Raw genomic sequence first — 288,358 nt, 5'->3', positions numbered from 1 at the left:
GATGAGCTCACAGTATCATACAACTCATGATACTGTGATTTTTGATCACAGACGCTGTGAGACATTATTATGAAGTGTTTTTAATAATGTGTGCATGTTTTAAATGATCGGTAACGAAAGATACCTGTGTGATATCATGTTACACACCCCTGATCCCTCATCCTCTGTTTGCCATTTAACATGTCTACAATAGGATATTATGAAAATGGGAAGGACTACTGAAGCCTCGTGTGACATGCATCAGTTTCTCTCTTTACCCGCTACTACTTTGACAAAGTCCTCACAGAGTCAAGCCAGTATGGAAGACCAAAAAATACCCCAGGAAAACAAATATCGCAGTTATTCAAATTTCAAAACTGATTGGACAATCATACATTACTGTAAAACATCATTACGATTAGACATTGCAGATTTGTTGTTCTTTTAAAATTGCCAAGCATTGCCTTTAGGAATATTAGTCTTCAACAAAATGTCATTAATGCACTTAGATTTGGGATTTACATCACGAAATACATTTGTTGTTGTTGTCCATGTAATGTTTACATTGACAATGGGCAAAGTTCATAAATGTATGGCATGAAAAAAATCTAATCCAAACCAGATGTTACTAACCCACATATAATACAATATCTCTCACAGTTAGGATATACAGTTGGTGTAAAATCTAAACAGAAAATGGTTATTTTGTACACACCAAGAAGAAGGCTGCTGTTGACTGAGTATGTTAGCTTATATCCTTGTGGTTCTGGTAACTCAGCGTGTAGAAGTCCAATTTTCCCACCCTTAACTTTTATCAAATCTTGCGGAAAAAAGGCTTAGATCTACTACATTCTCAAGTTTTCATCTGCTGATTTGGTATTTGGTGCGAAAACCAAAACCACAACTTAAGTAAACAAAAACCTTATTGGTATTGTCCCCATTATTTATAGTAAATTAGTTGACAGAACTGTCTTTGTTTCTACCACTTTGTGAGACGTTATTTTTAGTTGTTCATCTACCATTTGTCCAAAGTCAGAGAATCGAATTCCATGGAATCAGGGCAATAATCCAGACTGGCAGGACTCGGGGTGCATATCATGTCCATAAAATCAAGACAGTTCAGTTTTTTTTTTTTTTTTTTGTCTCTGATCAGTTTCTTGGCATCGGTTCACACACATACACACATGCAGTCTGAACTGAAACTGTCCTATTTTTACATATTTAATTTGCGCATAAGAAATGGAGGCAGTTTAAACTGATTCATATTAACTTGTGCTTTGCCCAGGCTACCTTTGCCTGCCATGTAAACAGCATTTTCTCAGGGTAGTTGTTCATGCCACACAGTATGCTCAGGAAGAGAACAAGTAGATCAGTTGTTTTTATTCATGTGATCAAATTTAATACTGACCATCACAGACAACTCATCGGCTAAAACATAACGAAGATAAATATGATAATGGAAATTGGCTACACAAGGCTTGTGGGTCTTATTTTCCAAACATAACATTTTTGGTGAATGGACCAGATTGGAAGTAGCTATAAATATGTTTTTTTAATTGGCTTTTTTGCATTTTATAACTTTTTTGTAGTTTATATTTCAGTCTGGTAGGTGGGGAAGGTTTCAGAGGGGAATGTCCCCATAAAACAGGATTTGTGGATCAATCTGCTTGTCATGTACCTAAATTGTGATGGCAGCTTTATGATCGATCGAGGAGGATGGTTCCCCTTAAACAATTTTGTTCTATAGTGGAACCTGGGGACCACGATGGTCTGTGGTACCCCAAGCTATTCATTTCAAAAACTTTCTCCTAAACTGTAGCCTTCCTTGGTTTCATGCCATGGGACTACCAGCACAGGACTACTGAATCAGGAAGCCATGTATACCAATCAGTTTTTCACAGGCCACATAAGTACACTCAAGCTGTAGGCAGATTCTTGACATCAGATGCCCTCCTTTTTGTTTTTTGGCTTTGTGTTGGTTTGAAGAGGACAGAATTCTGGATAATATGTGCTTTATTAATTTTCCTTTTAAATTTATGCATGTGACACAAAGGGAAAAACTTTGAAATTTCAGTTTAGTTAGCTGATTTTTTGACCTATTAACTCATCCATTACTATCCAGCTACACATCCTGTCTCAAATAATCATATCAAATAGAACTGGCAGATGAATTGATTTACTGCGTTATTTTTGAGTTGTATTTTTTTATAAAAGAAAATTGATTTTCACTTTAACTTTTTGTTTGTTATGGATATGAAATGTCACCAATGCCCTCTGGTAGATTTTCGTAGTTCTATAAAAGTTCTCTTCATACACAGCCAAAACATCAACAAGGGAACATGACAGAAACCAAAGAAGTCCCTGTCTTTTCAGTCATCTGGAACTTGTTCAGATCTGTAAGTTCAGATATTGAGTTAATTGTTTTCATCTTAAAAGTTGTTCTAATGGTCTGTAAAATACATAAAAACAGCATTCCAATTAATTCAAGTGTCACAAAAAGCAAGTATCTGTTATTGAAAACTGGAGGTAGCATCAGGAGTTCAGCAGTAAAAAGTAGGTAATAGTTTCATTTTTGCCCACATCTGATTGTAAGAAGGCCCGTGACTTGGAAGACAATACAGATGTGATGACTCCATTGCCCAGATACAATTGAAATAACTGCTTTGTTTTTCATGTATTCACATTTTCAACTTGTAAACCTACGGTCAATATGGGTGTAGCGCCAGCCAATATGATCTGGGTTGGAAGACAAGGTTTGATACTCAAAATACATTTAACAAATATCATAAATGAATGAACTAAATTACTCTATCATTGTCACTTTTGGATTACCCAGAATCCCAAAGAGCTGTCAATTTGCTGCAATGAAGTGTGAATTATTAGTGAATTCTTTCATTCTGCCACTTCACATGTAAACCTTACAATGCAGATATCAGAGGGCTGTTACAACATTTTGCTGTGTCTGTCCCCTTAACATAAACATTTGATACACCGCTGTGAGTTCTTTGGTTGCTATGGCTGACCATTCTGCCTGTGTGTCCTTATGCACTGACAGTGCGTCAACAACAATAGAATAATATTTTTTGCTTGAGAATGTTGTGTATAAGGTATCTAAGATGTTATAGTCCTTTCCAGGGCATATAACAGTTTGGAAACGATTGCCAATAAAATTCTCTTGTAAAATCCAACTCTGTTTTTTGGATATACCAGGGAACCTAGCAAATAACCAAGATGTACTCTGTGCTCTAATTTCTTTGAATCTCAATTCAGTTTACTTTATATTGGGGTATTTTTTTTCAGCATTTAATGCATATGGTTATGTTTTGGTATTACATCAGCAGTCTGGCAACAATGCGTTGTGTTAGTTTGTCTAGTAGCAGGATTTAAAAAAGTTCGCTTGAAGGGTGGAGCATAGGAATGAAACTTTTTGGACAGAGTCATTAACCACAGAAGGAAACATAAAAAATACTGATTGCCTCTTGATAGTGTCTACAGCTGTTTAAGCACCTGTTAGTTGACTTTTGCTAGTTCTTTTCATAAAAAGAACGACCAGAGTATAGCACGTTCCTATATTACACTACTCATTGTTACTCACTTTAATATTTTATCTTATTTTTTAAAATTATGGCATTTATTTCATTCACATACAGGTAAAGGAACTACTTCAACTTATTATTTTGTCCTCGGTAAAATCTATACAATTTACTTTGAAGGTCCCATGATGAATGAAATGAATGAATGAATTTTTCATTCATCATGAGGGACCTTCAAAATAAATTGTATAGATTTTTATTTATAAAGTTAGAATTTGTAAACTATGTAGAGTTGGGAGGATGCACTTCTTGATTTTGCAGTTCAGTGGATTATTATAGTTTGTTTCTTGTTGCTCTTTAATACAAGATGGTTACAAGCACTTATTTCCATGGTTATCTGTGTCATAAAATTGATATGAATAGCTGGAAGGAGAGAGCTGTGTTGTCTTTAAACGTTTATGACAGCAGAACCTACGAATTCAGCATAAGTGGTCCCTGTTTGCTTCTGATTTGAGGAAATCCAAATTTAGCCGCATGAAGTTTTTTTTTTTTTTTTTTTTGCATTGGGTTTAATTGTCTTGAGTTTTTTGTGTTTTGAACATCACGATTAATGGGCAGATAATTATATTTAAACCACTTTATGTTCAGGAATTATAATCTGATTATGTGAGTTATGCGAACAGCATCCTGTTTTCTACAAACTTGCATATGTCTAAATGCACAGCAGTCTGTTGTTGCAGAGGCTGGAGAAGATTTGGGGAGGAAAGAACACAACTTGTTGTGCAGCTGATACCGCAGACATGTTGTTCCGTTTTCAGTTTCAGTCTCTGACATTAGGACAACTAAGTACTGATGCATGTGGGGGCTTCTTTGTGCAGTGGTATGTGAGTATGCAGGCATATATTTATCTGTGCCTGTATATCTAATTGGGAGGATCTTATCCAGTGTGTTTAGAATTCCGCGGCAATGACACACCACTGCAAACTGGGGTAATTTAGGGACACAATCTGGATTATATTCTCAAGTCTGATCAATTTTTCTTATAAAATAATATGGAGGACAGTAAGCTCAGTTTATTATTTTTCATAAAAGGTTTTTGTTCTTGTAACAGTTGTTAAACAAATAGAACCAAACCAAAGGAAAGGCAATCACAACAAAGCCAATAGCATAGTATGACACCACACCATGGTCAAAAACCCAGTGAGTATCTTTAAAACATTCGTGCTCCACAAAGGTATGGAGTTGTTGTCCAAGGTGGATGTTGATGTGTTTCCCTTGCTTGTTGTCATGCGGGTGAATGAAGGTTTAAAAGTTCTGTGACTGAAACCCAATCTGTGATTCAAGTGTCCACTGTCTATAGTCATGATTCTGTCATTTGTGTCTTGAGAAAAATGGTTAATTATCAGTAAATCTTACATGCTTTGTAATTGAGTTGCAGTTTTTATTGCGGTCCAGAAGCAACTCATTTTCAGGAAAGATTGAGCCATTATTTTCATAGTAAGTCAATTTTTATACATTTTTTTCTCTCCCTGGTAAATGTTTTTGAATAATAAGTTTTTGAGTTTTTTGGGGGGGATTTCTGTGTAAAGTCTTCCCCCTACAGGTCAACAGACATGTCTTGGTGTGCTTTCATGGTCTGTGAGAATGAGCTGTTGATTATTATTGTTCGATTATCATATTTATTATGTACATAAAGATGCACAGAAAAAATTGGAGCTTTCTTTTAGGTGTCTCAAAATCTGAAGCCCTTTATACCTCGCAATCTTAATACAACCTAGTTTACTATGAAGTTGGTACTGAGTGATGCTTCAAAAAGCTGACTTTTGAGGATTTTCTTTGGTGTTACAGCTCAGAAGAGAAATATTAATGGCTGCCATCCTAGTTTGTCATCATGGCAAGAGGGTAAAATATTAGAGTGGCCTGAAAGAGGATGTTGCTTACTATAAACTGAGGAAATTGCAAATCCCTTTTTAAGCTAGCATTATTTTTTTTGTCATAGTGTGAGTTTGCAAGAATCCCCAAGGGTCAGTGTGAGGTAAAATCCTCCATCAGATGGTGTACACACAGGCTGCTCACATCAGCGTACCAGGCAGTTTTATGTGACTGCACACACTCGTCTGCACCAAGGCCACCTACTGCACATGCGCTGAAAAACGAATTCATTATGCCTGAGTGGACTATGCTGAATATCATCTAAACCCTCAAAGCATGTCAAGTCAGTAAAGAAGCTGTCCAAGGTGAGATTAGTTTACAAACACTTGTAGAACAACAATCAATACATCCGTTCCTGTTTGACACAGATCTACTGCGCACGTGTGTAGACAGGGAACCCAGAATGAATAAACAGAAGTGCTGCATGTCTGTGGCATCCATAGCTGTCTGCATGCTTGTCCGTTTGGGAGCATAAAACCAGATTTACACTTTACTTCAGTGGTCTGGATGGTCTCTAAAGGGCCTGGCTGTTGGGATTTCCCATAATGCTAATAGCCACAGGAAGATGTCCCCCCAGCTAGAGCAGGGGAAGAATGTGGCAGCAGTTTGGGAGCAACTGTCAGGATGGAGGGAGGCATGGAGACGAGAGCAAGGGAAGGGAGGAAACCAGGGGTCTCCTCAGAGGGCAGCAGCTTCTCTCGAGCCACTGGAGTTTCTCTGTGGCTTGTTGTTTAAGCTACAAACATCGTTCATGCAAGGAACTTAGTGTATTGGAAAAAACAACATTAGCCAGGTTACCTGCTGAAGTTTTATTATTAGGGAAGTGCAGAGCTGCAAAATTTAGCATGATACATTGCTTGCAAAAGAAATTTCTCCTTGTCAAACATCAGCAATTTGCATGTGTGATAGAGGTCAGTTTAAGGTTTTTTTTCATGGCTCTTCAGCCTGACACTGCTTAAATTTCTCCAACTGGCGGAGGAGAACAAGGTGCTTTCAACCATAACAGTAGTTGTCACTTTTGTTACAGGAGTGTCTTGGTCTTTTTGCCCATATTTCTGTACTTTGTAGAAACAAGTGCTGTATTGGTTGTAAAAATTATGACAAAGCGGTATCAACTAGAAACAATCATCTTTATCATCAATTATGACATAGAGAGACCTAAATGGAAGAGGTAGTCTGGGTGAAAAAAGTATATCCAGATTATATGTTTTCCTTACAAGAACATTTGTAGTGATGAAATAATAGATAAATATACATGGAAGGGAATGTAAATAAAGGAAATTAGAAAAATAAATATAAGGCTATAAATATGATGAAAGTTTTAGCCATGATAAGAAGGAGTAGCATAAAGCATAAGGACAATTAAACGCTCAAAACTTATAGCTATTAATTACATTTCAGGAGATTTTTTCCCCACAGGGAAAATGGAAATATCTATAATGGGTTCTGTTCAGCGAATTCGTTTGACCAAGCAGATTTAAAAAAAAAAACAAACAACGGAAAATGCTACGAGAGACATTTGTCACTGTATGTAGTAATCAAACCTGAGATTCGGTTTAATTATTATTATTTTTTGTCCCATGTCATCCTGATACGGTACTAAAATGGCTTTTACTGGCATCTTTGACATCAAAGCAATAGGCGAAAATATACAATGTGGAACTTGCCGCTAAGAGTGTGCCTTAGTCTGAAATAAAAGACATGAATCTTAAGGTAATGAACTGATCAATCTGCTAATCACAAACAATATGGAAAGAATATTTATACGAAACATATATGACAATCAAAGCTCCACAGTATCTCCAAACTTGCTTTACCAGTTGAGACCAGACATGAGATTTCAATGTTACCTCAACTCGCGTTTCTCTCTGCATTGTAACGATCATATGGCCATGTAAAAGACGTCCGTATCTTTGGCTGTCACAGTTACTTCCATAAACAGCACTAATGTAAGGTTAGCATTGAGATGCTTCAGTGTAGTGCCAATCATCATTCAATGAAGTTAACGCAGGGCTGTTTAATAAATTGATTGGGACAATTTTCAGTCAGTGGCAGTCAATTTTAACATGGATTGATTATGCACGGTGGTGTGTTGATGCACTATTGTGAAGACCACAGCTTTATTACATCTACCAAGGAAATGAATTTAATAACTTGGTTTTTGGGACTGTCTGTCGGCCAGCAAAATTATGTGAAAACTACCCACACCAGACAAGAAACATGGTAGTGGGATCAAACATCGGGTTTGGAATATTTCTCATTTGCATATTAAGATAAGATAAAATTACCTGGAAATAATGCAAAAACGCTCATGACAATGTTCAGCCATATTTCCATCAATGCATCTAATTATAAACTATGCAAGAAAAAATTAAAATATTTAAACATGAATGGAAGTATAAACTAATGGGGCCATAGACTCTGTGTTATATGTAGTTCATAATATGTGACAACAAACACATTTATACTAGACATTAAATAGTTTTACAGAGGCAGCAACGCATTTAATGTTGAATTTGATATTCTGTGAGGCCTAAGGAAAAATAACATAGTATGCTATTGATACTAACAGTATCCTTATTAGTATGGTTTATCTTACTGCAATTGTGTTGGGAACAAAAATTGAGAAATTCAAACGATTTTACACCTATTCTTGTTGCGTTAGTGCCATTAACCATTTCTTGAGTTAAGTAGGGGTTACATGACTTATGTACTTTGCCAAAGGTGCAGATGGAAGAAGATGATAGTGCAGGGTGAAGTGTGACACTTTTCAGTCCCTCTGCTGGAGCTGACTGCTAACATGGCACTTTGCCTGAGCTACACCAGCCGATGTGTCACCAGTGAGTCAGCTGTGTGTGTCTGTGGCCATGTCTGAGACACAGACACCCACATCGGGCCTCACTGAACAGAGTCATTCCCGTTAGCGAACCCCTTCTTCTTTGGGTATCCCTCTCTCATCCTCTCTTTTTCATTGCCACTTGCATCCGTCCAACAGAGATTGAGAGGCTGTGCCCACGATACGATGTGATTTGACATTACACACATTTCACCTCCCCAGGAATCGAAAGGCAATGTACAAGTACCCGAGTAAAGGACGAACACAGAATGTGGGTTGTGGCAGAAAAGCCCCCAAAGACTGCAAAAAATGGAGATGGCTTTTACTGGAAGGATCATCAAATGAGTCACCACTCAGTTGTAACACAGTTTATTGAAGCTTATAAAATTCAGTGAAGAATGTAAATGTATTTACATTTCTATCCATTTTTTTTATATTACTATATTATATGATATGACCAATTATATGACCAATTCACAAAGATAGCTTCCCCCTACAAAGACAGAGCAAAATCACTCCCATCAGTTTTGATTCATATATGAGCAACCATAATGACTTTACCAATCCATTTTTGTTGGTCAAAAATCTGATTAGTCCTATTGTATTTTCGTGCAGGCACACATTTATTTTAACATTTAGATTTTTAGTTTAATGTAGTCTGTAATGTCAAGATGTTGAGTGACTGCCCTTTGATTTGAAAAGATAACAGCTGATGTAGATGTTTTGGTTTTTAAAATTGTTCTCTTTAGGCACAATAGTCCAGTATCTTTCAAGCAGTCAAATGTAAATAAACCATTATTGGAAAATTTGACTGTTTTATGACATAGGTGTTTTGTTATGTTTGCTGGTTTCAGGGAAACTTTATTTACATTTCAAATAAAACGTAAAATATCTTTTATAAGCCTAAATTTGGCATCCTTCTGATGTGTGCTTGTAATACCAATGTTACATGGGTAACCGATTTGGGATTTATTTGTTCCTAAAATGTCAGCCAATTCATACTTTTTCATTCAAAATTTATGTAATCTGTAAGAACATTAATACCTTCAAGATTAAGATGATAAGCATGTCACTCCATCTAAAGTTATAATGCCAAGAACATTAATAAGTGCTATAAACAGTTGTCAGACACCTGGTAAAACATCAAGATTGCTGCATGTCCTTGTGAGTTTTGAGAGTTTAATTCTAGTCAAATGGTCTAGATTTTGCATGGCATGGAAATGTCTTTCGATGTCCTATTTGAATCATTACTGCCTATTCCTAAAAATGGGAAAACTCCCTAAAAATGTTGTCCTCAAATTTCAAATTTGTCAAATTTGGAAGAAGAAAGGGCTGGGTGGACAGATAGAGATGTGTCACCTTTGAACCCATAAAGTCCAGAAGTGGTGTGCAGAAAAGCTAAAATAACTAATGTTTAGAGGTCAGGAAGGGCATCCGGCGTAAAACTTTTGCCAAAACCAAACATGTGAATCACACATAATAACCAGATCATACCAGATCCGTCGAAGCCCGGGTTAACAACGACCGCCATTGGTACCAAAGACCTACAGGGAACCAATGGAAACTGGGCTACTGTAGGTCACAAAGGAGAGGGGGAAGGGTGTTTGGAAGCTCAGGGAGAAGAGGAAAGGCAAGAGTTTGGGACTGAGAGGAAAGGCAAGGGTTTGGGACTGAGAGTAGGGACTTTGAATATTGGGACTAAGGCAGGAAAAGGTAGAGAGTTGGTTGACATGATGCAGAAGGAAAGTTGATATATTGTGTCCAAGGGACCAGGTGGAAAGATAGTAAGACTAGAAGCTTAGGAGCAGGTTTTAAGTTTGTACTGTCATGGTGCTGACAAGAAGAGAAATGGAGTAGGCGTTATCTTGAAGGAGGAGTTTGTTAGGAATGTTCTGGAGGTGAAAAGAATGTCTGATAGACTTATGCGTCTGAAACTGGAAATTGAAGGTGGGATGTGAGTTTGGGGAGAAGGAGACGTTCTGGAATGAGCTAGATGAAGTGATGCAGAATATCTCCAGAATATCCCACTTCCAGAGGTGAGAGTGGTAATTGATACAGACTTCAATGGGCATGTTGGTGCAGGCAATAGAGGGGATGAAGAAGTGATGGGCAGATTTGGTATACAGGATAGGAATGCAGAGGGACAGATGATGGTAGATTTTGCAAAAAGGATGGAAATGGCTGTTGTGAACATTTTTTTTTACAGAAAAGACGGGAACATAGGGTAACTTATAAGAGCGGAGGTAAGAGCATGCAGGTAGACCACATCTTGTATAGATGAGGAAATCTGAAAGAGATCAGTTACTGCAAAGTAGTTGTAGGTGAGAGCATACCCAGACAGCATGGGATGGTGGTTTGTAGGATGACTCTGGTGACAAGGAAGATCAAGAGGACAAAGGCAGAGCAGTGGACAAAGTGGTGGAAACTGAAAAGGGAGGAGAATTGGATGGTTTTCGAGGAGGAGTTGAGGAGCACGAGCTGTATTGCTATCAGGGAGACAGGTAGGAGAGTGCCGCACTATAAGTCGCACCTAAAAGCCTTTAATTTTCTCATAAACCGACGGTCCCCTTTATAATCCAATGCGGCTTATATATGGATCAATATTGGTTAATTATGGCTACCGTAGTCAGAGGTGTTTCTGAAGTAGCAGCGGTAAAAACGGTAAAGGGGAATTCCAGTCCCACACCACTTGTGTGTGTGTGTGTGTATGAAGACCCAAAAATGGTACCTTTCAAGAGACATGCTTACCGTAAAATACGGTACTTGGTGTGTCACCTGGAAGGAAAGTGGATAGGAGACTTGGTGTTGGAATGAGAAAGTGCAGGAGTATATACAGAGAAAGCGGTTAGCAAAGAAGAAATGGGACACTGAGAGGACTGAAGAGAACAGACGGGAGTACAGGGAGATACAACAAGGTAAAGATAGAGGTTGCAAAGGCAAAACAGGGTGTACTATGTCTTGTATATTCAGTTGGACAGTAAGGAGGGAGAGAATGATCTATACAGGTTGGCAAAACAGAGATAAAGATAGACAGGATGTACAACAGGTCCAGGTGACTAAGGAAAGAGAGGGAAATGTATTGACAGATGCTAGAGTGATGGGAAGATAGAAAGAATACTTTAAGAGCTGATGAATGTGGAAAATGAAAGAGAGGCAAAGGTGGAAGAGGTGACTATTGTAGACCACAAAGCAGTAGAGATTAGTAAAAGTGAAGTGAGGAGGGTATTGAGGAAGATGAAGAGTGGAAAGGCAGTTGGTCCTGATGATATACCTGTAGAGCTGTGGAAGTGTCTAGGAGATGCAGCGGTAGTTTTTGACTAGCTTATTCAACAAGATCTTAAAGAATGAGAAGATACCTGAAGGATGGAGATGAAGTGTGATGGTGCCCCTTTTTAAGAATAAGAATTGCGGCAACTACAGAGGGATAAAGTGGATGAGCAATACAATGAAGTTGTGGGAAAGAGTAGTGGAAACTAGACTGAGAGCAGAAGTCAGCATTTGTGAGCAGCTGTATGGCTTCATGCCTAGAAAGAGTACTACAGATGCAGTATTTGCTGCGAGAATGCTAATAGAGAAGTACAGAGAAGGCCAGAGGGAGCTGCATTGTGTTTTTGTAGACCTAGAAAAAACATATCACAGGATGCCAAGAGAGGAGCTCTGGTATTGTATGAGGAAATCTGGAGTGGCAGAGAAGTATGTTAGACTGGTGCAGGACATGTATGCTATCTGTGAGACAGTGGTGCTGTAGGTGTAACAGGGAAGTTCAAGGCGGAGGTGGACTCCATCAGGGATCAGCTCTGAGCCCCTTCTTGTTTGTAGTAGTGATGGACAGGCTGACAGATGAGGTTAGACTCCATGGACCATGATGTTTTTGGATGACATTGTGATCTGTAGTGAGAGCAGTGAACAGGTTGAGGAAAATCTAGAGAGATGGAGGTGTGCTGGAGGAATGAAGGTTAGTTGCAGCAAGGCAGAGTATATGTATGTGAATGAAAGGAACTCGGGTGGAACGGTGAGGCTACAGGGAGTAGAGATCAAGAAGTTGGAGGATTTCAGGTGCATAGGGTCAAGAGTCCAAAGTATGGAAAAGAGGTGAAGAGATTGCTTCAAGCGGGTTGGAATGGGTGGAGAAAAGTGTCAGGGGTACGATGCAGTAGAAGACCATCAGCCAGAATGAAAGGAAAGGTGTACAAGACAGCGGTGAGATCGGGGATGCTGTATGGCCTAGAAACAGTTCCAATGACAGAACAACAGGAGGCATAGCTGGAGGTTGCAGAGATGAAGATGCTATGGTTCTCTTTGGGAGTGACCAGGATAGGATCAGAAATTAGTCTATCAGAGGAACAGCGCATGTTGGATGTTTTTGAGAGAAGGTCAGAGATGCCAGACTGAGATGTTTTGGTGATGTGGACTGGAGGGATAGTGAGTATATTGGTAGACGGATGCTGGTATTCAAGCTGCCAGGCAGGAGGTCTTGAGGAAGACCAAAGAAAAGATTTATGGACATAGTGAGAGAGGATGTGAAGGTAGTTGGTGTGAGAGAAGATATAGAGAATAGGGTTAGATGGTGAATGTTGATTTGGTTTGGGGACCCCAGAAGGGAAAAGCCAAAAAGAGAATAAGAATAAGAAGTAGAGCTGTTTAATTTTTAAGTGAAAGCATTGTTCGAGTCAGGATGGTCATATTATATCAAATGTTGTATCTCTAGTGGCACAGCACCATATTTAGTGGCTCTGTACATTCCCGACATTCTGCATTTACCATGTGTGAGTCATGAGTGCAATGAGAAGGGTGTGGTGTGTTGGGATGGTCCTTCTATGGTGTCACCTCACCAGGTGAACATGCAGGTTTTTCTTTAGCTTAGAAATTCCAACATTTATTTGCTCGTGGCAGTGAAAGATTTGTTGTCATTTCAAAACTCATTTCTCCTGGTTGTAATCACTAATGAGAAACCAAAGACAAAGAAAGATCCAGTGTTCTGTTGATCACCACACTAATTTATTCTCAGACCTTTGTTGGGTTGGCTAATATACAAGGTGGTCACGTTTTCATAGATCTTTTTCACTGAAAACAGCTATGAGGTTCAGCACTTGCTAAAGTCAGATTTGCTTGGAGTATTTTGGAGAGGGAATTATATCAAAATGAGCCACTGAAAAATCCCTTTCTTACTGCTTTAGATTGAAGGATTGCTCTATTTTGAGACGTCATTTGAAAGCATTTGAAACAGCTGATCTTGGTATTGTTTTGAATGTCAGAATTAAAATGACCTTGGTGTTGCATTTTCAGATGAAAAATGTGTGTAATATGAGATGAGAAATGTATCCCATTTGAACAACAAAAACCTAACCACCCAAAATCTTTTTTATGTATATATTTTGCGGCAGAGCTTAGTGAAATAATTTAGGTTCATTTGAATTAATCTTGCATTAATGAAAGTGTTGCGTCAGTGTAATAAGATAGAGTAGCTTTTCTCTGTATAGGAGAGTTAACTGCTGCTTTGGACCACAGGCTGCCTAGTTGATGGCTTTGTGTTTTGGTATATTCTTGAAGAATATTATGAGGAGCAGTGCAAATAATGTTTCTGATACTGCCCTAAACAAATAATGGACTAAAGAAATTCTCGAGATGGAGGCTGAGCAGACGGGGAGAGGGTAGGGGAGCTAGAGAGCGAGAAGCGGAGCAATACTTCATTGTGACTGAATTGCAAAATGGGATTTGCATAAATAAGGCTGAAACATCAGCAGGCCCCTTTACAGCCAGCAGCAGGGCTGAGACAAGGGTAGAGAGTTTGTGTGTCTGTGGATGTGTTAGCACTTGCATGTTTCTCCTCTCTTTAAAGATAATGGCTTTTGTAGCGCTGTGGTTATGATTTTAAGCCAGTGGCCTAGGTTTACAGCAAGGTCAAGACTCCTTCTCTCCTGTCGATCCCACACCATTAAACCCACAATCACCACTACCTTAAATCCTCCCATCTCCTCTTCAGAGGAATTTGGGTGACGTAGCTGGGAAGGGTCTGCGCTCAGCCAGTGTACGATGACTGTTACATAAGCATGAAATGAAATGCCTTTTAGTGCCACCGGCAGAGGAAAACCCAAACGTAATTGAATTGAACTATTTTCTGTACTCTTTTCACGCAAGATCTCATATCTATATCTGAGACAGAGGCAAATTTTGAGGTCCTCATTATAGTCTTTTTCGCCATTAACATGCACGGCAGCTTCTTGTGTGTGTTTGCAGTGATAAACAGTTGAGCCTCCTTAATAGAGAAAGTGGAAGAGAAATGTCTGTGATTACCTCAATTCTGCTTCGCTGTGTGTGTGTGTGTGTGTGTGTGTGTGTGTGTGTGTGTGTGTGTGTGTGTGTGTGTGTGTGTGTGTGTGTGTGTGTGTGTGTGTGTGTGTGTGTGTGTGTGTTAGAGCATCCCTTGTGACAGTCATGTCAGCACGCTCCCCAATTAGTGTCTTGTTAGTGTATGATTGGGGTGCACCTTCTTATATCAAAATCTTAAGTTATTCTTGGGATTGTGCCAAATGATTGGCGGCAGTGTCTTTTAGTGGGGCCTCTGGTCACAGATTGTATTTTGGCTGCTCTCTTATGTTGCCTTGTGGCGCGCAGGGAAATGAAGCCTGTATGATGGTCATCTCTTCTTTTTGTGCCTGGCTTCACTATAGACTTCCTCAGAGTTCACAGTGTTTGTCAGAAAGTCGGAAGTTTCTGAAATACCTTGTTTCTTTGTCCATGAATTCCTGTAACTAACCAAAGCGGTCAGTGCCACAGTCAGCCTCACTTTATATAAGGTTACTAATGAGATCTGCATAGTTGAGGATCTAGCTACCCTCTTTTTTTCCGACTTGAACATTTTTACACCTAGACACAAAGAATGATTTGCTACTGAGTTATAATTTGTAGCAGTGTTTTTGTTTCTTGTGTTACTAGCATGATCATTACATTGATATCTACCTTATTCATGAATATTGACACTTCTCAGTCAGGAGAAGCCAGGGGCTTAACATTTTGTTTCACCAAGACGTGTACCACTGTGGAAAAAACAAATCAAACCAGAAGATACAAAACTACAGAAACCACACGCTTAAGTTACTCTAGAAATACACAGAAGATATATAAAAACCATTAGGCTCTTGTCTGTTTTCAAGGTCTTATTATTTGAAAATACAATTTCAATTTATGAGTTATTGCAAATATCTGTCAATGGGCTAAAAAATTTTTATTCGTCAACACATTCATCAATGTTCATCCAGTCAACATTGACCGTGTGAGTGTTGTACATCCATTAGCCACAGCTATGTTAGTCTCTATAATAGAGCAATGTAGGAAGACATTTGTTTGGATATCAATGCGCAAAAACTTTGCCCCCCTAACAATGTGGCTGCAGTTTTAATTCCTTCCACTCTGCCTTGTTGTCCTTGTTTAGCAACACATCTGGGTGTGTTGGACCAGCATTCCTCTGTATTTTAATTATGGTTGGGGTTAGCAGCTCCGCATCCCCATTCAGCTGCTCAAAAGAGTTAGGATTCTCCTGGCTGCTGCTCACAAGGGATTTTGTTCTATCATTTGTCGCCTACTATTTTCCTGTGAATCCCTTTCTGGTAGTTTATACAGAAAAGTCAGCTTACCTCCTTACCTACTTACCAGCTTACCTACAAAAGGTTTAAATTCTGGGATAATATGTTGCTTAAATACTTTTCTCAGAACACCACCAGATGCAAAAACAAACCAAAAAAAACTAAAGATATGTTTATTATAGTTTTTTTTTAGAACGGTTACAAGCTAGATAATTGCAATGAAAATTGTCATAACATGGTAGTGTGTGTGTGTGTGTGTGTGTGTCTGTGTGTGTGTGTGTCTGTGTGTGTGACAATTTTAGATTTTTCTCTTTTTTTAAATATTCTAATTTCTTTGCTTCTCTATTGCCATTGCTAAAATTTTGTTTTTCAAAAAAAAAGACACTTACTAGCTTCTACACAATGCATTTTACCTCTGTTCTCAAAGATCACATTGGATCACATTGGACACCAATGAAATATGATGTCAAAGAAGTATGTATATGCTCATTGTGCCCCACTTTTTCCTCTGCACATTCACAAAAGGTTTTCCCATTTTCCTCATCTTTGCTTCCCTGTCGTTTGCAATCCTTTTGGTTCTGGGTGGCCAACTACTTTATCTTTTTCACAATGACATGCAAGCCATCATCTAAATTTGATGAGCAAATAGCAGACCCCTGAAACTCCATGCTGCATTTTTCTTGAATTATCATCCCTAATACATTGTCTTCCTTCTCCTCTCCAGACACTCAGACCCGACAATAATTCACAAAGCAATGAGGGGAGTCAATTGGAATTTTTTTTTTCCAATGCTTTTGATTGTTGTTAATCATGATATTGAAAAGTAAGATTGAAACGTGAACATTTTTCCTTCCACAGAAACAAAAGTGCCAATAATAACAGTTTATCTTTGTGTGTTGTGATACTTGAAACTTCAAGTTAACTTTATTCAGAATAGAAAATATTCCAAACCCAGTGGCTAAGAGGAAAAGAATCACTGGATTATTTGTTTCTTTGCATGACTGGGTAAAAATATGTGCTTGATTTTGAGTGTTTTCGTATAAGACAACAACAATTATGCATCCATTTATTAGGGTCTGCTTGATTGACTAGTAGCAGGGATGATCCATTCCTTGTTTCTGGGAACCTATTTTTAGAACACAGGACTTGAAAAGTACCTCAATATACTCAACTTAATGGTCACTGTTTAAACAGGCAGACTTACCAGGTGATTTAAAGAATCGCTAATTCACTGGAACCTTTTTTAGTTTCCAGTGTATAAGATTAGGCTGCTTGTTCCACATTTCATTTGATGTGTTGGTCTGTTTATCTAAATTTGGTGGGATTATATTTTTTCTTGCTCACACTCTATTTTCCTCTTTACTTACAATTTAATAGGTGTACTTTCAATATTTACCATTATGTCTTGCAGAAAAAATACTTTTTAATCCATACATAGTTTTAATCCATACATCAGGTTGAGCGATCATAGAAGATATTAGTATTCATAAAACTCTTATTGCAGTGGAGGCTGCTGGAATCGGATTTTGTTGCACACCTGTTCTTTTTGCCAAAATTGCATTTTGACACACTTTGCTTCAAGTACAGTGGCTGTAAAACCTTGTTTGTTATATTTTCCACTCAGTCTCCTTCTTCTTCTATGTCATGTGTTTGCAGCACTGAACTTTGGCTTACAGTAAACTTTTCAAAATGTGTTGTGTAGGTGAATGTAATGCATTGGCACGTCCATGGATAAAACCCTCTTTCGGCCATTGTGCTTCACATCAGTAGTGTGCGTGTGTGCTTGTGTGTGCTTGTGTGTGCTTGTGTGTGCTTGCGCACACACGCTATACCTGGTGAGATTCAAAGCAATATTGGCTAAACTTACAGATATCCAGATTAGCTCTTTCAGTTTAGGAAACCGCATTGAAGTATTTGGAAGGAGGCAAAAACCAACATTAGGACATCTGTATAAGTAACTGCATAGGACATAGGTAGCTTGCATGCTGTCTTAAACGATTGAAGGAGACTTTAAAACACTGCAAAAACCTATTTACTCTCCTAACAAATTTGGCAGTCATGTGAGAGGCAGGGTCTTTCATAGGCTTCTGTCGTCTTCCTCATGGTTAGATTTCATTCAATCCAAATTACTGAGCTCAAGTTGAAAAGAGTTGTCATTAACTTGTACCAAACCCTAGGTTTGTGGTTGGAGCATCTTACTATCCATTGGTAACAACCTAGTTACATGCACTTTTCATTGTCGCTTCTTCTTCTACAAGTGTTTCCAAACAAGTGCACATTTGTCTTATAAAAAAATAGAGCTGAAATTCATGTGCAATACTTTTTGATTTAAAACATCCATGTAGCATAAGACTCCTCCTCCTGCTCCTCTGTTACCCTGATAGCTGTAAATCACGCCTGTAGACCAGTGAGAGATTATTGTTGCTGCTGTAGCAGGAGTCAGTATTCTCTCTGGTTCCCAGTGATTCGCCACCCCTCTCCAAACCCCACAAACACTCCACTCCCTTCTCCCCAGGGGAACTCTGGAGCCAGTTACAATGTTGAGTGTTTGGAAGAGATCCTAAATATTTTCAGGATGATAATGTAATTTGACTGACTAGGCTGCTCTCTCAAACAAGACTCTCATGCAATCCTCCTGTTCACTCACACAAAGTTTGGTTCTACGCTACATTTTGAACACCACACATCACTGTCTGCCACTGTAAACAGAAAAGTTGTATTCAGCAAGATCAAACATGATTGCAGAGAATCTTCCTGATAGAAGTTAGTTACATTAACCAATTATTTATTCCTTTTTGTTCATGGGTGACACTGTTAAATGACCACCAACACTTGCTGGTCATTTTATTTGGTATGCTTCAACAATGCCATGCAATCAGCCCAAGAAGGCATCGCTCGCTAGATTTTACTTTTACAAAGCTCAAAGTTTTAGGAAACTACAACCCGAATAATAATCGTGTAGTTGTATTAACAATTACATTTCTTACATTGTCCGTCGAAATCGACTGTCTTTGGAAATTATTTTTATATTTGTTGAAAAACAGAACTGTAATATTGGTTTTGTTGGGTCCCATTAGTTTGTTGAACTACATTAAGTGGCTCATTAGTGTGGAATAAGCAATAAGTGTTGCCATAAGCTTTCCAACTACCAGTCTTAGTTTTATCATTCGTGCACATAGTTAAAAGGGGTTGTTTTTAAGGAAGCAGGACTATACATTTCTATTACAGTACTAAACCAGACGTATGTAAAGATTCAGTTCTGCCTCTGATTGTAGCATGAGTTGATGAATTTAGTCATTCACATTTTACTTAAATGGATCAAGTGTTGTTAGCTTTGTGTCACTGTCTTTTTACTTGCTACTGAGAATATAATTTTGTAAGATAAGAAAGTTTTACTTGTCTCAGTCCCATTAAGTTGTCCTGATAATTGATTATATGATTTACACTCACGTGAAAATGTCCTGTGAGTTAAGCGAGTGGCATTCAGGCTTCAGGCGTCTTAAGGCTGATCAGTCTTTGCAAAAGTAATTATCTTTAAACAGCCACCATTTTAGTTTGGATAGGTAGATGGATGGATTTGGGTGGAGTATTGGTTAAGTTTTGGTCAGACTTTTTCCTTTCTCAGTTTTGTAACAGCCCTTTTTGTCTCTTTTCTCTCTCAACAGTGTGCCCAAGGGCCATTGAAAGCCCCCTGGGGGAGGTTTCATAAATACACACGACACAAGAACAGACTCCAGAACTATTGTCATTGTTTTTACACACACACACACACACACACACACACACACACACACACACACACACACACACACACACACACACACACACACACACACACACACAGGCGCGAGCACACACTTACACAAACAAGGACATAGAGAGAATGTTGGAGGTCCAAGAGGAGAGGCCAGCGGCGGCAGGTACAGCAGCGACACATTTCAATAAGAAGGAGCGAGGAAAGAAAGAGAGAGAGGAAGCCAAGGACGGACGGGGAAACCTCTCCAACATTGGAAATCCAGTTCCTGGTTCCAGGAACGTGCGGGCAAAAGCACCACTTGCACACACAGGCAGTCCTCACCAGCTCATCACTCCACCCTGTTCTGTAGTACTGGGAGCCCCATCAATGCACTCCAATAGGCTAAAGAACTCCCCGTCCACCAACACACAGAGGTGAGTAGGCTGGCTTTCCATAAACCTCTGAATTTTTGTTTATTTGATACTCTTTGATCTAATAAAGAGTGACATGGAAAAGGATTTGGATTCACCTCAGAACTATGTGGACATTGGTGTCCTGACTTCCAGTCATTTAGTGAAGTTTTATCCACCCACTTTGTGAAAATTAATAGACTTTATGTCAGAGCATCAATTTAATTACAGATTGATGACATTAATTTACTGTCTTGATTCTTGGAATGTTATCTAAATATCACATAACTTTAAAGTTTTAATAAATAAAAACATCTGTCATCCCAGAAACTCAGTGGGGGAAAAATCCCTTTCTCCTGCAGACTTCCTTTGACATTTCAAACATAGTCCCTGTAGAAAGTCAGTGACTTTACTGCAGCAACGTCTGACAGACCTCCACCTCAGACTGGGAGTTGCTGTCTCTCCAGTGGCTCAGCAGGGCAGCAAGTTCTGGGTCCCCAGTGGTATGTTACAGTGCCCAGAACGGAGCAGTGAACTCCTGGTTCTGTCCAGTTGGCCAGACAGCTCTTTTTGTGTTGGCTAGAGAGAAAAGTGTATAAGGCGGTATCTGGGATTGGCATAATGATGCAAAGCTCTCTGTTTGGCTGACAGATGGACCGCTAGTTCTAGCTGCACTGCCATCCAGCTGAAGGAGCTAGGTTAGAGCTCTAATTACACCAAATTCAAATGTTATTTTTCATATAGTTATCTGGCCACTAGTTGTGTGTCCAGCGGCAGGCATATGTGGCAGTATTTATTGTGATATTTTATTCTGTATTCAATTCAACAAAAAAAAACAAATCTCTGAGTTATTTATGCTTTGTACAAAGATGATTCACAACGCTGTATTTTTTAGATTCTTACCTTGCCCTTCTGGTTGACTGGCAACAAGCCCAGTATTTTGAGTCTTAACCTACATATTGCCATGGACTGCAAGCACTTGAACACAACTATTCTAACCAAACACCATGGTGGTCTGTATAGTGACCTGTTTTATTTCATAAAAAAAAAAAGTCACACCCTCTGCTCACTCTTTGCTGTGTTTTGAATCTTTGTTATTTTCCAGTTGCCAGGTGCATAGTATGCATACTAGATTCCCACTATACTAAGTTTATATACAAATGATTTAATTTTAATGGATGGAAAAAACCCTGCTTGTTTTTTAACAATTGATTAATCCACTGATGGAATTGGTTTTTGTATCAGTTGTTTTGTCAATTGCCAAGCTTATTTTTAGCACCTTACTCATTGATTTTTCTATTGTGAGTTTGTATCACGTCATTGCAGATGCTCCGTTTAATCATTTTCTGTGGTCATATGTAGCTTTCGGACCAACTGGCCACAAATCTGAGCAAGTTAGCTTGCCCTCACCTGTGCTGATCAAGAAAGGAAGTACGTGTTAAACAGATCTAAGATCAGCTCATTTGTTCTCGACTTTTAGCTGAAAGGTGTTTCAAGTGTGATCCAGAGCTGTCCTGAGGTCAGGGAGTACATTGTGCTTGGAAGTTTTCCCTGCTGACTCATGATTCAGCTGCTGGAAACGACTGTCTGGACTGCCAAATTTCTGGCTTTGCCCTCTTTTCTACTAGCAGTTGATGTGTATGTATGCACAGTGTGTTAGGCTGCGGTTGTGCTTTTTGGACATTGGCATTTGTTTTATATGACTTGTACAAGTGTGTATGAGGGAGGGAGACACATAGAAAGTGATTAGGGTGTGGTAAGGGAGTTCTCTGAAAGTTGGATGTGTCTCACTTGACTTGGCGGCCCTCATAACTTGTAGGCAGCAATTATTTCTAGATGGCCAATGTCTCTGAAGTATGTTCTTTTGGGTTTTTGCTCTGAGTCCAAGTCCCTTTAACTGCATTTTTGTTAAGTTGTAATACCATACATTATTTCATAGTGACATGGGAACTTTTGTTTCTCTGGAGTGCCACAGTGAGGAAAAGTTGATAGAGAAAGGTTGGTTTTGTAAGTGTGGCAATATCTTCTGCACATCCAGCTGCTTAAGTTGATCCTCCCTTGTCAAGGTTGTGCCCAATTTCAGAACATGATTACTGGGTAACCCAATTTCCAGCCCAAGGCCTTTTGCCGTCTTGTTTGATGATATGCCCCATTTCCCCCTTGTGTTTTTCAGAAAGGGGAAGATGAGGACACAGATATGTAGGAATACAACATAACATTTTGAAAGGCTTTATTATGTTCTTTTGCATCTAAGGGGGTTAAATGGATAATCTTATTTGGAGTTTGAAATATATGATTTGCCTGACAAAAAATATATTATTCAGTACTATTCTGTGGAAATTAAGAACTGCTTGTCTGTGTCTCTGAATGAAAACTGTAAAACTGTTAATTATGCCTGGGATATTTCTGTCTCCTTTGTGTTTGTCAGCCCCAAACCTAAGACGGAGGTCATGGTACGATCACCTCCCGTCATGTCCCCCTCTACTGCCGCTCAGATGGACTCTAAAATGCCCAATCAGGGTAAACCAGGAAGTGCTGGCAGCCAATCACAGCCCTCTCCATGTGATCCCAAATCCCTGGGCGCCAAAGGAACTCAAAGTGTGGCAGGGGGCATCGGGCTGAAGAATGGCCAGGGCTTGACGTCTGGACCTAGCTCCAAAGTAAAAGTCAAAAGGGAGAGAAGCACCTCTGTAGAATCATTTGAGCAGCCAGAGAGTGGCACACCCACCAGTGATGAAAAAGGTAAGATACTATGACATAATACCCAATGAGTTTAGATTAATCGGTCTTTGTGCATTTGGCAAATATTAGATGTCTTGCGATGATATGAGATGTTAAGAATATCTAAAAATAACAAAATCATGAAAAAAAAATGCAGGCATTTCTTAATGGCCCTTCAAGGACAGTAAAATCAGCTATGTAGTTTGAAAATCTTCAGAACAGATGAGAGTAACATACTGCATACACTACTTCAGAAACCGCTCAGTTGTTCGCATGCGAACAGTCAATATACACTCTCCTTTTAGACACCAGGCTATCAAGTTCTGCAGTGCCTAATTGCAATTGAGCCCATAGTTTGCTACTTTTCCCATAATCTTGTACTTTGCAAACTTTGTGTCTAACAAATTCTGACCCAGTAGTGGTCTTGAAAAATACTGCTGTCCCTCACTGTCACTCTCAGTTATTCATAAATGAAAGCCCACTAAAATAGATTGTCTGTCTGTGTGTCTCTCTTTACGTGTGTGCATTTATGTGCCTGTGTGTACGTGCATGTGCAGACAGCAGCAGAGTGAAGAGGATGTGTGTGGCAGAGAGGAGGCAACCATACAGCGGAGCTGACTGGTGCTCTGGGGGAGAAAGTGATGAAGATGACAAAGGATTCTTCAGTAAGTTTGTTAATGTGCTTGTCCAAGTATGTCTCTCAGGCCCTCTCCCGATCCACTGAACTTATGAATGCTCTGCAGTAAAATCAGGGTACTTCTGCCATTAACTTGTTCTGATAGTTAAACCATGTCCTTTTGTCCCCTGTAGACTGTAACTCCACTGATGTAAAGCCCCAGGACACAGTCTCCCATTCTACCTCCAATGCTGGACTCAGTCGTTCCTCCACCCCCTCCCATAATATACTGGGAGGCCAGGGCTCCACAACTGAATCTGCTAGTGGCCAGAAACCAGGCTCAAAACTTGTTTATGTCTTCACTACAGAAATGGCAAACAAGTAAGGAAGCTTAAATTTAAAATTTGTGAGTGATGGTCACCTTTCTGCCTATTTGCCGAGTTTCGTCCGACTTTTCTCCTCCTTGCCTTCAGGGCAGCTGATGCAGTTCTAACTGGCCATACTGAAAACATCATTGCCTTCCACATGAAAAACATCTCTAACAGCAAAGACAAAGCTCACCTCCTCCTGGTAACACACACTTTTTGTTTCTCGCACACCTGTATCCAAAGACTTTTTACTTTAGAATGTCATTAAATAATCTGATGACTGTCCCTCTTCTCTTAAAGAACAATGCAGCAAATACCCTCCGAAATGACACCAAACCTCCCCAGCAACCACCGTCCCATGCACAAGACCAGAGCCACCAGCCAGGATCCAAGCCGTCCTTAACGGGCATGTCAGAGCCAGCCCCACCTCTGCCTTCAAACCAAGGGAGCCAAACTGGTGTTCTTCCACAGGAAGGGCCTTCATCTGCAGGCATGGAATCAAAAAATCTTCCTGGCAGTAGTCCGAGCAACAACACGGCCCCGGTTGACCAGGCCCCTATCACCCAACCTGAGGCAGGCCTCAATGCTCCCACAGCAGGTGAAGGTGGGCAGGGTGGAGGTTCTGGGCCGGCAGGTCTGACACCCCAGCAGCAGCAACAGCAACAACAGCTGGCTCAGGAGCTATTGAATATGGAAGCCAACACAGAGGGTCTGTCCCAAGAACAGCTCGAGCACCGGCAGCGCTCTCTGCAAACATTACGAGATATCCAACGCATGCTTTTTCCTGATGACCGTGATGGCCAGCCCAGTGTGCCCCCACAATCTCACGGTGGCCCTCATGACGGAGGCCCTGATGGTGCACCCCGAAGGTCTGAACAGGGCCCCTTGCAGGCAATGATGGCACAGTCTCAGAGCCTTGGACCACCAGGTGGGCCGGGAGGTCCTCGCCCACAAGGTCCACCATTTGGCCCGCCTCACGGTTCCAGGGACATGCCCCCGTTTCCACAGGATGAAATGGGCCCCCACATGGGGGGTCCAGGGGGATGTGGAGAGGGAGATCAGATGACCCCAGAACAGGTGGCGTGGTTGAAGTTGCAGCAGGAGTTCTATGAAGAGAAGAGGAAAAAACAAGAAATGCAACACAGGCCGCTTCCACCGGACATGATGATGCACCCTCATGGTCCACGTGGCATGATGCGAGGACCTCCACCTCCCTACCAAATGGGCCCAGGAGAAATGTGGGGAGGACCAAGTGGCCCACCAGATCACTATCCAGAGCGCATGGGAATGGGCCCTGGCCCCAGGGGTATGGCACCACATATGCAGAGAATGCCAGGCTTCTCTGGCATGATGAATCCAGAAATGGAGGGACCTCCACGGCCTGGAATGGGTTGGCCTGATGACATGCCTCCGAGGATGGGAGACGGACGAGGCTTTCCGGGAGGACCCGGAGCCATGTTTTCTGGTCCCGGGGGTCGAGGGGAACGGTTTCCAAACCCTCAGTCTGTGCAGGAAGCAATGTTTCACCAAGGAATGGCGGGAGAGAAGGGCCTTCCCCCTGGCATGATGATGGACATGCAAAGAATGATGGGGCACCAAAGAGGTGGAATGGAACCCGGTAACGGCATGGGGATGTTTCCTAGAATGCCTGGTGACAGTCCCATGAGCCCCTCCTCAAGGCTACAGAACATGGGTGGCCGTGAAATGGGACCAGAGTTTGGCATGGGGCCTGGGCCAGGACCGGGACCTCACATGCATCCCTCCAAACTACGAGATCCTCCAATGAATATGAGTCCTGATGAGATGATGAGAATGAGAGGTGGTGGAGGACCTCCGATTGAAAGTATGGGCCCACAGGGCAGGCCAATGCAGGGACCACCTTTTCCAGAGCAGCCCCAGCCAGGAGACTTTCCAATGGGGCCTGGGCGACCTTTCCCAGGGGGTCCTGCGGGAATGAGGGGCCCTCATGGAGAGCAAGCATATGGTCCGGAACACAGATCTACACCAACAGGAGGCAACGGTCGTATTAACCACCTCCCCTCAGCCACAGGTCCTTCACAAGGGCAGAGGGGACGCAAGCCAGCAGATCTGAATGTCCAGGCTGGAGGCGGGAACTCTCCCAGTGTTAACCCTCTTAAATCCCCTCCGCTAAGGCAGGTGCAGTCTCCCATGATGGGTTCACCCTCTGGAAACCTCAAATCACCTCAAACGCCGTCCCAGCTGGCTGGCATGCTCACTGGTCCCACAGGTCCCAGTGCTCCTCCAGCACCTCCATCATCAGCACCAATGAAGTCCCCCCACTCGATGATGGGATCAGCAGGTGCCTCTCCTGTTCACATGCGATCACCTTCTCTTCCTAACCCATCTCCAGGATGGGCCTCCTCACCAAAACCACCCATGCAGAGTCCTGGAGTACCTCCTCAAGGTGGAAAGCCTCCTCTCAGTATCACCTCACCAAACATGATGGGGAATATGGAGCAAGGTATGTGTGTGTGTGTGTGTGTGTGTGTGTGTGTGTGTGTGCGCGTGTGTGTGTGCGCGCGCGCGCACGCGTGTGCATGTGCGTGGGCGCGCAAGAGCTAGATCATAAATTTAGGGCGCTTCCCAAGTTCATAGATGTGCATAAATAGTGGGTTATGGTGAAGTGTCTCCCTCTTGTGGTCAAATATGTACCTGCCTTAGATTTGAGTACTGCTCATAAAATGTCAAAGCATTTAGTAATAGCCGTGTGATAGGGAACGGAATTGACTGAAAGTTTTATTATCCTTTTGTCACCCTCTCTCCCACAACATGTCCTGCAGGTGGTAATGGCCCTGCCTCTGCACCGCCTTCATCGGGGGCTCCATCTGGCTCTTTGTCCCTCCCAGGCACTGTACCGTCTGGCAGTCCATACACCATACCCCCTGAGCCAACACTATCCCAGAATCCTCTCTCCATCATGATGTCACGCATGTCTAAGTTTGCGATGCCCAGTTCTACCCCACTATACCACGATGCCATAAAGACTGTTGCCAGTTCTGACGATGACTCGCCCCCAGCTCGCTCCCCCAATCTGCCCTCAGCAAATAACAACGGTAACCATTAATGAATTCCTCATTAAATAGTTTGGTTTCAACAATGAATCTTATTCTCTTCTTTTCTGTGTACTGTACTTTGTCTCCGACCTCCAGGTATGGCGATGAATCACCAAGGTAATCCTCGGATGATGGGACCTGGGAACTCCGGACCCATGCCTGCCCTCAGTCCCCTGGGTATGAATCCAATGGGATCTCAGCCCCTCTCCCACGGCATGCCCCCGCAGATGCCCTCTCCAAATGCGGCTAATATGGGCCCAGGTATGATGCCGCATGGCATGATGATACCACCAAATCCACAAGACCCTGGGATGGCAAACCCTCAAATGATGGCCCAGGGACGGCTGGGTTATTCTCACCGAGGTCAGGGCTACCCCCTCACACAATCCCCATCGCAGCAGGGGCCCTTCTCCCCGCATAATGGTCCTGGTCCACAAGGATTCCCTGGGCATCCAATGGGTTTCCAAGGAGAAGGAGGGCCTATGGGAGGACGGATGGGTAACATGCCTCACGGAGGCGGGGCAGATGGAGGCATGTGCAAGCCCAATACTCCCGGTGGACCCGAGTTCAACAACATGCAAGGTGGATTCAGTGATGCAGATCTTCATGAGGTGATGCGTCCTGGAGCATCCGGCATTCCCGAGTTTGACCTGTCCAGGATAATCCCGTCAGAGAAGCCCAGCCAGACTCTGTCTTACTTCCCCCGTGGTGGAGGAGAGAATCCAGGAGGTAAACCACCACACCCTTCAGGCTTCCCCATGCAGGGCATGATGGGTGATGGTCCACCAAGGATGGGAATGTCCATGCAGGGGATGGGGGGGATGCCAGGGGGCCCTGGTGGGGGAATGGGTCCCCAAGACATGCCAATAGGCAACCCTGGCCACAACTCAATGCGTCCACCAGGATTCATGGGCCAAGGCATGATGGGTCATCAGCCACGGATGATGTCTCCTGGAGGTCCTGGTGGGATGATGCAGGGGAGACAAATGGCTCACCCAGGCCCCGGTGGCTCACCGAACATGATGATGTCACTGCAGGGCATGGGTGGCCCCCCGCAGCAGACAATGATGATGGGCAGTCAGATGAGACCACGTGACATGGACATGGGGTTCAGTCCGGGCCCCGGAATGTTCTAATCCATCAGAAACTTTGTATCTAGAATGTTTTTGGACGATACGCAAGGATGGAGTAAACTTCACGGTGTGTAGATGGTGGTGAGAAAAATTTGACAGACTTAAATCAAGGAGGTATAATTTGAGGATGTGCCCAGAAATTAAACAGTGGAGCAAAGCAGTCACACCAAGTAATTGTACTGTGGGAACTATTCCAATGGAGACTCAGACAGACAGGCCTGGATGGCCACGGAGTACTTTGCCACAAGAACATTAAACTTTGACTCATGAACTTCAGAATGTATTGGATTGTTGTGCATCAATTTCACAAACCTGTTCTTGTGTTTTTTGATTATCTGACTATAAAGATGACTTCAACAACAAAGAGGAATCAACCTAACTAAAAGTCAGCGTGGAGATGCTACAGTATATGTCTACTTTTTTCAAATAAAAAAAAAAAACAAACTTCATGAAAGGGATATGGAACAAGAGAATGGATTAAGAATTCGTGCTTTGTGAAGACTTTAGTGGAACTCCATCTTGTCTCTAGCTCTATTGTTTTGACTGTTTCTGTACAGTATATACGTGTGAGTGTGTGTACGCTTGACAGACTGTGGGTTTGTGTGGTATGTATGTATGTGTCTGTATGTATAGGCATTCTATCAGTGACCTCTCAACTCCTCTTCCCCAACTTTAATTGGGGGAGGAATGCCCCCTTAAAAATACTGTACTGTTTACCATTGGTGGGCTATTCAAATTTTAGTCTATTTTAATTTCCTTTGTAACTCCAGTGTATAACAAACCAAACTATGACCTCATTAAGATAATAGTATTAAAAAAAAAAGCACAAACTTGGACCGTCTGCAGAAAGCGTCTTCTTTCTCTATTTTTACCATTTGAGAGCAACACATGAAGTGTGAGGATCCTGGCAGCTTTGCAGCACAACGATAATCTTAATTCCCTATCAAGCCGTGGATAACATTTGACTTGGTGCTTCAAAACTCTCAGAACTCTCACCAGCGTGAATAATATTGCTAATACCCAGATGTGCTAAGTGTGTTCTTGTTCCTGTTTTGTTTTGACTCTTGTTGACTCTGGGTAATAATCATTCCCACAGCAATAATCCCCCAATGGTCAGCAGAATGGAGTGGCTAAAGGCCACAGTTGTTATGCCAGGCATTACAGAACTAGAGCTCGGTAGATCTGATGAAATATAGTAAGGCAGGTGTGGCATCCGGGGTGAGACACACAAATGTAAACACGCACTGCTTACCATCCAGTTGACTTCCTCTCTTTTCTCTATTGTATAAGCTTGTCATGTGTTTCTCCATTGGCTTTGGTGCAGAATAGCCTACCAGGGCTGTGGTGATGGACTACAAATAAAAGATATTGTTTTGGTATATACATGTTGTCTATGGCGTGTGTGTGCGCACATGTGACTCAACTTATTCATCTAATGAGTTGCAAAGATGTAATTGTTTAGCTCTTCAAGTCAAACCAGCTTACCAACATTCAACATGAAACATGAGAGCAAATCTGTCTGTGACAAGCTGACACTGGTAGATACCAAGCCAATGGACTTGAGTTCGAACTGAAGTTGTTGCTTGTTAACTGGTACTCAAATGACACAAGTCAAAGATACATGGATCAAAATCACATCTCAGTAAAACCTTTTATAGTTCTGGAAGCAGGTCAAGAGAAGCTCAGTGATGAGGTACAATATGTGTTATTGTAACACAGTAAATTACATGTCTACACAGTTGAAATGTAATCATGTATAAATGATCCTGTGGTCTAGAGCCGTGCATTAGCAAGCACAAGTCACATTTAACTCCTAAATTGTACTACAGCTGATTTGTTCCCTTCTGCAGTCTATGACTGGAGACATTCACAACTTGCACAAACCTTCAAAAAAACAACAGGTACAGCATGAAACATACTAGTCCCCTGATGAATATTATAAACGGACATGCAGTAGTTTTAACTTGATGGTAATCATTATGTTACGATGCCCATATGAAAAAAAAAAAAAAATTCTGTTGGGAGCTCAGCCCGCAAAGATAATTTAGCACAGGTCTTTGGAAAAACCTTTGCAGTTGGCCATGTCATTATTATACTTGATGGCAAATTCAATTTAATTCTTTTAGAGTCATTTCTAAGTAAGCAAAAGTACTGATGCCATTCATGGTCAAATGTTCACAAACGATTTTTAAACATGTTAGGACACCTTAGGTTACAGTAACTGGACGCTTTTAAAAAGATGTTCATTTTAATTGGTATAAAAAATCTTAAAACGATACACGCTAAATTTGTTTTGGTTTTTTCTTGGAAAACATATCAGACATGTACAAGAGAAAGGTCACTGCCAACCTTAAGCGGGTAGTAGGCTTGCTGTATTTTTCCAAATTGATTCTCCATATCCACCTGTTAATGTACCATTTGGTGAATTGAACTCTTAATAGGCATCTGTGTAATAAATTAGAGAAAACGAGGAGATGATGTAAACAAAAAAGATTCCTAGGATGTGTGTCCAAGACCGACTTTAAAGTTTCTCCCAGTGCAGTTTAATGTTGGCTGGATGGAGTGAAAACTGACAATGTAGGAACAATAATGGGGGTATGAGTTGCTCTAAATTGTTCCTGCAATAGCAGGTTAAGATTTTTCAAAGCTCAGGGATCAGTTAAACCCTCTGTGTTGTCACAAAGTGACTGGTGGAGTTCTGAGCTCACAGAGTATGCTGACAGGGCCTGTTTGAACTCCTGTAGGGGGCAGTAGACTCCACTGCAGCCTGGAATGTGTTGATCCTACAGTGAAAAAAAAACAATTTGCTGTGACATGCCAGGGCAAAAAAATGCACCATATCACATCAACATACATTCACTCCCTGCTCCCACCTGGCCGATGTATGATACTTTAACAAAGGCTTCTTTGGTCTGTTTGTGTTGGTGTAGCTCCAAGGTAATATCAGCAGCATATGGTGGCCATCTCATGTCAAAAATCCCCAGGGCCATCAGACAGGGAATCAGGGTTGTGTCGTGTGCAGAGTATAGAAACAACTTCCTGTTTGGGAAAGGACATTGTAAACGGTAACGGATTATACAATCGAGATTTGTGAAAGAAAAAAAAACAATGTCTGTTCACCTTGAACTGTCCATCCTGTGTGGCTCTGATGACGTTCTCAGTAGTTTCTCCTCCATGTTGAGTAACAGTGTGTGCAGCACAGGTCCCACACACAACTGCAAGTTCTCCCTGTAATGGGCAAACTCCTCCTTACTGATGCTGATATGTGATTACAATTGAAACTATAATGACCTCTCCTCTGCCGACTTTATTGCATCTAACCTCTTGGTGGGATCAAAAATATAGCACATCATGTCCACGGCTCTCTGTTCAACTGTGTTTCTCCAGGTGTCCAGCGCTGGTGGGCAGGGCAGGCCGTGTGTCTGTTAATGCGCAGAAACATGTGTCACTGTCGGCTGTGCTGTGGTTTGACGTGAACCTCGATGAGGCTTTGCTAACCGCTTTCCTGTGCTTCAAAGTCACATGCTATTTAGATCACACTTCGAGGGGAATATTGCACTTTACCTGTGGATGTAAAAATCAGTCATCCAAGTTGTGTTAAATTGACCAATGGTTCCTCAGGGGAGAATTCAATCAATTAGTGAATTAGAGTGTACTGATAACATCTTGACAGTTTTAGAAATTAAATGTTTAAATACTGAAGTAATGATTTGCATTTGCACAAAGGTGAATGCTTAATGAATTTTGTCTTGTGTTTGTAGTCTGATATAATAATTAGTTGCTTGGTGGATTAAGCAAAGTCTGTTTTCTTCAGAGTTGTGAAACATCTTCATAGATTCATGATGTAGAATTCAGGAATGACTACATAAAACGTAAAGATGGTGGACCGCAAACTCTATTCTTCTGTGCTGAAACAAATGAACGGCAAATGAGCAGTCATGTTATGATTGTGGCGTATCAAATAAAAACTGGGATGCATTACATGCTGCTCCTATTTGGTGGCCCCAGTAGCTTGAGAAATGTGCACAAGTATAAGAAACAACTGTAGAATGGAGTCTAACATAGCTGCTCTGAAATTATTTTCTTTCTTAAAAACACAGATAGGAAAATAGGAAGGGTTCAGTTCTTTTGTAAAGTCAACCGGTGATTTAAGAGAAATATGAGTATGTATTGTGGGGGCTTTGGCTGTGACCCAGCAGGAGCCGTGAATTGAGATCTGGCAGTTTCACCTCTCTGGCAACCATGTCGTCCCTAATGAGGATAAAGTCAACGTGCTGGTGAGAAGCGATGCCCAACTCGTTCTGGATGCTCTGCAGGTCTGCTGCGATGTCTGGCTGGGCGGACGATTCGGCCCAGCGGTGGCTGCACAGATGCACACGGTGTCAGGCACAAAACATAGACAGACAATGACAACCTGTCACAGGCATCTCAGCTTAGCTCATAATTTTGCACAACACATTAAAAATTCAAGTTTTAGGCACTGAGTTGACAGGGCATTGAAGGCTTGCTAGGACTGTGCACAATATTCAAATACTCCACATACCTGCTCAGGATTTTTAGCAACTTGCATCCATGGTAGTTGGGATATAGGATTTCAGATTCTGCCTCACTTGTTAATATGGAGACAATGTCTTCGAGTAGAACAGAGATTAACAAAAACACGTAAGATATGGAGCAGAACAAACATCAACCACACATGTAGTTCTACTACACCTTTTTGCTTCTGCTGGAAGAGCCCAGCTACTAGGCACTTGGCAGATTCAATGGTCCTCCCAATGTTGGTGGAACGCACACTTTAAATAGGGAAAGATGGGTTATGGAAAACAGCCAACATAAAAACAGCACGGCATTTAAGCTGTATTGATGTTCCAAATATGACAGAGAATGTCTTGTTTTTACCAACCCTGAGGTGTAATACTTACTAGACCTCAGCGGGGTTAAAGGTAGAATTGAGGAAAGGTCGCTCCTCAATATATCTCTTTCTCAACCTCTTTCCTAGCTCGTACAGCTGCTGCATACCCACTGTAGTCAGCTGTCCAGGGTACGTTCCACCCTGCCAAGTTGGACAAACAGGATTTGGATACATTTGCAGGCTTGGCTTTTCCGACAAACACCTTTGTGCAGTATTCCAATGTGAATGTGTTGCAATGGCAGGACTCCATATTGAGGGATTTTGTTTCCTAACCCCCGAGTCTTGTGCAGCAACCCTCTTAAACAAAGCTGCCATCTCAGCACAGGAAACTACAATTTCCATGAGCTTACAATCTGGCCAAGGGGACACAATATCCCACTGGGGAGCTCAACAAACACTTCAGCAGCATTTATACTTAGGAGGTGAGTGACTAAATCCACTTCAGTATTGCCTACAGGCTTTGTCGGACCCCTCAATCACCACTAGGGGGACAGAAGGGCAGTGTTGGAATGTAAGAGAATCCACGTGCTGCTTTGCATTTATCCCAAACGTGTAACCTGTGGAGGTTATTTATCAGACTGGGATATTTTTAAAGTTTGTTACTGAGTATAGTTGCCTGAACCACAACCTCCTATTCCCAAGGAGGTAACTAATACAGAAGTACCAAAAAACCATAGTTCCTCAAATGTCCACAAGAGGCTGGGAACCAAAGGGGGAAGAATCAATAAAAGCCCTCATTCCTTATTCTTATTGTCTCTGTGATGGACCAGCTGTTTTAAACCAAATCATACTAAGTGTTTAAATATGACCCACTTGTCCAAATTGAAGTGGTCAGGATTTTTCCCTGTTTAACGTAGAATTGCAAGCAAACATTATACGTTTTGAGATAACCTATTTTTCATGTGCTCTCTACTTACTACGGATCCAAAATACATAAATGATTGTTTTTGAATGAAACCATTTCATTCCTTGGTTTCATGATTTCAACATGATCAGCCATGGAAGATCTCCTTGTATCGAGCAAGGATCAAACATTTTCCACAAAAACATCGAGACAAAGAACGCGATGATGTCATGATACACAGTAATTCACTTTTATTTAGATGAGAGAAGTGACAAAACAGTGTTATGTCATTGTTGTTTCGGATTGTATGGGGGGTGCATATCAAATATGTCTATTCTTTAAAAATATAGACAACAAATTAAATGACGTCATTATTCAAGCAGTGAATAGTATTGACAGAGACTGAACCTTTGCTATCTCTCTGGTAGCCTCTGTTACTGCAGTTAGAACTTCTTTTGGCCTTTGACTCTGGTGACTAATATCCCGGGTGTGCTCTTTTCATTTTGTCTGCCAAAACAACTTTTGTGATATTAAATAACGTATATCACAAGTTTACAAACTAAACCACCAAATGTATTCGTTTTTATAGCAGAAGAATTAAGTTAGCTTTAGTTGAGCTGTATCAGATGCCAACAAACACACCTACTCACTGTTAGTATGTTTTTCCTGTAATTGTCTTCTATAGGGGCTGGAGGTCTTGGGCCGCCATCAAGATCCCTCACCACATAGTCGATATTGGTGTGGGGTGGAGGTTCCAGCAGGGTTGGCACCCACTGGACCTTTAATGAAAAACAAACAGACAAGCAGAAGATGACAAAAAAACACTTTCTTACAAACAAGACTTTGTGTGATGAAATGAGTTGCTGAGAGGCAGGGAAATACTTTTACCTCCATCACATCAGGAATCGATTTCAGCGGCGTTCGAGCGCCATGTCGAAAAAGGACCTGAACCAGTTTCAGTTCGTAGGGTGAAGTGGGCTGTGTGTCAGCAGCAGAGCAGGAAGATGATAGAAAGTCTGGCTCACTCTTCCTCTGTGACCACATTACTGAGCAAAGAGCCACTGACACTGAACCTATTACACCTGCTTTGGTCCAAATACTCCTCATAGCTGGACTGTGAAGAAAACAGACAGTAGATATGTGTATCAAGAAAATTTTAAATTACACATAGTTCTCTTGATAACTCTACAGACTTCAGAATGTGTAAATTCGGTACAGACCACACCCTCCCCATCGCAATATAATACTAGTCCAGTGATTATCAATGGAAACAAAAGTTTTGATTTCAAACGTAATTCCTCTAATATGACGTAGCATCCCCATCACACCACCGGATTGAAATATTCAAATGGAGCCCAAGTACAAGGTTGAGAAACCAGCAGATAGTCATTAACCCTCTCAGGCTCAAATTAAGTTGTGGGGTAATTAGCTAAGTAGCATTTAGCTGTCGCAAATCTGCAACATCTGCCTGGAGAGGGTTAAAACACAACTGGAATTTAATCTTGCAAGGGTCTTTACAGTGAAATAGAAACAGCTGTACTGTAAGTGAAATGTGGCTACTAACCTAAAACAAAACAAACAATCGATCTCAGCTCCGTCAGCGGCAGCGCTTCTTCACGTCAATGCAGCTGCAACCAGGAAACCAAGTTATTCGGGGGTAGTTGAAATTCCAGTGACGCAATTAAAACGACCACTACGAGTTTTGCACCGACTGGAACAACGTGTTTCGCTGGTTTTATTTCTTCAGAAATTCCTCAAGTGTTGACTTATACATATTCAGTTGCGCAACCGAATCCAAACCTATTCAAATGCCTGACAAGGTTTTTATCAATACCGGCTGATATGAAGACGCGGCGAACTGAAAAGCACGTCAAGAGAGCGGTCTCCGACTCCGAGCCGATGTTAGCATTAGCTCTTTCCACACTATTACGAAACAACGCGGCAAGAGTACCATAAGTTTATCGGCGATTCGGACCAACCGCAAAGACGATAAAAATGTTTTTAATGGCCACATACTTTATGAATATTGGTTGTACAGCTCGCTCCACTGTAATACCTAAAACCCAGTTCAGTAGAAGCAAAAAATCATGTCATTTAGCAAATGTTGCTCTTCGAAGGACATGCTAGGAGTTGTAGGACAGCCAAGGAAAATGTGCTATAGAAGTCAAAGCGGCAGGGATTTGAAGAAAACTACATTTCCCAACAACCACGTCAAAGGCTAACGTGACATTCGTGAATGTGCCGCGCCATGCGCTTATAGTTTAGAGACGTGGTTCTCGTTAGCGTCACATCGTTTAATGTTTATTTTTTATTTTTTCATACAAAGTATTGATTTCTAAGTAATTTATTTTACAGTCGTAAGGTCTAATATCTATTCCAGTTTGTACGTTCTCTTGTAGATATAAGTGAACACCAACCAAACCTGTCACATGTATCAGCTAAGAAGCAACAAAACAAATTACCGGCGTCTCTTGTTATTACACCGAAAATTAGCGGGTATAGTACCGACAGCACACAACCAATGCACCAATATTTTATAAATATTACTATTGCCTTCATAAACTCACCGTTGAAGTTCAATCAAATGTAATTATTCCCATCTTAACCATAACCATGAACGCAGCTTTTTTTTTTCTTCTTCGGCTGTAGAATTTACAGTAGGAGAAGCGCGTTCTTGTATGATTCTGCTCTCCAGCGATTCAGACAGTCGCATACAAAATGACAACAAAAAATAGGAATATGTATAGATCTTGGATTTTTTACATATTAATAGTCATTGGTCAAATCTATCTTTTTCTCCGTTGTGTCTGCGTGTGTGTGTGTGTGTGTGTGTTGGGGGGGGGGGGGGGGGGGCAGGATACGCTCCTACTGTTCTTAAATTATGCACTTAATTATCTCTGTTAATAAAATTATATGCTTTAGCCTCTACCGAAAAGATGTAATTGAAACATTCTGTTTTGTTAGTTTGAAGGAATAACACTATCACTTTCTTTGACCACCTCCACTGTTATGTAAGATGTGTGAAATATGTGTACATTTCTTCATCTGATAACTTACCAAATTCTCATCAGGGTGTTGTCATATCTTGAAAAGTTTGTGTGTCAGTTGAAGGGTAAGATAGCAATAGTTTCAGCGTAATAGTTGAAATAACTGATGCATACCATGTGACAGTGACACCTTCGTAATGTGTATCACTTGTCAGACACACTAACCTGTACAATGTTCAGTGATGTGATCTTGCCTGGCTCTTGCCGTGTTTGTCAACAAATGGAAAACCGCGTGACTCTGACTTCTGTTCTTATTGTTTGACGCTTCATCTTTATGTTTTTATCTTGGAAAAAAAATGTTAACAACAAGAGAAGAGGTTGAACATTTATTTATTAATTTGTGAGAACATTTATTGCATAAATGTATATGTGAATGAACCAAAATGACAGTAAATATTTTGCTCATGGTTATGTAATATATATAGTTGAACATGATATATATATTTTGAATGGTTGATTGCTGTTTTTGACACTTCAAACTTGCAGTTGCCACAGACGTTTTCTCACAAACCTATTTTTTTTCGTATTTTGTAATTACACTGCTGAAGTAGCCTACATCTACTAAGAAAAAGACTGTGACAGTGTACATTGGAAGACATCCACTTAACACACTGCATAGGGACACTCATATTTACACAATGGCTTCGGGAGAGAAACAATAGTGCAATGTCGCCACCCAGTGGCCAGATCTGCTCCTGACCTCCTGTTTTTTTCTTTTCCCTTGAACCCATTTAGAAAAGAAAGAACAGACATCGTCAAAACATACTTACTTTGTTTAAAAGTTCATCTATTTAAGAATAAAGTGTGTCATCTAATATCAGCTGATGTTCAGTAAGTGTAATCTTATCTATGTTGTCATTGCCACAAGAGGGATATCTGTAAAACAGATAATGCAAATACAAATTCAAATCACAGCATTCTTATTAAGGCACTTTCACTGGAATTATTCCAAATGCCCATAACATTGAAAAAGGGTATGTGTCACAGTTTTTCATGAGGTTAAATTAATTTATACTTTTTGTAGGAACACTGCACCGTTATTTTTATTTAGATTTTTTTTGGTGTGGGAGAACAAAACACTGCTGCTAGTAAAAACCACCATATACTGTATTATTGGTAAAATGATTTAAAATGCACATCATACTCTGCTTCACTTTATATGAAATGATAATCAGGTATTGCATGATGCCAGACACAAAGAATCAGTTCATTCTTACTAAATTCTTAATTAGCCCCCACACACGCTTTTCTGTTTTATTAAAACATACAACTGTGCAACTGTCAATTTTGACACCTATTACCCTGTTCTGAATTTAGACTGATTACTCTTTACAGCTCTGTATCACAAGATTGAATTTGAAACTCACTGTTTACCAAACAACAGCTGAAGACATCTTCTGGTTAAAGAGCTCATACATCAAGTCCAAACAATTCACCCAGACATTTTGCGGTGCCCCCCAAATCTGGACACTGTTCTGCTCTGACAATCAAGTGTCAGTCAATAGTTTATATTGCATAGCCAGTTTGTGCTCATTTTTTGACCCCGTTGTTAAAAAAAACTCCCGCAGTTGATCGTCCTGTGCTTTTTCTTTGGTTCTGGAGGTCCCTCATCTTCCTCCTTGACAGTCACTCCGTCAGGTGTCTGATCTAAACTGCCAGGTCATCCTGACGGACTCGGCTACTGCTCCCACTTGTCTTGCTCATGCGCCGTTTGTCCTTTACAAAGCTGGACTGCAGCAGAGGTGACGGGGCGCAGTTGTTTGGCAGCTCTGTGGGCGGCTGATTGTATCTCATCCTCAAGAAGTCTTCGTCATCCCCAAGGTTGTCACAGCTTTGGTGCTGCTCAGTTGCTAAGTTAACCGAGTTCTGCTGCAGCGCCAATCGGTTATTGAAGGGGTGAGAAGCCATGGAGGTCATAGAGTTCGGGGCGGCCAGGCACTGGCTGAAGTCTGGAGGGGGAGTGCAGGAGGCTGAGTGCAAGGGAGGGCTGTTAGGCTCCAAGGCAGTAGACATGGCCACTGTCACAGCTTTGTCATTGCTTTCCTGGATCACCTTGTTGCGAATACACCTCCTGATGCTCTTCCAGCCAAGGTGGTAGAGCTCCAGGACAGAGAGCAGCAGAGACACACCGGCCACCACCAACATGAAGATGATAAACACATTCTTCTCTGTGGGTCGGGACATGTAGCAGTTCACAGGGTTGGGGCATGGCATTGCTTTGCACAGATACAAGGCGTCAAGAAAAATGCCGTACATCATGTACTGCACCACGATGAACGTCACCTCCATCACTGTTCGGATCAGGATGCTAAGGACATAGGTCTGCAACAGTGCCCCTTTAAGGCGAATCTTGCTTGGCCCATCAGCTCTCACTTCCCGTCCATTTTCCTTCTGCTGCATGTACTCCTTGTCCCCCTCTAGGTCTCCCTCACCTTCCCCTCTGGCTTCCCGCTCCTCCTGCTCCAATCTACGGCGTTTCTCCTCCCTGCGCACTGTGTGCATGGCGTGGCCCATATAAATCAGGGAGGGTGTGGAGACAAAGACAATCTGCAGCACCCAGTAGCGGATGTGGGCAATTGGAAAGGCTTTATCGTAACATACATTGGTGCACCCAGGTTGCTGTGTGTCACACAGGAAGTCACTCTGCTCGTCCCCCCAGGATGACTCGGCTGCTGTGCCCAGCACAAGGATGCGGAAAATGAAGAGGATCGTGAGCCAGACCTTCCCAACTGAGGTGGAGTGTTCTTGAACTTCCTCGAGAAAATTTCCCAAGAGGCTCCAGTCTCCCATTGCTGCTCACAGGTTAAATGCACACCTGAGATGGAGAGGAAGGACAGGAAAAGCAAATGGAAGGTGTGATAGAGTGAAAGGATGAGGCTGAGTTGGATAGAAGATGAGAAATAAAGAAAAAAAAGGGAAAAAGGGAGATAATTAGTTACATTTGACAGTAGTAGAACTTTAATGCTGCTGTGATGAAATGACGAGGGTGTGTGTGTGTCTGTTGGGGGGCATTACTGGCATAAAAATAACTTCTCTGCCAGTAAATTGCCAGAAGCCTGGACACGGTGGCATGAGAACCATTTTCCCATAAGAGATTAAGTGACACAGGGAGAAAGGAAGTTTGTGAATCATGTTAAAGTAAATACTGAGGTTGTTTTCAGAAAAAATATTCGGCATTGTGTGTGTTTACATTCCTGCTTCATCAAATTCCAACTTATGGAGAGCAGACAGACAAGCAGACAGACAGACAGGGTAAAAAAAAAAGGCACCACTGGGCAAGTCAAAGCTAGGAGAGTCTGTCCTCTGAACGCTGTGACCCGGCCTACACTGAACATCTTGCCTTTGGCACATCACTCACAACAGAACAACAGCCCTAATGTCCAGTGCCCCGGCGTCCATGAAATCTCCCCAACACTACAATCAGGATTCTGTGGGATCCAATACTCAAAAGAGAGTGTGTGTTTAACCCATTGGCTCACGCTTTGGAGAGTTTGGATAAGATCCAAACATGGCACTCACAGGATGGCATGTGTGAGTCAAGAATGACCCTATAAGGCAGTTCACCAGACAATGTATTGAACTCCATTAATGCCCCCATCAGCGAGGGGTTAAGAAAACTCATCAAACCCCATCAAGTGGGTGACCACCAGCACACACACACACACACAGACACAATGTACTGTAAATCTTTCCAGCTTCTGCAGTCCATCTACAGGTCAAAGACAAGAGTTACAACACAAGAGGGTTGCATATATGCGTTTGACAGGTTTTTTTCCAACATGTCACACTTCTTAAGTTACAGCCCTACTTGGCAAGGCTGAAGATAACATATACATCACTCTAAAGCTGACTCTTTAAGCCAAACAATTACATAAAGGTGTTTCATAAAGGACAAAGTATATATCAACTTTTAACCACGACAAACTAAAATAGGGAATTATAACTCACTCTTACCATCTCTCCTTTTTCTGAGTGTAATCCACAAGCTATTGCTTCCGTTCATCACCAAGATAACTAACTTGTGCTGTAATGTCCCCCCTACAAGGCAACGAGTTTGCCAGACTGACACGGACACTGGTTATGTCTGTGAGAGATGGTCTAAATGACCATGACCATCTGTCCTTCTGTCTCTCTCCCCCTCCCTCTGTCTGTCCATGAGGTATATATATGGCAATAAGATGGAAAATCAGAGCGTTGTGCCCTTTAACTCCAATATATAAAGTACGGGGGTGGTGGAAACAAGACACCTCTGTGAGAATTTGCGTGAAGGAAAAATGTTCAGACCTCTGTCCATGCCTGAAGCTTATTCAATAATACGTGTCAGAGAAAGGTAGGTTTGTCGTGTGACTCTGGGTATTCAGCAACAAGCGCGCACAGACATCAGCTCCGCAACATTCGGAGCAGACGTTGCGTTGTCAGTTGGTGCAGACACCTTCAGGAAACTGGCACAACTTCCTTGGATAAAGCCAGTTATCATTACAGTCAGTAAATCACCAACAGACTGAGGGTTGGGGGAAAGGACTGAGAGTCCAGCCTGAACAATGGCAGGAGGTCGAACATTAGCGCAGCCTCACTCTTATCAGCTTTTAGTGACAACAGGCTTCCCTCACCTGGCATAGTGACATACTCTAACCTTATCTTTAAATATTTAGTTTGTTAACTCGACAGTGGCTTTTAATCAGGGATGCTCACTTTTTTATTTAATTTTTAAACAATCACGAAGATGAAAACATTCATAAAACATTTAATTTAGCTTTAATTGATCATTAATACTATTCAAACTATCTTGAATATGAAATGAAAAATAACATTTTCTCCTTTCAAATTGTGCTCTTCCTCCATGTAGATTGGTTGTGGGAGTTTCTGATTTTAGGAGATAAAGATACTTCTGCCTTCTCTGAAAAGAATGAACTGGGTTCTTCTTAGAGTTCTCAAAGTGCCCAAAAATATAAATTAAAAAATAATTCTTATTTCCTTGCGCTGCGGTTGAGTTGCTCAATGTAATCCAGTCTTGATTAGTTTCATGTGGACATCTAATTTTATGGCAAACCATTTTTCATAAAAACTGCAGGCGATAAAATGTCAGACAGTACGCTGGTCACGCTTCGGTGGAGATGCCAAGATCTTGATGTGGCCGATGGCATACATTAATAATAGCCCAACTGTTAGCTTGATCCGTTAAAATTAAGCTGCATAAGAATAGAAAAAAGTGAAAATATATACCGTTACCTTCTTAAAATAATCTCATTTAAAAAGTCAATTTTTTCAAGTTTTTCAGAAAACACAAGAAACAGAGCCCTATGTTGAATAGGGAATTGATTCAAGCAAAAAAAAAAAATGTGACAAAAAATGACTTGGGCAGTTTTTTTTTTGAGAAGGCATATCGTCAATATGTATAGGAAGTATATGTTGAATCAAGAATGATTAAGCCTTCCCCGTGCAGTGTTGTTATATAACACTGAATTTAAAATAATGTCAATGTGCTTATGATGGAATAATTTGCATCATCAATCTCCAGGGTTGTATGCCATAGGGAAGATGTTGTATTATCTTGTTTAAATTAGTCTGAAGGATTTTTCTCGATAGGAACAGGTGGTGGGCAGTCTTCATTTTACCGTCACTGACAGCAGAAGGCAAGGGAAGAAGCATACTTCAACATACTGCTTCGCTTAAGATGACCTCACTCTGTGTATAGGGATTTTTTTTTAATTTTTAGTTAAAATGTAGACAAATCTCTCAAAACTAGCAAACAGTACAGCACCACTTGAGGAGAAACATTCAGCAGACCCTTCACTGTAGTGAAGCAGAAAGGACATTTTCTTGCTTTGCAAAAGGCAGTAATGTCCATCTCCTTCCCTTGGCTGCTGTTTCCTGTTCTCAGAGGAAGCAATCTTAAACAATATGATTTCCGAAGGAAGAAAAGAACAAGATATTAGAAAGAGTGCCACGGTGGGGGACAGAAAGGCCCCAAATCTCGAGTGATTGGCAATTTTTCATCTGGAATATTCCTCAGCTTTTTGGAGGCCTGGCAATTACCTGTGATTCAGTGTAATATTGTGGCCAAAGCCAGGCTTTTTCCCGCTTTGCCTGTCCATCGTCAGGACTGTCACGTCTGTTTATAATCTCTGTGGCAGAGTTCTGAAGACATAATGGGCAATCTGGTTCTGACATATTCAGGCCAGTGGATTGAGTGCACAAAAAGTTATGTAGCCTGCAGTTTTTCCTCATTGAGGCTAGGATCCAGACTGATTTTCTCTTTGTGGGAGCATATCTTTTTGTAAGTGTGTGTCTGCACGTTTGCGGGTTTTGTGGTTGCGTGCGCACGTGATTGCATGTACATGTACATGCATGTACATGAAAGCATGGATCATACGCTTACTGAGTTATTATGATAGACTAAGTGTCCGTTCACCAGCTTTTTACCATAACTTCAGTGCCAGTTTACCAGACAATTTATTCATGCTGTGTTTAAGTTTCCAGTCAGATGATCCTGCTGGACTTGATATCAACCAGGGAGCTCATATGAGTGAAGAGAGAAACATTCCTTTCCTGATATAGAGATTTGCTGCAAAGCTGAGATAGCTACCTGAAATAATCACTTTAGGTTTTCGCTTTCTGGACCATCAATTGTCTTATGGGTGGGCTCAGACTCAGGGAAAGGGGTTCTTGGGATATATCAACCTCAACTGTAATTTATTGGACCATCAAGCCAAGTTTGGAGTACTTTAAAATGGCAAATTACATGAAGCAACATATCAGATTCTTCTTCCCCCCGCAGAATCACTGTGGATTTAGTCCATTTTCTGTTCAGTGACAGTTTGTTTGTCACATAAACAAAACAGGAGAAAGCCAGCAGATCATTCAATCTACAGGACTGTCTCAGAAAATTAGAATATTGTGATAAAATTCTTTATCTTCTGTAATGCAATTAAAAAAACAAAAATTACTTTTTCATGATATTATAATATTTTGAGATAGGATTTTTGAGTTTTCTTAAGACGTAAGCCATAATCAGCAATATTAAAATAATAAAAGGCTTGCAATATTTCAGTTGATTTGAAATGAATGACATTTTTGTTTTTGTAATTGCATTACAGAAGATAAAAAAAAACTTTATCACAATATTTTAATTTTCTGAGACAGTCCTGTATATAAATTAAGTTGACTAAAAAAATGCTCCCATGTCTTATATGAAGGTGCTCATTGTAATGTATTCACAGCACAGGGACCACAAGGGGCAGGGTTGATTTATATTCCTTCAATGATGTGTAACTTTGAGCAATAAGCCTTGTTTGACAAAGCCCGGATCCTCATAGAAGACCAGGATACACTGCCTGGTCTGCACTGTCTTAATAAACATGAGGGCAATTAAATGGTGGGTATACATTTTCTGGGCCTGGTTCTTTTTAATGGGCCATGTTTAAAATAACATTAGCTGGGAAGACGTATTTAGATTGTGGAGAAGGAGTGAATTCCTCAACAACCCCAGATAGGATCTCAGCACAAAGACTTAAAGACAAATCACATGACATATTAATGTATCACTGCCTTCATGAAATAAAACACAGTTTGCCACCTTATTTGACATTTTTACTGGAAAATATTAAACACGCTGTCCAATACTGCAGGGGCAGTTTCCATTACTATGACCAAAGGGGGCCACCTATTCAATAACATGGACTTAGAATCCAAGTCTATGCTATTGAATGTTATGTACTTCCATCTAAGTCGTAGATAGAAGAATCCATCATCTATCTATCCATTTTTCTCCTCAGCATCGTGCTTCCTATTTTTCTATCATTATTTTTATTTTTTGCCAATATACTGAATATAGATATTTTGCAAATATCTATATTCAGTATTCCTCCTTTCAATTATCATAAATAACAGTAAAACTTTGTTCTACCTTTTTTGAACATTAAGCTTTTACAAAGGTATGTCATTGTTTGGATTGAATGAATATTTGATAACTCATGTTTTGAAAAACATGCCAAAAAAAACTATAATTTAAAACTGTAGGTTTGCTTTTCTCCCCCGTGTGCAACAAAGCTGAGCAGAATAGTCATTTCATGTTATTCAAAAGAAGATTTCAAATATGACATCTGTTCATCTCTGGTCCCCTCTTGTTCACATTTTGCAGACACTCATGGAAATTTAAAAAGTAAATACACAAAGAGACTGATCCATAATGACTAGTTTTAGGTAGAATGATAAGTTTTCCCTAGCAAATACAGCATTGCAAATAGTCTCGATCAGATCTGTTCATAACTGAACATTGTTATCCCTTGTGTTTGTATTCCCTGTTTTGCTGTGGGAGAAATAAAGAAAGGGCACTTTAACTCAACCAAGTAACAGACCAGACACACTGCCAGAGGCTCCTTAACCAAAATATCCACAAGGTAACAGTTCCCTTTGCTGACGTAGCTCATTGATTCCATGGAACAGCTGAGCACGAGAAAGATGCTGATACTTTGTTGCTGATACAAAGTTTCATCACACACACACACACACACACACACACACACACACAAGAACATGCACACAATGAACGGGTTTTACCAGATTGGTGACTGAAATCATGCAGTGCCATTGTAATTGGAATCATCTCCTGCTCCGAAAGGCAAAATTCAAAGAAATTTGTTTTAGAAAAAAAATCAGAACAGCAGAGTTTTAACTTTCGCACGTGCTGAGAGTCAAGCCGAGCATGCAACAGCTGTTCAGATGCAGGGCTGCTGGGAACCGTGCACGTCTCCTGCATGTGTGCCAGGATTACCGTCAAGGATGAGCATGTTTAAGTTTAGCTTCTATTTGCTTTGGGGTAGAGGGGTATTTGTGAGCTACAAAGTGGATTTAATGCTGGACAGAAATTTCCCACTGATGAGTCACCTGTTGCTACCACTTACATTACAGGACTAGGTTGCCATGTATCAGTCAGGCTAGCAGCAGCCCCGCCAGTCGACATGCTGCCTGCTACCTTACAAGGCTGTCTGGCTCTTCATCAGCCCAGTAGTGTACACACAGCCCCAACCCGGTGATGATCTATTGTTTAGCTGTGTATGGCATTGCAGTGGAACCCTGAAGCCAGACAGCTGCAAGATGTTTTGTGGAATAAAACTGTCACCAACAGTCCTGATAGAAATTTTTAAGTAGCTGCCGTTTTGATCAAATGGGCTATGCCTTTGCAATAAAAAGAAATAAAAAAAATAATAAATTTGATACAGTGAAACAAATTTATTTCTAAAATCGAGCTGAATATTTTGATGCAGTCATACAGCATAACTTTTATATTAACTTTTTTAGATTTTATGCAGTCATCATCACACGCACACACACGCACCCATACGCACATAGATGGCCTCCCACTTCGCCATGCTCTTCAAGTTTCATCTCTTAGCAACCTCTCCTCAACTTCTCTGACAGTGAGGTTAACAACGCAGTGTTTGCCAGAGTCACAGCTGAAAACCTCCTGTTACATCTGATGTTAAAATTGGGGGGGCTTACCTGGTGTTCTGATTTTAAAAAATGATGTCTAGAAGAAGGTTTCTGATGAAGCCCCTGATCTGTGACCTCAGGAGCTGATGGCAGGTGATGATGCTCGTATGGTTCTGGTGGACAACCTCCTTCCTCTCTAGATGTCAGCTGGCTCTTGAGGACTGTTTCTGAGCTCAGCGTTCTCCCAACACCACACTGTTAATCCACAAAGAGGGCATGAGAAGAAAACCAGGGGCATCACGAGTGACTGTTTCCCCTCCTGGCCCTCCCTTCTTACTCTCCTCCTCCATCCCCTCCTCTTCCTCCCTCATGCGCACCCTTCTTACATCCCTGGTGCTCTATTTTTGTTGGGAAGCATTCTACAGGAACAAGAGGGGAAGTGGAATTGTTTTCTGGGATTGATGGCAATTCCGCTCAAAGTGAACTTCCAGAATGCCCATATTTGCTGAGCGTTCGTTAATGTTTGAAGCAAAGGAGAATTTTAAAAGTTCTAATTTCATATTGTAACCATCTTTTTAATTCTCATTTTTTATATGTATCGCTGAGGACACAAGATGACTTGAATTAAAACGGACATAACAATATAATAGAATACACCTTTAGCATACAGAATACATTTTAGCTCTCATTTGAAGGCCCCAGGATCCAGATGGCAAATCAAAGCAGGCAATTAAGTCAAGTTTTCGTCATATTTATATGCAACAAGTAATATTAAAACAAGGATATGATGGGGTAAAAGACATAAAGAGAAACATAGCAGTGACAATAAACAATAATAACTAACTAGTAAAGGAACGTAAGGCATTAGGAGAGACTGAAATGATCAATAGTCAAAAGATGGCAGAAAATGTAGATTTTATTGAAGAGAAAACAGTTTGAGTATTTAAAATAAAGACAATCAAGCATGATTCAGACTGCTATATTTCAGCATGCTATATTTTCTTATTTTTTCAGCTTCAAGCCTTTTGCCAAAGAGACTTCCTCCTTACTTACCCCTCCATAACCAACCTGTTGCATTTTAGATGTCAACCCGGGTGGTTTTCTGCTCAGCTGTCCGCTTGCAAATACATGCTCCATTAGATAATTGCGGTCTTTTAGGTATGGCTCCTCCTTGCTGAGGGGCAGCGAGCAGTCAAAGGCATTCAGATGCTTATATTATTTGCATTGAGGACACACATGACATTGAATATCTATGGGCTGCCAGCAGATGTATCTCTACTCCATCACTGCTAGCATTCTTTTGTCGATTTTTGCATTACGAATGAATAGCTCAACTTTTTAGGAAATTTTCTGTAAACTATTCATTCAAGTTGGACCCAAGCCTTAGGCAAAAACTTCATATGTTGTTTATTGTCTTAGTTCGCTTGAAATAAACCATCTTTAATGGGTTGATCTTTGTCATGCAGACACAGTGCATTGATATCGCTTTACCCTGCTTAAGTATTTGCACTGAGCTCTTTTCTAAAAAAACAAGTGATCTATTTTAAATTACTCCGAAGAATAATGCCAATCAGATGCCCCAAATAACTTTTTTAAGCGACTAGACTCAAGTTTTCAATGTGGAGCCACTGTCATGGCCTAATTAGTCATCTGAATAAATCATTTATTCATCACTTTGCCTTTCACAAAGCAGTAAATGTTTTCCCATGTATGAATAGTAGAGAAAACCAAGAGATCTCATGACAAGCTCTAGACCTTTGGCCAGGAGCTGCGACCCCACAATGTCTAATTTATCACTCCCAAAATCTATTTGGCTTGTATGAATTTTGTCCTCTCACGCTCTGAGAAGATAATAGATAACCCTTTCTTCCCCCCCATGTAAAGCCCCTTTGTGTCATATGAGTCCATTTTTTTTTTTTTTTCTATTCCCACCACCTCAGCACTGACGTAGTGTAAATCGGGAACACATCCCCTCTGCTTGCAACATCTTGAGAAGCTCGCCATTTTTGAGGCTCTTCCAACAAGAACCACCTAATATTCCCTCGGGCCTCAGTCAGTCCTGTGACACTGCTGAATGGAGAATCTGAAGGGATAGAAAGCTGTTGGTAATTCCGAATGACTTAGCCTTCCTCAGTTGAATCCTTGTTTCTATTGTGCAACTCATCAGGATGCATTTGGAAATGGAACAACATTGAGACTGTGTAACTGCATAAAGTGATTTGTAAGAAAGTCAGAGACTTCTATCACATTTTTGGAATGAGCCAGCATGAGGTGTGAGTGTATGCATCTGCTAAGGAGGTGAGAAACAACAATCCCAATTGATTATGTTGGTCTGCGTCCGTGGATGTTGTGAAAGTGCATTTGAGGGTTCGATGGAAAAAGCCATCACTGCCAGGATGCATCAGTGTAACCCTCTTCAAATGCCTAACAGCGTGACCCCTAACTGCTTGTCTGTTCGTGACACAAACGCGGTTCAGCCCCGCCGCACCCGCGTCCACGCTTGCCGAACACGTGCTCATACACAGCCACTACACCCTCACAAACACCCCACCTCATCTATCCACTAGTCGCTGCCTGGATATAAGAACACAACAGTGTAGCATTAAAGCTCCTGAGTGGGGAAGTTGAAAGAGGAAGTGTAGGTTGTTTTAGTTGAGGACAACACATACCTTCATGCATGGACTGTTACTCACCACTACATGTCAGCACAAACCTTGTCTAACTCACTGACTGTAGTGATGCGCAGCACCGGCCCGTTGTTGTTGTCAATCAAACTCATTCACTGTACTTTGTACTGGCAGGTGACTTGTCTGCCATTAGTGAAAAACAACCTATTTTCTTTATTTTTCACAATATTTTCACCGAGCCTATTATCAGGATTTTTTTTTAAGTATCGACTGGATGGTAAGATAAATTTTGCGCCTATTAACAAGCAAATTTATGTCTAAAAACCACTGACCTTTCATTTATTTTCAAGACTTGTCAAAAAGTGTTCCTGAAATAGATTAAGTAACAACGACAACTCATATGATAATACTTTTTTGGTGTTTTATGTGTGTATATATATATATATATGTATGTGTGTATACAGTTGTATATTTTATTTAAAACAGCCCATATTTTTTTATTTAACAATCTACACACTTGAACGCTATAAGGTGAGTGAAGCTGTGCCATGGTAATTTTTTTCTGAATAAATTAAAGACTTACTTTATCTTTGAAAGATCAGGACCAACATTTTATTAAGACCGTCACACAGTTTCACAAACAGCAGGGCTGGTTTACTCCTCTTTAAAAAGAATGCCACCAAAACAGTATAAATTGCATTTCGGACTGACCGTGTTAAACTACCAGCTGTAATGTAAAGAATGTATAAGAGCATCAATTCTCATTCATTTCACAGTCATTGTTGAAAGATTCCTATCAAACCGGCATTGTTTGTTGACATACCACTCGGCTGGAAGAAAGGAAGGCCAGAAAATGATTAGATGTGTTGCTCTCATTATGGGGCGATGAAGGCTTGGGGGAACAGGTGAAGGACTGCGAGAAGCTGACTTGTATTTAACAACCCACTGCACTTTAACTTTCCCACTGCATTGCCTTCCAGATTTAGACTGATACTATTCTTACCCACATATTTCTGACCTTCTGCTGACTGACATAACATCCCTCTGATGTAGTTGCATGTGTGATGTGAGTTAAGGAAAGTTTCCTTGTTTATTATTTTTGATTTTGCAGTGTTTCTGGTAGGAGATGTTCTGATTATCACAAAAAAATTTACTGTAGTAAGCAAGGCCTTGAATTGGATTATTTTCGCATACCAATTTGTAAAGATAAATAATTTTGAGACCTCAAGAATTGATCATTAATTAAATATAAGCCATAAGTGTATCTGTATAGCACACTGGTGATTTCCACCTACAAAGGCAATGCAGATTCTGTACAGATGGCAAATACTCCGAAATTACATTTCATTGGTAGGATACTTGTGAAAATGTGTGACAAATTCCATGATTTTTTTTTTAAATTTCCATCACTGATTTAATTTCAACATCAACAGTGGAAATATAATAAGATGATAAATGGGAAACAAAACTATGCGTTATGCTGCTGAAGATCAATGCCAATTTCTAATAAAAATGTTCAGCGAACAGTTTAGTTTAGTTAAGTAATCTTTTTCATAACCTGTTGATTTGAGCTTCGTTTTGCTTTCATATCAAGATTAAATTATTAATTCATTACCTATATCACTTATCCTTCACCCAGGCTTGTGCGCGGGTACTGGAGCCTAACCCAGCTGTCATTGGGCGAGAGGCAGGGTTCACCCTGGACTGGGTGTCGGTTGATCACAGGACCTCATATAGAGACATACAACCATTCACTCACTCAGTCACACATCTGGGCAATGGAGAGCATTAAATTAACCTGATGACTGTTTTCAGACTGTGGGAGGAAACCGGAGAACCATGCAGACACGGGGACTACAAGCAAAAACTCTACACAGAAAGGCCCTCCTGTCAGGATTGAACCAGTAGATTTCTTGCTCTGAGGCAGAAACGGTAACCACAGTGCTGCCCCAAATCAAGATTATTTATCTTTTCTCATTACTGCTTTGTTGAATAAGTAAGAGCTCTATAAGTGTCACTCATGAATTGGTTTAATCGGGTTTGAAAAGGTTGCACCAAGTCCTGCAGCAGATGTTGTTCTTTATTTTCCTTTCATGATGACAGTAAGGCTTTTCTCTGATTTTTCTTCGACAGATTTTAAAGAAGAAGTTCATTTTCTTTTGCCATTTCCCCAAGTCTTGCTGCCTCGTTTCCTGAGTTTTTGCACATATATTAGATAACTGATACAGCTGCATGTCATATCTCATGCAAAATGTTCATGCAAAATGTCTGTCACTTCACTATCCTCGTTGTGTGTGAAGAGGCTAAATGTCCTGATAAATTACTTAAATTTGGTTGGGTATTAATTTTCCTCAAGAAACTATAATAGCTTTTGTGAAACGTCAAGACCTTTCAAGGTCTTGATGTTTTATGGACGGGTTGTTTTTCATACCATCACAGTGTGCAGAACAAGCACTTGAATAAATCATCGATGCCTTCAGAAAGCTAAAGTTCACTGTAAACAAAAAAGAACAATTAAGAGATAACCAATCCAACACTTCGTGTTGTTAAAGCTGCTTCTACTGGATAACCTTTTTTTCATTCAAAAAGAGTCATCAACTAACAAACTTGATAAAAGCTTTGGAATTTGTTTTTCCTCTCCCATCCAAACAATAAGATTATCAGGATCTGGAGAGAGTTGCCCCCCGATCCCACCCCCTGCCACACACACACACACACACACACACACACACACACACACGATTTGGGCAGCCACAGAGATGGAGCACCTTAACAAACACTGAAACAATGATATCTACAAGACCTTTCAGGGCTACCAGCTCCATATTGTATGTGCCTGTGTGTGTGTGTGAGTGTGTGTGTGAAGAGGCTGACTTGATCTTGTGTATATATTTCATTTGTGTGTGATGGCTGACAGACGAAGGCAGACAAAGGGTGTATGTGTGATTATGTATTTGCCATACACTTCTAAAGTTAAACAATGAATGAAAGGGCAGCATTTTTCATCAGTCACATGCCAAACAATCACGAGCTGAAAGCAACGAAAAAAGGCCATTCAAACTCTCCAGCAAGCCCTTGGCTTGATTTAATTTAAATGGAATATATAATAGTTAAACTGATCAAACTGATTATATACATTTCCATTTGGTCATGGATGCATGGATAATTTATCTGTATTTTAGGTAGGAAATAATGGAGGGGTAAATCCTGTCAATTATACATCACTGTGGTAATGCTTCACGACTTCCTCGTCATTCAGTTTTTGTTACGGTAACTAAGTTTGACACAAGGAAATAATGTTAAATTATAAAACATTAGTGTCACCCACATGTGTGAGAAACTTGTGTGTGTGTGTGTGTGGCAGAGGGCAGTTGATCGTGTGTGCTGGCAGCTCTCTTCGTAGATAACATTGTTTTGGGCAGCAGGCTGAGGGGACGTGGAAGCATTTTGTGGCGGCCCTTGTGTTCCCCCGACACACTGGGTGTTTCATAGCTCCCTATTTCACCTCCAGCCCTTTGAGAGGCTCTTCCTGGCCTGTGCAATGCGTGCGCGCGCGCGCACACACACACACACACACACACACACACACACACACACACACACACACACAAAACCCAAAACACAATATCTCCAATTTATGTCGCTCAAGTTCTATGCACAAATCACATATCACATTATTAATTTGTTACAGGTAAATGAAAACAAAACACAAAACTCTTTGGGATACTTTATACTACATGTATGGAAACTGCCTAAAAATATAATTTGGAAATAAATGTATACTTCCAAGACCATGAGGAACTACTACAATTTAATCACTCCAAATTGGCATTTGAACCATTAACTGTTTCAACAAAAGTACCTGTTTTTTTTTTTTTTTTGTTTTAGAAGTTGCAAGGACAGCCCACCTATCACAACAGCTTCATTTTCACCTACAGGCTCTAAAATTTAGAAACAAAGTCAGGTGGGATGGAGTTTTATTCTTCCAAAGCCAAAACAGACAATGACAAGTTTCAAGCAGCTTCACAGTGATTCAGTAAGCAACAGCGAGGACTTAAAATCTGTTGTTTTGACAGATGGAGGAAAGACCTCATAAATATTGCGATACTAGATGAAAGAGACACAAATGTGCATGAAACATCACACTTGTATCTTACATAAGACACATAAGACAACCATATTATACTCCATGCTGTAATTTGGATTTTATGTTGTCACAATTTTTTTTTTAATTACAATTACATTTAAGTCTTCAATAGTCAACAGTGATTTATGACTGAACATTTTCAGTCACTTTAGATAAGCTTTAATTCTAATTACAGCCAGTTCCTCAGTGCTAACATATTGTGGAGGGTGTCTTTTGGATTCAGATTCAGTTTATTTATTACATAAAAAAATTATCATTTCATATCTCAAAAACCTTAACAACTCAATAAATATAGCGAGGACAGTACAAGAAGGATACTCTCAATGTGATGATGTTATCATAAAATCCATTAAATGAGCATTAAAGTCAGCAATATCTATTAGAGAAAATCAATTTTATCTTTGCAACATTTACAACTCCATAATTTATCAATGGTTAATTCCCCTGCTTTTACTTATTTGTTTGCCTGTGAAATTAGGCCTTACTGGACAATTTGAGGGATGATAAGATGTAGGACATCCCCTTTGGAAACGTGGTTTTATTCAGTATCTCAGCTGCTTCTTTTGTGATGGTTTGCCATAGTTTGCTAAAATCAAGAACAAAACTATAGACGTTGGCACCTTTAGATCTGCTCTCTCCTTATCAGGCTGAAGCTATTTTATTTTCTTATTTGGTTTCATATTCTCATATTCTCATTTCTATGAATATCTAAAAATAATTTAAGTTAAGAAAATATATTTGTAGTTTTAGAGATAAACAATGTTATTGTTAGCTGGGGCATTTGATCCACTTTTAAGCAGATTGTCTTATTTCACACTTATTTCACATTTTTGGTATGCCACTCTTCTGGCACAGTGCAGCTGGCTGAGGTTACTCTCTCTGCACTTAAAATAAGTTTTATTTATATAAACTTTTGGCCAAGAGAAACCCTCTGTAGGTTTAACACAGAAGTAAAATTACTTCATATTTTAAAGGACAGGGAAGGGAGCGAATGAAATGTAGCCTTTTCCAACCCAATAATACAATTGTTTTAGATTTCGCATCAATATACCCATCATGATACACCAATTAATTGAACTGTTGGATTTTTCGAACACAAAAAAACGGCTTGGTCAATATTTGCCCCCACCACTGAGTTAACGCCAATCAAATAACAATCACAATGACTCTGAAGTACACAAAGATGAATATCTAGTTTGAAATTCAAGGCGCTTTTTAAATATGAAAAAAAAAATTAAATTTGTATTTCAAGTACAATACTGAAATTGAAAAGGGTGCCATGGAAATCCAGTGATGGTGCAGGCATGGGGATGTGGGATAATACATTCAGTAGGAGGCCTTTTTTTTCCAGACCAAACCGATGGCTGATGACTGATCTATATATCATTTCAGCGTGATTTCCTTGGTTCTACGTAAGTGTGAAAGTGTTATCTGGAAAGCCATGATTCATTTTTTTTTCAGGAACACATAAAAATGCAATGAAATCCCAGCCCTGAACTCAACAACACTTGTCCAGTCACACACATCCTCTCTCCATTAAAGCCTCCTGTCTGCCCTCCACCCTTCTCTATTGTGTTCACCTGTTTCTTCCCATGGTCGCCGGCGGTGTTACACAGAGAGGAAGCGCGCCTTCCACTTCCTTCGTCGCTTGTGTGAACAATTCCTGCCCGGTCTGTTCAAAGGCTATCAAACAGAGTGTGAGAAGATGTTAAACTGATTGCGCTTTATCCTTTTAGCAGAAAATTTCTCTCGATGCAAGCAGTCTTTTGACAAACAGGTTCAAGTCTGTCCTCTTTCACACAATATGACTTAACGTAAATGCAAACCTTTGATTCTGAGATCCTTTGTGTGACAATAATACATTTATGTATTGCCAGTGAGGAATGAGACAAATTGAAATCCAAGGAGACCTGTAGATGCTGTTTGTGCAGCTTCAACCCTGTATATCCTGAAACCACATAAAATAGTTGAGTCGTCTTTGGGCTGTTGTCAGCACTCCTACCTCACCGCGGTTTGAGCCTTTCTTTCATACAGTTTGTGTGCCCTCTGCTTTCCTGCCAATGTCCAATCCCAAGTTGCTGGTGAACTTATCACTTAAATTGTCCAACTGACACTGCAGCCTTGATTGCAGCATAAATGAGAGACAGGGAAGAAAGGGAAACTTTTTATTTATTTGCATTACAGCATTAGAGCTTTTCAGTAGAAAGCAGCACAATTCATAACTTTTGTGGGACATCACAAGCATCTGAAAACCAAGCTCCCATAATATCACATTCAAACATACACAGGAGACAATAGACTTCTATGTAACCACGAGTCCTGTCATAGACATGGAAGGGTGGTACTGGAGGTGCGACAGGACATGGAAAGGGAAACTAAAGCACAAATGCTGCTGGTGAGTCCAAACAGCCCAATTGTCTCATCATTAGAAATCTTGTAATCTTACCAACCATCAATCTGTATTTAACACTTCAACAAACTGTGACACAATAGCCTGTGAAAAATATTTACTGGAGGAACTAAACTTTGAATTCTGCCCACAGCCTTTATTTTGCATGACGCATTTAGCTTGTTTTTCCATGCCAAGATTATGGATGTTTCTTTGTTTTTCTATAAGTCTATAAGAAGCTGGCTTAGAGAAGCCTGTAAGGAGTTCTCTAAACCAGTTCCAGCATATTCAAAGGCGTGGCAATTTACCTCCAATCTTTTAATGACCCTGGCCCAGAGACTATGGTTTGTATATTTGGACATAGGAGGGATGGCAAGCTGGTCCAAATTCAACAAATCTGACCTCTCAAACACAATAGCACAACCATAATCCAGCTGGGCGACAAGAATTCAGCCCTCAGATACACAATGTTTTTGCCTAGACCTGATTCATGATATAGGTGGGTCTGTGCTTGTGTGTTTGTCTGTGCATGTGGGCATTGTAAATTACTGCATGTGAATGTTTTTCTGCATGTGTAGTTATGCATATTAAAGCATTCTCACAGGCTGGCATAAATTTTGGACCTGGTAAAGACCAATGGGCAGTACTCTTGAAAAGTTTTTATCAGCGCTCTCACCAGTTTCCGTTGACCCAAACAGTAGTGAGTTACTACACTGTCACAGTTGTTTATTAAATATTTTTCACGGGTTTGTAAACGGTTAAAAACTCTCACAGTAGCATGGTACAGAATGACATAGTTCCACAGAGGAAATGAGAACTTTCGCCCTGGAAAAAGGGAGAAAAATGTGTCTGCGGTAGTGTTCACATGCTGAATATAATACCGCCTTTTGAAATTGTTGGTGTCTTGGCGTCGCTTACCTTCATTCCAAACAAAAGAAGTGACTCTAGACAGATGACTCATGAAAAAAAAAAAAAGAAAGGAAACATACAACAACAAAAGCATAAGGCTTTGTCAGAGGGTACAACAATGAGAAATGATGGGAGTCACAAACACAGTGTGGACCGATGCTTTCAGCTTAAAAAAAACAAGTGTTTTTGAAACAAGAGTGTCTCTGTCTTTAAGCGTAAACCTATACCATTGAGGTCTTAGTGTTATGCTATGTCATGGGGCTCACCACTGCCCCTGGGTCATGTTGTATCTGTGAAGGGCATCGTAGATACCATCACTTAAAGCCTGCAGTGAATGCTTCCTTTCTGTGGCTGTAAAACAACAAAGACAATTCATGTGAAGATCACATTATTAAATCAGTGAGACCCTTCAAATATCATGGCCTAATTTTTTTTTTTGTTCAATGCTGGAACACTTGGTTATTTTGGGAGGGAGCAGGGGGTTCATTATTTTGCTGCATTTTGCTGGTTTAAATTTCATTTAAAAATAAAAATAAAAGTAAAGATAAATTTCAAATTCTGCTTTGAGAGGATAAAACTTTACTGAGAAACGTATCGTACTTTGTTGTTGGAAAAGACATCAAGACTCTGATGTTTATGCGTGTAGTTTTCAGGGTCATGCAAAAAATTGGATCTAAAGTTACAGAATTGAAATTGTCAGGCCCTCTTGTTAAACAACTAATTTTCATATCGCAAGGTAATTTATAATGGTTCAAGCGTTCATTATTATTTGGAGTACTTTTGATGTGTACTTGCTACTGTTTCCCAGATGTTTCCGTCCCTATTTTCTGTCACCTCTCTATTGTTCCACCCTCCTCATGTTGTCACAGTTGGTAGGGGATGATTTTTTGAAAATACAATCGCTATCTTTCACAAATTTGTCAAGTTACGATTTCTTGGAATGAGCTCTGCAGCTGGGAAGCGAGAATGACTTAAGACGCGTCACTCAAGTTTAAAATCTGTTTAGGCTTGGGTATTAAAGACTGTTTTGGAACATCATGACTATGCAATGTGGAATACAGAGGTCGTGCTCCTTTTAAATCTGTTCTGTGGCATCGGCATGTATACTTGAAGCAAACAAATGCTTCACATTTATGAGGTAGGTAGTGCTGCTCTCATTCTGGCAAATTGTATTTGAACTTGAGTCATCCATGACGAACAGTGTGATACATTTATTTTTACAACATTAATCATGAAGTAACTTCCAATTTTTGAAAAAAGTTCAACCAGCTTTAGAATTTAGTCTGTATCTATTCACCACAGTGTGAAGAAAAAATGGGTTTAAATGATCAAATGAATGAAGTGATTTTGACGCTGAAAAGATGAAACCTGAAACATGTTTAACATCCAAATAAAGAACGTTTTCGGTTCTCCTGAGGTATCTCTGACTGACAGGATTCAGGACTAGGGCTCTGGGTGCAGCCCCCTCCTCCAGTGAACCTAATTGAGCAGTTGAATAATTCCAGCTGGGGGTGCCGGCACACCTGCTGCTTATCTGATCCAATACAGGTCATTCGGAGGGTCCCGTCCCAGGAAGAATGGCTTAGGAACGGTTAGAGTACATTCTAACTAATGCCTCTTCTGCTGATCCTCTGGTCATTTTGTAGCCTCCTGTCTCGTTCGGCCAAGGAAAGAGGGTTTGCCAGAGGATGCAGGACGGCTGGAAGGCCATCTGGGAACAAGTACCTCTCCTTGACCTCTCCTCCTCATGCCCCCTGCTACTCTTGTTTTTAACAGTGACACTCTTGGCCTCACTGTACTCATTGACTCTGGCTGCGAGCAGAATCTGAGCGATCACTCTCTTGTCCTGCAGTCCAACATTGAAACCATACCTCTGTCCACACCATTGTCCGTTTCTGCCCTAAACGGTAGAGCCATACCTCGGATCACCCACAAAACCACGTCTTCCCCACGTTGCACTCACCTATCGTCCTTGGCCTCAACTGGCTCCAGCACCACAACCCGCACCTTAACTGGTCTGAGCTCAGAGTTGAGTCATGGTCATCTAACTGCCTATCCTGTTGCCTGCAGAGTGCCATCCCGCCAAGTCTGCCTCCCACTAATCCTGAAGAAGCTGACCTGGCTGACTTGTCCCTTGTCCCCGAAGAATATCATGAGTTCAGCCAAGTCTCTCTCTTCCTCCTCACTGCCCCTAAGATGGCACAATAAATCTTCTCCCTGGGGCACTGCTACCTTCCAGTCGGCTCTATATTTCCTGTCCGGAAAGGGAGTCCCATCACTTGCTGCAGGTATTATCCGCCACTCATCTCCCCTGGGGGCAGGGTCTTTCTTTGTTAGTAAGAAGGACGACTCAATCCAGCCTTGTATAGACTACAGAGGATTGGAACAGATCACCATCAAGAACAAGTATCCCTTACCCCTCCACATCCAAAAAGGGTGGACAGCTTTGTACAGACCCAGAGAAAATAAAAGCAGTACTGAACTGGCCAATTCCACAAACATGCAAACAACTCCAGTTTCCAAGGGTTTGCTTATTTCTACCACCACTTCATACGGAATTACAGTCAAACAGCTTCTCCACTGAGACCAACCTCCAACCTCCACCAAAACCACCTTCTCATGGACTTCTGAAGCCAACTCAGCCTTCCTGGACCTGAAGTGGAGGTCCAGGGAGATTGTGGGGATTGTGGGGTCCAGAAAGATTGTGGGGATTGGGCACCCCCCCTTGTCCACCCCAATCCCCACAAACAAGTTGTGCTTAGGGGTGACCCTCTGAAACGGGGTCGGTGCAGTCCTTTCCCAACTCTTGGTTCACCCTTGTGCCTTTCCTCCCGCAGGTTATCCCCAGCCAAGAGAAACTACAATGTAGGGAATTGGAAACTTCTTGCCATGAAGCTTGCTTTAGAGGAGTGGCAACATTGGTTGGTGGGTGCTGAGTATCCAGTGCAAATCTGGACTTATTATTAAAACCTAGCTTACCTACAGTCAACCAAATGTTGTAACTATCCTCAAACCCATTGGTCTCTTTTCCCAGTTCAACCTCTCAAGATGTTGCTAACCAGGCGCTCCAGGCGGAACCAGACCCCAGGACTGGCCCACCCAGCAAGACATCCCCATCTCACTCTGATCTCGTCTCCCCCACAGGGCCCACCCTCCCAGGTTTTCAGCCAAACCATTGCCCTGGTAAACTGCCGCTTCTGGTGGCTGTCCATCCAATACCTGGTGGGTTGGGAGGGCTATGGCCTGGAGGACTGCCCTTGGGTGCCTCTCTCCTTCATCTTGGATCTGTCCCGCATATCAGATTAGAGCTTTTCCCTTCCATCTTGCTCCTCTAGGCTGGTGGTAGTGGTTGTGGTGGTGGGGTGATGTTGGGATCTGGGGCTGGGGCTCTGGGTGCAGACCCGTCCACCAGTGAGCCTGATTAATCAGATGAATGATTCCAGCTGGGGGTGCCGGCAAACCTGCCTCTGATCAGGCCTCGTCAAGCAGAGGATAAGAGGAGTCTGTTGCCAGCCCTTTGATGCCAGTGTTGGTTGTTCCTTGTTCCTTTCGCTATGATGCGCCTCACCAGCGCCTAGTTCCTGTAACCCCTGACGCCTCCAGAAGCAACCTGGCCCCAGCACAGCTCAACCTTCTTCAAGGTGCCCTACCTCCTGTGTGTCCTTGTGTTTGGGTCAGGAACACCTTCCTTAAACATGACAATCTCCTTTGTGTGATCATCCAGCTGCACCCTCAACAGATGATCATGTGCTAAAAAGCAATTGCTTATGTTGAGTTATAAATGGTTGAGACAGGTTGCAAGTTCAGTTGCAATGTTTGTACGATGAGGTATCTTCTAATATTGCTATAATCTGTCTCATCAGTACAATTTTCCACATGTTTTTTTCTTTATTCATAAATACAAAGCAATGTGTGAAAACTCATTCCTTAATAGAAGACCAATAATATGCACATTTTTTTTGGAGGGGGGGCTGAATGAAAAAAGTTCAGTGATGGTGATTGAGGTTGTATTGTCTGCTCGGTAAATCTCTGCTGCGCCAGCAGTTGACAGTGACCATGCTCCTTTTTCAGCTACACTCTTTGCTGGGATGAGATGTGTGTGTATACAAGCATTGACGAAGCAGCAGGGGATTACTTCTGTAGCCCTTTCAATGGATATTTCCAACGTATATTAACTCTTGTTGTGTGGAGACTTGTATGTTTTGATTGAAAGGATGCCCCCTACCAGATTCATGTCAGTGTGAAGACTGCTGCTTATTATCAAAGCATTTATAGGTGAATGTAAAACCAACAGACAAACTTTCCAATCTTAAAAGCAGGAATGTACCTACCAACTCCAAGGTTGCAAGACTACATGAGACTGGTGTCATTTTTTGTTAAGAAAAAAAATAACCACCCAGTCCTTGCCATTCATCAGCCCAACAGCTGCAGCCTTTATATAAGGCAAAAGCTGCATGTGTTGGAAGATTGTAGAAAAAAGACATTGAAATATTCAATGGCCAAACCTTTGACATGTTCGATTATAAAATAGAGGCAATCAGATGTGGGGCCAATAACATCATGTCGACAAATGCGGTGAAATATATAGAAGATTCTGCTTTAGACCAGAAAAACTTAAAGGCCTCAGAAGTCCAGGTAGGGACTGTGAAGTTCTTTACATATTGACAATGATTTAAAGATTTAACTGCAGCACACATGAAATATACATATGAAATAACATGAGGATGAAAAAGCTTCTTCTGCACTGACGTTAAGACTAGTCAAATAACAGACTGTTGGAAAAGAAAATTACAGACCATTAAAAAGATTATTCCTTATTCAATCTACTACAGGTCATGAGGCAATAGTAAAGCACTAATTGCACTGCCTTTTCTCGTATTTTTTTAGCAAATTACAATTTAGAATTCTATTGAAATGCAGCCTCAGGGCGGCGCAGGCCAGTGTCTCCCTGAGCCAGCCTCTGGGGGGGGGGCACGGGCCAGTGTCTCCCTAAGCCGATTCCAAGCCTGGATAAATGCAGAGGGTTGCGTCAGAAAGGGCATCCGGCGTAAAACTTTTGCAAAAAACAAATTTGTGTATTAAATCAAACAATCTTATACTGGATTGGTCTAGGCCTGGGTTAATTACGACTTCTGTTGGTACAGATGACAGGGTACCAGCGGAATTGGGCTCCTGTAGGTTGAAGAAGGAGAGGAGGAAGGATGTTTGGAAGAAGAGAGAAGAGGGAGGCTAAGTGTCTGGAACTGAGTGTAGGGATTTTGACAATTGGGACAATAACAAGAAAAGGTAGAATTGGTCGACATGATGCAGAGAAGGAAGGTGGATATACTGCGTGTCCAGGAGACCAGGTGGAAAGGTAGTAAGGCTAGAAGCTTAGCAGCAGGCTTTAAGTTGTACTATTATGGTACTGACAAGAAGAGAAATGGAGTTGGAGTTATCTTGGAGGAGTTTGTAAGGAACGTCCTAGAGGTGAAAAGAATGTCAGATAGCCTTATGAGTCTGAAACTGGAAATTGAAGGTGTGATGCTCGATGTTGTTAGTGGCAATGCCCCACAGGTGGGATGTGAGTAAGAGAAGTAGTTCTGGAATGAGTTAGATGAAGTGATGCAGAATATACCCAGAGATGAGAGAGTAGTAAATAGTGCAGACTTCAATGGACATGTTAGTGCAAGCAATAGAAGTGATGAAGTAGTGATGGGCAGATTTGGTATCCAAGATATGAATACAGAGGGACAGATGGTGATAGACTGTGCAAAAATAATGGAAATGGCTGTTGTGAACATTTTTTTTTCCCATACAAGACAGGAACATAGGATAACCTATAAGAGTGGAGGTGGGAGCATGCAGGTACACCACATCTTGTTTAGATGAGGTAACCTGAAAGAGAACGGTGACTTCTAAGTATTGGTAGGTGAGAGTGTAGCCAGACAGCATAGGATGGTGGTTTGTAGGATTACTCTGGTGACAAGGAAGATCAAGAGGACAATGGCAGAGCAGATGACAAAGTGGTGGAAGCTGAAAAGGGAGGAATGTTGTATGGTTTTCAGGGAGGAGTTGAGAAAGGTTCTGGATGTTCAGGGAGAGCTTCCAAATGACTGGAAAACAGCAGCTAATATGATCAGGGAGACAGGTAGAAGAGTACTTGGCATATTGTCTGGAAGGAAAGTAGATAAGGAGACTTGGTGGTGGAATGAGAAGGTACAGGAGAATATACAAAGAAAGCGTTTAGCAAAGAAGTGGGACACTGACAGGACTGAAGAGAACAGACAGGAATACAGGGAGATACAGCATAAGGTGAAGATAGAGGTAGAAAATGCAAAACAAAGCGCGTACGATGACTTGTATGCTCGCTTGGACAGTCGGGAGGGAGAGAATGATTTTTACAGGTTGGCAAAACCAGAGATACTGGTTATCACCTGGACCCAGCAGGTCCAGGTGATTAAGGATAGAGAGGGAAATGTATTGACAGATTCTACAGAAGTGATGGGAAAATGCAAAAAGTAATTTGAAGAGCTGATGAATGAGGAAAATGAAAGTGAGGCAAGGGTAGAAGAGGAGACTATGATAGACCAGAAAGTATCTTAGATTAGTAAAAGTAAAGTGTGGAAGGTATTGAAGAGGATGAAGATTGGAAAGGCAGTTGGTCCTGATGATATGCCTGTGGAGGTATGGAAATGTCTAGGAGAGGCAGCAGTAGAGTTTCTGGCTAGATGATTCAACAGAATCTGGTGAGTGAGAAGATACCTGAGGAATGGAGAAGTGTGATGGTGACCATTTTTAAGAATACGGGGGAAGTGCAGAATTGCAGTAACTAGAGAGGGATAAAGTTGATGTGCCACATTGAAGTTATGAGAAAGAGTAGTGGAAACGAGACTGAGAGCAGAAGTCAGCATTTGTGAGCAGCAGTATGGCTTCATGCCTAGAAAGAGTACTACAGATGCAGTATTTGCTTTGAGAATGCTAATGAGAAGTACAGAGAAGGTCAGAGGGAGCTGCATTGCGCTTCTGTAGACCTATAAATAGCATATGACAAAGTGCCAAGAGAGGAACTCGATAATTGTATGCGGCAGTCTGGAGTGGCAGAGAAGTATGTTAGACTGGTGCAAGACATGTATGCTCGCTGTCAGACGGCGGTGAAGTGACTGTAGGTGTAACAGAAGTTCAAGGTGGAGGTGGGACTTCATCAGGGATCAGTTCTGAGCCCCTTCTTGTTTGCAGTGGTGATGGACAGGCTGACAGATGAGGTTAGACAGGAATCTCCATGGAGCATGATGTTTGCAGATAACATTTTGAACTGTCGAGAGAGCAGGGAACATGTTGAGGAAAATCTAAAGAGGTGGAGGTATGCTCTGAAAAGGAGAGGAATAAAATGTAGTCACTACAAGACAGAATATATGTGTGTGAATGAGAGGAACCCATGTGGACCAGCAAGGCTACAGCAAGTGGAGATCAAGAAGTTGGAGGATTTCAAGTGCTTAGGATCAACAGTCCAGAGCAACGGAGGGTGTGGAAAAGAGGTAAAGAAACAGGTTCTAGCAAGTTGGAATGAGTGGAGGAAAGTGTCAGGGTACTATGGGCTAGGAGATGATCAGCCAGAATGAAAGGAAAGGTGTACAAGACAGTTGTAAGACCAGAGATGCTATATGGCCTAGAAACAGTGACAATGACAAAAAGACAGGAGGCAGAGGTAGAGGTCGCAGAGATGAAGATGTTAAGGGTTCTCTTTGGGAGTGACCAGGAAGATAGAATCAGTAATGAGTCTATCAGAGGAAGAGCAGGTCAGAGAAGTCAGACTGAGGTGGTTCGGTCATATACAGAGGGGTGGATAGTGAATATATTGGTAGATAAATGCTTGAATTGGAGCTGCCAGACAGGAGGTGTAGAGGAAGACCAAACAGAAGATTTATGGTTGAAGTGAGAGAGGATATGAAGTAAGTTGGTGTGAGACCGGAAGCTACAGAGAATAGGGTTAGATGGAAGAGGTTGATTCACTGAGGTGACCCCTGAAGGGAAACTGAAGGGAATTTGACTGAATAAGGATTATACTTTTTTTACCCCCCGCTTTCTCAGTTCTCATCAAAATGTCCTGCATTTTGCCCCACAAAAGGAACACATTCATAAATATATGCTGTTTTTGTGATAATGATTAGCCGCACAGCTGCAAACATCATTCGTCAAACATCACTTTCACTGTTGGGAGAGATGATAGAACAGTTAGCATCACTGCCAACATTTAAAACATAATACAATGACGGAAAAAAAATTACTTCACTCATCTACAGAACCATCTATTCATCTGTTTTGCAACATTCAGAAACAGGACATTCACCTGAGAGTTTTCCTGAGGGAGTGATAGAGGTGTCATTGTGTGAGACCTAAAAAGGAGGCCAAATCAAACCAAGCCTTTGCCAACATGAGTAACTCATATAATGCATATTGTTATTTGAAATAGACCTGTAGGACATGTCTTATCGCATTGATAAGGTCATTACAAAAGTAAAATATCAGTTGCTTCCTGTCTTACAAAGGCTCTGCAAGCAGGAAGCGCGTGGCACCATCGCGCCGTAGGCAGATCGTTGTACGATATGTTTGTTAGCGTGTTAGCATTCTGATTAACGGCCAGTTGGTGCCCTGCTTCGGAGGTCTAATCTGGCCTTCCGCCTCACTGCACATGCTCAATAGCGTCCGCACCCTACATCATGACATCATGTCTTTGTGTGAAATCCTAGCACCATTCACAGGCCCACTGTAGGGCTTAGCATTCAAGCGTCCACTATACTAACACACAGCTCTTTAAAGGGAGTCCCCTGGTCCCCCAGCTCAGTGGATACACCCTGATGCCTCCACAACTCCGAAACAACCAGGGCCCAGAAAGGAAGTGGCATCTGGGCTTTTATTGGAGACATTTTCAACGAGTATACCACTAATCCCAGATATACGATTCACACTTTACATAGTGATGTGTTGAGAAAAACAGCCGGATGATTTAGGAACATTTTGCAATGAAAATGAAACTGACTCAAATAAAAGATGAGATACCACACTGACAAGGCACAGTCCAGGACAGAACATTTTGTAAAAGGTAATATAATTCAAAGTTTCCTGGTTCCCCTTTATTGAACTGTAACTTTTGTAAATTTGAAAGATTTATCTGGCAGAAAGTGTGCACATTTATCAACATTCTAATTTGCACAAAGATATAAAAGTGATAACGTAAGCCAAAAGATCATTATTCATTCATAAAGTTCCACCAGGACAGACATAGGCGGCCATTGTACATCCCCTAGCTCTACTTTTCCTAATCTGCCAAGTATTTAGTCATTTCTTTTTATTTGATCACTGATTTATATGGTTTCCAAGTACGGTACATGGTTTTTAAGTTTGTGATATTAATGATGAGTAACTTTACAGTTGGTTCTTGGAGCTGTGATGAATTGAATCAGAAGCACTGAATTGACCTGAGATTATAGTGAGTCTTTTGCAAGAGCCTCCAAACCCAGTGAATATCAGTGAGGAGGAGAAATCTGCCAACAGCCAGCAGATCATGGACAGACATCAGTTGGTGGACTTGTACATCAAACCAGTGATTTCACTCAGGACAGTTGAGGCTATTGGTTTAGAGACGAAGGGGGCTGGGCATTGTGAAGTGGGCAGAGAGGTGATATATCCATAAAAGGAGTCATGACTTCAACTGTTTATTGTTTTGACAGTTATTACCATTTAAACCCCAGTATAATGAAGATAGCCTCAAGCTGTGAATAGCTAAATTCTAAAACAATAATTACTTCCCTCTTCTATTATTATTCATATAAATTACTGTTTTAATTTTTCTCAAGAAAGAACAGTTGATTTGATAATGAAGTAATGCAGCCTTGAAATGTACTGAGTACTTCTGGATATTTATGGATTTAATTTGATTGTAATTTTGAGGTGGTAATAACAATCAATACCAACTATAAAACTATATCAGCTCCACAAAAAAAATCATCATAGCTTTTCTTTAACTATCACTTAACGTCTAAAATGTTTTTAGTTGAATGCAGTACAACGGTATTGTAAGAAATAGATAAACTTTTATTCTGAAATGGAAATCTCTGGTTAATGAACACTGCTACAAAAGGCAAATATCTCAGTGATGACAAAGTTCTAAAAATACAATACAAATGTGGAATCGTTTGCAAAGTATATTATTACTTTAGCAATATGAGAAGCAGTAGTTCAGCTGATGAACAGCTTACTCACTGGTACCCTGAGAAGCAGGTGCAGCCAGTTACTGCTGATATTCTGCAATACAATTATTCAGTGTAAAACTAACATTTAGGCATTATTTTTGAGTTGTCATGAAAATACAGCACAAAAAGAAAATGCTTATTTTTTATAGAGAAAAGCAGATTAATAGAATCAGCTTACGTTTTAAAAAATGGGGCCATAATTAGGTTGGCAAATTTGGATTTATTGAAAGACATTTGCTCAATGGACCTTTCAGAAAATATTAAATTAATGCATAAAAAATCTGAAAAAGAGGTATTTGTGCCATCAGAATTGTAAAAAAGCAACCAGTTTGTTCATGTTTGATGTATACATTCATCATCCTAGAAAGTTAGGCTTTTTTTGGATTGTAACATTTGAGAATCGCCTAACAATAAAATCTATATAAATTGAATCTGTTCACATACAAACACTAAACAACTGGCCTGTCTTAGCATAATGTTAAAATAAGAGGAAGAGAATGCAGGAAGAACGCAGTCCCTGCCTGTTGATACTTTCAGTTGCAAAACTGGAGGCAACTTTATGACTCGATATACAGATGTTTACATTGAAAATGTAGTCTGTTCATAAAGTCTGACGCCTGGTTGAGAGATGATGAGACAGATTTTCCATGCACGGTGAAACTTTCACCAGTGCCTCAAATAGAGACATTTCAGTGTGTCCTTTCACTCGGTGGCTGGCATTCCTCACATTCCTGCCAATATGACACACACAAGTGCACACGCGGAAATGGACTCACTGATCCACTATGTGCATTATTCTCACATTTAATGGAACTGATTTTGATCATTATTTCACCTTGAAATGTGGATACCACACCCTGATTTTTTGTGACACGAAAAAAAAACCGAGAGGACAAAGAACTAGTTGAACAGTCCTGTGGCTGGCCAGATTTGTTAAGTGTGCGTTGGGTGAAGTTATTTTTCTTCCTTTTAAAATCTTTCTTCAATGAAAACATCCATCGATATTTTTATGCATAATTTGACTTTCCTTCATTAACAGAAAAATCTGAATGAGGTTTCATTGTGATTTTAACTTGAAGTTTTAAAATTATTTTTATTGCAATCAGATTTATCTAAAAATGACGATTTCTGTTTTTACTGTTTTTTAGAGTTGTCCATTTGGTGTGTTTAATTATAAGTAATCTGTGATATTTTGCAAGTATTTCAAGAATCATGCATGGGTGTATTAAGGGAATTTAAGAGAATACATAAAAAGCAATTTTGAAGTGATCACAAATTGGATCTTTAGAAATTCAATGTGTTATTTCCTGTGAGGACCAGGATGTGTTTTCACAGTGAAGTGCTTAGTGTTTTCACATAAAGTTTTTGGTAGATGGGAAGAGGAATTAAAGAGTTTGACTTGGTATTTATCCAGGGAGAGGAAATAAAGAGGGTGGAACCACACAAGTACATTGCTGGCAAAATCAGGGAAAAAAAAGTGAAATCAACCTCCTTTATTGCTTAACTTCTCTTCAAAAGAGATACAAATTAAACAGTGTGTGCAACAGAATCTAACAGATCACTAAATAGTTTTTGCTGAAAATGATATTATTGTAAAGACAACCTTTAATTTAATCTGTTTCGTCCTTGAGATCACATTTACATCGCATTTTAAGCTGTGTGACTACGTATAAAGACGGAAAACAAAATGACAGTGATCGCCACAAATAATTCAGAAGTACAATGTGATTAATTGGCCAAAGCAGGGAACATTATTTTCAAGGCCCTGCATGGGAGCATTTAACTTATTCGGATAATAACATGACAACAAATGGATTGCTGCCTGCGCTGAATAGTTGTATAAACAACAATGCAGCGTTTTGATCCACATAAATGCTACTTTGTCTCTGCTGACTTTATCACCGACCAGCCCCTTACTTTGGGAAAAGCTGCACAAGTCGAAGCACAGCAGCTACTGGTGCAGTTTTATCCACTGTATTTGTGTTTTTGCAAACAGAATCTGTGAGGAAGTTACATGTTTTCACCAGGACTGCTTCTCTTTGGACCCAGTGCCCTGTCCGTACAGTGTCCAGGTTGGTATGGGAGCCTGAGGCCTGCTCCCATACATCCCTGTACTGCCTCGGTTGATCCTATTGTCTCCTGCGTCACCACACGTCGCCCAGCAAATAAAGGCCGTCTGGCTCCAAGCTTAAATATTGCAGCAAACTAAAAACCAACCATCAGAGCCGATTCATTCACATCTGCTCAGTGGGGCGACAAGGACAGGGCTTTAGGTGGGAAAGAGGGCAGAAAAAAGTTCACTTTTCCCTGCCGGGTGCCAAGAGAACGGGACAGGACTCAACTTAGACGGAGCCGCAGCTGTGGCAAGTTGCCCATTTGATTACATTTAACCTGTATCCTACTTCACAGAAGAGGGAATTGTATAAAACCCAAATTTTTTAGTTTTTTTTTTATTTGGCCGTTGTGGTGAGGAACGTTTTAGAGCCAAAGATAGAGTTTTAAAGGTTTGTGTTCTTCAGTTAAAACAATGGTGTGAAATAGCCTTGGTTAGAAGTAGTCGATTTGAGCTCAGTAAAATTGTTCATTGATTTTAAAAAGATATAAGTGACTGCAAAGGGAACAGAAGAAAATTTTGTCCGTATTTGTAATTCCTTAAGGTTTTAAAGTGCAGTTTTGTTGTTTAACTTGAAATAATGAAGCGCGATTGATTTTAGTAGCTTAAGTTTTCATTTTTTAAATTTCTTACTTTTAGCAGTGTCTCTCTCTCTATCTAACCCTTCCCTTGTCTGTCCGGTCTACCCCACCCTCCCTATCTGTATGCATCCTCTGCGTCCCTCCCTACCCCACCCTTCATTCTGCAGCGCTACGGACCGATCATGGGTGACTGGAGCTTTCTGGGTAATATTTTAGAGGAAGTTAATGAGCACTCTACAGTGATCGGCCGGGTGTGGCTCACTGTGCTCTTCATCTTCCGTATCCTCATCCTGGGCACGGCGGCCGAGTTCGTTTGGGGTGATGAGCAGTCTGACTATGTCTGCAACACACAGCAACCTGGATGTGAGAATGTGTGTTACGATGAGGCCTTCCCTATCTCCCACATCCGCTTGTGGGTGCTGCAGATCATTTTTGTGTCCACACCATCTCTGGTGTATGTGGGTCATGCTGTGCACCATGTCCACATGGAGGAGAAACGTAAGGAGCGAGAGGAGGCGGAACTCAGTCGACAGCAGGAGTTGAGCGAGGAGCGTCTTCCTCTGGCGCCCGATCAGGGAAGTGTCCGTACCACAAAGGAGACCAGCACAAAAGGAAGCAAGAAGTTCCGTCTGGAGGGCACCCTGCTGAGGACCTACATCTGCCACATCATTTTCAAGACTCTGTTTGAGGTGGGCTTCGTGGTGGGCCAGTACTTCCTATATGGCTTTCGTATCCTGCCGCTGTACAAATGCAGCCGCTGGCCGTGCCCGAACACAGTGGACTGCTTTGTGTCTCGCCCCACAGAAAAAACCGTCTTCATCATCTTCATGTTGGCTGTGGCCTGCGTCTCACTCTTCCTCAACTTTGTGGAGATCAGCCACCTGGGCCTGAAGAAGATTCGCTTTGTCTTTCGCAAGCCGGCTCCCGCCCCAGCTCAAGGTGAGGGGTCAGCTCCTCTTCCCCCGCAAGGAAAGAGCCTGCCCCCCTTAGCTGTGCCCTCTTTGCAGAGAGCCAAAGGATACAGGCTCCTTGAAGAAGAAAAAGCTCCCCACATTACCCACCTCTACCCCTTAGCTGAGGTTGGCATGGAGGCCGGCAGAGGGGCCCCACCCTTCCATGCGCTGGAAGAGAAGGCGGAGGAGGTGCTGCCCCTGGGGGACATCTCCAAAGTGTACGATGAGACTCTGCCCTCTTATGCCCAGACCACTGAAACAGGGGGGGTCACATTACACGAGGAGGAGGCTGAGGAGGTCCAGCCTGCCGAAGTGGAACCAGAGAGGCTGGAGGAGGTTGTGGATGAGGTTGTGGATGAGGATGTGGAAGAAGATGTGGAGGATGTGGAGGATGTGGAGGCTGTGGAGGATGTGGAAGTAAAGGAGGTGGTCAACGGCGAGGCTGAAACTCCAGCCCAGGCAGTGATTGAAGCCCCAGATACGATAGAAGATACCAGACCGCTGAGCCGACTGAGCAAAGCCAGCAGCAGGGCCAGGTCAGATGATCTCACCGTATGAACCTGTGAGAGAGAGAAAATGAGAAAGAGAGAACATGTACACCTGCACAGAAAATATTAAACGTAAGAGAACACGCACACACACACACACACACACACACACACACACACCCATACATACACAAATTCATATGCACGCAAGCCCGCATGTGCACACGCATGCCCGCGCGCACACACACACACACAAATTTAATACTCACTCCTTAGCAGACAGGTCAAAAATTAAGTGGATGGTAAGCAGAATCAGGATCAGATATAAAATCACAATGAACCGTGACAACAAAAAAAAAAAATAATGAGTGTTTGTGACAAACGTGAAATACAATAAAAATAGAGGTTCAAGACGGGATGAATACTTTTTTAAGTTCGTTGTTATATCAACCAAAAAAAACAAAAAACAAAAAAAAAAACGTGGAAAGGACACATGAAAGAGGAAATGTTTTTACTTGATGAAATTCCATGTTTAATTTTTAAAAAAACATCTTTTTTATCAAACGTTTTAATCATATACAAGAGAGGATTAGAAATTTTTACATGGGGTTTGAATAGATAGGGAAAAGAGAACCATAATATACTTGTGTGTCTGCAAATCGGTATTTTCGCTGTAGTTAGGCACTGACTTTAGATCCCATTCAGACAGTGACATACTGCAAAGGTTGCTGCAAATGGTGTGGGTGAGAGGGCTCTCACGTAGAAACAATCCCACAAATAGGAGTGACACTCAGTAAACTTGTATAAAGCTCTTTGTGAAAAATAAAAGTCAGCCCGATGGTTGGGAAGAACGTACCTTTCTGCACATTCACAGCATTAGACTATGTGCAAAGGCCTTTTACCCTCAAATAACCTCATCTATGCATCCATTTATACAGGATTCTTTCAAGTGAAGAGAGATGTGAATCAGTTTTAGAGCATTTCCCACCTTTTCATGTTTATATACCAAGTAGCACAACCAGAGCTGAGTAGTGAGGAAAAACACAAAAAAGACCACATGTTGAATGTCTTTTTCAATGTCATTCTGCACCTCTTCATTTTAGATTTTCTAATGTTTTTTAGCTTTTACATTTAGAGCTGTGTACTGTGATATCGTTTGTAAATGGAAGAGAGCAGGGCACAGTTTGCCCTATTACAGAATGAACTATAGTAGCCACCTCAGGCCAAATCCTCTCTTTTTGCGCTGTACAAACAGGCGTCCGGGTGATAAAGATCATGCACCCTCAGCACAAAGTATTGTTGCCGCCAGGACAATAAAAAAAAAAAAAAAAAAGAAAGAGAAAAAAACCCACAATCATCAATGAAAACAAGCATCCTTGACCTGGCTACGAACAAATCTCAGCTCGGATTTATTTGACCATACTGGTCCTCACCCCATAACAAAATAACGATACTTGACTTGCAAATTCAGAGAATGAAACGACATGGGGCAACTTCTGCTGTACATAACGCCCCACGCTCCTGTCTAATATTGTATATAATGTGCAGTACCACTGTTTTTAGTTACTTCACTGTCTAGAGAAATCACACTAGATTTTACTTGTATTTACATGATAGTCACTTCATGTGATGTAACAAATGTAACTGCATAAATACAGAAAACGCCAAGGTGCAGCATCGCACATATTTTGAGCAAAGAAAATGTATTTCTTAGAAAATGATTAGCAAGTTTTATGATACATAGTGCATTAAACCTTAAAGTATGCCTTAGTTTTACCAAAATTATATCTCTCACATTCTCTGGCTTTGTTTATTTAAACAGCTGCCACTGTACGATTTCCTGTGCCTTATCTGTAAATGTGAATTCATAAATGCTGTAAGATTGTAGCAAATGTTTGTATTGCTATGGGACCTATGTGAATTTTAAGTTAATTTTCTATTTTTTTTCTCTTAAAATTGTCTTAAATTAAAAGTCTGTATGGAAACCTTAAACATTCTCACAAAGAAGCCCAAGCTCACATATAGACTTTTTTATAGTTTTTTTTATTAACAGATGATTTAACATTGTTAAGAAAGTATTGCATTAAGCTGCAAATTCAAAGTTATGATTGGACTTGCACAGTGTGAGCTTGTACTCACATTTGCCTATGTGTGCACGGACACACACTTCTCTTCAGTGTTTGTTTTGGGGGTATGACCAAATGGCTCTAGAGAAACTCTGAGAGAGAAGGCAGCTTTGACCCCTTTGTGACCCCTGGCTATTCCTTCGCATCCCATAATGTAATGCTGTGCAGCCTGAGAGCCTTCAAGGAATCAACAAATTACTGAATACATAGGAGCATTTCACAGTGTTACGATCCAAACATGACTGGTCCTTGTGTACATCTAAGTGCTGTGACTGGTAATGTATGATTTTTTGTTTCTGGAGACTGTTGCATTGCTTGTTTGTTTGTAAGAAAACATGATTAATCTTTGGAAAGAGAAAGAAAAAATAATTTTTACTAACTTGTAGTCTTCTTTGATGATAGATGTGTGGCAGTATCTTCTTTTGGAATGTGAACCAACGCAATAAAAAGTCACACGTGGTCAAGAAGTGTTGCATTCATGTTTCACCGCAAAGTACACACACGCTCGTGTACAAACTCACAAACAGGCAAAAACACAAACACACGCACACTCACTGTTTTCATATTTTTAATAATATTATTCATTTATTCATTATTTAAATATTTGTCAGCAATGTGTATTTGGATATTTCATGTACAGTAGCATTTGGCCCACACAAAAAGCATTGTTGGCAAAAACAGCAAAGACAGCTGCTATATCTTATACTAAATCATTATTATTGAGATACTGAAACATCTTGTTGTGCATGTGTGAAAGTATTCAAACACATAGAGATGTATCGGAGATGTAGCTTGATGTGAAGAAAATATATTGCATCATATGAAAAATTTCCACACTAAATAAATGACCAGGGTCATATCAGGTCATGGGGTTGTTGTTGGCTCAGGGGCCACAGTGTCAGTGTACAAATGACAGCTCGGCCCCAGTTTACAACAAGGCCTTCAAAGTTAGTAACAGCAATGATCTGCAGTGAGTCCTCAACTCACACAAGAAACAATTTGTTTGAAATTAAACATAGATGTAAAGATATTTAAATGAATAGATGATTTATTCCTGTTTGAATATATATTTTCAAGGTTGAGATTAGTGAGCCTTCTCCTTCACATATACTTTAGTCGGGTGCAAATCTACATGTCTTTTTGTCCATAATCTTCACTTCTTTTCCACAATTTTCTCAAAAACAGTCAAACTGGGGGGACTCGAGTGACACTGATACAGGGTTTTGTCATTGATGAGAAATTGATAACATACAAATGGAAATGAGCAACTATATGTTTGAAAATGTGATTTAAAAGAAATTGATGATGTTCTCCACTTGAATTTAATTGCATAAGTTGCATTTGTACACGCACTCACCCACAACTGGTCCCAGAAATAAGATAAAATAAAAATAACAAATATATAAAAAAATCAAGAAATCATTTGCATATTTTTGCATGAAAAGTCATGTTTTTGATTTCTTAACAAAACGACGTCCCTGGTAATTACATTACATTTTCATTTTCATTCTATTCATTGAAATCCACAGGTTACAGTTACACCAAATGCAGAAATGATTGACTTGCATCACAAATGTCCGTCACTGACTTCCGACTATACCTCTGGTACCTGGAATGTTGATAAAAATTAATTCTATACTTTTTAGAAGAACTAAATTTAAACAAAATAAAGACAAAAACATTATATAAAACCAAACTAAAATCACATATTTCGCTATGCTCATGTGTGATGCTCAAAGCCACCCTCTCTCCTTACATACACCCGGAACGGTAAATAACTTGATCTTTGCCTGTCACAATATTATTGTAATTCTTCTCACTGCCAGAGGGAGACGACAGAAATCTAGACGCTGGTTCTACAAAGGTGCCTGTGAAGGTGCTACGAAGAGGGGATGTTTGGCTTTTATTTTCTTTACATCAGTTTTCAATCTTTCCTCTGGTCTTTTTTAGGTTTGGTCTTTTAATGAAGAATGCATACTACGGACCAGATTAAACGAAAACCTAGTGGTTTGTGCATTTGTCACATCCTTGGCTGACAGACTGGCGGCACAATTCGTGGCACGTCACAGAAAGGCTGCAGGTGTTTCCATGTTTTGGCATTCCTGACTGTTTTGGCAGCTCCCCTCAAGCGTGTATTTAATCAGAGAAAAACTTCACCTCGAACATTTTTTTTTTTACTGAATCGTATCACGGGATAATATACATAACTCTGATAGGTATATTGTTTTTTGGATGTGCTTCGTCCTTGTTATCTGGACAGAAGGTTGATCTGGCCATCCTTAATATTTAATATTTTATTAATATTTCATTGCATTGGATCTGAATTCATGCTTTAAAATCTCAGAAACATTGGAATTGTAGGAAAATGCTAAATAAACAGAACAATAATACCTGAAGCTGCTTTAAATGCAAGAATTCTCCAGCCATTTAAGTCAGTGGAATATTATAGAGCTTGCATGGGGACTGTACAGTTTTAGTGTTAAACAAATGTAATTTTAGAATGACATGTTATATTGGTAGGTGCTGTAATTGTATATTTGATACACGATTATGATCCTGAAAAAGCCAAATGCTTTCAGAATAAATTTGGGATGAGGATATTGAATTTGCCAAGAAATGTGCAGGAACACTTCCAAAATGTTGTGAAACAATGATCCCAGAGGAAAGAGGGGAAGTGATCTGAATATTTTGTCCTTCATGAATATAACACCAATAAAAGATTCAAGCAATCTGTAATAGAAGCGGATAAAGGACAAAGTTAAAGTTTATATACAGGACACCAGTGATATTGGATTCTTCGGACATACTCAGAGTCAAAGCTGCCTATTTAGACAAGCCAAATCAAGTCAGATTTTATTCATTAATCGCCAAGTTGGGGGGCGGCGTGGCGCAGGAGGTAGAGCAATCGTCTTTGGAACCGAAGATTCAATTCGTGGCTCCTCCTAGTGTGTCGAAGTGTTGTTGAGCAAGACACTGAACCCCTAACTGCTCCCCTGGCGCTGGTGGACGGCAGCCTACTGCTCATGGTTCATCCATGATGGCTTAATAGCAGAGAACAAAACTTCCCCATGAGGGATTAATAAAGGATAAATTATTAATTATTATTATTAAATCACAACTCAGCATGAGTAAGCACTTACAAGACAGTGGCAAGGTAAAATTGCTTTTTCTTTTTACATCCCAGATAGATGTGCAGAAACCTAAAAGAAAACTTGATTTGGGAGGCCTTCTGTCTCAACCGGTTGGGGAAAAAAGAGATAGCAATCGTGTGATGGAGTGCGATGGGTGTATGAATGTTGGGAGGGACAGGCACAAATTATCCCCTACGGTTAAAGGGTAATCGCTAAAGTTATACAATAATAGCTTTAATATTTATAAAGAAATTACAATGGTGGGCGCCCTGTAAGAGGCTGCAGTAGATCATGTCACGTCCCCTTGGAACCTGTGAAATGAGAGAGCCCAAGAACATGGGAGAAGACATGAAGTTACTATCATACATTAATAAAGGGATATGAGTGCAGACAAAATAAAAAGAGTCAGAAGAATGAGAGACATGCATCATGGGATATTGTTCAGCAGACTAAGTAGAGGCATACAATATACGATTCATGAAAAGAAATAACAAATTAATAAATCATTACAATTTAAAACATATTTAGACATAGAGAGAAACATTTCGTGTTCGTATTGTCAAATTAATGAAATGAAAAACTAAACAAATGAGAAATGAGAAAATTACTGATATATTTAGTAGTCTTATTTTGTATATCGCCCAAGATTTCCTGTTTTGACCGGCACAATGCCTTGAAAGAGTGCACTAATTATAACATTTTATATATTTAGTTGATCAGCTTCTGACACAGAAAGAACAGGCTTCAAGGCTTTATTTTAAGAGCAAATAATTCAGGCAAAGGCAGAGCATGCAAACTAGAGTTTGGGCTGACTCACATTCTCCTGGTTAAAAGAGTGAAGAGGTCAGAGGGAGTCCTCTGAACCAGCCATTGGGAGGCAGTATTGTTAAAGGCATTAAATAATCGAGTCTGCGCCATGGAATAGAAGCGGAAAGAAATGTTAAGATATTTGAATATTTATAAATAATTTTTTTAGATTTACATTCAACAATTTGATTTTGATGACGTTGAAGTGAAAGTTGAGTTGAGCATATGGATTATCTTTTATTTCGTAAAGAAAAATTGAATTCCTTCTTGAAAATAAATGAGTGAGAACTAAAGACATTAAATTTTATTGGTGACCTTAAAAATAATGCTCTCTAAAACTATAAATGCTATAAATGTTGAATTGAAAAGCCATAGTTATTCATTGTGAATATTGCGTTCATAGTATGTATCGTCTTGCGGACAGGTGCTGTCAAGCAACTAATTCATTCACTCATTAAAACTCTCAGTTTTACCTATAATGAATACAAAACATCAACCCATGACCTAGTATATGGAATGAAGATAAATAATGATACCTGGAATTTTACTTTTTTAGGTGGAACTGATGCATTATTCAACAATGGCAAGATTAACTGGGGGAAATTTCCATTGTTCACACAACAGAGGATGCCTCAGTTTTGTCTAAACAGCACATTGCCCTTAAATTGTCTGAGCTCTGTTCTCTGCAAGAAAACTGCACTACATTTTATTTTTTAATTGACTGGTCCAATTGTACCCCTCCTCTTGCCCACTGGGACAGGCTCCAGTAACCCCACAACCACGAGTGCAGGAGAAGTTGGAGATAATGGGTGAATGTGTCGAAGTGAACAGAAAAACAAATTTGGCAGCGTAATGCACTTGACAGACACATGACTGTATATTCATTAAGTATCCAACTTGAACCAGGACAATGTATATTCATTTAATTTCTATAAAATCCACCTATTACACAATTTCCTCCTGGATAAATAAAGTATTTCTAATTACTCTATTATCAGACTATCTTATAGCGTGTTGATGGGGCAGCCTATAGCCCAGAATAGATATAATTTCTTCTTTGCTGTAATGCAGAGATGACAATAAAGGTCTTTTTAAACCTGAACACAAATTCATGTAATACAACTGAAGTCTTTTCAAACTATGGGTGCATCACTGATACAGTGACACTGGTCCAGTATAGTATATATACTATATATATATATATATATATATATGTATACACACACACACACACACACACACACATATATATATATATACACATACACACACACACATATAGATGTGTATATATATATATATATATATACACACATATATACATATATATCATCCAAGCAACTATGTCAAGACTCAAAATTCTCAACTCACAAGGTAACAAAGACACTGTTCTCAACCAGCAAAACTAACATTTATTTTCTATAAGGATGTCCGAAAACATGTTCAATTCCTTTTGATTATAAAATTCCTTGTTCAAAACTATTTCTTAACCATAAAAAAAATCCCCTGAGAGTCGACGTATTGAGTCGTCCTGTATTAAGAGGACGAAACTCCTCTTAATACAGCTATACAGTGACTGCTACACCAACTTCCCCAGTCATATTCAAACATACATTGTGTGTTCTTAGTTGACTTGTTAATGCTTGCCCTTGTAATCCTGCATTTCAGAATCATCTGGCTTTGTTTGGAGCTGGAGGCTGTGAATCCAGCAGCTTCACTCTGTGAAAAGTGTTGGAAGTGTTACAATGTGCAGTAAACATGGCTTTCAATAGGCATTCAATAGGCTAACACTGATGCTGCTACAGTGCTGATGTTCAGGAAATACACCACCTCCAAAACCTCAGCGAGCAGAAAGGATGACTAGTTTTGAGATAAAATGTTTCATGTAGCCGGGAATTTGATATTATTTTTACTAATATTAGTTTGTTATTTAGAGCTGGACGTGCCAATTCACTGCCTTTAGACTTTGCAATTTCCATGCATTGCAAGTCATCTTGGAACAGATGGATGGATAAAGACTCACTTATTGAAAACATTGAGACTGTATTCTTCAGCGGTGAAAACACAAAGGAGTTCCAGACAACACCTCCTCCACGATGAATGCAATTCAGCTGTTTAGGTGGAAATGCATAGTAATGCAGTGGTAGCATAGTCCACGGGGAAATATTACAAAAGGCAGGGAATGATTTGCAAGGCATTCTGATCATCAGGTGCTGCATTATATGTTGACCCTTTTAACTTCCTCCACCTATCATCCAACCAGACCATTGTTTTAAAAGTTGCACATTCTTAAACATATTCAGATAAATTATATTTGGAAATCCTAGATAGACACAGTCCAGAATAGAAAATAAAAAGGCTACTGTATGACACTATGACACTTCTCTGCTAACTTTCCACTTGAGATATGTCCACATGCAATAAACACTGCCTGTTGTGTGTAAACAACAAGTTAAATAAAACAGCTGTTCAAGCTTTGATGAGGGACATAATATAACGTGTATTCGCATATCGAGCGTAGAAGTGAGATCTCTTCAAATGCAAGGTAAGAACGGGACTGATACCTCATCTTCCATGTTCACTGCGTTTCCTGTCATTTCAGATCCTGCTACTCACACTCGCCCTAAAATTACAATTGCCCCAAAAAAACTTTTGTTGCCTGACATCACCACCTCCCTGCTAACCAGTTCCTCACTTCATCAAGTCCTCAAGTTCTTGTATCCTTAACAGCATGTCAGAGTGTTATGTTTGCATCATAAAATTTTTATTAGTGACTACGGTCATACTGATTTCTGTCTGCCATCTATCTTATCTTATAGTTTGTTTCAACTGATAAACCCATTTTATCTGCATCTGCTATGATTTTTATTCTTTTGCAATAACAATGTATCAGACATTGATTGGCATTGATTATCCCACTGAGACTTTTCACTGGAATATGCAACTCAAATAGCTATTTTCAATATTGTCTCTCTAAACTTTAAGGAAATTTGAGTAATTTTCTGACTTAAGTCAGAAGCATGGAAGGCTGCAATGTTATCTTAAGTAAGGGTTCAGTGCTTCTCTCTGCTACTTGCCATTGAGGTCAAAGGCCATGATCAGTGATAACATTTACCCTCTGCTCTGACAGCAGGCTGAGGCCACAAGCCACCAGATTTTAAACAAACAAAGGAAAACAAAGATCAGCATGAAACGTACAGCAGAGCCGGGACTTTGTACGACTGTGCCAAGTTGCACAGAAAGCAAAAGTTTATTCTTAAGTCATCAAATGGCTGGCTTAATCATTAATAAATAAGATGTTATTTAAACATCCATTTGATTTATTATTGTGTTATTACATTTTTGCCTGTAATCATTCTATTGTTATCATGTGTATAACCCCTGTCTTATAAGAATTGTCCCCATAAAAGCTGTAAAGCAAAAAAAAAATTGTAAAACTATAATTGGTAAGCCCTACACGTTATCAATAAAATGACATAAAATAAAGACAATGTATTGGATGCTTTTAGTTTGTCAAAATGAAAAAGGTGAAATAATAGATGACTCCGAACAACGGAACTTTTAGCTCTCATGACAGTCAAAAGTTCAAAACTTGCTCAAAAAAATGTTACTGTCATGTTTCCACTTTTCATAGCTGCCCAGAAGCTTTCAACATTGTCACATTACATTTCTCAACGGATGGACCGACTGCATTCTTCACTACACAGGGATGGTCAACTCACTATCTCTATATCAAACAACAGATTCCACATGTTCTCATATTGATCCTGATCTGCTAACGTATACTTGGTAGACTTTTCATGAATTTTAACAAATGTCTGAGTTCAAATTTTGAAAATAGAGTGCTGTATCCTGAATACTATTCTTGATTGGAACTATTACCTTTGCTTATAGCCTCGTGTTACAGAGCATCACTTTATATATTTCATTGAAGACCAAATGGACAAGTGACAAACATGCTATATGAAGCTGTTATGAAATCATCATGGTCAAATATTAACTTCTTTATTGTTTTAGTGGTTTACAATCTCCTACGATGTTGGCCTGTGTGCCCGCTACTTTAACGAGGTGTGAAGACCAAAATGTAACTGAAAATGCCACATGTGCTAACGTTTGATTAACGTGAATTGTGATTTTTTTTTTTATCTGGATAATAAAAACACATGCAAATGTCAGATGTTAAAGCAAACACTCGGGATGAAGATGTCAGGTTCATATTGTCAATGTTTACTTTGACAGTTGAGATGGTTGGAGAACGGAAGCTGCGGTAACAGCGAACAGAAAATTGTGGTTTGTGAAAAAAGCAGTAACATTTTCAGTGGGCAAGAGTGTGTAAACAAAACCGCTATTTTTCCTCTTTCATGGAAACGAAAAGTGTGTCGCTACATTCTGTTCACACCTGGCATTAACAAGTAGCCTGTAAAAGAAACTTGTTGATCCTGGATAATGAAAATACACGGTAATGTACGCTTTGAATACAAAACACAAATGATCAAAATTTAAACTACCCTTTATTTTATTTTACCTTTTTTAACAGTACCTTTTGTTAAGAGGGAGCAAATGAATGACCTTATGGGGAAATCAAATAGAAAATCTGAATGAATTGTAAATACAATTTTGAAATCAAAATGGATGACAATTACTTTTTTTTGGCTTTCTAATTTGTATATCAACCCCCCAAATCATGTTGTGGGATAAAGGAGTTTCATTTGTTGCTCAGAATTTCTTCAGTCAAACGATGGAATTGGTGTGAAAATATCAAATGCAATTGCATCTCCAAAATCAAAGAATTATAAGCATTTTATTGTTTAAAGACCTCTCTTTAAAGACCTGGCACAAAAAGGATCTACCGCAAAGCTTCTATATATCAAAGCTGACAAGACTGACAGCACTTTTCTTTAACTTCTACTTCATACTTTTAAACTCCTGAGATTAGAAATGTTTCTACTTAGATTTGGAAGTATCAGATACAAGATGTCTCTTCACTCAAGGTCATCAACATAGATAAGTGACATTGGATACATCTTGTGTTGGCAGGCGAAGCTTCATGGAAATTCATTATTGAATCAAACCAAACAATAGTGAAGATGTGTCTAAAATCCAAGAAAAAAATTCTATTAATCAATAATAATAACAATCAATGAATGAATAAATACATAGTAATTAAAGCTGATTATTCTGTGTTTTAAGACAACACACAAAAATGTTCTTGACGAGGTTTGTGCTTTCTCATTGCCATATTAATGCCATGAACAGGGCAAAATAATATTTGATTTTTGCTTGATTTTTATGAATAAATATCCTTGCATAGAGAAAATGTTCTAACTATGGTCCCATCATTATACTGTTTGCTGATATATTATCAGCAATGCCCCGTATATTAGGATCCATTACTGGTATATTGGATCAGCATATCTGTTTGCTGAAATACACTGATATGGAAGTATTTTCACTTTTAAAGCATAATTTGATGCCAAAAATGACATTTTTGGTGAGTATGAAAAAGGGTCATCGTGGGTTCAGCCTGTCTCTAGCTCCTGAGGACCGTGCCACATGGAGGGATTACGTGTCACTTGTTAAGTTGCGAACAAATTAGGGAAATACTGTAATCAACCATATCATTTCACATTTTATAAAATTATGTCTCTGACACAAGTTTTAGTTTCAGTCAAGCTACTGTAACAAAGACAGATAATGTAACTGCTGAACTCAGTTCTGCTGCTCATGAGTCAAGGATAATGTACACAAACTCTGCTCTGTCGTGTATTTAGCTAATCCTAATTTGACCTTTGTTGTGCTGTAAAATAGACTGGCCTTTTTACAAATGCTCTTTTTAAGGAAGGACAAGTCCGAGAAACATTGTGGAAACTGATGCATAAATCTGTGAACGTATTGATACAATATTGATATTGACACAATTTTTTTTTTTTTTTCCTACATGTAAAATGTTAATTTTCTGTCTTACTAACACTGAACGTCCAGTTCATACTGGTACACTTTTCATGTAATTATGCAACGCTTCAGCTTTGGGAACCTACACATACAAACTAGCATGTAATTGTTTTTTCAAGTCATCATTCATGAAATGAATTTGGGGCGGTGGTGATTACAGGTTTTAAATCCTATCTGATTATCTTTTAGAAACATTTTATCTGTAGAAAGAGTAATTATTTTTCAAGATTCAAATCATTTATTGTCCCCCGCATAGCTCATAAAACGTGTTTCCCTGTACAGTGAAATTCCTGCTTTGCTGTCTGCAGTGCATTTGGAAATGTGCTGATAGGAAGAGTGTAAACATTGTTATAAATCTGATTATAGATATGAATATGAACAGTGCAATAGAACTGTGGCAGTGCAATAACGCATTGGAGGGCAGCTTGGTGTGCAACTTACAAAGTACAGGTGCAAGGATGAGTGCAATTTAAGTGGGCAGTAGACTTTATGTGTGCAAGAAGAAAGAGTGTCAGCTGTTTAAGAGTCTGATGGCAGTCAGGTAGAACGAGTTCTTTAATCGTGTCATTCTATATTGCACACTCGTGTACCTCCGGCCAGAGGGTAGGAGTGTGAACAGTTCATTTTGGGGGTGGGCGTGGTCCTTACCGATGGAGGCAGCCCTCCTGTGGACTCTGTAGTGGTAGATGCTCTGCAGAGAAGGCAGTGGGGTTCCGGTGATCCTCTCTGCAGTCTTTACCACTCGCTGCAGGAGTCTGCAGTCTAGAGCAGTGGCACTGCCATACCACATAGTGATGCAGCTGGTCAAGATGCTCTTAACAGTGCTGTTCTAGAGTTTACTGAGGATCTTAGGCGACATGCCAAACCTCCTCAGCCTCCTCAGGAACTACAGTCGCTGTTGAGCCCTCCTGACGGTCTGTCTGGTGTTGAGGGACAAGGTTTGAAGCTGCTCACCTTCTAAACCTCAAGACCTTGGAGGAACAGTTCCTGATGAGGTCTCCTCTCCTTCCTCATGTCCACTATCATCTCCTTGGTCTTGTCAATGTTGAGGGTGAGGTTGTTGTCCTCACAACACTTCAGACTGGCCACTTCCATCCTGTAGGCCGTTTCGTTTCCGCCGTTGAAGCATCCTATCGCTGTGGTGTTGTCCGCGAACTTCAGGATGATGTTGTCCTCATGGGAATACCTTGTTTCAAAGGGTTTAAAATTCTATTGCTGCTTATAACAGACAAGCCACTTTGCTAATTCAAATTCAAATAAAAAAAAGTTATGTTACCCCTTGTGGTTGATTGTGAATGTTTATTTAATTACTTTAAAAGCAGGTAAACAACAAAGCTTGTAAACAAAGAACCTTGGTTCGATTACGACAAGGAGATCTTTCTGTGTAGAGTTTGGATGTTCTCCCTGTGTCTCTGTGTCTTTCCTCCGGGTTCTCCGGTTTCCTCCCACAGTCCGAAAACATGCAGCAGGTCAATTGGAAAGAAATCGTAAAATTTACCCGAATGAGTGATTAGTTGTCTGTATGTATATGTGCCCCTGGGATTGCCTGGCAACCAGGGTGCACTCCGCCTCTTGGCCCATGACAGCTGGGATAGGGTTCAGCATCCCCAATGACCCTGAGTGCAGAACAAGCGGCAGACGGTGGATGAATGACCTGCAATGACTTGTCCTGTGAAAGCACTCAAGGGACATAATTTCCCAGACTCTGACACCATCCCCCAAAACACTAACAGACTCAGCTCTGTTTGTTATGCTTTCACTCTTTATTGCTTCATTTCCGATCCTGTTGTAAAATGCCTACACTGCGAATCTTCAATATACCATAGTGAACAGACCAGCTGCTTTAAGCTCAGTGTGCATGCAGGCAAATTACTTCAAGAGACCATATACCGTATTTTCTGGACTATAAGCCGCTACTTTTTTCATGAGTTTTGAACCTTGAGGCTCACACAAAGGTGTGGCTATTCTGTGGATTTTTCTTCCACCGCTAGGGGCGCTCTAATGGGAATGAGAATGAAAACTAAGAAAAAAATCAATCCAAAGAAGAAAATTCAACTTTTTTTTTTAATTTTTTTGTTTTAGCAGATAGAACACGAACGATAAATTCCCAACTATTAATTAATTTGATATCCTCGCCCCTTCATCATTGAACCCACGCGAAGAAGTTAAAGTATTATGTTTAAGGCCAATCTTTGTTGCGATCCAAGAAGGAAACCGCGCTGCTGCACGCAAGCATAGCGTCAATGAATCTATGGTGAGGCGCAGGAGGCGGCAGCGGGAAGAGCTCATGAAATGCCAAAAGTCAAGAAAAACTTCTAAGGACATCACCAACGGGTTCCGAAAGGCTGGACTGCTGCCCAACTTTGGAGCCGAAACTTGTGAGACTGATGGAGACAGATGTGACGAAGCGCTTTAACTCCCGACACTGAAGAAGACGACTTCAGGTGCCTTGTGATTTCAAACACAGAGGAAATGAAGATGAATAAATATTGGTTATTTTCTCTCTCTCTCTTATTTCTCTCTTGTTTCGTTTTAATCAGCAAAGTTGCTGCCGTGTTCAAAGGCACTTTTAGGAAATATTTTTTTTCAGGTACATACATGTATATTTACAGTTCAAAATCGTTCTGCACATGCAGTAAATATCTAATTTTTCAATATAGATATCTGCGGCTTATAACCCGGTGCGGCTTATAAACCCTTTTATTGTTATCATTTTTTTTAAATAGAGCGAATGCGGTTAATAGTTTAGAAAATACGGCAAACTAACAAGTTTTGCAAACTTAAAACAAATAGTAAGTGTTGGGTCAGGGGTTTACTTGTGGTTGCTTAACTGTGGAGACATGTCGAAATGCAGCTTCAGATGAATTCAACTTGATCAAAATGAGAATGGTAATTGAAAAAATAAAACGTGTACTATAAAAGCACTATATCTGTTCAACTATCTATGTTTATAAGGACTGTTTCTGCCACACTCGTGATATAATCTAAATGGCTTAACAAGTTAACAGCTTAATTGGTGGGCAGGTGGCTTTGCTTAGTCCAGGCTCAACCATCTCAAACATCTGATCAAGTAACAGACATAATATTGTGGACACAGGCAAATTCTCAGAGATTTTTCAAACCCTGAACTAATATAAGCAATCTGCATGTCTACATGCCTCTGGTAATGAGTCAGAAGAGAAGCTTCATTACATTTTGTTCGCCTGCAATGAAAATCAGCTGAAGTGAGGCCCCAAAGCAACATTCCAGATATAAATGTGAGTGTCAAGATAATTCTATGTAGAGCCAACTAAAGTCATTGCTCTTTGAAGTCTGGATTAGAAATATTTCATGCTGACCTTGTCTCCGTCAGACATGCTTCGTCTGTCCTTTGACTTTTTCTGTCAATGAAACAAAATGTGCAACGACCTTCATATTATTTGAAAACCTTTCAGATGTGTCCATGCTCTGTCTGTCCAAAAAGACTATAAATAAGTAAATAAATAATATACCCTAAATAAATGAAAAGAAGTCTTATGCAAAATAAAATGATCAAAGTATAAATTTGCTTTGAAAAAAAAAAGGACAGGGAGTAATAGCAATTCATCTTTGTTATGTAAAAAAGTAGCAATTAAAATATCGCAACAGCATTGTGATGAAAACATTTTGCACACACTCTGAGATCACTCGTGTTTTATGATGCTCTCAATAATATCTGACCTAGAGCAACAACATTTCCGCATCATTTTTCATCCATTAAACACTCACATCACGGTTCTGAATTACTGCTCACTCACTTTACAAAAGATTTATGCCAATAAATTCAGCTGTGATTCATGAAACGTGTACAGACTATAAGTATGTAATTTCCCTCCTCAAAAACAGCAACACATTCTGATGAGGAAGACAGAGATCCATATATTTGGCTTTTTTATCTTTCTGCCCTTTTATAAGCTTCAGCTTCTTGTGCATTTCCACATGGAGACAATGGGCATATTAAGTACTAGAAATACAACATATAAAAATACTGATCTGGAAAACATTGAAGGACACAGAGCAGTGGTCTGTGCGTGTTTTACTGTCTGTCCTTGTGTCAGGGCTTCCGCTGAGGATGATTTACAGCCTGAATGTGTCAAACTGGCAGTAAAACGGCAATGCATTATGAAAGCTAAGCTTATGAAAGATTTCACATTTGAGAGCAAGGAAAGTAAATCTAGTGACTTTCAAATGCATGCATGGAAACATGAAAATAAAAACGATAAATGATAATGAAAAAATATGAAGAATCAAATAATTGTAAAGAATTTGTGAGTATAATTATTAAAAACAGTCAAACATACAAGTGAAATATTTTTCCAAGTTTGTAGTAGCCTATCACGTACATTCCAGTTACTATTAAGTTGTCCTTTATGTCACAAGTAGCCAAACTTTTATGTTTAAAATGAATTTCTGGAAAGATTGTCCCTAGTCACTGACAGTGTAATATTTACTTTTAAACCATTTACTCTGTTCACATTATTAAATAGGGGGGAAAAGTCATCACTATAATAACAAAAAAAACAAAAAAAGACCGACCAACATCAAATATATATGGGACTTTATTTCGTTCTCAAATACATTTCAGAGCACCGACAAAATAACTTGTAACTTAAATCAACTTTGTAACTTTGGTGATTGTTGATTAATTTCACTATCAATCTGCCTGAATGGGGCTCTTTGAAGTTGATTGCTGTGTTCAATACTTGGTATTCTCGAGAGAGGACACTTGAGGCCACCGATGAAGATTAGTTTATTATTAATCCAAGGGAAAGCTTAAATCCATCTGGGCCAGCAGGGGCTGCTATGATCATGATAACTTTTTTTTTATTTTTTACTGCTCTTATTAGAAAAGGAAATATGGCATATGTAAGCAAGTGTAGGTGTTGTGAGTCGGCGTAATTATGTTTTTAATAATGCTGAGGAACCACAGAGCTCTGTTGATTCAGTTAATGGCATTTTTTTCCTCAAAGTGTAGTGTGCAGTTGTGGCCCTGCAGCTGGTCACATCTGAGCTTCTCCATCACAGCAGGTCTTCCTTTGCGTGTCCTTCCCTGACTTATAGCAGAAGCAGAATACAAGGTGAAGACGTTTTTAAATGCTACATCTCGACAAGAGGTCTGCAAAGGCCTGAGTCTTGAAGTGATAAAAAGATGGTACTTCAAAAAAAAGGCAATCTATCACTTTGGCTGTGGTACAATCACTGCAGTGTGTGTGCTTGTTTGTGTGTGTGTGTGCGTGTGTGTGTATAGATATCCCAGTACTTTCTGGATGAGATATAATGGAACAGAGGAAGCCACCCTCAATCTGCTTTGTGAAGTATTACAATGATGTTGTGCAATATTCACAACAGCAAGAAACACAAAAATTCAAAGAGAAAGTCACTTAAACAGTATAATCTCTGGCATAATTTATCCTTTACATAGGCTTTTTTGAAAAATGCATAGTTGGTTGAAAGATTTTCTTGAGCATGTTTTCTCTACCACTCGTTTTTAACCTGTGAAAAAATGAAGATTTTCTTTGGTAAATGCAATCAGCACGGACCCCCTGGCAGTATTAATCAGGCAGCAATTCTGTTTTTCACCACTCCTAAATCTGTGTCTCTTGAGCATCACCATTAACTAATTTTTCAAAGCACAGTTTTTTTTAAAAAACATTTTCATTTTTCATTAATGTATTTTTTGTGCTGTTTTGATTGCTGTTATTATGCCTCCTCCATTATCTTTGACATTTATATGATAAATGATAGGAGCAAAGTAAAACTGTTTTTAAACATCTCATAAGTTTGTGCTGAGCCTTTTGACCAAAGGCCTTGGAATGAGATGACAGAAAAAAAAAAGAATTTTTTAATGAACTTTGGCGGCAAAAATAACTAATCGGAGGTGTGTGCTTCTGTTTGCGCACACGTGCATGCGTATGTGTGCGTGCGTATGTGTCTGACTGCATGTGTGCTTGATTTGGTGCTTCAGTAGCTGTTCTCTGACCCTTTCAGGCATTGATAGATATTTGTGAATATTTGAGATGCTTCTCATAAAGCCCCGAGCAGAACACAAAGAGACATCTGAGGAACTAATACTTCTCTTCTAGTCGTGAATACTGCATGATTCACTCATATGTACCAGCACAGTGCATGAATTTAAATCAGTACCAGCAGAACGCCCTCCTCCGAGCTGAACAATGATTGCTTGGGGGAAGGATATACATTATTTGTTGGACATTGTGGCGAGAGATTAAACAATTTGTCTGATTAAGTATTCATCTCCTTCCAGCTGCTGGCTCGGCTTCATCAAAGTGAGTGTTGCGGAAAATTTGTCTGTCCTTTCATGATTCACCTTTCAATCTTCAGCACAGATCTATATTCTTATAACTGTGAGACTGTGGCTGGTATTTGAGGTTGCAGATCACCAGATGGTGTTTATTGGTTGCTTCAGATGAAGCTAAGCTTTTCATTCTCCTCATATATGCTTTATATGCTGTAAATGTTGTGTATATGTGTGTGTGTGTGTGTGTGCATGCGCGCATGTATGTGTGTGTGTGTGTGTGTGTGTGTGTGTGTGTGTGTGTGTGTAAAATGTTTTTTTGAAATTGATCCTGCATATATATTAACAGCAAATGTCGTTTTTCAACAATGTTTCCCGAACATTTCATGTAGATACCTATAAATTGTTTTGATGATTGAAACTTACTTTCTGGATTCAGTTATGAGACATACTGATAATTTGCTTTTTGTTCAAATTCCAATGATTTGATTGACACACTTTGGCCCACAATGATCCCAGCAAATAAAATCTTATTTAATTACCTGATTTTTTTTTTTGAACAACAAAGTTACACACATTTTAAGCCGGTTTAAAGTTGATCAATTTAGATGTCAATAAAGTAAATATGTAGACCCACATGTCCTTCAGATAGTCAAAAACAATGATAAAATGGATGATGAATGAAGTTCGTGATTTATTTCAATTGATTTAATGAGACTAAAAATGTTTCCCAGCAGCAGTAAGTCAGTAATGGTTACAGTGAGTGAGTCTGGTATATGCAAAGTAAAGCAGTTGCTGTGGGGTGAAGGAAGAGGAGAGAGCAGTGTCAAAGATGAAGCTGCCTACACGTGAATAAATGTGTAGGCAGCTGCCTGTTGTCCTTTCCAATTTGGCTCCTAAGACATGAGCCAGAACAACCTCTCAAAGAGCAGACAGACTGGCAGAGGAGTGGTGGGTGGGGTGGTGGCTTGGGAGTTGGAAATACATGCTTCTAGTAATATCTGACTCTCCTAATATTTCACTTGCATGATGAAGTTTTCCTTCAGTTTATCACACATGAAATAAATAAGTCATATTTCAGCTGCCCAGCAGACGCAGAGATATTGGAGTGGGAAGAAAATTCAATAAATGCTTTGCAAATAGATTTTCACTTTACTTACTTAGTTTCTGAACTGACAAATGGATTTATGTTTGTCCTGAAACATTACGTTTGTATATAAATTACTTGTCTAAAAACAGTCCTGATTGTGAAACGATTCAGGATGAACAAGGATGAGAACATTTAAATTGCTTCTCTTACTACTAATGAAAAAGAAAATATGTCAGCATGGCCTTATTTCAGACTCTGCCCCTCATAATGCCAGTAGAAAAAGGGGATGGGGTGCAAGTCAAATATGCAAGAACTTATTTACGTTATTTGACTGAGGCCATATAGAAGCAGAAACCTGCTCACCCTTCAAAAGATTAATTTGAATGTATGCTTTTTTTGAGTTATTTCATTTTTGATTAAATGAAATGCAGCACACAAACACACTGACACACCAACACACACACACATGCCCTTTGGCTATTCAATAATCCCAACACCTACTGTATTTAAACAGGTAGATTTCCTCAGAGGGGATAGGGTTATTCATAATAGATGGCGTGCATGGGAAGAATTTCATTCATCCTCTCTGCTCTATTCAAAATTCAGTGAGCTGTGGCGTTCAATGTCTCATACTGTCCCTCTTAATCACTGTTTAATTACTCCTTGCCAGAGCATGCAAGGGTGGTTTGTAACCCGGAAAGACACAAGAAATTGTGATCATCAATCACACTAAAGGGCTTTTTTGAGGATCTGATTTAAGTGCACAGCTAGAAGGGACTTGCAGTAGCTATGATGTAGCTCAAATTGCATTGTAGATCAATGTGACAGCCTGTATCATGGAAGAAATATGAACAAGAAACACAAATAGACCTCAACCATAAAACAGGTGCTAAAACTATAAATCTTACCTTGATCAAATTGATAATATCTTTATTGAAATTTCCATACTAAATAGTTCAGAGAATGTAAAATCAAAGCTGAAGAGGACATTTTTTGACTGTAAATGCCTAGTTTGATTGCTTTTTTTGAAAAATACCAGGGTCAAATGGTTATACCGATGGTGACGTTCAACTTTTTTTTTTCCCCGGCACAGATGATTTGCAGTCACAAGTTGTATGGAACCTTGGAATTTCAACTGCTTAAGAATTAAATTTGTTCCCAAATTTGGAGGAGACATTTTCTTAGAATCATAAAATTCAAATTAAGTCTGTTTGCTGACGACACTCTGTTCTATCTTACAGTTTGATCACAGTTAGAATGTTACTAGAAAATGAACTTGGGATTTTTTTTAGATATTTAAGTCTCTTATATGCTTATCAATTTTGACATTCCTATCACATATTCTTTTAATATTTTAAACTGATGCACAAAAATCAACTCACTTTATTGAGTCTTTCATTGACATTCAACCAAGTAACAGTTGTGTCTGACAGGGAAATTCCAGTTTTTACGCAGAATATTACCGAAGTAGATAAAGTCAAATTGATAGCAGGTCACATTTATTGGCCTACTAAAATTTTAGTCACTGGCAAGTTTACATTTTCCTCGGTAATAAATGATGGCTGACAACAGGGAGAACGTGTGTATTTCAACACGCTTGCTGTTACTGAAATATTAGTGATATTAAAAAATTTCCTTCATGTTTGGAACCAGAACTCCCTGCTGAGGTTCTGAATTACCTTTGAGACTTTTTCTGAAGCGCCTCAAAGCAAATATTACACTTTTGTACACTGTGGCAGCTTTAGGAGACAGGCCTTCATCTGTTAAGCAGAGAAAAAAAAACTCCTCTAGGCTGCAGCTGCAAATGTTGATAAGTTGTTTGTGAATGGATTTCTGCCTTGCAGTTTTTGTCCTCAAGGTAAGTGCATTCAAAAAGAAATCCAAACAAACCAAGAGCCAAGAAGGGCTTTTTTTGCCCAACCTGGCAACGCAGGGGGCTTCCATTCCGGATTATAGCTAGAATTAGAGGATTTTACGTTTGTATTGACGAAGGATGACTTTTGACGTTACGAATCAAGATGTAAACCTCGTTCCAGACTAAGATCTGGCCAGTGTGCGCGCAATCACGCACGTACACGCCTGTGCATGCACGCACAACAAGCATTTTCTCCTCCTCCTCGTCTAGTTCTCAGTAACATCCCCGGAGAAATAGATGTTTCCATTGGCCACATCGGTCCGAGAGGAGGGGAGAGCGCGACGGACTGGCACGGTCCTCCTCAAATTTCTGGAGATCGTGGACCTCCTGTTCCCGCCCGCCTCTGTCCCGACACACACACACACACACACACACACACACACACACACACACACACACACACACACACACACACACACACACACACACACACACGCATCCAGACTAGATCCCCGAGCGGAACAGCTTCTTCTGAGCGGAAAGGTAACGGATCCCAAGTTGTTTTTTTTTCCTCTTTTAAGTTTCTAATAGTCAAAGCGCGATGCGTTCTCGGACGTGAATCCGCCTTTTCGTTTTCTTCTTTAGTCTCACTTTCTTTTTCTCCCCGCCAGATGTTGCGGGTTGTCGTGGCGTTCCTGCTGCTGGCCGCAGCTTTCTCCAACGCTGAGGTAAGTTTGGATCTATTCATTTTGTTCAACCTAATAAGAAACTGAAAAAGAGCCGGTATTATATGTTTCAAATGGGTCTTTTGTTGGCGATCGGGTGCATCTGAAGTAACAAAAACCCACGGTGGGTTTTCTTGTTTCCAGGGCTGGAGGGGTCGAGCTCTGAGCCTCATCCCCCATGTTTCTGTGAAATGAGCCATTTTAGCTGCTCCCTGTAGTGTGCAGCAAGTCATGACACTCTTATGTTATTTATTTTCATAGGGAGGGCCTATTATGCCATTATTGGTGGCACTAAGTATGACTTTTATTATGGAGGGAATGAGGCGCAGACTCCACCTCACCACCGGCGCATTTTCACAATCATCTTTAACAATAACTGCACATATAAGGCACTTGAGCGGGGGAGCATCCTCTTGGAGCACTAATGCTGCTACCTACCTATCTATCCTTGAAGATTTGGGACAGTAAGTGAAGTTCACGGCACAGGCCCTGCTGCAAGAGAGCTACACGAGACTGACAAGCAGCTGTGAAAAGAAAAGAAGGGAGGGCAGTGTTTGTGTATAATTCACCATCCTTGCTTGTTCTGGGTTTGCGATATTGCAGGATGCCTGGGTGTGAATGCTCCGCCGACTGGCAGCTGCTCTAATGGTGTTCAAACACAGTGTTTGGGTGGTCGGTGCGAGATCTTGTGTGTTTTGTTTGAGTATTCAGGAATGGCAAGTGTGCTCAAGATATATGTGACAGAACCCCTTGTTGGTCTTAGTGCTGAGCAAAGCAGTCTATAACCTCAGTTTAAACAAAGAGATAATGTGCTTTTCAGGAGGCTGGTGGGATGGCACCGATGAATGACTTGAAATGAAAAGTTGTACGACAGCGAAATGTCCGTATGACAGGATGTTCGCTTTTTCAAAAGTAGAAAAACACACACACCAAGTGGTCTTTGATGGATTTAACCTCCCTGGACACAGCTGTTGAACACCTGGCCCTGTGTTGACAACTATCCGAACCTACGCAACCTGCTGAGGAAATATACAAAAGAACTGCCTTGTCTTTGTTTTCCCAACTACTTGCTGCTTAATTACAGGAGAGCCACAAATACAGAAGATACACAAATTGTCTCCTGCCTTGTTTTTAAAGCTTCAAGCAGATGGTCATTACTGCATCCCAACCACCACATCATCGCTCACATCAAGACTTTCAGCCACCCCTCCTTTGTTGACCTTCGAATTCTGCCTCTACCCTTTCCTCCAGAAGAATCTGCCATTGTCTGCAACTTAAATTGGACTCATGATCATAATCTGTGAGGAATGGCATGTTGAAGCCAGAGCACAGTGCAGAGTGTGTTGAATGTACCCACAAAGTTAATAGGGAGGTGTTGGAAAGGCATCTGGTCTCCAACGGTAATTAGTCTGATAATATATGGCCTGTTGACTGGCCGTGGGAAGGGCTTGAACTGGCATACCAGCGAGCTGTCCAAAGGAGGTCAACAAGTTGTAGCAAAACCTGCACAAGATTGTCTGATGGGACAAAAGGGTGTGTACTTTTACGTCGTAGTAATGCCGTTGTCATCGGGAGGGGCACACATTGACTATATTAAAGAGACAGAAAGTGGGATGAAAATCAAATCTTCATGAGAAAATGCATGTGGCTGTTTACTGGAATGAAGACAGGCTCCAAAAATCTGGGTTTTAACACAGGATCTCCAGCAAAATACTTCCAGATACAAGTGATTGCATTGGCTAAACAAAATATAGTGTGTCAGGGTGGCTGGACTCACAACTCTGGGAACATACTGTTTGCACAATGTTGATGTTTTACACAAACACGCTAGGAACTTGATGTGCAGAGGAAGTCCAGATGCGCAGTCATTGTGATAAAAGTTTGTTGTCCCTTGGATAGTGACCCTGTCTAACATACAGAATGTGAAGGAGGAGCAAACCGGACGCACGCAGATTTTCGTGTCACTGCAGTTCAATCATTGGAAGTATCATGACTCAGGAATCAGGAGAAGAAAAGGTTGTCTGGTTGCATGACAACGAGACACGGCCTCTTCTTTGATGCAAGGAAGACAGGCTGAAGTAGATGTTGGTTTGCTTGCTGAGAATTAGACCATGATTGTTCCAAGGCACCATGGTGATGCATGTTCTCTTTCATTCAAGGTGGGCTAAAAATATCTGCCCAGGTGGCAGGAACATGAGTATGAGGGGACGCCGTGTCCTCTGTGTGTATCAGGCTGCTCTAATTACTGTAGCTCAACATCCAGTCATGATCCCATGCAGGGAGTCTGGAGGGTGGGTGATGTAAAACAGAAAAGAGATTGAGCCACACTCATGCAGTTATAGCAGGGAAGATTGGGGTGAGGTAAGAGTTGGCTGTGTAGTTGGGCTGGGGGGGTTGGGTGGGCTGTGTTTCATGTCTCTGCAGTGTTCTCTCTCGTCACTCTTGGATTGGTTTGAAAGGAGTCCTCATTTAGCTTAACAGCTGTGCTGGTGTCCTATCATTAACAGCATCCTCAACTCGAAGGCACTCAATGTGCACACACACACACACACACACACACACACACACACACACTCACATACACACACACACACACACGAATGAATGCACAGACGAAGCAGTAATGCCTACAAAAAGAGAGCAAAATAGTTATAGTTATAAGAAGAGGAAGAAAGGGGGAAGAGGAGGCGGAAATGATATGATTGTGGGTTTAGATCACTTTTGAATAGATGAGGTCTGACGTGCAATGGGGAGTACAATCTCCCTTTGTCAGACACAATGAAACTTTGTCAGTAAATGATTGAAAAGTACCAAAACACACCACAGAATTTTATGATTTGGGCCTCAGATTGAATGAAAAAATAATAAACAGTGAAAATAAAAAATTGACTCTAAGATTCAGTCAAAGCTGAAGAGAAACAGCAGGGTTTTTTACTTGACTGACTTGGATATTGATTTTTATTTTGCATCATAATTCAGTTTAAAGAAACAGAAAAACAAAGAAAAATTTTGGAAAAAAAAAACAGAATAAATGAAAAAAAAAAACTCTGAATATCAGAGCTTTTCTGGTCTCTCTGCTTGAATGTGTTGAACTGAGCCATCTGTCAGTCCACATTGTGAGCTGACCATATCATTAAGTCCCTAACAAGGAATTATTTTCAAAACCCTTCGCCCCCTCGCCTTAGATTTGTTCCCATTTGTTCGGCAGCCTGTTTGAAGGCTGCACTTTGAGATCAGGCTCTGCATCTGAATTTTCCTGGCTGAGAAGGGGTCATTGTCGGGTGAGTGATTAACTGGCAGACATTGTTCTCTCCAGTACAAATGTCTTTCTCAAAGAGCCAGAGTACTTTGACATAATGATTTGTTGTTCTAGTGACTTTACTAAACCAAAACCCCCCCAAAAAATCATAATAATAATAATGACAACAACAACAACACAACAAACCCTGTTAAACAATATGTGTGTCAGTCACATCACACATCATGTCCTAGCTCAAGCATAAATATTCATATCATTTTCTGCCACAGTGGAGACAGTACACACACTTCCGGAAAAAAAACAACATGTAAAACAAGCACCTACCTTGTCCAATGATGAGGATGTTGATGCAAAGATCATTATTTGGTCACCTATTTCTCCCCGCACCTCCACATAAAAAAATCTGGGCAAATGGGCGCCTGTACTTGCACAATCCATCCATCCATCTATCCATCCATCCATCCATCCATCCATCCATCCATCCATCCATCTATCTACTGTCTACCACTTATCCTACTCAGGGTTCTGGATAATACTGGAGACTATCCCAACTGCCATTAGGCATGAGGTGGGGTACACCCTGAATTGGTCACCAGTCAGTCCCAGGGCCACATAAACAGACAGACAACCATTCACTTTCTCATTCGCACACCAGGGCAATTTTGATTTGCGCAATCTTTAAAAAAAAAAAAAAGAAAATGTCTAAAAATTACAGGTGTGTAGATTTTTTACCTCATTGTGAGGTTGCCACATCTTATCAAAAAGCTGTGCTTTTACACAAAAAAAAAAAAGATCAAAAGTGATAATATATTGTTTGACACCTGATTGCATTATGACGGAGATATTTGAAAGTCTGCCACTCTGTTAGATATTTCTTTCTTGAAGTCAGTGCCCAAAATATACACCAATTTATTCAGTTTTCCTATTGATCTTTGCTTAGGATGGTAACAAGCTTTTTTTTATTACAACAGGAATGAATGCAATCTTCTGCTAAAAATGCAGACTCTATATCATTTGGAGGGCTTTAACTTCTTCTGTTTACCTCTAAATTATATTCTTTACAGCTAATACTGCCAAGCGTTTGATTTTTGGTATCTTTATATTTCATATTTTTGGTAGCACTTTAATTTTCATGGAATGGGTAAATGACCTGAAAATTGTGCCATTACACTGTAAATCAAGTAAATTCTCCTGCTGGTTGATCCTAACTGTTCATAGTTCCGCAACTACAGTAATAAAGGCTACTTGTTCAATGCGATATTACAGAACATTTTGTACTCCATGGTAAGTGTATTTATAAAGTGGCAAGATATAATCAACCAACCTGGGAACTCAGTGGTTGTGACTGCTTTATGATGAATAATCCAGAGGTTTGGGGTTTTGAACACATCTAGTAGAAAACTAGGCCAACTTTCTTTTTTGGGGGAGGGATTAATGGTCAATTTTAGTGTCTTATGGCACTTGGTTGGAGTGTAGTTTGTGAGAGTGGTTTCCTGACCAATAGTCATTATGATCAGTTGTTAAACAGTGTCTGAGTGATTGTGATTAATGAGCATTTAAACACATAACACACATAAGCTCTACCAGAGTGCGTATTTTCATCGATGTTGTTTCTGAGAGCTTTTTAGTGGAACCAGGCATTATAAAGTTGTATTCAGTGATCCATTGCCCTGTTCTGCCTTGGTGGGAAAGAATGTTAAAGAAGTCCAACAATTCTGTAGCTTAATCCTGCCTTTGACTAAGGTTAGCGATCAAAAAAGTATGTATGCTTCAAGCAGGTGCCGCCTGTCTGAACTGTCCCTCCAAAACTGGCAGTCAAACACCACATACAAAGTAGAAGTTGCATGTAATAATCATATATTCTCTCCTGCTCAGTTTTGAAGAAAACTAGTTGAACTGTGTTGTTTGGTTTGGTGTTTTTAAGAGTGATCAGATGAAACAAATGGTGCTCATTTTTCTGTTCATACACCGATTTTCTTTATCCGACAAACTAGTTCGATTATTTTCTCACTCCGAGCCTCTGCAGCTGATCATTAGACGAAATGCATTTTTAAAGTACTTGTTCTTGACTACTGATTACTCACAATGTTTTAAAACCAATTTTATGCTGTTTACATTGGAGGCTGTATAAAAGACCCTGACTGACTAACATTGTGGCAGAGACTAAGGGGCATGGCCTCTCACCCAGCGAGACTCGGGGCCGGGGGTGTGGATTAAGCTGGGGATTTATTCACCCTCGGAAGTACACAGTCTGTTGTTGTTGAGGAATAAAGTAGCCGCAAGCCTTCCGTTACACACCACAACATATTCATACACTGATGGTACAGCATCAGCAGCAATTATGCATTCAGTATTTTAATTGCGGATCCTACATTTCAGTGTCTGTTGGAGACCCTGTGATTATTGGATTGCTGCTCAACCACCTCCGCCATCTATGGATTGGCTTCCCATTTGTCATCAGATTTTGATTAGTTTTTTTTAAATGCCTGGAAGAAGCAATGTGCTTTGTCGGAGCAGAATTCATAAACAGACATTTATTTATTTTGTTAGTTTTTATGGGGAGTTGTCTGTAATAAATTGAGAAGAATACATCAAACAGAAACAGCCCATTTGAAGCCCTGCCTGCACAAACCAAATCAGTCATGATGTTAGATGGACTTGAGAATTTTCAGGTGTTGTTTAAAAGTCCATAACAGATTATATATATATATATATATATATATATATATATATATATACATATTATTAAATGAGTTCTCAAGCACCTTGACAAAAGTGGTTTGAGGGATCACACTGTGTTTACACTCAAATATTCAGCAGAGCGGTATATTTATAGATGGTGGCTCAGTGGTTAGCCCTTCGGCCTCACAGCACGAAGGACCCTGGTTTGATTCTGAAGAGGGGACCTTGCAGTGTGGAGATTGCATTCCTCCCACAGTCCAAAAACATGCGGCAGGTTAATTGGGAAAATTGCCCTGAATGAGGGAATGAATATTTTTTTCCCTTTGTACGTGACCCTGCGATTGACTGACGACAGTCTGGGTTGTACCCCGCCGCTCGCCTGATGACAGCTGGGATAGGCTCCAGCATCCCCCGCGACCCTGAGTGCAGGATAAGTGGTAGAAGATGGATGGATGTATATTTATAGAGCTGTATACTCCCTCTCACCTAACACTAAAACATTGGCAAACATCAGGGTTGTGTAGGTCCGTCATTCACCAAAGTTCAGAAGGTAATGGTTGTACGTCCGCTGTATTCAACAACCTTCACATACTTAACGCATCCTGTTGCCGCCACAAATATTTCTCTACAATAAGCCCCAATACTGGCCTCTGTGAAGAAGCAGACAAGCAGGGAGGGAATTTTCTCATTCCCCTGGTATGAGGCTCAGCTTCGGCCCTCCCTTCCTCAGATCGCTGGCAGTGGAAAAAAAATGCACAGAACAGAGCATGTTGGGAACGAAGGAAAAGAAGGGTGGCTGTGTGGACAGAGAGAGAAAGCGGGCAAGAGGCTGGGATGGGGCTGGGGATTCAGGGGAAAATGAGTCACAGCTTCCAGGTTTGGAATGTAAGAGAGACAGACTTCAAAGTGGCAACGGACAGAGAAAATTGATTTCTTTGCAGTGAAAACTTAGGCGAGGCAGAACTGCGGGGTGAAAGAGGTGGGACAGAGTCTGTGGGGGATTGATGTTGGTCAGGTGGTTGGGACAGGGGACACTGTTGTTCCCCCTTTATAGGGTCCAGAGGGGTGGGGCAGTGGGTGTTGTTCATAGCATTTTATGTTCCCTGGTGGTGTTTTAACTGCTAGCAGATGTGGTTCTGCCCAGATGCGAACTAATTTCCTGCTTTTCTACAGTCTCTTATTCTGTTCACACTGCTTTTTCTATTTTACTTGTTTCAGTCATTCCTTCCTTTCTTGCATCTTGTGCTTTTGTCTTCCTTTTTCTCTGTTCAACTGTAGTTTTTATATATTCCAATCCTTCTGTTCCAAAGAATTTCTGAAAGAGACTCCAGACTGGAATGAGATCATGCTAGCCGCCGGTGCATTCCTTTCATACTGAATAAGACGAGCAAAGAAGAATAACAAGCAGAAATCTGTATCGATCATTATCCAGTCCCATTTGTCTCTTCAGGGTTAATTTCAAAACTGGTGTTCCAGAGAACCACCCATAGAGCTCATGTAGTTAGCTCCCATCTTTAAAACTACTCAGATTAGTCTTACTTCGGCCTCATTAATTCAAGGACACACCCCGAGTGTGTCACCATCTCCCTTTGTAATAGTAATTTATTTTAAAAAATCTTCAAGGAAGAGGAGGAGGATTGCATTTTTGTGGCTTTTCCACATTTTTACTCTCAGGAGATCGGCAACTACAGAGGAAACAACAACCTGATTTGATATGTATGAAGATAGAGTTGAATAGATTCAGAAAGAAGAAACAGCAAGACATTCGAGAATGGAGATGCTTTAATTATTGAAAGCAAATGTTAGAGCTTTGATGACTCAAAAATGTAGCCGATGATTGTCAGTTTACTGTGATGTTTTTCCTCTCGTGCATTGCCACTAGCTCACATAAATTTCTTAAAGGATAAAACTGGTTCATAGTTAGTGAGAGTGGTTGTCGTCTGCCCTGGCTGCTCGCGTCCTGTCCCGTGATAAGTCTGTTTTAGCGCTAAAGAGAAGCGTTCTCTTTCGACCACCTCTTTTCTCCAACTTTCTGGCTCATTAAAGACAAGCTGGAGATTTTTGGACATGGCGATACCAGAAGGAAATTGAGAAAAACTGTGGAGGGAGTGGAGTGTTTGGGGGCAACTCTTTGACCTAGATACTGAAGAGATTTTGGCTCATGACAAACCCTGCTGGACCCCATCTGAGGCACAACATAGCTCAGGAATGTACTCCCCACCTTCCTGTGCTCCTCACTTTGCCTCTTGCCTACATCTGTTGTATTTGTATCCTCTTTGCATCCACATTGTTCTGAAAGTGTAATAAATATTCCATCCTTTGATCACTCCAAGTTTTTTTTTCCTGCAATTAGAAGAAGCAAACATTTCCGACTTGTAGAAAAAGGAAAGTGAGGGTATTTCTTCCAAATGATCCCCATGAAGTGAATATTTATTGGCCAATCTAACTGCAGTAGACTAATGTATGCACTGGCATTTAGATTGGCCTTTTTCGCAGCAGGCATTTTCATAATCATAGCTGGGTAAACATAGGTGACATATATGAATTAATCATGGCCTCCTACCATCTAATGTCACTGCCATTCATCAGCTCATGTCAACTTTATCACACGTGACCTACTTGTTTTTATAAAACCACTGTTTTTAAAGATGTTGTAGTCTGTGATCTATATTTTATCATCATTACCTCACTACCTTCATGGATTCTATTAAATGTTACAAAATAAATGACTGTCTTTATAAGCTATAGATGCTTAGAGCTGGCCTGTTAAAACATACGTACAATTTTATACATCACTGAATGGAAATACTGCTCCTCATTAATCTTCAACCCTACTGGGTTATTTAGTTTCAGCATTTTAGATCATATATATTTTATTCATGAAAACACAACTGCCTTTCTGTACCATAGGGTAGCTTTATCAAACATCTGATTTTTTTTTTTTTTTTTTTTGCTTTAGTAGGGTTAGATTGAACAGCCTTGCAGAAAAATCCAATATCTATAGCATCCCAGGCATCCAATAATTGTTGACACAATGTGATCGTTTTGGTGTTGACTCATACTAACGTCAGTCATTTTCCCCCTTTTGCAATACATGTATAATTCTGTATCATCAATGAGAAAAGCTTCTAGAGTGAGCATAAGATAGATAAACAGTTGAAGCGTCCTTAATCAAGACTGCATTAGATTGGTAATTAAGCTGATGTGGGCAGCTACAGAATTACTTATTTTAAAATAGAAAAGAAGAATTTAAGATATCATGCCTGTCTTTTTTCTTTACTCCTAAATTTATGTTTGTCACTGCAGACATTGATGGTAAGATCTCTGCAACCCTTAGATCTATGTTTTCTAAGCTAATAAGAGTTAGGATGCTTTGAGTAATTGGTTTGCAGGGGCTGCAAAGTGAAATCCTTCAGAGAGAAACATTGATTGTCCTATGGGATCAATGAAGCATCACAGAGACACAGATGTACACACATACAGTATGCAGAAGCTGATAGCCCCTATTTCTCTGCTCTGTGTGTGTCTGTGTGTGTCTGTGTGTGTCTGTGTGTGTCTGTGTGCGTGCTTGCGTGCATGTGTGTGTGTGTGTGTGTGTGTGTGTGTGTGTGTGTGTGTGTGTGTGTGTATCCCAAGGAGAGATGCAAAGGGATATGTTGTACTTTGATTTTATGCATTAGACAGGGCAGCTTTGTCTTACTGTTGTTGTACTGTCTGAATCTTTAACAGCAGATGAAAATAAAAGAACAACTTTATGGATCTTGGCCTGCTGTAAGCATGGCATTTTTCAATATGTGTCAAGTGAGAAATGAGTTTAGAAGCAGTACTCAACTCTCTTATCTTCACCATCTACCTTTGTCTTAATATTCAGACTCTCTTTCCCTCCTCCCCCTCTTTCCTCTCTTTGCTTACTTAACCCCCGCAACTTCCATTAAACTGCGCATGCTGGTCTCGGCTCACTGCAAAGTCTCCTGCAGCCCTAAAAGGGTATGGCACTGGGAATAAAATGAGAAACAAGAAAAGAGGCATTACAGCTCAAGAGAAATTGAAGTACAGACCTGAATAGAGAGACAGCACGCTGAGAAAGGAAGATGATAATGATACAGAGTGAAAAAAACAAACTTCCATCTGTTAATCTCCTTGCAACCTTGACTAAAGGGATTAAAAACACAACAATGAAAGAATGATGGCAGGATTAGTAAAACAGATAAAAGTCTGTTGAAGCACTTCTTGTAAATGTTGCCTCAAAGTGCCATTTTACTTTTATGTGTTCCGGTTTTGAATTATCTATCACTTTCAAACTTCAGTTTCTAAAAGACAAGACTCAAATTTTACTTTCCTGGTTATTTAATTTGCTTAAGTGTATCTCAGTTGACTAGAAGTTGTCAGTTGGAACTTGTGATGCATAATGGAGACATTTGGAGCAAAAGAAAGAATTTAAACTCTTTGATGATATGCAGTTAATACAACAGAGTTATTTTGGCAGACCATGTATCATCAAGGTGATTCAACGATTGAGGGACTTAGTTTCTCCACTGACTTTACTCTGCAATATTTCTCAGCTGAAATTAACAGTTTTCATGATGCTTTATTTCTCGCATCAGATAAAACACAACAATGTAGTGCTGATAGTAGTCTATAAATTATATCCTTAAGCTGAAATCAAACACAATTCATGTAAAATAAATGGCTTCATGGATGCAGTTTATTTAATCCACCTACTGATTTTTGTATCAGTTTAACGATGTAAAGCCCAAACCATTAAATAATTGACAGAAAATTCAAATGATTTGAAACTAGAGCCTTTATTGGTCACCATGATACAGCAAGTTGCATATCTAATTTTTTGGTAGAAATGTACCAAATTACTTAATTTAAACATTTAATTAGTTAACTTGAAAAATAAAAAAGTGTATATTGCTTGATATTATGTATAATGCAAGAAATACAATAAAATGACAATTGACTGATTCTGAGTTATATGACCTTATATACCTGCTATATCAAATTGTATGTCATTTTCAACATGATTTTACTATAGCATTTACTATGAAATATTAAGTAATTTCACTTTGTATCAACCCAGTAACTGTACCTATTGATGTATCGCAAAAAAATTATGTTTTTCTCACTGTAACTTTTTCAGAATTGATGAAGTTCTTCCTCAAAAACCTCCTGTGTCTCTTTCCTTAGTATTGGCAATCTTGTACCATCACTGGAAACCCTTCTCGTGAGTAAAGGACTGCACATTGGTGAATTATCCGTGCACTGCATGTGCCAAATTTTATACATTGTGTTTTTCAGGAAAAAAATGTCACACTGCTCATGTGGAGGGCTCAAAAACTCATGTAATCACATATGACACATTTGGCGTCATAGGGTTAAAACTGGAATTTCTTTGTGCAGTAAAATGAAGCACAGCATCAGCACTTAAGATTTGGCCTGAAGCAGCTGTTTGAAGCCATATTATCTAGTGAGAGACAAAGAAAACTCTGCATGTTGGACAACTCTTCATCTTTAATTTCAATGCGTTAAGTGTATCATTTTCCCTTGACAATACTACACTGTCAGATGTGCGTATAACATTATAACCTCTCTGAGGAGTTTTGCCTTTCAGATTAATTGGAGAAAAGAGTTTTGTATGTAATACAAATGAAAATAGCTAATACTCTCTTCTACTTCAACTTCAACTTACCAATTGGCTTATTTAACCACTTACAGTCAGATATTTTCTTCCAATTGCAGAGATATTTCCAAATCCTGAAAACAAACAATATGAAAAACATAATATAATGGAAGTACAGCAAATAAGGTCATAATAGTTTTGCCAGCACTGAAATAAAATTGTTTCCTCAAACTTGATAGCAACTAAAAGATTTTTGCAGACAGACAAACAAAGCAATATCATTAGATTACACTCTTTCAAGAGTTTAAAAACCCAGCAGAATGAGGCACGAAGTGATTCCACATATGAAGATGATTAGAGGCCTTGATATATAAAATGACTGTGCACGAAGGAATGTCTGCCTGACTTTCCTGATTGTCCGTGAAAACATAATCCAATAATTTAATTGAATCATCGTGTACATCCCCAAATCCTCCCCTGGGCAGCCTTGAAGTCCCACATTCAGGCATTTTAACAGCAATGCAGTATGTCTGTGAAGGTTCTCAGTCGTCCAGGTCATGGTGAATTCTTCTTGTCTTGGCAACTGGATTTGAATTTCTTCACTTGAAGACGTTTCACCCCTCGTCTGAGAGGCTTCTTCAGTTCAATGCTTTATGTTGGGTAAATACAGTGTCAATCATACAACCACAGTGTCAATCATACAACTTTAACAACACTCCGCTGTGATCTCATAATGATGCTACCTTGTTTGATTGACACCTCTGATGTAGCTCAACAGGAGCCAGTACTTGCCAGTACTTGCTCTCACCATAGCAACAGCCCACTGGTATCAGCAGGAAAAAGCTTTGTGCCTCTGTATTCATTAGCTAAATGTCAGGGATATGCAGGTTCTACTTACGCGGAGATCTACGGACAGAGTCCAATGTTTATATCAAATTCAGCTGCAGAACTCATCGAATATTCATGTGCACATCGGACGTTTCTACACGTATAACAGGCTTATGGTCCAACTGTGTGTAACAAACTGGATTCTCCATCATGCTCAAGCTCACAGGGGTTGCTTTTTGATGATTTTGCCCGATATCAACTTTGGAGCGGTAATTTTAATCTAGCGCTGAACCAAGAAGCTCCAATTCCAGCGTATCAGACACTGTGCTCTGCGCACTTCAGTGTGAAAAGCTGCAACACAGAAATGTTGCATGTGACACCCCCTCCACTTCCCTCCATCCTGCAAGATTCAATCATTACTGAGCTCGTGAGAGTCTGGTCTCAAGAATCCAGTTTCATCTCAACCTACTTTTACTGGGCACTCAAGTTATGAACACAAGCAAACGCTAAGACATGCATGCGTATGTACACACACACACACACGCACATACACACACACACACACACACACACACACACACACAGGGAGAGAGAGAGAGAGAGAGAGGGCCAACTTTGTGTAATACACTTACAGGAAACAGGGGCTTAGAGAGGAGGAGGGGAGTCTAGAAAAACAGGGAGGAGAAAAGATTTCACAGAGAATGGGAATAATAGGCCAGTTCAGGCTCCAGATGTGGGAACACCCTATAGAAACACACAAACTCAAACACAAACATTGACCTCAGGCCTCCGCGCAAACACACAGAGGAGATAATAAGGCCCTTAAAGCAGTTGGATGTGTGCTTGTGATTGGATTGTTTGGATCCAGTGAACTAATTTTTTTGGCAAGTCAGCTGCCTGTCGTTAGCAACAGACAAACAAGATAAGAAACAGAGGAGCTGTGGTGGGAAAACGAAATGTCTGATTTTACAAAAAAGTATGTTATCGTGCAACTTCAATTTGACTGTCACAAGAGGTATCCAGGTAGCCAGAAGAGTAGATTCAGATGATGGTGATTTATATATACCGGAGTTAGTGGGGATTATCATTAATTTTCGATTTTGTAATCCATCGTGGCAGACAGCCCCGCTCACTGAATGGCTACAGCCATTATTTTGATAAATTTCCTGCTTATTTGCTCCGATGATTTCGAATAATGAAATATGTTCATCTATATGCATTATATTGGTGATGTATTGCCATCTAGAGGGAAAAAGGCAGTTTAAATTTGCAGGCTTGGTTCCAGGTTAACGTGCACATAGATCCTCTACATTTTAACTGTGAGCTCTGGAAGGGTTTCTTCAAATTAGCCAAACTTCTTGCAAATAAATGATAGCCCAAAATTGGTAAGGATCACTTAAATCAACCGAGTATTGAGAAAAATTTGTTAAATGATTGCTGCATACATATGATTAATTAGATTCCATCAAACAATATTGAAAAAGTGTGGTTTTGGTTTCAGGAGTTAAGAAAACTAGGGTTACAGACTGATAAGATCCTAAAACCCAAAGGTTCTGAAACATTTCAGTTTCCAAAATGAAATGTGCCTGAGATTCCTGATGCCCATTATCCTCTGAAGTAGTTGAACCATTCAGAAAACTTTGAATGTAAACATTATGATTTTAAGCTTTTTATTTTTTCTAATAACATCATATGGATGTATCTAATTGGTTGAAAATTAGTGCCATTTTTCAAACAAAATTTTGCAATGTTTTGGTTTATTTAGCTGGTGATTTGCAAATTTATTTTTGATTCTGTAAGGGTTTTTTTTTTGCTGATTTTTGATTGTTTAACTCTAACATTTTCTTCTGAACTTTCTGAGTTCTATAAACATTTGGAATTTAATTTGATTTCTGAATCTCTTATCTCTTCCCTCAGGTTAACATTGTAAGAGCATCGCATGAATGTGGAGTCTGTGTAGATGGCCAGCATGTTAAAGTTGCCATCATGCTTTTTTTCCAGGAGCTGAAGAGCAAGAGCAAGGTGTGTGCCAATGTCTTCTGTGGGGCTGGCAGAGAGTGTGCTGTCAATGAGAAGGGGGAGCCTAGCTGTCTGTGTATAGAGGTAAGAGAGGGACGTTTATGCCTGTAGCGCACTAAAGGATATAAAGCAATGGAAGGAAGTTCCTTGAAGCTTCCTTGCATATTTTCATGTCATCTTCATTGTAAATCTGTCTTTTTCTAGACCTGTAAGCCCCACAAGAGGTCAGTGTGTGGCAGCAATGGTAAGACCTACAGGAACCACTGTGAGCTCCACAGAGACGCATGTCTGACAGGCTTAAAGATCCAGGTGGCCCACGATGGACACTGCCAAGGTATGATCTCAAGCATGAGGCAGTACAACTCAAGAGCCCTCGACAGACCCTATGACACACCTGTAACCAAGCACACACATTTGCCAAATCATTAAATTGTAACCTTCAGCAATCTTTTTTGAAAACTCTGTACAATTTCTGTTCCATGAGCTTCCACGGTCAGGACTTTGTTCAAGGTCAAAATTGAATGTTCAATATTACTATCAAAGAAAACTCTGATGAATGTGGAAAACGATTTTCATGTCATATTTTAGTCCTTTATACTTTTTGTGTTCATACTGTTTAAAATGAGTAATGTTTTCGTACAACAAAATTAAGGGTTCACCTCGATGCTGGTATGACACACAAACTGCATTATTTCAGTATATAGATGCAAATATACATGTATGATTCAAGTTTTAGAATAAACAGATTTTAATTCATGCACCAACTAACACGCTTATTAACTCATTTTCTGAATAAATGTTTTATTTCTAATTGGTATCAAAGCAAAAAGCCAGCTTTGCACTGTCTCAATTAATTGGCATTTTACATAAATGGGTGATAGCAAATGGTGATAGTACTTAAAATAGTACCTCAAAACAGTTTATTATCCTGTGATGACGCAATTTTTCAACGTATCATCGGGGTAAATGGGTTTGATCCACACTCCTTTCTTGAATTTATTTCTTAATGCATCTAATATTTGCATCTTATCTTGAGTGAACTTTCACTGCTCCTTCTTGGTGATTTAATTCTTGTGTCAGTGCCAGCATGAACATTGATCAGTGTGGCAGCGTGGTTGTCTATAGGCTATAATTATATTACATTGTCACCGTTTCAGACCTTTGGCCAAGTGAGTGCAATTGTATTTTGCCCCATTATTGTCATTATTTTTTGTCTGTATGTGATTTGCTTTCCTTCTTTTTGGATTTTAGAGAAGAAAACAGATCAAGCTGCTGTAAGCCCAGGTGAGTGAGTATGTGTCATTGTGGGTCTGAATATCTAAGTTTGTGTGTGTCTCAACATCTAGAGCCTGAACAGACCTATCCCCATTCTGAGTGTCTTTCTTTCTCCCTGTGTTTCTAGACTCCCGTCCCATTCATATCAAATGCTGAGAAGTGTAATTTCAGTGAGATGGCAGTTGCATTGAGTGCTATTTATTTAAAACCTATTTATGTTTTTTAATTTATATAACAACAGATTAAGATTATATCTGTATTAAGTTAGTAATTGCAAAAAAACTGATATCTTAAACTCAGAGAATCTGTGCACTGTGTTAAGGAAAATGTTAATTAGCAAGATTTTATCCTTGTGATTTTATAGTAATGCTGTTGACCTCTGATCCTTGTCCTGCAGTGGTATGCTATGCTGGAGACCGGAACGAGTTGAGGAGTCGTGTGATCCAGTGGCTGCAGACAGAAGTTGTCCCAGATGGCTGGTTTGTCAAGGGATCCAACTTCTCTGACATTCTTCTCAAATACTTCAAGGTGAGCCTCACTGTGATTGTGGAAATGCTTGGAGAGAGAATCGTTTTACTATTGTTCAAATATTCAACATCCTGTTTTCCCTTCACAAGTATCATTATTTTGCTTTTCTTGTCTGCGCTTTGGCCAACCCCAAATATCTCTAAAGCTGTGTCAGACTGTGTCTTGTTATCGACGTGACAAACCTCTCAAGCGTGTCAGCTGATGGCTGTAATTCAGTTTAATGAGGGCTTCTGTCCTGCAGAGAAAACCCCCTGCCTGCCATGAAACTCAGTACATTAAAGTAGAACAGCAGATTATTGTTTATATTTAACTTGTCGCTGTAGTTAGAAAAATACTGTATATATTCAGATATTACCCGTCCCGAGAAGTGTTATGTGGAATCTCAATATTGTTTTCAGTTCACCTGCCTTCTACAGACACACCACTTAGTAATTCAGTGTTTTGTTTTTTCTTATTATTTTGTCATGAAAGATCCAGTGCGATTGCTACCAAGCTGTTTCTGTGGCTATAGGATAGAAGTTTTTTAATGAAGCTTAGATTCTAACATCATTATAACATTATTATATCAGAAACACATATATATATCCTCTCTAGCCCCTTTTAAAATGCAAGCGAAATATTGAACAAATACTACGGGCACTCAAGTGAAATTCAAATCACTCAACATTATAGTTCATTAAGTCAACTGATGGGTTTGTCCTGTCACTTATAACAGGACCTGAAATCAGAATATTCATAATGTGTTCAATCCAATGATATACCTTCATCAAAATAAGGACTCAAACATCCAGTACTTGTTTGATTAAGTTCACTGTTTGTCCATCTCTTCACAGTCATATGACAATGGTGACTCTCAGCTGGACTCTTCTGAGTTGCTCAAATTCATCCAGCACAATGACTCAGTCGTGGAATTGCAGTCCTACCCGGACCTGGAGAGTAACAAGCTTCTCAGGTGTGTGTGTCTGTGTGTGTGAGTGTGTGTGTGATTGTGTGTGTGTGTGTGTGTGTGTCTGTGTGGGGGGGGGGGGTACAAGGCTGTTGTAACAAAAGGGGTTACATGTTATCTTTGCATTTTTCTCAGAGTTTGCAAGTTCTTTGCCTCCTTTCCAATTATGTCAGGTTGTTTTTTTTTCCAAGTAGTGTTTGTACATCCAGATCAATATATTTGTTCTCTGGTGCTATTTTAAGGTCGGCCCTTTAGCACTATGTGTGAACCTTATCTGGAACAGTGTAATCTTAAATCTTAAATGGCGGCCTTTTGAGGGAGCATTTACTTATATAAACAACTGCATTGTATATTCTAAATTAATCATGCTTTCCATTGTATGCATATTTTTCATTATGACTCGATGGAGTAATTAATATTTGTTTTTGCATTCGTGTATGGATGTGATTCCCAGGAGCCTGTGTGTAGATGCCCTTATTGAGCTCTCAGATGAGAATGCTGACTGGAAGCTGAGTTTTGATGAGTTCCTCAACTGCCTGAAGCCTGGCTTCAATCCACCAGAGAAAAGTGAGGCATTAAACATTTTGTTGTATTGGCTTTGTAACTGTTCAGGATAAAGTCAAGGCATTGACACGTCAACATTTTGACAAAAAAAAAAACAACACCAGTTTGAATTTGCCATTCTTTCACAGAAGCATTCCCTGTTTTTTATTAGTTGCTTTGGTCTGCTCAGTAATCCATAGCAATATATCTGGGATAAAGTGCTCAGTCACAAAGAAAACTAACATTGCCTCTGGAGCACTGAACCCTCGGGCTTTGATCCGATCTGGAATGCATACGAACACACACCATCTGCTGGCCTTGTGTGGACCTTGTGTGGATATTTGGAAACTCAGCAGTCAGTTACTGTGTACACAACTTTTCATGGAAAGTAACGCTTGTTGTAAATACTGACCTTGATTGCAGGGTGCGCTAAGTAGGTAAAAGTTCATTTCACTTGAGTTGATTTAACCTACTTTGATTGAAAGATGTGTTTGACTGCAGGATATACAGTTTTAAAAATTCTACATTGATGGGTGATATTGTATTTGTATGTGCTTGTATTTTATCATGGATATAATTGATTTTGAGTTTTTGACTATCCCACATGTGTTTTATTTCTTGACTAATGCTTTGTGTTTTCTGTAGAATGTGCCTTGGAGGATGAGACATATGAGGACGGTGCAGAGACCCAGGTTGAGTGTAACAGATGTGTTTGTGCATGTGGTAACTGGGTCTGCACTGCTATGACCTGCACAGGTAAGTTCAAATACAAATTATTATCTTTATTCATATTTTTTATTCTTATATGAATACATTTACATTTTCAAAAAATGGCAAGCATCTCAGACCATTTATCTCTCCAGACAAGATGGCAGCTGTGGATGATTCAGTAGATGCTGGAGCAGAGATGACTGAGGAGGAATGGAATCTGCGTGTGATGGAGCTGAACAAGCATCAGGTCTGTATTTCTCCTCTGAAAATCTTCCCAAGTGTCTCGATTAGACATCTAGATTTCTCAAGTGATTATTTTACCGAGGTACTCTAGAATAAGAATTTGTGAATTAATCTTTCTAATCAGCAAAACCCAAGTTGTTAGTGTAAGCATTTCCATGGCTGTATACAATATGCTTCTTCACACAGCAATGTGATACTGTGAGCTCTGCTATCAGCATCGTGTACTCTATATTTTTAACATGGAAATAAATGAAAAGCTTACTGCAGAAAGAGGCACCTTTTGCTCATTGAGATTTTGTTCATTGCTATAATACTGTTGAGGTAACTTTCAATGGACACTTACCTCAGTTGTTGGTATGCATCCAAGGGAGTCAGAGAAATGTACTCATTATAAAGCACTATACTGACTGCCCTCTATCAATTTCATACAAAGAATTTATTTATTCTGTTCAAGAAATCATTTAAATTCATCCTTAAAGCTGAACTACTAGGTATTTGGGCATTTGTCTGGTTATAAACAATTAGACCGACTATTTTGTTTTCAAATACAATAAATTTCACAAATAAAGCTTGGGTAGAAAAGTCTATCTCAGCATCTTTAGTTTAAAGGTGCAAAGTACTAAAGACATTTATTGGAGGTTGGATAGTGCAGGACAACCTGACATTACACATATGACACTGTAAAACATCATGTCAGTCAAGTGACTGTGGCTCCTTTTCAAAAAAGTCACATAGTAAGAGATAATAGGGGTTGTCAAACTACTAAAATATGATCACTACAATCTTCCATGAACTTTTGGAACACGTCCAGACTGATACTGTACACCCATTCTAGATGATGTTTCTATAAATTCTGCACACTGAGCATAAAGGTCTTGAACCATTCTGGCCCAATAAAAGGGTTTCCAGCAATTGTCAGGTTAAATACTGCAAGCAGTATTTATTGAAATTACATCAGCACAAGCCTCAATAGTATATTGACAATAAGTGTCATTTTACTTGTGTGCCTGTGACTTTTTTGTGTTTCCCCTTTTGTATCAGTTGTTTCATGTTTATTATCATTGCAGTAAGGCTTTGATAAGGTAGCATATCTGCCTTTATGCCAATAAATCGTTTGTACTTGTACTTAACCTTGTGTTTGATGTATGTGTCACTGTTAACACCTGAATATAGTGTGATTATGTAAACATCATTCTTTGCTTTTCCAATAAATATAAGCCAGCACAAGACATTTATTGTTTTATATAAAAACAAAATTGAATAATTGTTTATTTAGTATATCAAATGAAATCTCACTTTTCTTAATTGTCTTTTTAAAATTGTTTTGATACAGGAAACAGTTGAGAAAATGAAGGCCAGCACAAAGGAGGCCTAAAGGCAAACACCATGAAAAAGAGGATGCACAATTATCACCCTTCCTCCATACTTGATTTATCATGCCACCATGTGTTTATATGAATCTGATTTTTTCATGTTTCTCTGCTATGTTAATAATTATACTTTTTTTACAGTGTTAAAAGTGTTTGTGTTGATATTTGGTAGATTCAGGTGCTATCAAAGTATTGTAGGATTTCCTTTTGTTCAGTACTGTTATGTTTGATTGTATTACTACCCCCACACTATTTTTACTACAAATATTATATTTTACAGATACTATGGAAAAGTAAACAGTCACATTTTCATTGTTATATTGGAAAGGGTAGAAGAGTCTGGAGATAAGAGTCTCCTCCTGTTGAGAGAGATGTAACCTGTTGCAGCACAGTAGCATTGGTTTAATGGTTAGCTGGTTCGTGGAAGAAGCTGAAATGGGAAATGAGTTAAACTACTGGCGATTGATTTTGATTTAGATTTTGTTGCCATATAGAAATGCCACAGTAGGCCAATACTTGACCAATGCACTTGTTTTTTCTTTCTCTTTACTTTCCTTATGCGTTTTTTTTTTTTATCTCATTGCCCTGACATTACTTTATATCCTTGTGCAAAATTTGTAATTTTTCTGTGAAAAAATTGTGCTTCTACGTACAAGTTTGTAATTGGCTTTAAACAATATCTTCTTCCCATGTTATACTCAGGTAAGTCTCTCTGGTGCTTTTAGGGGCAACATTTCTCTATCTGGCTCTTATGTGTTTGAGACAAACAATGGAGTGGCTCAGCTTCATCACCAAACCCTGATAACACCTGATCTGAATATAGCATGGTGAATTCCGAAACCAAAGTCTTGTGAAGATGTTTCAAACATGTACGCAATTATCCAGGTAAAGCACTACTCTGGACCCAGCAACAACACTATACCTGTGCTTTCAAAATCACTCTTAACAAAAGGACTAGCCTCACTGTCAGCTAAATAGTTTAGTAAAAATAGCATCAGCAACTGAATGAAAATTAATTTTGTGTTTGTATGTATGTGTGTTTGTGTGTGTGCGATTAGCATAGATTTTTTCCCCCCTTCATTTTTCCTTAGTGTGTCAAATGTGTTTATTTGTTAAAATCCTATGTCTTTAATGGGAACTTTGACAAAATAAATCAGTGCCTTAGACCTGCAAACATTATAGGGTCACTATCTTGCCTGCATATAGGCTATTATACTACATGGCATAGTAAAACTGGGTGTGCTTTATTGAAGTTTAGCATTAAACCAGTGCTTTGTGACTCTGTCCCTGACAAATGTCTGTATGAAAGTTGTATCAAAAGGTTTGAGCTAAATCTTTTTACTCCACTTAAAGTGAAGAGACAGTAAGAAACATGTATGTAAGCCAATAAATTCCATAAACCATTACATGTTTTGGTTCTCATTATTTTTTATCCATTCGTTATATTTCATTTTGTTGTAAGCAAAGCTTTAATACATTGCAGGTAGCTGGAAATTTTGCAGCCCCTCTTTTATATGTCACAAACCAGACTGACATGTTCATTTTATTAATGTGGCACAATTGACACGACATATACGATGCACTTAAAGTAGCAAATGTAAATGGAAAATGAATTAATTAATTTCTTTAGCTGATTATTTTCAGCATGATGTAAGATATAAAACCAATGCAGCCTCAGGGCTGCACGGGACAGTGTCTCCCTGAGCTGGTCCCAAGCCTGGATTAATGCAGAGGGTTGCGTCAGGAAGGGCATCCGGCGTAAAACTTTTGCCAAAACTAAACATGCGAAACAAACCGAACAATGTCATACCACATTGGTAGAGGCCGGGGTTAACAACAACTACTATTGGTACCGATGACCTACAGGGAACCAGTGGAAATTGGGCAACTCGAAGAAGGAGAGGAGGAATGCGTGTTCGGAAACAGAGAGAGAAAAGAAAAGCCAAGAGTCTAGGACTGAGAGTAGGGACTTTGAATATTGGGACGATGACAGGAAAAGGTAGAGAGTTGGCCGACTTGATGCAGAGAAGGAAGGTGGATATACTGTGTGTCCAGGAGACCATGTGGAAAGGTAATAATACGAGAAGTTTAGGAGCAGGTTTTAAGTTGTCCTGTGCTGACAGGAGTAGAAATGGAGTAGGAGTTATCTGGAAAGAGGAGTTTGTTAGCAATGTTCTAGAGGTGAAAAGAATGTCTGATAGACGTATGAGTGTGAAACTGCAAATTTAAGGTGTGATGCTCACTGTTGTTAGTGGCTATGCCCCGCAGGTGGGATGTGAGTTAGAGGAGAAGTTCTGGAATGAGTTAGATGAAGTGATGCAGAATATCCCCAGAGATGAGAGAATGGTAATTGGTGCAGACTTCAATGGACATGTTGGTAGACAGTAGAGGGGATTAAGAAGTGATGGGCAGATTTGGTACCCAGGATAGGAATGCAGAGGGACAGATGGTGGTAGATTTTGCAAAAAGGTTGGAAATGGCTGTAGTGAACATTTTTTTTCCTGAAAAGACAGCAACATAGGGTAACTTATAAGAGTGGAGGTAGGAGCATGCAGGTAGACTACATTTTGCATTGACGACGTAACCTGAAAGAGATCAGTGACTGCAAAGTAGTTGTAGGTGAGAGGGTAGCCAGACAGCACAGGATGATGGTTTGCAGGATGACTTTGGTGACAAGAAACATCAAGAGGACAAAGGCAGAGCAGATGACAAAGTGGTGGAAGCTGAAGGGAGGAGTATTATATGGTTTTCAGGGAGGAGTTGAGAAAGGTTCTGGGTTGTCAGGGAGAGCTTCCAAATGACTGGACAACGACAGCTAATGTGATCAGGAAGACAGGTAGGAGAGTACTTCGTGTATCGTCTGGAAGGAAAGTGGACGAGGAGACTTGGTGGTGGAATGAGGAAGTGCGGGGGTAAATACAGTGAAAGCGATTTGCAAAGAAGTGGGATACTGAGGGGACTGTAGAGAACAGACAGGAGTACAGCGTGAGATAAAGATAGAGGTAGAAAAAGCAAAACAAAGGGCGTACGATGACTTGTATGCTCGGTTGGACAGTAAGGAGGGAGTGAATGATTTATACAGGTTGGCGAATCAGAGATAGAAATGGAAACGATATACAGCAGGTTCGGTTGATTAAGGATAGAGAGGGAAACGTATTGACATATGCTAGGGGAGTGATGGGAAGATGGAAAGAGTACTTTGAAGAGCTGATGAATGAGAGGGAAGGGTAGAAGAGTTGACTATTGTAGACCACAAAGTAGCACAGATTAGTAAAAGGAAAGTGAGGAACACATTGAAGAGGATGAAGAGTGGAAAGGCAGTTGGTCCTGATGGAGTTATGGAAAAGTCTAGGAGAGGCAGCGGTAGAGTTTCTGGATAGATAATTCAACAGGATTTCTCAGCTGCCTGAGGAATGGCAAAGGAGTGTGATGATGCCAATTTTGAATGAGGGGGATGTTTTGGAGAGAAGGTCAGAGAAGCCAGACTGAGATGGTTTGGTCATGCCAGGAGGTCTCAAGGAAGACCAAAGAGAAGATTTTATGGATGTAGTGAGAAAGGATATGAAGGTAGTTAGTATGAGCGAGGAGGATACAGAGAATAGGGTTAGATGTAGAAGGTTGATTCGCTGTGGCGACCCTGAAGGTAAAAGCCGATATGAAAGCAAATTAGGGAGTCAGAATCAGATTGAAATTGCATGAAAAGTTAAAACAAAGGTGGCCGGAAAAAAAGTACCCGCCTGTCTCCAGAGGAGCATCAGCGGCAAATGCTGTCCAACCAGTACCTCTACTGCAGATCCTCTGGCCATTTTGTAGCCTCCTGTCCCATTTGGTCAAGGTGAGAGGGTTTACCAGAAGGTGCAGGAAGGCCATCTCAGAACAGGTACCTCTCCTTGACTCTTGCTCCCTGCTAATCTTGTTTTTCCACCCAGAAGGATGCCAAGGACTACATTCTTGCGTGTCTGGTCTGTGGATGCAACAAGTCCAACTACCCGCAGGACTCCACACCTACCTCCTCACCAGCTCTTAGTTCCTGTTGGTTGTTACCTCTCCTTGCCAGCTCCTGGTTCCTGTCACCCCTGACCAGCTCCTAGTTCATGAGAACCCCATGACATTCCCCAGGTGACAACCCTGTCCCTGCACAGCTCTCCATTCACCTTCCTCGTCAATAAACCCCTTGAGACGTCCTACCTTCTGAGCATCCTTGTGTTTGGGTCAGGCACACCCTCCTTGACACCGCCACAACAAGACACCACCACTATAGATTTCAACAAGTTTTCCAGTACACAATGACTTAATAAAGTATGATGAAATAATATTACACCAAACGACCCATCCTGCATACAGAAAAAAAATCATCCAAATTGATTTGGTCTCGATTTCTCACACACTCAAAAGCATATGTGTGACAGTATATATATTGTAGGTGTTAAATAGAATTTTTTCATCTCAATGAATTTGAAAAAAATTGAAAAAAAAATGAAATGCAGTGAATACATTGTAGTTTAATTGTGTTTTGAGGTCTTTCCTACCTGAGACTATCAGACTTTTTAATTCCTCTCCCTTCAGCCACAGGGAATCTCAAAATCTTTGTACTTAAGACCTTAAGACACTTCATAGCCTTGACTTGTTACTTAGACACTTTATAGTTTTATTTGTATTTCTTATCCCCCCCTCTTTTTTTATACTGTTTATACAATTTCCTACGATTATTTATTATTGTTATGTTTTACTTGAAACTCTGGCACAGTTGGAATAGTTGTTCTTATTCTCTTATACTTATTTAGCTCATTCTGTGGCTGAACTTGTAACTCAATTTGCTCACATTAAATTTCCCAATAAAAGAATTAAGACGCTGTTAATCTGACCCCCCCCCCCCCCCCGTGATGCGTTTTTATATGAGGAATGTGCTTTATGAATTAAAAATGTATAACAAATAATGATACATAATAGAGAATGTAAAGAAATAAACTGGTTTTATTAAGTCTATTTACTATGAAGATCGGACGTAAATAGAGGAGGTTTGGGGGGGGGGTCATTTTGTGCTCTATTAATTTAACTTACTTGCGACACACTTAATGCTACGCTTTATTGCGAGATGTAACTTGCACACTATGCTACTCTTCATCACTCAACTTTATTTGTCAACGGAGTGATGCTGTTCCCCTCTTTAAATATGTTGAAACATTCACGACTGGCGTTAAATGACTCTGATGCCACTGCCTGTCCTCCCTTTATAATTAAATATAATAATGATGATGATGTTATTAAAAAAAAGAATGGCAACTGGAATAGGGTCCAGCATTCCCCACAATCCTAAGTAGGAAAAAGTGATAGACAATTGATGGATGGATAATAGTATAATACATTTTATTTAAAGTGCCTTATGCAATACTCAAGGACATCGTACAGACATATACGGTTACAGAAAATACAGATCCAAAAGAAACAATGAAAATAAAAACAGCAGAGATCTTAAGTTTTCTCCTTTTCCTTCTGGCTACTGCCTTCTAGTGATGGGAATTACGGCTCTTTTTAGAGAACCGGCTCTTACGGCTGGGCTCACTTAAAAGAGCCGGCTCTTTTGGCTCCCAAACGGCTCCCAAACGGCTCCCAAACGGCTCTTCAGATTTTTTTTGTTGCTTTAATTGATTTATTACCCATAATAATGTAACATTATGCACAAAATGAAGTAATAATTAATAAAAAAATGTATTATGCTACTACAGTATAATAGCTTTTATTTTTTCGCTCTACAGTGAACTTTTAACTAATTTAAACTTTTACCTTTTTTATATTAAGCAACTTTAAAGTCAAGCAACACAGAATCCCTGAAAAACACACAACACAACAAAATGTAAATTAAAAATATTTACTTTACTAAGTGCAACAACAAATAAACTATTAAATACAAGAATAAACTTTTAGCTTTTTTATATGTAACAAATTTAAAGTGAAACACAGGATCCCTGAAAAACACGAAAAATAAATTAAAATATTTACAGTTCACAAAAAATAAATTATAAAATACAAAACAAATTTAGCTTTTTATACACTCAACAAATTTAAAGTCAAACAACAACACAGAATCCCTGAAAAAAAAATGCAAAACAACAAGAGAAAATAATTAAAAATTAAAAATATTGATTCTTCAGTGCTATAAACTATAAAATACAAGAACTTTGAACTATTTACCCGTCAACTTTTAACCAATTCAGACTGAAACAACACAGAACTCCTGAAAAACACGCAAAAAATATAAATTTAAATGTGTAAAAAAAAGGAATAGATCAGCAGTCTCTATAGAAGATTTGGGATTCAGAAACGCCAGGTGCAGACACAGAGACGACGCTACGCATATTGACCAATCACATGCGCCTTCAAGAAAGAAAAAAAAAGAGTCTCGAAGGGAGCCGGCTCCTGATTGGTGGGGAGCCGGCTCCGTCATTCACTTCAAAGAGCCGGCTTATGGAACCATTACATTCCCGAACGACATATCATAAAACGTGAGGCCTGCGGCCCGACGAGAGAGCGGATAATTTTAAACCTCATCGCTAACGGCAGTAAAAACAAATCCTGGCGGTTCACAGGAGTTTCCACCCTACGACGACTCTCCGAAGGACTTTGTTCAGACCGGTAGAATGGCCAAAATGGAGATTCACGACGGGGCAGCGGCGGTGGGCGACGCCGTGCTAGACCTCTCTCGTGCAGAAATGGACACTCTCACTGGTCTGACGGGGATCAGCGAAGAAAAGAAGAGAGACACCACGCATCTTCTTCTGAACTCTAACCGGTTGAGCTCCCTGCCCTCGGCGGTCAGCCTTTTCTGCAACCTCGAGTTTTTAGACATCAGCAATAATGCGCTGACCGTCATCGGCGAGGACATTACGCGACTGAGAAACCTCAAAACGCTGATTGCGAAAAACAACCGCCTGGACGAATGCTCGCTGCCCAAAGAGTTTGGTTCCCTGCAGCTGAAGGTGTTGAACCTCAGCGGGAACCGGTTTGAGGAGATCCCGCTGCAATGCATGAAACTCCAGCGCCTGCAGTCGCTCTCCCTCGGTGGGAACCGGCTGAAGAGTATACCTGCGGAGATAGAAGCGCTGAGCAGGTAGGTGAAGGAAGGCAAAAATCCCGAGGTGATTTGAGCGAAAGAAGGGGGGGGTCGTTGCACTCGTCACCCTTTTTTCCATGGCACGGTTTCATGCCCCCCACCCCTAACTGACCCGGTGCCTGCGTGCAGGGGAGGCCGAGTTTAGCCCATGCACAGAGAGGGCCTCTTCTGAGAAACACAGTTCTTGAGTAGTCGAACCCATATTCCTTCTCACATTACTTGGATCTATGCAGACGTTATGCTGAGTCATCAGTATTAAGCAACATCGCTCTATGTCGTGTTTACATAACGTTCGTAAACCGATCACTCTCTACGACGAGGAATGCTCATCGTCGTAGAATCCCACATATGGACGGTATTTAACCTCCCTGAACCCCCTTCCCACCCCACCGGGAGGCCCTTGCACCCCTTGGCAAAACCTCTGCTGCGCACATTAATGACATGCAGTGGCACAGTGTCGACTCTGTATGGTTGGCATGCAGAGTCTTGCAAAACTGGTCTTTTTAATCCAACTGATGCAGTAATGTTTAGCTGCTTGAATATCATTCGTTATCAAGTCAAAAGAGCACCGTTTTAGTCCCAATTTGTCGGTATCTTATCCCTTGCAAAGTTTGCCAGGAAAAGTTTGCAAAGAAAATGAACAGGCGATAGCATTTCACGATCCTCTGAATTAACTCAAACTTGTTTAAATTATAGTTTTTCAGACTCACATGCACATGTTATTCAGAACTTGGTGCGGCTTACTTTTAAAAAAAAAAAAGAAGAAGAAGCAATATTTAAGAATATATGTGTTCATATTGACTGTCCCTTCTCTGTCTGACAAAAAAAGTTCGACAGATTTGACCATCCTTTAATCACTTGCTAAATGTATTTTAGAGAAACTGGTGCTTTGTGTGAAGAAATAAAATCATCTGGAGGGAAAATTAGATGCGGTACTTTGAAAGAGTACAGTGGTGTAGAGATAACCACAGATCGTGATTAAACACTATACATTCCCAACAGCTGTCCAGAGACTACCCTTAAGAGCAGCTCAACAATCCAGTTACAATGGGGCTTATTTGACAGTAGCAGAATAAAAGAATAAGGCATAAAGTATTTTGGGGATCAAATGAATAAAGCAACTGAGTACAAAATGCATGAACATTTTTTTTCAAAGAACGAAATTTGTATACAATTTTATTTCCAACAAAAATATACTGGCTTTCAACAATGATAGAATCTATATTGAAAAAACAGTGGCCAAAATAATTGTACAATCAACTTTTGCCATAGTGAAGAAAAAACACAGTTATGATGTGCAACAAAGCAATGCAATTTGAATTATTTGTTCTCAGACAGTTACTGACAGTTCTGACATATGAAATACCAATTCAAATGTTATAATTAGCTAAATGAACCATGACACCACTATGTGATTCAAGGAGTCTTAGGTCAGCTTTCAAGCATTTAAGTACAGTTGGAACAGAAAAACTAATATTGAATATTGAACTAAAGTGAATATTTTGATTTTCCACTCATATCACATTGCAATATGTCATCCTATTAAAGGTAAGTTAACTTGTGTTTTTGTGCCACTACACACACGCCCCCCACCTATGATTTTGAAATCTTCATCAAGTATTCAAGGATATCTTATGATCCATTCATCATCACCCTGTGAGGGAAAATATTCAAAATACACAGGTTTCATTTCCGTATCTGACCCAGCAGTTCCTCTTTTATAAATGCTGATCACACGTTTTCCTTCGTTCTGAAAAATTTTGCACAGATCATCACAATGTATCAGTGAATATGTTTGAGCCAGTTATGATGACCTGCAACCCGTGATATTTTCCGAACCAGATTGTTACATGTATACAAATCCGTTTGGGGCCTTTTCAAATTAGTAAAAATAATAAATGATAATTCAGTGTGGGGAAAAAAGTGAAATGAAATTGTGATGGACATTGAAGGAGCTACCAGGCAAGAAATTTAAAGAAGTCCAGCTTCAAAGACACCTTCATCAGTGCCATGTCCGCTGTACCTGAAACTCAATTGCTTAACCTGATAAAAATGTATTTTTTAATGATAAAAGTATTTGTGAAGTGCACCAGAGAGATTAGAATTTCTAAGAGATTTAAAAAAGCAAACAGTGTGGTAGGAGACAAGCACTCAGACTTCCAGCAAAGACTGTAATTGTTGAAATGTAGGATTATATAATTGCAATTATTTTTTATTATATGTACAAGTCATTTTTGGCACGTGTTCAGTTATAAGTTATAAATTTGACCATCAATACCTTGATAGAAGGGAATAGTTAAACATGGTGAAACTATGTGCTTGAATAAGAAGATGATTTATAATAGCAGTAATTCAGAGCTTGAGAATTTTAACAGTCTTTGTTGCGGAGCTCTTCATTGCTTTTCATCATACTGACAGTCGTTTTTTATGTAGCCCTATCAAACTAGTCTGTTTGTCTTAGTGAAACGTTTTGCTAACTCCAGGGAGTAATATTGAGCTCCCCCCCCCCCTTTTTTTTTTTCTTGACTCTTGACTCCTTTTTTCTTGACTCTGGTACAAGTGATTTGTGAGGTGCAGTGAACTGAATGTCTCAGTTGCTGTGATAGAGGGGCTTCGTTCAGCGCTCAGACACCAAGGACAGTATAATGGCTTCCTGCCTAGCAGTTGCTGTGTCATCAGTTCTAGCAGGCAGATGGCCTGACAGTTAACTTTTGCTGACCAGACATCAATTGCAATCTGTGTTTCATTTCCAATTAACTCCTGTGTACTCCATCTCTCCATTGTCATACAAGGGCTTTTTTTGTTGTCTTAGTCTTTTTGAATTTGGACAATTGCGTAAGTTGCCTAAATCTAGGAACAGGTATCTTGTACAATGCAAATTTTGGAGTGAGTTGTTGGTGTGTCTGCATGACAAAGAAAGTAGTGATTGACTGAGGCGTTGTAGTTCTGGGTATAAAAACCTTTAGCTCCCTCTTGTGGAACACAGCAGTTTGTTTCAGTTCACTCTAATTTGCTGAACTTTTTCCATCCCCTGAAATGGAATAAAACCTTTCCACAACAGCGAAGATGAATTCAGGAAATCCTCCAATACCTTGTCTCATCTGCAATGTTTTAATTTAGGGCTTGATTTATAGGGACATTTTGAATCGTAATGTCAATTACGCACATTGTTGAATAAACAGGGTGACCTATTTGAATTAAACTCTTGATGCTTATCTTTTGTATTTTCTTTGTGTGGCTTCAATGGTATTGTTTAACCTTGAATTACTATTGGGAAAGTCATGAAAAGTGCAAAGAATATGCTCATAAAAGTACAACCAAATAGTACAGTGAATTTTAAAAAGTAAATGAACAAATTTAGACCATGATGCTGTAATTTAATGCTTTGATTGACCTGTTTGGGGCATAAGATCAAAATCATTTGGGATAAAAAGTTGTCAGCTTTCTTATCAAACTAATGTCTTATACAATTGTGATAGATAATGATTTCTGATGGCTGCCAAGTGACAAATGGCACTTCCATCTGGTTTGATGATTTGAAATGGAAAGATGGAAATTCAAGGCAGTCAACATTTCAGATTTTTGTCAATCACTGAAATATTCTTGTGGCAAAAGAAACCTGAGAAGGAGTGTGAAAATTACTTTCTATTCGGGATGTACTTTCCAAGCCCACTGCCTGATGAAATGAATGTCCTCTATTTCTGTCAGCTTGGAGCTGTTGTACCTAGGTGGAAACTTCATCTCATATATTCCTCCAGAGCTGGCTAACCTGCCCTACCTCAGCTACTTGGTCTTATGTGATAACCGCATCCAGAGTGTCCCCCCACAGCTAACCAGGTAACTTCAGCACATCACTGTGTAAGCAGTTCATTGTTCCGTAAGCGTCTAATAACTAAATCCATGAACCTATATTCTGTGAATGTCATTGTGCCCCTTGTCTCTTTTCAGGCTCCATTCATTGCGCTCTCTTAGTCTTCACAACAACTTGCTCACTTACCTTCCAAGGGAAATCCTGAGCCTGGTACATCTGCAGGAGCTCAGTCTCCGTGGAAACCCACTGGTGGTACGCTTTGTCAAGGAAATGACCTATGACCCTCCATCACTCCTCGAGCTGGCAGGACGTACGATTAAGAGTAGAAACATTCCATACAACCCGCAGGACCTTCCCTCGAACCTGCCGTTCTACCTAGACCTGGCCAGTAAATGCCCCAACCCCAAATGTAGTGGTAAGATATCGTCTTTCTCTAATGCACACTACCATTTCACAACAAAATCAAAAAACACAGTATCTTCTTGCCTTGTGTGCTGTTAGCCTTCACTAATACAGTCAAGATGACTTGATTCTTTTAAATAGTAGCTGTAACAGTGTCTGACTTGAATTGTGTGGGACTGAGTAGTTTCTTTTATCGTCTTTAAAATGTAACTTGTGCAACCCCCCCCCCCCCCCCCCCTCCTGAAAAAACAAACAGCATTGTCTTAAAGTCCAGGTTGTTTTGAAAGCAGGTGTTTCAATTCCACCCAAGACAGTTTTGATGATGATCAAAAGTATCACTGGAAATTAGTTTTTTTATACTTCAAAAAATAATACAGTTTTATTTCAACATATTGTCGCTATACTGACATTATTGTTCTATACCTCATTCATCTTGGTCGTTAAATCTGTTTTTGCCTGACAATGAGGTCTTCGAATTTTGCTGATGTATGTCGGCAAAAGACAATGTTTGTCACAGACCTATGACTCAATCCTGACTTCTTTTTCTTCTCTCTCATTTATTTTTAGGTGTTTACTTTGACTCATGTGTGCAGCAGATTAAATTTGTGGACTTCTGTGGCAAGTACCGGCTACCCCTCATGCACTACCTGTGCTCCCCAGAATGCACATCTCCCTGCAGCTCCAACCCACAGAGTGATGCAGAGTCAGAGGATGAGAATAGCGTGCCTGTTGACCGTCTGCAGAGGGTACTTCTTGGTTAGCAGAGTAACATTTCTACAGAGATGGCCTAGTTCTCAAATATCACCATATAAAAACACTGACATGCATGTGTTGAGGAAATGCGTTCTCAAGTTGGAATTTTTGCACATTGTCTGTTAGATGTACTTAAGTGCATTACTGAGGCCTTAAACATGTTAAACCCCATTCTATGAAATTATGAAGATAGGATTTTCCTCTCATGTGGTTTAAACTTTGTTTTCCATGGAGCCATGCATCTCAGTCGTGTGAGGGGATCGTGACTGAGCATTGAAGGTAGCGATCCTCAGTGAAGCAGGTTATTTTGGTTTGCCTTTTCCACTGCTGAATATTTTAACTTTCACATGACTTTATACTTAAAGCAAAAGCACAATAGTCTGAATTATCAGTCCAAATGGATTTATGTGCTCTGCCATAAGTCTTTGAATGTATAGCAACTCAAAATGTGATCTGTGAGAACATGGATGCCAGGTGCTCTCACAGGAAGTGGATGTTGGGTGGAATAAACGAAAGCAATCTGTATTGGGAACAGCACCATCATACTTCATGAGCATATTGAGGGGGGAGGTGGGGGGTTGAGGTTTGTTTGAATTTTGCCCTCAAACATGTAATCTGAGAAGATTTTACCTGATTTCAGTCTTAAAAAAGGCAGAGGGTGTTATTTGTTTCCCTGAGATGGCAGTCTCCTTTCCTGGTTACATCTCTGTAGTTTTTTCTGCTTGTTTGGATAGTGTGGAGATTTAATGATCTGCCTCTGCCTGACAGTGAGTCTGTCTGTGAAGAGGGGAAGAAATTGCTCTCATACCCTTAGAATAGTATTGTATATTTTGAAAATAGCTCCTTAGTTACAATAACTATTAGAGTAGACTGCTCAAATTCTGCTTTACTAATGATAACTTTAAAACAAATCTGAGAAATAAATCTGAGAAGATTAGCTTATCAAGTGTATGCATATTTTTTTATGATCAGCCTTGGCTTTTTCTTCACTAGGTAGAAGGGTTAGGGTTTCTTAATCAAAAACATTAATTTATAAATTTTCTTTTACATGTTTCAGTTCATATATTTTGGTAAATCAGTACTAAAACAAAAATAGAAACAAACACTATTGATGATTTTATTTTGCTCATTTGGGCAGTTAATAATGCTACATATTCTACGTTTCAACAATATTGTGCAAATACTTTTAAAACTTAAGACACTAAGACCAATTGAAATGACCGATGTTTTTAATTCAAATAAAAGCAGAAATGAAAGTGTTAATTTGTGTTTTTGTTGTTTTTTTTTCCCCTCCCATATGTGATTAATGGAAATGTTAATCTTGTTCTACTGGTTTTGAAAGTATAATAATTCCATTCCATTATGTTGATAATAAAACAGGAAAAATCAATACAAAGATATAAGTGAAGGGGAACATTTGAAAAGTGTACTGTGATAAATCCATCATCTCATCTATCAAGGCTGTCAGTAGTTTTGATCTCATATTGTATTGACTTTTTCTTTTTTTGTCTTGCATGTTGTCTGATTAATATTTATATAAAATCTATTCTCTAGTTTTTCCATGATGGTCATAATCTTACTAATTCCACCAAAGGCTGATTTATCCTCCATGTGCACGAAGGCAACATACTATTGCTTATACTATTGCACTTTGTTTATTGCTTATGGGTCATTATTTGCAAAGCACACAAAGGAACAAAGGAGGAGTGGTATATTTGACTGCTGCCATCACTTTCGTTAATTTTGCAGGGTAATGAATATATTTACTTGGCATGCCAAGTAAAAAAACAGGAAAAAAAAAATCAGAAAAAAACAGTTTGACTTTCATATGCAAAAGTACTGGAAAAAAATGAATTCTAAGATAAAAAAAAAAAAAATCAACCTCACCTTAATGCATGTTATGGCATACCGCAGAGCAAGGCCACTTGGAATCTTGGTCTGAAAATGTTTCAAGCAAGTTATAATTAGTAACAACAGACTGCTTAAAAGCAGAGCAGTTGTGTGGTCAGAGGATGCAAAAAAAAATCTTACAAATAGCAAGCATGTGTTTTGTGTGTTGACATGAAAGAAATGGACTGTTTTGTACTTGAATGTTTGCAGCTCTAATTTGCATGCAAGCTTAGTTATTTGTAGAGGCTGAGTACTAAAACCTTGACTCCGAGCCACCCAGTTCTTAAATATCACTTGGCAAGAGTCACTTTCTACTGTCTGCACACTTTCTGAAGCTCCTACTCCTTTTAGTAAATCCATTCTATTCCCTCTTTGTCTTCTGATTCTTTCATGCTATTTTGCAAGAATGGTGCTTTGACTTTCATGGAATTGCTTTGTTTGAATGCTCTGAAAAAGTCTCAGCATGGTGCCTGTAATTTCACAGCGTGATTTTTTTCTCCCCTGTTTATACCCCTCTTTCTAACACAGTCAGACAAGACCGCCCCACCTGCACTGTTGTGGGGACCTTTTTTTTCTGTTACATCTTAGCGCTGTGGACATGCACATACCCACTTGGCACACTTTGTGAATTAATCAGGAGTACGCAACCTGAGATGTGACCGATGAACTGGAAGCAATGACTTGTGGTTGCCAGAAGAGCGGGGTAATTGGCTCCACCAGCTAAAGGTCAAAGGGACCCCAGCAGAGGTTGCTGTGAAAGTTAGATTTTTCATATTAGAACCCATCAAATCTAATGTTTAGCATTGTTAGCAATAATATTCAGGTATTAGTATCAACCAGATCTAGCATGATACTATTGAATAGTGTGCCACTTTCAGATGAGTTAGACCTTAACTAAATGATGGCGCAGTCATGTGGAAGATTATTACTGGACTCAGGAGTATCAATGTGAATCAGTTCAAGATTCAAAGCGTTTATTGTCACATGCACAGTGTAGAAACGGGTTTCCCTATACAGTGAAATTCCTACTTTGCTGTCCACAGTGCTTTTTGATATATACGTACAGGAAGAGTGTAAACATTATTATAAATATGATTATAGATATCAACAATGCAATAGAATATTGGCATTGCAATGAGACATTTGAGTGCATCTTGGTGTGCAACTTACAAAGGGGAGGTTCAGGGATCAGTGCAGATAAATGGGCAGAAGTTACATGTGCAAGAAGAATGACTGTCAGCTGTTTAGGAGTCTGATGGCAGTCAGGTAGAACGAGTTGTTAAATCGCATTGTTCTACATTTCACACTCGTGTACCTCCAGCCAGAGGGTAGGAGTGTGAACAGTCCATGTTGGGGTTGGGCGTGGTCCTTGGCAATGGAGACTGCTCTCCTGTGGACTCTGTAGTGGTAGATGCTCTGAATAGAAGGCAGTGGGATTCCCGTGATCCTCTCTGCAGTCTTTACCACTCGCTGCAGGCGTCTGCAGTCCAGAGCAGTGGTGCTGCCATACCACACGGTAATGCTGCTGGTCAGGATGTTTTCAACAATGCAACTGTAGAAGTTGCTGAGGATTTTAGGTGACATGCCAAACCTTCTCAGCCTCCTCAGGAGTACAGTTGCTCTTGAGCCCTCCTGACGGTCTGTGTGGTGTTGAGGGACAAGGTGAGGTGAAGCTGCTCACCCTCTCAACCTCAAGACCTTGGAGGAACAGTGGCTGATGAGGTCTCCTCTCCTTCTTCATGTCCACTATCATCTCCTTGGTCTTGTCCATGTTGAGGGTGAGGTTGTTGTCCTCACACCACCTTCACCAGACTGGCCACCTCCATCCTGTAGGCTGTTTCGTTTCTGCCGGTGATGTGACCCCGTGCGATCAGGATTATGATCAATACTACAGAATCTCGCTATACAATTTCATCTCATTCTAGTTACTTAAATACAACTTACATAAAGAGGAGCAATCTGAAAGACAAATATACTCATACAATTACAAAGTAATATGTAAAAAAAAAAAACACATGTTTGTGCTTTGATATCTTCCAAGGAACTAAAATTGTCCATATGTGCAGGTGATCAGTGGATCAAAGACCAGGGTTACTTGACACAAGTGGTTCATGATATACAAAGCCTCTTACAGCCGTCGACCAGAGGTCCATATCAGTCCATATCAGCTTATAGCCAGTGTGCATTAACATGCCTGCCAGACCTCACACAGGACGAGTTCCCAATTTACACCCGCACACTCATGCTGAGCCGTTACACATGACAGCCACACCGTGCAGACTGCCCCTGAACAATCAGACATGGCTTCAAAGTGGCAAGGCTAATCCCACAAGTCTGTCTGTGCTGGTGGGATTATTCATCTACTGCTGTGAACTTTGTTTGCTTAGAAATTTCCCCCCTTTCGTCTGTCACAGTCACTGGTGGACCCTATAAGTTTTTGTGGCCCCTGAGACTGTAGTAACTTGCAAATGTATATTTCTGGTAGAGTTTGATAGTCAAACATAAAGGCACAACGGTAGGCCAATTAATAATTTTGGAAGATCTATTTTGACAACAAAAAGTCACGCCTCATTATTCACATTGCTATTGAGACAGCAACAAGTCTATGTACTTTAAACATTTGGATGGGACTGAAAATTCCTTAAAACCTGGAAGTGTCTTAAGATCTCTGGAAAAACATAGTGGCCTTTTGATTCAACATCCAGTTATGGAACGTCTGGAAAAGTTAAGATTTCTAATAGTTCATTCATGTTTAAGTTCCGTTTAAAATTATATTTGAGTATTTTTTTCAAAATCAATATTGGAAGCTTCTTGTTATTCAGAATGCTGTGTGGACAGAACTGAAAGCCTATGTTGTGCTAGTAGAAAAGGAGAAGTGATACTAATATTTAAATGCATTCGGTTGTTCATATATAAGGCAAGACAGCACAAACTGTTTAGCAGCCTTAACAAAAGATTAGTTTTCGACATCCGCTGTTGATTATTAACAGTGAAAAGATAAGATAAAATAAAACAAATACATGTAAAGGTTGTATTGGTTCATCTGTGTATAATTGTGCAAGATTCTCAAGCACCTTCAATTTGGAGGCTTGGAGCTGAAAAGAGTAAAAACCCTGATTCAGTACAACTCATCAAATGCACTTTCTTTTACAATGTAGACTTCCAAGAACTGAAATTGGAAGATCAGTTTAATTAAAGGAGATCAGCCAAAGCCTTTATCATCACTGACTTCAGCTGAAACGTTTCTGAGTCCCGCTGGGAAGCTTTGATCCAGCACTAATAATCCAGGTCCCTGGCAACCTGGCAAAGAAGAACTTGTGTCTGGATATGTTAGTGGACAAATCTGGGCTTGTCAGAAAGGAGCGTCCAGGCAGTGGTAGTGCTGCGAGTGGTTAGTGATATTCCACCTATACACTCACAACAGCACTACCACTCAGGTACCAATGATATAGCAGTAGTTTTCAGGAAACTTCTGCATATCACACAGAAGGGCAACAGGAAACAGTGCGTCACTGGTCATCCAGCTGTCTTTTTATTCCATTTAAATGGTGCACTTGCAGCAGATATGCCCGTACTATAATATGAAATATCATTCCTGACACATCGGTAATTGTGACATCCTGGGTGAATTGAGTAGATGTTATATGCCATTTCTACTTGCCAGCAGGACCTCCTTGCTTCCTGCTTTATGAATAATAGCCAGACCTCTCCAAATGAAATATTTAAGCTTCCAGTAATCCGATCATCAGTACACCTGCCATGAGTGCTCTTTATATTGAACCTGATCTTATGGGAAACCCAATATGGACTGCCACACTCTGGGTGTAAATGACAATTGCTGGCAGTAGCGCTGGTGTCATATGATATCATAAGTGGCAACATTGACATCTTGGAGCCCTTTTGTATTCAGTTCAGGTTACGAAATTTCAAGGTGATCATCTATAGTACACTAAATTTAATGACGCTGACTTTGTATTGGAGTTGTGCCTCATATGACTGATGCTGTGATCGCCAATTGAAGGTTCCATTGTTTTGTTGAACATCTGAATGTTGAGCCATCTGAGCAGTGACTCAGTATTTCATTTTCAATAATAATAGGGCGAGGCAGAGGAAAAATAAGAGGGTTTTATTTGTACTCTCCCAATGGTGCCACATTAGGTCATTCACGCTCTCTGAGGGTAGTGGTGCCGGCCAGCTTAGGGGTTTAGAGTCTTTGATAATAATCCTTGACACCTAGTGTCAAGCCATGGGTCAAAGTTGACTTCATATCACCAAAGAGCAAATATCACTTGGAGTCTGAACCAAGTCCCAATGGGGTTCCTCATAAAGCAACTCTGCACTAACATTACCCGATCATGGGGGCAGGAAGATGAATCATGTAATGGAAAACACACTTGCATGTTTCTGCATGAATTTGGATAATGATATTGCATTAAAGTCATACATAACTTATGCCAAATTATAAGCTTTTACAAATGTAAGTCGAGTTTGTACTCAATTACAAGACATGTCCAAGTCCTCATAGGTGAAATTTGAGTCACATCACCATTTCCAAAAGTGAGGACTGGAGTCAGACATGACTCTGAGTCCAGGATTTGAGAGAAGCAGCACTGCACCACTGAGTGCAACAAAGATTTTTTTTTTAAATTCTGTTAAATAACTGCCTTTTGCATTTGTGCATTTGTGCATGCATGTGTCTTCATTGATGTGTGTTTGTGTGGGTGTATTTTTCTGTGTGTGTGTGTGTGTGTGTGTGTGTGTGTGTGCGCACGCGCATTTGCGCGTTTGGTTGATGACTGCATGGTTCTTTTCAATTCTTTAGATTTCCCCTCACTACTGTGAGTTGTGGGGACACTCCCTCATCAGGAATGGCCTTGTCTGTTGGCTCACACTCACAATCTCTGTAATGTCTTAATAATACCTTTATGCTTCCTATGGCTGGTGGAATAAACACAAAAATATGTTGGCATGTGGGAGAATTTTTTTCTTTTTTTATACTTTTGTTCAAGAAATGATGCAATGCAAACTATGTTGTTCACCCCCCTGTTGGGGAGGCTTTTGAAAACCAAATGTGTTTGTCTTTCCATTCGAACAAGTGCTGTTATTCACTGTATTTACTGTATCCACATGTAGGCATGTATGAACCGCCCTATCCCATATGCCTCCCAGTCCCCAGGGTCCCCTGCAATCCGTCGCACCCACATTGGCACTGCCTGTATATACAGCATGGGTCACCTCACACTGAAACCAATTTGGCCCTTCGAAAAGCTTTTGAAAGAGAGAGCGAGAGAGAGAAGGGGGAGAGAGAAAGCGAGAGAGAAAGAGCGAGAGAGAAGACACATACACACACATACACACACACACACACACACACACACACACACACACACACACACACACACACATACACACACAAACACATCTCTTCCTCTGACACACACCTCCCTTCCTTCATACTCAGATGGAAACTCTGGCTGTCTAGTGAACTTCTCCTGACAGGATCTTCGTGAAGTTCACGTCGCAGGATTTTTGCCAAGAAAGTCACAATGGGAACTTTATTGTAATGTTAGAACTTATCTCTTCTTATATTTTCTTATTTAATCACGTTTCACTTGCGATGGAACCTGAACTGGAGTTAGACATATGGAACATGTACTTCGGAGGCTGAGGTTTGTGTTTTCTGTATTTCATCTTTCATTTTATTTAATTCAACATTCAAAGTGTTTATTGTCATATGTACAGTGTGGAAACATGTTTCCCTGTACAATTAAAAAAAAAAAGAATTCCTCCAATTAGTAATTCCTCTACTTATGTAAACTCATCGCGAGTAATTGTTTGAAAAGTACAGATTTTGTCATGTTACTGTAGTTAAACAAATGCTTGTGTGCCAAATGAATTACATTGTTCCCAAACTGCCCATATGATTATACTATTTGAATTGTATGAAAAATGTGATACAACGATCGGTTTGATTTTACATGGGCTGTATCATCCCCTGCAAAAGTCATCGGTTACCCAATGGTTTTCTAAGAGTAGCAGAACCTCTACATCACCAACATGGTGCAGATTTGATGTAAAACTTTGAATGTAATTAACCCATCCTTTCTTAAATCTATTTTCATTAGACCATATTTATCACAATTCATTGTCACATTTTACCAAATGCTTTGCGGTGGCAGCCTGCAAAATGCCACCATGTGCCCAGAGATTATCCCACTAATTGCATTCTAACTCAGCTTAAAAACCTAAGAGGAATGTGTCAATATTGCCCTCTGAACCTGGCTTTACATCATGCAGCAGCCAGTATTACAACACTACAGTCCTAAGAGAAACACACTAACAAGACAGTGGTCACTATTTTACAATCATTTTCATGATGAAAGTTGAATAGGGGTTGTCTGAATATTTGAGCAAATGAGTCTGTTATGGTAAAATAACAAAACTGTAAAGGTAAATTTAAAAAATGAGAGTAAATTGAGCTTAAGGCCACCGGTAACTGAGGTATCTTTGTATTATAACATTCAGGACATCAAAAGGCATTGCTCATGACTATTCTGAATTGTCAAAACATGTCCATAAAACCTGATTTGGCTTAGGGACAGTTGCTGTTCTCACTGCTTACACAGTGACCCTCAATGCTGGGTGTTGGTTGACCTTTGTTAACCCTTGCAGGCTGGTGGGCAATTTCCGTAGCAGAAACTTAGGAAGGTAGGAGCTTGAAAAACTTGCGGAAATTCCTCTCTCCACGTGCTTTTTCCTGCAGGAAGCAGCAGAACTGCCATCTAAACTTGGAAACTGACGAAAGAACATGAACAGGAACTTTAAGTGTTTCCCAGATACGTTGCCTTGAGGGCTTCATTGTTGTGTGGACACTTAATGTTTGAAAATCGGTCACCAATAAAATCTTTCTGATAGATCATTTTCATGTTTCACATAGTTGATCGCAAATCATCTTCTCACTTCAATGATTTTAGTATCTCTGCACATCCTTACATTGTCATCCTCGTAGACATGGACTACACATGTGAGGCTGCACAAAATATTTCTTATGTAAAACAAACTACTGTCTTCCTCAGTGCCTTAGGTCTTAAATTGACTCAACAATACGTCGCTGAGTCACTGCGGCATTTCTTGCGATCAGACACTTAGTCTGAACTAGTTCCAGCTCAGAGTATCAGGTGAAACCCTGTCACGTAATTAAACCAATAACATGTCTGAGCAGCCTAGACAAGCTCATAAAAATGCCTGTTGGTTGGTGATGCTCTGCAACACTTATGTCTTAATTTTCAAATGTATTTAAGATAATTGAGCTGATTGCACCTTACATGTTCCTCTGTGTACCTGCTAATTAACGCCTTGTTCTAGGGTAACAGCAGAGCTTTTTCTCATTTTGTTCTTGTGATTCTCTATACACGCAAGTGTGTGTAGCTGCAATCCTGTGTAGGCAGGCTCACATCTGATGATGCACTGATGGCCTTTAGGATAAACAGGTGAAGTCCCAGTTTATCAATTTTTTGGAAGAAATAACTCAATTTAAGCTTTTAAGAATGCTTTGCCTAAATATATATCCTGGCTGGACTCATGTAAATGCACTGAGGAAAAAAATACATCCATTGTACTTTCCCTTGAACTATGAAACATTTCTGTGACAGCACCACTCTGTGGTGGCTGGAGGTATTACAGCTATTGAACTGAAGGCCCAGCATTGCAGGACTGAACATAAAGCAAAAAGTTCATATCTGATGTCATTGATGAGAAAAAAGATGTTTGTACTGTTTTACATGAGTGCAAATCAACAACGTGGTATGTATAGAGTTTCTGCCCTCATAGATTCCTCTTCAATTATGTCTGTTGTTTTTCAGGATGTGTGGGAAAAAGCAGACTGCCTGAGGCAAAACATGGACCCGGAGTCAAACTGCAGTTCCCAGTGTGACTCTAGAAACTGCTTCATCTACCCAGGAGTCAACAGGCAGGACAGCCTCGACATTTTACAGAGACTATGCAGTCTCAGCACGGTAATCACAGACACACCCATGGATCGAAATACTGAAATATAACAGTGTGATACTCATAAATACTTTGAAGCTGTTTCGTTTCTCATGCCTGAGAATGTCACACTTTTTATTTTACAAGCACATAGAGATACACGCACCAATATTCCATTACAAACACATATCTTTAATTTGAAACGCATATGGGTGTCTGCCCTAAAATATTTTTATGCTGATTGAAGTAGGTCATTGGGAAAAAATCTATTTAAGCTTTGGAAAGACGCTTGAGTTGCATATGTTTTCTGTCTGAATATGTTATCTTGTTTTCAACTGTTTGTAACAAATTTATGAAACTGTGGATTCCGCACTGTGAAATATAATACAATACAGTACAATACAAAAGCCATGCAATGACTGGATCAAAGAAAACAAAATACAACGAATTATTGATTGAATACGATGCTTCAGTACTTGAGGAGTGGGTTCGACAAAGATCTAAAAAGACAGTAGAAATTCTTTACTTTAATTGTTATCACTGCCAACATTTGTCCCTTTAAGGGAAGAGTAAGCAGAGCTCAATGGGGCGGGCACAAGAGGATCTAATATGACTGTACAAATAGAACTTAAGTAGCAGAGAATGCCAAGGCACTCAGACAGTCTGAAAAGTCCTGCTGGATCATCTGGGCACCAGTACCACAATAGAGGTGAGCTGTTGCTTTGTTTTTACTTTACCTGTGAAAATGGTTTTGTATACTTATAAAATGAAGACACCTTTTTATCTGAAGTGGGGAGGACTGCGGGCTGCACTTTGTTTTCTTTGTAGCGCTAACCAACAGTATTACATTTTGATGTCTTGGTACTTGTTCTTTAATTCAAGTGATTTATCGGTCCAACATTGTTGCCAATGAATTGAGGTGAGAAGATATGGTAGTTATTTAACACGACTATTAACCTACGGTTTGATGAAATATAATACCAGGCATTTGCTACTATTTGTGGCCATAGAAGTCTGTACAGGCACAAGTATTTCCAAGTTACCAACTGCTTTTATCGCTGCTTGTGTCCCCAGAAATGGCAACAGAGGAACTCTCTGAGGAACAGCTTCTTTGTCCCATTTGTCTCGACTTGTTTAACCAACCAGTCTCCACACCTTGTGGACACAACTTCTGCAGGGACTGCATACATGGATATTGGACCTGTGCTAATCTGACACAATGTCCCATGTGCAAGCAAAAATTCAACAGATGGCCTGACCTCAAAGTCAACAGCTTCATATCGGAAGTGGCCTCTCAGTTCAAGAAGTCACTTGACGGAAGCAAAGAAGATGGCATAAATAATGTGAACGAGCCCTCGGAGGATTTGCGAGAAATTGCATGTGACGCGTGCGTTGGAATAAGGGTCAAGGCTCTGAAGTCCTGTCTGGACTGTTTGGCCTCTTTCTGTGAGACTCACCTGGAGCCACATCATGTTCAGAGCACCTTCAAGCAACACCACCTGGTTGACCCCACAATGGACATGAAAAGCAGAGTGTGCCAGACACATGAGAAGCTCCTGGAGATGTATTGCAACACTGACCAAGTTTTTGTGTGCCAGACATGCATTCAGAATGACCACAAAGATCATCGCACTGTTCCAATTGAGATTGAGAGCAAAATGAAGAGAGCTCAAATTGATAAAATACGTACAGAGGTGCAAGCGATGATCAATGCTCTACAGGAGAAAAAATGTGAAATCGCACAAAGTGCTCAGATCAGCTGTGGGAACACAGAGAGGGAGGTTGAGGAGAGTTTGAAGCTTATCCGCCCCATTCAGAGATGCCAATCTGAGGCTGAGGAAGGGATCCACGGAGAGCAGAAGGGAATTGAAAGTAAAGCCCACTGGCTTATTGAGCAATTGGAACAGGAAATTGATGACCTGAGGAGCAACGACTCTGTGTTGGAGCAGCTCGCACACACCGAAGACGACCTGTATCTTCTGCAGAGCTTTTCAGCTCAGTCCACACTGCTCACGACCAAAGACTGGTCAGACACCCATTTAGAAAGTGCTGTTCATGTGGGCACAGCAAGGAGAGCGGTCAGGAGAGCATTGTGTCAGATGGAGGAGACAGTAAAGGCTGAGGTAAAAAGGCTGCGTGAGAGTGAATTTCAGCGAGCTCAACAATATGCTGTGGATGTGACTCTGGATCCTGATACAGCTCATCCCAAACTGGTGCTGTCAGAAAACAAAAAGCAGGTCTACCACAGCGATACGCCACTGAGACCTGTTGATGATCCCAGGAGGTTTTACCCTGGTGTCAGCGTTCTGGGAAAGGAGGGTTTCTCTTTTGGCAGGTTCTTCTATGTAGTGCAGGTGAAAGGGAAGACTGAGTGGGATGTAGGAGTTGGACTTGAATCTGTCAATAGAAAAGGAGGTAACATATTAAACCCAGAAAATGGCTACTGGTCCCTGGGTCTTAGAAAGGATTGGAGCTACTGGGCCTTGAGCAACACCCCTATATGTGTGCCACTTGTAGAAAGACCCCAGCGAGTTGGTGTGTATGTGGATATGGAATGGGGACAGGTTTCCTTCTACGACGCAGATTCTGCATCTCATATTTATTCATTTACTGGATACTCATTCAAGGAAAGACTTTTCCCCTACTTTAACCCCCGCCGTAATCATGGTGGGATCAATTCAGCCCCTCTGATTATCTCTGAGTTTTAAAGCTAGTGTGGCGTTTTAGTCAGGGAAAACCCCCGGTTGACGGTAAAATGTCCGTTTAATAGGAAATAGCTGTTGTTGGCCACAATCACGCCACACAAGCCTGCAATACAACTAACTGTTCACCCTCAATTCCAGGTAAAAAAAAGAAAAACAGAATTTCTTGCACCCCCTAAAAAACCCACAAAATTCCCAGAAAACCCAGAAAATCACACAGAAAACAAGCATCAACATAAACTCCAACCGTCGTGACCCGCTAAACTATTTTCTGTCTGAGTGCTTTATATTATGTTTGCTTCTCTGTCTTCCTTTCTTTCTTTTTTCATGAAATATAACACATTCTTTGAATGATGTTTGTTGTAATATTACCTGAATAAACTATTTGATTCAGATCTATTTGCCTTATCTCTTTTTTCATTTTATGTCTATTCTTGGAAAGAGAATACAGAATGTTTAAACTCCGAAATTGCACAACTAGAAAATCTTGTTAAATATTACCAAGGCAGTTGGAATTAGTTTCTCCCCCTGAAGATGTTTCACCTCTCATCTGAGAGGCTTCTTTAGTTTTACATAAAAAGAAGTTGAATACTTGGTCTTTTTAATTGTTAATGTCATTTATATGATATATGTATGTGTGTGCAGAAGGCATCCGGCGTCCCAGGACGCTCTCTCTCCCTGGTGCTCAGCGCAGTTGTGTGGACGCTACTCTCTTTTGGCATTTTGTTGGCCTTCTGCCTCCTCTTTTTCACCCTGCGCTTCAAAAACAACAGGTAGAGAGCAAATCATAATGGAACACAAATAGATTTCCAAGTATGGGTTTATCATGCACGTATGATCTTTTCAGAATAGTGAAGATGTCCAGTCCCAATCTGAACATCCTGACTCTCTTTGGAAGCATGCTCACCTATATCAGTGGCTTCCTGTTTGCCTTCGATGAAAGACCACAAATACTTACTGGAACATCTACGGCTGTCATGCACGTAAGTCCCTCTCAACCTCCAAGATATTGTAGATGAGCTGCTGGATATGATGCAGTGCTGTTTCCTACAGGCTCGATTGTGGACTCTCTGTGTCGGCAGCACCCTGGTGTTTGGCCCTATCTTGGGGAAGACGTGGAGACTCTACCGAGTGTTCACGCAGCGAGTGCCTGATAAGAGAGTGGTAAGCATGCTCATCCAATCTCCAAGTGGTCAGATTTTAATAGATGTAGTCACTCCAGGATGCATGAATTGTAAAAGTCATATAATTGTACACTTTTTATACATATATATGGTAAAAAAGTTAAATTTCCATGATGATTTCAGAATGATGAAACAGCACACATGTTCAATGATTGAATTTTCATAAAGATAAAAAGATTAAACAATATGAATGGATCTGTTTTACTTATACTCTTGGTAGTTAAATATAGCTTGAATAATGTTAATGTTGAAGATGATGTAACAAAATATTATTTTTTATACTCGTTAGATGAGGTTGAATTCAATATCAACGTGGGTAAAGGTAAATAAGGGATAAAATATTTGGACAGGAAGACAGAAGAACTCTAACTTGGAGTTTCCTCATGATCTTTTAATATGCAGTTTTAGAGATTGGATCACCCTAGTTTTATTCCAGTCATGTAATTGCTCGCAAAATTCTATCTGTGGGTGAAATTATAAGTTAGTTTTCAAATTCCTTGTTGTTTCAGATCATTAGAGATATCCAGCTGATGGGCATAGTTGCTCTGTTGATCCTAATGGACCTGTTGATTCTCACAGCCTGGAACCTCTCTGACCCCATCAGGTGTTCCCAATCTATCAGTGCTGTTATGAAGGTATTATAAAGAGATTTTGTGTGACACGACTTTTGCAGGAAACTTTTGCTACTATAACCTCCTGAAAAGGCTGCATGTACAGATATGCATATAAGTTTCCTTTCACATGTGTAACTTCAGAAAACTCGCCGACTCCACTGTAAAACCCATGTTTTGGGTTTGCCAAAGACAATTATTTACCATGTCACACTTGAGTGTATCTTATGAATAATTGACCAACATCAGTTCTACACACATACCAGAAAAGCATATGTATAGTGGGAAAATGCAGGCTCTATAATTCAAATGTTTTCTCTTAAAAACAAGGTGTGATGGGTAAAACTAAGTGGAATAAGTAATAATTGATCTCCCTGATCTAGGTGGTGGAAAGAGATATATCCTACCTATTATCTCACCAGAACTCCTGCTCCTCCTCTTACTGGAATCTGTGGATTATTATTATTGTTGTAAAAAAGGTACGTCAACTGTTGTGCTGATCTATTAAAATGCAATTTTGGTCCCGCTTATCTTATTGCATATATTGAAAAAAAAGGATTGAGTTTGTATTGCGCAACCTGCACCAGGTGACTCCCAGCACCTGATGACCTGTATGACTTTTTAGTTTCAGTAACACACCTGTAAAGTTTGGTGACTGCATCTTGCATAGTTCTGACTCGCAGTGCTATTGTCTCTTGATATACAAATGTCTGCCAAAGTTTGCTGGTCCCCACAAAATGTTTGGAAAATTTGTGTAATACTTCATTAAAGATGGAAAAGTCTAAATTTAATTAAAAAAACTAAACAAAACATGAAGTCTGACATGATTTATATTTCCTTCATTTTCTTTAACTTTTTTTTTTTTTGTTTCCATTGTTCAGGGGTGTCTTCTCCTCTATGGGACTTATCTGGCAGGGCTTACCAGCAATGTCAGCTTCCCTCCAGTAAATCAGTCACCTACCATCATTACTGCTGTCACTCTGGTCACTCTCTCCTCATCTGTGGCCGTCCCTGTGTCCATCTTCCTCCAGGCTTGGCCGAACCTGGTGTACAGCACTGTGGCTGGCGCCATTTTCATCTGCACACTGGCTACAAACTGCATGCTGTTTGTGCCTCAAGTAAGTAAACATCCTCAGAATAAAGAGACACATACAATATGTACGAAAGCCCCTGGGGTATAGACAGAAAAAAAACACCTGTCTATCTTGTCTCAGTGGTTTCTGTTTTCAATGTCAGAGGAATGTGAATTTCAGTCTTCATCCTTGGAAAAACACACATCTTCATGTCTTGGTGTGACCCTGTTCATGTAGTATATCTATGTAGAGCCCAGTGGATTGAAAGGGTCCTTTTGTTTCAGCAGGGCTGTCATGTCATCATAGGATCTGGTGTTTGAAAACAATCATAGTCAGACAGACCGCCACAAACGTAAATGATACATGACAAGAAGAAAGACTCATGGCTTATGGATGCTTCTTATTGTCTTTCTGTTTTTAGAAAACTGGCAAATAATATGAGCGACCGTGGTGCCCCTTGCTTTTCCATATGCAGTTTGTCATGTCTGTCAGTAGAGGGTGACTCATACAACATGTGTTTGTGAGTCAAAACTATGTGCCTTGAAAACAGGTTTACAACTCTCTGAAGTGTCTGGCATCTAGTTAAAGGAATGCTTTTCATGAAGACATGGAAAATATTTTAGTAGTGAGCAACATACTCAAAAACACCTGGCCTAAATATTCTGGTGTGTATATTGTATCATTTGCTGGCGATCAGTGTGATACTAAATAAGTTCTTACTGCTATGCGATACCACAATCACCTACTAGCTGACTGAATGGAGGCAGTTTGAAGATGACCAGAACAGCCCAAGTCAGATGGCCAAGTACTTCAGCAGTCCCAGCAAGAGTCACCCCTCAGTCTACAGCCAGGAGGAGATCTTCTACCTGCTCGGGGAGAACACTTCTATGAAAAAACTTCTAAGCGAGGTATTATACGTCTTGCAATTTTTCTACTGGATCAAACAAAATATCATATGAGATCATCCTATGTAATTATACCCGTTTTTAACATTGTGGAAAGTTCGAGTGTTTGAGAATGCATGAACACGGCAACTTTTTGGAAGTCAAAAGACAGCTACGATGGAAACTTTATTCAAGTAATTTATCCAACATTTTCCTCCATTATTGACAGTGTTTTGTTACGATTCACAGAAAAACGCAGTGATCGACAGCCTGCAGGAGCAGGTGAATAACGCCAAAGACAAACTCCTGCGTCTCATGTCAGCCAGCCAGCCATCTGAGAATCAGGATGTGGACTCCAATACCACAAACCACAACTCCCCCTCAACTCAGTCCACAGAACTTCAGTCTTACAGCCCATTTTCTTCTAAACCCCAGAGAGATTCTAATTCCAGACTCTCACCCCCCCATTTTTCTCCCCTCCTTACCACTGCAGCTGTTACATCTTCGGATGCTCTGCCTTCCTCCGAGCCTCCCCCTGGGCTGGACTCAACATCCACCAGTGTTGCCTCCTCTCATCACACAGTTGGTATGGACAAGTGTGACAGTCAGCGGACTGTTTATATTGCTAGTCCCATAAGGAAAGCCTCATGCCAGTCAGGGACTGTGGGGGATTTTAAGCAGCCCATGTCAATGCAGCCCTTTGGCTCACTCCGGACTGCAGAGGAGGTAGCCAACTTTGTAACATCTATCCAGTCTTGTAGAGAGTCGGACCCATTCGATGATGAACCCTTTACAAGTGGCCTAACTTCACCAGGACCCAATGCCAGGCTGACTGGTTATGTTAGCAGTGAGCAACTCCAGGAGATTCTCCAAGAACTGAGTGTGGATGCAGTCATGGAAACTGCACTTAAATCTTTCAGTCACACAGCCAGGTCACCTCCTCATCCACAATTCATTGACAGCTCCCCCCTTTCCCCAAGCTTCCTGAGGACACCGCAGTCCCCGAATCCACCTGTGGTTTTCTGCTACCCAAGCATTTCGCCCTACGCAATGAGAAAACGCCGACCTCCCTTCCGTTCATCCAGAAGAGGTCTGAGCCCTCCTTGCTTTTACACAGCTTCTAATGCTGCAAGATGTGGGAAGACAATGAAAAGCTGTGAAATGCAGGATCAAGGCCATCATCCAGCGGGAGTCAATACAGATGGTACCCTCCTTCAGGTTTCCAATGGTGCCCTTGACATGCAGGAAGATAAAAAATTGGCAGAGGGGCATGAAGTAATACAGAAATGCGAGAGGTGTGTTTCACAGTGCCCCAGGTGTTCTATTTTACCATGCGGTCACAGTAGGCATGGGGATGAGGGTGGCGATAAAGAGCTGCGCCACAGACACATTACAGACTCCTCCAGGTACTGGGACTCTGACTCAAGCAGCTCAACAGATTATCTTTTCTACCACCGTCCCTACTGTGACTCCTGCTTGCAACGAGGCTCCTTCCTGTCCTCTGACACCTCGTCGGAGTCATCCGACAGCGAATGTGAAGGCTTTAGTCTGTACCGGTCACCACATCCTGTGGTGTTCAAAGAAGACCTCAAACCCACCTTTGTATAAGCACTGGTTTACTGCACTTTACACATGCACCAGTACATAGTCTTAGTCTTGAATACATAGCTGTAGAATTATTTTCAGGTGAAGTTAAAATATCCATGGACCCAAGCTCCATCTTATATGGGAGATAATTAGATTGTGATTTTTTTTTCAAGTGATGTTTTCTATTTTTCTGAAAAATAAAATCTCTTGAGGAATTTAATTTCTTCAGCAGAACATGTTATATATTTTGTGATGTGTATATTTTTGGTCTCTACATTCAACTACTTTGAAATTGATACATTTTTATTGAGGTTTCATACATTTGAAAAAGGACTCGATCTAAATTACAAGATGAGTAACAATTTATATTACGCCAATGAAAATCAGGTCTAAATTACATACTGGTAATGACTGATTCCAGAGTAAAGAGTAAAATGATTTTCATCCGAGAGCAAAAATATGCACAACTTCTACTGTGCAAACCTTCACAGCTGTTTTAGTATTTATTTGTAGAAGCTGTGACGTGTCGAGTATATTTCTCTCTGGCATTTCATTATCATGCACATTTCTTAAACTGTAGCTGTGTGATTTTATCTCAGTGCTGTTTTAATTTATTCATGGATGTGACATTTATCGTCACATTCTTCCTGTCTGTCGTTGGATTTGGGAACATTATGCTCACGATGTCAGCATTATGATAACTAGTCACTTCTTCACCTTTCTCATTACTATCCTGGCCCAGTAAGAGCATTAATTGCACATTTAGTGACTGTGCATGAGTGTGTTTTATGTATACATGTCTGTGTCTGTGAGTGGGTGAGTGCGGGAGAGAGAGAGAGAGAGAGAGAGAGAGAGAGAGAGAGAGAGAGAGAGAGAGAGAGAGAGACAGAGAGAGAGAGAGAGAGAGAGAGAGAGAGAGATGAAAACATCTGTAATTTATTTTGTGAAATCTGAATGTACTCTAGTTACTATACACTGAAATATCTAAGCGACTTTGAAACAGGCATAGAATTTTGAAAGGAGCCCCGAAAGGATTCAAAATGTTAACTTGTCCATTTTCAAGACAACTTTGTATGTTAAGTAAAATGAAAATTGAGTTCTGACACAAAAACAACTGTGGAAGAGCCAATGACGACCATGATCTTGTATTTGTCCATTATGCTTTTCGTGGTGAAGTTGATCTCTCCTTATAACTTAACCACGTATTCAAACATATTTCACAATGACACTTTTGGGAGTTTACATATTCCAAATTTCTGCAAAACAAACAAAATTAAATGAAACATAATGCATATCTTCTCTCACTTTTGCACTGATTTGCATCGAGCCTGTCTGTAACGCAGCACCACTATCTCCTCTCTTTCTCCCTGAGTATTTTCCCCTTCACTAATGGGAAAAATATATATTTGCCAGGGGAAGTGTTTCTATGAAGCGAATACAGCGTCTCACGTTACTTTAACCCTGTTGCCTGCTTTTTAAGATTCTCCCACTCTTCATTTTGCATATGAACCACTAAGGGGCAGGCTACGAGAAACTCATTTCATGAGGGAAAACTGAAAACGCAGTTGTACTGGCATTAGTACTGGAGGAAAGATGTTCCCAAGTGACCTGTATCAGATCATCAAAATCAGAATCGGAATATTTTCTTGATCCTGGGGAGATATTGTTCTTTGTTGCAGTGGCTCCTACTCACAAACTACATACAGGTATATAGTGTAGCGAGTCAAGAATGTTGGGGTTCATGTTGATGCGTGTTTTCCGTGTAATTTTAGGGTTGCTGGGAATTTTGTGTGTGGTTTGGGTTGCAATGAATTCTGTTTTTTTTAATTTTTTATCTGGAATTGAGCGGGAACAGTTAGTTGTATTGCAGGCTCATATTGCACGGCTGTGGCCAAGAACAGCCATTGCCTATTAAACAGACATTTAACCTCACCCGGGTGTTTCCCTGACTAAAAGCTACTATATATATATATATATATATATGAAAGCATTACTGTGAAAACAAATAAAAGCCAATATAAAGTAAAATTCAGGTATATTTTTATATACTAGTGTATATATATATATATATATATATATATATATATATATATATATATGCACGTATAATTCTGGGTTATTGCACAATTGGTATGTGATGCACATAAGAAAGAGAGGGCTGCTGGTATCATGAGGGGGAGAGTTTTTTTTTATCTATCTATCTATCTATCTATCTATCTATCTATCTATCTATCTATCTATCTATCTATCTATCTATCTATCTGCGTGTGCGTGTGCGTGTGCGTGTGTGTGTGTACAATTGTGCACATCTGCACACATGCACATTGTAATAATTACTGAGCATTATGACACTGTTTCAATGAAAGTACCGGGGGCTTCGTCTATAAAAAGTATGGTGAAAGAGGCGTTCGGAATCGACATAGCAACAGTGCTGCATGACCACCGGTGCTCGGTGACAGCTGGGCCCTTTTGAACTGACAGTCACACTTTGACTCACCATTGGTCAATAGAGACGTCAATCATATCAGTGAATCCGCCCTTTGTTCCTTTCGCGGCGTGGAAAAAAAAGGCTTTGAAGTCGTATGGGCGGCGCTACGCAAATTGTGCCATGTGGTATTTGAGAGCGGTGTTGTCATTCGTCCAAAGGGACATCGTAAACGCCCATTTCTAAGGGATACCCTCTGCTATTGGTCCAGTCGGCCACCCCAGATTCATCGTTTTGCGCGTTCACAGCGTTCATATTCGCCATGTGGGTTTACGTCGGCGGCGCGCGCCTTATTCCGGGACGGCGGCCACAACCCTAAAACCGCTTACGATAATTGCGTAGGTCTAGTGCGCAGCGACAAAGACTACCAGCCCGAAACCTATGGGAAGGAATAAAAAAAGAATTTCAGTGTCGAATCGCTGTGCCCAACTGCCATCACTTTCGGAAGCCCACGCCGCCCGCTACCTCGCGGAAATCGGACGGCGGCGTGCGTGGATTGTGCCTCACCGCGGAGCAACACAGGACGAAGAAGGACTGTAGCAGCTAGCAGATTTTCCGTTGGACGGTCTGAAGGCTCGGGTATAGCGAGGGAGCCGCCATGGCAGTCGGATCATTGAGCCTCCACATCGGGATATGAAGAGGAACTGCATGCGCCCTCGATTGCCAAGAAAGCACCGCATTTGCCTGTGAGCTCCGTCGGATCCCCACTCCCAGCATCTCATCTCGTCAACCGTCGTTTTTTAAAGCCCCATCTTGAAACGAATAGCTTTTTTAGTGGGGAGGGGGGGCAACGGAGAGGCCAGATTCATGACTATTTTAGTCAGAGACGTTATCTTCTAAGGCCCGTTGAAAGTAAAAGCTGGAATATAAGGGAGGATAATGCATTGACCGCGGTGGAAAAGTCAGGCTAGTATATTAGGATATATCGCGAAGGATCGTGGAATCGAGGGGTCGCTTTCTGTCTGTGCTCCCAGTGAAATAGCCCCTCGTTTATTGTCATCCTTATTTCTTTGGATGAAACGCTTCGGAGAACCGACCAGCCCTGTCGTCTAGCGAGTCACAAGCCTCCGAAAATCAAAGCGACTGGAACATGTCGGGTCGGCCCAGGACCACATCCTTCGCGGAGAGCTGCAAACCAGTGCCGCAGCCCTCGGCGTTCGGCAGCATGAAAGTCAGCAGTAAGTACATCCCTGTCATTTCTACGGTAGCATTCGTTTTTCATGCACGATCCAGGCCTGTCGGGGGGCTTCGGATTCTTCGCCAAATGTCCTCACAATCGCCAAGCTGGAAATGTGTCATGCGGACTCGGGGTTAGCCGCCGATTAGCCTAGCCCTGTCATGAATCTGTGTCACTCCCTGGCTGCGGTGTGAGCGCAGACCGCCGAGCTCTGACGCGCCGCCCTGGGGGCCGGTAATGCTGTTAGCAGGCCGCGCCGGACCGGGCCGGGCAGGGCAGGGCCGCGCCGGGCCAAGGGGAAGACCTTATTGTCATCGGACCTGTTCCGTCTCCCATTCTTCTCATTTTACAGTCCGATTACAGACGATTGCTCTTTTTTTTTAAAGATTTCATAGGGATAACATCGCGACAACCATATGCGGAATGGAGTTAACGCGATAGAGCCAATCGGTTACGCAACTGTCAGAAGGGGTAGGTGCGCCCATGGCTGGATCTGGCCATGGTCCACGGGAGGGAGAGATAGAGGAAGATGGCAGATTTACCGATCTGAATGGTCCACGAACCGTGAAAAAAAGAATCAGACATGTGGAGTATCTTGTCCGCAGCTCCACATTGGCACCGGTGGCTGGTGAAAGACTGGTCGCCAAGAGGAAGTCTAATGGCCTGCTTCCAGAACGAGCTAGCCTTGATGTGCCTACTGTGGATAAATATATTTAATCTGCGTCCTTGAATCGTTTTATTCATCTTGGACATAGCCCCTCTGTACCCTCTGACCTGTCTGCTGCCAGTTTGACGCCTGTCAGTCTCTGCAAACTTGCAAGTTTAGACCATTCTTTAATTGGGCATGTGTGTGAATTACTGAATAAAGTAATCCGGTCTCTTTGACAGTAATGCAATGTACCCATGTTTAACATGTTCTCAGTTTTAACAGTTGTATTTAACACAATCAGAAAATGAATCTGTCTAGGATTGTCTGTGCCACTTTGAGGCTATGACATGATGACGATACACTTGGGGGTAACGCCTGAAGCTGTGCCGGCCTGGGTGCTGAAAACCACTTGAGTGGGAAACAACAAGCATAAACTGAGATGCTCCACCATTTCTACCCCTATACATGCCCTGGTTACAGCTGTTAGTGTTGGCATGTATATTCCAATGACTGTGGGTTGTTCTTCCGATTAAGGTCAGTTTTATGAATCTCCAGCTTATCACTAGGTAGATTGAACATAAAGACTCTGGTGTGCAAACTTAAGACAGTGACATAACTTCAAATGTTGTACTAATTTGGATATATCACCGTGAGACTTTTTCTGCTCTATCCTTAAAACATTAGTTCACCTAGTGACTCCTGGTAAGTCAATGCACCATGTAAACTCTTCAATGGTTGGCTATTCAGCAAAACTGTCTTTTCTAAAATCTGACATTAGAGTGCACAAAAAGTGGATTGAATTTGAGTTTCCCCATGCATTTCCATTGTCCTCCATTGTAGTTGCGTGTATCAAAAATATTTACACAACTGACCTATCCCTGTCAGTGACAGGTTCCTGACTATTTACCCTTGTATTATCAAATTATCTCTGAATAACCAATTTTCACTTCCTTTTAGTTTAAAACGCTAATGTTCATTTTTGCTCAACAAAGGTAACCTTCAGTGTTACTGGTAAGAACTTCTGGATTTACAGCATGTCCTCTGTCTTGTGAAATCTCAGAAGCATCAGCAGTGCATTGAGACTGCTGTCAGATGAGCTTTTGTCCGCAATTGTGATTTGCTGGCTATTGGGACTTTTTTTCACAGAGTTTATTTTTCCTCATCTATGATCTTTCATCATGATTTTATTTACCACTAAATTGATGTATTATGAGCAGAATTGTGTAGAAACAAGCACAACTAGTTTGGAAATGATACTTCATTGGATCAGAGCTGCTGTGAGGCAGTGCTATGACGAGTTATATTTTTCCATGTGTGTTGTTGAAAGGATTAATAAAGGTAATATGAACTGCATACGTAGCCCATCAAACAACTCACAGCTCTGCCAACTGGTGTATTTTAGTTCCGATAACAAGTGAGCAAAGAATAGTTTTGAGACGGGGTGGATTACATTAGACGGAATTATAATGATGAATCTGGTTTCAAAATATTTAGAAATAGAAATTCCTTTATTTTGGCACATTCAGTTATACACTAAGAACAACAACAGTGAAATTTGTCTTCCGCACTTAGCACATCAAGGTAGAGCCTTGAGCAGCCACTGAGCAGTGGGAGCCATTAGGAGTTCACCGTCTTGCTCAGCAACACCTGTACAGGCTAGAAGGAGCTCGGCAAAGGAACCATGAACGTTTCAATTCTAAGACAAACCTTATACCACCTCGAGCCATGCCAACCCAAAGGGGATTGGCCCGCCTTATAGTTGCCGTGTGGGAAAAGCCTCAAGAAAAAGTTTCATTTCTAAAAACTCCATCCATCAACCCATGTTGAAAAAAAATTACCATATTTTTTATAATGTAGGAGGCCAATTAAGGGTTCGATGAATATTTTTAGCCCGTTCCTTTTTCAGTGTACCTGACATTGGCCGATGAGCGGAAAAAGTAGAATCTTGACGCTGTTTGGAGCTTAGGCCACATAAATTTGTTAGAACAGTGACATCTGTTTTGTAGTGCAACATCATGTGGCATGTTCAGCTGAAACCAACAGTGTTTACCTCTTGTAAGTTCTGAACACCTTCCTTTCACTGTGTAATTTGCTTGCCCGCAATGCAAACTAGATATTTGCTCAGAATTCTCCAAGAAGAACAGCACAAGATATTTCTGGAAGTGGAGTACAAGGTTAAATAAACCCTAGTATAAGCCTGTACCACATAAACCATGGTCAGTGGTTGGTAATAAGGACTGTTTGCAGGGCTTGACATTGTGTGTCCACTGTACATGATGTCTCTCACTAGCTGAGTGTCAAGCTGCAGGGGGTTGCCTTTGTAGCTGTCCAATCTTAAGCTCACCGCCCTTTTCCTGGATATCGCTCTGTGCAGCACTGGATTGTCAGAAGTTTCAGAACTGTTTCTGAGCAGGCAGACGGTCATAATCAGGTGCAATGTAATTGATTTTTTATTAAAAAACATAACTGTCTACACAAAAGAAAGACATTTGTTTGAATTCTGTGAGAGCTGTGCTTATGTGAACTTACTGTGATTCTCATGACTTCTTCTGTCCTTTTAATAGCAACTTGGAGGGAGAACATGATCATTAGTAGAACTACACAATATTATCACCATGGCATATATCTTGGTTTTGGTGTAAAAATACATCGACACAAACACATACTTGATAATCTCCCATGTGAAAACCCATACTGAGGCAGTTTCTGTACTTAGACTAGTGAATGTTTGAATTTCTAAAAGCATTGAGTTTATATTTGGATCTGCCAGTGGATGACAATGACGTAAACTTCAGCAAAAAATGAATTTGACTATCGGAGGGACATAATACTCTTTGCAATTATTAGAAAAAGTGTGGGCGCATGTGTTGACATGGTATATTAGTCAAACAAGTTGTAATATATGTAGGTTAGTACTGTGCAAATTATCTTTATAATCGCTTTTGTCTTCCACTTTGTCTCGAATAATTTTATGTGTGCCACATTTCTTGAGGGAAACTTGTATAATCAAATACAATTGCTGGTTCTTTTAATGCTCCCAACAAATGAGTTAAAGACGTAATGCAATCAACAACCAATAGATGAGCTCCAACAAAACTGTTAAAGTAAACTTGGTAGACAAATGATCGCAAGAGCAGTATTGGGGGCTGACACAGTATTTTTTTGCAGTATGGATGAACGGTAAAGGCGAACGACGTCCAGATCAGTATTGAGCGTCCAGTAAGAGGAGCGGATGGCGGAGATGTGGGCAGAACAGCCCAGCTTGTGTGATGTCAACTCCAACGTAGCACGACCAAGTGGAGGAGGAAGCGCGATGGACTGAAATAGCAGATGTCCTGCAAATAACCAGTGAAAACATTGCATTGATGGAAAAAAAAAAGTGCCGAAAGAATCTAGTTGTAGATTTCCAGGAGTCTTATCCACATCTTTTCAAATCTTTGATGTAGTCCAGTTTTTTGTAAAATCGCAGTCTCAGCCTTGTCTCAGAATACGCTGAGACTCTAAAAACTGGTCTGTAAATGTGAGCTGGTATGAGATGATAGCTTTACTTGAGTCTTTTCCAAATCTTTTCAAAGTCTTCAGACTTTAGTCATTTAACGTGGCAATTCTGCAGTTGTCCCTTCAACATGCGACATATTTCAAAAATGATTTTATAAGACCATGATAGGAAGACATGAGAGGAACACTGGTTTGGCGCAGTGTTCCTTGAACAGAAAATATTCTGTTAAGTCAAAAGCATCAATCTGGTGCAATTCTGGAGACCAGCAAATACTTGAATCTTGTTTGATATGTATTTAACAATGAACACACAAAATTTCTCTATTTTACCTAAAGTCTTTTGGTTTCCTACTCGGACATTTCAAATCGACAGTCAATTATATTTAGCTGAGTAGCATTTAACCAAAAGACATTTTGATCATTTAAAATACTGATAAGAATTGATTTGTGGGGAGGAACAACTTGACTCCATGGCTACCTGTGCATGAGTTTTGTGATGAATTGTGGGATTAATGCCAACAGATTGATACAGAATCAAGGAATAATGACCTGCTCATTGAATGCTCCTATGTTTTTATTCCAATATCCATCTCCTCATTCAGAGGGGTTTGAATTGCAATGTCAGCTCTAGCTAAAAGCACATCAGACTGATTTCATGCAACACTCGTCACCTGTTTGGCATATAAGATAATATAAACTTTATTGATCCCCATAGGGAAGTTCTTTTGTCACAGCAGCATAACAGTTATAGTGTCAAAAAAGAATATGAATATAAATACAGACAGTTAGAAGACAGAAGGTAGCAAAGACATCCACAAATAAATATACAGCAGGGAGAACAACATCAGGGATAAGAACACTGCAACTACATCAGGGGATAATGAACAACATCAGGGATATGCATGGATATCTTGTCACGTCCTCTCCTTATTTGACTTAGTTACCTTGAGTATCAGTACTAAGGTACACACACACACACACACACACAACTGGTGATCTTGAGCAGCTGTATGTGTATAAATGTCCTGAGAGAATGCCCTTACTCTCCTTATGTATGCAGACTGAGCGCACACATATGCTACAGACATTCACACACCCACAGTCTTGAGGGTTTGTTTTTGAGGTGAGGCAGCTGGCCATGAACAATCTGCAGCTTCAAAAGCATTTCAAAGCAACAGCTCTCTGTCTGCCTCTCTTACTCACTCTCTCTCTTCTCCTTTTTCCCCTTTCTCCTTTTTTGCCCCTTTTTCTGCAAATGATGTTAGGGGGGTGAACCCCACATCCCCTTTGATTCAAAAGGAAACACGGGGATTTGCACGAGAGAGGATTCTTCAGAATCTCTCTGGTAACAAGACAACTCTTTTGAAGGAAAGAGACGAAAAGATTTTCAGCTGGTCCTCTTTCTTGCAGGTTTTGTGTCTCTCCCAGCAGGACTGATCACAAATACCTTGACATTTTGAACTAGGAACTGCTTGGCCAAATTTGTACAGACTCATCTTATCTGTTTCTTTCAGCAAGTAATGATCATATGGGACTCCTGATATTGCACTTTTTATGGGATTGTACACTGTGTATTTACCAGAAAAACTTGGATTTGTTTGAATCAAATTTTGTTATGCCGGCATTTTACAAATGTCCTTTTCCCTGCATAGCAGCCTAGTACCACATTTGGTAAAACATGTTTTGAAGACTCTCTGGGACCATTACATACCGAAAAAAGACAGGTAACTGCTTTTGAGGATTTGTATTGTACCACGCGTTATGGCCAAGTGGTATTAAACATGAATGTTAGTGCATGAATTGCTTGTGACATTTCCAAGCAGACACCCTGTGACATTGAGAAAGACACAGTAATGTTTGAAAAAGAGCTGCAGTTTGGTCAGATTTGTCTTTTACAAGTAGTTATTATAAGCAAGCCTCAAGGAAATTATGTGTTTAAACAGAAACACTCACAAAATTATACACAGCCAGGTCAATAAGTATTTGATCCCCCTGTGATTTTGCAAGTTCTCCCACTTAAAAATCATGGAGGGGTCTAAAATTTTCAATGTTGGTGCATTTCCACTGTGAGACGGAATCAAAAAAAAATTTGATATTGCATTGAATGATTTTTTTTTTTTTCGCAATTTATTTGTAAATTACAGGGTCAAATAAGTATTTGATCCCTTGAGTCAAACAATTTTAATTTTTGACACAGAAGCCTTTGTTAACGATTCCAGAGGTCAAAGATTTCCTGTAGGTGTTCACCAGGCTTGCACACACTGCAGCAAGGATTTTGGCCCACTCCTCAATACAGATCTTCTCTAGATCTCTCAGGTTTTAGGGCTGTCACTGAGCAACACAGAGTTTCAGCTCCCTCCAAAGATTTTCTCTTGGATTTAGGTCTGGAGACTGGGCTACTCCAGAACCTTGATTACTTCTTACAGAGCCACTCCTTAGCTTTCCTGGCCCTGTGCTTTGGGTCATTGTCATGTTGGAAGACCCAGCCATGACCCATCTTCAGTGCTCTGACTGAGGGCATGATGATTTTGCTCAATATCTCCCGACACATGGCCCCGTTCATCCTCTCCTTAACTCAGTGCAGTCGTCCTGGCCCTGGTGTTGAAAAACACCCCCAGAGCATGATGCCTCCACCCCCATGCTTCGCTGTAGGTATGGTATTATTAGGACGATACTCATCCCTTTTCTTTCTCCAAACACGTTGAATGGAGTTAAGACCAAAAAGTTCTATTTTGGTCTCATCTGACTACAAAATGTTCTCCCATGAGTCCTCTGGATCATCCAGATGGGCCTTGACATGGGCTGACTTAATCAGGGGAGCCTTCCGTGCGATGCATGATTTTAAACCATTACGTTTGTGTATTAATGATAGTAGCATTGGAAACGGTGGTCCCAGCCGTCTTACGATAATTGACCAGCTCCTCCCGTGTAGTTCTGGGCTGATTCTTCACCTTTCTTAGCATCATTGATACTCCACAAGGAGAGATCTTCCGTGGGGCCCCAGTCCAAGGGACATTGACAGTCATTAGTCTCTTCCATTTTCTGACAATGGCTCCAACAGTTGTTCTTTTTTCACCAAGCTACTTGGCAATTGCCCTGTAGCCCTTTCCAGCTTTGTGAAGGTCAACGTTTTTGTTTCTCGTGACTTTTGACAGCTCTTTGGTTTTACTCATGTTGGCTGCTACACTTATGCAGATTGTTGGGTGCACAGGTGTCTTTAAGAAAGCTTCAACCTAAAATAGGTGCTACTCAGTTAGAATGATGAGCAGCGTGTAGTTGGACTCTTTAAAAGCAGAGGAACAGGTCTTTTAGGGGCGTAAATATGGCTGATAAGCAAGGGATCAAATTCTTATTTGACCCCTGTAATTTATAGATTAATTGTTAAAAAAATCATACAATGTGATTTCTGTTTTTTTTTCCATTTCTTTTTTTCTTTTTTAGATTCTGTCTCTCACAATGGAAATGAACCAATGAAAATTTTAAACCCTTCCATGATTTCTAATTGGGAGAACTTGCAAAATCACAGGGGTTCAAATACTTATTGACTTGACTGTATTTGTTTTTTTCAATTTAAGTGATTACTAATTTTTTGACTAAGCTTCTCAAATAGTGTGAGAGAGGTAAATCAGGACAATGGGGCAAAAGTAGACCACAGTTTTTGTTAATTGCTTGATCTGATGATTTTTTCTTTTGGCCACTAGACACATGTCTAGTGTTTCTACGCTGACTCATTTATATTAATTTGGGTATTGATCAATGACAACGAATGTTTCTACTAGCTTCATATTCCATCATGAATGTTTGCATTATTTGGTTTAAAGTTGTTGACATGATTCAAGCAGCCAATCAAATGACTGTCTGATTAGAGGCTTACACAACAACCAATATGACTGTATTTGAACTCCTTTGGTATGTTTCAGATCCTTATTTTGGGTTTCTAGTAAGCAGCCTGAACAGATTAATTCACATTCGCTGGTAACTTTGGTCCAACAAGTAAGCACCTGTTTTTCACAAGAAATTAAGCCTCTGCTCACATTCTGTGGTACCACTTTTGCAAAACGGAAAGAAAAGAACAAGAGTAGTTACTAGCTTTTGAACATAGTGATATAAAGCTTTTAAAAAGATGGACATTTCCTCTAGAATCTGTTGGATACCAAATATGTTATTATAGTATAGTAATATTGGCTGATATGGTTGACAATTCAACATTATAAGGCGATAATATACCATCATATCAAACAAGGTGATAATATTCTTTCTAAACAGTTTCTTATTTCCCAAACTGCATACACAATGTGGATCCACACACATAGACTTTAGATTGAGCCAACAAACTGGCTACTTCGAAGATTCCCAGCACCAGAATCATATTGTATTTATTAGACAGTTGGAGTATTGTTCACAAACCTAAGCTAAATTAAGCTGTGCCATGGACTAGTTGGATAAACTGAATTAACTATTGACATCACAGCCTGAGCATTCCAGCAACTGTCTCATCTGTCAGCTGAATTCAACAAACGTAAAAGAAATCCGCTCAATGATCTGTCATACTTCTCATGATCCTGGGTCAGATTCATTGTCAGTGTAGGTGTAGTAGTTTTTTTTAAGGTAGCTTGTGTATTTCAAAAGAAACATTTTTCCAGGTAATGGTGAATCACCATTAATTTTTAATTTACAGATAACGAGTCCTTGTGGTGGGAAATGAGCAAGATAAGCTTCCTTGACTGTTGTATATCTGATTGTTTATAAATATTATATATCATATCTTATATGATTTGACCATGTCAAATGTCACACAGGCATTGTGTGACACATTGGCCTCCTGCCAGGCCATTGCAATAGAGAACAGTGACATTTGCAAACTGATTAGGCATTCCCCACTGGCATCAGTTTTACATATCCTGGTGAGATTTTTCTTCTCTTTTTTTTCATCCATGTATGTGCCTGTGCAAAGACTTTTCTCATGGCTGGAGGAAGTGCGGAGGCGTCAACAAACTGGGCCTGCTGGAATATGTAGGCAGATTGAATTGCTCGCTCTCGAATGCTCTCACATTTTTGGCTCTCGCTGTCTCTCTTTTTTTGTCATTTCAGAATTCATTTTCACTGTCTCTTTTTATACTCATTTACTCCTCCTTTTGCATATTCTTTGAACATATCCGTATCCACGCATCCATTTATGATGTTGTATGTGGACTTGTGATTCTGTAGTTCCATATATAGGTTCAGTCCTTGGTCCAAGTGTCTGTCATCATCACATCTAAATAACCCTAATGTTAGAAAAATTATAACTGAATAAAACATGAAGACGCAACATGAATCTTGTTAGAAGAAATGAATTTGCAGAGAGAGCAAGTCAACTGTGAATTGTAGGATCTGCTGCAGATTTTATGTGTAGCTTGAGGTTTTTGTTTCTTCTGAAACCCTTCCAGATATTGAAGATATTGAAAGAGGCTTGCATTTTGTTACACAACAGAGGATGCAGTGTCTGAGGAAGGACTGCCATTATTTTTATGAAAAGCCGAAAGTCATGGGACTTCCTTTTACCATCTTTAGCATTGTGAGGTCTACAGAGCAAGAATGCAAGCACTATCATCTGGTTTAGCCCCCAGGTACTTAAATGGCACTAAATAATACAATCTTATGGCTCTTGCTGACATTTAAAATGTTATTCAAACAAATGCATTACATCAGGGTCACAAAACTGGTCAATTCATGAAACCATATCCATTGTAGAGCAGCATCTGTATGTAAGTCTCCATAGGAATATGAATTTTGCCTGAAGAGCAACATCATACTTCTAAGCTTTGCTCTCTGTACAAAAATTAGCATTGATTCCTGGTACTCTTTCTATATCCAGATCTCTCAGGGGAAAGCATTTCTGACTGATTTGAGAGGATGGCATACAGTGGACTTGGGGTGCAGTTTTGATGGGAGTGTGCATGTGAGGTTAAATCGTGATCAGTTTGGCTTTTTTGCATTCCAAGTAATTGCTTTTACTGATAAGCGTGCGAACTGTTAAGCATTATATATTTCTAGGTAGCACAGTGAATGACTTAGAAAAGATTCCCCTCATTTATATAATGTCATGTTGGTCTGTAGTTTTAATATCAACTATGTTACACCACTTACAGTAAGCCAAATCTCCATTCAATTTATTTTTGCTATGATAAGTCAGGGGACTTAATACTTTTAAAGGTTTTTTTCATTCAGTTTTTTTTTTTCCCTTTTAATGTTATTTTTTTTTATTTTATTTTTTGGTATTTTTTATCTGCTCCGTGAGACAAGTCTGAACTGCTGTCTGATCCCAGGAGCATTGATTCTATAAGCTTTTGTATCATTAAAATTAATCATTATTACATTATTCTCAAACATTGCCCCCAGTACTCGGACAGGGTCCTGAAAGGAACTTTTGAAAAAGATGGGTCTGAGCATTCCTAGGTGTCGGTGGATTTGTGAAGACCTGGTCTTGAAATGTCTGAGGTCTCAACTGGGATGGCAAGAATGTTATAAAAACAACAGGTGTAAATGAAAGGTAATAAAGATTAGGGCTCAATGGCTTGATGTCATATCAATATCTGGGTCATTTCAAGCTTTGCATTGACAAAAATGATGGTTGATTGTATTTGATACTCTTGGCACATTTCAAATTTTATGTTTAAATAACTTTTTTGAATTGAGGCTTCATCTGTAATTTCTCCTCTGCCAGTTTTGTTTTGAGTGAATGCAGAATATGTTAGAACACATGCATCAAGAATGTTGTAACCTCAATAACTGACGGATCTTGATAAGAGGCGGTAAATGTTTTATTATTTTTTTGTAATACTGAGCAGTTCTAATACAGACCACCTTTTGATACCCAGCAAAATAGGTTGTTGTCTGGAATCCACATTTCCCATTGTACTTAAGACCCTCATTGCCAGGTAAATGCCAACCCCATTCAAACTACCTGCTGTTTGCAGAAAAGACTATCTTTGGTTAGTGCTGAACTGTATGACCACTAAACAGAAGCTAAAATGGGAGCTGTAGCTGAGAGAGGCCACATTATTCATTTGCACAGATTTGCATTTTGCTGTTTTCACGATGATGTTTTAATGCTCAGCCTGACCTCATCTACCAATTTTTTAGCTGCGATATGTCAGTAAAATATCACTCAGGCCTTACTTTGACCCACTGTGTGTTTTTCTCTCTCTCTCTCTAGGGGATAAAGATGGCAGCAAGGTAACAACAGTTGTGGCCACCCCAGGCCAAGGCCCAGACCGGCCACAGGAAGTCAGCTACACGGACACGAAAGTAATCGGCAACGGCTCATTCGGTGTTGTCTATCAGGCCAAGCTCTGTGACTCTGGAGAGCTGGTGGCCATTAAGAAGGTCCTGCAAGACAAGAGGTTTAAGGTAAAACATTAACACGAGACATATTTTATTGAACGTTATTGAACTTCCTAGAAAGACATGTAAATTATGAGTATGATTCCATTCTCTTTCTCGCTATCATCTTTTTTTTCCTCATGACGTAACTATAGGAGATTTGTTTTTACATGAATGTAACTGTGAAGAACTAATGTGAATGGAGTAATCTTTCACAGGAACAATGAGATCAGAGAAGCTGTGAAAAAAGGAAAACAAAAGTTCTTTTTAACATTTTGCAGTCAGCACAACTAAGCTTTATTTTAGTTATCTCCCTGTCAGATAAACCTGATCAACTTAATGCTCATCCGTCTGTGTACCGGTAGTTTAGTTACATTACCACCACTGAAAAATGCTATGTCCTTCTAAACAAAACTGTGGAACCCTGATCCTGTGCTTTTGGATAGATTTAACAAGAGGCTAGTTGTGCCTCAGCTGGTGGTTCATAACTATTTCTGTGCTTTTTTGGGAAAAAAAACTTTGAGCCTTATTGTTGAGAGGTAGTTTTCGATTAGCAAGATGTAAGTCCTGTCATAAGTTCCCCAGTATTGCTTTGTTTGGTTTCCATTGGAAAACACCTGTTCTCTGTCTTTTAACTGCGCCCCTATGACCATATCCTGATTTTGAAATAATTTTGGTGCATTAATTTTCAGGAGTAAACCACCTGCAAAATCATTTTTTTCTTGCAATAGCCACAGTAAAGTCATAGTGGTAAAACACTGAAGGTATCATGAAAGAAATGTCTTCATTGATAAACAATTTCCGGTAGTAATGAAAACTGTGTCTGTTTCTGCCACTTCATTTAATCAAGGAATGGCTTCGTAAACTAGCTAAAAGTTAATCTGCAGGAGCTTTGATAAATACTCAAAATGATATTTTTTTTTCTTGTGTTTTTGGTATATTGCGAGAAATTAGGTCAAATGGTGCTGCTTGATTCAGGAGGATAATCTCTCGCTCATTTTTTGTTTTGTTTTTTCTCGGGTCATTCAGGGTGTCTTTTAATTTGAGACAGATGAAGCTTCGGTGTCACTGACACTCGCTGAAATTTGGATGAAGTGCGTTCAGATGAATTTCCGAGCATTTACCATGTGATTGCTGTGCTCAGCCAACCTTAGTTTACCAGTTAAACTAAATACTTAAGCAGCTGACTGGTCCAGATTTTATCTTCCAAACAAGATTTTAAAGTGATGATTAATAGTCTTATTTTTGGGGGCTATTTTCTCTCATGACCACATGTCATAAAATACAAAATACAGACATGAACAGTGTTCGTGACCATAATTGTGTCTTTGCTCGCTCAACTGTGGTTTGCTCTTGGTTGGTTCACATGAAATGCCAACATCATACATGGTTCTTTAATTGTTCTGTTTCTTCTTATTTATTTTGCTTTTTGCCTTACTTCTTATCAGACTTTGATTTGCTACCAAATGCAAATTGTTGCTTTAGTGCATTAAGAGCAACATTAAATTGTCTTCGTTTTTTGTGATGTGCTTCTCACCCCCATGTTTTACATGCGTCTCGATAAGTTGCAAAATGCTACAAAAAATTTAGCCAGTAATTAGGTTTTATAAATTCAGTACTGTCATGATATAATACCATTCTTCTATGTTAATGTTTAATAGCTCAAAATTAAGTTGGATGGATTGTAAAAAAAATATGTAAGTCTCTTAAACAGTGTCTGCAAGGGCACAAATTCAGTCATATATCGATAAAAATGTTTTTATGTTTTCACATCTCATTTGTAACATAATGACGCTAAAGATGACAGTGATATGGTCATCTCCACATGTAACACGTATGTCATTGTTGAAATACAAAGTTTAACGTGAAGGAACATGTGTGGTCCTCCTATCCTTGAAGCGGAAGGTCATCACTCGCTCTCCAATATTGTTTTTATTGTCTTATGTCTGCTGGTTTAGCGAACAATTATTTTGGGCTAATGATTCATCTACTAGATTACCATAGTACTGTATTATAATATTTTGTGTATTTGTGTCAGAAGAATAATCCTCTGTTAATTATCTGTTTTGTATCTCTTGGGGCCTCTGGGGTGTGTTTGACTGACAACATGTGAAAGTTTGGTGTAGTCAAGAATCACTTAAGTATTAATGGAGCTTTATCTGATTTTTGGTTGGCATGTTTTCACCTTGCAACTCTTGTCCTGAGTAAACCCAAGTTATGAATACTTTAGTGCCCCAGCTTAAATCTTCCATAACACTTTTAAGAAGATGGTAGTTATGGAGGGGGGTATAGAGGTAAATGATGGGGCTACCTGGGAGAATATATACTTCCCCTCAAAGCAAATGTCACAAAACTCAGACATTCAGTAAGTAGTGTCTGTGACTGTGCTGCCCTTGATGAAGCCTCTTCCTGCTCGTCTGTGGTTTTGCCCTTTTGGTTCACATGACATGCAGCAGTTTACGTCTTTAAGCAGCACAGCGGACATTATGGACATCACACACGTTTGTTTTCTTGTTTTGTTTGCTGTTTTGTTTCTATACGACAATGTCTACCTACTAAAAGCATCTATTCTTTCTTACCTTTTTTTCTGTCATTATGCTTGCTCAGCCCATCCTTCCTTGTGAACAGCTTGTCATGAAAAATAAGGCAAATGAGCAACTAAGTCTCCTCACATGACCGCAAAGCCTGCGCTATTAAGTTTGTTACCCCAGTACAAAAGTGCGTCACACCCTTTATTTCTGTTGCTTTCCCCATTTCCTTTACATTACCTAACTCTATACACCTTTTTTCCCCCTCTTTGAGTCTGTGTTTATTCATGAAGTCATCCTGAGTGAGTGAGGCAGTGCCAGTCCAACATTTATAAATGCTTTTTCTTATGCAGCTATGTACACACACACACACACACACACACACACACACTGGGCACACCGGAGGAAATTTCACAATATTATTAAAGGATAAGTCCAGTAATGTTCCATATATCCCATATCAGAAAATTAAATGAAAAGAAGGAAAGCATCAATGTACTAAAACCAAAAGGCTGCTAAGATTATACGTATTCTCTCAAGACTAGAGAACTCCATTGGTGCCAAGAAACCTTGAAAAATAGTGAGCCTGTCTGCTCTGCTGGTGGACATGTTTCTTCAAAACTATGAACTTAGCCACTATTTTATTTTCAGTCTACTACACACACCACCCTGATGCTTTGGTTACGCACCACCGTACGCAGTGAGTATTAATCTGGGAAAAATATTTCCCAATGAATGCAAAATGTAGTGCTATTCGAGGTGACTTAAACCAGCTGCTAATCCTCAACCTAATTCTGGAAGCAGACAACAGCTAACGTTTCATGATTAGTTTTTTTTCACAACACATGTATGGATGAGAGAAAATAAGTATTGCTCTGTCCAAATCCCTCTTTTAAGAAAGCTGCCATTCATCAAACTTAGAACCTATTTGTTAAAGTGATGGAAATTGAGAGTAAACAGTTATTTATGTAAACGTTTGAGCCAGTTGTGTGTTATGTCCCAATCATCTCAAGTCCCTTGAGAGTCACGGGAGCTATGCTCTAATCTTGTATGGAAAATGGATGTTGTTTGTTTCTGCCCTTGGTATTCATCAAAAAGAAGAACTCGGCTGTTGCAACTGAAGCATTCCCTCTTTTTCCCCTCCATCTGCCTCACCGTCTCTGCTGCTGACATACTGGAGGATGACCGATCAGCAGGAATTAGTGCAGTATAACTGGAGCTGTGTAGGGCTTCACTGAACAGCCTGTTTGCTCCTCCTCCATATGGTACCATTGCTCTCACACAAAACAGACACACCCTAAGACAAGGGTGTTTCCCGCAGTGCAAAATGATTTGATGGCTGCTGTGTGACCCATGATGTCACACTATGATCTGCTGAGTATGCATTGTGATAGGACTGTCATAAAGCATTAAAAGAGGGGATCTTGTGCATTAGGCCAGAAGAATTCTTCTTACCAGGCAATTGATGATCTTCTGCAGCTCTTAAGCTGTTGAAGGGCAGTTTGGTAGTAGGGCCTTCTCTTGTGCCTTAAATTAGACTAGATGTAAAAAAGTGAGTGGACATGTCAGCCTGTGTTATCTGAGCAACTAAATCACCCTGTGTGTGTGTGTGTGTGTGGGTGTTGGTGTGTGGGTGTGTGGGTGTCATTCTGTTTGTAGACCATCAAATTCTGACCATGCATTAATTCGATTCGTTTAGCGGGCCATACATGTAACTGTAGATGTCTCCTAACGGCAGCTGCATTTTTCAACTCAAGTTGTCGATTACTGTAGCTACATCGGAAGCCATGAAATGTGCTATTTTGCTGCGAGGCTTCTCACAGCTGATGGATTCCCAGATATTTGTCAGCTAAAAACGTAGGTTTCTTCTTTTTTTTTTTTTTTTTCTGGCCTATATTCTGTTCAAGGAAGCCCAACAACTTCAAGTTGGTGGACAAGGGAACATTTGTAGGACTGTATTTAGAAAATACGAAAAATAAAATGAAGTCAATTTGTTTGAGATTTCAATTGTTGACAGTTTTGGTACAAGTAAAGAACATTCTATTGGATATTACAATGCATCCTAAAAACATAGTTTGCAGGGCCTTGTTCACTACAACTGGGCAGTAACTTGCCATTAAGTTTTGTTGTTTTCTAAAAATGTTTTGTCAGTTTTGTGTTCGGCCTCACTAGCCACATTTCTCCAATCTTTTTTCTTTATATTAGTCTTTTCTTGTACACTTTGGGATCTCTTGTGCAAATGACCTCTCCCCATCAGCAGATGTTTGCATTTCATTCCAGTTGCATGACAAAGTCCTCAACACACACCCGCACTCTGCTACAAAACCACCTGAGGAAGTGCTGCTCTGTCACACATGGGCTCAGTAAGAGATTGCTTGCAGACTTTGCACCGGGGAACCTGCTGGTTAAAGTCTGTTTAATGTGTGATTCTACAAATTCTGACATTTCCTTTTACATATGCAACTCCTCTTACCAAACTCTGGATAAATCTAGGTTTACAGTGAATTTATGAAAGACGCTGTGGGGTACATTTTATTATCCATGATTAAATGAGCAACTGCAACTCCATGGCAAGTGGTCTGCACTCTTTAGAACACTTCTCTTAACTATTGTCTTGTGTCATGTCTTATGCCATGAATTCCTTTAACTGTACTGATGGGCTATTAAATGATCACTGGTATGATATATGTAACAGCTTGAATATAGGTTCAATATGATGTTATCAGTGTGATTGTTACCTTTGCAGATGCAACTATGCTGTTTATAATGGTTCTTTGTTGCTTTATGAAGCACTGGAAGGACAGGTAGAAAAGGGGAGAAAATGCAGAATGCAATCGAGCTTTTCAAGCTTTATGTAATAGTTGAATTGCTGCCCACACAGGAGAACACTGAAGCATAATACGCATAACAATTTCCTACAAGGACACTATATGTGAATATAGAATATGGATGAAATATTCAACAACACTTGTGGCTCAGTGAGCATCGATGCCACATCTCACTTTAAATCTACCGGATTACTCTTTATAGCTGTTGGAAAATGATATAACTACAAGATTAAAAGGAAAAAGAAAAATCTCCCATATTACACATAACAGTTTTTACCCATTGAAAATTATTTTGTTATTAAGGAATAAATTAGTTTTTTGTTATTTATTTGCTCTTCATTGCAATTACCCCTAATAGTGTCTGACCCTGAATCCTGATCCACTTGCGTTTTTTGACACTGTTTAAATCAACAAGTGAACCACATTTGGTTTTCAGTCATGGCACCAAAACCCGTAATTAACTGATATATCTGAATTTGACAGTGAATTCCAATACCGTAACTGTTTAAACTGTGACTATATCAGTGTTTCTGGGGTTTTGGTGGTCTCATGAAGAACTTTTCACAGGCATGTGAATGTCAACAAACCTGACGTACCAAAGTTTGCATTATTGGCAGACACCTAGACAAAAAGTGCATGATTAGAATGGGAGATGTGTGATTACTTTTTTGATTTCCAGAAAATATTTACAATAGCTATTAAAATGGATTTTCTCATAAATATGCATTTATATTCAGATTGTGAAGTTGATGGGAGTAAATTTCCTGTTTTTTTTGTGTTTTCTCTTTGGAGGATTTAATTAATGTATCAATGTGCTCTGCATGCTTTTCTTTTCTTGATGACCCCCGTCCTCCCATACAAGTTATCCTGGTGGTTGTGCACCCATTTATCACATGATTTAGTTACTGTTATTGCCACTGCAGTCCACAGTTTTGAGTCTGAGTGCACAGTCATGATTGGTGGGATACTGTGATCTATAAAACTTTCAGAAATTGAAAGTGTGGAAGAACCTTAATGGAACTTTGAACAATAGAATTCAACAAAAATCTCAGTAATAGCAGCATGTAGAAATGTCAGGAGTAAGGTATTTGGAATAAGGCCAAACTAAGACTACTCAGGTTGAATAGTCGTTTTTTTTTTTTCATTCCTGATGTTATCATAATAAACCTTGATTATTGTATTTATGGCACAAACTATACATACGTACATATATTGCACTGAGGAGAGCTGGGTTGAACCACTTGAACTGACAGCGGAAAAGTGCTTTGTGAAGTTTTATTTTCCTGTACGAGTCAGTAGTCTGTGTGGAGCCACCTTTTCAGCAAACATTAAGCCATAATGGTCACTTTTATGAGTGTAAGACTTGCAGACCAACATGCAGTAGGACTATTAACATTTATAGAACCGCAATTTTCCACTAAAAGGAGCTGCATGCTCAGTAATCATCCATTTAATCTAAGATTTAACAGAAAATCAGATATGCAATGTGAAAAGAGCTAGACTGACATTAACCCGAGCCAGTCAAGTAGAGGACTGAGTACACAGCAAGCTTCTAACATGACAGACGATGAAAACACATCAGTTGCTCACAGGCTCAGTATCTTTTCTGACTTCCGGCCAGAATGGGTCTCATTTTCTTATTAAAAGATGGAAAGTCCCATTCCAGTGGATGTATGATTGTTTGCCTGAAAAGCCACTGTGGATGTAGCAATATCTCACTCCCAAATTGGAGAGAAGACCATAAAAACACAAACCTTATTAAGCCTTATTGTCTCATTAAGTTTGCCAGACAGTTTCGAATTAATTATAGTGCTTCTCCTGAACTACTGTATACAGAAACCCCCAACTGAGATATGTCTGTAACTTCATCTTAGGAGCTATGTATCACCTTTGCTGCACAAAGAAATCAGTAAATTTTGGTGTGAATGTGACCAATCTCTCATGTTTTGCTATTTTCAGAATCGTGAGCTGCAGATCATGCGGAAGTTGGACCACTGCAACATAGTCCGTCTGCGCTACTTCTTCTACTCAAGCGGAGATAAGGTCAGTGTCTTCAGTTGTCTGTCTCTGTGAACCGTTGGCGATCCCCTGGAGGCCACAAGACTGGACTATGTAATTCTACTAACCGGTACACAGACAGGAGCTCCATGTCAAATATAGACACTCGTGGACCCAGCCCACATGCTGTTAGGACCTGCCCTTACTTTGCTGAAGCTCCACGCTGCTCCCACCCAGTGCCTCACTCCGTATTTTTACTGTCCTCTGGGAGTCACAGCTAATTTTTGGCACGCAAACAGACCGGTGACTAGTATGACCCGATGCGTACAGACTCTGCCTGCCGAAATCACGTTTTAATTTGACAGCTTTTTTTTTTTTTTTTTTCGAACATTTTTGTACCTCCTCCTCCTGTGATCCATTTCTGTGTATCCATTTCCTCTCCCTCCTCCTCGTCTCCCTTCAACACACCAGATCTAATTATGGAGACGGGCACTGTGTTGTTGGTATGGAGGCTTACAGCTCACAGTGAGAACAGAGAGGAGGCTCGGGAAGTAGACAATAGGTTAAATGCTTATTGGATGGATAGTTGCAGACCTATTAAAGGATCAGCGACAGATGTGCGTCAAAGAAAGTTAAGTGGGTAAAACCTAGATAGGATGAGGTTGCCTCGGGTACGTACGGGTGTAAGGGTTCGTGACGGGTGCTGCAACGCTACCATTCTGTCTGAAACCATTTGCTGGGTTAGTCTTATGCAACTGCTGGCATGTGTTGTGCTTTATGCATACTGTGTGCTTAAGCTTTTGTCCTTTAAATATTTGTATTACTGTTCAAACAGAAAGCCACTGGTCCATGTAGATGGGCAAATAGTAGTTTGAGTTGTACCTATTCAAAGCACGTGATGGAAAACAGAAGACGATAAGAGACATTGATCAGACGTAAATCAACTTTCTCCTTTTTGTGTCAGAGTAAGCGTCTAAAAAGCTCTTCTCTCCTGTTATTATTCTTCATATTGATCTCTTTACACATTACAGGTGAGGGAAAATGAATACAGAAAAGTGTCACAATTTAGTATTTTACTACACAGTGGTCTGACAGGCCTGTTTGGATTCTCTCCGGGATCTCCAGCTCTTTTAAAGACCAAAAAACTGATAGGTTAATTGAAGGCTCAGCTGTTGGTGGTTGTTTGTCACTATATGTGGACCTGTGATCTAGGGTGAACCCTGCCTCTTGTGTGAAAGCTGGGATTTGCTACAGCACTCTTGCATCCTTGTGAGCAGGACAAGTGGTTTAGATAAAGAATGAATGAAGGTAAATTTTGAGGAGGGTCTGTACATGCAAATTATTTCTATAGCAATAAACCTATCAGTCTACAGGTGCATTATAAACTATGAAATACCTGTAGCAGTCTCTCTGTCACACTGGACAGGCGGGTCCCAATTTTGAGATGAGCATGAGAGGCAGGATCAGCAGTTCATCCCTCGAGTGTTTCTGCTTTTAGGGAAACAGTGTTTCTTTAGGATTAAAATGGAATAGACACACACGTGTGTGTGTGTGTGTGTGTGTGTGTGTGTGTGTGTGTGTGTGTGTGTGTGTGTGTGTGTGTGTGTGTGTGTGTGTGTGTGTGTGTGTGTGTGTGTGTGTGTGTGTGTGTGTGTGTGTGTGTGTGTGTGTGTGTGTGTGTGTGCGTGTTATTGACTTTTTTAAAGGGACTCAATGGTAAAGACCAAAATTTTGTAGCAGTTGGGATGCGCATCTCAACAGACTCTTTACTCTGAAACACGTCCATAAAATGCTAACTCTGCCCTCAAGAGCTAATAATAATAATATCACTTCATGATCATTCATCATATAGTGATATTACACAAAAGATATGGTATTTCTGACTTTATTCTTTACTTTTAAAAGTAGTTAAAACCTCAAAAATGTGTTGCATTTTGTCAATCAGATGAGGTGATGCTGCTTCATGTAAAGCATATTGAGGTTTTGCTTTAAGAATTCATCTGTGCACAGGAAATAGGGAGTAGAGGAGCATTTTGTTGCTGGCCTTTTATGCTTGATGTTTTGCTTAATTTCCCGAAGTGTCTCAGCCATGACTATAGATGCTGGTTTGGACATTACTGTCTCTATTTTACTGTGCAGAGTGCTTTGTAAAAATATCTTCCATCTTTCAAAAGAAAGCCTCAAACTCTGTTCCACAGCAGGAAAGATCACTGTGGTTATTTTCTTCACTGTTACCTTGCACAGACAGAAATAGAAGTATTTCCTAAATGTAAAACACAAGCGGAAAAACATATACAGACATTGATCACATAGAGCAGTTGCTGCAGCGGCAAGAGATCTTTGGTTTTGTGCCTTTTGGCTCAAAAGACAAATCCGCAAGAAAAGGCATTCTGTTTGAATTCACAGTTTTGATTTACATAATTGATAAACATAATCTGAAAATTAATTTATCGAAAATATATACACCCCACCCACACACCTACACCTATATGTTAAATAATGCATCTAACAGAAAAAAAATGATAGAACTGACAAAAATTGAGTCATGTTACCTTTTTTTAATAACGTAATATCTTCAACCGGGAATTTACATATCAATTTAGTCAAGTGCTGACTAATGTGGGGAGAGAGAGAGTCATCAGTGCATAAACTAAGCTCCATCTTCTCAGTGTTGCATGGTTATTATTGGCGATAGACGGCTGAGTCAGTCAGCCAGGTGCATGCACATTTTTTGTAGAAAATTAAACCTCAATTATTTAGGCGAGAGGACCAATCACATTCCCGCCTGGCTAACCAGCAGGGGAAAAGAGCCAAGGAAGTAGCTTTGTGGTGAGGCAGGAAGTGAGTCATCACTGTTGCCAGGCTAAATATAGCTGTGATGCTGTTAGCAGGAGGCGGAGTGGGCTCTGTAGCTGTCACAAATGTTATCAACGAGAGTTTTGCTGTCGTAGAAGCGACGAGTGCACACACCCTCTGTGCAAGGAGAGCACCACATATGGAGTGCCATGGGGTGAGACGGATTACAGTGACGGCTGATATCTGTTTTGAGGAAGTGATGCTCATCACCGCTTTCTCCACCCTTATGTGACTGCCTCTTGGTTCTTCCAGTCAGATATCCTGTATGTGTCATTCAGGGTGAGGCCGAGAGTAGCCTATCTAGGAATCGTAACCTACGTCAAAATCAATCATTATGATCTGCCGATAATTTGATGTGCATGTCTGGCCACATGTTTTTTTCCCTCTCTCTCTTCAGTGAGGGTGTCAGCTTTTCGACCACTCATTTAAGGATGAGATATTGTGTGTGACAGGCCAACACTATTAAAAAAAAAAAAAAATTGTGAGTTGTCCAAATTTGTGTTCCACTCCACCTGTGGAAGATTGGGCAAACAGTGGGGAAAAAGACTTCCATACTGATCACACACTACCTGTTTTATATATATATATATATATATATATACACTGCTCAAAAAAAATAAAGGGAACACTTAAAAAACACATCCTAGATCTAAATGAATGAAATATTCTTATGAAATACTTTGCTCTTTACACAGTTGAATGTGCTGACAACAAAATCACACAAAAATTATCAATGGAAATCAATTGTATCAACCATGGAGGTCTGGATTAGGAATCACCCTCAAAATTAAAGTGTAAAAACAAACTCCAGGCTGATCCAACTTTGATGTAATGTCCTTAAAACAAGTCAAAATGAATCTGTGTTGCTTCCTGAGTGGACACTATGATTTCACAGAAGTGTGATGGCCTTGGAGTTACATCGTGTTGTTCAAGTGTTCCCTTTATTTTCTTGAGCAGTATATATATATATATATATATATATATACACACACACACACATACATATATATATATGTATGTATGTATATATACACACACACACACACATATATATATATGTATACACACACACACACACACATATATATATATATATATATATATATATATATATATATATATGTAGTGTATACACACACACACACAAACTTTTCATGATACTGTCCTTTATTTTGCCTTTTAGTGGTTCTATTGGTTTTCAAAATTAATTTCAAGTCTACTAGCAGTCTTTGACCTGGGAGTTTAACCATTTTTATATCATTCTCTTTTCTGCTGAATCTTCTCTTTCTTCTTTGGACTTTTCCCTTCAGGGGTCGCCACAGCGAATCAACTTTCTCCATCTAACCCTATTCTCTATATCCTCCTGTCTCATACCAACTACCTTCATATCCTCTCTCACTACGTCCATAACTCTTCTCTTTGGTCTTCCTCGAGACCTCTTGCCTGGCACCTCCAATTCCAGCATCCGTCTACCAAAATATTCTCTATTCCTCCTTTGTACATGGCCCAACCATTTCAGTCTGACTTCTCTGACCTTCTCTCCCAAACGTAGTTGAACCAAAATTTGCTTCAAAATGTTTTTTTATACTCACCAGACATTTATCACTGAATGTGGAAACTAACCGTGTGTCAAACACATACCTATTGTTTGGGGTGGTCAGTCATCACTCTATGCATAGCTGCTTGCTTGCACAGTTGAAATAAGGCCTGCTGTGCTCAAAAACATTTTCTCAATTTGGTGGCTCTCTGTGTATGGTTGTATTACAGTATAATTTAGCTGGGTTTAACCTACAATCCTGGGCCATTTTTCTGATCCTTCCAAGACAAAAACAATTAGATGATTATTAATAAAAGCATTTTAATCACACGTATGGCATCGACATAACAAATGAGATGGTGTATATCTTGAAGCTGATGGCTGTCATGCAAATATTTCTGTGTTGCAGTTTTGTACAAGTGACTATGTGCATGATGCTTGCACTCATTGATTAGAACCTGGATTAGAACAATGGTTTCTTAAAACACCCTATGACTCAGTGCCAGCTCATGCTAGTCAGAATCAAAGGGAAAAAGGAAGTCCTAGAATAATTGGGTGGAGAAGACTCAGAGGCGGCATCCTTTCAGGGTCAGTATGCACCAGAATAAAACCTACGCAAGCCCGCCCTCAGAGCAAGCCTCGTCCAACCAGGAAATGAGGAAATGATATCATTGTCTGAGGCCACTGCTGGAGTGCTGGACGTTGTTACACATACTTGTGTGTTTCCTGTCCTTAGGCAAGGGCCCTACACAATGGATCCCTAGTTAGTCTTAAAAAAAATATTAGTCAGCTCTGACAGTTTCATTCATTAGGAGGAGGAAAACACCCTCTAAAATATTTCAGTGAGTTGTGTGCGGTTCTTGGCCCAAGATTTTTGCATTTGTGATTTTGCCCCCCTTGTACCACTGCCATCCTTCTATATGTTGATGTATGTGTGACCTATTTTCTCCTCTGTGTTCCCAACCACAGAAAGATGAAGTTTATCTGAACTTGGTTCTGGACTACGTTCCTGAGACAGTGTACAGAGTGGCCAGACACTACAGCCGAGCCAAACAGACTCTGCCCATGGTTTATGTCAAGGTATGTCTTTAGGTCGTATCAATGAATGTAAGATAACACAAGTGTTGCACTTAATGTCATTAGAATGGCCAGGGACCACATTTCACCCCAATGTAACAAGACCCTCAAGAGGAGGGTTTTTTTGTGGTTATTGAACTCCAAATCCTGAATTTTCTCACTTATTTCATGCAATTAATTTTTCCTTGCAATAAAATTGAAGTTGAAGGCAAAAAATGCTATTATTTCGCACACACACACACACACACACACACACACACACACACACACACACACACACACACACACACACACACACACACACACACACACACACACACACACACACACACACAATAACACTTTCTTTCTTCTTTTGTTAATATTTCTTTTTCACTTTGTTTCACCTAATTTTACTTAGTTAATCTTACTTTCAAATGTCTATCTATTGATCTATCTATAACACTAATCAAGCTGATTGATCTGGTGATTTCACTTTCGTTAATAACTGGAAACGTTTGCTCTTTATTTTGTTATTTTGATCTTAAATTGGGATGCCATGATGCAAAAGGACCCATCAGTTATATATATGTGAAGGTGCACTCATTTTGAAAACTTATAAGCCCCAGACAACTGTGTAATTGATGTTATATTAATTATCTTAAATGCAAAATTAGGGCCTGCATGACATACTGTATCACAAACGGTTGGTTGATAAATGGATTTTGATTTTGATTTGTGCACAGTAATACAGTAGTACAGATAAGTGTCTTGTATTTAGTTACACTAAAGCACACAAATCATTTTGATTATTTGCACGATGTGAAGTAATTACATATACAAGGGAAGTTGGAGCACATCATGAATGCTAGACTTTGTATAAACAGGTTTTTAGGCTGTTTCCAAACTTAACAGATCTTGGCAGTTGAAACACATCTCATGGTTTCTGTGGTTGTGCGATTGTCTGAATGTGTGTGTTTGTGTTTCTGTTTGCAGTTGTACATGTACCAGCTGTTCAGGAGTCTGGCCTACATTCACTCGTTTGGGATCTGCCATCGGGACATCAAGCCTCAGAATTTGCTCTTGGATCCGGAGACTGCTGTGCTTAAGCTCTGTGACTTCGGCAGGTAAGAATCAGCCATTGATAGCAAATGTGGTTCTCTGCCAGTTACTGTTAAAAGGGGAAGTATGTAGAATCCGATGAGAAGAATCTTTTTGAATCTCCAAACTTAAAAAATTAAGTCTCACGTGAGTTAATGTGACAGTTTTATTTTATCGTATACCATTGCAACTGATTTTCCTGCCAACGGTGATGAACCATTTCTGTTTTTCCTACTCACGTAGTATAATTCTTTACATTTGTATGCCATGTTCCTTCAAAGCCGACAACTGCCTTCACCTTTTCAGTTGATCTCTCCATGTGTCTTTTCTTGTTTTGACTGTGCCTCCTCTTTGTGAACCTTCTTATTTTTCCCAATTCCAACTACTATGTTTATAACCACATGGTGCAAAGCAGCTCCAGAGCCCAATTGTGACCCTAAAAACAGATGTCCCCGCAGAATTCGTGCAGACACACAGGATGTAGATGAGAAATAAGCCACAGGGGAAGAAGCTGGGTCAAAACAAAAGAGACTGATGGAGACAGAAATGGCAATTGCATCCTTAAATTCCATTAAGACAACAAGAATTTTAAATGTTATGTGCTTCAATTCAAACAGAACAAATGCATGCATTATATAAATTGTTTTTATTATGTAATTATTTTGGCATAATTATAAGCTGCTTTTTGGAATTAAACTTCTAAGATCTAAGTTGGGGATCAGCTGCAGTCATCCAGATGCTTCTCATGGAGACTATTATGAAAGTGTGTGCGTGTTGTTCAGATGTTTGAATCTGTAGTGTTTGATAATTTCCAACAAAGTAGAAAAAGGTAAGAAAGAAACCATATTTCACCTGCCTGCCTTTCTTTCATGGAATAGAATGCAGAGCATATCAGTAACTGCAGCTCTCCAGTATTTTTCTTGTATAATGGATGTTAACCACCTAAGACAGGGCAATCATTTCCTGTCTTCCAAAGGTGTATGAGCAGCAGCTTTATTTTGGTCTCAATATATGGCAGCAAAGGACGATATGATTCAAATTATTATGCCCGATTTTCCCCGTGCAGTGCTAAGCAGCTTGTCCGTGGGGAGCCCAATGTGTCATACATCTGCTCTCGGTACTATCGAGCCCCTGAGCTCATTTTTGGTGCCACTGACTACACTTCCAGCATAGGTAAGTAAACTCCCTCAACCATCTCTATGTCACTCTAAACTTCTGTCTGCATATTTGCGATCAATCATGACTTCTATCATACGAAAGAGATGCAAACACCAAGACATCATAACATCATCTAAACATCCTACCATCCGACGGCTCTGTCCATACAGTCAATAAAAATATTTAGAAGACAAGAATTATGGTCAAATGTGCTTCCATTCTTCTCTTTTTTTCAGTATTCTGTTTTTTGTGATCTTTTTTTAGATGTATGGTCAGCAGGTTGTGTGCTAGCAGAGCTGTTGCTAGGACAACCAATCTTCCCCGGTGACAGTGGAGTGGACCAGTTGGTTGAAATCATCAAGGTAATGGTCTGGCTCGAACCGCTGGAGTTGCATGCGAGACCTAGATGAAGACTTTGTTCTAAAGTTATGGTCTCTCTGTCTGCTTCATGTGTTTCAGGTTCTTGGAACTCCCACTCGAGAGCAAATCCGTGAAATGAACCCAAACTATACCGAGTTCAAATTTCCCCAGATCAAGGCACATCCTTGGACTAAGGTGAGTCAACAGGTACAGGAGCCCTTTTACTTCTCTTAAGATTCACTGCATTGAAAATGTCTTTGTGTTTTATGCATGTATGCCTGCACGCCTCTCCACAGAGATCTGACTTCACTGTCCTGCACCCTGCAGAGTCGCACATCTGTTCCGGCTCTGACATTTCTAGTCTCTACACAGGACTAAAATAATTTCCTATTTTGAAAGAAGATACACATTGACTTGATCAAAAGGCTATGCTTTAGAACCGAATAATATCCCCTTTTTATGTCTAAAAATGTATTTTCACCATTTGAATGTTGGCAAGTTGTAGCCCTTACTCTTTTCAACTCATAGTACTAGCATTTAAAAGTTAAATGTTTTATATTAGTTAGTGTTTTCATAAACTCTTAGAAGCCGTCCATGAAAAACACAGTTCAGCTGACCAATCCCCAGTCATGGAGAATAGGAGCAAACAGTCAATGTCCTGTAGAATTATTGAAATGCGTGCCTATTTTTTTTCCTCACAAGGCGCATCAAAGTAGAGAACATTGCCATTTGAAAACGGTGTGGCTATGTTAAAGATTAGGTCACAGGACAAATGATAATATCTGTTAATTGAAAAGTGCTAAATGATGCTGCCTTTGCGGCAACATTTTTCTAAAATTGGTTGCTACAGAGCTACCAGATGATGTTTGATGTAATTCAGTTTTCAAAAGAAGAATGTCAAAAGTGCCTTTAACATGTATTGATTCCCAGTATTCATGCACCATATGGCTATTCTAAAGACTTTTTTAATCTAAATAACCTGAAAATATGGTGATTGATTATATTTATCTATATCACCAAGTCCTATCTCATATAGTATGATAAAACTTGAGCCTGGTCTTCTGTTATTTAGTTTATTATTGTTCACATGTAATGTAAAACTATCTTCAATCTCGGATATACTGTGCTCACTGATGCTTGACTACAGGAATAATCAATTGCAATCGTTCTAGTAAAAGCTGATTTTCTTTCAGCACTTTCAAAAAAGCACCACATTATTCAGGTGATTCCTTTAGTCAGGATGCGCGTCTTCAATGGAAGCTCATTTTTATTTTAAATGTCCTGGAAAAAAATTGATGTCTACAAAAGACTGGCACTCTCGACACCACATGACATTGCATTGATTTGGCAGTTGCTTTTGACAACTGGAGACACATGCGAGAGGCATGAGTTGCCCACTGTGTCCACGGCAATCAGTCAGTACCGCTTCAGTTGTTCGTCTAAGAAAGACTAGATAACATTATCAGACAGTCAGGTTGTCATGGCATCATCTTGCATGTTTTAAGTCATATGTTTAAAAAAACAACAAAAAAAAAATTCTCTTTGAATGTTAGTGTGTTTGCGTGTGTGCGTGCGTGTGTGTGTGTGTGTGTGTGTACGCACGTGAGACTTGCATGTGCTCACACCTGAATATCTTGTGGTGTTTGACTCTGGAATAGTCTACATTTCATCTCTTTTATCATCTGACTTTGTGCTCAGGTGTTCCGGCCACGTACGCCCCCAGAGGCCATTGCCTTGTGCTCCCGCCTGCTGGAATACACGCCCACAGCACGCCTCACCCCTCTGGAGGCCTGCGCACACTCCTTCTTTGATGAGCTCCGTGACCCCAATGTCAAACTGCCCAACGGGAGGGAGAAGCCTTCACTCTTCAATTTCACCACTCAGGGTAAACACATGAAATACTGTATACGCACTCAGATGTGCATTCAAATTTAGAACATGAAGTAAAATAAAGATTTGGACTGGAATCCTTGCCATCCTATTGCACTTTCAATAAATGATCCAATACATGTCTTCCAAAATCATAATAGGAACCATAACAGCTTGGTAGATTTACATGCATATCAAACTATAGGTGTTGATGAACTTTGAAAAGCAAACTAAAACAAACAAGTGTAAAAAGTAAAAGTTGATTATTTCTCCCTTTATCACTTCTTCTCCTTTCATGATTTTGTGACACTGACTGCTGACATGTGATTTTCTTATATACTGTATGAGAATAGAAGTCAAAAGTTAGAAAGTGAAAGACATTGAGAACTGATATGAAGATCATGCATATCCATCTCAGTTCATCTCAATTCACTTCTTTGATAGTCACACAGCCAAAAGCGCTTATTACACAGTTTGGATTTTGACTGTCTTGTGTTTTGCAGCATCTAAACATTTAATTGTTGTTCATTTTATGAAGCTGCCCCTTTTACACTAAGCTCTATACATTACTTTTACTACCTTTGATGCAGGATTGTGATATTTTCAAAACTTTCATGTTCACATGTTGACTTTTGCTTCAGCTATAATTTCAAGCTTAGGATAGTTTCATTTACAGAGTAGTGCTGTACCCGGACAAAGTGGGGCCCTAAGCAAAGCAAAACAAAACAAAAAAAAAAACAATGTTACTAGTAATTCGTCCACTCTGATAAAGCATCCAGACATGCAATCTTCAGTGGAAGCAAAGCGGGATTTCAGTATTCTTTCCCCCATGGGTTTGCAAAATAATGGTCCCGAATCCACTGGGTTATTCCCACATAGAGAATTTACCGGGCTGCCACCTTCATCTGACATCTTCATCAGAAGCTATACGATCGCATACCTTCCAATTGTAGCTGCGGTGATTCATACTGCTATTCTCCCTCATTGACTTGGTGAGTAGTAGCAAATAACTTGTGAGGTTTAACACTTAGTTATTGCCTTAGGATAGTATAGAAATAGCATTTGTGCTAAGGCATGAAATGCAGAATAGCATGTGTGTATGAGACTGGCAAGGAGTCAGTAGCCAATCAAAAGCAGCAACGCTATAGCAGTGCTTCTGAATTAGCCTGACAAATGCCATATTCTCAAATAGTGGACCCCGAAACTCATTCTCATCAATCAACAATCCTCTCTTCGTTCTTTGTTTTGCTTTCATGGAAACTCAAATTCAGTATTCAAACTATAAACGTCTTAATGTTTCCTACCAATTTCTCAACTTTCAAAATTACTTCTGTCACTAAGAGGTGATCCCTCTTCTAGTTACACAATTGTAAAAAAAAAAGAAAATTCCTGACACATTCTTTCTTTTTCAGAGCTGTCCAGCAATCCTTCCTTGGCCTCCATACTCATCCCTGCCCACGCCCGCAGCCAAGCCGCAGCCTCCACACCTACCAATGCCTCTGCCACCACAGGTCAGGGCTACCCCACTCTTACTTTTTTAATACAGTTGACATAATTTTAGACATCACACATTTGTAACATTCCTTGGCTTACAGTTTCTACAGTAGAAATGCAACATGTTATTTTGGCACTATCCCCCCCGCCCCCTTGGCTGCTTCCGTCCCAGCGAAAAATACACACTCACTCACCGCAGCAGCAGCACTATATTATTCATGCACCGTTGCAAACAGAGAAAAGCCCATAGAGATATTACAATGAATAGACCCAGTCAGTACTTTCTCTCTCTCGTTTTAATTTGTCGGCAGAACTCCAGGCAAGGCATCTTAATATTCGGACCGCATTTTTTATAACAATAGATCAAATTAATACCATGTTCTACTCTAGCTCAAACACCAGGCCATATCCCTCTCTGTAATCGTTCAGCCAGATAACCTTAAAAAGCAAAGAATTTTCCTGTAAAGGTTAAAAAAGGTCAATGGAACCTTACTGGACATTAGTCAACACTTTCAAAGAAAATAGTGTTCCATAAAAATTTATAAGGGTGTAATAACCCAACCTACCAACAGCTTGGATTAATGAAAGACTCAAGGCTCCTGTTGTAGATTAACTCAACATTAGCTTATAAAGAAGGAATGTATGAAAACTCAACTTAAGACAAAATAAATACAAACAGGAAGGCAGTTGTCTTTGTTTACTTGTGATTTCTTTGTTTGCAGTGCAAAATTAAATTAAACCCTTTTGAAAAATGTTTTTTTTTAATGTAGCTACTGGATGCTACTGGACTGAAGGGTCAATGACAGATTTAAATTTTTTTTTTGTTTTATTTACAGTTCCTTTTTCATACAATTTTTATTTTAATTTAATTTTTTTTGTTTGTCTTTTAGTTTTCAAATTATTTTTTCATGTAGTTTGGATTTTTTTTTTTTTTATGTAGACACAGACTACTAAAGTTAAAAATCAACACCAGTTCTTAATTTCCTTTTTGGATCATGATTAATTTTCTTTCAGCTTAAATAAATCTTCATTTTCCCTTCATATAAGGAGAGTACCCCCAGGTCATCAGTACATTTCTAAAGTAACATGGAAAAAAAAAAAAATTGCCCTGTTTTGGTCTCTGGTCACACAAGTCAATTTACTTGATATTGCAATCGGTTTTTAGCTTCACAATGCAGTTTGTCACATAAATCATCCTATGGTGGGGTTGTTTATATGTGGAGGTTTACAATGCATTTTGTCACATAAATCATGCTATGGTGGGGTTGTGTTTATACCGAGAGTGTAAAGGGCAAACGTGCCATTACTCTATGTGTTGCTATTGTTTCAGTTTAATTGACCAACTTTTCCTCCTGTCCATAGAGGGTAACAGCACAGAGCGAGTTCCCAGCACCACCACTGCCTCTGCCTCGGCCTCCAACTCCACTTCCTGAGCCCACAGGCCGTCCGCCCTGCTCTGTCTCAGCCCCAGCCCACGGCCTCCCCATCGCCCCGGCCAGGGGGTGAGGTGAGCTCAGCTCTGCTCTGCCCTGCTCTCCTCCCTGACTGCAGCTGAGCGATGCTGACGCAGTCCTGGTTCAGCAGCTAGCCAACGATCCCATGCAACGACCACAAACCAAGCATCTCTGATCAGCCTCTTTTCTCCTGGCACCCTCATCCATCTGTTTGAAATCTCCTCCATTCTCTGTCAAAGACGTGTCTCTGTGCCCTTTCAGCGGGGAAACAAAGCACAGAGCCAGAGGTGTTTGTTGACTGAACTAAAGATTGAAGTACACTGTACTTGTAAACAAAATGCTAGCCTGCTAATGTTTGTAAGAGGACAATCTGTATAAAAAGTCCTGAGCTGTCCTCCCCAGTCCTCCCCCCCATTTGGCCTCTTTCCCCACCCTATTGTCCAATTTTCTGCCTCCTCATCCCCATTATTTGTTTCCCCTGTGTAGTGCATGGCCTGAGTATGGTTAATATCACCCAGGGTGCAACTCCTGTCACCTTTCACCTCCGCAGACAAGGCATGAGGCTCACACAAACGTATACACTCATAAACACCCTGATCCTCACATGCGCACACGCAAACAAAGACACACACACACACTCACACACACACACACACACACACACACATGGATGCATGATGATCCTGATATATGTGCAAAGAAACAGTCTGCTAGTGGGGATAATGTTTGGAGGGGATGTTTTTCTTTGCCCAGGGTTGTTTTTAAATGGTTAGCAAGCTGTTTTACTCTTCTTTTGGTTTTTAGTATTTTGCTTTGTACTCCTGGGCAAATATTTTTGGTTTGCCATGTGCGATGGATGTGACATGTATCTGGTCCTGTGTGCTTGTATAATATATACATACAATACAAATACAAAACAAACATGCATACATACACGGTTTATATATTACTTTTCCTTATGTATAAAAAGTATATATAGATATATGTATATTAACTACAATGGTTCAGAAATCATTTATGGTGAGCTCATATCTGTCAGGGCAGTGGCAATATTTGCTGCTGCTTAATGACAATAGATTTAGTTTAAATACGGTGGTGATTTTTATTTTTTATTTTATTTTTTTAAGCTGGAGTACGTGTTAAGATTCCAGCAGTCACTTCTTCCCTGTTTTCCTGTGTTGTCTGTATCAAAGCTGTAGATGGATTTAGGGCAGTGCTCTATACCTTGTCTTTGTACCGACTCTGTCTGTAACTGTTTCTGTGACAGTGCGGTGTCTGGACAAACATCTTTCTCTCTCTCTGTGTCTGTAAAGAATTCAAACTGTTTCTTGACACTTTTCTTTCCTCGACTCTTTGAGATGTTTTGGCAGTGGGGGTGATCATGGGTCCCTCGTCACACCGCCAACCGTCTCGTGTTGTGACCACTGACTTGAGGTGTTAGCCTAGTGTTCCTTTTGCACCTGCCGCACACAGAGCCATTTGGTACAGTCCGTCGAAGCGTCTTATTTACAGAGAATACTCGCTACAAAAAAAAAGAAAAAAAAAAAGAAGGAAAACAAGCTGAATTTGTATATACAGTATAAATGCTCCTCACCAAAATTCTGACTTGTATGACTTGTATGTTGTTCTTTTTTTTTTTTTTAATGTTGATTTTTTTTTTTTTTTTTCCTCCATGTTGTGTTTAAGGTATGTATATATGCAGACCCATGTACTGTTTATGAGCAAAAACAAAGATGAGAAAGGGTAAGGAGAGAAAAGAAAATGAGAAAAATAAAACAATCAGGGCAAAATTTCAGTTGTGTATGGATATTGTAGATGATGATCAGCTTTATCCAGCCATATGTTCAATCTTACCTGTACAGTACAGTAGATGACAGCTGTATTATTGTAACAAGAACTAGTCATGTATAGTGTAACTATAGGTTGGAGTGCCTTTGCTTTCATACACCTTCGCCTTGTTTCCCCCTCACCCAGCGACCACCATCTCTCCCCCCTAATATTGAGACTCTCCCTTTGGTGCTGTTGAATGTCCTGCTATCCTGCAACATACACTCTGTTACTCTGTCCAGCTCTCTCTTTATCTTGCGCTCTCTCTCTCTCTCTCTCTCTCTCTCTTTCTTTCTCTCTCTCACAGACACAAACACACGCAGACTGACTGTTCAGTCCACACCACTCGCACCTCTTTCCCCTTTCCGCTGTACACTTAAATGTAATATACATACATTGTTAATTGTAAGGAAATTTTCCTTATCTGAAAATACATTAGACAAGTGTTTATTTTAATAGATGTTAAAAAAGGTTTTATCTTAGACACATATTGATGCACAAACATGCGTAACACAGTCCTGGCATGGACTCGGGCATGGAGTGGGTAGGGGGCAGCAGCAGAAAAAAGGCCTCATATACTGTATGTATATGTATGTCTGTGTGTGTATGTACACATTTAATATATAGACATGCATATGACCATATATTATATGTGTACAGATTCTGTGTTACTCACAGTGTTGGTTCTGTTACCAAAGCCAAAATATAATGTGGTTATGATGAGCCATCCTCAGAGGCAATAATGTATTATGTCTCTTTCTCTGGATATGTTGTTGTTTCTGTGCCCTCTTGTCCTCCAGTCTGCATTTTTGGAGAATTCAGTAGCACCTAAGGGTTCGAGTCATGTAGCCTTTCTCCTGCTTGCTGTAAGTTTTGAACGTGTTGCTACCCCCCCACTAGTAAGTTTGACCACTCTACCCCGAACTCTAGGCCAATAAAAATGACACAGTGGCAATCTTGAGAAAAAGAAAAAAGAGGGAAAAGAAAAGAGAAAAAAAAACAAGGCGAGCAAGTATAGAAGCTAGCATCCTCTGCTAGCATAAACACTTGTATAATGTGCTAACTGGGGTTAAAGAAAACAAAAATCATCGAAAATACTACAAAAGCATCCTGTATAACAATACTACTACTTGAATGCCTCTGTTTGTGACTGAAATCTTTATTTCATTTGTTTATGTTCTGTTTTTTTGTTTTTGTTTTTCTTTTGTTCTGTGAAGGTATGCTAAATGTGCGCCTCTGTAAATATCCCCCCTTGCGTGCTCTGAGGAATATAGTTCCCTGGTACTGTAATTTGCATTAAATAAAGAGTAGGATAGCCTGGAAATTATCAAGCCAATTGTTTTGTCTTCTTTTCAAATATCTAATTTTACTCCTAATCATGTGAATTGAAATTAATCATGCCTAGATGTTCCTGAGTGTTTAAAGTGAGGAACGTCTCAGTCATCTGCACTACCAATAAAGCCAAAACAACATTGATTGTAAAGCTACAGTTACTTGAAAATCATGAACAAATTACTTGTTGTGACCAAGAAATAAAAGTATGCCCACAAAACTAACTAATAAAAGCACTTGCAAAGATCTGATATTCTTTCTTTTTCATTATGTCTCAGCTCTGACTGTTTGACTTAATACATAAGCCTTCATGAGTGAAGTCACAAAATGCATAAAGAGTTGGAGAGGGTAGTTTTCCTGCACTTAATCTGAGTTTTACTGATGCATGGCACTCTGTCAAGTTGTGTGACAAATATATCTTACAAAATATAATGCATTGCTGTAAAATAAGCTTACGTGTGCAGTTAAAACAGTTGAAATAGTTTTGGCCCAAAGCAGCAATAAACTTAAGTTTTTTCATGCTTTTGTGTATTTCTCCTTTGATTTCTTTTTCCTTCTGAGTTTTTTTTTCACTTGTTGCCTAGGATTTATCCCAGTATTAATTGTTTCAATGGAAGAGCATGTTAATTATCAGATCATTTTACATAGATCTAATTGGGTACATTAATTTTTGACAATTTCTTTTCAAAAGTCACTTTTTTCATTCATTTCTTTCAGGAAAGTCCCTAATAAATTTGAATGTGATTCCTTGATATTTCTTAATGTTAATTTCACAAAATTGAAAGAATTTTAGAGAGTAAGAGTAACTGCTTTGCTATTGTGATCTTTTTCAGTGTTATGAGGCATAGTGTCATACCAATGTGCTCCAATTGTCCAATGTGTTCAATAAAACTGCTAAGATAAGATAAATTTAATTGATTTCCATAGGGAAAATTCTTTTGTCACAGCAGTGTAACAGTTATAAGTAACAATAAATATGAGTATAAATAGAAATAGACAGAGACAATTAGAAGACAATGTTCATCCGCAGAAAATGTGATTTCTTCAAGGGTATATTGATTATCGCTACATGTGCATGTTTTGTTTGTCTCATAATGGCTCTCTTAAACTCCAAAGAACACCACCTCTTGCTACCAGTGACTTGTGACAATTTTTATAAATATTACTGAAAGGGGGATTTGGGGAGGAAGTGCGGTATTTGTTAAATTTGATGTCAGAATTGGTATTGGTGGGTTTGTGGGTGGTATTTAAGGGAAGAGGGACAAAAAAAAAAAAAATTACACGGAACTGTCAATTTCCTCATATGAATTTTGGCCATACCTAACACCACCACTAGATGAAGCCACGACACAGTTTTTACTGGCAACAATATAATCCGTTTACCTTATTAACTTTGTACAGATTTTATAGCAAAATATGTAATTATGTATGCGATGATTTCTTTTAAGGTCGCATTGGCCCTTGATTAAGATCTAAAGATGACATAAGAGACAAAAAGTATCTTTGAGCATTTTACCCAAAGAAACTGTATAATGCATAAGTCCCTAAAAATTGCTTACTCAAAAAAGCTAAATATCAAGTCTTCAATATCAATTTCTGATTCCTAACGAAACCCATCCCTTTCTGAGCTGTCGTCACCGGGAGCTTAAGTATATCACACCGGTGTGGGAGAGCCCAAGTGATATGACCTTTTTAACAGCAATATATATTGGGACTGGGAGGACCTAAAAATCATATTCCATCTGTAGGTTTTGAGTATTCAATTTCCATGAGATTCTGAGCTAGGGCCAGGGTAGTCAGACTTGTTTGAATAGTATGAACGTTGCTACCTGTGTCCACAGGATGCCATTAACATCGGGCCCTTCGTCCAGGGAGCAGGTTCAGGTTCTTACACTTGATAACAAACTCCATGAAAATGCAAGTCAAATAATAAACTATGATTTTATATTTTTCAAAATACTTTTTATATTCTTTACATGTAAAAAGCGATACATTGAAAGGACAAAACTGCAAAGCAATGCAGCTCAACAGAAGAAAATCAAAGATGGGTGACAGGGTTGTACTGACTCAGTCAATAAGTGAACCTGGACAATAATGATAAATAAATGCTAAAAATTATCCTGAAAACAACACATAGGTAGTCAAGACATGTGATTTTGTCTGAGTGACAAGAAGGTGATATTTTAGTAGCTATCAGAGGGCAAGAGAAACAATTATATTTATGGAACTTGATAAAACATAAAAGAAAATAATAAAAATTAACATTTTAAAGGAATTCTGTTGGTTGACATAGATGCGGAGCAGTTGTCGAAATGTTTTAACTGAGGTTTTCATTGAAGATGACAATAATGTTTCTAGAATGCTATGTGACTAACTGCGTGCAAAATCAACAAAATCATTCAAAGCAGAGAAATAAACATCCAGAGCCCTCCGCTTCTCCCAGTTTTAGTGCTGTTCTCCCCTGTCCCTGGGTCCTTGGCTGAGCATCTCATAGAGGATTTGGCCTGAGGCTGTCTCACCAGGACAAGTAAACTGTGAGTACAAAGTACTGGGAAGGCTGGCAGGACGCACTGCAGTCCCCTGAACGATGCTTCGGGCTGCTTGCAAGTGTCGGTGCTGTCTCTGGCGCACTGGGACAGAGAGTTACACAAATTAGCAAAGTTCCTGCCATGAAGAGTGTCACACATCAATCCAACTTGTTTGTTTTTATTGAGAAAGACTGTTTATTTTTACAAACACTTATGAAGTACCCAAGACTGAACTGTAGAAATAACTTAAACATATGCGATTATGAATACTGTAGAATATTGACTGTGGAAACAGTAATATTGAACAGTTAACCATATATGTTTACTTGCAATCTGCACATGCGCACTCTGTAGGCGGGGCTCATGTCTGTCGGTACGAATTGCTATCATCACCTGTGCTCTGCTCTTCAGTAAAATAACTAAGTGCTACTCTAATATCTCCGGTCGCCTCTTTTACGCAAAACACAACAAATACATTAGTTTCAAACCTCTTTGTCTGACAGTGATCTTCTCCACCTCTGGAATGAGGAAGCTGTATACCAATTCTGACACAATCTCTTCTGACTGAAGATTGTTCCTGCTGTTCTTATACATACAAAGGAAATTGATCAATTCTTTGAGTTTTAAACAGCAGATGGGTTGTGGTTTGTGGATCTGTTACCTTTCCTCCATGGCGTACGCGATATCATTAACCTTCTTTGCTATCACGTGGATCTCATCTCTAGCCTGCTGATCAGCTGTTTGTTCCAAGGTCTCCAGTATGATGTCCTCTAAATACAGATCCACAGTTTCCTGGTGGACCTGCACCATCTGTGATGTGGAGAGAATACAACCACGTGCTAGCGCAAAAATATAATTCTTAGAACCATTATGTTTGCTGTCAAAAATGTACATACTTGTCTGAAGATGTCATCTTCCTCCCTGCGTCTGCGCTCCTCTAACTGTCTCCTTCCACTCTCCTCAGCCTCTCGTTTGAGACGGTCTCTCTCAGCCAGCAAAGTAAAGGCATGTATCCTGCGCTCCTCCTGGAGACGAATCAGCTCTTTGGATAATGTGTTGAAGAGGTGTTCAAGCTCTGCGCCTACCCTCTTCGCATGTGCTGCCTCCTCTTGAGTAATCTGGAAGGGTTAAAGGAAAGGAATTGTATGTTAATAGTTAGTGTAATTGTGTAAATGTTTGTATGTGAATACTGTATCTTACTTTTTCTCTCTGTTCATCTCTCCTTTGCTTCAGGGCCAGAATGAGATCTTTGTCAGCCTTCAGTAGATCCTGCTCCTCCTTTTGGAGCGCATGGACAGTACGCAATTCCTTGATAAGCTCTAAATTGTTCTCCTTGCCAACAACCATCTGTTTGTAAGGATGTCAGAGCACCGACAAAAGTCAATCCAGGTGCTAAAGTAAACTTTCCATGCACTTCAGCCATACAAAACTCAAAAGAGATGTACAGACCTCATATTGCATACTTCTTCCCCTTAGTAGTTTCTGCAAATGGATTACAGCAAGTTCTATTTCCTCATCTCCCTAGCAAGATAGAAGATGAAAAATACCATGAGTAATGAATGCCGGACTAAGAAAGTATGTGTCAATTAGCTAAAGACATTTACTGACCTCAGTTGGCTCCTCAACTTTGGGAGTTGCAGGACGAGGAACAGGCTTTTCCTTCTTGAGTAGAAAGCGTAAGGGCTTCTCTTGTTCTTTCCCCATGTCTCTCAGGGCCTATGGAGACACATATTATCATTTATGTATGTAGACCTCATGGTATGTCTTTGGGGATATTATTCTTATTCTGTACCTTGTACAGCTTCATCAGGCCAATTTCTCTGCTCTCAGCAGGCTTGATCACATCCCTCATAGTCTTGCCTTTGTGTTCATGACTTTTCACATGTTTGTTGAGGTCAGATGCCTGGAGACCTGACTCTAGCTCTTCTAAGCCTAGGATTGACATAAAGGACAATTATAAAACTATATACTATTATAAAATATAAAATATGATAAAGCTACCCTAATGCATCAGGGTAAAATAATGAAAATATAATACTCCCAGTAACAAATCTGCCAAAACACCTACATATTTAATTAAATAAAAAGAAGGACATGAAACATTAAAAGCAATAATGTGGCCAACTATGTGACTTTGGGTCTCCATTTAAAAATACCATCACAGGAAAGAGAACATCAATAAGGATTTGCGGTGACTGAAACTGTCATTTCCAAGGTGCTATTATTGAAATTACAACTCAATTTGTTTAAAAAGGCTTTATATTTCGACCTTCATACGTGTCCAAGTAAATATTCCTGGCTGAAGGGACAGAAGTCGGAAAGGGGAATTCTGTAAAGTTTTTGAAGATCCCACGTCGCTCAAGCTTCCCCTCCACATTTCTCCTCTTAGCCTCCAGTTTCCTCAGAGCTACAGACAAGAAAACAGAGGAAAAGAAGGAGGTCAAACAGTACCCAAAATTATATTTCTGTTCAGTATATACTTGTATAGCTCAGTAGATGGAACAGTCCACTTACACCTCATGTAGTCAGTGTTGATCTTATGGAGCTTCCGCTCCTTATCTTCGAGTTTCTTAGAATACATTCTGTTTAGTCGCTCATATGTGATACTTTTATGGGCCTCGGCTCGCTGACGCTTCAGGTCCATCAGCACAGCAAGACGGGCCTCTTGTAGCCTGGAGTGTTAGAGAAAGGTAGGTTTTGCATGGACAGCAAGAACATCAAGATCTATAAGGGTTTCGCAAAGGATTGCATTAAGACTTGTTCATGTCCGTCATATTGTAACCTTTCTGGATGAGGCTGGATTTTGTTTTCGTGACTAGCTTTTCAAAAGTAAATAACAAAAGCTTATGCATAGAAACCACTCACTTCTGAATTTCCTCTTCTCTGAAAGCCCATTCTTTTGCTTCCATCTCCTCCATCATACGCCTTGTCTTGGCTAACTGACTTATGTCATGCAGTGGAGGAAGGGTAGCCTCCCAAGCCCTTTTGGCACGTGCCCGCTCAATCATTTCAACTTCTGACAGTCCTGCAGGCAGACCAAAACCTGGGGAGAAAGGGGAGAAGAACTGATAATACCTTTGTGCGCATTTCAACATTAACGCTCCAGAATATCACATTCAACATCCTTGAAAGCTATGAATGGTAAAGGGGTGAAGAGTAGATTTTGATTTGTGATTTTGTACCCCAAGTCAAAGATGCCAGAGTCAGGAGCTCAGCAGGAGATGTTCCAGGCCGGACAACGTACTCAGGACTGTAGGGGTCTGTCTGTGTTTCATTTTCCCTGTAGTCAGTCTGGACCCCCACAGTGCAGTGTGTGGGGATACACTCAGCCTTCTTTCCCACACTTGATTCAAATTCTTCTCTAGAATAGAGAACAAAAGAGGATGCTCCTTTTTTTCTTTCTTTGTTGAGAAAAAATAATGTGATATTAGGGAACTTACTGTGGAAAACCAAACTGGGGGGTAAATTCCTGACCAAATGAAGCCAAGGGACTAAAAGATATAAGAAACCGTGTCAGAGGTTGTGGTCTCAAGTAACCTGGGCAGCATTACATTAAAAGGATAGCTTTGGAGTGTGAGCAATCAAACCGTTTAAAGAATTTCCATCGATCAGCTCCACTCACTTCACATTCCTCAATTTTCAGCTGTGGAAAGGCATTTGGAAATACCCTGTCGAGAGAATCACAGCCATAATGTGACCAATATGCCAACAGAACATGTTTTATGTCAGTAATGTTTGTCTGAATACTTATGTGTGTAACTGTATGTTACCCAGCCAGAAGCTGCAATGCTTCTCTGCGCTGCTCTGTGTGGCCTCGCCAGGAGCGGTCAACAGAAACTGGTACGGGGTCAGTCAGGTCCAACTGAACAGTATACCTGGGATGGTGGGGCAAATTACTAAACATTGAGGCAAATTCCGGCACCTTCCTCTGAAAAAAGCATGAAAAAAAGCATTTCTTTGAGACACATATCTTGTTATGAAGGGAAAATATTAAGTTAATTTTCTCATTGTGGAAGTAAAAAGAAACTATAACTGGTTGCACCTGAATAAGCAAATCATTAGCTACACTTCCGCCAACATACCGTTACCTGTAGTCCATCAATAAGTACCCGGATGTTGTGAGCATTAACCGTTAGTTAAAATGGTTAGTTGTGTTTTTGAATGCTAACAGTTAGCTACCGTGTTCATTTTAGCACAGAGACAAGTTGCACACTTACGACCTGTCCCTTTGACACGTAGGCCTTGACATTGGCCCTGTTGTGGTCCACGGCCGATGACACCGTGTAAACTGGGTCTGAGGCAGAACATTCACATCCATGTCAGGCAGGCTCAACTCGTCTTAACTCTCAGTCTTTGGAGAGAGACGGCGGTAAAGTTCCCTCACCGTATAAGTAGTCAAAAACCCGCTCCTGCTGGACGACTTTGCCATCCATTTTTTTCAGGATTGTGCTTGTCTTTGGTAAGCCCATTTTTATTCGATAATTGTTAATATTATTATATCAAATTGATCGGACAAGATGTGAAGTGTTAATCTCTCCAAACAAAGTGTTATGGCGTCTCTGTGCCGCTGTTGTCAGCGTTACCATGGAGACCACCAACTGACAGATGATGAGTAGGAGCGGATTTGTTCATTGTTGACATCATTTTCTGGCCTTTTTTTTCTCCCCAAAACCTTTCCCGATTTAGTCCGCTGTCTTGTGCGCTTAATAGCAGCCAGCCAGAGTACTCTTAGGATCGAATTAATGGAGACCTAGTATTCTTGATTCGTGATTCACTATGAATTTTAGAATCATTAAATCGGCAACTGCCCATTTCCAATAAAGATTGAAACAAACCTTTTTTTGGCTGATGGTTAAAGCCAACTCAATAAATCATAACCAATTCGGGAAAAACTATCAATTTTCAAGTGTAAAAAATGCTAGTGGATGATGTAGACTATTGCTCCTATGATGGATTTTTGTTAAAAATTCTAATCCTTACATTTTAGACACCTACCAAGAGAGTCCAGGCCATGAAAGAAAGAAAACATTGTTTTCATAGTTGCACACACTTCAACATTCTATTAACTGTTGTTCAATGTGTTCACTTGCCAAAAGTCTCCAAGTTCATGTCCAAAATTATGGCTCATATTTGTCACCAACTCATTTGAATATAAATATGCCAGTTTTGTTTTTCAACATTTAGAGAATGTCACACTTATCAAATGGAAACACATGCGCGCACACACACACACACACACACACACACACACACACGAGTGAGAAAAGTGTCATATATTTTGACTTCCCCTATGCCAAGTTGAGCTCAGCTGACTAAAGCAAGATCAGGCTGCCTCCAGGGAGGTTTTGCAATCCTGCTTCTACTTCTGTTCACTCATGTAAGCCAACATCAGCTGGTCCTTTGCCAGAACATGAACAAAAAACCTGACTAATATTCCTTCTAAGCAAAAAATTAGAATGCAGAAGAAGGCGAGTTCTTTGTTCATACAATAATAGAAACTATGCTGTCTACCTCCTGTGTCAGTTCTGGCTCTTAACCCACTTACTGAAACTGCAGACATGGCAGAAATGGAAAAAAAACAACGTTGGTTATTATATGTCATCCAAGTCGACTATTTTATGTGAGGTAGATAAGAAGGTTTTTTTGCAAGTCTTAGGATAATGCAGATTGCAACCCAAATGCACATGAATGTGGCTTAATATTGTAGCGAGCCACGAAATGTTGGGGTTTATGTTGATGCTTTTTTCTATGTGATTTTGGGGATGCTGGGTATTTTGTGGGTGTGGTTTGGGGTGCAAGGAATTCTCCTTTTTTTCTTACCTGGACTTGAATGGGAACAGTTAGTTGTATTGAGTCTTGAGTGGCGTGGTTGTTGCCCCCAACAGCTATTGCTTATTAAACACCCTCAACCAGGTGTTTTCCCTGACTAAAATGCTACAATATGAGAATTGTTGTCTTGCAAACTGAGTGGGAATTGAAGTCTGCATCTTGTCATTTTAGAATGAAACACACACTCACACACACACTCACACACAACACACACACACACACACACACACACACACACACACACACACACACACACACACACACACTCTCACACACACACACACACACACACACATATACACAGAGTAGCTGGTAGCGGCCATTCTGAGAGTCACAAAGTAACAATGTGTTACATAGAAAATTTTGCTAAATGCCAAATAAATTCTTTCAGCAACTTCAATCAATTTTACTAATATACAGTATATCTTTGACTGCTCCACATTCTGTTTTGAACAATGTTAGCTACAATGTGACTTGAAAGAAATGAAACTACTACCCACTCATCATAGGACTAATGTTTCACCGGCAGACAGAGATAGAAAAAAAAGAGAGAGACAGAGAGCGAGAGGGCAGGAAGGAGGAATAAGAGCAGATCCATAGTCCTAAGCGTGAGCACCGTCAGACATTCTCATTTGACTTGGATGAAGCAGAGACCTGGCCACTATGAGCTTGCTGAATATTCATTTAGACCGTATACAGACTGAGATCGGTTTTCAGGTCCATACTGGCATATGGGTGTGAGAAGAAGCACTGTTGACAGAGATACCTGAAGACAACTTGAGATGAGAGAGAGAATTTGCATATTCGTGGTGGTCATCTTCTTGATTTGTGAAACATGGAGGCTGGAATCAGGTTTGAACCCCAATTTTTATAATGTCAATTTACAACCCTTTTTCATTTTCAAAAGTGAATTAAACAATTAGAAGGTATATTGAATACATTATAGAACATATAACTAGAAATGCTACACAAATGTTCAGTATTTGATACATAAGGTGATCATTGCTTGTTGATTCAACTCAACTAACGTTATATGTTGTGGCTTATTGATTATTTTTGGGCAGCAATTTTGAGTCAAATTTCTCTCTTTGGATTTCTGATTCTGAATCACCATGCAGACAGATAGTGGAAAGAACTTGCGTGGAGGTGGATGTTTCAGTAGAGCAGAGGTACTTTCATAGAAGATTGACAAAAATTAGCCCTTATTTCCTGAATGAATCAGTGGCACGTTTCCCCCATTATATCTGTGGAAATCATGACCGCACATCAAAGTGGCACAATGACTTGGCTTTCTTGGGTTTCTTTAACAATGGAAGTGACCTTTATACGTTACATTTGGGGTTTTAGCAACTATTGCTGATTTAAGTGTCCCTTGGAAATGTTTCGATCATGCAATTTTTTTTGGTGATGAGGAAATGTGATCACTTGCAGATGCTTTGTCTCACTAACTGTATTAATGAACTAATACATTATAAACTTATTATGAAAAACTTATTATGAATAACCTTCTGTCATTCATTGTCAAAAAATGTATAATCATCTCTTTTTTTCTCAACTTAATATTCATGATGGGATTTCAGTTCAAAAATATTCAGGTGATTTTAAATTATGGAGCCACTCCTGCTACGGGACAAGCGTGGAACACATCTTTCACTGTCAAATTTTTGATTAAGACAGAGTTGGTGATTGTTATAAATACTACTATCTCATCTTGTTGATAACACCATTGCTGTCAACTTTTTCTTCTGGCTCCAAACCATGTAGGGAGCTACTGCTTTATCAAGTCAAACTTTTGTTCGACTCAAATGACTCTGATATGATCATCCTGTGTCATCCTGTTATATTTCAGATGCTTTATTACAAAGACAAGCATTTTAATTTTGACTGGGTTTTTAGTAATAAATGTACACTGTGCTGTGACTTGTTAGTAATATGTTTAGTTCAGCTATGGTCTTTCCCTGTGTGTAAATATAATTTACCTTGTAAAATTCTCTGGTTTCCTCCTACAGTTTAAACACATACAGAGGTAAATTGAAGACCACTAATTCCTCTGTGTCCCCGGCTGCAAGCTAGGCAGAATTTGCAAAGAATGAATTAATGATTTTTTAAAATTTCATTGTGCCCTTCTTTTATTTCTTCTCATTTTTATAGCTTTTTTAAGGAAAAGTGCATTATGGATATTTTCATTATTCTTACATAACTTTATTGTTAGGTAGCTTCTAAAGTGGAGACACTTTCCCGTTGATTTACTTGTTTTGGAAACATTCGAGGTCTTCTTTTTATTTAAAACAATTTTATTTGATAAAAGGATTCCATTGCACAATTAATCAATAATTCTTGTCAAGACTTTTCACCTCTCAAAAGCAAAACTGATACGTCTTCAAGGCAAGAAATTCATGCCCGGCTGCGATGAAAAGATTTCAGCAAGATTAACCACAACCTGGATGACTGAGAACCTCCATTAACTAATCAAAAACACTGAAAGTTTTTTCGTGTATGTTTTTCCTGGAAGCTTTGGAATGCATTTACAATTGTTTTTTTTTACATATATTCTGTCCAGTACCTACTGTTTGTCTTTTTTTTTTTAAATAATTTGCATGTCAGTGTCCCAGTATATAAATGGTATATAAACTCTCTTCTCATTGTGATTATTGATTCCACAATGTCGGATTTGTGTGGAAATTCATGGCAACAAGTCATTTCTGTTTTTCTCTTTCAGCTGTCATTTCAGCTCACAATTTGGGGAGTGAAGTTAACTTGTCTTGCGAAAGCAACAAGACATGGCATGACATACTATTTGTCACATGGACCATGAAATTGACTGACAGACAGTGCACTCTTGGTATCATAAGAACGGGAGCGATTTCTGACAGTTGCCACGATGGAAAGTCCTTGAAAAACAAATCCAGATCGGAACCATATCTGCACATACCAAACTTCTCTAACAGTGATGTGGGCATCTACACATGTCACTCAGCTTTCTACGGAGGAGCTAAAACTTTCACGATCACATTGACAATTACAGGTAGGACATTTTCTTAAAATGTACATGATACACAATGTGAAAAAAATGTTCTAATGAATGAGAACAGCTTAAGAAATAGACTCAAATATTATATAATTAAAATGCATATATGAACAAAGTCAAATAACATTCTAATGCAAATAAATTAAATTTGAGGATGACCTACATTAAACAATTATTTAATGCTTTTACAATCTGTCAAAATGATAATGTGCACAGTGAATACAGTTCCCTTTTTTGAATACTTATTTTTCTGTACATTATGTCCCTTGTAACTAAGAGTTGCATTATATACATTTTTGGTATACCAAAGAAAAATATTACACCACCAATTGTTTTAGTAGCCTAAGATTAGTCACAGCTCTCATTTCTCCTGTTTTGTTTTACCACACTAAGTTCCTCCAAGTATATCTTCATGGTTAGAATGGAAAAATGACAAACTGGTGGCCGTGTGCAAAGCGGAAAAAGGAAAGCCAGCTGCTGATATCACCTGGAGCCATAAAGGAAATTCATCAACTGTAAAAACTCAGTCCCAATCAGATGGTTCATTTTCAGTAGAAAGCCATCTGCAGCTTCCTGAAGTTACAGAGACAAAAAACCTGACCTGCATTGTCAGTCATCCATACTGGAACTCAGTTAAATTTCTAACACCAAAACTCCAAAAAGGTCAGTTTGCATATCACATAAAGTCTATTAAAGTGTATTATAAAATATCCATTTTCTCAAAGTCTTGTTTATTACTTGTGAAGTGCTTTTTGTCAAGTTTGACCACTGATTGTTTTGCTTCTCTTTTGATTTAGGTCTTCATTTTTATCTGGTTTGTGTCCTTGTAGTTTTGACAACGCTAATTATTTTGGCAGGAGTATTACTATTTTCACAGAAGAAACTAATAATGCAGAGGTAAGACTGACTTTCTTTTGATGAAACAATAAGATGAACTGCTTGTGTTTTTGATTCAAATAAGAAATTCAAATTAAATGTATGAATTCATGATTTTGTAGATGTGAGGATAACACGTCAGTGTCCAAATCTCCAGCGGTAGGTACATCTTCTTTGTGCAAGACAAAACTTTTTAAGTTGTGCTCCTGACAATTTGATGTTCCTCACAGGGTGAGCACGTGGAGGAACTGGAGCCCTATGCATGCTTTGTCCAACGAGTGAACTCTATCTATAACTCATAGTCTGCATTTTTTAACCTTTCACAAACTGACATGTTTCTGACACTTTCAACAAGCACTGATGTCTGAATGTGAGGAGACCAATGTCTTCAATTTGTTTCTTGACTGAATGGGGAAGCACTGAATGTTGCATATAGTGTTTACTGTAATGCTATGTAATGCCCATCATGCAGCCCATTACTGTGGTTGTGTGGATCTCATGATGGATTTTAGTAAATATTTATACAGCTGGACTGTTAGTGGATAGTGAAAGCAAAGATGATCTTGATGCAGCTGAATGACTCCACATTGGAGACTACAATGTCTGTCACCATCAAGGACAATCTTTGAAGCATCCTGAAGTAAACAGCTGGAGTGGACTCGACTGGTACAGGGGAAAATACTTAAACAATGAGGTGCAGCCATACTCAACATTGCTCATATGTCACCCAAGTGAGAGTCTATGGAATAGTAATAAGACAGCTGTAAACAAACCAAGCTGAAAGAGGCGTACTCTGTCATATTTATAGACATACTCCAAGAGACCTAAATTTGTTGTGGAGGGAGTTGGGTGTATATGTGTTCATTGCTCATGACATCCATCGTCTGCCACTTATCCTGCACTCAGCGAATTTCCAATTAACTTGCTGCATGTTTTTGGACCAGAGGAAACCCACGGAGAACATGCAAACTCCCCTTGTCTGAATCGAAACAGGGTCCTCCATGCTGTGTGGTCAAAATGCTAAACCACTGCACTGTTCACAACAAGGATATATTTTCTTTCATCCTCAAAGGAGCACCCTTTATAAATCAGATATGATGCCATCCCTAAAATTCAGTCTAGTTATTTTCTGTTTGTTTTTGATTAATTATCATTCTTAACAGAAAATAAGAACATTAAATGGTGCCAAAAATATAAATGATCTCAGGATATATCATACTTTGTTAGTCAGAAAACACTGCAGCATAGGAAACGACAATTTCAAGCCAGTTGCTTTACTATACATTTTTTTTCTGATGTTTAAAAATGCACGTTGATGACTAAATAAAAGTGACTTGCTAATCATGTTTTCATTCAGAGAAGGAGTAATGAAATTCCACTTCTTTTCATGACAATTTAATCGTGACTCTTGCACAGATACTGAGTGCTCAGGGGGTAGGTTTATTCACACAGTGACTGCAAACCAGTCTGAGAGAAAGCTGTGGCCAAAGGAAATGCAGAATTGCTAAATTATATCTTCTGTCACCTATTGGCAGGACAATTTCCAAAAACACCATCCTATGCATGTATAGGAACAGATTTAAATGATAAAAGGTTAAAAAGTGTGGTACATTTTAACCACCGCCATCTGTACATCTATCTATCTGTGCGATGTTTTAAGATTTCCTTTTAAGGACATCCTGGTGAGGGTGATGGACGAGAAACTGTGATGTGGCAACATGTGTTCCAAGAGAATCTTGTGAAAAACAGGGCAGGTACTGCCATGAGAAGAGAATGTATCAGTTCAGCCCATACAGGATGAGGCATCCGGTTTCCTGAACGCAACGTGCACTTAAGACATGAATACTGTTTGATTGAGTTTAATTCTGTCCTGTGTCCTTTGTTTGCACTTTTGATTTCATTGTGCAAAAAAATAATTTTATATTTATTATATTTGCTAATACAATATTAAACAAAAGTAAGGTTTCGTGACAGAATATACGCAAACAATTGGGCAATTATAAGGCTTCTCACAGAAACACTGAACGCAAAAGGGTTTTCAACACACAAACAATTAATGTTTGCGAAGTAAGGGTAAAATGTAAAGCTGCAAAAGATCCTAAATTAAATAGCTCTGTGAAGGCAGCCGAACTTGCATCACTAAAGCCACCGTATCAGCCGGCTTGAGTCTCGCGTGATTCAACGATGCTACCATCCACTCGTCATTGCTGACGTCACACTGATCCGTTCGTCTGAGACGAAGTTAAATTGCACGATGCTTTTTTTTTTCTCTTTTTTCTTTCTCGCGCCGAAAGTTCCCTGAAAGATCGCAGCGCTTCCTCGTGGTAAGGCAATTTACCACGTGAGATGTTTTTCGTGACCCACTGCTATGAAATTAGTCATCGTTAGAACGGTTTCAGTCCTTACGTATTCGGATGACTTCAGTTAAATATCTACACCTCTACAGTAAACCGATTTTTGATTGGATGTAGCACTGAATACGTGTCAGCTGTCGTCCCTAACACTGTGGGAAGTTTCCGGTTGATCACTGCTGGGGGTTGAGGCGGGCCATCAGTAAGTCTGTGTCGCTTACCAAATAAAGACAAAAGCAGTGAACTTCACAATACGCAGTGCATTTTGGACGTAAATCATGAAAAAAAAAACAATCAAATACTTGTGTGTGAGTCATTTGAATTAAGCTTTTATGAGAACATTAATAGAAGGATGTCAGAAGTAACTAGATGTCCTGTGTCAGATGTTCCACTGACCTTTAGAGCTAATAGAATCCTTTTAAACTTCCTACAGACTTAATATTGATAAGAGGGTGGTTTGATGTTTAACAGGCTGATACCCCTTACATTATTGTCAAAATCTATTTCTTCACCTTATCTCGTGATTATTGTCTTCTCCAAGTAAGAGGAATAGATTGCAAAGGTGTCTAACAAAACAGATGTAAGCGGGTTCCAGAGGTTCTCAGTCATCCAAGTCACGGTGAACTCTGGTCAAAATCTTCTTGTCGTGGCAATTGGACTTGAATTTCTTCACTTGTAGACGTTTGAAAGGCTTCCTCAGTTCTTATGACGTGCGGGGAGTTTCCGAAAATAACTGTCAGGGTTTTGGGCTTCAATGTTAACCCCAATGTTTTTTGATCATTCATGCCTTCATATCACTAAACTCCAAATATTAACACGGAAAAAACTTAATACATCTTACAAACTTAAGGTCAAGGATTATTCTGATTATTTTATGAGTTGTTCGGACAGCTTTTTTTTTCATCCCATTAACACATAATCATCTGCACATTCCATTTTGGACGAGGTTTCTGACTGTTTTTCAATCTGAAGTGATGCTTGGATGATAACTGTCGCATAGTCGCAGTCGTCGTTAATGGCAGTGTTTCTGCCAGATCCTGTGGCAGAGCTGTGATCGATCATGACGTATGTGACATCATCAATCTGCTGTGATCAGAGAGAGTGAGATATTATGTAAAGAATATACGCATGGTTTCTTTCTGTCATATGTAACCCATACAAACTGGGGTAGAGGACTGCCATGACTTTATAAGAATGAAATAAAAGGCAGCAATATGATCTTTTGTAACCAAATGTTTTTTTTTGAATGTCCAGTTATGCTAATATAATAAGGAAGAATCAATAAAAGCTCACAACTTTGTTATTCATTGTTCATTGTAAATTTTTCTTTCCCCATTTTGGCAGGGCTAAAATGCAATACAAACCATATTATCTGTGCTTCCATTACTGTCTGCTGAATCTGGGTACAAGACACAAGGTATATATAAATCATTGTTCCGTATTCATTTTTACAAAACACATTTATTCATGAATGTGGTTTTACCTTTGCTTTTCTTCTTTATCCTGAAAATAGATGAAATACAAATAATTAGTTCATCACACTGCTGAAGATAGTCATATTTTCATTTTATTGCAACATTTCAATAAACAAAATCACCTCATTTGGATAGACTTCATCTGGCTCTTAAATACGTAATTGCAATTACATTGTATAAGATAGTTCTTTTTTAACGACTTCTCGTCAGTGAATGTTCAACCACAAAGTAGTTTGTTTCCTTCACAGCTTATCTCATAATCAACACTTTGGATGCCCTCCGTTCATGTAAAAAGTGCATATTTAACAATACATATAACTTTAATTCTCTTATTCTCTGTTAAAAAAAATCCATGATAATACAGCTTCCTCAGTTAATTTTGGCTTGCTTGTACAAATTCTTGCGAGTATGAAATCCTGTGCAACTGCAGAAAGCATTTCCTGCGTGGGGCAACTGAAAAAACTCATTTTCGCTGTTGTTAAAAATGTAATCCCTATTAATACTTAATACTTACTCTTAATACTTGCTGTCTTATGTAGATATTGTATTAACAATTCAATTAAATCTCATAAGTGCTTTATAATTTTTAATTATCACAATTTTAAACTCGCTATGCCTTTACTTACCTCGATTTGCAGTTCCCCATGATGTGCTGATAAAATCTGAATGTTCACGTCTTAACCATATCTATGTGAATTTGTATATATCCTTCTCTCTGAGTCTCTGTGTCTCTGTCAGTCCATCTCTCTTTCTTTCTTTCTTTCTTCCTTTCTTTCTTTCTTTCTTTTTCTCTCTCACTCTACCTCTTGCTCGCTCTCTCTCTGTTTACATTATGTGTATGGACATATATCTAGATATCAGCAGACATCTATAAGCTTGCTTAAGAATAGCCTTGACACTCTTGTAGATGTGTGATGAGAGTTAAATACTCATTGGGCTACTGAGCTGTGTGTTGAAGAGAGGGGGTTGCAATGTGTCACGGTTACCTTGGTTTGGGGTTTGACCACTTTGACGCAAGAACACCAAATATGCATGCACACTTACACAACCATACTGGGGAATATTAGAATACGGCCCGTGTTTAAAAAATGCAAATGTGAAAACATGAACAAATGAAACCTTGTTCACACTCTAATGAAAGATTTGACATTGCTGACATTGTTGACATTGTTGAAAGAGATGACACACTCTAATGAGTTCATTGTTTTTAGTTGCAAATGCGATGTATTTGTGATCAGGTGGATTGAAATTGTTTTAAAATTTTAAGTTGTACTACACCAGGTAAACATTGTTGATTGTATGATATTTTTACACTGGAGGGAGCTGTTGCAACAGTCTACTTCACATAAAAATGAACAGAAACAGTTATCTGCTATCCTGCTATCTGCAGGTTACAAATCAACCGCTCTAACTGTTGCTATGAGGAATTTCAGAATAATACATCTGCAGTGATAATACACAATATGAATCAAATGTATAATGTGAAAAATATAAATTAAACAAATAAATAAACGTCTCATGGACATTGCTCACTAAAGTTTGTTCATGCCACAGCTGCCTGACAGACCTTTGGTTGTGTCTTTTTATAATCTTCAGCAGCTGCAGATATTTTACGAAATCAAAAGAGCATTTTTTTTTTTTTATTGAAAATAATTTGTTCTGGTCTCTGACATACTTTGTCGGCTAATGTGTGCTGTTCAGGCGGCTGGCCTCCTGCTGAATTCCAAGTCCACCTTTCTTGCAATCATTTTACATAAAGGTACAAGACTATCTAATCTAATCTATGTGTGGTGATAAATACTTCAGTTTCAGCAAGAAATTGAATAAACACACACAAACACACACACACACACACACACACACACACACACACACACACACAATTGAGGAAAAATATATTCCAAGTTGCTGTTTATTCCTTAAAATAGCATGATGGTTATTTCTCCATTAGATCTGAAATATCTAATACCAGAGAGATAATATTTCGTTGTTCAGGTTTTACTGCTCTTTTTTTTGTACGTCTTGCATCAAGAGGTTCCAGTTGTGGGCAATATTTATGTTTCTCCAATTTTCTGTCTGTAATAGAAGAAGAATAAATAAAGTGTACATTATGTAAAATGTAACTTGAATAAGTGAGCTTTAGAGAACCTTTGAACTAGATTGCCATCTTTTGACCAACATATATGTAGCAAGTTCACCATTAGTTGCTGCAAGCCATATAGAGCTCTGTAAAAAAAGAGACCACTATAAAATGATCAGTCTCTTATTTTGCTATTCATGGATATATGTTTGAGTTTCTATGTTTGAATATTTGGAATTGTAGAGTTACATTATCATACTCACACATATACCTACAAATAGCAAAACCAGAGAAACTGATAATTTTTCAGATCTGGATTTTCCACTTGGGCCACCAATTCTGACATAATTTTCAATCTGTTTTGGTATTTTGATAACATATGGGGTTCCACAAACCCACGTCAATTAGATTAACATTTCCTTTCAAACTACTACTGTCAAAACACCATCACCACCCACCCATGAGACCAATAGACCAAGTGTTGTGTCAGTCATAGAAAGCTTAGCACAACTGCCAGAATAAGGATCCTTTGAGACAAAATCAGAATATATTTATACTTGACACTTTTGATCAGTCAAATAGAAGTAAAAAACAAATGTTATTGGAGCATTACAGTTTTATGAGTGTTGCAGACCATTTACAAAAGTCAGCTACATCAGCACATGTAAGGTCTCTTTCAGGATGTTAAACAGTTTTATAATGATTTCCTACTTTCATTTTTGATGAGAAACGGAAAATAGAAACGGAAAAAAAAACACTCCTGCAACGCAGAGCAGAGATACTGAAATGTATGCATGTTGGTGTGACTGCTGCTGTTATGCTGATCACATATTAAGAGAAATGCATTATAATGAAGAATGAATGTTTCTGAGAAACAGACTGGGGTTAAAAGGCAACCTTCAGTTATTTGCAGAGCTGATTAAATAAATTTAATCAAACATTGATCAAATATTCAACCAATGTGCTGTTGTGGATGTGCAACGTGTTAATTGTCTGCCCTTGTTTCTTATTCCAGTCTAATGTGTAGAAATGTTGAATGTAGAATACATGAGTGTCATTTCACACTGGTTAGCACTGATGTCTTGGTTGTGCCAACTTTGATTTCTATGTATTATGACATTTTCCTCATTGTAATTTTCCTTTGCACTTTATTAAATACTGCTTAGATGAACACCAGCCTAAAGTCATCAAGACACATGCATTTTTTCATTAAAATGAATTCCAAGTCCCTATCAATTCAAACATGTTTAAGCGTTATTGCTTCATTTTAATGTTCCCATTTCTTGGGCAAATACAAAAAGCCTTTCCCCTTCAGCAGATAAATATAAGCTAATGTTTCTCTCCTCAAAGAGAGAATTCATCTTCAGATGTGAATGTACAGATGTGACTTTGCAACATAGTCATGGTCTAGTGGGCAGTTTGCAACAGCCTGTCATGGTCTAAACACCTGAGCAATCACTTAAGCACAAACTTAAGCTATCACAGTAATCACTGGGCCACAGTCTGTACACTGAAAATTTATTTTTCAGTAACCCTTTAGTGTCCATGTGATTATAATAATTAGACAGATAACATTTGAATAATCATAGAGAAAATGTAAAAATAAAATATTATATATATATATTTCTTTCGGGACTCTTTAAAGTTTATAAAGGAACTAAAATTTGGCAACTTTTGCTGCTCTCTGAACTCGCGTATATTGCATACTGTCTAAATTAAACTCATCCAGACTCATACATGTCTACCTTAATTGATTGAAAACAGCAGATCCCTGGTCTTCAAATGCATGACTTACTGAGATGCAATGGATTTTACTCCATCAAATAAAATTTATCTTAACTTTAAGTGTCTTGTTTTGTTTGGTCAAATCAATTATGTCTCGTAAATAGTATTGTACAAGAAGACCAAAGAGAAGTTGTATTAATGTAGTGAAAAAGGACATGAAGTTAGTTGTGAAGTTAGCATTAAATGGAGCAAGTTGATTCACTGTGAAGACCCTGAATGTAGCAGCTGAAAGAAAAAAGAAATAGCATTGTAGATGTCCTCAGACAACCTTGCAGCATTTAACCCGCCCGCCACCATACCACATATGGTGTGTCATGTGATAAAACATGCTGACATTTTCTTCAGATGATGCCATGAAAATCATGTGACCAGACTACTGATCCGAGCCACACTAATCGGTTTAGGGGAAAATCTTTCATTTAAGGATAGTTTGTGAGACAGATAGGGAATACTAGGGGAGATGTTTGGGTCATCATGGTGCGGGAGTGGAAGGTGAAGAGTTGAAAATTCTGTCTCCAGGAACATTACAGAATGTGACTCAGTAAATGTTTTTTCTTTCTCTATGCTTTTTTTTTAACATTCCAGTAATGGTATCTGGCTGCTACAGTGCTTTTCACCTACTCGCCTTCACACTCACAAGAACATGCAGTCATTGTGATTTACTTCTTTGAAAAGATTCTGTCCTTGAAAAAGGCAGTTCTGATACTGCAGGATAGAATATATGCTGGCATGGGTGAGGGCAGTATTAGATAAAGGCCTATTTAAATCAAGCCCTGGATCACTCTGGGTACATTTCTTAAACATATCAGCTTGACAATCCTTACAGAGGATCAAAAGACAGATATCTGAGGGGAAAATAGAAATTAAAATGAAAAAGATATAGATTGAATGGACAGCTACTTTGACATCCAAAACATCACGTTGTTTAATGGACTGTAAAGTTTATTGATCTGTTTATAATTATATTTTAGTAACAAGATAAGCTTATCTAGAGATGCATGTTGGGCAAAAATTGTTCCTTGAGGTTTAGTCATGTCATTTGCAAGATCTACATTTCTCACAAGTCTGAAGAACATACAGATAGTTTACTCTTACCTTTTCCCCATCAGATGTTAGTTCATTAGATAAAATAAGTGTTTATCACCTTATCTGAGGTGCTGTCAGTACAGCAGAATGAAGATGATAGTTGCAACAAGGCTCTCCAAGGCCCATAACCCCATGGTAACATATCTGCTACTACAACTCCTCACCTCCAGTGGAGTTCGACAGCATCTCTGTCTCATGAGTGAACTTATAAAACAAGTCAAATCTTGTATGTGGAAAAGCATATTGCTTTCTTGCCTTGCCTTATTAGAGGAACCAAAAGATTGAACTTTTCCTCTTTCTTCCAGTACCTGAAGGATGCCCTTGTGTGATGAAGAGCCTATGTTTTGTACAAGTGCTTTTTTATTTTGCTTGCTATTTCTTGCACACCACCATAAACAGATTACACTGTAAACAATTACACATGCATATTCATCCTTGTCTTTATATTATATATTTGTACTTTTCATTCCAAAATTAATCCATGAGTTAGTGCCAATATTTACTGCATGTACTCATTCATTTGTTTCTCTGGCAGGTGTTTCAGTAAGTATATGCCAGTATTTTAAAAAGTGATTCAGGTATAGCTCTGACTATATTGTTCATTCAACAAAAATAAGCATACATTACTGACAGGCCTACCCCTGACATGCAGTGAAACAATAGTTGCTGGTGCAAAAGGTTAACATCCTCTATTAAAGTTACTTGATGTCATCATTACCTTTTCTGTTCTTTGTGGGGTCTCAGGTCTTCAAACAAAGTTTTTTATTATAGATTATATATTCATATACATTTATACATCTCTTAGGTCAGTTCATAGAATCTTTTTTCTGCATGGAAATCTTAAGGTTTTTCATATCATCGATAGTTCTCTAACATCTTTGGAGCACAGTTATCTCTAGTTTGAGAATCCCCATCCAGTCATATTCTGGTCGGCTTTTCATTGAAAATCCTGGTTATCAATATTTGGTTTCATTTGAAGGAAAAGAGAATAGAGGAGTCCAAGACGTCTCGATTGATGTTTTTTGGAGCTTGATCAAGGACTATTGATAATAGATGGATACACCCATCTTTGCATGATCCTGTCTCAATTCTTACCAAGGTATGGTGTTTGGATAGTCTTATAACTATTGAAAATATGCCTTGAATAATCTTTATCTATGAATGGTTAAAGCTGTGACTCTAAAATGGAATTTGCCCTTTGATTGATGTGTCAACATATAGTACAAGGAGGCATGTACTACAGGCACTTTTGGTACTAAAGGTAAAGTCTACTCTCTGTAGAGAGAGAGTAGACGCTGGACCTTCACTTGTTTTAGGGAGAATTGGACCAGGCCTGCCGTATCTTCTGTCCTAGGTTACGATGGGGATCATATCTGGATGATGCCTGGCTCTCCTATGAGAGCCAGCTGCTCTTTGTCTCAGAGAGAAAAACATCTTTCATAGCCATGTATTTTATGTCTTCCGTACTGTGACCTCAAGGCCGATACAAGACCCTATGCAGCTCAACAGGTAACAATTTAGAATTGAAATCTCCCTCATAATGTAGAGGTTGTAGAGACATGCCAGTTATACTCAGCCTACACCCCTGTTTCCCTAAGCTATAGACACACTGAGCCCGCTGACCTGTCCTCTGTTCTGGGGGTTTATCTTGATTATTACCCTGTTTTCAAAGAGCATAGCCTTGTCTTTTTAGATCCTTGCCAACAATAAGTAGGTACCGTCAGCCTCCTCTCCCCAAAGCTCGTTTTGCAATCTCCTCTGAACCCAGTGAAAAAACAAACTCCCTGTCTGTCCTTGTGCTTGGAAAACCATCAGACCAATTCCTGATATCAAAATATACAATAACTACACTTTAACCACGTCCTAGCTCTTGCCCAAAAATTTACTAGCTCATACTCTAAAGTAATATCACAACGTAAAGCTATTTTGTATAGGTGTGCCCCCCAGAATTCTAAATTGCATACAAGTTGCTATAGTTGTTGAGACAGAATTAATCATTTCGAAAGCTTTTTCCCCTCAGATTTGGAGATCAAGATTAAAAAAACAACCCTTGAGAAAAACAGTTAGATGCAAAAGTAAACTGTATTGGTTGCATCATTTCAGAGATTTCTCAGTCATCATATTCAGGTCTTATGCATGTACGGCTTAGAAGCCTGTAACCACCACAAAAGATTCCATGCATCTCTATTCTTTCTACTGCACTTGTTTTCAAAAAGGGCAGGGAAAATTCCCCTATGTCTTTCAAGATTCTTTGGAGAAGCAGTCCAGGGTTCAATAATTCCCAAATAAGATAGTGGTTTATTTATGAGACAGGGAAAGGTGATTGTGAGCAACAAAATTTTCCCGTTGATTATTTTGTCAGGACAGGGTTCTTCGGTGTGTGCAGTCCTGCAGCAAAAACAGATTAATGTTTATAGAGCTTTACGTCAAATGAAATGTAGCTGTGATTGGTTTGAAAGCCAGGTTCTATTTTATTAACCTATCCTTAAAGCAAACACCTTATTAATTGGTGCTGTAATTTAATATGCATATATTCTATGTTGCAGAGATGTGTTAAATACCCAAACACAAATAACAGGACTAACACAGGACTGCTTCCCCAAGCTTGTGAAAACACTAAGAGAGAAATGTGCGAGAAACAAGTATCAATGCACAATATGTGCAATGTCTCTAGTCTACAAGGTCTATTGTAAGCCCTCTGGTTTGGATGAAGAAAAAAAAAACAGAATAGCATCTGGCAGCCAGGTTTGGTGCACCAGAAAGGAATTTCATATTGTCCAAAATCCAATGTAAGAGTAACAAAGATTCATAAACATTTTTCTTGTAATATCTTTATTATGTTCATTGAATTTATCACATAAACTTGACATATTTGGTAGTAATGTGCTTTGTCATATTTTATTGTTTAACTGGACTTCAGTTGCTTCCTCAGAGAGCTGGGTGATGTCATGTATTTCCTTGTTATTTGAGATGAAGGCTCTGAAGTATGAAGAAGTCCCTTGCTGCTGCCAAACTAAATAATTGACAGGTTCAAAATTGAGAAAGCTTGAAATGCAATATTATTTCATCATGCATATTACACTTTGATTGCTTCTGTACATATGCAAACACAGTTTGCCCAAGAAGCATCATAATGTGCCTATAAAATGTAGTTAACACTTTGATCAGGAGCGACATCAAAATAAGGCAGGGCTTTTGAGAAATTAGTAGAAAATTATGGCTCTTTGGAGATTTTAACATACTGTCGATACCAGAAAGTACAAAACAACCCTGCCTCAAATCGCCATCATAGTTGAATCTCAGTTCACTCACGTAAAGTCACTGAATGAGGAGAGGCAACAAGACATGCATTCCTTTAAGAGGCACCGCATAGGTTTCAGCATTGCCTCCCAGGGAATTGATTCAAGCTATTTCACTCACACACACACACACACACACACACACACACACACACACACACACACCGTTCTTTCAGACACAACATACAAAAAACAAAAAACAATTTTGCAACAGGTATTGCAGACATAAGTAAGCTACTCAGCAAGGTCCCATCTGTATTTTCACAAACAGACTGAAAAATGATGGAGTCTTTTGGACTGAGTTGCAGAATTTTAGATATGAGGTCAATGTGGCAAAGCTGTGTTATTTATGGACAAGGAAAAAGACAGAAAAAGGTACAGAATTTTTAGGTGAATATAATTAACTATTATAGCCAAATCACTGCACTTTGATGTCCTAAAGACAATCCCCAATATATTTTGGAACATAGGGCCTGAGAAACAAATTAATTTTGAGCAAGAGATTCACTTAACATTTCCTTGTTAAAGTCACATGAGGATGGCCGGAGATTATAAGAGTCAGAGATGAATGTTGCTGTACAGATGGTGGCCATAAATACGATTGTTTTGTGTTGTGAAGATCTTCCCTTTCTTCCATGAGAAGACAGGTCCTGAAAGCACTACCCCTTCTTCTCAGGCTCCGCTTCTGTTCTGGAAAATTAATCAGCTGCAAAAGTGGAAGAGCATGACAAACTGGAAGAATACATTCTTGAATACATGAATAAATATTTGTACTTTACAATCTGTCTGGTTATGAAATGCCATCAAAATATTACCATTTAGATACCACTCCTAACCTGCTATGTCCCAATATGGAAAGCAATTGCTTCCAGAATACCTCGTCTTAACATGTTTAGTACACTGTTCAAAAAAATAAAGGGAACAAAGGGAACATCAAAATAACACATCTTAGATATGAATAAAGGAAATATTCTTATTAAATACTTTGTTTTTTACATAGTTGAATGTGGTGACAACAAAATCACACAAACATTATCAATGGAAATCAAATTTATTAGCGCATGGAGGTCTGGAATTGGAGTCACACTCAAAATTAAAGTGGAAAAACAAACTACAGGCTGAGGCAACTTTGATGTAATGTCCTAACAAGCTTCATGCCACCAAAACATTTAACCTCATCACATCGGACCGATGAAGTTACTGTGAAATTTTGAGGCTGTCCAGTTTCAACACTGAAGACAACTTGAATGGTTTTAGTGCAAAGATAGCGATCAACTGGAGTAGGACAAGGCTGCGATAGAAAATGGATGGATGGATGGACTTTTCCTTGTGTTATTTATGATTAATCTTTTTCATCAGCCATGTTACAGGCACTGTTCAGAAAAAAGCATTTCCAGTACATATTTGTGGATGTTACAGGTGTGTATTTAATTAAGAGTTAAAAAATGTTTCTCTGTAACATCTTTCTGAGTAAATATGTCATATTACAATGTGGATAGCTGCGGCTCATAGAGAAGCGCGGCCTATATATGTACATATATATTTATTTTATTTTTAGCCAGTGTGGCTTATATTCAGGTGAACTCAATAGTCCAAAAATTACAGTATGTCACACTTCATAATTGGCAGTAAATACAATATGGGTCATTCAATAACTGTCAATAGAAAAAAAGTTTATGACCCACACTCAAAGTAGCTCCTTCAAGACATTGCTGTATTGAAGGTAGAACTGTTTGGAATTTGTATTGATTGCAAACTGAAAATTGTCACATGCATTTTGTAACACATCATGCTTGTTCACGGAGTCCGCTCACTGTCAACCACTGCAATATGCTTCAGGGGCTTGCTGGCACCAAACCACCTTAGATTTAGAAACTAGTGAGACAACTGCATATCACCAGGCCATGAGCAACAGTAGGAAAAAAAGAAAACAGAGGAAAAAAAGCAAACAAGTCAAGCTGTTATAAATGTAAGTGGTTTAAACACTGAATTATGTACACACACTTTACAAGCAAAAATCAAACATGGGCATCTAAATTATATAACCAGGTGGTTTTGATATGATAGAGCCTTGGTTAAGATGAGAATATGATTTCAGGAAGTCACGTTCTCTTTCAGCATCATTATTACTTATCCATTTCGCTGTATGAGGGCAATACAGTTCCAGAAAAGCACGTTAAATCTAAAAAAAAAAAAGGTCAATGTATTGGACAGTGGCAATAATTCTTCCATTCATCATCTATGCTGCTTATACTGAACTTTGGATGAAAGAGGGCTGCCAATCCTAGATGACATAATATGAGCTGCTTGGTTTTGATCTTTGGGAGAAAGATGGAGACCTGAAGAGAAACCCATGCATGCAAGGGGAGAACATGCAAAACTCTAAACAATAAGGACCCTGATAACCACTGGCATAAAACCAAGAACCTTCTTGCTCTAAGGTGACAGTACTGAGCTCGACACTGCTATGTTGATCTATTGTTCAACTATCCCTTATTACATGCCAAAATATAGGAAATCATCACACATGGAGGAAATAATGTTTCTCTCAAGAACATTTTGGAGCAGTATCCAGAAGTTTGACTTAGGAGTATTCTGACTAGTGCGCTTGTCAGGACATTCATGGGTCAGTAGTGCCTTTTCCATTTTGGGGCCCCATCAATCCATTCATCCATCCATTATCTGTAATGCTTGTACTACAGGGTCATGGAGTACTGGAGCCTTTCCCAATTGTCATAGTTGTTTGTCGATCGCAGGGTCCCATATAGAGACATACAACCATTCACTGTCTCACGTCCGAAACATCTAGGGTCTCCAGTCAACCTGCTTCATGATTTTGAACTGTGAGAGGTAACTGGAGAACCCAGAGGAAAGCCACACATAGGGAGAACATGCAAACTCGATGCAGAAAGGTCCCATTTCCCCGCTCTAATTCTCCTGGGCTTAAGAATTGTGAAATCACACCTCACCTTCCTTGCGCAAGAAGCACTTCCAAAGGCAGAAGCAAAGGGACATGACCAGCAGAGCTGCCACTGTGGTTACTGAGATCAGTATAGTGAGAGCTGTCCCAACTGTGAAGGAGAACAACATTTTCTTATTCATCCTACCTGACATAACCGATTTTAAGTTATTTCTCTTGGAAAATTGAAAGCACTGTAAAAATTGAAAGAGCTAGATTGATGCACTGAAAGACAATATAAGACATTTGTACAACGAGTATGATTATTCTTTACAGTTCCTTAAGTGTCACTATCAATTGTAGACTTGAATGACACTTTCAGCTCAATAACATTCAAATTGGAATTTAGGTTTTACCGAAACAAACTCACTTTTGGTGTTCATTGATACAGCAATTGGTGACTCTAGTCCTTGGTGATGTACCAAACATTTGACAGACACATCTTTCAGAAGACCTGACTGAACAGTCAGCGTGCTGATAACTAGCGTTGTCCCGTCACCCTGTTGCGTGTGTGTGGCTACAGGGGGCCCCATGGTGCGATTATTACCCTCCACATTCCACACAATCTCAGCTGGTGGCCGTGACAGGGAAGTGCAGTTGGCTTCAATCACACCTGGAGAGGTGGTCTTATAACTCACTTGAGGTTTTGGAAGCACTGTAAGAAAACAGTCAGGTAGAGAAAGCAGATCCATCACACACCTTACAGAGAACCAGGTAAATCTGAATACAAATTTCTATAATAGTCTATTCAGACTAGTAATATTGTACAAATGGCTTTCCTTATTTACATGTATTGCCTTAGAAAAGAACAGATCTAAAATGTTTGGAAAGGTTATCAGAAGACAATTAAAGGAAAATGGAAGATAAACTGAAAACTCCATCAAAGTATGGGTAATTTATGTGATATTTTCTGCTTATAATTACAAGATAATACCCAGAAAATATGCCCAAGCGCTTGTCTTATCAAAGACATGTGAATTCCTGCACATTTAAGATCCATAAGACGATGTCTGGCTGTTTTCAATCTTTTGTTCCAGAGCCGAGCAAGGAATCCGTGTGCTGGAACTCAGAACATTTTTGTTGGCAAGAACACATGCAGCCACAAGATATTTGGCTGTCGTTGTTTCAGCGTTTCTCAGAGTTCTAGGTGGTGAACTTCACCGTCAGCCAGGATTATGGGGGATAAACCACAATAGGAAAATTCTGATAAAAATCCAAACCCTAATGCTCTGCAAACAAGCTTAAGGCCAGCGATGAAGAGTTTGAGAGCCTATTCAAAATTGAATTCTGCTTTTTTTGCATAGCTTTTTAACACCCATATTGCTCACAGTGCTGTAGGTCTGTTTTATAATGTCCATGGCTTCCAATTAGAATGATGCTGTTGTGTTTCTTTAAATCAGCATCTTAAAATATTACCTCAATATACTGAATATTCTGAAAGCATATTGCAAATTAAAATAGGAGCTTAATAATTCAACAATACCTCCTTTCAGCAACTATTTTTAAAAGTGTCTATGAAACTCTCATTTGATTATTTCAATAACAGCATAATGTGCTTTTTAACATTAATTCCATACGATATCATATGATAGTCTTGAGAATGAAAGGTTAGTTGATTATTATTGACTAAATCTCAATGCTGTGTAGTAAACTGCAGCTTTTAATAATGACAAGTTTAAGAGGTTTTTTTTTCCTCTACAGCTATGACGTTTTGTAATGTTGGTTTTAATATTCAAAATCTTTTACTCAAGGCAAATTTTAACATGATCAGCAACTGTTGCAGCTAAATTTGCAATATCATGAATCCCGGAATGGAGCAATTTTCCAATATCTTTCTGAAAACATTTTTTTTAGCTTCCCATATTTTAACACCATTTAGTGTTTTGTAGTAACACTAAACCTTGTTTTACTTTATTTCACAGTTTTCAAGTTGCATAATTTCCCCTCCCATCATGACTTCTGTCCAAAAATCATTATTGTTTCTGGTTGTGAGTCAGTACAGAAAAAAGAAATGATCTTCATAAAAATTAGTTTTTCACAGTATTTAAACAGACAGACGGACCAAAAAAACAGACAATTAAAAAAACACTAAAAGTGAGATTCTAGAGAGTAAATATCCTTGGGCCCTGTTGTAATCAATACTCGTCATATCCCTTCTTTATCTTGATTTTCCTCTTCTGTTAAGATAATAACAGTGTTTGTACATGTTAATGTGTTTGTGTGTGCGCGCATGTGTGTGTGTGTGTGTGCGCGCGCGCGTGTGTGCGCGTGTGTGGAGAAGGAGGCGGCATAACATTAATTGGAATTGTGTTGAAAGTCTGTTTGCAACAATAGACAGGAAAAAAGCATTAATGCTAATTGCGTTCAGCAACGAGAAACACCTACTGTGCTGTACAGTTCAATTTCAAACAAAAGCACATGTGTTTGTAGAGATAAATGTGATAGAAAGGGAGCAAGAGAAAGTAGAAAAGCCAATGAGGAGAGAGATCCAGGGACAAAGCACAGAGGGAATCACTGTCTACGGCAAACACTGACACAGTCATACATCAGGACCTCACCCCCTGCCTCCATCATTCTTTCGAATGGTGTCTTTCTTCACATGGACACACTTGCCCTGGTTGTGTGTTGACAAATCAGCGAACACTGTAGCCTTGCTGTATCATGAAAACATGAGCAGCTACATCCAGGAAGAAAAGATCAACATTCCTGTCTAAATCCCAGACATACCTGTCTTTTCAACAAACATGTAGAGCTGATCTATTCCCCTTTTCACCAAGCCAAGTTCTTATTTTCCCCCAAAATACCGTCCATCAGGCTCTTAGCACAGAATGCTATGAGATATCCCTATCACCTTAAATAAGTGTGTATTTGAGAGTCTTGTTTCAGTGGAATATAGAAACAATCTCACAATGATCTAGAAATAGATTTCCAGTGGGTGCAAAATAATGTATTTACAGTGCAGGTAATGATAGAAGAATATAAGGATGACAATCATTGTAGAGAAGAATGTGTTAATTCAATGTAATGCTATGGAATTTGATTGAGGTCTTTCTCAGATGAACCTTGCTGATCCTCTGACTTCAGAATATTACATAGGGGGCTTTTTCATGTACTACTTTCTCTATGCATCACGCTTTTATAAAATACTATTTACAATAATAAAAAATGATAATAATAATAATAATAATAATAATTAATAAGTACCTGGGAAAAACATATTTACCATAAGTAGACAGGCACACAGTGGAGCTCTTTGGCCCATTTGAATGTGTGTCATACAGGCAGGTGTAGCAGCCCTCGTCCTTGATAGCCACCGGCTGAATGGTGAGCTGACTGCTGGACAGTGAGGCACTTAGCCAGACCCTTCCCTGGTATGCTGGCTCTATCATTGGGTCACTCTGCTTTGCATAAGATGCTACGTCTGATGAATCCCCTTGAGCAGAAGTGTATTTCCATGTGATCTGTTGAACCTTTTCAGGCAAACCATAGGAGCAGGAAAGGGAGATCTTCTTGCCACTCAATGCTGTCTTGTTGTTGTCAACAGTAATGGCCGCTGGAAGATCATGGACCGCATCATGCAGGGAAAAAAGACAGGACAAGTAAAAATAACAGCAGGACAGCGGGTGAAATGGATATCATGGTTTGTGGTTTCAGTTGGCTTGTTCATCCTTGATTTTATGCATATTATGTTGTTATTTCTCCCAATGCATACACAGGTCCATGTCTTAGCCTGAGCTTGACACCACACATTCTGAATCATGTTCTCATCACTGCTAGTTTAGTGCTGAACTGTCAACCCTGCCCAAATGTTTGTGCACTGTTTTTAGTTACTTTTTGCATTTCAAAGTGTATTTTGTATCTGCTCCCACAGTTGTGCTCTCAGGTCTCCTTCCTGAGAAATATTAAGGGGAACAAAATATTCAGAGACATGAAAAACACGGTCACCGTAATCTGCTACAGGTGTTTCTGGTTAGTGGGATGAGCCCTTCTCCTCCCCCTACTCCACAGCTCTTTATTAACATGACTGGCTGAGTCTCTAAGGCCTCATCCATTTATGTTTAGGGGTTAGATAGGGGTTAGGGATCCATCATTAAAACTCCACAGCAGCCTCATATAAAAGATGCAGGGAGGGTAAATGTCCCTGAAGTACAATGTGATGAAATTGTGGTGGATTATTGACAGAAAATGAATATCATGTTAATAAATTCAGTTTTTTTTTTTATCCGTTTGTCCATTCACACATGTGTAGTTGTTTGCTTACTCAGGTTCTGTGTAATATTACAATTTCGCTTGATATGTCTGTCTTTGTTTCTTAACATCCGTCAGTTTTCGTCAAACAAACGTTTAACATTTTTAGAAACATTCACCATTTGCTAGAGAAATGCATTCATTTGATTTTATGCCGATCGGTTTTGTGGTCGAAAGAAAGCCTTTTAAAAAGCGTTTAATGATAACACACCATACCAATTCAGCTCCAAAAGGTATTTTTGGTGACACTCATTTGGACTGACTCGAAGACAATCTGCCTGCAGAATCACCTGCAGAAACTACTGGAACGAAGGCATTATGGCAAATTATGGAATGATATTCCCATCTCGGTCTCAAACTGAAACTTGGCATTAACTAGGGAAAGTAAAATCCATTTCATCTTCTAATCAGCAAAGTCTTGCCTCCCAAGTTGGTGCCCATTTTGTGAACTATCCTTTATAGTGCAAACACATCTGCGTATGGGGTATTCAAGTGAACAAAGTAGAGGCAAATGTCTGTCATTCACTGATAGGACCAAAGACCAAAAGGTCATGTGGATAGAGGAGAACACACATGCTTTGGACTATGCTAGCAGCCATCAAACTGCTGTGTGCAGCCAGAAGATACAGTTTTTTTTTGCCAGCAGAGGAACGCACTTAAAAATACTACATGGTAAATCATGATCCATAAATCCCGCTAACTTTGCCCTGAGGACACTGCATTCTGACTCTAACTGTGTAATCGTGAGAGTCATAGAAGGGTTTCTTCAAAGTAAAGAGCAAACTGGAAACCTGTGCTTATCCCTGTTTCTCTGGTTACCATACGGCTGGGTACCAACCTGGCTGTTTCATGGTAACACGTTTACAATCAATCACGCATATACTCAGCTATTTTTGCAGTTCAAATTATATCTTCAGTCCATCTTAAAAGTATCTCCCACATCTCAAGAGGCATTCCACTGTCACTGTTGAGCAAGACATCACCATCGTTGTCCATAGACTTACAATATGTCTATCTTGTCTCTTCTTTTATCCCTGTCAGAGCGACATATTAGAGACCTTCAAGCTCAGCAACCCTCAGTGTCAGTTCACTATCTGTTTATAGCTTTGAATGAACACAGTGGTTTTAATAGGAAACAGATCCTTGTCAGAAATCCTCAGCACAAATTGATGACACAGTTGCCCCCCGTCTTTTATAGATCTCCACATGCTCAGCCCACTCTTTAATATGGAGAACCTGATATTGACGTCAGGCTCAGATATCTTCCTTCTCTGATGTTATTATCTGTATGTCTCTACACACTTTCTCTCCTTCTGAAATCCCTCTGAAAAAATGGGAACACAAAATCCCCTAAATACATATGAGCAGCTTGAGAGAGGACCCAGCTTGCCAATTCCCGTAATGAAGACGGTCACTGGTGCAACGGAGTCAATGAGGTTCTGGGAACAACGATTGAAATCAAAGCTACACTTGATTTGAAATCCCTTGGCTGTGTATCTTCAGAATAGTACAGATCATCCCAACCTCCTTGTTATGGGATGGCACAAGGCACTACTCGCACTGATGCCCTACTCTGATTCATAGCTCTTCATTCAATGATGCCAAACACAAATAATGTCCCTGTATTTGTGGACATGTGTATTGCGCAAAGGACCACACCAGCAAAATTACATTATTATTATTGTTGTCTCCCGGCCAGCTTGTGACTTGAAAGCAAAGTAACCTGAATACTTTCACATGGAATTTTTATAAATATTTGGTCATCTCAATTTTAAACACACAGAAAGATACTTTTTTTTAAATAAACTCTGAGTTTAGTTAATAATAGAACTTGGATTTTAGATGATAAAATTCAGATAGTAATAACAAAGTGTTGTACTCACAAGTGACAATGAGGCACGTCTGTCCTTGCTTTGAACCAGAGGGATGCATGTCAAAGATACAGGTGTAGCAGCCTTCATCTCGGAAGCTCACTTTGTGAAAAGTAATGACTGAGGTGTCCTTTGAGGAGGAGGCAAGCTCTACATGTTGCTGCCCAGTCAAACTGTCTTTCTGGCCCGCTTGGTAGCTTAGCAGGGTCTGGTTTTGCGGGTCGACCCACCGTACTTCTCTTAGAGATTCTCCTCGATCCTTCCGAAAACTGCAGGTCAAATTGAGAGGCTTTCCCACAGGAGCTTCCACGCGTGCTAAGGATGTTACCTTGCCTGAGAAATGCATCAGTCACATGTAACCGTGACACTTGAAAATGGAGCGATATGAGTATGAGATGTGAGTTTGTCTTTTTGCCATGTCATATTTACCCTGTAGTTTTCCCACCATCAGTAGCAGAAAACACACCTGCAGACATTTCCTACAGGAGGCCTGGATCATCATCTTCGTCACTGCTCATTTAACAAGAGGGAAGACTGGCATTGAGATTTAAGAGAAGTCATAATTGTCATCAAAACTTATTTTGAGTAATCATCCAATACTTTTTAATCTTACATTATTCTGCAACCATTTTAATTAAATTCACACCCACAATCAATACAGAGCAACTTCAGCCATAATAAATACAGTGAAAGTATGCGGCTCATTTTAAAATATGCAAGGATATTTCAGACTTTTTTACATCTCAACTGGCATTTCAAAAATCAGTGGTTTCCTTACAGACTTAGCGACCTGAAGTAGCATGACTTGTAGTTTAACCTGCTATAAGATAACAAAAATTCAGCCAAATTACTCGCAGAAATCCCTTGGGTTTTACACTCAGTTCTTTTAAATAACTGACATTCCAGTTTTACATTCTGAAATAAGACACTTACCTACACTCCAGTTACAAAGCAAAATGTAAAAAAGCAGTTGATGATCTTCTACCTCAGCAACATCTCGCATCTGTCTTTTCTAGCATTGCTTCGAAGAGCACAACTATTTTTATACAGTCGAGTGTTTTCTATTCTGCGCTCTAATGGACACCAGCCGCCTGAAGCTGCAGGCATCGCTTCACCGGGACGAGGGCGAGAGAAGCGGAAACCCCAGGGTTTTAGCGCCCTCTAGCGCCGACAGCTTATCCCTCAGGCGCAACTGAGGTTAAGAATAAACTTGTCAGAATCATTCCCTGATGAAAAAATAAGGAGCGTATTCTCTTGCTCTCAACTCCGTGATTTCCATGTCAGTTAGTCAGTATTTATTATCTCGGTGACTATCCAACTTCAGATCTAATTTTAATTCTCCAACAATAACATTTGTTTAAAATCACAAAGAGGGGGACATTAAGTTACATCGATGATATTCAGCATTTTCCCACTTTTTATCCTGTGTTATAAGTGAAGATATCAATGTGAATACCTCCCCTTTTAACCTATTTTTGTTGTTTTGTCATGGTCTTTTTGAAATTATGGTAATTACATAAACTCCGACACAGGCGAGTTTAATTCTTAGTCATAATGTAATAACGTACTGATATTTTTCTGAATTAAAAGCATTATAAATGATTGAAAGCGATGAGCTGATGTTTGATTTTGTTTTTAATTTTCATATTGGTAATCGGTTGCCATTTCCTGACGTCATAAACCTGTGACGGAAGTGTGTTTGTCGATTCATTTTCATGACGTCATTATTGCGCCCAAACTAAGGAACTGATCGACCAAAGCTACTGATAGTAGCTCGTAATGGACTCAACAAATGGTTCACATTTAGGACCGTGTTTTGTTTTGATGTCAGCATGATCTGACACCGTCCCACTCCGTTACTCAGCTGTATGTCGAGAATTTGAAGGAAGAAAGGCCAGTGACGAAGGAGCACCATGTCGTTCTTGCTGGACTCGGTCATCATGTTCACCTCACAGGTAAGTTTGAAGGGCTGCTTATTCTCTTTTAAAAGCAACATGCTTTCGTCAAACAATATAATGAGAATGTCTGTAACTAAGAGTTCAATGTGTAATTGACACTGCTTATATGTAAATTCGTAGGTCAAAACATTCTAAGGCGTGTAAGTTACCTATTTAGAAATCAACAACGCCATTCAAAACTGGACAAATGAAATGAACTGCAAACTAGAATCGTGAAATCATATCAAATAAGTTATGTACTGCCGTAAAAAATGCATTGCATTTTTTCATCAAACTGAATTTGAAATGCCAAATATATCAATTTAATCGTGTCATTCTTTCTTTGACGTTGCTCCCAAAACAGGTGCTGTTCTTTGGATTTGGCTGGTTGTTCTTTATGCGTCAGCTTTTTAAAGACTATGAGGTACTGTTAACAGATATATCCACAACAATTAATGTCTTGAATGCTGGTCCAGTAAGCATATATGGGTACATAAAGAAAAATACAATATTCTGTTTTACTGGTCCATAAATACTACAATTTGATTATTTGAATAAGAGTAAATGTAATGCGTCATTGTAAAGATAAAAACATGTCAGACTTTATATGAAAGTGAGCAGTTAAATATGAGATTGAACATAAACATACAAAGGACAGTTTAGGTGGTAGATATTTACAATATTGTTTTAATTTAAAATATGTAATGCGTCATTGTAAAGATAAAAACATGTCCGACTTTATATGAAAGTGAGCAGTTAAATATGAGATTGAACATAAACATACAAAGGACAGTTTAGGTGGTAGATATTTACAATATTGTTTTAATTTAAAATATTTACACACAAAAACATAACTCATCAACAATATTTACTACTCAGAAATGCATCAAAATCATGGTGACAATAAAAATGGAACAGCAATTTTTAACCCCCACACACACACACACACATAAATATGTATATGTGTAATGTATGATCCCTGTTAAAAGACTGTTTTTGTTGACAGGTGCGTCAGTATGTTGTCCAGGTGGTTTTCTCCATCACCTTTGCTTTTTCTTGTACCATGTTTGAGCTTATCATCTTTGAGATTCTGGGTGCCTTAAGTAGTAGGTAGGACTGTCTAACATTGTTATGGTGATACTCTAATTAATTGATGTACTTCATTGACTTGTTAACTCAAAATATTTTTGCTAAAGTTCTAGGTATTTCCACTGGAAACTTAATTTGTATGTGATTCTGCTGGTTCTCATCTTCGTGGTGCCTTTTTACATCGGATACTTTGTTGTTAGCAACATACGTCTGTGTAAGTAGAGGCAGTATTGGAATTAGAACATAAAACTTTGGTTGGTTTTAAAGTTGTCACCCCAGGCATTGTGTCACAAAAATGCTGTGTTTTTTATGTCTGTTTAGTGCAAAGACAGAGGCTTCTTTTTGCATGTATGGTGTGGTTTACCTTCATGTATTTCTTCTGGAAGTTGGGAGATCCCTTTCCCATCCTTAGTCCAAAACATGGTGAGTAAGCAGTCTCCTCCTCACTTATGTGAACTCATATGTAAAAGTTTATGGATGAAATTTTAGTGGATTAACATTTTTCATCAGGCATCCTGTCGATTGAACAGCTCATCAGCCGTGTTGGTGTGATTGGAGTCACTCTCATGGCTTTGTTGTCTGGCTTTGGTGCTGTCAATTGTCCCTACACCTACATGTCTTACTTTCTCAGGTAGGCTCAACTCTTGAATAACATAAAGAGCCACAAATGTCACTCTCTTTGCGGTGACTGCTTTTTAAGATGGTTCATTGTTTTCATAGAAATGTAACAGACAGCGACATCCTTGCCTTGGAGCGACGGCTGCTTCAAACTATGGATATGATTGTCAGCAAAAAGAAACGGTGAGTAAAATGAATAAATAGATTCACACATACATCTTTGTATTTTTAAATAATGACAGTGAAATGACCATGTGTTTGTGATTGATTTGTAGAATTGCAATGACACGACGGCAGATGTATCAACGTGGGGAAGATCAGAACAGACAGACCGGATTCTGGGGCATGATCAAGAGTGTTACCTCTGCACAAACAAGCAGTGAAAGTATCCTTGATGGTCACACTTAAATGCTGTAAATAGTTGTCGATTTTTAGTTATTTTCATAATGGTTTTTACTAACAATCATTATATGGTAGTTATCAGTCTTGACTTCCTCCATCCAGACCTGTCTCTGATCCAGCAGGAGGTTGATGCTTTAGAGGAGCTGAGTCGCCAGCTTTTTTTGGAGACTGTGGACCTCCAGGCTACTAAGGTGAGTACTGCACATGAGTGTGCTTGCATTCGCATGTGTGCACGCACGCACGCACACACACACACACGCACAGGCACAGGCACAGGCACAGGCATACTCACACAATTATTGTTAATTGTCCCTTCTGTTTGTAGTCTTTGCGTTATCTAAAGTAATGAAATAATGATAAAACCATTCGTATCCGACCAAAGGGGGGGGGGGGGGCGTATGTATGGGGGTACTTGAACCTTGTTATACAGGCTGTTCAGTCTCTGTATGTTCGGTCCCTGCCCTTTGTCACTGATTCTATTCATAAATTTTATGGACAGAATTTCTAGGCGTGTCAAGGGGTTCTGGTTTGGTGGCCACAGGATCAAGTCTCTGCTTTTTGCAGATGATATGGTTCCTTTGGCTTCATCAGGCCATGATCTCCAGCTCTCACTGAGTGTGAGGCAGTTGGGATGAGGATTAGCACCTCCAATTTTGAGACCATGGTGCTCAACTGGAAACGGTTGGAATGCCTACTCTGGGTCGGGGAAGAGGTCCTGCCCCAAGTGGAGGAGTTAAAGTATCTAGGGGTCTTGTTTTTGAGTGAGGAAAGGATGGCGTGGGAGATCGACAGGCGGATCAGTACAGCATTTGCAATGATGCAGACTCGGGAACGGTCTGTCATGGTGAAGAGGGAGCTGAGCCACAAGGCGAAGCTCTCAATAACTGGTCAATCAACGTTCCCACCCTCACCTATGGTCACAGGCTGTGGGTGGTGACCAAAAGAACGAGATCACGGATACAAGGAGCCGAAGTGAGTTTTCCTCCACAGGGTGGCGGGACACTCTCTTAGATAGGGTGAAAAGTTTGGTCATCCAGGAGGAGCTGGACCATGTGGTGGGGGAGAGGGAGGTCTAGGCCTCACTGCTCCGGCTGCTGCCCCTGCGACCTGACTCTGGATAAGCGGGGGAGGATGGATGGAATTATCTTTAGGTGGATCATTTATAAAACCTATAAGCGTAAAATGTAATCACAATGAATATTTTTACAGCTGACCGTCTTTATCTTAACAGGAGCGAATTGAGTACTCGAAGACATTCCAAGGGAAATACTTCAATTTTCTTGGCTACTTCTTTTCAATCTATTGTGTTTGGAAGATCTTCATGGTGAGAATGTTCATTGTGTTTTTGCCTATTCTCAGAGAATAATTGATTCTGTGACTATTACATTTTAATACTTTGTGTTTTCGGTTTTCTAAGTTTGATTTCAAGAGACCATAACTGATGCAAATTCTTACTTTGCCGATTGTAGGCCACTATCAACATTGTGTTTGATCGGGTTGGAAAGACAGATCCAGTGACAAGGGGCATTGAAATAACGGTGAACTACTTGGGCATCCAGTTTGATGTAAGGTCATGATCACACACACACACACACTCACACACACAAACACACACAAACACACACAAACACACACACACACACACACAAACACACACACACACACACACACACACACACACACACACTTAATGGTAACATGTCTTATAGTAGATAACTGAGTTAGTTGTCTACTTTATCACCTCACACTGTCTCACCTTATTTTTTTCCATGCCAGCAATGCCTCACAGCTTAAAAACATGGCAATATAATTGAATATAAAGTAGATAAAGTAAATAGGACTATAATACCTGATGTCTGCTTCACCATGTCTAATATCCACCTTTATTTCTTTGCTTTTCACTCTTAATTAACTTTTCTATGTCAGGTAAAATTTTGGTCCCAACACATCTCCTTTATCTTGGTTGGAATTATCATCGTTACGTCCATACGAGGCCTACTCATCACCCTCACCAAGGTAAACCTATCACTTCAAACATGTAGAAATTGATAAATATCTTGATATAGTAATGTTTTTAAACAGATTTGATTTTTGTCCATTTGTAGTTCTTCTATGCAATATCGAGCAGCAAGTCCTCCAACGTCATTGTGCTAGTTCTTGCCCAGATCATGGTGAGTGTTTTCCTTATGCATTTACAACACAGTATATCGTATGTAAAAACAGATCTTTCTATTCCTCCTTTTTTTAGGGAATGTATTTTGTATCATCAGTTCTGCTCATGCGTATGAGTATGCCCCTGGAGTATCGCTCCATTGTCACTGAGGTGCTGGGAGAACTGCAGTTCAACTTCTACCACCGCTGGTTTGATGTCATCTTCCTGGTCAGCGCCCTATCCAGCATCCTCTTCCTTTATCTCGCCCACAAGCAGGCACCAGAGAAACACATGGCCCTCTAAGACATTTTCCCCTGGAATCTGGGGATTTCAAGATATAACTGTTTTGTCTTTTAAATGGATTCTACCTAGTCAGGCTTTCTGTTCCTGAATCAGGAATGGCTGACTGCTGGTTGTGATTGATGGGAATCTATGGGGCCACATCAGGGGACCCCTTTGAAAGAGAACCTTAATGAGAATTTAAATATTTTTCAGAAAAAAAACAAAACAAATCCAAACCTTACAATTAGAAATGCAAATGTACCTTATCAAATCCAGACACCTTTTTTCTGTGTTCTTTTCAGTTTCAATTCTTACTGCAAAATATGTTTTTTCGTCTTTCTGAACACACTGGAGTTTTACTGTCCAAAGCACATCCCTGATTCTGTGACTCAGGCATAAATGAACTAATTAATTATGAATTGTCTTCATCCTTAAGATGTCCCTGTTTTCAACAGATGCTAATATAACTGGTGAACAAGATCTAACCCCACAGTAAAACATAACTCATATGGTGTTTGCTCCTTAATTTCTATTCATAAAACGCTTTTATTCATTTACATGTATTACACAATGTCAAACTGCATACAACCAGTAAAGTTATAGCTATTATGGAGAGAAACAAAATGAAATCATATTTCATATTTTCATATTTTCAATATGGTATATTTTGGGAACATTATTTGTGCTTGCTACAGCTTTGTAGGTCAAAGATTTCATTCTAGGCAGTACTTGGAAAACATTGGATTATCATAGTGTGATTAAGTAGACATTGGATTCAAAGGAAGGTAGAAATGGAGCATATGTTTGCGCTTAGTTTTTTGGGGAAAATGTTTGCCCTCTTATCATATTCAGTATTGTTTCCTGCACCACACGGAGGTGATGGTTCAAGAAACAGGACAAATGAAAACAAGAATCTAGCAGGCGGGTCCCGGAGGTGTCCACTCAAAGTTTTTCTTCATCACTGTCAACAGATGACAGTGATGCCATGGATGGGTTCTAAAAGGAAGGAAAATAAGTCATTATTTGCAATTCTGGATTTTTGTTTTTGAGTTTTTTTTTCTAATTTGCTAAAGAATATTTTATTCTAGTATTATAAATCATTGTTAGATGTCAAATAGCTAAACCACAGAACTATGTCAATCAAAAACTACTAAATTACTGCCAGCATCAAGTTACGAATGTTGATGCCACCTGTATTAAGATGTATACAGTTAGACCAAGACATATTTGGGCAGTGACACACTCTTCATGATTTGGGCTCTGCATGCCACCACATTGGATATGAAATGACCCCACTACAGTGGCATTGAAGTGCAGACTTTTCAAGGGGTTGAACAAAAATATGATTAAACATGCTTGAATTGTAGTTATTTTTATCCAAATGCTCCTCATTTCAGGGGCTCAAAAGTAATTGGACAAATAAACATGACCTTAAGTAGAATGTTTCTTTTCAATATTTTGTTGAGAATCCTTTGCAGGCAATGACTGCTTGAAGTCTGGAACCCATGGACATCACCGAATGCTGGGTTTCTTGCTCTGTGATGCTTTGCTAAGCCCTTGCTGCAGCTTTCTTCAGTTGTTGCTTGTTTGTGGGTTTTCTGCCTTAAGTTTTGTCTTGAGCAAGTGAAATGCATGCTCGATTGGGTTGAGATCTGGTTGATTGACTCAGCCGTTGAAGAATTTTCCACTTCTTTGCTTCAAAAAACTCCTGGGTTGCTTTTGCAGTATGTTTTGGATCATTGTTCATCTGTATTGTGAAGCACTATCCAACCAAATTTGCTGCATTTTGCTTAATCTGAGCAGTAAGTACATCCCTGTACACTTGAGAATTCATCTAGCTGCTTTTGTCACATCATCAATAAACACAAGTGACCCAGTGCCATTGGAGGCCATGCATGCCCATGCCATCACACTGCCTCCTTCATGTTTTACAGAAAATGTGGTGTGCTTTGGATCATTAGCTTTTCAAATTCTTCTCCAAACTTTCTTCTTCCCATCATTCTCGTACAGGTTGATCTTAGTCTCATCTGTCCAAAGAATGCTGTTCCAGAACTGGGCTGGGTTCTTCAGGTGTATTTTTGGAAAAGTCAATTCGAGCCTTTCTATTTTTGAGGCTGATTAATGGTTTGCACCTTGTGGTGAATCCTTTGTAATTACTCTTATTAAGTCTTCTTTTTTTGGTACACTTAGATATTGATAGACCTACTTCCTTGAGAGTGTTCTTCACTTGAGTGGATGTTGTGTAGGGGTTTTTCTTCACCATTGAAAGAATTCTCAGATCATCCACCAGTGCTGTCTTCCGTGGCCTTTTGGAGTTCTCAAGCTCACCAGTGCCCTTTTGTTTTTTTTTTCCTCTGAGTGTACCAAACCTGATTTGGCCACTCCTAACATTTCTGCAATGTCTCTGATGGATTTCTTCTTTTTTGTCTGCCTCAGGATGGTCTGCTTCGCCTCCATTGAGAGATTCTTTGCCCGCGTGTCGTGTGTTCAAAGCAGCAGCTTTCAAATGCAAATGCCACACCCGGAATTAACTCCAGACCTTTTAACTGCTTAATTGATTACAGTTTACCAAGGGAAGAGCCCATGCAGGCTTGCAATTTTTTTGTAGCTGTCCGAGTCAATTGTCCAATTGACATCCCTTAAAAAAGAGATGGCTATGTATTAAAGAGCTGTAACTCTAAAACCCTTGTGCCAATATGGATGTGAATACTCTCAAATTACAGTTGAGAGTCTGCACTTTAAGCCCATATTGATTATATAATTGTATCCTGAATATGTTTTCGTAAACAGCTAAAATAACAAAATTTGTGTCACTGTCCAAATATCTCTGGGCCTAACTGTACATTATTCTTAATCAGATAAAAGCAGCTGTATTTTCAAAGATAAATATATCTGACATGTCCACAAGAGGGTCTCATCACTCTTCTAAATGAATTAAATATTTCAGTATTTAATATGACAACTGTTGGGCATTGTGTAAAAAGTTTATAATCAAATAATGCGTATATATGTATCAATTTAACAGCACCTGTTCATCTCATCTTGCCTCAAAATACTTCCCTGATAATTCTTCAAGTGTCTGATTTTAGGTTCAGCTGCGCAACAGCTCCAACCTTTCGGATTGGTAGATCTGACAGAGAACACAGCGACCCTAAATTTTTTATCATTGTTATAAGAGGTCATGTAGGCTCAAAACATGAGGTTGCTGAGACCAAAGCAATTAAGGAAATAATTACATTTGCAAAATGGACAATTAAAACAGATAACAAACCTGCATTACCTAGGCTTATCTTTACAGTTATTTCATCACATCTAAAGTTCAGCAGTTATAGTCTAGTTATCGTTCAGTGTCATGCTGCGCCTCTACTTTCATTGCAGTGACCCCACTGATTGAAAGAAGGGCAGTGCTATGCAGAAATAAGAGATTAGACAGCCAATGCAGGTTCTGAGGAGTAATACGAGGCACTCGTGAGATAACAAAACATTTTTCAAACTGAAAAATATGAGCTATTCAGGGACTTGGCCACCGAATGATAGCCTTTAAAAGCAGCTTCGAGGAAGAAGTTTACTCATTTTTATGCCAAATTGATGGTGTAAAAAGTTCAACATTTTAAGTCAGCTTCACAGGCCCAGTCTTTGAACAAGTAGCACTGTGCCAAATGAACACTCCGATGACAATTTATGCTTTGTCTTGTTTTTTTTTTTCCAAGTTTTACTTTGTTTACTTCTAACAAGGGTGAGTGATTACATTATGAATGATCAGTTTTTCTTTTCTTTCTTATTGCTTCAAGCATATGTGCGGTGTAGACGTTTGTCGAAAATTGATGACTGGTTAAGAAGTCGTTTTTTTAGTTCTTCTATCTAAAACTACAACTTCCTGGTTATATCAGGGGAAGAGTCAAGGAATTTACAAATGTAGGATTCATATCCTAGAGACACTGACTTCAAAACAACTATTTCAAGAAAATTGTCACTCTGCTCACCCTCTCCTTTGCTTGTTCATTTGAAGTTTCCAGGCTGTCCACATCCTCACATCCATTGTCCTGATCAACCTTTGATTTGTGTGCTGTGTGGACCTGAGCCTCTGAAGTGTCTGCGAGTAGCCGGCGTGTGATGGTCACTCCTTTCGCTTTAAGCTTATCATAGACACTCCGACATGCCACGAGCAGCTCCAATGAACTGCCGCTTCCACGGATTATTTCCACCGATTCTTCATGGCTGGTCTCCTCCACATTATATCCATTTATTTCCACCACAATGTCGTTGTCCTCTAAACCTGCCCTATCAGCCGCTCCACCCTGTACAACCTGACACATTGCATCCGAGATGTTTATTAAGATCAATTCAATAATGCTGATTATAAGCTGAAAGACCCTTTAAGTCTTACCTGTGTTATATACTGACCAAAGACACCCTGGATTCCATTCAGGTGAAAGCCAAAGCCATCTGCTGTTTTCTCCATCTTGCACAATTTTGGCTTTAGCTCCACTTCCCTCTCTTGAATAGGTGTGGGTGGTTGGACTGCAGGTAAGGTGACAGCCTCTGTGTAAGTAGGTGGTGACAGGATGTCTTTCCTCTCCTCCCAGAAAACCATAGGAGACAATTTCCCCTGCAGAGCATAGTGCATTGTTGGCTGTGCAATGTTTCACCTGTGAAAGTAAAGTTAAGTAACTGTGTCCTACCTCACCTGGGTATATATCTGATCTGTCTCCGTGTCCACCACCAGAAGACAGCATTTGTTCCCACTCTCCCTTATTCTGTCTACCACCTGTTCATGGCTGCAGCCATCCACCTCCACACCATCCACAGCCACCAACCTGTCCTTGTCCTTCAAGCCTCCCCTCTCTGCTGGACTTCCTTTGTCTATGTTGTTTATTATGTGTCCTGCAGGGCATCAATGGTACACAATCAAATGCGGCCCTATAATTTCTGTTAAAAATCTGTATCTCTGTCTCACCTTTTTGACAAGGGTCCTGCCTGAGCAGGAAACCATATCCATCTGGCCCCTTGGTCAAATGGATGATTCGTGGCTTGTGAGGGAGGAAGTTGCTGGTTGCTAACCATGCACCAACCTTGATGTGCTTATTCCGGTAATACAAGTCAGTTTTATCATCAGCCAATAGGAACACTAAACTACTTCCTGCAAGCTTGATCTTGTTCACCACTTGGTCGTGTGTGTAGCTTTCTATGTTCTCCCCATTGACCTCCACCAGACGGTCATTCGCTTGAACCCCTGCCTTGTTTGCAACCCCTCCTGGGGTCACGTCTGTCATGAACAAACCGGCCTCACCTAAAAATATGGTGGGAGTAGAGAGGGAGATTTACAAAAACTTGGCTGCAAGATTAGGAAAATGCTTTTTTGAACAATAAAGTACACACTTATCAATCGCCCCGCCCCATCATCTGAATCTATTCCAATGTAACTTTGCAAGTAACAAAAGCTTTGTTTTCATTTCCAAGACAATTTGGCTGTTGTCTTCATTCTTTCATCGCTCTATTATTCTCCTAATGTAACAACAGGGTGTGGGTCAGTTGAGCTAACCCCATGTGGCTGGTGAAAGTTTTTCCTTGCACTGCACCCTAAACTTTGGTCCTTTTTAGGAGCAATATTAAATACACAGGACTTTAAATTCCTTTTAGAACTACATTCCCCAAATATGTTGTTTGAATGAAATGCATCACAGCACATAAGCTTCTGCTACATGAGAATATTAAGTGTTGAGAATTTACATTTCCTACCTTTTATTAGGTGTTACAAGAGACTTGTATTTAAACTATTTCTTCACTTATAAGCTACTTATGAAGAAAAGCTGATTGGCAGGTGTATAATTGATGTCTGACCTACATCAGAACATTTTATGCTAGTTTCTTACTTTTTAAGTTCTCATGTCAGTGTAGCTGTTTAAGTTAATTTGTGATTGTTTGTAAAAGGCATTGGTTTAATTATTTGAGTAAGAGTATAAAAAGCTGCTAATTCCCACAAGTTAACAGGCCAAACATTCTGTTGGAGGACTCCTACTCATGCAAACTAAATCCTCACTGTGAAAAAGAGGTTTCATTCCCAGCCAATCCAAATACTTTTTGTATTGTTTAAAATGCCTTGGCAGTAACACATTAGAACTCATCCATCTGTACAGAAATGTTTAACTAGATTAATTTGTATGCTGTGTTGCTTTGTTGCGTTTCGTATCCTATCGTCATCATCTAAAACCCACCTTTTACTGAACGAAGAGAAAATCCAAATCCTGAGCTGGAATTTACTAGGTAGCAGAGTTTGGGCTTTGGTGCCTGTTTAGCCACACCATTGGCCATGGTTGTGCTGTTGGGCTCTGATAGGTTTACTCCCTGTGCTTTTGCCTGTTTGTAGGAAACTTCATCCAATATATGAAAAGTGACAGTTGGCCCACTGTTTCTCACCAGGTCTACCACCTGTTTCAGTGGAATGCAGAGTTGCATGAGAGATTAGACAGATATATGGCAAAAATATTTTTATACAGGACTCTGTCCACATCCTACATACCTCTGGATGGGTCAGATCCTCAACAAATGTTCCATTGACTCGTATGATGCGGTCTCCATCTTTCATGCCAGCCAGTTCAGCTGGACCTCCCATTTCCAGACATCGAATCAGGTGCCCCTCCTCGCCAGTCTCTACCCTCAAGTAGAAGCCAAAGATCTGACTTGGCTTTTTAGTCAGTGATATTACTTTTGTCTTGTACCCTGCCATGTCCTATTACAAAAGAAAGAAGTAAAAGAAAACATTGTACATCATGTTTTATCCTCTGAGATTCTTGGAAAATGTGGTATAGTGAGAAACACTGTCTGCTTTCAAGACATTTTTATCTGATATGCATGGAAATTCATTGCAATGGTGTCATGAAACCATGATGCACATGATAATAAAGAGTTCATGCTATAGGTCTTTTCAGTCATTCCATCTGGGGGTGATGGCTCTGGGAAAAATGGCAGCAGCAACTTCAAATTCACTAATGTAGTCTCCACTTTCCCCCTCCTCTTTGAACAGTAAACAACTCTGAAACTAAGGAAACCAAAGAAGTGCTGATAACATCAACCAAAAAGTTAATCTTCCATGTGTGTGTGCTGTCATTGGCAGTTAATGGTTAATAGAAAGGACAGACAACCTTGGAGTAGTCTTGAGTTTAAAGGCAGCCTGAACCTTTAATACACAGTAAAGAAGAGTTGCATTGCTCTTGAAAATACTGGCCTGGACGCATGAGAATGCACATGATCAATCATGGTTTTTCATTCAAATTGTGACTACGATGAGAAACGAGAGCGGTGTCACAGGCTGGCGACATTTTATCGACTGTAAACAAATTAACAACACTATAACAGCAATGATGGAATCTGTGACAATTCAAGTCTCTTTAAAGTATTTAACTTTTTTTTTTTTTGATACAATTTTAACATACAGATACAAATACCGCCACTAAAATGTGTATCAACAATATCTCTTTCAGCTTCCTGATGACTGGAAATGATTTTCTTACTATGCATCTCAATTAGTTGTTGACAAATGACTGGATGTGGTGATAAATTGGGTTAATTTCAGTGTACTGAAATGCTACTCACCAGCTTGTCTGTTCTGTTTCAAAGGAAGAGCTCACCTGTCACTTTGTGACTGTTATCCTGTTCTCTACCTGTCATCCTCTCCTTCACCCCCGCCACTCCCATTTGACCAGGACTTTGACATGCCAAAGGTCAGCCACAAGAGTAAGTTATTTAACAATGATTCATTACAGGAATGCATCAAGAGTCTTGGTCCCTCTGTGAACTGTGGTTTGAGAGGAAACTTGAACGGCGAAACCTCGTGGTTATAAGTGAATAGAACAGGAGAATGAAACTGAATTATTATAATTTAGACAGATTTTTGCCAAATAGATTTTTTGCTGTGATATTCCAGCCTTTTTTATTGTGAAAATGTAAAATAGTATTTTTATTATTACCACTAAATAAAAACACATACGATCGAGATTTAAATATTCATGTTCTCTGATCAGATTTGTTAAGTTCTCTGAAGGTGGTTTTTATATGTATGACAATTTGACTTATTAGGCAACCGACAGATATTACAGTATGTTCAGTTTCTGCATGCCAAGATAGGAAGGTGCCATGAGGGGTATGGAATCGATCAATGGGGCAAAGAATTAAATCAGATTTAACTTAACAAAAATCATAGATGACTTAAAACATTATTGTGTTTTTAATGAAATGTTACTTTACACAGATGACTCTGAAGACTCCACTAAAACTGAAATTCATATGCAAAAAACAAAAATCCTTAAAAAGGGGAATAATGAAGTAAAGGGATATTTATTTCCAAAACATTTTAAAGGGTTGAGTATTTTCAGGGTATTTTACGGATTAGTGGTTGCTAGGATCTGTAAACACGGGAACATTTTAGAGTCATAAAAGTCAAATATGGGTACTGTTCATTGAATTGGACAAAGGTGACACAAATGCTTTAAAAGCCATGCAAAACAAATACACCAACATCAAACATTAATTCAGTATTGTACTTTGTCACATAGTTTTTGAAATAATTCAACTCTGGATTGAATGTATTGAGTGATGACAATATTATTTTCAGTTTTGTTTAGGTGTCCAGCCCTATACTTTTATGCACAAAGATTAAAACTTATAAGAGCTGCCCTGAATAGAAATCCTATGAATAAATGTTGCTGAACTTAAACTAACAATTATATATATGCAGGAGAGCCTCAGCCATTTTCTGGAAAATATGTAAATACATAAAAATAAAAAAATAAACTGAACTTCACTGATCTAGTGATGTAGTTTATTTATTGAATTTTTAAAGCACATGTCACATACATTGTTTTATGTGTTAATGTGTTGAATGTGGCTTTTTGTTCAGCTCGATCAGGGGTGAGCAATTATTTGGGCTGGCGGGCCACATCTCTTATTTAATTTTTATGCACGGGCCAACTAGGTATCATGTAAATTGAACAAAATGAAAATTGCTATTTAAATATTTACATTTATTGGCATTATATTTCAACTTTAAAATCAGTAATGATCATATAAATGTATTGATATTATTTGTATGTAATCATCCATACAAAATCAAACAAAAGGGAAAAAATTAGTAGTTTCAAAATTCAATATTGATTGAAAATACTTATCAAAATATTCAAAGAAAATAGTTTGGTGGGCAGGATAAAAAAGCAAAACGTGACGGATGTGGCCCACGGGCTGTAAAATACTCCGGTCTGAACTATATGGGTCAGGGCTCTGTGTTCAAGTTTTCTATGACTCTGGTTCTGCGTTGTTGTTTATTGCCACCTGTAGAGTTGATCTGTTGTTTATTACATGTTGCTAATGTTAAAATCAAGAGAAGGTTTTTGGAGGAGGTGAAGACATTGACTACTGTATTTACTACCTTTAACATTTTAAAAATATCTCAATATCCAATATTTTTTCTTTAAGGTCTGCCGTGCATTTACAATTTGGATATCACTACCAACTGAGTATCCGTGAATCATTTGAATCAAATAGTTTCGTCGTGCTCTATTTCATTTCTACGCGGTTGTAGTTTCAGAGTGCATGGATAATACATATTGTCTGATACTAAAAAAAGGTCTGATGAAAAAGATAAGCAGATATCCATTCTCACCATAGAAACATCTACTCATGTTGCATTTTGGACTGATGGTCACACCGATTTTTCCAAGAACAATGCAGGAAATTAAAGCTGCCGTGCAGGTTTGGGGTCACCAATCTCACTACTTGCGCATTTACTCGCTACGGCAAAAGAGTGGCTGGTTCACTCGCTACTGGTCTGAATGTTTGCTGAATGCTTGAACAATCAAGCCCGGAGATTCAAGATCAACAAGCAGTGAGGAAATGAAGTGAGAGGAAGCAGACAGACATCCTCTTCAGCTTGGCTTAACAGTTAGCTGTCCATTAACCTCAGTCATCACTTTTTGTTTGCAAGAGAAAAAAGGAAAAGAAGGCTAGTGTATTTCCATGATGCTGTTCCCTGGAATGATGAAACCTGCAGTGTTCTAGATTTTTACTTTAAGTGAAACACAATGTCTGGGGTGTTAATAGTAAGAGCAGCAAAGTTTGCACATAAGACCAGAAGGTCCAGAAGTGAGCTGTTAAATGCTGCACCGCGAGCGATCATCTTTAACCCATCCTCATCAGTGGAGGAGCATCAGTAATCAGCATGTCATGGCAGTTTGTGATTGCCATTCCCAACAGGAAGTGCCAGTTGCTCTCTTCAGCTTGATTGGCGTCCTCGGATGTCTTGTTTATCTGGGCCAAGTGGTTTGGCGTATGACCTGCCCCAGCCACCTATTAAGACCAGGAAAAGGACTAGTGTTGCAGGGCAATAAATACTGGCCCTGTTTTGATGTTGAGGTCCTTTGAGTGTTCGGACGGTCCCTGCTCTCCACAGCAATAACATGCATCAGAAGACAGTGACATTTCAACCTCCCATATGTACACACGCCGTAGACGAGGCGATCATTTACTGTCTTGGAAAACGCATGCAAGGCTTGTGTCAAAATCCTGTCACATTTCTGCTTGCTTTCATACTGGCTGAGAATTGATGTACATCATTACCATTCTTTCAAATCTTAAAGATCCAGGGTGTGAAAAATTACTTTTAGAATCTGAACAAAATACCAAGGCTGTCTTGATTTTGGTTATTGTGACATTTAAATGCATTCCGGCTAGTCATTAATCAAAACACATTGTTGTTCTGTTTTTTGTTTCCTTTTGAGCTTCAGAGCCACCAGAAACAGCCTGGTGTCTAATACAGAATACTCAAAAAATGCAAATAACAGTTTATTAATTTGCCTTTTTTTCACTTCAAAGGACAAAAACATTAACAACTACTTATAGAAATAACATCAATGATATGCCATCAACAGTTGGGGGAACTATGAGTGCCTCTTTTGCAATCAGAGGTTGAGTTCATTACTCTCAACACAAAGATGGACAAGAGCCATTAATATAACGTACTATGGGATTTAATGAGTTCCCTGAAAAAAGACTTGATAAGATGATAATTGTGATGATAATTTGAGCAAGAGGGGGATTTGTGTCCTATAACCCTGTCAGGGTGCAAATTAACAAAAACAACAAACTCTCACCAAATCCACGACTCGCAGGGAGGTTTAACATAAGTGTAACATGTCAAAATATTGATATTTGCAACAAGTCAGTGTCTGCAGCGGGAGCACTTTGATCCATCACTGGAGGGCAGGAGGTTGCGCGTACACGCCGCTTGAGGGCAGCGATGTGCGTGTGAATTGGCGGGCAGTTGTATCATATTCTGAGTGTTCAACCATCAGGAGCGTCCAGATGAGGTGTGAGGACATCATGCATAATCACTGCTTTCTTATCACCTTCATTCAAGATCATCACAATCTATGGATGGATATAGTTGTCATGGTGACAGTTTCTTTTTGTAAAGTAAAGTCCTCCAACAAAAATTTCCAACAAAAATAACATGAAGAAAAAGAAAGTCCCAAGAAGTCTCTCTCTCTCTTTGATTTAAACACACACAGACACAGACACACACACACACACACACACACACACACACACACACACACACACACACACACACACACATGCACGCAAGCGCGCACGAGAGAGAGAGTGCCATTAGACCACCGTTGCATTCTGGCGCGCAGTCCCTCTACTTGCGCTTGTCAAAGGTACAGCGTGCCGCGCTCCTGGCGCCCGGTGGAACACATCCACGTCACGCAGGAACGGCAGTGAAAGCAACCTGAAAACAAAATAGTTTTTTTTCCCCCCTTTCTCATTTCCTCTGGAGGGTGAGAACTGGTTTCATGGTGGACTATGGATGCAATTTTCAATTATTTCACCCCATCGGAATCTCAGAGGGGATTTGCATTGAGATCTGACGTTAGTTTCTTGAAATTCTAGTGAAAGACAACAGGGTGAAAAACATGGATCTTTACGCAAGAAACGAGACGTCGTCCGGTTGCGCAGGAGCGCAGAGTTATGCACAACAGGATGGAGCCGGTAACCGGAGCTTGGAGTCAAACATCACCTGCAGCAACGCGTCCCTCCTCATTCCTCAGCGGGTGAGACAGAGAGGTGAGCGGGCGCATCAGATGATCTCTGACACTGACATCTTCTTTACAGAAAAACTAAACCAAAACATTTTTTGATTGAATTGCAGGTATTTTCACATGGGTTATAATATATAAAAGTGAAAGGAAAGTGTTCTATTAACAGCTCGTACTCACAACTGGAGCTTTTATGATGAATTACTTTCATCACTGTGGCAACAATTACTTGAGAGGGTTTTTTTTTCCCCTCTACAACTTGATAAGAAATGTGGAGGCCTTTTCCCACCACAAAGCTGGATAAACTGGCCTCAGAGATTGCATGTGGATGTCACGTTCAAGGGATGTATGTGAAATCCTGGTCACACCTGTGATTTATCTACAGTATGATAACATTTAGAGCCTGCCCTGGGGCTTTTACATTTTCTGCATGAACATGGGCATTAGTCAATTACCTTTCAGGTAATTGTGTCATTTGTAGCATTAACAATACAACTGGCTTAATTTCAGCCCGTGAACAAGAAAGAACATTTAAGTGCGTCATCACTCTACATCCTCTCATTGGTATCTCCATCTGCTACTTTCTCAATCAAAACATGCTATTTTTATCCGACTTCATCCCTTAGCAGTTGTTGCGTTGATGAGGCGTGTGTGTGTATGTTTGAGTGTGTAAAAAGACCCTGCGGATTGAGCGTATTCCTTATGTTGACAGACAAAGGAGAGGCAGGCTATCATTTCATATCACACAGACTTTCACTTATGTTTCATGCCTTCGCTAACCGATATTGTTTACGTGTCACCCACTGGCCTTACTTTTTGTTCTTTAGTGCAGTGGTTCGTGATATTTATTCCTAGTGAGACTCAACTACTAGTACATAAGAAAAGCTCTTCCTCTCCCAAGCAAGAGCAAACGCACCATTTTTTTTTTACACTTATTGAACATATCTAAAAGAACATCTTGCCATTTTTGAAAGAGGACCATACAATACATTTTTGTAAGCTTTTATACACACATCTGTTGAAAATTGTTATGCTCAGAGACGGGAAAAATATTTGACGGGTCGTCAGTCAAGCACGGGGATGAAGGATATAGGGAGAGTCACCCATTGAATCATTTGCAGTCCCTTCACACCCAGTGGCAATTTTCAAATCCATGGTTTCAAAGAATAGAGAGACAAGCCAGGCCTCTACAGGGATGTGAATGGTCTATTGTGTTCTAAAATGAATACTTTGGCAGATACAAAGCCTCCAGACTGACTCACTTACCTTTTGGCTTTTGCCTCATTTCTCGACACCTTTTGTACTGAATTGTCTCTGGAACTATCACACATTCATCTTCTAATGAAGAAATAAGGATGTCTGACTCCACACAGCTGATGTCACCATTATTACTCCATCACAAATTGCTTCGCCACCATGTTTGCCGATTCCACCCGTCTCCTGCCTGTCCATCAAACTGATGCTCAGTATTTATGGAGCAGATTGAGTTGTGTCACAGTCAGATTTCCTCACCACCTCGCTCATTTATCTCCAGACAGAGGATGTCAAAGCAGTGTGCCAGACTTCCCAAATTCAACATGTTATATAGACAGGGGATTTTACAAATTATTTATTTTTGTAATTTTTTTTTTAGTGAAGTCTGTAAGGTTATAAAGAGATGTGCAAAAAAAGTAAGCAGTGGATTCCTACAAATCCTTAGCACTTTATTTCCATGAAGTTCCAACAGCAAGTTATTCAAACATCTATTTAGGGCGGCGCTTAAGTGTTGTATTCAGAGGGGGTCAGTAGTTTGAATGACATAGTTCAAAACATTATTCCGTTCATTTAGTATCCATGCAGCTTACCCTGTGTGACGGGTCAGGGTATACTGGAGCAGATCTCAGCTGACAACAGGTGAGGTTTAACCCGGACGGAATACCAACCGATCACCGGGCCATACATAGAGACGTACAACCATTCACTCTCATTCATTTGGGTCAATTTCAGAATCAAAACCAGAAGTTCTTAATGATCCCAGAGGAAATTGAATAATTGAATTTTAGTGTTTGATTAAGCTGCTGCATATTTTGTCTGTGGGAGGCAGAACATACTGGCCTCAGTTGACCACAGGAATCGCTTCTGTGAGAGATCAGTTGCACCATTGCACTTAACTGGTGCCACTTTTCACACAGGCTACCATTCAATATCAGCTCTTCAAAGATACACTTGCAGCTATGACAAAAATAAGTCTCCTGTCAACAAACAAAAAAGACAAACAAAAAACAACTTATTTGGAGTCCGATTTGTTGATATTTTTCTTTTCCATTCTTTTTTCCTTTCTTCTTCTTCTTTTGCTGATTTCATGATCATCTTATTGTATTTAGCCTCCATTTTTTGCGACAGATAGAATTGTAGTAATTTCTCTGCTCGATGGAAGGATTGCATTTTTGCTTCAGCCACAAGAGGACCAAAGTGAGCGCCTTGAACTGATATTGTCAACTGTTTATTTGTCCAGATCCCTTTCTAGGAGTGCTATTTACCGAACTGCCTCTGATATAATGAAAAACTCAGCCCATGGAGCATTACACTTTTAAAACTTCAAATATGTTTGATCAAATATGTTCTATCAAATGTTTCAGTTAGACTCTCTATGGGCAGGAATTTAAGAGAAAAAATAAAATTTAACATGACAAAGTGGGGCAATTATATTACTACTGGCCAAAGAAAGCAGATAATATCAATGGTTAGGGAAAATGTTTATTTAAGGAGGTGGAGGGCCCTAAAAAATTAATTGTCTCAACTTAAAAAGTGTCGACTGAAAAAATGATTTTGTAATATTTAGTGCTGTAATGCAACAGAACTCAGACCCAGTTATTTAGTATTACATTCTAACAAGTCATAGAATTCGGTTTAGTTTGATTCAGAGGGTTGGAGGCGGAAAAAACACACATTTTGTTAATATCACAGCAAGAAAACAAAAAAACAATAGCTAAAAAAGGGAGGAAAGAAGCAAATCCAAAACCTTGACATGCAAGAAATAACTCCAACCTGTGTATTGGTAGTTTCACATCCATGCTGCAGAATTTATGTTTGTTGCCATGATTTTGAAAACGAAGAGGTGAGAACAGAATCAATGAACAGTGTTTGAGTCGTCTCTCTATTAACTGTTCTGGTGTGCAATTGGCTTAGTGACCAGGCTTAGATGACATTTACCATGCTGGATCAGTCACTTGCTGTGACATTTACGAATGCCTCAGTTTTAAAGAAACGGAGACAGATTGTCTCTGATAGGTATAGTGACACAAAAGCCAACAGGGATACAAAATGACATGTGTGGCATATCTTTTAGACTGGAGGTAAGCGTGAGGTAATTGTCTCTCTATTTATATCTATATTCATATTTACCTTTGATATGATAACTGTCACGCTGCTGTGACAAAGGAATTTTCCTATGGGGATCAATAAAGTTCATCTTATCTTATTTTATAATTCAAAGTCACTATTTTGCTGAGTGAGACAAGCAAATGAAGCCCTAAATATTCATGGATGAATATGAACCTCCTCTATTTAACTGCACATCTTATAAGAGCCTCTGCAACGTCATTTAACTTATAACTTGATTTATTTGAACTTAACTACCGGCAGTGAATTTTATCATCAGCCAAATTCTAGTCTTGAGCTGCAGGCAATACAATTGGGCCACTATATTACAGTCAATGTTACACAAGAGGAGAATATGGTGTAATGGTGTTTGCATTTAAACATCTGAACTGCACTGACTGAAATGTGCACAAAGAAGTGTAATAAGCAGACATCCTGCAAGTAAGTAGTGTTACGAAACACAGATATATAAGCTAGAAAGTATGCATTTCTAAAACAAACATTGGAAAGGTATCTTTTGTTTTTTAACCTCAGGTACTTTCCACTTTTTGCCCTATTTCACTTGCTTTTTTAATTTGATTTTTCCCTTCCCTGGAATTCATTGCCAAATTTTCCAGGTAAAATGTTTACTTCTTGTCAGGAAAGTGAGTAACTCATCTTTACTTCAGATGATGATTAAATAATTTTTTTTTCGTTTGGCACAAAAAAAAAAACTCATCATGGAAGCTACAGATCTTAAACATGCACGACTGAGAGGGAAGGCACTGTGCTAGTCTTGTAAGTGATTTTGACGTCTACAATTCATACAATTGTGCAAATGTGATGAATCACTCAGACACTGAAAAAGCAATGAAATATATTTATAGAGTATTAAAAAACCAACTGAAAACTTCATTATTGCACATTGCCTGCACATGGCAATAAACACTTTGAATGTTGCTTATTGGACATAGACGGAAACGCCCTGCTGCCCAAAACCACCAATATGTTGAACCATGACAAGACACCCCTTTTCAATGTTGGGAGCTACTGTGTTATATCTATGGGTAATGAATGCAGGAAAAGCTTTGGTGGGGATGATGATAAAGGTGCTGCCTTCTCAGGTCAAAAGAAGGGCCCTGATTTCTGAAGGAATCTCTTAAGTGTGCAGTCGCAGTTATCATTTATCAGTGGTTCTGCACTGCCAGCTGGCCTGCAAGCTAATTGGCTTTGATTAGTCAGAAGCTCGTGCAACATATTTTGCTTGGAAGGGTAGAGTGAGAGACAGTAATAAATGAGTGTTACAGTTCATTTCTCTTTGCAATCATCTGTCTTCACATTTTCATTATGTTCCTGCATGCACAAACACATAATAAAAAACTTGCCGCAATGATAACGAAACAAGGTTTTGTCTTCGGGACAGGAAACGCAATTTGGGAAGAGCTTTAGATTTGCAAGAGGTGAGTATGAGACAAATGGGAATCCCGCGTCAGTGTTTTTCTGACTTGATCGAACTTAAATTAACTGAGTTTGCATCCATTATTAATATATTGTAAGAGACATTAAATAATTCAGACTGCCAGGTTGTAAACATTGCCGTATATCACCTTCATGACATGTTATCTCCCAGTTTTCCTATGCACCATATTCAGTATCTGACCATATTAGATGAGAAAAATCCCACCTTAGATGCTCTTCTCAATGCTCGCCCGTGGCAGTAGTTGAAATGTTACGGCTTAACCTCTACCTATGGCCATATTTGTGATATACAAGCAGACGTGTAGAGCTGAGATTATGTGTCTGCGCCATCTGTGCACCTCAAGTGTACACCAGACAGACTCTGTTGGAAGATTGCTTAAACAGATGAGAAAACAAGAACATGAGAAATAAGGGTTTGAAGACATTCGCATTGTAAGAAATAACAACTACCTTTCCTTCATCTAATTGCAATTGACATAGTAACGTTGGTCATTTGAACTTTGGAATCAGGCCAATAAAATTGAAATTTCAATGTGCCAAAACAACACAGCAGTGTGGTTAAGTGCTGCTCATGCCACAGCGTTCAGAGTGTCTTTGTCAATTTCAGGGAATAATAATATGGTCGTAATGATCCGCATTTGAAATTGCGAAGGGAAATGGTGCTTCAATATGTCTGTCCGATATAATGATTCTTTAAAAGTAAGTGATCATAGCTGGAGTGGGTTTATTAGCTAAAGCGAAGGTCCTCGTCATCTTGAAACTGCGTTTTGTTACAGTTTGAAGGCATCATTTCAACTTTTCTCAACAAAATTGATGAATATCAAAACTATGGCTTCTTTTTTTTTATTAAATGCCACCCAAGACTTGGAAACAACAACTTTTAGCTGTTTTTTGATCCACAAATGATGCAGTCATTTTGGAGGTAATGATCAACCTCAAAGTAGGAATCAATAATGGTGTCATTACTTCTCATTTCACACATGTAAAATTATTATAGGATCAAAGAACTTGTGGAAAACATATACTTAGCTCTAAACCAGAAAATACCCTGCATTATGCTGTGCAAAAATGCATCTCATCACTGTATTTGAAAACAAAGGGAGGTTTGTTTGAAACATGATTTCTGGTGTGTTTTTAGACTGCGGTCTCTATCCAGCGCTACAGAGCAAGTCTATATTTTTCTGGGATTAACACTTGAGGTGTTTTGGTTTCAGATGTGTTGCATTTGTACTCTGCAAGTGGGTTTACATGGGTGCTTCTCATCTCTAGGAGATTTCCAGCTAACAACTTGAAATGTTGTGTCTAGCAGTGGTTGAGCTGAGTGGAGGCAGACACCATAGACTCTGCGAGACATGATCCAGTAAAACTGCCAAATGTGCAAGAGCCCTGAGCCACTGGAATATTGTACTTCAAGGTGTCTTAATCTGATAAACATTTTTTATATTTATGGCGGTAAACAGAACCCAGACATGAATTCAATGCTTGTAAAATTGTCAGAATATATATATATATATATATATATATATATATATCATGAAATCTGAATATATATATGAATGAAAACACATATCACTAAATCTGGATATATATGTCAATGAAAATATGAAACAAATATAATGAAATATGAATATATACATGTGAAAATATGAAATATATCATGAAATATATCATGAAATATGAATATATATTCTGAGAATTTGACAAGCATTGAATTCGTGTCTGGGTTCTGTTTACTGCCATAAATATAAAAAATATTTATCAGATAAAGATGCCATGAAGTACAATATTCCATTGGTTCCGGGCATTTGGCAGCTTTACTGGATTATTTTATATTTCATTTGTGAAATCTGAATTCATAAACGTACAGTTGTGTGTGGTTGTGGGTTTTGACATTATTGTGCAAAGGAATGGAATTCTTGTATAGTGAAATACAATTTATTCATTTCTAATGACATACACTCTCACAGCTAGTCAAAAAGATACAGTGAACTATCAAGATTTGTTTTCAACATACACATGGTTGTCTTTGAAAAATAAATGAGGGCATGGATTACGATTCAATAGTCTCTGTATATTCCAGAAGACAACATTTCATTTTTCATTATCATAAGCCTTATATTATGTGAACCTTGTGACACTAAAATTGTCAGGGTCTGACACGGCTGGATCAAATTGGCAATCTGCACCAGCTGCCGCTAATTACCTGGCCCCATAAAGAGCAGCGGCAAGCGCTGCTCAGGGCCAGAGAATTCACAAGGGATCAAGAAGGCTCGAAGGAAGGATCGACTGGAGGTCCCAGGGCTTAAGGATTTTGGGACCCTTCTTCTAACCCTGCCTGGGATCCTGCCGTGACCCTTCCCTTCCTGCCACCCTGCTTGGGGGCCCCCCCCTGCATCCCTGTCTGGGACCCCGCCTAGGACCCAGCCTGGTGAGACCCAGCCTTGTGCGACTGTCTCGGGGCCAGGGAATTGCCAGCCTTAGACACCCTGCCTACCTAAATAAAAGAGCTCAAACCCTGATTTAAGCCTTGAAGGTGTGGTTCCCTGCCCGAGTCGGCCCTGCGGCCCGTGACAAAAATGGCATTGTTCTAAGACAAAGAAATCTCTTGGCTCAGGTAGTTAGACAAAGCTATTTTTGCAGAAAACAAAATACAATTGTACATATAATATTTAACATGTAAAATATTCCTAAAAAGTGAATATGAATTTCATTTAATTAATCTGTCCTTTATTCAAGTTCTCTACTTTGTTCATTTGCAATTCTTTCCCAATTCCCAGCACTTTCCAGTTGTTAACCATAAACACTATTCTCATGACTTGATTAGGTAACTTCAACCTTCCACTACTGTTTGTCATGGCATAGATTCAGCTTTCAGGCCTAAGTTTAAAAATCAGATATCAGTGAACTCAGAGAAAGTACATCAATTATCATAATTCTTTACTGTGAAGCTTAAACATCCACTAGTTGAAACAAGAATAAAAAATATACCTCCACAACCGCAGTTGTGTTTTTGAAATGGACGTAGTGAGATCATGTGAGGCCGTATGTTAAATATTTAAATTCCTAAGTTAGCTTTAATTTATTCATTCATCCTTTGGAGGAGACAGGAAGTGAACACCATTTCGTACCACTGATGCATCTTTTGTGTAACCTTTTGTTATAATGCAACTTCGTATTAAGCTGTAGCTAAGGCAACAATAAGTTGCTGTTCGCTCAAGGTGATAAGGTCCATGTTGTCCTGGTTACAATAACAATAATAATAAAAACTGTGACGAAAATGTGACGCTCACACTTGAAAGCAACCTTGAAAGTAGGAAAACAAGCAGGTGCATCTTCTGATATTTTTTCAAATCATTTGACAGAAAAAGTCTTTGCAATATTGCAAATGTGTGTCTGCTGAGGGAATTAAAACAGCTGTGTCACCACTGATATGTTTTCCCGCTTGCAACTGGCACGTTCTCACAAGACATTATCGTGTTCCTTCTTTTACTGGCAGCCTTGTCACACTGAAAATCTTGATTAAAAAATCCTTGCTCTATGCCACCATACTTACCTTTTTCTTAGTTTTTAATGTCAAATAATGTGATATTCATTGTGGCTATTACATCTATTGATGTGTCTATTTCAAATGTAATTTAACTGGGTGATTTCTAACATTCTTTACATGGTAGGTACTAGTTTGACGTACTATTCAATACGTGTGTGTGTGTGTGCGTGTGTTTGTGTGTTTGGGTTGCCGTTGTCATTGCCTGTATATTATTTAAATTATGAAGAATGCATACTAAGGATGTGCTTATTATTAACGTTAACTACAGTGTGCACAGGTGTAGGAGCTCAGATCAATGCTGAGTAAACTCTGTCTTTGTGTTGATCAATAGCTGCAGTATGATCATACTGAGAATTGTGACACAGAAAGGATAAAGTGGTTTAAAAGAATTAAGACCCTCACACATCAACATGCCCCCTCTGCTCTTTTGTTTGTTCTAGGTGATGACCACACACTGCGGATCGTGCTCTACTCTCTCATCTTCTTCTTGAGCGTGTTTGGCAATCTGTTGATCATCGTGGTGCTGACGGTCAATAAACGCATGAGAACTGTTACCAACACCTTCCTGCTGTCACTTGCTGTCAGTGATCTCATGATGGCCATTTTCTGCATGCCTTTCACACTCATCCCCAGCATCCTAAAGGACTTCATCTTCGGAGCTGCCATGTGCAAGATAGTGTCTTACCTCATGGGTAAGAGGGAATGGGGCAGGGTTAAAACCTCAGTTTCCAAGAGTATATTTCGGTTATAATTACTATCCCAGTTATATCCTATCAATAACCAAATCTCACCTTGCAATCACTCCCTTTTCATCACCATTTGCAGAATAGCAGACTCCATAATAAACATGAGAGCAGCAAAATGATACCATCAGGGTTGTGTGTAATAACTGAAACATGCACACTTGCATGTGGATGTGGGTGATTTATCCAGTCTCGCTCATGAATGAAGGCTGATGCAGACCTTTTAGAGAGAGTTTTAAAATATAAACAGCTTGGTTGCAGTAGGTGAACTGTATCTTGAGGGACCAGCAATTTCCAACTATGGGCATGAAGTCTTGTTGGATAAACTTTAAGACTCAAATGGTGCCCTTATAAGTTGCTGGTCAACTAATGTGTCCAGAGAGCCAGACTGATATGATGTAATGCGCCAAGCTGCCCTTTAGACTGACTGTGACTTGTGATTTTTGGCTTCATACATTTATTTATGATACCATAATATTTATGTATAGTGTACATGAAAAATTTTGTTGACATATAAAAATTCTATGAAATCGAAGGGATAATACTTTTCATGCAATGTTTCCTTCATGTGAGATGTTTTCAAGTGCGTGTGTGTGTGTGTGCGTGTTTAATTTGCAGCATTTTGGATCTTGGCAGCTAAAACCTACTTGAAGTACTTAAAATTATGAGGAAGAATGAGGATTCATGTGGGAACGTCTGACTGGATGAAAATAACTGGGTATTGCAAGGGTTGGAGGATTAATGCTAAAAGCAAGACCTCAAATACATTGAATAATTCACTCTTTGTACTTAAGAAGACAGTTAATTTCATTTTAACTTTCCATACAATTGTTTTTATTTTTCATTATACCTTAGCTTAAATGCTTAAAGGTAACATAGAATATTCTTTTATGATTTTGTGGGGATTTTAGAGCACCCATATGTCATTAATAAGGGCCACCATCTGTCTGTCAGCAGGTTTACACAAAACCTTCCCCGGCCAGTTTTCAACACATACCTGGTCTTCTGCTGATTACTTCAAAATTTAGCAACAAATCCCAAAGTATTATAAATGGTTGAATGTATGATAGGCAAGATAAAAAGTATGAAATGTGTTCAAAGTATTCTCAAAACTGTCTGACATTCTTTCACAAAATTCACAAAAAAGACAAAGAAGCCTCAACCAAATCCTTGTTAATGCGTGGGTGTTTTTTGTTCAAAAAGCAGGTATGAACTTTTAAATTGGGAATGGGTCTTAGCTAACCAAGACTCTGCAAGAAGAAATCATAACTTAACATTAATTACTAAAGATGTCTGTGGAGGTTCTCAGTCATCAAGGCCATGGTTAATTTTTGTCAAAAGAACCTCTCGGATGAGCGGTGAAACCTCATCAAGGGAAGAAAATCAAGTCCAGTTTTTATGAAAAGAATATTTCAACAAGTACCTATAGATATTTACAACCTACTTTCAGCTTTTTGTCCAAGGGGTTAACACATGAAAAGAATCAGGCACTCTGTCACAGGCAACACAAATAGATGATTTCTTCTTCAGCATTTCTTTAGTTTGAAAAGACACATGGCCTTAAATTGTTTAATTGATTGCTGTGGAAAGGGATTCAGATCATTATTAAACAAAAACTATATACTTTGTCGACCAATAAGGGACTATAGGACCTAAATAAGTGAGGTAACAGCATTTCCTGAAAAGAGAAATGAGTCAAGGAAACTGCCGAAAAATGAATACATCTAAAAACAACTATTCAATTCTATTAATACAAACTATGCTGTGGGTTAGGGTTAACCCTGCTGTAAAACTAATACACCCGACCAAACACATCAAATGAGACAACCAAGACATAGCAGACTGTAGTGTGAATGATATCCGATTTGGTCAAGTTAATGTGAGTAATGTCAGAGAATGAGAGAGCTAGATTTATAAGAGCAACAAGTGACCCATGCACCTATGGTGCTGTGCTGATAAAGTCGGATGAGCAGTCAGAGGTTCAGTCTGCTGAAGCAGGTCAGAGTGACAAGGGTAGTGAAGAGCAGCTACCCCAAATTAACCTCTTGCTCCATTGAAGTTACACACGGTTAAAGGGATTTTGCCAGATTAGAGCACCCAAGCTTTTCTACGGTGAATCGTCAACATCTGAACCCTCCAAAAAGTCAAGACGCTGAAAAGTGATTATTTATGGCTGAAGAACAGCTGCATAGTTCTTGAAGACGATCTATTTCCAGGTGGAAGGTAGTTTAATTTCAATATTCCCTTGGCATTTTTACATATTTAAGAATTGAAAAGGAAATAAATAAAAGATGCAGATCTCTTGTTGCAATACTGTATCACTTCCGTCTTACCTCTGCAGTTTAAATAGACAGAAGGGGACATCTCTGTCTGATGAGCATTCCTAAATTGCTGTTGAAGTGATTGATTTGCATTCAATAGAAAATGAAAAGGACAGTCGGCGGGTCTCTGAGGGATAATTGTGCTGTTGAAATTAACCTCTATTCAGACACTGCTTCCAACCTCATGTATTCTTCCTGGTTACCTGACCTGCAATAACCACAGGGCCAAGTAGGAGTCTGGCGCTAATAAGTCCTCCGACACCCTCCCATCCATTACTTAACAAAAGATGAGGATTTCCATTTTCCAGCGTGATATAATCAGGGGATCAGGGCCATAGTTTTCTGAGGGTGGACGATTTGAAAATATTTTTGGAACTGTCACATTTACCTTCCAGTGCAGTTATTTTTTTTTATCACGTCTTGCCATACTGGATTTACAAAAGAACAAATTCTTTGACTGAAGAGAGAGATAAGACATAGCTGGATGTCTAAATTTGTATTTAAAAGTGATTTTTTTCTCTACCTCTAGTACCTGTCAATCATTCTTTTTCCAAACTATAGAAAACATCTCTATTCCATTTGTGTTATCAATATTGTAGAGCGGTCAGTTTCTAAAATGTTCCTTTTGACAAAAGGCCTAACAGATATTTTTACTTGTAAATAACATGAAGCCCATGAAATAATATAGTATGTCTGCATTTCAGACTGAATCCAGCTTGACTCAAAACAAGTAAAAAAATATCAAATGTTACAGTCTTATGAGGCAGGGTTTTGAGAAATTATTGACATTTTCAAGATCAAGCAAGGACTATGATTTAATTTTGATAGTCAGAATCTTCATATATCCTATTACTTTGGAATTTGTTCTTTGAACATTTTAATTGAACATACTTGAAGGTGATAGAATAATTTCCATATTAACTCAATACATTGTATATGAGATTGCATAAATGTGCTAATATACAACAACATTAGTAACAATATGTGGCATACTATTAAATAAAATGATTTATTTTCTATTATAGGGAAAGTTATCTCTTTCCAGCATCTTTGAAACACAAAGAAAATCAAGTGAGAAGGGCCGGGGAAATAAACAACATAAAAATTGTAAAACAACTTTTAATAACAGACAGAATCATTAAGTTTGTATTTTTGGAAAGCAGAGAACCCATAGGGAGAAATATTGACTATTTTTTTCTAAGTGTCAGCTTCACTCAAGCTGTTCACATGCAGACATCACACAGCACTCCTGGGATCTGAATCGCTCACAAACACACATCCTCATGTTGTCGCTGTGAGTCAGACAAGTAAGGAGTAATTTCCTTTCTTGCCTTGTCCGGACAGAGGTGGCAGATCAAATCTTTGGTAGAAGCCACTGTGATTTCCTCCTCAGCTAAAATCAGATAGCTGCCCCTTCATAGAGACTCACATTCTATGCATTTGCAACATGTCTCCACATTTTTTCCTTGTTTTGATTAATGATTTTTCCAGTACTTTATTTAATTTTATTATAACTGTCTAGAACTGTATCTTGAGCATAGAGCAGTAATAACTTTTCAATTATTAAATGAATTATATCTAGCTACATGCAGTGCGTGACAAAATACTTACTCATTTTAAAAAATATTTTGTGTTCCCACAGGTATATCAGTAAGCATCTCTACTTTCAGCCTGGTTGCCATAGCAATTGAGCGCTACAGTGCCATCTGTAACCCTCTGAAGTCACGGGTGTGGCAGACCCGTTCCCATGCTTATCGGGTGATTGCTGCTACGTGGATGCTGGCTTTCATCATCATGATCCCTTATCCAATAATCAGTCACCTGGAATCTTTTCAGCGGCCTGACAACACCACGGCTCACCAGTGTCGCCACAAGTGGCCTGTCGCTAAGGCAGAGCAGACATGGTGAGTTTCTTTGTGCCACTAAATCATCCCCTTTTAACCTTCAGGTATATTTGCTTGAGAGAACTAATTGCGCTAATCCACTTTTAATTACATTTTTTTGTCTTATTGTACAATCTTTCCCTAACAGCAGCTTCTCTAGGCCTCAATCAGAGACACACAAAATTTGTATTCATTTAAGATTCTCATGAGCCAGTTGCTTTACAGAATGCCTAATTAGAGAGAATTACAGATGCTGTTTTTGGTCACCCACATCATATGTATCTATCTGAATGGATGCAGCTGTCTTCATGGGACAAACTTTTTTTGAGACAATGGTGATATAAGAAATATTGGGCTGACACAGCTGTGTCTTTTCACACAACCTGAATAACTATTGCCCTGATGAAAAAAAAATTCCAGCAGCCATAAACATTAACTGTGCGTTAGTTTTTTTGTCTTCTCTTTACCTTAGCAGCATCATGTTCAAACTACCATGTTCAAACAGCCAACCACAGCACATTAACAGCGAGCCATCAGATCAGCCATCCCAATGTCTACCATCTGGACACAGAGCTGTTCCATATGAAATTAATCTAAGAGGAATTGTCTTAAGGGTGTACATGTGTACGTATGTGAGTACTTTCAAAAAGCCCCTCTACACTGAAACAATTGAAATACCCCTGTTTTGACCTGAAGCAAGTTTTTAACAGCCCTCAATTCTGCACATTGGCACAGATGAAAGAACAGAAGGAGGCAGATGTGTTTTTGTTTCGAGCTTTAGGCTAATTTCATTCAAACCTGCACGCTCAGGTGCACAATTGGATGCTTTACCAAGCATATGAATATGTTTTAGAACCTTAGTGCGTAATTCATTCCTGACTGAAACTTGTTTGTTTTTGTAAATTCTGCAAATTGAGCCCTATTCTGTGCCTTATGCATCTCCTTTATTACCAGTCTTGCATTGATGTACAGAAATTGTTTGTGTAATAAGAAAGTGACTTCATTTAATTTCCTGTGCAGCTATCTGTGTATGAGAAATGTTTTCCTGAACATGTGGTGAATAGATATGATAGACTGAAAGTAGGAGAGAAACATTTCTGTAATTAAATATATAATAACTCTCTTTGAACTTTATGAAACTTTGCCTTGGGTATGAGATTATGAGACTTTCATAATAGCAGTGTTCCTGTGCTTTCCAAAGACCACTGGAATGTTTGTCTCAAAAAAAACAATTCTCACTTTCATTCGGATATGATGATAATACATTTATTGTGCCTTTTGCTGTCCAAACACATGTCCTTGAAATGCTGTCTCTTGTACCTCAATAAAAATTGTTTTTACAACTGCTTTGTCTCTTTCAGGTACATTCTGCTGCTGCTTGTTTTATTTGCTATTCCAGGGGTGGTGATGAGTGTGGCCTACGGACTCATCTCCCGGGAGCTGTACAGAGGCATCCAGTTTGAGATGGGCAACAAAAAAAGTTCTACTGGTGAGGCCATTCATTTGGAGGATTTGGAAAACCTACAGAGGAGACAGCATATTAGTCCACTTAGGATGAGGTAGTTACGTTTACAAACAGCAGGAAGGGAATGATAAAATGCAAGACTGTACGCAATCTCTGTTTTTCCAAAGGCCTTTAGCTGTTTGACCCATTCCAGCTCAAATGTCTGTCTGTCACCCAAAATTGAAAACGTTTTTCATCCTGATGTGAGATAATGAGACACATTTAATAGGAACACAGGAGAATCACACATCTCCGGTTACATTTTTTCACCTATTAAAAGTTGTTGATGTGTCAGAGGCAAATGCAACATCTCTGTGCAAAACAACAATTTCTATGTTTTGACAAAGGGAAATGTCCACAATCAGGGACTCTGCATCCTGGATCTTGTAAACAATTCAAATGAAGGTAGTATTTATAAAACGGATTTAAGCCAATGAAAATGACCATCAAGCTGTACTAATACATATTATGTAACATGTTGATCTTACATAATGTGTTAAAGCGAGTGTAAATAATAGTAAAAGGTGGAAGTGTGGTCTTGAGTCACACTAATTTGATCAATCAGGCCAAATGTGTTCACATTAAATTTGACCTCAATGCTATTTGCTTGTTTCATGTGAGCCCTACCAATGGTCCAGATTAACTCGTAAATACTGGTATCAGATTTGTAGCTTGCATAATAAGGAATTTTGGACAAAGTCATCAATACTATAAATCCATTGTGAGTCGCACATATTTATCCAAAGTTTTTTTTTTTTGTCCAACTATAAAATTATATGCCTATGGTTGTCCATTGATTTAAGTTTTAGGCTGTTTGATCCATCCATCCATCCATCCATCCATCCATCCATCCATCCATCCATCCATCCATCTTCTGCCACTTATCTGAGGTCGTCGTGGGCACCAACCGGAGTAGGGAGGCCCAGACTTTCCTCTCCTCAGCCACATTGTCCAGCTCCTCTAGGGGGATCCCAAGGCGTTCCCAGGGCAGCCTAGAGACATAGTTTCTCCAGCTTGTGCTGAGTCTTCCTTGTGGCCTCCTCTCAGATGGGCCTGCCTGGAAGACCTCCCCTGGGAAGTGTCCAGGAGGCATCCTGACCAGATGCCAGAGCCAACTCAACTGACTCCTCTCTATACAGACGAGCGATTCTACTCCAAGCCCCCCCCGAACGGCTGAACTTCTCACCTTTTCTCTGAGGGAGAGGCTGCCCTGCAGAGGAAACTGGCCGCGTGTATTTGCGATCTCGTTCTTTCGGTCACAACCCCCAGCTTGTGACCATAGGTGAGGGTAGGAACGTAGATTGACTGGTAAATTCATAGGTTCCCCTTTGGCTCAGCTCCTTCAGGACAGACCAATGCAGAGTCTTCATCACTGCAGACGCTGCACTGATCCACCTGTCAATCTCCTGCTCCATCCTTAACCTCTCTTGTGAACAAGACCCCAAGATACTTGAACTCCTCCATTTGGGGCAGGACCTGTTCTCCAACCCAGAGTGGGCATTCCATCCGCTTCTAGTTGAGCACCATAGTCTTGGATATGGAGGTGCTGATCCTCATCCCAGCTGCTTAACATTCGGCTGCGGACAGCTCCAATGAGAGCCAGAGCTCATGGACTGATGAAGCCAACAGAACTACATCATCTGCAAAAAGCAGAGACTCGATTCTGTGGACACCAAACCAGATCCCCTCAGTGTCCTGGCTACACCTAGGAATTCTGTCTATAAAAGTTATGAACATAATCTGTGACATAGGGCAGCCCTGGGAGAGTCCAACTTTCACCAGAATCTCCTTGATGCCCACCAGAGATTGTTCTCCATGGTCTTCCCGAAATCCTCCCACGCCCGTGGGAGGATTTTTGCCTCGGCAACCACCGAAGCCGTATGCCGCTTGGGCTGCCAGTACCTGTTAGCTGCCTCCAGAGCCACACAGGCCAGAAACGCCCGATAGGACTCCTTCAGTCCCTCAAAACTGGAGTCCACCAGTGGGTTTGAGGATTGCTGCCCTTCTGTTTTAAAATCAGAGCTCTGGTCTGCTGCCTTGACAATGGAAGCACTGAACATGGCCAATTTGGCCCCAATGTCCCCTGCCTTCCTGTGGGTGTTGAGCCCAGGGGAAGATTGACCCATGCTGTTCCTTTTGGGTTTTCCCCGCCGAGCCCCATGGGTGAAGGCCCAGTCACCCAGCACTTGCCACCGAGCCCTGCCCGCGGGCCTGGCTCCAGGCCCCGGTGACCTGTGTTCAGGGAAGGGAATACTGGGTCCAACGATTGTCTTCTTTATGAGGGTCTTCCGAGCCACACTTTGTCTAGTCCCTCACCTGTGACCCTTCCAGAGGCCTAAAACCCCTGACAACATAGCTCCCAGGATCACTGGGATGCACTAACCCCTCCACCACGGCTAGGTGGCAGCTCACAGAGGGGTTTTTGGGGAAAAGTGGAGAGCAAATTTCCTAAGGATTTAAGTGGCTTGGATATGAATGTACATTGAAATATGAAGTGTTCAGGCATGGTTGTCCAATGGGGTCCCATATCCTGCTAACATTAAGGAGCCTTGCTGAATTATTCTTGTCAAAACTGCCCACAACTACATGTTTATTAACATGCAGCATCAAGTCAAGAATATTAATCTGTAGTCTAATTATAAATCATAACCGCTAAACCTCTTCTGTAGACAGAGCATTGAATGTGATCCATTTACAATGTAAAAAATCATGCCTAAGAATAATTATAGTTTTTTGGCATTGTTATGCACATATTATCTATTTATGAATGAAAACAATTATTTTGCCCAGCACCTTTGATAAAATTCTTCATATTTTTTTCAATTACAAAGAGTATTTAATTGTAGCAATTGAGAAAACATTTAGTTTAGTTAGATAAACAACTAAAAAAGGAATTAAATATCAATAAGTGCAAAATAGTGGATACTGCACATAATCCTGACATAGAATTTTGATGAAGTGACACCCCACCCCACATTCAGCTTTACTTGGTGGCCAGCTGGATGCCTGCAGGGAGGTTATGTTTCATGTAACCTTTCTGTGAGTGTATGAGAACGTTTGGGATATTAACAGAATGGCATTGGTTTGTTTCTGCTCCATTAAGGGATGGGATTGGCTGGCAGCTGCAGGCCTGGACATCACCATCTGTCTAGTCACACAGCGAAAGAGGTTGTCTGAAAGACAGCTCAGGAGACAATTATCATTGGAGGAAAAACATACATACAACAAACAAACAAACAAACAAACAAACAAACAAGAAACGCTTAATTTGGGAAAAAATCAATGCAGGACAAAACCCAGCACTATGGGCTGAATCAACTCACCTTGAATTGACTATTCCAGTATTTCACAATTTTCATTTTTCTAACATTGCTTTTGTTGAGTAGTTCGTTTAGATTAATGATCATTTTAAATATTTTTGTTTAATTTTACAGTGACAAGTTTCTGAAGTATCACCTAATGGTATGAGAGTAACATTTGAACTCCCTAGAATTTTCCCACAGCTCAACACCCTAGGATCCATGGTGATAGATGGCCCTCTTAAGAATCCTCCAGCTATAGCAGGGAAGGAGGAAGCTTGTGTGGAACAGACAAAAATCATACAATATCAAAGAGAAGATCAACAATAAATTAAATTGGGCTTGGAGATGAATGAAGGACTAATAGTTCTCACTGTTAGTCCTGCTAGATTAGAGTCCAATTGTCACATAAGTCAACAAACATTACAGTAAGGCACAGACACACACTTGCGTAAAAAAATATCTTAACGAAATGACATCAAGTTCTGAGAATGAATCACTAATGTCATTGCAATACTTTTTGGGCTATTCTTATCTACTCTAAATTTAAGGGAAAACTCTAACAAAGCAAAACTAAGTAAATAACTGAAATAAACAAATAAAATCAAACAAATGAATAAAAAAAATCTTTCATGTGATGTTCTATCTTGTTTACTTTTGAGAGCTCGTTCACACACAACAGTCTGCTCTTGTTCCCTCCAGCATTGAGTTATATGGGTCTTGAAAAATGTTCTCCAAATGTTGTGTCCTATATTTCTGAAACATATATCGACAGATGGGCAGTCTGTCTCAAGACTGTTCAGAAATCTTCTCTGTTTTTAAAAGCTTGCAAAATGAATGATTGTTGTGTTTACAGATGAAATGTTTTTGCCTACACTCTTTAATTGCTATCCATTTCTCAATTTCTTAGTGGAAGTAAAGAACAAGATTACTCAAAATATATTATTTAGCTCAGCTGTACCTTTATAAAATTTTGTTCCCAGGAATGTGAATTTTCTCTTCCTGTACAATCCCATACAGATGTGAAGAATGGCCTGACCTCAGCAGTGTCCAGCAACAGTGATGATGGTGATGGTTGTTATGTTGCCAATGCCCAGAGACAACACTCAGTGGAGATGTCGGCCATGGCTTCCTCAGGCAAGACGCTGAAGGCAGACAGGCCACGCAGTAACACGTCTGAAGCAAAGCTGGAGGCAAAGAAGCGAGTCATCCGCATGTTGGTGGTCATTGTTGTCCTCTTCTTTCTCTGCTGGATGCCACTGTACTGCGCTAATACATGGAGGGCTTTCGACATTTCTGCCAAACATGCCCTCTCAGGGACACCCATCGCATTTATCCACTTGTTGTGTTACACCTCCACCTGTGTCAACCCAATTATTTACTGCTTCATGAACACACGTTTTCGGAAGGCCCTGCTGGCCACTTTCTCTTGCTGCTTCGCTCCTTGTTGCCGTCATTGCCGTCATAGTCAGAGGGACAATGAGGAGGATGTTATGGCTATGGGAGTGTCCATGTCCAAGTTCAGTTACACAACAGTCAGCACCATGGGAACCTGCTGAGGTAGATTGATGAAAGCATGATCTAGAGGAGGCAGTTAACACAGCAACGTAGCACCTCTATCTGTTGTCTTCTAGGCCAATGTGTTCAGAGGGATGTCAAAAATAAAAGAAAAAGCAGTTTAACCATAGAAGGGAAACAAAGTGTCGGTATTTCCAGAATTGACCAAAACAAGGTGCTTGCAGATATGTTTACAGGGGGTACGAAGGTGTGCTTGCCTTGCGTGAGTACTGGACCATGTTATTATCTGTGATGTAAACTGTGGGCAAGTCACATGTTTACATGAGGATTATTATTGGCTTGTAAGCAGGAGGGGTTAAGGGGTGGGAGGTTGGCCACCACCAACAGCTACCCCATAGAGGAAAAAAATATCTGTCTTGCAACAGGAGAGTATCTGTGCTCTGATGCAGCAGCTGTGTTATTCCACACACATGCCCGGTGTATTTCGTCTGTAAGTAGTAATCATATGGAGATAATCTATTAGCTTTGTAACTGCCACATAGTGATTGTCAGTCATTGAAATTCCATTGCCTTGGCGACCAAGTGCCCGCTCCATTGTAATATAATCTATTTGTCTATGGTTGACTTGCCTCATTCATTACAAGAAATGGCAAGTCACTGTATAATTTAACATGGATTGTGTGGAAGAAGACTTTTGTGTTTCGTCAGCTTTAACGGTCCAGAATTTTTGACAAGATGGAAGCTGACAAATAAGTAGCTCGTCGTCGTCACTTTGATGGAATTCTATCACCTTCTGTTGTGGTGTAGCCTGGGTAAAGGATAAATCATTCTTCAAACATAAATTCTTACTTTTTAATAGTGATCACCCAAATAATGTATCAGTTGATATTTGATAAGAATCTTTTTGAAATGTATATTTATTTAGGGTGAATTTGCACGGAGCTTCTCTTTCAAAGAAATATCAATATTGTAATCATACAGTTTCACACAAATTAACTGCTGCTCAATAACAGGCCGATTTGCTGCCAATGAAAGCACTATAAACTGACAAGGTTGGGAGTCTAAGGACAAGGATACAAAGTTGGAATACATGGTCAAAGATAAAACCATTAATAACTCAAGAAACAATGTTTTATGCTATGTACGGTCGATGTAGCACAAAAAAGGCAATTTCAGCTAGGGAAAAAGAAGAAACTTTTCCAACTAAAAGGCAATTCTAGCCTAAACAACACTTTTGAGGACTAGGCTAGATCATCCAACAGACGAATCACTAATCTCTCTAGTGGCTGGGGTTTATTTGTTTTTGTTTGTTGCAAGGTATCTTATGTCTGATGGAAAAGATGAGAATACTGTTTGAAATTTTTTTCCAATGTTTTGATGAGTCTTGAGCACAAGTTTTATATGATTCAGTTCTGTCCAAAAAGCCCTTCGGTCAAATAACATTTAAGAAATCCGTGAGCGCTGCAACATTTTGTCATTTTATTGTCATTCGAGGTAAATGGTATCTTTTGGGAGGGGGCTTTTTTTTGCTCCTCTATAGGTCAAGTTTTGGACACTTATATATAGCCTTTTGATGTTTCTTGAACCACTGAAGTCCTTATCAAACAATTTGAGTATCTTTACATACAATTGTGTTTGATTCTTCAGAAGGAGGTTGTAGGAGCGTTATATTTCAAATAAGAAAATAACTAATAATACATCCTATATAGTCCAATAATATAACTCCATCTCATGAAAATAAATGCATGTGCCACAGTAGCTACAAATGAGTTGACTGGGTTCATGCATTTATTACTTGTTTCAAAATGTAGAACTGTCTTATCCTCTCATAGTGAGCATAGCCTTCCATGGCTCAACACCACTTCTTTCCAAATAAGGATTGTATATCTTTTGTAAAGTGATCAGATGGTTTCATATTAATATAGTAATACTTGCCATATAATATCCCAATTGATTTCCAATACATTCTAAAACGAAAGCTTTCATCAAATCATTACACGCTGTAAAATTCTTACATGAATGGCATCAGGAAGGTCCCAGCAATCTCTTTCAGTGCCTTTTGATCGAAAGAAGTGTTGGGGTATTGTATTATTTAATGATGTAAATGATGTACATTGCCCTGAAATTGTGTTTTTGCCTTTTTTCTTTTGGGTCACTTAGCTACATGTCGTCTCTGACCTTCTATCGTCTTCAGGTTACATCAGCCTGTTTATCTTATGGTCCTAGAAAAATGCACACTCATGTTATATAAAACATGACAGCATTTGCCACACTAACAGGTATCTGCAGTCAGCTTGCAGGTAAACAGCTGAGTGTGTCCGGTTAAAAATTCTCAAACAACCCATTAAAAAGGAGGTTGGCCGCTGAGGTCACTCTCCTGCGCCGCTTGGGACTGCTAATCAATATAAATTTTTTGGTCACTTTTTTGCAAAAGTAGTGTTCCTTTCGTTCAGCTTTCGCTTGTGTTATAAAATATGTGACCTAAAGATAAAATGAAAATGGGGTCCGAACTACTTATTACTCTTTTATATGTCAAAATATGCTGCTAATGCATTTTAACTTTCAAATCTGCAATTATTGTTGAAATTTGATAACACTTTGCTGAGATATGTTTTGAAAATTAACTCTTCTTTAAAAACATATTTTGCTTTTTAATTTGGATAAAGATGAATAATGAGCAGTCTGGAAGAAGAAAATGAAAATGTAGTTTGGATTACTTATTACTTAGTTATGAGTCATAATTTGCAGCCATAATCTTTCATACAAACTAGATGGGCTTTGTGAGTAACACTGTGCAGCATTCTCTTTGTGAATGAAATATAAATCACATTCAATTCTCACTGTGGCAGCAGGAACAAAATGAAGAGGGAGGAGCTGAGACCCCAAATCTGCATTACAGAAAAGAGAGTAAATTACATCCTGCTGTCACCCCGACACAAAGACATTGACATCATATACTTGAAACTTCATTGCAGTGGGTCCTTACCATCACTTTCTCTGTCAACGCGAACTCCTGCCTTGTTACCAGAGTCTTCTAATGCCATCTATTCAGGCAGAAAGTTATATGGAGGGTGATCTTACAACAAAGCTCCATATGTAATATATCAGACAGCAGTCTGATCTGCAGTGAAACCATGGTACATTATTTCTTGCAGCAGAAAATGTTGTTGTAGCCAAGTCTGAAATATGCCTTATCCTTTGCAACTCAGGACTCGGCATTGTATCGGAGACTTGAGTCTAGACAAGGACTCCAAAAATAGGGAGTCCATCAAAGTACTTAGTGTAGCGAGGGCATTGCTGTATTAGTGCGTGAATGGAAGAAACAGAGTAAATTTTGTGTTGTTGTTTATGAATGGTACTTGGTAGCTTGTCTTTACCCATTGAGAGCTGCCAGAGTCTAATTTCCCAGAGTGTCACAGAGGCAGAAACTGACAGCTACTTGGTTCCTTTACCACTCACATAATTCACTAAATAATGTTAGGTTTCTAACTTTCCCACTTATTCACCATTCTTCTATGTGAAAAAAACTACAAGCTTGATCAACTTTTGGATATATTGTGTTTAAATATATATTTAAATTGTTCTGTCTGCCGCAAAGTAGGAATCATGTTATTTCTGATGTCCAATATGTTTGCTTTTAGATAATGTCTTAATATCTTCCAAATCAAATTTTCATTTCTTTTACCCCATTTTATAAGGACAATGGGTGGAAGATTATATAAACTTTCGGAATGAAACTTTTGGCTCATGAGGTTTGACTAGCACAATATTCTGATCTGGGTTAAACAGAACATTAGACATCAGACAGATGGAGATTTTATGAAATTCATATTTAAAGCCAAGTCTAAATTGAAATTGGGCTCCAATGATGAAATATTCTACTTTTACTCAAAGACTCCATCATGAACGCCCCCATTAGACCATTATGCCATTTTGCTTATCAGTCAGAATCATAATATTACAAAATCCCCTCTTGGTGGCTGCCATGTAATTTAGACTTTCCCTTTTTAGACACACCAGTCCAGCAATATAATTATGCCAGTGGCCAAAGTGTCAGAGGGATAGTCCATGATTCTACTTTGTGTTAGATCACTTTAGACAGGACACGTTGAAAAAGCTTGGCAATGTGCATACCTTAGGATAATGTGTAAGAGGGTGTGATGGTCACTATATAGCATTAAAAATGGTCAGTGTGATAATGTGAGGCTGATAAGTTAAGATAAGATAAACTTTATTGATTCCTTCGTCACAGCAGCGTATCAGTTATAATGTAAAAAAAATAAAATAAATTTGAATATGAATATGAATGCAAATATAAATAGAAAAGCAGAAGACAGAGGATAGCAAGACAAAAAAACAAATAAATCTATGAATAAATGGACAGCAGACAACAACATCAGGGATGACAATGGGCAACGTCAAGGAACAGTGATGGTGAAAAATACACGAGAACTAAACAATATCAATCAAGTGACAAAAAAACAGCATTTATGTAATTTATCCTCAGTATTGAGAAGATCTCGGCAAGGTAAAAATGACTTACTTAGATTCATGGCAACTTGTTCTATTGAGGCAAAGTCGAGCTTTTGGTTTCATGTATGATATACAGTACATCAATTCAAAACAAAGCAGAATCATTATCCACGTGTTTTTGGAATGCATATATTTCTGAGAGACATATCGATCCTGATGTTAAATGTCCCTTGGTCTGGGAATCAGTAAAATTAACAGATGTAGGCTGCTCAATTCTTCATGACACATACCAGCTTTTGGCTATCTGTTGGAATTTTAAATTTGCTGCAGAGCTTTTTAATAATGATCTCATACAGCCTTGTGGGCGGCATGGTTTTGCACTGGTTAGCACTTCCACCTCTCTGTAAAACAGTTCCAGGCTTAATTCCAATGGCAATCTGGGGCATGTCCTCCCTGAGCCTGCGTGGGTTGTCTGGTTTCATCACATAGTTCAACAACATACAGTGGGTTAAATGAAAGCTTCTTATTGTCAATAAGTGTGGATTCCGTAAATATACATACATCTGCAAGTGTTGCCCTGTGACTAACTGGCAAACATCTTGCCTCATAGAAAATGAATGAATAACTGAATGACGGAAACAAATGAATGAATAAATAAATTAATTAATTAGTAGATAATACTGCCTTCTCTCTCAAAAGCAAGTTTTGCAAGAAACAACTGATTTTTCACATAACATCTAAACGTGAACATTGCTGTCTTCAAAAGAATGGCCCTAGTCTGTCAGGTGTAGATGGACCGTGGAGTCCTGTCCTAAAGTGTAGTATGAGGTATTTCTAATATGCTCTGACAGGTAGTGATGGAAAGCTCACACAAGCAGCATCTGCTAATTTCATTAAAATGATAAATGTAAGGGGTGAGGATGTGACAAAAAGTCAAGTGAGAACTGGAACGCCAAACATTTTGCAGAGCCTGGCTATGTAATTGAGACGGAAAGTAATTAAGTCCCTCCCACACTGGAGGGAAAAATAATTAATCACACCCCATATTATTAGAGGGTTTCTCACTGTTAATTTGGTCTTCTTAGAAAAAAATTAAAGAGAAAAAACATCTAAATCCCTAAGTGGTGCAGTGTGGTGGGCTGTGTTACCAACAGGGAAAATGACTTGGAAAATAAAACACATTTTTATGAAACTTCAGAGGGCATCAGTTTAGATTAAAAAAACAAACATATATTTATCATATATAACCTTCAAACAGCTGGTAGCTCTAATGACTTTTTTTAAATGTCTTGTGTCTATGCGTGGTTTGAGGAGTATGACACCTTGTCCAATTCAACAGAAGGGAGTTTTCCTCTGACTTAGTGTGAAGAAACCTAAAGGCTGTAGTGACTTAGTGACAGTAGGGTTGGGAGCTCATTCTTTAACTTGGATTAATGGCATCCATTTCTCAAGATTAGGAACTTTATCACAGTTACAACACTTTCCACCACACCCTGTTGTTTCTGGAGGACAGACTCAACAAGCATGCATGCATGCACAGTAATGTTTGCCATCAAAAGAGCAGGTTTTCATTGTTAACTTGCTTTTACCCCTGTCACCCGAATAATCAATTGTGTTAGCCATCGGGTGACCTTTACAATGAGAAGCTCTCGAACACTACAGTAAATTTTTTATGGCTACTAGTTAATACCTGAGCCAATGGGAATCATGTATACATTTCAGATTATGGTTATCACTAATCCCACAAATACTTAAAGATATGTGATCAAACTATTAATGGAAGTTCTTGTTTAAAAGCAGTCTGTTGTTTTGGGGATATCACTTTCTCTGTCTGTCGCAGTTATTTTTTGTTTTTGAATTAAATTATACAATACTGTCTTGTCAGCTCCCCTGCTTTCATTTCACTTTTGTGTCGTTACAAGGATTTAGTGTTTTGCTGCTCAACAAAAATATCACTTTGTTTTGCCAAATATTGAGCATCATGTGGAAAAGGAACATTTTTGTGCCACTGGGATGTCTTGAAAAATGCTGATATGGCAATCAAAGCAAAAAGGAAGATTTCAACATTATAGCAAAATGTTTTTTTTTATGCTGTAATTATCTGCCAGGCCAGTAGCACATTGATGTTGCGCTCTTGCAGCCACATACAGTTAGCATTGTTAGGTTCTGGCGGTTCTTAATCTCATATTACTGAACAACCTATGTTGTTCTGTGCTTGTGCAGCAGTCTCACTACCCCACATCCAGGACTACTGCGTTGGAGAATTGCTGCTGGTAGATGAAAGGGTTCACAGGAAGTATTGGTCTGTGGGGAAAGAGTTAAAAGTCAGATGGTTACTCATGTCTGTTTTCCACGAGTGGCGTGGAGCAGATATTTGAGTAGCAGAAATACCATCTGGCAAGGGAAGCCAAGTGTTTTACTAGAAAATGATTATTCGCTCTGAATGCTCTTGTGAGCAAGATGTTGCACTCCCCTAAAATCAATAATACTTTTAGAATTACTGTGATGAATGTGAAGATGATGGTAGCTATTGCCATTGGTGATATTATTATTATCATTATTATTGTATCTTACCTAAATGATTGATCACATGACATACTCTGGAGTTATCCCAGGGCACACCATCAGCTAGTGGGCTCCAACTGACACCACCAACAGTGGGCAATGAATAAGTGGTAATCTTTGGTTGGGTCCTTGGCAACTTCCACTTTGGTGGTTTGATCTTTTAAACACTTTAAAATTAATAGTCTGGTGGCTGCTCTTACAACTGATAGCTCTACTTAGTTATTGATAAAATAAAAGTAAAATTATGCCAAATAAAAAATTTGCTAGAGACCTTTTTATGTCACTTGTATTCATTATAACTGAAGATCTGTTATTTCTCCTAAAGACACATAGTGCAAGATTTCAAATCAAAGGACAAATGAAAAATTTTCACAAGATTGTGTCTGGATATTATCACTGTATTATTCCGTATTGTAGTACTAACACTAAAAACTAAAAAGGGGGTTTCACATGACTTTGTTAGTTGTCCCCAGCTCAAAATATATATAAAATGTTTCTGATTTACACAGCACTAAATTATTTCATCATGCAATCTTTAATCAGTCCTATCCAACATTGCATGAGTAATGACTAGGCATTCTTTGGTGAGCTCTAAGTATGAGGATTAAAGACTGTTGTTTGAGAGTTAAGAAAATGATTGCTGCCTCTGTTGATTTGGGACCAAAGCAGACGTCTTTCCCCCAATGTTAGCAAAAATTCACAAACAGTGCTGTTAATCACATCTAAATACCAAATGTCAATCTCTATTCTGCACCCTTATTGTCTGTTGATACATTACATACTCAAGTCATTTCAACAGTGTTAATGTAGTGAATATTTACATGTAGTGTATTCGACTCGTGATTTCAATGTTTCAAAAACAAGAGAAAGTACTGATCTTGTTTCAGTGATAGGTAGTATGCTATGGTTATAAGCAGCTTGCTCAGGCTCTTGGAAAAACAGGGTGAAAAGTTAAATTACATATACAAATAACTACAGTGTCCAGGCTACCTTTGAATTAGATGTATGATATAACATTCACCCCCTTCTCTATCTATCTATCGATCTATCGATCTATCGATCTATCTATCTATCTTAAATGACATTAAAAATTTCTTAAAAAAGCTTACATTCACTGTTGTCCTCAGTGCATATGTTTTCGCTGCTATAACGCTGTCCAGCCTTACGCATGTATGCTTGAGGTTTGGAAATTGTTTTCTGTGTTGTTTTATGCTCAAAATTAAGGAGGTTCAACATATCTACCTCCGATCTGACAGTGTAGAATGATTATTGTTGCAGTGTTCCTCACTTTCTTGACAGGGGAGATATACTGACCCTAAGCTTGAGGATCGTCTGTTTAGTATTTGTGTATTAATATGGAAAATAGCTCTATGGCGAGTGAGTCTTTGTGATGGTTACTGTATATCACTGTAGTGAATAGTTTTGTTTAGCTCACTCTGACTGACACAGGACTTGAAATGTCTATGACTGGGCAACTGTTCAACTGATACTAATTTGCTTTTGCTTTTTGTGTAATGCTGCTTCGTTCAAATAAAGTCTCAAAATCAATTTTGAGCAAATTCCAAAAAGTCTTCCGTGTCATTTCGTCTTTGCATTGGATGTGTTCTGGGTTGATGGGAAAGATCCATCTGAATTAATTCAGATCATCTTAGCATTCAGAGCAAAGTATGAGTGTTGGGGTCAGACCCACACAGCAACTGTAACGTAGTGCCAATATAGTTTATTTTAGAATTTAATCAATGACCTCCTATTTTTTTCCTTTTTATTTCTATTTGTATCGTTATTTTAATCCTTTACATCAGTCATCTCTAACTATCAACACAAATATTCCAAGAACAGTAATTGACATAAGCCACTGGGATAAATGCTATACAAAACCTCCTAATGAAAAAAGAGAATGAGTTCATTATAATACAGTTCAACAGAAACACTTCAGTTCAGCACTGTTAACTAGGCCTCTTGACTGTAGTTTTAACAACATTTAATTACGACAGGAGACAGTTTGGATGAAGAGGTAATCATTGCACACAGATCAATATGATTAGGATGGCAAAGGTGCATAATGGATGCCTATTGATCAAGAAAGGGGGAAGAGCTTTCTCCTGTTGATGCATGAAGAAGGGAGCATTTTGCTTCCAAATCAATATAGGATTTCATTGGTCCTACTTGGACCCGATCAATACATAGGTACAAACATCCATACACATACATAGAGGTATTTATACATAAATAAATATATGTATGTATAGAATGTTCCTTTGTGTAATGGTTAAATGAATGCATACATATTTTTACATATACATATATGAAAATGTACCAATAAACCAACACAAGATGCATTAGAGCCCCCTTTTTGGCATTTTTCCGACGAACCTTGATCTTCATTTTTAGACACATCTGGAGAACTTTTCAGGTCCAGCTTTTATTTAGGTTAGATTTAGAAATAGATACTGATGTTGATGTAGACGCTAAAGGCTCGTTGCAAAATGACAAAAAGGGGGTTCTAATTCGTATGTGGCGCGAAGGCAACTTGCACGTTTGTATGGCGGTTGAGGCATTGGCAGTGAGGCAGTGATGCATCTTTATGTTATATCTATATAGACAGATACATGGCCAAAAGTATTTGCTCAATCATCCAAATAATTGGAATCAGGTGTCCCAATCACTTGCATGGCCACAGGTGTGTAAAATCAAGCACCTGGGCATGCAGACATTTTTTTTTCTTTTTATACAAACACTTGTGAAAGAATAGTTTGCTCTCAGAAGCTCCAGCTTGAACTGTTATGGGATGCCACCTGTGCGACAAATTCAGTCATGAAATTTAATTGCTCCAAAATATTCCACAGTCTATTGTCAGCTGTATTATTAGAACATGGAAGTATTTGTGAATGCCAGCAACTCAGCCATGTAAACCAGTAAACTGACGGAGTGGGGTAAGCTGATGTTGAGGCCTTCATGTGGCCTTCAGATAAGCTCAGGAACAGTGTGCAGAGAGCCTTCTAGAATAGGTTTCCATGGAAACCACACATGCAATGCAAAGCGTTGGATGCAGTGGCGTAAAGTGCACCGCCACAGGACTCTAGAACAGTGGAGACGTGTTCTCTGGAGTGAAAAAAATGGCGCTTCTCCATCTGGCAATCTGATGTATGAGTCTGGGTTTGACGGTTGCCAAGCAAATGGTACTTGCCTGACTCCGTTGTTCCAAGTGTGAAGTTTGGTTTTGGGGGGGGAATTGTTTTTTTTTTTTTTTCCTTTCCCCAGGAGCTGTGCTTCACCCCTTAGTTCCAGTGTAAGGAAAGCTTCAGCATACCCAGACATTTTGGACAATGCCATGCTCCCAACTTTGCTGGAACAGTTTGGAGATCTTCCTTTTCAAACATGACTGTGCACCAGTGCACAAAGCAAGGTCCATTAAGATATGGTTGACAGAGTCTGGTGTCGATGGATTTGACTGGCCTGCACAGAGTCCTAACCTCAACTTAATAGAACACCTTTGGGATGAATCACAGTGGAGGTCTTCTCGACCTACATCAGTCTGTGCCCTCACAAATGTGCTTCTGGAAGAATGGTCAAAAATTCCCATAAACACACTCCTGAACCTTGTGGACAGCCTTCCCCAGAATAGCTGAAGCCGTTATGGCTGCAAAGCGTGGACCAACATCCTATTGAACCCTATGGATTAGGTATGGGATGTCAGTTGCGGTCTTATGTGAGTCGAGGGAGGTGAGTGAATACTTTTGGCCATATGGTGTTTATTGTGGTGGACACTAAGAGGTGTGGCCTATATATATATATATATATGCATGCAATCAGCAGTAAATCTAAATTTTTGCCTGCGGAGATAGAAAGAAGTGCATGTGTGGAGGAGGCAAACAAAAGTACTCCTTAGCTATATCTAATTTTTTCATGAAAAACAATTATTCAACAGGAGGAATTCACACACATGCACGCATATTATGTATATATGTGTGTTTGTATATACACACACATCAGGTTATAATATATTTAGATAGAAGGATATTTAAATGGAAAGATATAAAATTAACAGATTTGAAGGAATAAGGAAATAAACAGCTTACAATTTAACAATCTTGACTGTGGTCTAAACATGGAACTCAGTTCTTGGTATGCCACTGATTTGTCTGTGTTTCGTCATCATTTGCTTGATGCAGGAGCAATTCACTTTCCTCTTTCAAAGCAATTATTTTACAGAAACAGTCAATTTCCGATATAACTTGAAATGTAAAAATCCCCCTAATGGAATCTTCTGGAGAACAAAATACTTTTTAAAAATGCAGTCTTTGTGCAGTATCTAGAGTAGACAGCTTTGTTCACACAGACCTTTTGAAAATTGGGACCCCTCGAATCACACAACTATTTGAGCTCATGTCTGGCAAGAAATTTGTTCAATGAAAAACTGAGATAAACAAAGTCAGCAGCCTCCAGTTCAGTATGCCCCGCCACACAGACATTGCAAAGCAGAAAAAGAAAGCACTTGAGGAATCCATTGTTTCGGGTGGCTTCATCCTGAATTGAACAATTAAACTAATTAGGATGATTTCAGTAACATAGCAACTGTCTCAGATAAAAATGGCATCTTTTCTTATGTCCCTGTTGAATCAGGCCCATTGCTAATCAGGGGATCATTACTTGGCAGCTCTGACCAAAGTGCCAGATATATATTACCGTCCATACAACTCTATTTAATGGGGAACTGTTTTTGGCTCATTGTCAAGTTTATTATCCCCCACAACTTGCAACAGTAGAAAGAAATGGAGCAAATTGATGAAGAGTAATCAGACTGAAACAAACTAACAATTATGCCGTTGATATGTGGTTTGTGTGCAACATTGCCTAAAACATCAGATAATTGACTGTGGAGGAAAAGAGAGCAGCTATCTTGATACATCTTTGGGTAGATTTAATTACTTCATGGCAGACTTCCAACACTGAAGGAGCTACACACAATAAGTTTTGTTTTTCTTTCCTCTTACTTAAAAATCCTGCGCATATCCCATGCTCTGCCCAGCTGGGGAAACAGTTTAGAATCTAGATTATCATTGTAGGATGTTTCAATGTAAAGTGTAAAAAAAAAAAAAATGCAGAAAAGAGTGTAGTGCACTGTTCTACTCTAGCCTGACACAGGGGACCACTTGTGGCACAGTGAGTGGATCTGGATTTAGTTATTAGTAATAACTAACAATTATCAATGATGATTATTAGTTATCAAAATTCTTGGACTATCATTATCTCAATAATGATACTAATCTTTGTTTAGGGAACAAACAACAAAGCTGGAAAATAATGATTTATGAGTGGAACACAGTCTCAAGAAATAATTTTGACATCTAAAATATCAAAATTTAACAATGATGATATTTTAGGATCAGCACTGATCCTGTTACACAGTCACAATATTCTCACACAAAATACAGAGAACTCCCCTTTTAAAATAATAAAGTTTATTTGACAAAATGCGTGAGTGTGTGTTGAAGGGCTACAAAATTGTCGTCGACCTCAGAAAACTACAAAATGGCGGTCAGAATGCAGACCTACCAAAATGATGGCGGTTGTAGCCCGAAGGCTACCACCTGGTGCTTTCTCGTGACCGGGGCTGGAGGGCACAAAGGAATGAATGGGATGCCAATAGATAATGTCCGGTGTCAAAAAAATATGTGGAGGTACCTTCGTGTAAGGAAAAGAAACGAAAGCAGTGAGAATTAGACAACCAACAAGTTAATAAGGTAACAATAGCAATGAGATGGGAATACAGTGATTACCCAAGGCACGACAGGAAAACAGCAGTTACAACACTAACAAAAAATTGATCAATAACTCATGCTTGCCGAGATACTAATACCAGCCTCTTGCAATGAGCCAATCAGGGATGTGATGCCCCGGGGATTGAGGGGGGCAGGTTCCGATTTGTTACTCCTACAGCACGCCGTACCACTGTCGCACAGCTGGCATACATGTCCTGCACCAGTCTAACATACTTCTTGGCCACACCAGATTTCCTTGTATAATACCAGAGTTCCTTTCTTGGCACCCTGTCATATGGTTTTTCTGGGTCTACAAAAACACAATGCAGCTCCCTCTGGCCTTCTCTGTACTTCTCTATGGTTTTATCCATCACGCAATTCTGCACATCCCCCTTATTCTTAAAAATCGGCACCATCACACTTCATCTCCATTCTTCAGGCATCTTCTCATTCTCTAAGATCCTGTTAAACCATGACTTGAATTAGAATGTATATCAAGTTGCAATATACAACCAAAACATGCAATGTCTTCTTTTTCCTTTTCCCTTTCTTTTCAGCAATCCCAACTGTTAAACAAAGGCACCTAGGGTGCAGTATGAGCGCTTGGTGAATGACATGCAAGGTAACCTTTATATTGTTTTACCATGCAGTGAGATGACTCCACTGGAGTGAGAGTAATGGTTCAGTATATTGGTGGTTGCCAGAGACAAGATGGAAAGGCTAATTACTGTGAGGATCAATCAAGATGTGAAGGACTGAGGATGTCCAGTTTTACTCTGATCTCCACATATTATACTTCGAGTGACTCCACCTCCACTAAAAAATGCCTCCTTCTACAAAATAATACTGTTAAACTCAAAGAAGCCAAAAAAATGTTGCATTCTAAGTGCATATCAGTACTTGGTTGTCCATGAAGATGAAATCATTAATATAAAGAAGGGCAGATAATGAACTGTAAATAAAAACAGATATCAGTGTAAATTGATTGCGAATGTTACATTCCTCTACCATGACATTCATCATCTTGCAGATGAAATGGATTATTTTCCACCATAATCATAAAATACATTCAATTGCAAGTCTGGTCCAGCCTACAATCAATGTTTACACCTTGACAAAGTCTCCAGTGGGGTTGGTGATTGAAAACTGCCATCTACAGACATCTGCTGTGTCCTTAGCCACTCGGGGAGCTGACTGATCACATTTTTTGATAGAAAACAGAATGAAAATTATCCTGATAAAAATTGCCATTATCTATTTAAAACAGCGAATAAATGTCTCAAGTAAATTATAATTGTCTGCCTTGTCAAGGTTGCTTTATACATTTTCATTTGTGAAAAAAGGAACTTTGAAGGTGTTCTTCATCACAGACTTATGAATAAAGGAAGAAAAGGTAAAAGAGGAGCACAGCCAGTAAAGTTGCCACTTCATTTCCCCTGTCTGTGTCAGACAAAACCTGGTCAAGTCCCTTATTAGATCAGTCAAACTTTATGGTTAAAGGCTGAAAGAAGATAAATGAGCCTTTAACTCTTCACCTTGAGTATTCAATTATATGAGGCAAATACCAGCCATTCAAATGGGGTCTAAATTGATTTAGTGTCCTGATATGGATACAGGTGTACGGATGCTCTATTGAACCTGTCTGTACTAGCATGCAGTCCAGGACACACACTTAAATCATAATTTTGGGGAGTGATTCATCTCATCATAGTAGTTTTAGATGTCACCCTTATCGCATTTCCTAATGCTGACAGATGGATTGTGTGTAGGGAGGAGCGGGAGGGGGAGGAACCAGTGAGAGTAATACAGCTGTATGTGTTCAGCATCCTCTCTGTCTGCCTGTGGGATACCGGTAAAAAGCAGGAATGGGGCTGAATTCTAAAATATTAATCAAACTGTGAGACTATTTCCCCCATCGGGAAATCAGAAGTCCATTTATCACACAGTGAAACATGCTCAAACACAATAACACAAAAGCAGTCAAGGTGGAGAGCATGCAATGAGACATGGAGATTACATTCAAAAGTCAATAAAGTCCACTACACATTGTGAACCATCTACTGTTATTTGGCTGAAATATGTGGATAGCTTTGCAAAGATGTCTTTTCAGTGACATTTTTGAGTGAATTTTGTTTGACTTCTTAACATTCTATCATAAGAGTTTGCAGATCATATAGCAGATTATTGACAAGAAGGGTAGTTCTTATGGCATAATCCTGTAATAAATTTGGTTTAATCATCAGAAACCAACAAAGCTTGTGCAGAAATTTCGGGAACAGCTAAAAACACATTTGAATAAATGGAGTATGCGAGACATATAGCAGCAGGTTAATTACTCACTGGTAAAAAAAAGCATCACCATAAAATATTAGGGAAGTTCAGTTTGAAATGATATGAAATATTTGGATGTTTCATTCAAGTCACACATAAGACTATAGTTATATGACCATGGGTTTTCATACGTTCTGGTAAAAATCGTTTGTATGTGTGTTGAGTCAAAGACAGAAAATTTCGATAATAATTGCATCGGCATTAGTTTCTAACATGTGAAGATGGTCATTCTGCAGAAAATTGGTCAAAGTTACTCACCTCCGTCACACACACGTTCTAAGAAGTCACAGAGGTCTGATGAATTCACTCAGAAAGGTCGAGCATGCCACCAGCATGAAAACTGTAGAATTAATTCATTCCATGAGAATATATACATTTTGTAATAGGCATGAAAGCTCTCCCTGACCCATGATTAACCTGTCAGATCTTGTTGGCATGTGTACATCTCCTCTTGTGTCACTGGCCAGAATGACAGACAATATCTTGTCAGTGGCACTGGAGTTTGACAACAGGCCATCAAATGTATCAGCAGTAATTGCTGCGTTCCACTCACATGAGACAGATTCATGGTTTGAATAATCAAACAACCAAAGAGCAGCAGCCAAATAGAAGAGTGTGTGTGTGTGTGTGTGTGTTGTGTCATAGAGTCAAGTTGTCACTTTTTTCTCTTACTGTTGTTTGCAATTTTTTGTGAAGCTACTCAAACATAGCTGAAAAAGTGCTTGATACAATAAAATTGTCTAAATAAACCCATAACATCAGAGAGTATGGGTATAAAATATAATACAGTTCTGCATATAAAAAAAAAACAAAAACATGTCTGTTGATGTATTAATAATTTTGAAATATGGTAATTATCACTCTGATCTGATCTACATACTGGCAATTAAACATGTTGCAGCATGAAATAGTAGTATGTCAAAAAATGGATTACCCAACAAACAAATATCTGAGAACTCAGTTCTTTTCATTTCATACGATGTCACAAGTATTCAGCATTTTTCGTAACTCTTTCAGTACATTGAAATATTGTCCATAGAGTCAAGGTCTCCTGAGGAATATTCATTCTGGCTACTGAATGTAATCTACAAGTACTATATACAAGCTACCAAGGACAGAGATAGGAAGCGTTCTCTCTGCTTGAGATGCTGGTAATATGACCCTCATCATGTACTCCTATGTTGATTACATGCATTATCCTTCAGGATTTGTATGAAAGGATAATGACAACATACTGCAAGTGACCGTCATGCACAGACCAAATAAAATCCAGTTAAATGTGATAATTTAATAGTGTTCAAACATTCAATTTCGTCTGATCATCACTGCAAGATGCATGTAAATGTTTTGTAAATGTTTGATATTACATCAATGCAGATGTATGTGTTCTTGCAAGTCTCCAAGAAAGTGTAACTTATTTTGTGTATTCCTGATACAGAGCTTCTGAGGATGGCTGAAATATAACAGATGATATGCATGACATTTTTGATGTATACATTTATTGCTGATAAGTCATAGAGATGTATTAGATAATAAGATTAAACACAGGCATCTCTGTGTAATGAACATATCCACAAGAGCCATTTTACAAAAAGAAAAATGTGTTTTTTTGTATCTCAGAATGAACTTTTTTTTAAAATTTGTTTAGCCAGTGTTTTCCCGTTTACTAAATTTTAATAAAACTTGGATGATATCTGTGTTGTCTATTGAACAGCCCAGAAAGACCTTGTATTCCTTTATCTTAATATAAACACTGGAGGGTTCTTTGCCTATGTCCAAAGCACCTGCCTATGAGATTTACTGCAATGCAGCCCCTGCCTTTTGCTTACAAATCAAATTGGATCAGTACGACCTTGACTGAAATACTGCACAGTTTGATAAGGACTCTGTTGTTGATAGAGTTTCCACTTGTGGATGGAAAAGGGTGTTCCAAAGACAAAGCAAGGCCTTGATGGGAAGGCATACCCCACAGCGGCTTAGCAAAATGGAAACCCCTGTTGACGTTTTGATCTGGCACGGCTCAACAGGCTGCGCAAAAACAGCTAGTAAAAACCATCAGGTCAGTGCGGCTTTACCCACTGTGCCCTTTGCAACACATGCCCACTAAATCATTACAGATGTTGCCTTGTTGTTAATATGGTTACACATAAACAAAAATAAAATGTGAATCCTTTGTGTTAAGATGGACTCTGAAATCTAATATGAATATAAAACATTAAAGCAAAGTAATTAAAGTCTTGGATATATCAAGATGCTACTGCAATTTCATGGCTGACACAGCTTCACTGATCATTTTCATGCTCGTATAGGACAATGACAGATGCAGTTAAGGCACTTTGGATAGGTTTGACCTTTAAACACTGGTGATTTACACACACATTTGGACAAAGAGACCACATATAAAGAAAGCAACAGTTCTGAAAAATTACAAAGTGAATGATAAACTAAAGTTACAGCAAAGTGTTTTTGCCTGTCATAATGTCACAGTCTCCTCTCGCTCTCCCCTGCTCTGTTGCTCAGCCACACCCCTCATCAGCTTCACTGCTTTCACCTGCTGTTGTCACCTGCTCACCATCTCCAATCAAGCCAGCTTATATGCAGCCTCACTCCACTCACTCTTTCCCAGATTGTCTTCGTTCTCATGCCTGACTCTCCAGCATTTACTTCTGGATTGCTTCCCTGGTATCGACTCGGCTCCGACCTCTGCCTCTCGTCTCATCCCCGACCTACTGCGTCAGCTTCACCCCGTCAGCTCCTCACCGCTGGTACCGTCAGCCGACCCGATCCAACTGCAGTGTTGTGGTACCGTTCCTGCCTGCCACACGGGAGACCTGGGTTCAAATCCAGCCATACCCACTGACGCATCTGTGTGCCTGCTGAACTAAAACTGCTACACTGCAGACCTGATTCATTTGTGCTGCAATTGAGTTCATCCTACACCCGTTACAGTACAATCTGGCCAGCTATGGACCCAGCACACAATCCCACACCACTTAGTTGCCTTGAGACTATTGAGGGTGTCCTGCAGCAACATGAAGCCATGATGACTGCATCTGCTGCTGAGGCCAGGCAGGTTGCTGAGGTGCAGGGACAGGCGCTAGCAGCTTTAGCTGGACAGATGCAACGGCTAGCAGCTCAACTTTCCCAGCTCTCCTTTTCCACTGGATCTGCCTCCTCCTCTGACGCATCAGCTCCTGCACCTGTACCAGCCTCTTCTCCACCCAGAGACGCTCCTGAGCCCCGGGTGGGTATCCCGGAGTGTTACAACGGTGATCGAGAGACTTGTGGGCCCTTCATCACCAACTGTTCTCTTCTGTTCGCCCCTGCACCTTCGCCACTGAACCAGCGAAGGTTGCTTTTGTCATCAACCACCGAACGGGCAGAGCTCGGCTATGGGGAACAGCTGAGTGGGAGAGGCAGTCTCCAGCCTGTGCTTCCTTCAACCTGTTTGCTGCTGAGCTTCGCAAGGTTTTCGGCTTTGAGAAGTGTGGTTCTGAGTCTGCAAGGGGACTGAACGGTAGCAGATTACTCAGAGTTCCGCACGAGGGCCAGCCATAGCAGCTGGAACAGCTCAGCCCTCTGTGACGCCTTCCTCCATGGCTTGGCTGACTACGTTAAAGATGAACTGGTATCACATGACACCCCCATCACCTTGGACGGGGTGATTGATTTAGCCATCCGAATCGATCTTCGAATCCAGGCTCGTCAAGGGGGAACCCAACGTTCTCTTCCACCCCGCTCCCATGGGGGTGCTTCTACAAGCAACTCCACCTCAATGGGTCAGCAGCCTGGGGATCCCGAACCCATGCAGCTGGGTCGCACCTCCCTGTCACTGGAAGAGAAGGAGCGCCACGGTAAGTCCAACCTCTGCCTCTACTCTGCGGTTGCTGGACACTATATGTCCAGCAAAAAGCCAGAGCTCACCAGTGAGCTCAACTGCCCTGCCACCTCCCCAAAGCTTGAGCCCTTTGTTCCAAAGGCACCTCCTCCCTCCAGATGGGCCCCACACCTTGGCCATCTTCATTGACTCTGGGGCTGATGCCTGTATCATTGATGAGGAGGTGGTCCTGCAGCTGGGGATCGAGCAGGTTTCTTTGCCTCACCCGGTTCCTGCTAGAGCCTTAGATGGACACATCTTGGGCACCGTCACACATCAGACCTCTCCTGTTCACCTGCTGCTCTCTGGTAATCCTCACAAAACAGTCCAGTTTCACATTCTGAGCTCCTGTCAGCCTCTCATCCTGGGATATCCATGGCTCAGTCTTCACAACCCTCACATTGACTGGGGCCATTCTGGACTGGAGCTCCTCCTGTCATCAGAGTTGCCTCAGCGCCGCTTTGCTCCAGCGTTTCGCCTGACCTCATTGGGGTGCCACCAGTGTACCATGATTTCCGCCAGGTCTTCAGCAAGGCCAGAGCTACGTCTCTTCCCCCACACCTGCCTGGTACGTCACCTCCCAAGGGGCGCCTGTACTCCCTGTCAGAGCCCGAGAGAAGAGACGTACATCAATGACTCTCTGGCCGCAGGCATCATTCGTTCGTCTCCTGCAGGAGCAGGGTCCTTTTTCATTGAGAAGGACAAGACATTGAGACCCTGCATAGACTACGAGGACTGAATGAGATCACAGTAAAGAAGTTACCCACTGCCTTCAAACTGCTCTGGGGGCCACTGTTTTCTCCAAGCTTGACCTGCGCAACGCCTACCATCTTCCATGTCTTTCCTGGGTAACATTGTGGCACAAGGCAACATCCAGATGGACCCAGCCAAGGTCTCAGCTGTCACCTCCTGGCCCGTTCCTGAAAACCGCAAACCGCTTCAGCATTTCTTGGGGTTCGCCAATATCTACCGGCGCTTCATCTGCAATTACAGTTCGGTGGCAGCCCCTCATCGCCCTGACCTCCTCCAAGGTGCCTTTCCAGTGGTCACCTCCGGCTGCAGCGGCCTTCCAGACCCTCAAGGGTTGATTCACCTAGTCACCCATCCTCCAGGTGCCTGACTCTGAACAACAGTTTGTGGTCGAGGTGGATGCCTCAGATGTTGGGGTAGGGGCTGTTTTGTCTCTGGCACTGACCAAAAACTCCATCCCTGTGCCTTCTTCTCTGGACACCTGTCCTCTGCTGGGAAGAATTACGACATTGGTAACAAAGAACTATTTGCAGTCAAGATGGCCCTAGAAGAGTGGCGCCATTGGTTGAAGGGCACCAAGGAGCCTTTTCTTGTGTGGACTGACCACAAGAATTTGGAGTATATAAGCTCCGCAAAGAGACTGAACTCTCGTCAGGCCCGCTGGTCCCTATTCTTTGCCCGTTTTAACTTTGTCCTCTCTTACCGTCCTGGATCCCGCAATGCTAAGCCTGACGCCCTTTCCTGTCAGTTCCTGAGGACCGAGGAGTCTGGTTACAGACCTGAGCCCATCCTGCCTTGTTGCCACGTTGACCTGGGACAGAGGAAAAGGCGAGAGCAGCCACAGAAGGACAGCCGGGTCCCAGCTCCTGCCCGTCAAACTGCCTTTTCGTCCCTCCAGCCTTGATCGGAGGTGCTACAATGGGCCCACTCCTCAAAGCTCTCCTGCCACCCTGGTGTGCTACGGACACGGCATGCCCTCCAACGTTTCTGGTGGCCCACCTTGCAGGAGGATGTCCAAGAATTCCTCAAGGCCTGTCCTACTTGCAGTCAACACAAGACCGGCCGCCTGCTGGGCCACTTCAACCTGTTCCTCACCGCCCATGGTCTCACATATCCTTGGACTTTGTCACTGGTCTTCCTGTCTCTGATGGCCTCTCGGTCATCCTGACCATCGTGGACCACTTGAGTAAGATGGCCCACTTTGTGCCTCTGCCCAAGCTCCCTGCCGCAAAAGAGACTGCTCAGTTGGTCCTGCTCCATGTTTTCCGCCTGCACGGCCTCAGTGTTGTCATATCGGACCGTGGGCCCCAGTTTTCTTTGTTCTGGAGGGAGGTCTGCTGGGTGCCACTGCCAGTCTGTCTTCTGGATTCCACCCCCAGACCAATGGACAAACTGAGCGCATGAATCAAGAACTGGAAACAGCCCTGCGGCGCATGGCCTCCCAAAACCCCTCCTCCTGGTAGTCACAACTAGTGTGGGTTGAGTATGTTCATAACTCCCTTGTCTGCTCTGCCACTGGCCTCTCATTCCAGTGCGCATACGGCTATCAACCCCCACTGTTCCCTGCCCAAGAGAAGGAGATTTCCTGCCCATCTGTCCAAACCTTCATCCCTCGCTGCCGCAGAACATGGCTCCAAGCTCGCTCCACCCTCCTTTCTGTGGGTCGCTATGCTGCCACTGCTGCACCTACCTACCAAGCGGGTCAGCAAGTGTGGCTCTCCACCCGAGACTTACCTCTCTGAGGGGAGTCCAACAAGATGGCACACAAGTTCATCGGGCCTTTCGCCATCCAGAGGGTCATCAATCCAGTGGCTATCCGTTTGAAGCTCCATGAGAGTTCACCCTACCTTCCATGTGTCCAAGATTAAGCCGGTCCACAACAGTCCCTTGGTTTCTTTGGCACCTCCCCCTCCACAAATGGTCGATGGTGGGCCAGTGTATCGAGTGCGTCGTCTGATTCGCTCCCGGTCTGCCCAAATTCTCACTGGATTTGGGCAGACCTACAACATTTGGGAGTGTTCATCTAAACTCTAGCAAGAAACTGTAACTGCATTGTCCATTCCTGTGTGAAAAGTGATTAAAAATAGTTTCATGAACTATTCAGTTGATGTCACATTGTAGACAGGATTGATGTAGTATGAACTGACTTTTGGGCAGTTTCATATAACATTGGTTGAATAACCCTCTATTTTTCATCCTTGATAAAGTTGGATGTGGTGGCTGATCTGACATGTTATTCATCGTTAAAATAACTTTCACCTATGTGCAATCACACAACAGTATGAAAGACAGAACATTTGACGGCAAAACTCCAATAACAGTTAGACACGAAAGAGCCTTGGAATGTTCCAGTTAGTAATTTTGCTGGTTATGTTGTGGTCGGTCCTGCAAAAATCCGGTGTTAGCATCAAATCTGAGCATGGGATCCTGCCCCTTTTTGTGGCCCTGTCTTAGTACCTTGTGGGCACAATAGCTGGGTTCAGGGACTTTGACGAAATAAAAGAGAGCTCAGAGGCCTTGTTACGATACGCACTCCTGTAACGAGCCCCGTTGCACAGCTGGACTGCTGAAAACACCACATTAATCCCTGCTCTGCCATTCTGATCTTTCAGGCTGAAAGCCTGCAAAATCCTCTTTTACGCCCATATCAAACTAACCATTGGAACACACCACAGGTTCAGTAACCACTGTTTTATAAAGTAATATTTGTTGTGGGCTAAGGTTTTTTAATTTGTCAACCATATTAATTTGTCCAAGTAATCTGCTCTGGCATCTACATTAATGCTGACTGCTTGGTCAATCACTCTGCCGTTTTTGAAATCAACCTGTGCAAACTGACAAAGTCTGCAAAATATGAATCACAATTATTTTGGAAAAGTTATTCAATTCCATTCTGACCAGTTTCAGAGTGTGAACAGACACATACCCTGTTTGACGTAGAAGATTTTGTTCTATGCTATGCGGTCAAATATTGCAACATTTTGTGACTTGTTTCTGCAAGTAATCTGTGACAGTCTGCAGATTTCTTACCTGGACTCATTACTTTTCCACTGCTTTGTTCCCAGTCAGTACTGGTGGTCAGTACTATCAGTGCTGCCTCACAGCAAGAAGAATCCTTTTCAGTTCCCACAGGGGCTGTTCTGTATGTTTGCATTTTCTCCCCATCTCTGCTTGGGTTTCCTCCCACAAAAAAAAAAAAAAAAAAAAAAACCCACAGAGGGTTAGTAAGAGACACCAAAATTGCCCAAATTTGTGAATGAGAGAGTGAAAGGTTGTTTTGGTTCTATATGTTGTCCTGCAACACTTCGAACCCCAGCTATCACCTAGTTACAGCTGGTATAGGCTCCAGCATCCCCACAACCCTGAGTATAGGACAAGCGGTTGATGATAAATTAATGAATGACTGAATTCTCTGTTTCTCCCGATGTTCACTCCAGATACCTGCTCTCATTCATCTGGGGCTTACTTGTGAACATTGTGGTGTCGTCTTGGATGTCAGCCGGAGTTCAAGGCTTGAGTGAAGTTGACGGCTAGTTGAATGGGCTGCAGCCGTTGTCCTATGTACTGTGTGTGTGTTCAAAGTAATAGCCAGACTGAGCAATACTCCTGCCGTGTCATTTTTATAGAGCTAAACCCATGGCTTTCTACAGCATTTTAGCTGCAACACATTTCATTATTTAGAGAAACATTGTTTGATAGACCTCATTGGGAGGGATCAGAGATCACCACCACAGGCTCAGTTAATTGTTGAAACACTACTCCAAGAACACCACAATCCATTCAAACTGATGAAGCCTCTCAAACTCAAGTCCAGTTGCCACACAAAGATTTCCACCAGAATTAACCATGACCTGGATGACTGAGAACCTCCACAAACATGTCACTTCTTTTCGTGCATTGACTTCAAACTGAATGACACTTTAGTGGCACTAATCTATGGAAAGCTTTATAAATACTGGATGTTTCAAATGTATTTTCAGTTAATATCCAACATTATTATAGATAACAATTTGGATGCAGCCTCTTCCCCCCCGGAATTATACAATATTAATTCTTGGAGTCGAGGAGACATAATTTGAAATTCTCAGCCACTACTACCTGCTAAATTCCTCACAAATCTTTAATCTCATTGAATTGCTGCCCTATGTAAGGAATTACTGATCAGAATAATGTAAAATGCCTTGTATCTTCATTCAGTTCTTTATCATGCCTGTCATGCATTACATTTGTTTAAAAAACTCACCAATACATCAACGTTCAACAATGAAACACAAAATAAGAAAGGATAGACATACATTTCTGAAAGGATGTTAGTTTCATACTGTAGTTAGAATGAATAGAAATTACACTGTTGCAAAGTAACGGACTAATACAGTATCATTGACAAATAATGTATTGAAGACAAGATTTATATTAGGGTTACTCTGTAAAGTATCAAATCCAACAACTTATCTGAATCCTGGAAATATAGCTATGAGTAAACATTTTTGTAAAAATTATATCAATACAGAATTACCTTCCTTTTGCAAAAGAAACTAAAAACATAAATGATCATTACCATGCCAATCTGTTATCTGTCAGCATTTCCATTAAGTTTTTCAAGAGATCAGCTCCAGCAAATAACAGACACCTCCATAGTGATCACCCTCTTCACTGGAGAATACATTTTGACAACAGCGTCCAACCCACCTTCCTCAAGGACAAGGTGCTGTGGATGCAACTTCACCTTGATATCACTGCCTGGATCCTGGACTACTTCACAACTCTCTTCAATCGATGCATCAATAATGAAAACGAGGAGGAGTACAGAGGTCTGATAGTGAGTTTTGTTCAGTGGAGCAACCTGAACCACCTCCTACTTAACATCTCCAAGACCGAGGAGGTGGTTGTGGTCTTCCGGAAGAATCGGAGGAGACAGGTACCGATCACTATCCAGGGTGAGGAGATGGAGATAGTGGACGCTTACAAGTACCTTGGGGTCAACATCAACAGCAAACTGGACTGGTCACACATCAGTGATGCACTCTACAGGAAGGGTCAGAGCAGGATGTTCTTCCTGAGGAGACTGAGGTCGTTTGGCGTCTGTAGCAAGCTCCTCAAAACCTTCTACCAGTCTATGGTAGCCAGCACACTCTTCTTTGTTATAATGTGCTGGTGGGGCGGTGCCAGGACTTGTGAGGTCAGGAAGCTCAATAACATAGAGAGGAAAGCCTGATTTTCGGTGGGACAGAACCTGGACAATCTTCAATCAGTGGCAGTGGGGAGGATTAAGGACAGACTTGGAGCTATCCTGGACAATCCTTCCCACCCACTGCATGACAAGGTCTGGCTGATGTGCAGCTCCTTCAGCCAACGGCTCATCCCACCCTATTGCAGAACCGAATGCTTCAGACGCTCCTTTGTGCCCAGGGCCATCAGACAATACAACAGCTGTCTGGACGGCACACAACTCTGACCGGCCTTAGTGCACCTGGGCTGTTTCCACAGTCTCACTACTCGACCTCATTCACAAACTCACCCATTCACGTCATGCCCGAACTCTGCTGTCCTTCTTATCCTTTTTGCTCCCAGCCCACACGCATCTTGCCTGTTATTGTTTATTTATTTTATTCATTGCTATCGTCACTCTATTTATGTTGTCATGTAGTTCTGGCTGTGTAATTTTCACCCTCACTGTTCTTTGATGTTGAACATTCCCTGATATGGCTGCTCTTGTTGTTGTTTTTGCTGTCTGCAGTCTATTTATTCATGGATGTCTCGCTATCTTCTGTCATTTTATTCATATTGATATTAATATTTATTTTACTTTTTGTATTTTTTTTTGACATTATAACGGTTACATTGCTGTGACAAAGGAATTTCCCCTATGGCAGGGGTCGGGAACCTTTTTGACTGGGAGAGCCATAAAAGCCATAGCGCAGATCAAAATGCAAATTCCTGTGTCTACGCTGCCCGGAGTGCACGGTAACCATCGTCTTTTTTTTCTTCTCACCATCTTTTCCGTTATGATTGTTGACGCGGATAAACTAGTTGGCTATATGATAGCCATACGCCGTCACCGTAAGAGCCATATATGGCTCACGAGCCATATGTTCCAGACCACTGCCCTATGGGGATCAGTAAGGTTTATCTTATCTTATCTTATCTTATCTTGTTATTCACCCAAAACTGTGGCCTCACTTTTGTATTTATTGAATTAAATCAGCTAAGAAATCACTTTCTTAAATTTTGAGTGTTTTGAAGTTATCTCTTGTATAAGGTGAAGAAACATGATAAATGTAAGGAGTACCCATGTGGAACATCTGTCATAGTTGCACCCCCAAATGATCTTAGTTGAGACCTTCTGCCCACCCTCCTGATGCAACTAAATGCTTTGCTGCTGCATTGCTACTGCGCATTATCTGTATTCTTCCGATTTGTATTTTGTTGCTGTGGTACCATATTCAGGGACCCATAACAGAATCAACTGCAAAAATATTGTATTTCTGGGTTATGCCTCGAGTCCAGTAGCCGCAGCAAAAACAGCTTTAAAAACCCAACAATAGGGCTTCATCATGTCCTTCAAAATAACTAAACCGGCTTTTGTGCTCCTGCTGAACAATACTTGGTTATCCACAAGGCTACCCAAGTAGAGTCTGAAAATGAGTGTGATGAAAATCAAAGGGGCATCATGGAGAAGGCTCAGGGGCTTTTAGGAAAATGACATCGTATTACTGCATTCCTTTCAGACTTACCCTCTGGCTGGAGACAACAGGGGATGTTACTGTTCAGCAGATCAAACAAAAACACTTCTGGCTTATCAGTAATTTGTATTTTAGGAAATCTATGTCTGATTGCGTTTTGTCTGCGAGCGTATGCCAGTTTAAAGAAAAAAAAAATTATATTCTTTGGTGGGCTGTCATGTTATGTCATACCTGAGTTCATGTGAGTTTTTAAGCGCTATGAAACAAAATTGCTGCATATACTCAACAACAAATCCCATCTCTTCTGTATATATACATAGATACATTGTGAAACACAAAACGTTGACTGATCTCAATCGGTATGTTTTTATACAAATTGAGTTTAAATTCATTTAAGGGTTGGGCACAAATCTGGAGAAATTCTTCCAGGTGGAACTAAATAGCTTGGATCACTACCATTTAGTAATGGCTGTATTGTAACAATGTGAAAACATTAAACAGGAAGAAAGAGAATACCAGTCATTGCTGCCTGTCAAATTGATGAATGAGAAGAAACATTGCGCGACCCAATCAGTCTGATTGAACCAAAACTCCAGTCTTTGATCAGGTTCCTGTAATCATGACATCTGCTGCTTTTTTCATATTAGATTTTCTTTGCATTAAAGAAGCACAAATGCTTCACAACCGCTCTAGTTGATTTCAGGGAAAAACAATATGTAGTCTTCCTCGGTTAAGTGCATCAGTCTGTTGTTTGGTCCGTGTTTTAATCTTAGATGTTGATACCAACCTGCTCTGGCACAATTCATGGTACCAGGACATTGTTACATTATCCTCTTTTTTAACTTATCCACGTATTATATCTGCTTGCATCATTTAAAACCACTGAATTCCAGACCCAACACAGTTTCATCCAAATACATGTTTGACTAACAACAGATACAAATGGCACAAGAATACACATTTATATCTACTTTTATTTTACCATAAGTGGATCATACTTGCTTAAGGAACTTGTTAAAAAGAGCGATTAGAATATGGTTAACAGTGTGTTCATTTCATGTACTACTACAATGACTGGGATTTAACTTGGCAAGTGTTGAATGTAAAATGTAATTTAATAAACATGAGAAAATGGTCACAATAGTAACAGTTTTAATTTTTCCTGTGATCTTTTTTTTTACATATAACCAACTACATTCCTCAAGTGCAAAATATATGTGAAATTGATACTTTGTATCTCTAAGTAATACCATTTTCAGAGGTTTTCATATGTATTTGAAATGTTTTTCCATGTGTTTTTAGTTTGTTTGCAGGGATTAGAAATGTGTTTGGATGTTACAGTGTACTGTAATCACAAATAATGGCTGCTTTTAAAAAAAATGTGTAAAAACATATTATAACTGAGATTGGACTGAATATAATAAGGCTGGATCACACTGGACATATCCAGTGTTCAGGGGATAATGATCCCCTTTTTCAAATTCCTATGGCTCGTGCATTTACAGGTTCTGCACTGCATGAACAAAGTTACATAAAACTCACCACTAATGATCCTGGTCTTTGCACTGAAGACAGGGTCAGCTGGAGTCAGATGGTATTGCAATCAAATGCTGTTGGTCAGTCTACAGGTCCATTTAGGTTTAATCATTAATGGTCTGTGTGACCTGTATCATGTGAATGTGTTACTTTGCATACCTATGTGGGAGAGAAGAATGTGTAGGAGTGTCCCCCCCGGCAAATGTAATTACTTTACTCCTGTCACTTCTCAATGCGTACCAGGTTTTCAGTGGAATATAGCGGGTCATGTTGTTGCACTGTGAAGAAAAATTTAGTTGTCCTGCTCTACTGGAGTTGAATAACAATTAGAAGTTCATAGCTGGAAAGCAGAAAGCCTCCTAGAATGATGATGTAAATCACTTCCCTATGTACCCTTTCCACTATGTGTAGGAATATAATTTTCTTCACAGGATTGCTGGGTTTAGCTGAAGAGCCAGGGTGAAGAACTCAACACCCAGGGCTAACTCAGAGTAGAGCCTCTGCTCCTTTGTGTCATGAGGAGTCAGTTGGGATGGATTTTGGTCTGTAATAAGGTTTCCTCCTCCATCTCCTGACAGAGATGTCCACCTGATATGTTGCGCCATGGTCAACCAAGAACATGCTGGGAGGATTAAATATCTGGCCCCCTTGGAAAAGCTAAAGTCTGTCACTGACAACAGGAGCACCTGGGTTGACCTACTCAGTCTGCTACCACTGTGACACGGCTCCAGATTAGCTATGGGAGAATAATGACGATGGAGCCTGAAAAGATAGGAGAAAATGGCTCATGTGAAACTGTCCCAAAATGTTATGTATGACACTGGAACTAAAAGATGGATTATTATCCATCTATCCATCCATCCATCCATCGTCTGCCGCTTATCCTGCACTCAGGGTTGTGGGGGACGCTGGCACCTGTCCCAGGAGGCGGGGTACACTCAGGACTGGTCACCAGTCAATCGCAGGGCCACATTAACAATTTTTCCCAATTTTTTTTCTAATTAACCTGCATGTTTTTGGACTGTGGGAGGAAACCAGACTTGGAGGAAACCCACGCAGACACGGGGAGAACATGTAAACTCCACACAGAAAGGTTGCCTTTTCAGAATGAAATCAGGGTCCTTCATGCTGTGAGGCCGGAGGGCTAACCACTGCACCACCCAGGTGCCCATGATGGATTATAATTTCTTTTTTTAATCAGTTCTGCCATTGCAGTGAAATGTAGAGAAGTGATTTCAGGGCAAGGACCTGTCTAACTTTTGAAGTACTTTTTAAAGAGGGGCTTGGTTTCCTTTTGTCTCTTCATAAATTTTCATTACTTCCCAGCAGCATTTTATTTCTGATCTTATCTACGTACCTACAGTTCTGTGCCAACTTCTATTGCCTGATCAACTAAAGGCTGATCAACTAAATTGGATTGTCCATAAATACACAGGCTCATGGAAAGAATGAAAGAAGAAACATTTTTTTCATCCACCATTCATCTAATTAAATGTCTGAGCAATTTTTACTTCTACTTTTAAGAGCACAGTTGTTATTTATTCCATGGGGGGGTCATATTTACTTGTGCCAAATTTGATATCTGCTTCAAAATGAACTGTAGCAACATCCATCCTGTTTGTCTGTCTGAATCTGATATGGCAATGAGCCCATGCATGTATTTTCTGTCCATTTTAAAGTGCATGCATATAATCATGTATTTTGTAAGTGACAGAAATTATTAGAATCCCACTTATTCAGCTTAAGTGACAATGTACAAAAGACAAGGCAAATATTTAATTTTATCTCTGTTGCTTCAATGTTTCAAGGAGTGTCTCTGCTTTTTTCATAACCACAGTGATTTCAGGAATCTGTAATGTTATTTGGGGGGTGGGCAAATATTCACTCACTCAGCCAGATTTTATGTAAATTAAAACAGAATTAAAATAGTAGTCTCTTCTGCACTCTGCATCTGAACACAAACCTTTCTGCAACATGATGAAACTGAAAATCTCTAATAGCTGCCTTATAAGAGGGAGTACAGAGAGATTCATACTGAGTGCTATTTCTTTAACCCTTTAAAATGCAGTGAATATCCTGAATGTTTTAAATAAAACTAAATGCATATAATCATAGGCTGTGAATTACATCTTATGATAAAGAAAAGATTTTGAGTGAACTGAAGCGTTTTTGCCTCTGGTGCAGCTGAGGTTCTTCACACACTGATGCAATACAAAAGCAGTTGGTTGGAGTATTTCCTTTTTGTAAACAAAACAAAACAAAACAAAACACACCAGCTTTGTATCATGTGAGCCAAGATTATGACAAGTTTGATAAATTTTATGATGGCTATAACAACTTTACTTTCTATTGATAAAATTCTAATCCAAACCTTAGAAATCCCTGACAAATAAACTACCTGACCACAACACTTCAATGGACTAACCCGGATAAAACACTCATCAACGAAAAGGTACAGACAAAATTTAAAAGTGCCATCATATCAAGGCAAAGAAATAGTAAACCTTTGAAATTGTCAAGGAGTGAAAGTTTTAATTTGCTACTTTGTCACTACAAATGGATGGTGTCTGTACAGTATGTGCTTCTCAGATCAGCCCAGCCTTTTACTTATTAATCAACAGGATACATGTGATAGTCTCTCACATGCAAGGGCAATGATCAATAGATTTCCTCCTGTCATCAAGAGATAGTTCTAATCAGTAGCGCAATATATTCCTGATTTTATTTATTCATGATTTAGCGCACTCTGTTTGCAAACCCACAAGAGACAGATGTTCATTTACCATAAAGTGAATTCAGTTCAGGGGTTTTATAATTTCTTAGCTCTCACTATCTTTGGTTTTTAACAGTCAGTCGAATCCACCAAACATCTGGATTTTACTGATCAAGCCTCCAAAAAGTCAGATAGCAAGACATTAAGGCAGAAAAACTGGTTTACAATAGCATGAAACAGGATGCTACCACGTTTGTCAAGATACAGAACGGGGTGGGGGGTGAGGGTGTCAGAGCGGTGATGATTCTAATTGTAGACATCTGAAAATGTAAACCAGATACAATGGCGGGGGTAGATAACTATAATTAAATGATTGCTTGTCTCATTAACAAAACAGTACATTTAACATCACATATCTTGATTTGGCCTCTCAGTTTCGTGACCTCAAATAAATATGATGTCAAATGACACCCCAAATTCTGACGTCTGAAAGGGCCATTACAGCTCGTAAGAATGACATCCCACAATTTCAAAAGAACATGTAAGAATGTAATAGAGCTGTGGCTATCTGAAATTGAAATTCTAAAATGATTAGTGATTGTCATCATCAAATGATATCTGCCAGTTCATTCATTGAATTATAGGTATCTGGAGAACATATCCAGACTTGATAATTATATCTGTGGATTTTAAACATTTCATAAGGTGCCTAGGCTATGACGTATCATGTAAGTGATATTACCTTATTGAACACAGCTTTCACTGATCGAGCCAGATTTCAAGCCAAAAAGTAATCTGTAACCATGGCTTGTCTCTGATTCTGACTGTTTGGTCCTTTATAATCCTGCCTGTGCTGCAGCTGACTTTCTCTGAAAATGAATATCATTTACATACCCATTTTCAAAGGTTGTCTGATTGTGTGATTGGGCCCCAAATAATGTGGCTTTTTGTAATTCAACATTACTAAATTTGATGCATATAATACTTCCCCTATTTTAATCAATATCCAAGGTCCAGTGCTTACACAATGCTTTTGAAGCAGTTATAGGATTAATTTTTGTAGAAATGGGAAACACATCATGATTACTTTGATACATCGCTGGTAAGCCATTGTTAAAAATGCTTGCTCTGCATGTGGGTATCTTCCTTTTACTGATTTCATGCCTGGATACATTGACCGCAACCAAGTTATGCTTACAAACCAATTTGGCTTGTATTAGATTTGTAAATATTTTTTTGTGAAACAGTGTTTAATGTAAACTGTTACTTCTTGCAAAGAAGTAAATCTGCGGTTGTTACCATGGGCATATGGGAAACAATATGAAAATAGAGCAAGTGTGTGAATAGAGCAGGCACACATGAAGTGTGAAGCTTTAGTGTAACTCATCCTGGAGCTGCCGCTTCTACCTGCCAACCAAACAGAATGTGCAAAGTGATTTATTCCCTGTTTCTTATTTTTCTGTATTCCAATATTTTAGTAAGAGCCAGGAAGTAATTGTAAAGTGAAGACTAATTTAACCAGCAGAACAAAAAGATACTTCTTTTGTGCACAAAATATCAACTGTATATTTGATGTCTTTTGGTTGACCTTACTGGAAAGGTGCTGCTATGACATTAACAAGCATTTACCGCATAAGCCAATAACTGTTACAGGCAAAAATAAAAGAACATGCAAATGTAGCTAAGCCTACAGATGCTCATTTTCCCATTGTTCTGCTTTCACTGTGGGTGTTTCCAACGGTCTCGTGCTCTGTTTGTCTGTGGAAATCTTATTACCACAACCCGCACACAATTTACATTTGACAAGAAAGATCTTTTCATCTTTTCCCCCAACAGAACCAAAGTAATGAGACTGTTTCCAGCAGCAAAATAAGGGTGTTTACACTTGATATACCTCATCCATCAGCAGGGTAACTCTGTCCATCCAGACCCACTGTCTCACGTTATCAAATTATTTGAGACCAAGTATTCAATTATTAGACCTCCAAATTTCAAATAGCTCCACACAGCTCTTGTTTCACTGTTGAATCCCTGCATATGCTGATTGACATTTGGGGCAGCATGAAAATAGTCTTTGACAAGTTTCACTGTCAGTTTACCATCAGTGAGTGTCTATGTGGTTTGAAAAATTCAGCAACAATTCTGAATCACATTTTTATTTACTGTTTCACTGTTCCATTTTCACTTTTGTGTTTTTACCGCACCAGCAAGTCAGGTTTTTCCTCAATAACCTTCCCCCCTAACATTTTATTTGAATATTCATTTAAGTATCAAACAATGTTGTTTTTTTCCTTAGTTTTCTAGGTGTTGAAGTGGTGCAATTTAGATGCATCTCATTGGAAGTAAATTTTTAGTGTCCCTAATGCATCTGAAATCAACTCACGGTCACTATAATACTGTTAGCAACAGTTCAACAACTCTCTGTTTATCAGCTCTGCTTAAGCATCTATTTAATTAAAACCTCATTGTTAAACCCTCAACAGTGACTCAAGCTGGTGTCCATGGATCGAGAGCATTTCATAAGTAGCTTTCGTTTTTTCCTCACCAGCGATGTTTATTATTTCTGTTATGCACCTGCTTTTGGCACTTCCTTGATGCACATCATGCTTTAAATCCCTGGAATCTTTATACTGCCCTCACCGCTTTGGTTTAAATCTTAATATTTATAGAGCACCAGTATCAAAAGTAGACAAAAATTTAAAAATGACTTGACATCCAGGCTTGGGGAGGCTCATTATATTTGGCTCTTGGAAGCTTTAACTTTGTTAAAATCAGGGTTGCTTGATGCAACGCTTTTAGGGATGACAACAAAATCAAAACCTTCATATGGACAAGATAAGAAACTCTATTAATATTTTATCAATACCCAGCCTGTACTTTAAAGGTTAGATTTTCTCAATCTCTGTCAATGGCAGCTATATACAATATGTATAAAAGAAAGCTAATCAAAACAAATATCTGTCGGGCCCACTCTCTATCAGAACATTTTTCCTGGCAATGCCTGATAAACAGTAATCTTGGGCATATTCTCCAAACTACTCCTGTGTTCTTTTCTACATTAAATAATAGTGAGGCAATTTCAAAGAGCTGAGCACCTTCTCCTAAATCTTTAGAAGCAGTATAAGCCAAAAATAATCTCCTCACACATATGCACATTAATAACAGAACCAACTTAATAACTTGATAACAGTAAAAAACACAGAGTACTTGAGATCCATCTCCACATCTATAGTATATATAGATAATCACATATACATAATACATAAACACAAACGCACACTTCAGGACAAACCATGACAATGTGAAAAATTACAACATTTTGCAAATACTATTTTTATCAATAGTGATCTTTTAAACAGTTTGCAAGTTCCTATGCCAGGAATTGGCCTAAACACAGGTACATATTCGATCAAACATGTCCAGGGAGGATCAGCAAGGCACAGGTACATATGTTTTTTAAATCAATTTATTTAATTGCTCATTCAATTTCATTGAGTGAATAGGTGCATCACAAATGGACCTTCCTCAGGAAGGGAAGACAATTAGCATAAATTGATGCATTTTTGGTGCCCACAAGAATGGTTTGCAATATCTATGTTTGAGCAATGCTTGTAACCCAAAGTGGCCAAGAACTCTCAAGGTGATTTATGATAATTTCACAAACCCCACACAGTCAAATTATAGTTTTTACAAGGCTGTGTTCACGTCATAGTTTTTAAATCTTTAAAAAAATAATCATTAACTTCTTGGCTTCACTCCAAACAATATCCAGCCACTACATGTTCTTTCTTTCTTTCTTTCTTTCTTTCTTTCTTTCTTTCTTTCTTTCTTATGCTTAATTCTACAGCCCTGTACTCTCATACAGGCAAACATTTAAACAGTTTTCCATCTGAATGACAGATCCAATATTGGATGCTGAGTATTGGCAGGCTAGTTGAGGATTAGTCAGCTGAGCACTTCATCCTCCCCAACAAGCTGATGTAGAAATAAGGCCTTTAATCCGAGGTGGAGAGGCGACTGGCACAGATAGGAAAGCAACTGAGAAATTTGGTATTGTCACTTTGCTTTATAATCCACCTCAGCAATAAAGATTGATCCTGCTTGAATGCAATATAGCCCCCTTGTCAAAAATAAAGCTGAGGCATCTCATCTCAGTGACACAGTAATTTAACCAGAACAATACAAAGTGACATTGATGCTGAGCCAGGAAAAATATGAATGGTGGCAACCATGAAGTCACCATTGATCAAAGCATTTACGCGCCATAAATGGCAAGATGATTGTATTTGGTGTGAAAAATAACACAACATAATTTTTTTAAGTTCAGATTTTAGCCCGAGGAGCAGATTCTACCGTCAAGGTAGAAGGCAGAGTAACAAAATAAAAATCCATTCAGGGTTTTCAGGGTATATATATATGTAGTGTATTTAGTCTTGGCGCTAAATCCATATGATGACCTATACTGCCATCTAGTGGTTACTTTAACTGCATGCAGACTGGAACTGCTCTTCAAATGAAGTAAAAAAAAGTTCACTGTAAATAGAGCAGCAAGCGTTGACAGTTTTCAAGGTTTAATGGAGAGTTCATATTAGAACAGCATAACCTGAGAAAATATGGAAATAATAGGTACTAATGGAACATGGCTTGACATTTGAGATATGCTTTTCCTAAGGCAATGCTTCCCAACTATCCTGAAAAAACAGAAAAATGGTAAAACAATTAGTGTTTTTTCTTTCTTTTAATAAAGCTTGCCTGTAAAGATGTGTTCAATGTGTCTACAGGGACTACCCTCCCTCATTTGTTATTATTTTGAGGTATACAGTATCTGCTTTATTTGATTATTTCCATTATGTGCAATTTTTTTTCTATTCCACTGCAATTATTATACAGCTATATTTGA

The 288,358-nt window shown here is 39.6% G+C and overlaps 15 protein-coding genes and 1 long non-coding RNA gene across 31 annotated transcripts in view; 10 read left to right on the top strand and 6 right to left on the bottom strand.

Annotated features, from left to right (window-relative positions):
* bcl9 (BCL9 transcription coactivator) overlaps positions 1–28,365 on the top strand; it is a 32,883-nt gene extending 4,518 nt beyond the window's left edge. For all 4 annotated transcript variants that reach the window (XM_086145237.1, XM_086145236.1, XM_086145235.1 and 1 more), the window contains 8 exons: positions 19,529–20,033; positions 22,438–22,751; positions 23,288–23,395; positions 23,541–23,727; positions 23,820–23,916; positions 24,015–26,196; positions 26,516–26,788; positions 26,885–28,365. In XM_086145237.1, coding sequence (XP_086001363.1) covers positions 19,747–20,033; positions 22,438–22,751; positions 23,288–23,395; positions 23,541–23,727; positions 23,820–23,916; positions 24,015–26,196; positions 26,516–26,788; positions 26,885–27,924 — 4,488 coding nt within the window. In that variant the 5' untranslated portion in view covers positions 19,529–19,746 and the 3' untranslated portion in view covers positions 27,925–28,365. The remainder of the gene's footprint in view (positions 1–19,528; positions 20,034–22,437; positions 22,752–23,287; positions 23,396–23,540; positions 23,728–23,819; positions 23,917–24,014; positions 26,197–26,515; positions 26,789–26,884) is intronic.
* Positions 28,366–29,562: 1,197 nt separating this feature from the next.
* On the bottom strand, positions 29,563–36,841 carry acp6 (acid phosphatase 6, lysophosphatidic). Of its 5 annotated transcripts, none has more exons than XM_086145240.1 (12): positions 36,245–36,436; positions 35,242–35,305; positions 34,566–34,791; positions 34,328–34,456; positions 32,844–32,974; positions 32,635–32,714; positions 32,465–32,552; positions 32,151–32,283; positions 31,243–31,343; positions 31,042–31,149; positions 30,795–30,960; positions 29,563–30,704 (listed from the first exon to the last, which is right to left on the bottom strand). In XM_086145240.1, the coding sequence occupies exons 3-12, from the start codon at positions 34,782–34,784 to the stop codon at positions 30,570–30,572; spliced, it is 1,290 nt and encodes a 429-aa protein (XP_086001366.1). In that variant the 5' UTR covers positions 34,785–34,791; positions 35,242–35,305; positions 36,245–36,436; the 3' UTR covers positions 29,563–30,569. The 5 variants fall into 5 exon arrangements, with proteins under 5 accessions (XP_086001366.1, XP_086001365.1, XP_086001364.1 ...); XM_086145239.1 differs by lacking the exon at positions 36,245–36,436 and adding an exon at positions 35,694–35,844; XM_086145238.1 differs by lacking the exons at positions 35,242–35,305; positions 36,245–36,436 and adding an exon at positions 36,735–36,841.
* A 125-nt stretch (positions 36,842–36,966) lies between these two features.
* Positions 36,967–46,393, bottom strand: gja5a (gap junction protein, alpha 5a). Of its 2 annotated transcripts, none has more exons than XM_086145244.1 (2): positions 46,226–46,393; positions 36,967–39,601 (listed from the first exon to the last, which is right to left on the bottom strand). In XM_086145244.1, the coding sequence occupies exon 2, from the start codon at positions 39,512–39,514 to the stop codon at positions 38,372–38,374; it is 1,143 nt and encodes a 380-aa protein (XP_086001370.1). In that variant the 5' UTR covers positions 39,515–39,601; positions 46,226–46,393; the 3' UTR covers positions 36,967–38,371. The 2 variants fall into 2 exon arrangements, with proteins under 2 accessions (XP_086001370.1, XP_086001371.1); XM_086145245.1 differs by lacking the exon at positions 46,226–46,393 and adding an exon at positions 40,679–40,781.
* A 2,546-nt stretch (positions 46,394–48,939) lies between these two features.
* LOC147234647 (uncharacterized) lies at positions 48,940–51,155 on the top strand. The gene is made up of 3 exons (XR_015105987.1): positions 48,940–49,060; positions 50,599–50,715; positions 50,917–51,155. It is a non-coding gene; the product is annotated as an uncharacterized LOC147234647 (long non-coding RNA).
* A 17,529-nt stretch (positions 51,156–68,684) lies between these two features.
* Positions 68,685–73,172, top strand: LOC147234646 (gap junction alpha-8 protein-like). 2 transcript variants are annotated; one of them, XM_086145226.1, is made up of 2 exons: positions 68,685–68,823; positions 69,322–73,172. In XM_086145226.1, exon 2 carries the CDS (start codon positions 69,337–69,339, stop codon positions 70,663–70,665), a length of 1,329 nt encoding a protein of 442 aa, XP_086001352.1. In that variant the 5' UTR covers positions 68,685–68,823; positions 69,322–69,336; the 3' UTR covers positions 70,666–73,172. The 2 variants fall into 2 exon arrangements, with proteins under 2 accessions (XP_086001352.1, XP_086001353.1); XM_086145227.1 differs by having other exon boundaries at positions 68,691–68,964.
* Positions 73,173–92,155: 18,983 nt separating this feature from the next.
* LOC147234645 (follistatin-related protein 1-like) lies at positions 92,156–113,991 on the top strand. The gene is made up of 11 exons (XM_086145225.1): positions 92,156–92,373; positions 92,502–92,558; positions 106,952–107,053; positions 107,174–107,303; positions 108,221–108,253; positions 108,642–108,772; positions 109,606–109,724; positions 110,173–110,285; positions 110,907–111,017; positions 111,125–111,219; positions 112,549–113,991. Exons 2-11 carry the CDS (start codon positions 92,502–92,504, stop codon positions 112,588–112,590), a joined length of 933 nt encoding a protein of 310 aa, XP_086001351.1. The 5' UTR covers positions 92,156–92,373; the 3' UTR covers positions 112,591–113,991.
* Positions 113,992–118,909: 4,918 nt separating this feature from the next.
* Positions 118,910–126,057, top strand: LOC147234644 (leucine-rich repeat-containing protein 58-like). The gene is made up of 4 exons (XM_086145223.1): positions 118,910–119,693; positions 123,405–123,533; positions 123,645–123,922; positions 124,477–126,057. The coding sequence occupies exons 1-4, from the start codon at positions 119,224–119,226 to the stop codon at positions 124,668–124,670; spliced, it is 1,071 nt and encodes a 356-aa protein (XP_086001349.1). The 5' UTR covers positions 118,910–119,223; the 3' UTR covers positions 124,671–126,057.
* A 5,910-nt stretch (positions 126,058–131,967) lies between these two features.
* gpr156 (G protein-coupled receptor 156) lies at positions 131,968–144,501 on the top strand. Of its 2 annotated transcripts, XM_086145222.1 has the most exons (11): positions 131,968–132,221; positions 134,415–134,567; positions 137,886–138,013; positions 138,088–138,223; positions 138,294–138,404; positions 138,934–139,059; positions 139,419–139,514; positions 139,917–139,979; positions 140,067–140,153; positions 140,858–141,016; positions 141,242–144,501. In XM_086145222.1, exons 2-11 carry the CDS (start codon positions 134,451–134,453, stop codon positions 142,598–142,600), a joined length of 2,382 nt encoding a protein of 793 aa, XP_086001348.1. In that variant the 5' UTR covers positions 131,968–132,221; positions 134,415–134,450; the 3' UTR covers positions 142,601–144,501. The 2 variants fall into 2 exon arrangements, with proteins under 2 accessions (XP_086001348.1, XP_086001347.1); XM_086145221.1 differs by having other exon boundaries at positions 139,917–140,153.
* A 937-nt stretch (positions 144,502–145,438) lies between these two features.
* gsk3ba (glycogen synthase kinase 3 beta, genome duplicate a) lies at positions 145,439–179,552 on the top strand. 2 transcript variants are annotated; one of them, XM_086145220.1, is made up of 11 exons: positions 145,439–146,242; positions 157,587–157,780; positions 165,069–165,152; positions 170,470–170,580; positions 171,553–171,683; positions 172,724–172,830; positions 173,080–173,177; positions 173,275–173,370; positions 174,874–175,060; positions 176,457–176,555; positions 177,901–179,552. In XM_086145220.1, exons 1-11 carry the CDS (start codon positions 146,155–146,157, stop codon positions 177,969–177,971), a joined length of 1,266 nt encoding a protein of 421 aa, XP_086001346.1. In that variant the 5' UTR covers positions 145,439–146,154; the 3' UTR covers positions 177,972–179,552. The 2 variants fall into 2 exon arrangements, with proteins under 2 accessions (XP_086001346.1, XP_086001345.1); XM_086145219.1 differs by having other exon boundaries at positions 173,275–173,382.
* Positions 179,553–183,126: 3,574 nt separating this feature from the next.
* cfap91 (cilia and flagella associated protein 91) lies at positions 183,127–188,148 on the bottom strand. Its single transcript, XM_086144507.1, has 17 exons — positions 188,064–188,148; positions 187,897–187,973; positions 187,450–187,607; positions 187,267–187,347; positions 187,120–187,170; positions 186,862–187,040; positions 186,545–186,722; positions 186,194–186,351; positions 185,949–186,086; positions 185,472–185,611; positions 185,288–185,395; positions 185,129–185,200; positions 184,880–185,026; positions 184,576–184,797; positions 184,341–184,489; positions 184,168–184,259; positions 183,127–183,781 (listed from the first exon to the last, which is right to left on the bottom strand). The coding sequence occupies exons 1-17, from the start codon at positions 188,146–188,148 to the stop codon at positions 183,597–183,599; spliced, it is 2,220 nt and encodes a 739-aa protein (XP_086000633.1). The 3' UTR covers positions 183,127–183,596.
* A 2,009-nt stretch (positions 188,149–190,157) lies between these two features.
* LOC147234640 (cell surface glycoprotein CD200 receptor 1-A) lies at positions 190,158–194,749 on the top strand. Of its 2 annotated transcripts, none has more exons than XM_086145214.1 (6): positions 190,158–190,360; positions 192,228–192,533; positions 192,930–193,199; positions 193,334–193,433; positions 193,535–193,571; positions 193,643–194,749. In XM_086145214.1, exons 1-6 carry the CDS (start codon positions 190,291–190,293, stop codon positions 193,712–193,714), a joined length of 855 nt encoding a protein of 284 aa, XP_086001340.1. In that variant the 5' UTR covers positions 190,158–190,290; the 3' UTR covers positions 193,715–194,749. The 2 variants fall into 2 exon arrangements, with proteins under 2 accessions (XP_086001340.1, XP_086001342.1); XM_086145216.1 differs by having other exon boundaries at positions 193,367–193,433; positions 193,643–194,532.
* A 1,209-nt stretch (positions 194,750–195,958) lies between these two features.
* On the bottom strand, positions 195,959–198,215 carry LOC147234639 (uncharacterized). 2 transcript variants are annotated; one of them, XM_086145218.1, is made up of 4 exons: positions 197,865–198,215; positions 197,247–197,266; positions 197,128–197,162; positions 195,959–196,846 (listed from the first exon to the last, which is right to left on the bottom strand). In XM_086145218.1, exons 1-4 carry the CDS (start codon positions 197,882–197,884, stop codon positions 196,664–196,666), a joined length of 258 nt encoding a protein of 85 aa, XP_086001344.1. In that variant the 5' UTR covers positions 197,885–198,215; the 3' UTR covers positions 195,959–196,663. The 2 variants fall into 2 exon arrangements, with proteins under 2 accessions (XP_086001344.1, XP_086001343.1); XM_086145217.1 differs by having other exon boundaries at positions 196,045–196,849; positions 197,865–198,214.
* A 6,789-nt stretch (positions 198,216–205,004) lies between these two features.
* LOC147234638 (OX-2 membrane glycoprotein) lies at positions 205,005–215,690 on the bottom strand. 3 transcript variants are annotated; one of them, XM_086145211.1, is made up of 7 exons: positions 215,500–215,690; positions 214,996–215,076; positions 214,579–214,899; positions 211,671–212,000; positions 208,818–209,102; positions 208,458–208,559; positions 205,005–206,194 (listed from the first exon to the last, which is right to left on the bottom strand). In XM_086145211.1, the coding sequence occupies exons 1-7, from the start codon at positions 215,567–215,569 to the stop codon at positions 206,187–206,189; spliced, it is 1,197 nt and encodes a 398-aa protein (XP_086001337.1). In that variant the 5' UTR covers positions 215,570–215,690; the 3' UTR covers positions 205,005–206,186. The 3 variants fall into 3 exon arrangements, with proteins under 3 accessions (XP_086001337.1, XP_086001338.1, XP_086001339.1); XM_086145212.1 differs by having other exon boundaries at positions 214,996–215,100; positions 215,500–215,630; XM_086145213.1 differs by having other exon boundaries at positions 215,033–215,076; positions 215,500–215,514.
* Positions 215,691–216,298: 608 nt separating this feature from the next.
* gphra (golgi pH regulator A) lies at positions 216,299–221,670 on the top strand. Its single transcript, XM_086145209.1, has 14 exons — positions 216,299–216,521; positions 216,868–216,927; positions 217,510–217,613; positions 217,700–217,806; positions 217,914–218,015; positions 218,103–218,223; positions 218,313–218,393; positions 218,486–218,595; positions 218,715–218,803; positions 219,844–219,936; positions 220,082–220,177; positions 220,539–220,628; positions 220,718–220,783; positions 220,861–221,670. Exons 1-14 carry the CDS (start codon positions 216,480–216,482, stop codon positions 221,065–221,067), a joined length of 1,368 nt encoding a protein of 455 aa, XP_086001335.1. The 5' UTR covers positions 216,299–216,479; the 3' UTR covers positions 221,068–221,670.
* Positions 221,671–221,904: 234 nt separating this feature from the next.
* On the bottom strand, positions 221,905–228,647 carry pdzk1 (PDZ domain containing 1). Its single transcript, XM_086145208.1, has 8 exons — positions 228,640–228,647; positions 227,567–227,776; positions 227,262–227,475; positions 226,004–226,336; positions 225,734–225,930; positions 225,434–225,655; positions 225,030–225,353; positions 221,905–222,042 (listed from the first exon to the last, which is right to left on the bottom strand). The coding sequence occupies exons 2-8, from the start codon at positions 227,771–227,773 to the stop codon at positions 221,989–221,991; spliced, it is 1,551 nt and encodes a 516-aa protein (XP_086001334.1). The 5' UTR covers positions 227,774–227,776; positions 228,640–228,647; the 3' UTR covers positions 221,905–221,988.
* A 4,180-nt stretch (positions 228,648–232,827) lies between these two features.
* cckbrb (cholecystokinin B receptor b) lies at positions 232,828–255,272 on the top strand. The gene is made up of 5 exons (XM_086145210.1): positions 232,828–233,163; positions 241,941–242,192; positions 246,207–246,468; positions 247,809–247,936; positions 252,271–255,272. Exons 1-5 carry the CDS (start codon positions 233,013–233,015, stop codon positions 252,807–252,809), a joined length of 1,332 nt encoding a protein of 443 aa, XP_086001336.1. The 5' UTR covers positions 232,828–233,012; the 3' UTR covers positions 252,810–255,272.
* Positions 255,273–288,358: the final 33,086 nt, after the last annotated feature.

Source organism: Fistularia commersonii, chromosome 4, assembly GCF_037954325.1.
Source record: "Fistularia commersonii isolate RoL2024-O1a breed Wild chromosome 4, RoL_Fcom_v1.0, whole genome shotgun sequence".
Lineage (NCBI taxonomy): Eukaryota > Metazoa > Chordata > Actinopteri > Syngnathiformes > Fistulariidae > Fistularia > Fistularia commersonii.
This window is presented reverse-complemented; position numbering and strand designations above follow the sequence as displayed.

Bases quoted from the DNA above. Each gene is read 5' to 3' on its own strand.
- gphra (XM_086145209.1), top strand. From the start codon at position 216,480: ATGTCGTTCTTGCTGGACTCGGTCATCATGTTCACCTCACAG. The intron at 217,807-217,913 runs GTAAGTAGAGGC...ATGTCTGTTTAG, and splicing joins TGTTAGCAACATACGTCTGT to TGCAAAGACAGAGGCTTCTT. The intron at 218,394-218,485 runs GTGAGTAAAATG...ATTGATTTGTAG, and splicing joins ATTGTCAGCAAAAAGAAACG to AATTGCAATGACACGACGGC.
- cfap91 (XM_086144507.1), bottom strand. From the start codon at position 188,148: ATGGGCTTACCAAAGACAAGCACAATCCTGAAAAAAATGGATGGCAAA. The intron at 185,201-185,287 runs GTCAGTAAATGT...CTATCTTGCTAG, and splicing joins AAGTTGAGGAGCCAACTGAG to GGAGATGAGGAAATAGAACT. The intron at 184,260-184,340 runs GTAACAGATCCA...GTATAAGAACAG, and splicing joins GCGTACGCCATGGAGGAAAG to CAGGAACAATCTTCAGTCAG.
- LOC147234644 (XM_086145223.1), top strand. From the start codon at position 119,224: ATGGCCAAAATGGAGATTCACGACGGGGCAGCGGCGGTGGGCGACGCC. The intron at 123,534-123,644 runs GTAACTTCAGCA...GTCTCTTTTCAG, and splicing joins GTCCCCCCACAGCTAACCAG to GCTCCATTCATTGCGCTCTC. The intron at 123,923-124,476 runs GTAAGATATCGT...ATTTATTTTTAG, and splicing joins CCCCAACCCCAAATGTAGTG to GTGTTTACTTTGACTCATGT.
- LOC147234639 (XM_086145217.1), bottom strand. From the start codon at position 197,884: ATGGGGAACTGCAAATCGAG. The intron at 197,267-197,864 runs GTAAGTAAAGGC...ATCTATTTTCAG, and splicing joins ATGGGGAACTGCAAATCGAG to GATAAAGAAGAAAAGCAAAG. The intron at 196,850-197,127 runs GTTTGTATTGCA...CTCTGATCACAG, and splicing joins ATGGAAGCACAGATAATATG to CAGATTGATGATGTCACATA.
- LOC147234638 (XM_086145211.1), bottom strand. From the start codon at position 215,569: ATGCGAGATGTTGCTGAGGTAGAAGATCATCAACTGCTTTTTTACATT. The intron at 209,103-211,670 runs GTAAATATGTTT...GTTTTCTTACAG, and splicing joins TGTGTGCCTGTCTACTTATG to TGCTTCCAAAACCTCAAGTG. The intron at 208,560-208,817 runs GTGAGTTTGTTT...TCTCCTTCACAG, and splicing joins TGTATCAATGAACACCAAAA to TTGGGACAGCTCTCACTATA.
- LOC147234646 (XM_086145226.1), top strand. From the start codon at position 69,337: ATGGGTGACTGGAGCTTTCTGGGTAATATTTTAGAGGAAGTTAATGAG.
- gpr156 (XM_086145221.1), top strand. From the start codon at position 134,451: ATGGACCCGGAGTCAAACTGCAGTTCCCAGTGTGACTCTAGAAACTGC. The intron at 140,154-140,857 runs GTAAGTAAACAT...ATCACCTACTAG, and splicing joins GCATGCTGTTTGTGCCTCAA to CTGACTGAATGGAGGCAGTT. The intron at 141,017-141,241 runs GTATTATACGTC...TACGATTCACAG, and splicing joins TGAAAAAACTTCTAAGCGAG to AAAAACGCAGTGATCGACAG.
- pdzk1 (XM_086145208.1), bottom strand. From the start codon at position 227,773: ATGGCAGGGTACAAGACAAAAGTAATATCACTGACTAAAAAGCCAAGT. The intron at 227,476-227,566 runs GTATGTAGGATG...CCACTGAAACAG, and splicing joins AGGATCTGACCCATCCAGAG to GTGGTAGACCTGGTGAGAAA. The intron at 222,043-225,029 runs GTGAGCAGAGTG...CCTTCCTTTTAG, and splicing joins ATGAACAAGCAAAGGAGAGG to AACCCATCCATGGCATCACT.
- acp6 (XM_086145238.1), bottom strand. The intron at 32,284-32,464 runs GTATGTGGAGTA...GCATCTGTGCAG, and splicing joins TTGCTAAAAATCCTGAGCAG to CCACCGCTGGGCCGAATCGT. The intron at 31,150-31,242 runs GTTAGATGCAAT...TGCCCATTACAG, and splicing joins ATTTTTGATCCCACCAAGAG to GGAGAACTTGCAGTTGTGTG.
- LOC147234640 (XM_086145214.1), top strand. From the start codon at position 190,291: ATGAGAGAGAGAATTTGCATATTCGTGGTGGTCATCTTCTTGATTTGT. The intron at 192,534-192,929 runs GTAGGACATTTT...TACCACACTAAG, and splicing joins GATCACATTGACAATTACAG to TTCCTCCAAGTATATCTTCA. The intron at 193,434-193,534 runs GTAAGACTGACT...ATGATTTTGTAG, and splicing joins AAGAAACTAATAATGCAGAG to ATGTGAGGATAACACGTCAG.
- gsk3ba (XM_086145219.1), top strand. From the start codon at position 146,155: ATGTCGGGTCGGCCCAGGACCACATCCTTCGCGGAGAGCTGCAAACCA. The intron at 172,831-173,079 runs GTAAGTAAACTC...ATCTTTTTTTAG, and splicing joins TGACTACACTTCCAGCATAG to ATGTATGGTCAGCAGGTTGT. The intron at 176,556-177,900 runs GTCAGGGCTACC...TCCTGTCCATAG, and splicing joins CAATGCCTCTGCCACCACAG to AGGGTAACAGCACAGAGCGA.
- LOC147234645 (XM_086145225.1), top strand. From the start codon at position 92,502: ATGTTGCGGGTTGTCGTGGCGTTCCTGCTGCTGGCCGCAGCTTTCTCC. The intron at 107,054-107,173 runs GTAAGAGAGGGA...GTCTTTTTCTAG, and splicing joins CTAGCTGTCTGTGTATAGAG to ACCTGTAAGCCCCACAAGAG. The intron at 108,773-109,605 runs GTGAGCCTCACT...ATCTCTTCACAG, and splicing joins TTCTTCTCAAATACTTCAAG to TCATATGACAATGGTGACTC.
- gja5a (XM_086145244.1), bottom strand. From the start codon at position 39,514: ATGGGAGACTGGAGCCTCTTGGGAAATTTTCTCGAGGAAGTTCAAGAA.
- cckbrb (XM_086145210.1), top strand. From the start codon at position 233,013: ATGGATCTTTACGCAAGAAACGAGACGTCGTCCGGTTGCGCAGGAGCG. The intron at 233,164-241,940 runs GTGAGCGGGCGC...TGTTTGTTCTAG, and splicing joins TCAGCGGGTGAGACAGAGAG to GTGATGACCACACACTGCGG. The intron at 246,469-247,808 runs GTGAGTTTCTTT...TGTCTCTTTCAG, and splicing joins GCTAAGGCAGAGCAGACATG to GTACATTCTGCTGCTGCTTG.